Below are 249,812 nucleotides of genomic sequence, written 5' to 3' on the forward strand. Positions count from 1 at the left end.
ACTCCAATCCAGTCGAATAAAAACTGCTTAAATTTGAGAAAGAAGACAGAAAAGCAAGCGAAATCAAAGACTATATATACTGTATATATAGGAAAGGAAATGAAGATTTGAAAAAGGAAGGTAAGAATAGATCACGTGACCTGCCGTTTAGTACTAAAGACCGGGATTAGATATAATGGAAACCTCATTTTAAAAACTGAATAGGATTAAAGGAATAAAGGATAATGGCGGAGAAAAAGAACCATTTTGCAGCACATAGGTCAGGTGAGTAGTTAGGACCTATGAAGAGAACAAAGTATCCGGTGGAAGAAAAAACTTTCCTGTTTCTTTTAAAATTAGTTAATCTTCTAATTTAGTTCTGGAAATGTAAACATATACCTGCACTGGAGTAAGTTTTTATAAATCAATAAAAGCGTGTACTTATGAGGGAAAAATCCATCAGATAAAATCCATCAGGTGATCAGGACCTGGTACGTTTTTGAAAAATAAGAAAATATTTTGAACAAAATCTAGATTACATTCAAACCACTAATAAATTCACCATATCGTAGATTGAATAAAGAAATTTAGCACCAGGGATTGTTTATTATAGTTTCATTTCAACACACATTGCATTTGTATCTTCTAATTACAGCAACTTTCTAAATGCATTTGCAACATCACGCTATCATCTTTGGCAAAAATTAAAAAGATTGCCTGCTGGTGCACATAAAAAAAAAAAGTAAGAATTTTTTTTCTTTCTAATTGAACTTCAATAATACTTTTTAATTGTTATTTATACATGAATTAACATCAATTTAAAGATTAAGAAATTTCTCTTTATTTGTATATATATATATAATACATTTGTATTCTACCTAATATTTAACATTACTGACACTGAAAGGTAACTAATACATTTCTTTTATAAAGTTGTAACAATCAATTTTTAGCTCATAATAATTTAAAACCTTAATATTATGTAATTCAAATTCCTTCACTTCATCTTTTAAAGAAAACAAATCTTCATCCTCTCTAAGGAAAGCTCCTACAATAGCTAAATATTCAACTCTCTTACTTTTCATGATATATTTCTTTATGTATGGTAAAATATCTTCACATTCTTCATATATTCTATTTCTAATTAATAATTTCTTAATAAAGGTATTTTGAGAAGATTTCAAGAATACTTCAAAATCACTTGCATTGATCATAAGAGTCAAACTTAAATATTCTAATTGAGGAGGAAGAAATTGTCCTAATTTTAATAATACATTTGAACTAAGTACATTATCATCATAATCATAACTAAAAAACCTATTGACACCAATACTAATAGTAAGATAACTAAGATTTTGTTTGAAATTTTCAATTAAATCAAATGCTATATTTATATTTTGTTTATTAAATCCAGGTAAATCAAAAAATTTAACCTTTGTACAATAATTTTTAATTAATTCAAGTAATTGTTGATTTGGTTCATTTACCAATGTATTAAATCCAAAATTTTCTAAATAATCTCCAGATTTTTGTAATAATGATCTTAATGATTCAAATTGATAGATTTTATCTATAAATAAAGATTTTAATTTAAATGGTTTAGTTAAGTTATTAATTTGTTTAGTAAAATTAGAATCTAAAGAATAACAATAAAGAATATGAATAGATTCTAAAACATTTAAATGTTCAAGAACTTCTTTTAAGATAATTACATTTTTAAAATCAACATAATAAAATATAATTAATCTTAAAGTATTTGAACAAATAGAATTTTTTAATGATAATAATGAATGATATAAAGGAAAATTATTAAAACCAAACAAAATTTTTTTGAGATTTTGTTGTGAATTAATTATTTGTGATAAATGTTTATCAACTAATGTATTATCATCAATAAATGTTGAAAATAAAAAATATAATGACGAAATATCTTTACAATTAGAATATAAAAATTTTAAAAAAGGGTTGATGTTCACAATCTCTGTACCATAATTAAGTTCAAGATTTTTAATATTGCAAATAAAATTTGGATTTTGTAAAATTAATTCAAAAGAATCATTAAAATAATGAAAATCTTTATCAGCAATCATACTAATTTCAAAAGTATGTAATTTTACTTTATTTCCTATAAATCTTTTTAATAATGACTTATAAATTAATCTCTTAAGATTCCAATATTGGTCAGAATTTGAAAATGGTAATAAATTTGTATTTTGTATAAAATAGCTTGAAGGTTGTTTCTCGGCTGTTAAAGTTCTAACAACCCATTTTTCAATTGAATGAAGAATTTTCCATGTATTCAAACGTTTAATAAAACTAGAATAATTGAACAATGTACTTGAAGGAAATAAATCTTTATTAATTCCATATTCTTTTAAATTTGTTTTTTCTTCTTCATTTAAATTAAATAAGTAAATTTGGATAAAATCACATTTTTTATTGTAACTATCAGTGATAAGGTGATGATTTTTAGAAGCAGATGAAAATGGATCTTTCCATAATAATGGAATTGCAAAACGACACAGTAATCTATTAACTAGAATACATGAGTATAAGGTTTTGTAATCATTCTGAAAATAATGTATAATTTCGTTTATTAATTCGGGTAAATCTCCTGAAAATATTTTTGAACATGCCATAATTTGTAAAAAAAAGGAAGAAGCGAAGAGAAAAAAAAAGGGAGGAAGGGAGGGAGGAATTCGGTCAACAATTGTATCCATATTTTCAGAAAAAGTTAACTCCGGTTGCACAGATTCATTATGTCGATCATGAATGTATGAGTGTATGAAAATCAGTGTCAAACAAATAAGTCGATGAAACTGTAATACTACGGTAATTGGCGTAGTTGTTGGTCAATTATTTCGGACATTTGTCTCTGTTTTATCTGACGTAAGATGTTGGTCAGCACTATAATTCTGGCACATTATATTTCAATGAGATCACATGAATTATAAGATCACATGACTTAATCTTCAATCAACTATATAATAAGTATAATAAGTCTATACCACTTTTTTTAGTTGATTATAACTTCTAAATTACTATTTTATTTTAAACCCCTCCGGCAATTAACCCTTATACAGTATACAGTACTTTTATTATTTCATTACAAATCTATTATTATTAATTATTGGCTAATACCTATTGATCTACTATTCTACTTATCGACATAGCCCTTTCTATTACATCCCTTATCGGTTACACCATTGATGCTTTTCATCCTTCCTACGATATTAATACACGTAACATTCGTACATTTCTTTACAATATCACCGTTTTCCGCTTAGCAACTATTTTTTTTTTTGCAATGTATGCATTCTTATTCTCATGGTAATTCTCACCGCATCATTATTATTTAATCTATATAATACATTTTTCGCGTGGTGTTCAACTTGCCTTTTCATATATATATCTTAATCATACAGTGCATAATATTATCTGGCGTACTTATTGTTTGTTTACCTTTTGTTTGAGTAAAAGAACATTGGAATTGTAAATTGTAATATGTCATATCACCATATTTATTTTGTTTATTTTTAAACTAGTAATGATATTTCAAGCTGAATTGAATTATATTTATCGGATAGGGAAATAGAGAGCCCAATACTGCGGTAACCAATAGGAATTATTGTTATCAATATTGATTTATGTTCATAAAAATATCGATCAAAGGTAGTTTATTTATCTGAAAGCATGATCTTGGACGTCTGCATAATAATTTATTAATCTATTCAGTTAATATATAGTACAGTATTTTTACCTGTAAAATTTTATATTTGTGATATTTTAAAATCTAAATTATGTAATGCGTCAAAAATATCAAAGATGTTTGGGTCGCACTCATTTCACCGATAATCATTTCACCTCACCTGCCGACAAACGTTTCACCGAAAGGGTCATTCCGACAAACAAACGTTTCGCCGACGATCACCACAAGGGGAATTTACGATTAGAGTTAGGGTTATGTAAGGAAATTAGGGTTAAGATTAGAGTTTGAATAAAATGGTCCTGTCGGTGAATGATTGTCGGTGAAATTGTCGGTGAAATGAGCAGACCTGTTATGTACTGTATGTAAATCTTATTATGCATTAGGAGAATTGCAACGGTTGTAAATTTTTAAAGGATTATGTTATTTGATCTTCTAAATAGTCATGAATCATTTAAAAGATATATTTTTCGAATAAAATACGTCAATAGTATTATTGAACTGATCGAAGATATTGATGGATACAACTGCAAAAAAACTCTCTCCCGTTCATAATATTACAATATTTTAACAACTATTAGTTTCGTATTTTTTCGTCATTTTTATAAACAAATTTAAGATATTAAACCACAGTTATGTCCTCCTACGACTAGGACTACTCGTAGTAAGACCCAGCAGGTACAGCTGACGAAGACACGGGAGAAACCATGGATTTATTATAAGAAAAATTTGACACATATTGCCACAATAAGATCACAAGGCAGCGTAATCATTCAGTTTTATCAAATTCTAATCGTTCCGTCTATGGAGATATTCAATTGTGGTGGTATTATAAAGATCTCTATTGACGATACTAAAAATTACTATACGAATGTCTGAAGAAGAACTTCGTACAAAGACTTACATATATGACCACTTTATATTACCACAAAATGTGTAAAAGTCAACATTGAAGAGAGATATATTTTTTAATGTTCACAGTTCGATATAAACATTATCAAAACATTTGGTCTGACTATTGAATAATAATTATAAAACCATCTTACAGAAAGTAGAACCTGGCATTTGAAATTGACATTCCTGAACAAATAAATTAATTAAGAATCAATATCAATGAGCATGGAATGGATAGTGCATTTAAATAAATTTCATATATTAAAGCGTCCATCCGTGGATCACATAGGTAAAATTTTATAAGAGACGGAATCTTTTGATAATGATCTAGAATGTCTATAATTATGATGAACGGGTGTAATTATCATGATCATGATGTTGCTAAGAAAATTTGAGAGATTGTTCTTTCTTGGCCTTATAGACTATACATGCATTATAATTATTCGTGTAGAACATTAAACTTAGGTTCGGGTTCATATTTTGATGAATCGTCAGATCCAAATCTCTTTTACGTTAAAATCTGATTCCCGACAATCATTTTAACATAAAAACAAATCGATAATCTAATAAAGTTTTTATTTTAATATATAACGATAATACATTTCAACAATGTAACTTCGATTATCAAATCAAATAAACCATTTGATATCGATCTAATTTAGAAATATAATATTTCGTACCTTCTCATATTTTCTTATTCACAAAGAAATTCTAAATCTTTATTATTATCTAAAATAAAATATTCTATAATTTTTTCTAATATTAATAAAAGTGATTTTTTATTCTCTCAATAAATAAAATTAAAATTAAACACAAAATAAAATAAATAAACAAATGAAAGAAGAAAAAAAAATTTAAAGAAATCAACTCTTCCCTTTTATAATTTTAATCTCAATCCAAGTTTCTTTAATAATATACTAAAAGAAATAATTATAAACATATATCCAATAATTATAATTTCGGCAACTAAACTTGAAGTATAAATTGTTCTTATAGAAAGATTAATAAATCCTGTTAAAAGGTTTGCCTATGCGTTTATATTATTATTTTAAATAATAATAAAATTAATATAAAAGTATAATATTTTTTTTTAAAGAAAAAAAATAATTATTATATAATATATATTACTTACCACGAGAAATATGAGTAATCCGTTAGAGTTTATAGCTTCAGCTAAATTAGGTACGGTCTTTTCATATGATTTCCAATAATTTTTAAAATAATACAATTCAACTGATTGAAATAATGAAAGATACGTTATATTAAAAGAAGCTACCCAAAATACATAACTTAAATTTGCCATTTGTCTTGATACTTTTATATTACATAATGTTACAATTAAGAAACCTAACCAAAATAGTATTGACCAAGAGAATAATATCATTACTAATTTTTTTGGTTTTGGTTTTTTTGTTTGACGATTTGGTCTAAGTGTATAATATGGATCTAATGGTAAAATATAATGCCCTATGTCTAACGCAAATAAAAATATTGATAAATATCCTAAAATAAAAAAAAATTTTTTATTAGATAATTTAAAATAAAATTCAATCACAACCATAATAACCACAGTTTGACATACCCCAAAAACTAAATATTCCTTCCTTATTCGCACTGATAAGATTCGTTCGAGGTGCATGTTGAATATAATCTTCAAGTCCAAATTCCCAAAGCGCAATTTGATAGACTGTAAAAAAGAAAGAAAAGAATTTACTAATGAATTCAGGCTTTAAATAAAAGAACGTAAAAAATATATATATAAATATATGACACATACAAACGGCAATAAATAGTCCCACTATTGAAAATCTCGTATATTTTTGTAAGGCACGACAAAGAGTAACAAATATGGGAAGAAATCCAAGTGTAAAAAAGAAATTCCAATGTACTCCATATTCTGTAACATGTTCCTATCCCATAAAAAAAATTAAATAAATAAATTAAATTAAACTAAAAAATATATACATAAATTAAGAACATCAAATTTTAATATTACCTGATAATCGACTCCTTTAACCATAATTAATCTTATAAATCCAAGTAATAAAAGTGGAAAGGCTTGTTTTACAGCCTTAAATAATTGCCCTTTAAGTGATTTAAATCTATTTTCAGGTTTCTTTAAGAATGGTCTCGCAGCAACAATACCTGAAGAAAATACAAAAGACCCGACCCCCAAATCCATCTGTTCTCAATGGTGAATAAATGAAGAATATTATTATGACGTGATTGTAGACTCTAGATAAAGAATGCAAAATTTATTTCTTACCAAAGAAGTTCCAAATGTTTCAACCTTTGCAAATCTTCTCGGAAAAACAAAAAAATCAACTGCTAAAATTGATATGCAAGTTAAAATCATCATGCTGGCTCTATAAATACTAAGAAAAGGTTTTATTTGACTCCTTTCTATCTTGATTTTAGAATTTTCATCGTCATCTAGTCCCTCTTTAATAATTAACCCTTCTAATCCATCTTTTTCTTCCTCATCATCTGATCCCTTTTCCCATTTACTCCTTTTTTTTAATTTTTCTTGTTCCTCTATACTTGGTTTTGGTGCAAATTTATAATTAACGAAAATCGACAAAGAAAGGAATAGTGCATTTATAAAAAAGGTGTAGGATGATAATATTGTACAAGCCAATACACTTGGCAATACTATAATTATAAATTCTAAAATTAAAGTTCCTGTATTGTTTGTTGTATAATTAAATGATTTTGTATATTTTGATAAAGCTGACCAAATGATATATGATGACTACAATAAAAAATAAAATAAAATAAATATAAATTATTGTGATTTCGTTTTGATTAATAATAACGGAAATTTCTTACTAAAAGAACTCCACAAACGGAATTAATTTCCCATGTAGAACCGCCACTATGACCAGTAACCCAATCTTCTTTTTCTTTCTTATACGCTATTTCATCAAAATCATCCATTTTATTAATACGAAAAAAAAAAAAAAATTTTCATTGAAAATCTCGTCTATTTATATATTTTTTCACGTATCACGAACTTATAATGTGTCACAACCGTCGCAACCTCAGCATTTATATGTTATTATTGGACAAAACCAATTACACGGACTTTTCCGCCATTTCCGCCAACTAAGCAATGTGCAATAAAAACCAATAATGATAACGAGAAATAAACCTTCGCGTACAAATTTAGCGATAAAATGGAATCATATATTTATATATATAGCTTGTAAGTCCTAGTTAATTGATTCCTCAATTTTATTTTTTTTTATAAAACAAAAACTACCAAGTAAATATACATACATATTAACATAAAAATAAAGGAAAAAATAACCCCAGACCCCAGTCAATTCGCGGATTCAAGATAAGGATAGTGCTCGACATCATGCTTGTTTTTATCGTTATTTAAAGGTTCAAAATTACCAAAATGGGATGAAAAAATTCCAGGTAAATAAGTTTTTAAAAATCTTTTCTGACAATTATCAAATCTATCATCGTCCTCTTCAAATTTAAAAAAAATTTCATATAGATTTGTGGGCGAAACTACAGGAAAACCTTGTACGGACTTTATTCTTTCAGCAAAAATTCTTTGAATATATTCTCCATGAGTAACGGAATATGAACAATTATGTCTATATTCTTGAATATTTAATTCTGATAAATTTCCTATAGCTAAAATATAGTCCAGATGTTTTGATAATAAAGATGATGACGCTCTATAAGACAATTTATGAAAATCTGGAGAAGTTTTAAATCTCGGTAAATTATTTAAAACAAGTTTTGATGATTCTTTATAAACAAATTTAAAATCATATTGATCAGCTAAAGCGAATGCAATGAGCGGATTCTCCATATAGTGACATTGTAAGAATTCTTCTGAGGCTCCAATTACAACAACAATTTCATATTTATCTCCAATTTCTAAGAATGAAGCAACATTTTCCCAATTTATTCGAATATATTTTCTTGGATAAAGGAACGTAAGAAGATTTTCGAACGCTGCAGCAGAAGTATCAGTTAAAGTGAGACATGATACATTATTATTGTTATCATTGTTGATATCAGATTTTGTGGCGTAAGCGAACATGTCTTCAAATACTCTTGAAGCCATAGCTAAAAAATTTTGATGAAGACGAAATACCGTGTGTTGAACAGTAACCAATATATCTCCGTCTTCATAATAATGAACTGTGCTTTGTTGAGTTTTTAACATTTTCAATAGTATGAGAGAGAAATACGTTATATTAAATTTTCAAAAAAAATATGCTAATCTATTTATAAAGTAATTTTTTAGAGTATCTAATTTGGGAATGATTTCAGAAAATCGTAACCAAAATAGCAAGTCAATTTTAAACTATTATAAATAATTAAATCATCTGATTACTCTCATGATTCTATATTCTCATGATTTTTATTACCAAGAAAAGCCAAGTAAAAAAAAAAATATTCCAAGAAATTCTCCAAGCTAATCCAATCTAATCTTTCAATTCTATGAACATATAATGCTCAGCATCTTTTTTTGATTTTTCATATTTTAATGGTTCAAAATTCCCAAAATGACTAACAAATTGTTCAGCCAAATAATCATTGAAAAATCTATAATCACATTCACTCCAAGTACCGTTAATATAATCACTCCAAAATTCCATCAAACATTTTATTATGATGCTTATTGATTTTGATGGTGATAACATAATATTATTATTATTAGTATTATTCAACATTTCATATTTTTCAAAAAAAGTTTCATACCATTTATTAATTTCTTGGTCATGTTTTGTGAGAGAACATAAAGAATGATGTTTAAAATTTTTACGCTGTTTTAAAGAACGAATTGTTGTGATAGAAATGGTGAAATCGAGATACCTCTCAAATATAGCAGATTTTGTCTTGTACGAGAGTAAAAGAAATTGAGAATTTTGACGATATTTTTGAAGTTCATTTAAGACCAATTTTGATGATTCTTTATAAACGATATTAAAATAATATCGATCAGATAATATCAAAGAAAGTAGAGGATTTTCATGAAAATGAGATTCCAAGAATTTTTCTGCGGCTTCCAGAACAGAACTGAATTCATATTTATCGCCAATTCGACAAAATTCTTCAATATTATCCCACGTGATTGAAACAAATTTTTGCGGATAAATAAATGATAAGAAATTCTCAAAGGCCAAAGATGAAGTATCCGTAATATTTATACGGGGTAGTTCATGTAATTCATCCGCCATGTACGAAGTAGCACAGGAGAACATGTCACGAAATACTTTTGATGCCATGGACAAGTAATTCTGATGAAGACAAAAGGCGGTATCTTGTACGATTAAAATGACATCTCCATCTTCATAATAATGTAAAGAACTTTTTTGAGACATCACGGAAGGTAGAAAAAAAAGAAAAGATAAATATTACTCAAATTGATGAATTTACTATTTAGTGATAAATAAATCATTAAATTTATCATACCATGAGTTTATAAATTTCTGCGCCACGGCGTAGTAAATTAATAAATTAATAATTAATGCGGTATCTGTATCTCCGGGATAAAGTTAATAATGATCATCAAATGTTTTCTTAATTTATGTGGTGGAAATCGTATGGATATATTTATATATTTTGTACTTTTGTAATTTTGTTGAATTTTACCGTTTTCAGCGTGGAATCTACAAGATAAAGGTTATTCCCTAATAAAATATTAATTCGTTTTTTAATTCGTCTACGATAAAAAGTATGAATCATCTTTTATGTAGTGTGATATTACTTTAATTTGTGTTAAGAAATGTACAAATAGCATTATGAAAAAGTGTAAAGATTGTTTGCTTTAAAGTAAACAAATCCGCATACAATAGTTAAAAATATATACATATACTTATTTTTACAAGTTTAAAGTGATCGAAGACTAACTTTTTATATTAAGTTAAACCAATCGTTTATTTGTGCATTTCAAAAAAAGACCCTTAAGTTGTTAGTACAATAAATTAAGATTGTAAAATGGTTTCTTTTTACAGAAAAAGTGTAACTTTAATTTTTCGTCTAAAAATTTTACCTTAACGAACCTTTTTTTTTTTGAAGTTTAGATCCGCTCTTTCCTGAAAAAAAAAACTTTTTTCATTCCCTATAATTATTAACCCTTTTCAAATACTTAATTATAAAATTTCGACTTCCATCTTTTTTTTTTTTTTTTTTTTTAAAAAAAAAAGTAATAATAATTTTCATTTATATAAATATATAATACATATTATTATTATTTAGTTTGTTTCTTTCTTTTAACGTTTATCCTAATATAATATTAATATATAATCGGGTTATCGCTCTTCTTCTTACACGAATACTAATTTGAAAAAGTTTTTTTTTTTTATTTTATTGGAACTTCTTTTTTTCCGTAAAAGTTGTACATATATCAATTCTTATCATTATCGTTCACAAAGCGAGCAGGCTCGTATTCATTCATACATATAATAATAATAACACAATATACATAGAAATTAATAAAAATCACAAAAAAAAGCATTTATTCATCTTATTTCATTCATTCACTCATTTGCAAGCGTTAGATAGATCATTGACTCTTAGGTTATTGTAGAGATCAAAAAGCTTCAAATTTTATCATAGCTTTAGATTCGTCTACCTAATGAATTCCTTTGAAAAAAGTCCCGAAAAAACCTCGGTACAAGTAGGTAAGGTTATCAAATTACAATATACAGTGAACTATTTCTTTTTTTATTTGCTAAACTTCTTTTTTCAAAAATATTCGATAAAAAAAAAAATTAATTAAACTAATTTTTTTTCTATAAGCACTTCGCATAAGACCTATAACAAATGAAGATACAAATTTACCGACACGCTTTCAACGTCAAGTAATTACGACATCTCCACATACTTCAAATCAAGTTATTGTACATCAAAATGATAAAAAATCACAAACATTTACCTTCGATCATGTATTTGGTCCGGAAACGATGCAACAAGAAGTATTTGATAATGCGATATTAAATTTAATAGACCAATTTTTAGAAGGTAGTAATCAAAAAATTTTTTTTTTTTCGGAAGTTTCCAAGGGAATTAAATTATTTTTTGCCGCACTTATGAAAATTAATTAATTTTTTTTATTATTTTTTAAATTATTATTATTATTTTTTTTTTAATCGTAAAGGATATAATGTAACAATTTTAGCATATGGTCAAACTTCATCAGGTAAAACACATACGATGGGAACAAATGATAATTCTTCTATATCATCAGAATCTAAAGGAATAATTCCTCGTGCTATGGAGACACTCTTCTCTCTTATGAATTTTTCCCAATATAAAATGAGACAATTTACAATCAAAGTTTCATTCGTTGAAATTTATAATGAAGAATTAATTGATTTATTGGGTGAACAAAATGTTGATGGAGAAAGGCCTCAAGTAATGATTCGAGAAGATTCAAAGGGAAACATTCTTTGGAGTGGATTACAAGAAATAAAAGTTAATAATGTCGAAGAAGTTATGACGTGAGTACAATGATCTTTCTTTTTTTTTAAAAAAAAAAGTAATTTATCTAAAAAATTTCATATTCCCACATTATATAGTACTCTAGCCCGTGGATCTTTAAATAGACAAGTTGGTTCTACGGACATGAACTCACAATCTTCTAGATCACACGCTATATTTTCAGTTGTCATGTCACAACAACAGAAATCATTAAGTTCACCAATGTCTCCAACTAATAGTAATTCTGGAACACCACGAATGAATGGATCTCGTCCTCCATCAAGAACACAACAAAGGATGAGTAAACGTTTAGATGATGTTGAAAATATGACAATAACGAGTAAATTCAATTTTGTGGATTTGGCGGGTAGTGAACGAGTAAGTTGCTTAGATATAATTTATATTATTATAATGATCATTATATATTTAATATATATGTTTTTTTTTTGTAGCTGAAACGTACTTCCGCAGTTGGAGATCGTGCGAAAGAGGGTATTTCGATTAATTCGGGTTTATTAGCTTTGGGAAATGTAATATCTGCCTTAGGAGATCCTAATAAAGCAAAACACACTACACATGTACCATACAGAGATTCTAAACTTACTCGTCTATTACAAGATTCTCTTGGTGGTAATGCACGCACATTGATGATCGCATGCGTTTCACCAACCGAGTATAACTTAAATGAAACTATAAATACACTTAAATATGCTAATCGAGCACGTAATATTAAAAATTCAGCAACTATAAATCAAGAAGAAACGGGATGGAATGATTTAGAACATTTACAATCTTTAGTGATGAAACTTAGATCAGAAATTAAATCTTTAAAATCTAATTCGGAAAATTTTTATGATGATACGTACGCGATTGAATCCGGTCGAAGTACTCCAATTAATTTTCAAAGAGGAGATAGTTCTAAAAGATCATCTCTTAATAATGTTGAAACAAAAAGTTCTTCAAAAAAGAACAAGGATATTGATTTATTAGAAGACCAACTTCGAGATTTGCAACGTTCTTATTCCGAACTATCACAAAGATATGCCATGACAAGTGCCGAACTTGCTTTACATCAAGATATCGATTTAACAAAACCCAATAATGGACAATCATCAAATCAATTGGACGTTATCAAAGAGGAAGAAGAAGATTTGTCATCATCTGCTGAATTTCGAAAAGCTGTAGAACCTATAATTGAAGAATATGAAAAATCTATTACTTCACTTGAAAGTCAGCTTGCCTTATCACGTGCTGCCGCAAGTCATACCGAAACCATCATGCAAGAACAAGAGGGTAAATTAGAATACGCTGAACAAATTAATGATCAGAACTTTAATTTAATAAACGATCTTAGGGGTAAAGTTGCAAATTTTAGTCAACGTGAAACTGTGAATGAACAATATATTAAAGAGCTTGAATTCCGGCTTGAAAATTATACCAAAGAACAAAATAAGGATCAAGAAAAGATCAATGAATTAAAAAATATTATTTCTCAATTGAAAACGAATGGAACTAATACTCAATGTTATATTACTGAACTGGAAACACGTCTTTCATCTAGTGATCAACAAGTTACAAAATTTGAGGAGACTGTTGAAAAACTTGAAATAAAGTTACAACAAAGGGAGGAAGCTTTTCTTGAGTTAGAATCAAAAATGAAATCTTCCTATACTGAAGAAGACATGAGATTATTAAGAGATGAACTTGAAGAACGTGATCATAGAATTTTGCAACTTGAAAAGAAAGTTGATGAACTAGTACATGAATTAGAATTATTAAGAAGATTAAAAGATAATGGAAGTAAAAATGACACTGATTTAACGTCACATTCTTCAACGTCGCTTAATTCAACATCCACGAATAATCAAGAAAAATTAATTATTTCAACCCTTGAAACAAAAGTAGAAGAATTACAAAAAGTAAATGAGCAAACTCTAATTGAGTTTGATGATATCAAAACTAGATATGAAGGATGTTTACAAGAAATTCATGAACTTCAAAATCAACTGATTGAGGCAAGACTGAATCATTCGGATTTATTCGATTCTTCTCCTTCTAGTCCAACAACTCCAATGTCTCCATCAACGCCATCTCCCAATTCTTTAAGAACGCCTACATTACATCGTAGGGCTATATCCTTATCAACAGAGATGAATAATAAAGAGAAGAAAGATCTTACTCATGAAGCAGTTGTTCAAAAACTTATGAAAGAAATTCAGCAACTTGAATTATTATATGATGATAAATCGAATGGTTTGGAAGTTTTTAAACAAGGATTCGCACGTTTAGAGATTACTCATCGAGAAACTTTGGAAGTTGTAGAAGAACTTCGGGAAGAAATAAAGAAACGTGATACATTAGCTCAATTGGAGGTTATGTCAGTAATTACGCATAATAATGGTGATATAAATGAAATAGCTGAAATTGATGAAAATGAAATAATAAAACGTCTACGTGAAGAGGTAGAAAATCTTCGAGAAGAACAAAAATGTGTGCTTGAATCTATTTCTGAACGTGAAAAAGAAATTCGTGAAAAAGGTATCCAAGTTGTAAAATTAGTATCAAATATCCGTGAACTTCGCGAGAAATTATGTCTAATAATTGAAGAGGATCAAAAGAAAACAGATGAAAACAACGAAGAAAATAAAAACCTTATTAACGAATTACAAACTAAAGTTAAATATTTGGAACAGCAACTTGAAAAAGCACAAGAAGAACATAAACAAAATGATTCCTCAGAAAAGTCAGAAAATAATCAAGAGCCTCAACAGAAACCGGAAGAGGAAGCTGATGAAGAGATTATTGCTCTTAAATTAAAGGTAGAAAAACTCCAAGCTGAAATTGAAGCAAAGAGCCATACAATCGCGGTCCTTTTACTACCAACTGTTGAATTACAAGATAAAATTCGTAATTTAGAAATTGAACTTCATGAAGTTAGACAGATTCATCGCAAAGCTCTTGAGGAGAAGAATAGCATAGTAATAACCAATTCTGAAATGACTAAGGAAAATGAAATTATAACCCCAGATGAAAACATTAAAGAATTAGAAGATAAAATTCAAAAACTTGAAAGTCAGTTAACAAAAGCCAAAGAAGCACAATATTTACGAACTTCACGAATTACAATGAAACCCACACGAATAGCTCTTGAGAATCTTCAAGAAAACCTTTCAATACAAAATGAACAAAAATTAATGATAGAGTTGCAATCTGAACTTGATAAACTTAAGTCGGATATTAAAGAGAAATATGAACTTATTGAAACTTTGAAAAAAGATTTAGTTGATAAAGACGTTATACAACAAAAATTAAGTGAAAAGGAAGCTGAAGCATCATCATTAAGATTACAGCTTTCTGAGATTAAGAGTCGCGATGAAGAAATGCAAAAACAAATGAAACAATTTCGAATTGACATGGAGAAACTTGAAAGTAATAAAGGTACCAATGAAGCTTTACAATCCGAGTTAGAAAGCGTAAAGAAAGAACTAAGAAATTCTAAAGAAAAAGAATCTTTTGCGATAGAACGTTTGAAAATGTTGGATGCTGAAGAAACGAAAATCCGACAAGAAATGAAACGTTTACGTCATGTTGAACTTTTGCAAAAGGAAAGAATTACAGTTTTAGAATCTCGATACTCAAGACAAAGTTTTGGCCGGTTTAATGATGATGTTTTCAAATTAAAAAATGAATTAATGACATCAAAAGAAACAGAAAGTTTACAACAGAAGAAAATTATTGACCTTGAATCGAAACTTGAAAAATCAATAAAGGACTATAAATCGTTAAGGACGAAGATTGATTATGTTAAATCCAAAATATTAGCGAACCGTAATATTATTGAAAAGGAAAATCAATTAGCTAATGAAACGTCAGTTAAGACAAAAAAATTAAGAGAAGAAATTGAAAATTTACGTGCCCAAGAAACTAAAAATCTTAAAAAAATTGAAACTCTTGAAGCTCAATTAGCTCGTGCACAAAAGGACAATGATGTTACTCCACTAAAAGATGAACTATCTGAATTAAGAAAAATTAAATCTAATTTAGAGAGGACAGTTCAAAATCTAGAATCTAAGCTTTCAATAGCACAGAAAGAATCTGAAAAATTGGAAATGATTAAAGATGAGATTAAACTATTAAAAGAATTAGATTCAGATCAAAAGTCTACTATTGAACGATTACAACTTCAACTTCAAGAAACGACTCTTTCCAAAGATTCTCTTACCAAAGAATTAGATAGTGTTAGAAAAGATCTTGGTTCACAAATTTCTACATTAGAAGATGAACTTAAAGATGCGAAAGTTGAATTAAGTTTAGAAACCGAAAAATACGATTCCAGTACGAAAAAACTTGAAGATTTATCCAAAACATTGAAAGATACACAAGACGAGGGAGATAAGAAGATCAAAAAATTGGAAGGTGAAATCGAACAATTAAGAACTTCTGGACAGAAAGATATTATTACACTTCGAAATCAATTAACAAGTTCTAAACTTGAAATGGAAACACAGAATGAACTTATGGCAAAACTTGGAAAGAAGATAAAGAATATCGAAAAAGAACGAGATCAATATGTTTTACGTAATAAAGAGTTAACAGAGATTCTCGAATTTAAGGAAATAGAACAAAAAGAAGCAGTTTCAAACTTAGAATCCATCATAAGAAATCTTCAAATGCAACTCGTTGAAGCAGAGAATGCATCACAAATTGATATGAAAACAATCAAAAGACTTAGGGATAAACTTGCTACAGTCGAAGCACAATTGAAAAGGGCAAAAGTTACAGATCAAAAACGTACTCAAGTAATAAGTGAACTTGAAAGTAATTTAAAGGAAATAAATTGTACTTTGATTGAAAAAGAACAAACATTGTCTACACAAAATGCCCTTATTCAAGAGCTAGAAGAGACTGTTCAAAAGATTCAAGCTAAGCTTGAAAATGCAAAAAAGTCTAAAGATACTGAATACGAACGTGTTAAAGAATTAGAGTTGAAACTTGATGAATTTAAAATTAAATATGAAGGAAGTAATTTAGACGAACTTAATGATAATTTGAACAAAATTAAGAATGAGCTTGAAAAAGTTAGAAATTCTGAAGCTGAAAAAACAGAACTAGTTAAATCACTTGAATCACAACTCAAAGAAGCAATAATTAATAGGGATCAGGAAATTTCTAAACTTCAGGAAGCAACTGCTGAAATTGAAGTTCTTAAGAAACAATATGAACAATTAAAAAATCAAATTAGTGAAAATGATGATTCATCTTTACAAAATAATAATACAGATAATTCTAGTATAATTGAAAATTTAACAAATCAGCTTAAAGAGGCTAGAAATGAATCAAAAATGCATCGCGAACGTGTTGAAGAATTAGAAAATATAACAAAACAACTTGAATCCGATAAATCAGATCAAATGAAAACGAATGAAAATTTATTACAACAAGTCGAACAACTTCAAAAGGAACTAGGTTCTCTAGCGGAAGAATTTTCTGATCCTAACACAAAACATGAAGACGCTGATGTGCTTTCAAATGAACAAAAGAAACCGGAAAATGACACAAATAAAACAAAATCAAGACGTTCAATAATTTTTAACAGGAATTTATCTCTCAAAAAATCAAAAAACAAAGATGATGAATCATCTAATTTAGCATTTGCAAAATTAACTGAAGTTAATAATAGTCTACGTAAAACCAATGAAAATCTTACATCAAAAATTATACAAGCTCAAACTCGAATGAATGCCTTAAGTGAAAAGATTAAACATTTGGAAAGTGAGCTTATGAGTATCAAACTTTTCGAAAATGATGCTTCTAATAGCGATGGATCAGTCAAAAATCTTAAAGAAAAGATCCGAGAACTTGAAGCCGAAAAAGAAGGTTTGGAACAAGCTAATTCTGTGTCTAATGAAGAACGAAGTAAACTTGATCAAAAGATAAAATCTTTGTTAGAACAATTAGAGTCAGTAGGAAAAGGTGGAAATGAAACCGCTTTACAACTTTCCGCATTAAATAACAAAATAATTGAACTTGAAAATGAAGTATCTAGTCTAAAACAACAATCTACAACAAACACAACAGAAATGGAAAAAGAAATTTCAAAATTATTGGAAATTAATGATAAATTAGGAAAAGAAGTTCAAAAAAATGAAATCAAGAATACCGTAAAGCGCAATTCAATGCCAACTCAAGAATCGGAACCAACCTCCCCTACACGTCCAAGAACCACAAGCCTTGACGGTTCATTACAAACAAAACTGTTGCAACAAGAAAATGCTATTATGGAACAAGAAAATCTTATTAAAATTCTTAGAGAGAAAATATTTGAACTTGAAACTCGCACAGATGATGATTCATCATATGATGCATCTTCAAACAGTGGAATGCTTGATCTTGACGCTGTCGGTGCCGTTGGTGGTTTCCGCAGATCGGCATCAAATCTTTCAGAAACTGCGAAGAAAAAGAATAAAAAATCAAACGTTGCTTCAGTTGCGAATTATCCAATGACTCCTCCACCAACACCGCCACCATCTCATTCTTTATCATCGTTACTAATGGCAAATTCACCAACAAGTCCAGGTTCAAGGTCACCCACACATGGATTTGGCGCACTTAGTCCACCTCCAAGAAATTTTAACTCGCCTACACCTGGCTTTGACATTAATAATGCTCAGCCGGCAGAACTTGTGCAAGAGATTCAAAAATTACATAGAAAAATTGTCAAGATAGAAGGTGATAATATCGAAAACAGCGATCACATCGGAAATCTAGAGAGTTCATTGAAGGAAAATGAAACAAATCTACGCGTTGCAAAACAACAATTGCAAATATTGCAGCGCGAAAAGACAGATCTTTTAGATCAAATAAAGAAATTGAGATCACAACTGGATGAGGCCACCGCATTATTTGAAAATGCGAAATCATCTGTACAAGAAGAAAAGAAAGTTATAGAAAATGTATTGGAAGAAGAAAGAAGAGCAAAAGAAAACGCTGAAAAAGCGAGACGGCAGCTTGAAAACCAAATGGAAGAACTTATGGCTAAGAGAAGCAAATTCATGTGCTTCTGAAATTATTATATTCTTTATTATAATTTTATTTTTTTTTTAAAAAAAAAGAAAAAAATTTTTATTAATTGATAATTCATTCTTAGGATTTTTCTTTTTTTAGTAATTAATATAAACAATAATTTAGTAATTTAAATTTTATTATCTACTTTTATTTATCCGTTTTTTTTAAAAAAAAAATAAAAATAAAAATATCTCATTATTGAATTGTACAGTAATTTGAAAATTAGTATTTATCATTTCATTGACTATTATTTTTATATTATATAAAAACAGTATTTATGTAATTGAATACTTATCTTACAAAATAAAATGTGTGGCAAACCAAGTAAACAACATATCACAGAATTCAAATGCATACAGTTCTCCTCAAAGAATAGAAATAAAAAAGGTAACACTTGACGGACGGACACGAAAATCCAATAGCGGTATGGCAGGCTAAATTTGGTATAGTGTAAGATGTCTTGGCATGTTCCAGTTTGATTATTATAAATTAGTTTTAATTGGTATATTTATTCTTAAAATGATGAATTATAAAAAAATTTAATTATTATATAGTAGTACCGGATGTACCGGATGCCAAGACATGATCTTCCACATGCGTATTTATTTATGTGACAATTTTAAAAAAAATTAATATTTGAAAAAAATAAACAGACACAGAATTTGATCAAAAATTGAGAAGCAGATTTTCAAATTTTTTTTTTTTTCGAAAGAAGTTACTTCGGTTAAGGATTATCAATACTAATCGAAACCAACAAATTAATATTTTAAATTCGGATTTTATAACTAAATCAAAATATCTTGAATATCTTGTTAACTAAAAATATCGAATGACTCCTTTTTTTCATATATCAAAGTCGTGAAACGTTAAATTTAACCCCTCAAAAAAAAAAAAACCAACAATATCGAAGATCATTTAAAATAATTTCTTAAATTGATTTAATTATTTCTTTATTAGTTCTTTTTTTTTCATAAAATATTAATTACGTATAATAAAAAAAAAAAATAAATCCTTTACGTATTAATAAAATAAGTATTGAAGTCTATAAATTATTTTTGTGTCATATAATTAATTCTATTATACATAATTTATTTTTCAACATCATCATCATCATCATCAAACTGATTATTATGCACTAAAAGTGAATTAAATTCATAATTATTTGATGTTGGAGAATCTTGATTTGTATTCAAAACGGTACGTCCAGTTTGTGACATTGAATTATTGAGTGGAAGTGTATTATGATTATTAGATAATTTATCATATTTTTCATAGTTTGGTTCGCCATCATTTTTTCCTGATCTCCAATAAAGATCAATAAGTAAATTGACACCAAGGAATATAAGGAAAGAAATTGCGACGTGAATTAAACTATAAGAATATGGATCAATGATTTCAGCATCCAAATAATAGATTTGCTCCTCATTCGCTCCCATGAACAACAAACCGGAGAGAATCAAAAGCTGTTTATGACATAAAAAATTTTATTAATATTTTGGCATAACCACCTTTAAAGAACATAAAATGAATTATTATATTTACGTATGGAGGCAATTGTTGGAAAATCTTGATTGGTCCATTATTTTTTGCAAAAAAGCAAACTTCAACTATTCTCGCCAATCCTGCACTCATTAATGCATAACCAAAATTTGCATGAAGTTTGGTGGATGTTTCCGATGCTTGGCCATGAGCACTCATGGCGAAACCGGTAAAAAAGATTATGAGTCCTGGGATGATGCTTCTCTTTCCATTTCTTGAGAGATAAATTCCAACCATGCCACCAGCCCACCACATTATTCCAAGTGCAGTATGTTGATAATCTTTATGGGACCATGGCTTTAAAAAAAAAGAAAAAAAAAAAGATTAATTTAATAAATATTGTAATAATTAAATTGATTTATTTTCATTAAACACTTACTGAGTTCCATCTAAGAAACAAATCAGATGCAATAAAAGAATTTATCGTGAGTAAAAGATATTATTATAAAATCAATATATTTAAATACAAACCTGTGTTCTGTCCATGTGTTTACGAATCCCCAAACTGTAATCATGCAACTATCAAAATAATCTTGTGATTTACCCTTGCTTCGAAGCCATTCACTTCCAAACCTTAAGGACAATATCAACAAGATACCATAACCAATAAATGAAGATCCCATAATAAAATGTGCAAGACATTGACCTATATGATCGTCTCTATTAATTTTTTTTTTTTTAAAAAAAAAATAAATAAAATAAAATTTATTAATAAAAATATTCCGATTTTATAACACAAAAAATTTCTACTCACCGACACCATCCAACTGCAGTTATAACCCCGAATACCATTTGTATATAACCAATAAAAGGTACAATTATTCCAATGATCTGATGGAATTTAACAGCAATTGGTCTAATTCGTTTATTAAACCCTTTTTCTAAATGTAATTTTAAGTATATACCAAGAATAATTTGACAGGTCAAAGTAAAGATAACAGTCGAACCAAAAGCTCTATGAACATTATCCCCACTAAATTCTCTTCCTTCATGAGCATGACCAAGGATAAAGCCAATCAATACTAATACTGCTCCTGATATTTGAACGGGAACATGCCACCTAGATTTACTAATTCCCAAAACCATACCTTTTTAAATTTAGAATAATGGTTATTTGTTAGGATCAATTAAAACAAAGTTTTTATTTTTTTCTTTAAATATATTTTCATACCTGTTGGGAATATTATCCCAAACGCTAAAAACATAAAAAGTATATGCGTCCATAAGGTTCCGTCAATAGGATCATTAGTTGCACCAACACTCAAAATTTCGTGAGGATGTGCATAAACGTTCCTTAATAAAAGTGAAAGGGCTATGGAAGAAGAAATAAACTTTGATAGAGTCATTTTAATTAGAATCGTCTCAAATATTTTAAGATCAAAAAAAAAGGTTTATCTCAAAATACCGAATAAGTGCATTTATTTATATATAAGTCAAGTTCTGAAAAAGTTTGCAATAAAACTTCCAATCAAATCACATTACGAAATTACAAAAAAATCAGTTCCAAAAAAGTAAATCCAATAAATATTCTATTTATATTTCCGTTTGTTCCACGATTTCCTACAATCAAAAACCAGCAGCCACAATACTCGTACTACATAAACTGCATAAATGTGCACGTGGCGTATTCACATCTCACGTGATATATTATGTTATGATAAAAAAATGTAAATATATTTAATTGACTTTTGAAATCTTTTTAATCTTTTTGTAAACTATACAAATTATATTCTAAAAACTGAAAAGATGTAACTTCAGTTTTAGGTTCTTAATAAACTATCCGGTAAATAAAATAATACAATAATACATTAAAATATTAATCAAAGAATTCTTTTTTTCAATATTATATATGTCGGAATAATACAGTTCATATATTACACATCTCCGGACATAGTAAAGAAAAAATGATTGGGGAAATCGAATTATTATATACAATAGTTTACTATGTCTGTAAATAACACGGAAATTTTAAAATCTTGCAATTCAGCAGGAGTTAGAAGATTTTCGAGAATGATACATTACGATTGAAGGTGAACTTAGAGGTCGTGCATATCCATTTTATTTTATAAGTAGTCCACATTTATTACCTTATGGTATCAAAAATACACGAAATTAATATTACGAAAGTATGTAAATTTAAAAAATATGCATTATGACATTCATAATATAAAAAACTTACAAAGTGAGGAACTTACAAAGTTTTTGACCTTCCAGTCCTCTCCAACAAGGAGAATTACGTGTACCGCAATTGTAACACGCGAATTCTTGTTCTGGACGTTGTGATCGCATAAGACGGATGGTTCCGTCCGGAGCAATTTCTGTCGGACGATGAACTCCTTTGTTTTTTAAACTTTTAATAAATATAATAATTTATACATTACATTATAAATTATTATATATTATAATAAATTAACTACATAGAAATTTTGAAATTTTAAACCTACTAAAGTCCACAAGCATTACATAGCAAAGCGATTCCATGCAAATCACGTCTCCAAGCAGGAGTATCGAATACTCCACAATTTGAACAATGGGCGATCTCACCCTGACGAATTCCATCGGTAGAAGTGGGAGATGACAAGGAAGGAAACATATGTGAATAATCAGATTCTGGTTTTCTACCTCTTTTTTTCTTCCCCTTATTAGGATGTGCTTCTGTCAAGATCATATAATCTCTCGTGACTAATGGAGCATTGGACACACGATTTTCTCCAGATATCTGCTGCGCCAAATTTTCATATCCCAAAGCAGGTGTGCTTCCAGAAATTGTTCCATAGTAAGATGGTATATGGCAAGCCGTTTGTGTTTGTACAGCTTCTTCATTCCAATACAATGCTTGACAATTTGAAACTGGATTATTCCCAACAGGTAAAGATGATGTATAAGGTTGAACGTAATGCATTGTCATGTTATTGTCATAATTCAATAAACTTGGATCAATTCTGGAGGTTGAATTTGAAGGAAAGGCCATTACATAATCGGGATTATTCAAGGAATAATTTTGATTTCCGTTTCCGTTGTTACTCAATAAGGTAGCTTGAGGAATATATTGATAAAAGTTTGGATAATATGCCCTTTCATTTAAATTAATTTCATTATTATTTTGTTCAAAATATCCTTTGATTGGTTTATAGGACATATTTTGTTCTTCAGTTGGAACGTTTGGAACCTTGTAAGTGATTCCTTCAACAGTTGAAGAAGAATTGGATATAGGCGAGAAACCCTTAACAGCCTTAACGGTTTTGACAGTGTTAACGGGAGAAGTTACGAAATTGTCTTGATTCCGCGTATATCGCTGATATTTGATTTTACAGCCGTTAAATTCATTCGACGTATTTTTTATCTCTTCTACCGTTTCTAAATATTCTTTATTTCTTGACATTCGTTAAAGTTAAAAAAATCTAAGCAATATAGAAAAAGAATGTATAATCAGAACAAGGAAACTTTTTTTTGTTCTGTAATTATAAATTAGACTCGTAATAAAATTAAATAAACTCACAATAACTACAATAACTACAATAACTACAATAACTACAATAAGTGTTGATACTCAAAATTGCGATTCTGTAGCTTGTTATATTAAATCACTATATGCACGTGATAAAAGAAGAATGTTGACTCCTTCCACCAGAAAAAGATGAATTTTTCAAATTCAGAGAGGAGAAAGGTAATAAATTTATATAAAGAGAATTATAAGTCCAATTTTACGGAATTAAAAAAAAAATAATAATTATGTTTAAATATATTATTCGTTAAATTACAGGTATCTTTGGTAATGTTTTTCTTTTTTAATGTCCCATCAATTCATCAATCGTTCATTATTATTATTATTGGAAACGTAAAATAATATATGTTTAAGGGTGACGTAAATTTGAGTATGTGAGTTTAAAAAAATTGATGCATAAGTGATCAATAATTTACTTTTAACACTTGGAAGAAAAAAATATATAATAATTGTATCGATATTAATGCAAATTATGCAAATTATGATATCAAACGTAAGGAAAGAGAAATTTATTAAATATTTAATCTTTTCAAAATTTCGCGTAAAGCATTATACGTAGCATGTCAATGCTGTACGTGCAAATCTATTTTTGTCATTCATTATTCCTGAGTATAATAATCCCAAATTGTGTATTATAACAAATTCATTTTGTTAAGGTTTGTATAAATTCTCCACTGCAAGTCCACATGACGCATATTAAGAAAGTTTTTAATACTTGCATACTTTAACTGTTAAGTGATAAACATTTTTAACTTCCCGCTAGAAAATCACATGATAAACTTTTCAAATTATCAGAAATTTCTTAATACATACAAAATATTTAGGTTTTTATAATTGAAAACATTTCTTTGATTCTTCTTTGATCCCTTATTTTTATCATTTTTTACGTTATGTGGTTTAAAAAACTTGTTTTATTAATTAAGTTTGGATTCTGATCTTGAAATTAACAAGAAACATTTCTGTAGAAAAAAAAAGTTTTCATTTTATTAATATGGATATCACCCGTTTTTAAATCGTCGTTTTTGATTATGATTAGATGATATTTTGTTTATGTTCTCGTGATCGTGATCGACACCTTACATATCACGTGCTTTTAAAAAAATGTATTTATTTAGTTCGAACTGAAAATATTTTTCACTCAATTTTTTCTTTTTTGTTTAATAAAATAAATTCTTTATGATAATTAAATTATGAGCTCTAAAAGACTACGAAGAGGTAATAAACAATGATTCATAAATCTGAAAAATCTCTATTTATTGATTTTTCTTTTTTATTGTAGGTAAGAGATCAAAAACATGGGACGAATCGACTTATGACCCATCAAATCAAGAAGAAGATGAGGATGAAGATATGGAAGATGAATATGAAAGAGAATTTGAAGAGGATGAAGAATTAGAAGAAGATGAAGAAGATGAAGATGTTGAAATGACGGTACCCGAAGTTGAAATTGAAGAAACCGAAGAAGAAGTGGAAATTGATGACTTTTCAAGGCATAGACATGGTCTAATAGAAACTTATGAAGTTGATTCCATAATTCAAAAAAAATTTGAAAATGTAAAGAAAAAAAATTCTTTTGAATTATTACTATAAAATATCATTATGTTGTTAATTCTCTATTACTTTTTTTTTATCATAGGGTCGTGAAATGTTTCTAGTTCAATGGAAAGGTTATACCAAACCTACGTGAGTAAATCGTTCGATTTATTTGTTTAATCACAAAATTGATTATTAATTCACGTTAATTTTTTAGATGGGAACCGCGTGAAAATCTTGATAATTGTACTGAAGCGTTAGATAGTTTTTTTAGTTTAATTAAAGATGCTGATTTTGATTCGAAATCAGAGTCCGACTTAAAGCATGAAAAATGGAGGTCATCTATTAAAGAAGCTTACGAAACAAGTAAAAAATTTGATTATGAGATTTATGAAAAATATATTCTTAGAAGAGGTCTCATTGAAGTTGGAGAGGGTTATAAGATTGAAAGTGTTCCATTTGCTAATATTGCAAGTAGTGCAAGTAGACAGAATAGTATTTCTTCTTTGAAAGGTTAATTAATTAATGCAATTAGCTTATTTATTAATGCCAAACTTAGATATTATCAAATGTAATTTTTGAATCGATTCATTATATATAACTGCTATCATCGCATTTTTGTTGACGAAATATTATTTAGTCAACTTCGGTATTGATTGTTCGATCATTTCAACATTAGAACTACAATATCACTGGATATCCTACAAATCAACCTGATGGAGTAGGTACAAATTATACGTGGTTACAGGCGTGCATCGGTGATGTTATAGATGGATTTTATGATTTATACCAGGAATGAGTTTTATATATAATAATACAATTTTCTGGAATAAAATACTGTGATTCATTGATTATTTGAAAGCTAAGAGTATGGTTATATGAAAATTAGTATTTTTAGTATTAATAAATAGAAGATTCTATCTCCGCATTTGATCATTATAAAAATTTTGTTAAATAACTTTCTATTTGATGGATTTTCCTTTTTTTCTATAAATGGTATATTTTATTGATTGAAAATTTATAATTCTAGTTCAAGTATGAATTTAATCATTAATTATTAATAAATTATATCTTAAATTTCTCGATTTTTAACTCTATATTAATTAGAGAATGATTTAATGAATATCGTGAATCCGGTGCACTCATGAATTTTTTGTAATCATATAGACAATAGCAAAATAACCAAAATATATAAATATGTGTATATATGAAAAACTATACATTTAATTTATGAAAAAATGGATCCTGTCCACTTTATCAAGACGAGAAAAATTTACAGTGTGAAAAAAAAAAATTGTCCATTCAATCTAAATCTATAATGCTGTTAGAAAAAAACAAGAGTTCTATTCAGGAATCTAATAGTCAACTGTTAAAGTAGATTAAAGTGAGAATAAAATAAATCATGAATGAGGAACATTATGAGCCACAGAAGCTGGACGATTTTCCAATACACCCTTTGCTATGACATCAACCTTAATTTCGGCATTATTTATAGATTGTATTGTGACGATACCTTTAACTTCACCTTCCGCTCTTGGTTGGAAACGAACAGGAATAATAGAGAAACCTCCAGGTTTAACCACGACACTATTCATAGGAAGAGATAAAACAAATTTACCTCCAGGGCCAGTTGAAGTATCAACTTTACAAGTAAGTCTAATTGACTCTTTTGAAACATTTGTTATTTTAATGCCCATAGATCTTTGTTTACCGACTCTCGTAGGAGGCATTTTAATTTCAGATCCTTCAACTTCAAATTTCACTTCTTTTTTTGGAGGTTTATGTTTTTGTAGTAAGGCACTAAAAGTATTTTCTGTAGCAACTCCTTGAAATTTCATACTAACAGAATCAACCTCATTTGTACCAGCTTCAGAGGCATCTTCTAATACAAATGTTTGCATATAAGATCCAACACCTAAAGGACAAAAATGTACATCAACTCTTTCAGCATGTTTTGGACCTAGAAACCCTCTTGGTTTAGTTACTTTGAAAATATCATCTTCAACTTCTACTGCTGCATTTGTTGCTGTACCTAAACGACGAAACGTTGGTTTGCCAGCGGCAGTTAAACTCCAAGAGATCTGTTTTTCCGTTGGATTAAAAATATGAAAAACTCCAATCGTTAATTCACGTATATTAGCAGAAGGAAAATTGATTTCACCAGGAACACCAATATGTATAAAGTTTGCGCTAGTTAGTGGTTCTCTAAGTGGTCTCATTTCATGTTGATCATTTTGTAAGAATCCTGTAGTATTTTTACGTTTAGAAATATCTGGAGTATTTGAACGACTTCTAGAAGTTGTTCGAGAACCTGTTGGAGTATAAGTGGATTCTCTATTCTTTCTTCGAGATATTCTATTGATATCCGGAGTGTTCGAACGACTATTTATTCCTGTACGAGCAGGTGTAGAATGTGATCTTTTATTACTACTCCCGGAACCCTTTTCACTACTTGGAGTATTTGACCCACTACTAGTTTTTGAAGGCGTTATAGGTGATTCTGATGAGACATTTCCTATTTCAACTGCTGTTTTATCTGTATCCGGAGAATTTGGTCGCGTTTCATTGGAAGTTGTTGTCGTATTACTTTTAGGCTCTTCGACATTAGGCTTGGTTGATTCTGGACTAACTAGAGGAGAGTCGGTCGGGGAAGATGTGAGAATATTTGACTTCTCATCACTTTCCAGTATAGTTGGAAGGTTCGGTTCACTGGCAAAAAATTCCGCCGCATTAAAGCTTTGGCTATCTTCCATTATATCTTAAACTCAAAAAATAAAATATAAAAAAAAAGAAAGAAATAGGAATCGATCAAGAAATTGCATATCGACATATTTTTTATATCAGATGTAGTGCTATACTTGTTACACTCCCTTGGTGGCTTATAAGGATACAACACAATCAGGATTGTGCAGATAAATAAACCCCGTTTTGTAAAAATTAGAAAGTTACGCAATGATTAATCAGACGATCCGAATTTAAACAGTTAATTTAAGATTAAAAATTAACCTTCTATGACAGTGTATGAGAATTACGGTAAATAAAGCCGACATCCACGAATCCTAATAATATGTCATAAAATGTATCGAATCTTTGGTGACTCATTACAAACAATCTTTTTATATTTATATAAAAGCCAAATTCATCTAATATCACGAAATTTAACTGACGAGATAATTAAATCATGGCCGATAATACTGATCCTATTACTGCAATGACTGCTGGTTCCCGATCCGGTATCCTATATCTTCTATAAATGGATCAAGTGCTATTTTAATTTTATTAATCAATTCTTATTGAAAATATTTTTAAATACAGCTGCACTTATAGATGAAGATATAGCATGTGCAGTTCCTGAACTTACTTCTGGAAATTACAGTTGTGTAAATCAAGATGTCGCTCATGCCACTCTTGAAGAAAAATTTGGAAAATACCATGAATATTACGAAACCGTTAAGGTAATTTTTAAACATATTTGTTCTTTCACGATAATTATTCTAAATTTATACATTTACTTTTGAAATTATAAAGGATAAGGTTGTAAATTTTATGAGAGGAAGCATCAGTAAACAAAGCACTTCTGAAGACGAAAGCAAGGAAGCTATTAATATTACTTCTTTAAAGAAAAGTCCGTGATTAATTTTATCATAAAAAAAAATCTTCATTTTATTAATGAACAAATCTATAATAAAATAAATATTTTTTACAACCATAAGTCACATGACTTAATTTTTTCATACATAATCTTTTTCTGCTCCTTTTTTTTATTCAAATATGCTATTATATCAAGAATTTAATTACATTTATGGTATTCTACAATATTACAATACCCTATGATGGACTTATTTTATCACAATTGCTCAATGTTTAATTTCTTCCACAACCTTTATTGATTAATCTTATCATTTTAAAATAAAACGATAACCTTTTGAAGTTTATTAAGAATTCATTACCATTTAACATTATGTTAAAGTAACGCTTCATAGGCCTCATTCACTCATTGATACAGACAATTGGCTAATCAGATCGCTTACCATTCTTCAAAACCACTGTCGGTTAAATGATCTGCATGATGCATTTCCATCTAGGCTCAAATAGATTTTTTTCACAAAAATTTCTACTTTGACCTTTTTCCCGGTGGAAATTGTTTTTTTTTTAAACAATGATTCACTTTAATCGTGTTACAAAATTTCAATCACATAATCTTATATTTAAAGAACACTATTTAACTAGATTATATACTACTAATAAAAAAAATTCGACAACCCTTGTATCTCGGTTGGATAAATTAAAGTTTTCTCTTGTAAATGATAAGAATCCTGCTCTTTTACAAAAAAGAAATTTGAATCAAGATACTAATGCTGCAGGAGTATGGGATCCTTTTCCTGGTAATTTTTTGATAATTTGTTTATATGCACGCATTTGCTATTGAAATTATTTTTACGCTTCATTCGGATACGATTCATTAAAATAGATCCTTTTCAGCCAATTGTCGAATATTCTGCAGAAACCGCACTGGGTGATGATGATGACGAGAAATCTGATCCAAAAAAGAAAAGAAGACTAGTGGGCAAAATTGATTCTCGTCCTTTACCACCTCCAAAAAAGTCTTTCATGTCACCTCGTGTAATGGATGCCGTTTTAACTACTGTAATGGGTTTAGCGGCTGTAGGTCTTGGTGGTGTGTTTTATCAAGCATGGTAAATAAATCAAGAAAAATTATTAATTTTAAATAAAAGATAAATTTTTTATATATATAATTTTTTTTTTAATAAGGTATGAATGGAATGAAAATCATAAGGTTATGTTATCATTTACAAGGCCAGCACCATTACTTAAATCAAGAACATCTGAATCATTTTTTGCTAGAGCAGAACAAAAAAAAATTGTAAATGTTGTGGCAGGTCATGGTTCGGCAAAGTATTATTTACTTGTAGGTGAAAGAGGAACAGGAAAAACTCAATTAATATTAAATGCAATGGAAAAAATTGGACATTATGGAGTTGTATTTTGCGATGCTCATTCAGATAGTGAAGTTTTCAAAACAAGGTTAGGAAAAGCTTTAAATTATACGTATAGAGAAGACTATGTTGGTCAACTCTTTGCTAGAGAAGCACCTGAAAGAGGTATGTTTTTTTTATAAAAAATCTTTTCTTTTGAATCCCTTTTGTTTGAAATTTTATTAATTTATTGAATTTTATTATTTTTTAGGGTCTGCGTTGTTAGATGTCGAGAAAGCATTAAATATGGTTGAAGCAGTTGCAATTAAATATGTCAGAAGAAGAGGTCGTCCGTTAGTTCTAATCATTAATAACATTCATTCATTTGGAGATGACGAAGAGGGTGAAGACTTGTTGGAACTTCTTCAACAACGTGCAGAATCATGGGCTGCTTCCAGACTGGTTACATTAATCTTCAACACTGATGATTATAGTGTATATGAACGGATGAGTAAGTTTAGTTCCTTTTATATAAATTCTGGTTATGTTCGATGGATTCTAATGATTTCACTTTGATTTAGAACGAGATGCATCTCGTATGGACACGATTAGAATTAATGAGTTGACACATGAAGAAGCAGTAAGATTATTGAAAGAAAAACGTCGTGGTCGCGAAACAGATGAAGAAATTGAAGATATTATTAAAAATCGTATTGGAGGTCGTCTTTCCTATGTAAATCGATTGGGAAGAGAAGAAAGTATTGAGGGTAAGTAAAAAAAGGTCTAAATTTCAAATTTCAAATAAATTAATTTTTTTTAAATAGATACCGCACGTCAACTTGAAAGTGAAGAACGATCATGGATTGTAACTCAAATTGGATTAATTCCAGATTTTGAAGAAACAGCATTTGATAATCAAAAATATGCATCGTGTGCATGGAAATTAATTAAGGCTATAGTTAAATCTGAAGAAAAAAAATTACCAATAAATGAATGTAGAATTATCACAGGGAACCCGAAATGGATAGAAATGTTAGATCATGATAATATTATTATGGTTGATGATCATCATAATGTTAAAGCCGATTCAAAAATTTTACAAAATATTTTTGAAGAAATAGTTAATTCGGAAGGGTTTGAAGAATTATTAGATAATGTTTGTGAAAGAGTTGAAGAAGTTGATAAAGAACAAAGAACAAGAGAATTGATATGGAGTAAAAAGAATGATCAAGTGATTAGATTTGGTCAACCAAAGAAAGGAGGTTGGTTCTGGTAATTTATGTATAACTATTTTTTATTGTATATTTATATTTATTAGAATAGAAGTTAAATTTACTTATTATATTAAAAAAAAAAAAAAATTCCGATATTAGGAAATTTATGGGTCAATTATTTTTTCTTGATGCTCTTTTTATTGTAAAGAACTTTTAACCTCGTGAGATAATTTCCTCATGAGATAATTACCTCGTGAGATAATTTTTAATTTAACCTAGTGAGATAATCAACCAATAAAAGTTGTGCCGATCTACGATAGTTCTACGATTATTCAGCAATATCTTGTAGAAACTTTTCTTCCCCATTACTGTATTATATATTTATTTTAACTTGTTTTTAAGGACTTTAAATTTGAAAATTATCAATAAAACTATATAAAAATTCAGATATAAAAAAGTTGTTTTCGTTTTTTCTTAAATTTAAACATGGGTTTGTTATCTTTGGGTACACCATTACCATGGGAAGAAGCAAAAAATTATGCGGATTATATTCGCCATCATGGTATAAAGCAATTTTTATGGATTTATCATAAATTAAAAGATAAACAAAACGATTGTTTATTATGGGGTGATGAGGTAAAAATTTAAATGATGAAAATTTTTTGATATTAGTATTTTTTTTTTTAATTTGATCGAATTTGATCTAATAGGTTGAATATATGGTAATTGCATTTGATGAAGAAAATAAGAATGCAAAATTATCCTTAAGATTATATGAAATTTTGAATGAATTACAAAAAGAGGAAGAAGCAGCTTTAAAAAATCCAAATTCTGAGTAAATTTTTCATCATACTCGCAGTTTTCATTTGATTTATAATTTTTCTACATTACTTAATTAAATAAATTAAATTTTAGTAAAATGGTTAAAACTTCATGGAAACCGGAATACGGGGCATATATGCTTGAGGGTACTCCAGGGGTCCCATATGGAGGAACTTTGAAGGAATTACTTCAAGTTGAATCAAACATGAAGTATCGTAGACAACTTGCAGCAAAATATATGAAACCGAATGAAGTTCCAATTACTATAGCTAGTTTTCCAAGACTTGGTTGCCAAGGTCAATTCCTGGAGCCTCATTATGAACCAAAGGGTGAAGCTTCAAGAAGCTTATTTGTACCTGATGAAATAATTAATCCACATGCAAGATTCCCGTAAGTAAAGTTATTGTCATTGCATAATATAAATCCTACGAAATTTGTTAATTTTTTTTAATTTTGAAACATTATTAGGACATTAACTGCTAATATTCGAAAACGCAGAGGATCGAAAGTTGCAATTAATATGCCAATTTTTCATGATATAAAAACTCCAAAACCTTTTATAGATCCAACAATTCCAAGAAATCGTAATTTATTTCCCGAAGACAAGGAGGCTGCTGAAGGCATGGCATTACCTGACCATATTTATATGGATGCCATGGTTTTTGGTATGGGTTGTTGTTGCCTTCAGATTACTTTTCAAGCTTGTAATATTGAAGAAGCAAGAAGACTTTATGACCAATTGGCTAATATAGGTCCTATAATGGTAAATCAAATCAATCTTATTCCGATTGTTAAATTTTATTGGAAATTAATTCATCTCTTATTTGTAGTTAGCTTTATCAGCAGCTGCTCCAATTTATAGAGGATATCTTTCAGATGTGGATTGTAGATGGAATGTTATAGCAGGCAGTGTTGATGATCGTACTAAAGAAGAACGTGGTCTAGAGGTTTTTAAACTTCGTAATTTTGCCGAAAAAAAAAAAAAAATTGAACAACATCTAGGAATTTTCATTTAAATATCTTTCTTCTCTCTTTAGCCTCTTAAGAATAATCGTTTTGTTATTAATAAATCTCGTTATGATTCAATTGATTGTTATATCTCTACGGATAAGACATTTAAGCCTGAATATAATGATTTGGATTTAGTGTACGATAAAGAAATCTGTAAAAATTTGATGGATAATGGTTAGTAAATTTAAGATATATATATATATTTTTTAACATTTAATTATTAAGTGATAAATTTATTATTTGTAGGAATTGATGAACTTTTAGCTCGTCATGTAGCTCATTTGTTTATTAGAGATCCTTTAGTTATTTTTAAAGAATCATTGGAGGAACAGAATGACGAAAACGTTTCTGATCATTTTGAGGTATTTTACATTTGTTTCCATCTGATTTTATTTCATTATTAATCTATCTAAATTTGAGAAAAAAACTTTATCCAGAACATACAATCAACAAATTGGCAAACAATGAGATTTAAACCTCCCCCACCTAATTCAAACATAGGTTGGAGAGTAGAATTTCGCAGTATGGAAATTCAAATCACAGATTTCGAAAATGCTGCATTTGCAGTATTTATTGTTTTATTAACTAGAGCAATCTTAAGCTATGGATTAAATTTTTATATCCCTATTTCAAAGGTAATTATTAATATTTATTTTATTACGATTTCTATTTAATTATTTGTAATAATAATTATTTTATAGGTTGATGAAAATATGAAAATGGCTCATAGAAGGGATGCCGTATTAAGTGAGAAATTTTGGTTTAGGAAAAATGTGTTTGAAAAAAATAATATTATGTATGACGATTACGTAAATGTAGATAATGGTATGTTTGATGTTGATATTTATTATTTTTTGTAATAATAATCTTTCAAACATTAATATTACATACAATATCCAATTTAAAGATAATATAAGCATACAGCAACAAAATGTACATAATAATAATAACTCATTAGATAATAAGTCAATTTCCATTGAAGATGAATATGAACAAATGAGTATTGATAATATTATTAATGGAGATGTAGGTTGTTTATTTGTACTTAAAAATTTAACTTCATTAATTCTAATTCGTGGTTATTTTTTCTTTCAGGGTGATAAGTTTCCGGGATTGATAACTTTAATAAATCATTATCTAGAATCAATTAATATTGATATTGAATCAAGATGTATATTAGGAAAATATTTGGAATTTGTTAAAAAAAAGGCTAAAGGTAATTTTAAATTTTTATACAATTAAATAATACTAAATTACTACAAAATTTAATTTAATTTTACTTTAAATTAGGTGAAATACAAACAACAGCAAAGTGGATACGTGAATTTGTTAGATCCCATCCAAAATATCAACAGGATTCTGTTGTTACGCAAGAAATTAATTACGATCTAATGAAAACTATTGAGAAGATTCAAAAAGGCGAAGCAGAGACTCCTGAATTATTGGGGAATTTTAAAGTTTAAAATAATTTAAAGGTATATTTATATTTTGATTATTTATTTAGTATTACGTAATATTTTAGGGGTTTTTGAAGGTCTTATTATATATATTACATGGGGTGGGGTATAGACTTATAATAAATGGATATTACGTAACTAAATGTTTTCTTATGTAGAATATTATAATATATATTATTGATTTTTTTTTATTTTTTCTTATACAACATTTTAGTATTTACAAATAACAAATAGTATTTTAGGTAAGAGTTTAATTTTTTTTTGTTTTAATGTTGACTTTTGAATCAAATATTGAACTTTTGAAATTAATTTAATGCAACTTTTCATTATTTTATATATAGATATATATTATATATATATATATATAATATATGATTATTGCTATTTCAATCATATTTTCTTGATTAAAATCAAAATACTAAATATTTGCATAGGTCAGACCAATTAAAAAGTTTGTTTAACATGTGAAGTTAAAAATATGAGAGGGATAGCAAATAGCTTGAACAAAGATTTTTGATTGGCTGAAATATGAATAATATAATAATTCTTGAATATTCATATGATTCTTTACAATTTTATCCAACCAAATGTATTTTGAAGACAAAAAAGAAAGGGAGTTATGTTAAACAAACTATTTACTTGGTCTGGTCTAAACATTAATTAGTCAATAAATTTAACTAAAAATTAATTTTAAAAGTAAATATTAAAAATTTATTATTATTATTATTATTAAAATATTATATAATAGTAAAGTAATTGTAATAAATCTTATAAATAAAGTCTAATTATTATAAGATTACAGGTTCAATTCCAGTTGCTACTGGAAATTAAAAGTAGAAATATATATTACATTGTAGCAGATTTATAAAATTTGGCAAAAATCCTGCTATACCTTCAGATTAAAATTGACTTACAGAAACATTAAATTTTTTTCCTAAAAAATATATATTAGTTATTTGATAGGAGGGTTAGAATATCACCAAACTGGGAAGCAGTTCGGATGATATTTAACACCCCTATCAAATAACTGTATTATTCTGCAGCTACCAATGATCATCTTATAAATACAATAAACTATTGATTAAACAATGTCAAAAATATTAATAATAATTATGCAATAGTAATTTATTTATAACTTAATAAAAAAATATCAGTATAATGAAAAAAGTATGATTCTATCTGGCTGTATAATAACAAATAATAATGTACTTTTAACACTAGAAAAATTGGTTAGATAATGGAAAAATTGGTTAAACACAAGATTTGGAACAAAAAAATTTTTCAGAGCTTATTTTTAACTGTTTACTAATAAATTTAGAACTTAGATAAAAATTTGGTAATTAAAATACTATCAAATATTTTATAATAAATAAATTTTGAAGTATTTTATATATCTGCCATGATGATATAATTAAAAATTCAATAATTAGTAACTGTAAAAATTTGTTAAAATAAAATGATATAATAATTGTAATTTAATTATATATATAGTTATAAAAAAAAAATTTATTAAGTTTTATTTTATACTATTATTAAAAAAAAAAGTATAAATTTATATAAATTTTAAAAAAAAAGTTTAATAATATAATAAATTAATTAAGAAATTTGAAATAATAATAAATTATAAATAATTAAGATTTTTTAATTATACGCAAGCTTATATTAAATTATCAGATTTTCATTATATGAAATTGTGTGCATATTCCACAATTACTGATTTTTTCTTATTATATATATAAATATAAAAATAAATACTTCAGAATGATTACATGTCTTCTTTAGTTTCAAATATTTGGAAAAAAACTTTCAGAAACTTTTTATAAATATATTATTGGTGTATATCTTAACAACACCAAATAAATATTTCAGTTCAACTGAGTATCCCTGCAAGTACAGTAAATGATACTATTAAAAGATGTATTCTGACATTTGCTGAACATGATACATGTATTTTATGACATATTATTTATATTAATCAGCAGTTTTATCCTTTTGATGACATAATAAATAGACTAAATTTAAATCTTAACACCACTTTTCATTATAATATAATTAAAAAATATCTTCATAATGAAGATTTTGGTAATTATACTGCATATAAAAAACCTTTTTTGGCCATCTAAAAAAATGAGATCAAACTGTGAGTAACTTTTCGTTGAAAAAATAATGCTAAAGAAAATACACTTTCCAAAACTCATATCCCGTTAAACTATACAACCATCTTCACGTGATCAATGTTGGAAATTCAGATAATATGAGAATTTAGTAAATTTATTGTAGATGTTTTAAAAAATTAATTTTGATTTCATCATATTTGTTAAAAAAATGATAAGATATGCACATGAAATTTCAGAAAGAAAAACGATGACTGAATAATGAACAAATCCTTTATATTGACTAAAAAATATAAAGTGATAAATTAAGATAGTATAAAAAAAAACTAAAAGAGAAAGGAAAACAAATGATATAGTCAGATGAATTTAGATTTGCTCTTTTTAAGTTAAATAGTAAAGTAAAAATATAAAGAGAATCCTGCTTACTTATAATAAAGGTCACTGTAAAAAATTGATCCTTTACTAATAATTTCACCTTACTTTTTTCTTAAATTCTACCTATTGGTTAATTAGCTAAAAAGAAAAAAATTATAATAATATAACATAAAATTTCCTTTTATAATAGGATTTGCAAAGAATTTTATATATGATTTTTACTTTAAGCCTGCAAGTGATTTATTTTATAAGTAAACGGGATTCTGTATAAAAAAGTCTTAAAGAGGCTTACAATTAAAATTGTATTTAATTGATAGTGATGTTTGATGATAAATCAATCATATTTTGGGATGTTTTGATTGGCATTATATCTATAAATATTAGGATAAATATGTGATTAGGAAAATAATTAATTAAAAATAAATAATATACACTGGTCAAAAACCAATATATCGGGTAGCAGATATGTATCAGATATGTACCCAATATGTGTAGTATTAATGCAGAAAATTGGGTACCCGATATGTGTAAGATATGTGTAAATATATATATCGTCTACATATCATTTACATATCATATACATATCGGTACCTGATATGTATATGATATATATATTTACATATATTTTACACATATCGGGTACCCGATTTTCGCATATACTACAGATATCAGGTACATATCGATATATACTGCTACCCGATATATTGGTTTTTGGAGTGATACTGAATGGAATAGAAATAACAGAATCATCACATATATAACTTAGAGATTGACTTTTTGCAAATCCCTATGAAAAGTCTTTATATTTAAAATATACTTAAAATTTTATTAAAATATACTTAAAATAAGTATCAATTTTAATTCACGATATACTTATAATACTTAAAATGTACCTAAAATACTTTTAAAATATACTTTTAATGTACTTGTTTTTTGCCCAAGTACTTAAATTATACTTAAAATATACTTAAACTAGAATTTAAGTACAATATAAGTGTATTTTTTACATGTTTAAAATATTTTTAAAATATGTTTAAATTAAAATTAAAGTACAATATAAGTGTATTTTTTACATATTTAAAATATACTTAAATTGAATTTTAAGTACATTTTAAGAATATTTTAAACATGTAAAAAATACACTTATATTGTACTTAAATTCTAGTTTAAGTATATTTTAAATATAATTTAATTGCCGATCTGCATGTGATAGATAGAAAAATTACTGCAAATTTGAATCTATGTTTTTCCCATAGATAAGTCAATCAATTTTTAACCAAATCACTTGAAATTTTTATTGAAAGGACTTTGAGATTTGATTTTTTTTATCCAAATATTTAATGTGATTCTTATAAAACTCAAAATTTTAAAAATCCATCTATAAATTGAACAAGTCAAAATTACATATGAAATCTGCGTTTTCCTTATAAATAAGTCAATCAATTTTTAACCAAATTACTTAAAATTTTTGTTGAAAAAACTTTGAGATTATATCTTTTTTATTCAAATATTTAATATTAATATTATAAAACTCAAAATTTTACAAAAAATTTCTAAACATTGCCAATTAGTCAAAATTTGGCAATATTTTGAATAAATTTACACCACTTTTTTTTGCCTTATAAAAGTACTGACTAGAAGCCTCAAATTTTATATTTACATACTTTTACATATGTATTAATATATTCTTTAAAAAAAAATTAATTGAAAAATACGGATTTTTTTTTATATTTGATTTAATACTTCAAAACCTGTAAAAACATCACGATATTAGTCAAAGTAACACTGGTAAAAAAATGATTTATCCTACACATATCTTACACATATTGGGTACTCAAAATGTAGAAAATAATACACAAATAATACACATATCATAAATCAACGATATCGAATGCTTAATATATATATCGTAAATATATCGAATGTACTTGATAGGTATCTATTATATATATAAGTACCCGATATGTGTATGATATGTGTATTATTTGTGTATGATTTTCTACATTTTGAGTACCCGATATATGTAAGATATGTGTAGGATATGTGTAAGATAGACCATTTTTTTACCAGTGATAATTTATTAATATTTATTATTAGCACTTATTAAATATAAGGTATATTGGTAAAATGCATTTAAGTATTTACTTAAAATACTAATAAAATGCTTAAAAAATTAAATGGTTAATAAATATTAAAATTTAGTACTTATTTAATATATTAAGCATTTATTCCTTAATAAATATAAAATTTTAATTGCTGATCTGCATATGATCGATAGAACAGATATAGTAAATTATGGCATTATATTTAATAGTAAAAAAAAATGTGTTTGAAATCTCTTTTTCCCTATGTTAAAATCCCATATTATTCCAGGAAAACTTGTTGCAACTGGTAGTATTGTGCCAGAACTTCATTATGATCTATATTTACGTAATTGGTGGATTTTTTCTAAAGAAAAAACTCAAGAAAAACAAACATATTATCCTATTCCTTTACGTTTAGGACTTGAAATTATAATCCAACTTAATAATAACCCATTTATTATACATATAGTTCGTAATGTTCATAGTTCTCTACAACCTGGCTATATTTGTAAAGGAAAAAGACAAAGTAGTGGTATTAATACAAGTGCTTCCACAGTGTTAACCGATTCGGTATGTTGAATAGATTAACTATGATTTGCAGTCAGAAAGACTAAGTACGTTTAATTATGACTGAAATCCAATCAAACAAGATACGCTTAAAATAGGGAGTTCATTTATAGTGTAAAAGGTTATACTTTATTATAGAACTTTTCAATTATTACAAGAATAAGAACTAATAGGAACTAAAGGAACTTAACTTATAACAAAGGAAAATACCAACGTTATTTATATAAAAGTTACTACATATAAAGATATAATAAATATAAGAAATATAATTAATATAAGAAATATAACTAATATAATAAATATAATAAATAAATTAAATATAATAAATAAAATAATTATATCGATTATATTAAATATAATTAATATAATAAATATAATAGAAATAATAGGCTAAGTAGGCTGCAGCTAGGTCAGCTTGGCACAGTTGGGCACAGTAGATCCTAATTTTCCACATGATCTTCTGGCGTAGTAAGTTGTAACTTTACACGTGACTAGGGTAACAGCGGCTATTACTTCTGTTTATCAATCTGTTTTTGGTAGTAAAATGAAATATGCAGGACTCTCTTATTTAGGTATAGTCCAATCTGAAACAGCACAAAAACTATTAGAAGGAGTCATATTTTGTTCTTTTATTGTTGAAGTAGAAAATATCACAGTTTTTGTTAGTTGTCTTGGTAAAATTACTATATCAAAAACAAATAAAATTGGCCATAATTATGCAGCATCATTATTTCATAAATACAGAAGAGTACAATCAGTTTTTTATCAACACGTTGATAAAAATTCTTTTTTAATTACAATATATCAAAACAGTCAAATCGTTGCTGAATATATAGATATTTCATTTAACGCTGTTTGGAAAAAAACTGGAGTTTTGACATCTATATTAGGCGAAACTTTATTTATTATAAATCATTCTTTAACTTTAGATAGAATAAACCAAGCACGTCAAGAACTTTATTCACATAAATTACCTAATGAATGCACACTTGCAGATTGGAATAACAAGATAATTATGAAGCATTTATATGAATTGTATTTAAAAAGAAATATTAGACGATCAGTTGAATGGCATCAAATATTTCAAAATTGGATATAACAAAAAAGTAGCATTATTGAATTATATACCCATTTTGATGATACATACAATATAGATTATGAATTTCAAGAAAGAGACGGAATTGCGGGCATGGTATATAATGGTATATAATGCTTTGTGCTACAGGATGTACGAATATTACTCCATATAACAAAAATATTTCTTGTGTAAGTATAAATACATATATGGTGTTATTGATATTGTAAAATTATAATATTAATACTGTACTATCTGTAAATCTGTATATTTATAGAAGGAGTTTTGGACGAATACATCTGAACCTGAAAAAGATCATGAAACAATTGCCAAATTATATGCAGAAGAACTTTTGTATGTAACTTCACCAACTTGTGCATTATGGGATTGTTTTCGTAATAGTTATAATACAAATTCCAAAGAAATAGATGGTAAAATACACATATTATTAATAATTGCAGAAAAATTTACATATAAGGAGATAATTGAAGAGTTAAAGATAATGTGAAATTTTTGATATATTATAGAGACATGTATATAATATTTCATTACTCATTAGTATAATTATTTAGATTTCACCTAATTCAGTTAATGCAGCACAAAAACATTCCAGAATTAATAGATCTGAATGCCTTATACTGGAAAAGCCAGTTATTGTTCATTTAAAAATGTCAGAGATAGGACCCTGGATATCTCCAAAACAGGTCATAAGTCACACTTTTGGGCAAACATGGCATAGTAGCCTTTATCTTTATTAGTTATTTATCAAACTTTACAAAATTACATATAAGAAAAAGAAAATAAAATAAAAACTAACTAAAAACAAAGCTATATAGTCTTCTAGAAAGAAATTAAAATTAAAAGAAAATTCAAAGGAAAATTCGCTAATACTAACACTTCCTAGATCTCCCCCCTTGATATATTCCAACCAAAGTAGAAGCAACTATGCTAACAAAATAACAAATGACGCACCCACTATTAAAATTGACACTCCATCCTGCAAAAGCGGTTATTAAGTAGCACCGTTAGACGACCCATAAAACTCGAAATGTGATTAAACCAAGATAATCCATATTGCATCGAGTTTTTTAACCAATTGGTTCCGGAGTCACGTGAATCAACATGGGTCGGAGGTGGTAAAAACGAGTAAGGTAAATAAGAAGATTTGGGCAAACCTTTAGGCCTTGAAGATTGTTTAAGTTTTGAAGAAATGTTCATCGTATGTTCCCATAATCCTTTATCATACGAATGCGGATTCCAAATTCGTTTACGGAATTTGTTGATAAAATTGTTATGTATGGCGGCGACCACATTAATAGCAGCAAGGTGAGGAATACCTAAGTTTTTAAAAACTTCCAGAAAGGCTGTAGGCAAACAGCCACAGACAAGACTATAGGAAGACCAGTTGTTAGACGAAAAAGTCCAGCAAGGGAGGGAAGTAATTCTATTAATTGAAGAAGTAGAGATTGGAATCAATTTTACAATAATCAAATTTATCGAAAATCGATAAGAATCAATTTTAAATCGATTATCGAATAAAAATCGAATTTACTTATTGTGGCGCAGTAGCGTTAATAAGATTTCCCTGCGTACCCTACAAGTATTGGCCTATTTGTCACACATTATTTGTCACATAGTTAATTTCTTAATTTCTTAATGCCGGCCGTTTCGTGACATTTTGGGGTAGTCCGTTAATAAGAAGTTAGGTCGATGTCACGTGACATTAACAAAAATCCAAAAAAAGGAAAATTTGTTGTCCAATGAAATTCAAGTTATGTTGTACAAAATTCCCAAAAAGGAAATTTTTTATGTTGATCTTAATAATTTTGATAGTCACGTGACCGACAGTAGTATAATTTCGATTAATGATTAATCGACGATTAATCGATTCTAAAATCGATTCTAATAATGATAATCGATTCTAATCCCTATGAAAAAGAGTAATCACAATTGGCATTATCACGCACCCGCTTCTTTAATTTTTTGGGTAAGATGGTGAAGATATGACGTTAAAATTTGATGTAATTTAACGCGGCGCTTTTTGCATAAAAATAAGTGCATAAAATCTTCTAAGTGGTCTTCACAAGAACGACAGGTTAGAATCTCTACGTATAAATCAGGTCGTGTCCTTTTCAGGGATTCCAAAGTAGGTAAGTCTTCCAGGAAAAGTTGAAATTTCAACGTATGATGTCTAGAGACATTTTCCTTAGTGAAGGAATTATTAAATTTGGGTTGGAATAGGACCCCGCTTACTTCTAATAAAGGTCTCCGGGCAAAATTTCAGATTTACTAGTAATTTTACCAACCTTTCTTATCTCATAATTTTACCATATATATATAGTGATAAATTTTACCTTAGATTTTCAGAGACCTAAATTTTTTTAAATATTAAATAAACAAAATATTTTATAATCATTACAATAAATTTTAAAAATTTTTTATTTTTACTAAGTTTAATTCTTATTCTTTAAAGATAAATAACTTTTATTAGTAAAAAAAGTACTTTGAATTACAAAAATACTATAAAAAAAATCTTAAAGACACACATCTTTAACTTTACTTCGAAACTATTATTCACTTACTTTCTTTAAAAAAATCTAATTAATTTTTTTTTAAAAAAAATAAATTCGTAATTGGTATTATTATGAAAAAATGCTCGTACCCCATAAGTATTAATCCAACTGCTATGAAAATATTTATCTAAATATTTTCGACCTTGCCGAACAACTTTACTTAAGCATGAAAAAGTGATTTCATTTGACCAAAGTGCCCAAATTACGCCCTATAATTACTGATCGGGAAAATAAAAAAAAATTAAAAGTGCGAAAATTGCTCGTATTCCGTAAATATTAAACTGATTCTTATGAAAATTAATATTCAGGTAGTTTCGATCTCGCCGAACAATATTACTTAAGCTTAAAAAGGTGATTTCATTTGACTAAAATGCCCAAATTACGCTCCGAATTTAATAAACAAAAAACGTAAATTTTAAGTTAATATTAAAATAAAAAAATGCTCGTATGCAATAAATATTACTCCAACTGCTATAAAAATTCAAATATAAGTAGTTCGACCTTACTAAACAACTTTCTTAGATAGTAAAATATGATTTGATTTAACCAAAGTACTGAAATTAAATTCTGAAGTTGCTAATTGCTGTACGAATTTTTATATTTTAAAAGCTAATTTTTGTAATAATTTTCAAAAAGATAGTGCTAATGCAAATAAAATTAAAAATATAAAATGGTTTTTACAAGTATAAAGAAGAGAATAAATTTTTTATTTTGAGAAAAAATTATAAAACGTATATTACCAAATATTGTAATAATTGTTGTACAATATTTCAAATTAGTATATATAAGGTAAATATTAAATTTTATATACAATTTTACCTTATTATTTACCGAAACATTTGTAAACTTATATTTGATTTTACCTTATAAAACCGGAAACCTATTTTAACTTTACCTTACATATCCAGAGACCTTTATTTGTCATATATATAATTTTACCTTTATCTATTAAGAGACCTAAAATTTTTTTTTAATATAAATTTTACCTTATATTTTCGGAGACCTCTATTAGAAGTAAGCGGGGTCCTGTTGGAACATTAACGTATGCCAAGTAAGAGCCCAATCAACCACGTATCGGGATGGATCTGTTAAAAGAGAAATAAAACGGAAACGAGAAAGGGCTAAAAGATCTTTCATATACAACATCTGATGAAATTGTTTAAACAGATGTCTTGGGTTGGATTCACAGACTACGTCATCATAAATCATAATATAATCATGAACCGCGGCAAGATCGAGGCGAGAGATAAGAATAGCATCCTCAGATGTATGGGCAGTATTGGCAAGAGAGTCAGCGAAGTCATTCCAATAAAAATTAGAGTGAGCTTTAACCTTGAAAGGTAAAACTGAAAGTTGTTTATCTACAATCAGTTGTTGGATGATGGCCCAAAGTTCAAAATTGGTAGTCTTATAATAAAGACGAGAATCTGAATAATCAGATAAGAAACAATGTTTCAAACCCTTGATGGAAGACTGTGAGTCTGTATAAATGTGAACTACAGAGTTGGCAGGAGAAGCTGATAAAGCTGCATAAATAGCAGCAGCTTCGGCTCGAGAAGAGGAAGACCAATCACGGATAATACCCCGCTTATAAGTGGCAATAGAGTTGAGAAAGCCAGAATCCTTGACAATTTGAACCCAGCCCCATCCCATAAAAACATCACACGTTCCTAAATTGATAAGAGAACCATCAGTGTAAAAGGTATATTGAGAGTCTAGAGAAAGCACGACCGATGAGGAAGCAGCAACATCGCCAGCCGTAAGTAAATGAGGAGTAGGCAAAGCCTCATCAATAATATCAAAGGAGGTATGGGGAATATCAGCAGCAAGCATCGAGTAACCTAAAGGATTACAAGATGCGGTAACAAAGTCCATGATTTCCGCCCACGACACCGTAGCAGTCAAACTGGATGTGTGATTCAAAATAAATGATTTCTTCATAGGTAAAATCCATAACTGACGAAAAGAGGCCGAATAAGAGCAGGAAACAGAACCAGTAGCAACTGATTTCTTTGAATAGGAAGATTTGTTTATATTTAAGTTGCAGTCAGGACAAGGTCGTAAAGTAATTAAATCGCTCAGACGAGATAAACAATCTGAAGTCTAATGTACAATAGTACAAGGGGTTGGATCTGAATCTGTTTGCCGAATAAGGGAAGGCCATTATCATTCAGCGTAACAATCCAATTCTTCTTATAATCAGAAGGAGGAATGCAAGGAGCAAGTTCTTTTGTAATCAGGCTCACAGGTTGTTGTTCAGTCAAGAATCTTTCCCTTAACAAACCAGGTTTATCTGGAATCGTGACATTAGTAGAGAGATTTTTGTACCACATGGGAAGACGAGCATTACCACGCTTTTGAACAGAGTTAGCATATATGACAGACCAAGAGAGCAAATGTGTTCCTTGAGGTGTCAAAAGTTGCAAAAGATAAAAAAGGCCACGTTTTTGAAGTCTTGTTAAATTGGCTTTAAATACATCCAAAGAAAGACATTGATAAATAGGAGTATGGCCATTGGGGTAGGTTAAATCAAGCACAGATGATAGATTAGCGCGTGACAAACGAAAAGGAGTTGAGAGCAATGAAGCTAGAGTATTAGCGATATAATCTTGTTTAAAAATTATAAGAGAAGACCAACAAGTCCAATCCAAAACCATCAAGGGAGAAATAGGAATTAAACAATAAAATTGAATAAATCGCAACCTATAATTAAATAATGATTTCATAAAAACAGAAGAAGAATTTGCTAACAAAAATAAATTAGTAAAATGACTTTGTTGTTGAAATGAAAATAAATTGATCAAACCCAAAGCATGTGTTAAATATAACACCACATTAGGAACAGAGTGTGATAATTTGGCTTTATGTTTAACTAAGGCACGAACTGAAGAGGTAATAGTGGAGCATTTAGCCTCAGATAAATGTGTAACTTGCATTCGATAGTCCAATTTCGGAATCAAAACAGTATTATAAAGATACACCACTTGTTGAACAGTCAGTTTCGCAGGGCGAAGAATTGCAGAGAAAGAATTACATTCTCGTTTAAGTTGTTGTCGGATAAAGTTCCTAAAACCGTTAATATTAAACCAAACTCCTAAAAACTGGAAAGATGAGGACATAAGGATAGGAGTAACAATAATGTTGGGCGTGGAGTTGAGCGATGAAATCGACAAATTAAAGGCTATAGGAGACAAATCTCAAGAAGCAGCGACTGCATTAGTGGCTAAAACATATTTGTTGTGATTGGCTGAGGTATTGTTTAAACAATAAAATTCTTCAGTAATAGACAACATATATTCCATTCCTTCTTTAGAAGAAGAGATTAAAGTAGAATCATCCATGAACACCAAATTATTAATTTCTAAAACATCTGGAGAACAAGAATTTGATGAAATAGTATAGGGAGCCAATGGAGAGACCAAACGATAAGGGTCTTTCTTCTCATTTCTGAGAGTTGTAAGTAAAGGGTCTAAATAAATAACCCATAAAAGCGGAGAGATAACTTCACCTTGGTCTATTCCAATTCTAACTCTATATGGTGGAGTAGGGCCATGTGCAGTAATGACACGATTAGAACGTGACATAAATAAAGAGAGTAAGAATTGAATAGCATTTTGAGGCAAACGTAAACGTTGAAAAGCAAAACGCAACATAGATAAATCAGGACCCCGGATATCTCCAAAACAGGTCATAAGTCACACTTTCGGCAGATTGGCCTATTTTTCAGGAGGCTCAAAAAATCGTTTTTTGTAAATATCTCGGCATCCAGTGGTCCAATTTTGATGAACTTTTTTATAAATTGTAGAGCTAAATGAGGGCTACAAAGTAAAAAAAAGTTCATTAAAATTGAATTACTGGATGCTGAGATATTTACAAAAAACGATTTTTTGAGTTTCAGCAAAAAGGGGTGTTTTTGGCCAAAAGTCCATTATGACCTTTATATTAGATATCCGGGGTCCTGATAAATCCACAGAATCAAATGCTTTTGAAATGTCTTGAGAAAGAATCCATAAGGGTTGTTTAGTAACTACCGAATCATGGATGATGGATTCCAGAGTAATAATAGGATCACGGCAGGACCCTCCAGGTAAACCTGCAAAATTACCGCCTTAGAGAACATGGTGAGAGGCAAGCAAAGGAGCGAGACGATTGTAAAAAAGTTTAACCAAAGCCTTACGAATCACCTCCAGTAAAGTGATAGGACGTGTATTTTTAAGTTGGCATTTCCATTCATGCGGTTTAGGAATAGGAAAAACAGTAGCTTGTCTCCATAAATCAGGGATATTTGCTTCTGATAAACAAGCACAAATTAAGTTGAAAAGCAAGGTAGAAGCAGAAGGGCCTAGGTGTTTTAACATCTCGTACGAGATCATAGAAGGACCTGGGGTTTTATCGTTAGGCATGAATGAAATTGTTGAGTACCATTCATCAAGGGTAGGAGGATCCATTAGTGAATCAAAAATAGCTGGAGAAACATCAGCAAGTGGTGTATAAGTTTTAGACCATCGATCAGGCAAATCCTGTATGGAAGAAGGAGGAGTAGAAGTAATTGGAACAAAATTTTGAAAATGATCAATAACTTCTTGATCAATAGCATCTGGAAAAGTTAATAAAGTAGGGTGTGTTGGATGATCAATAAAAACACGGTTAAGAACTATTCGTCGTCTGGTTCGTGACAAAGAAGACTCAATAAAAGTGGAAATATCATTGGTAAAGTTATCATTCCGAGCATCAATCTTTGCCTGAATAGAGGAAGCTTGGAATTCTTTTCTTTAAGCAAAAGTAGGCTTCGCAAAAGCAGAGTCATATTCTCTATTATTTGAAGTAAGTTAACAAAATCATCAATTCTTGCATCTCGAAGAAGGGGAGGAAGGATAATAGGTGTAACAAATGTTTGTTTATAAAGGGATAAAAGATTATTAAGACGTATATAATATGAGGACCATTTGGTTTCATGATGAATAGAATATGATGTAGGAGTCTTATGAAGGGAACGGATAGTCTTAGCCACGTTAGACAAAAATCTATAAGACTGGCATAAACTTTCCAAGTCTTTAGGCTTTTTTGGAACATAGGTGTTGTCCACAGTAACTGAGGGTAAGGCGGAATTAGCAGCCTTGATAATCCTAGAATAAAGATATTCACACTTCTGATTGAGAGGCCAAGCGTCAAAAATAAGTGGATCAATTGGACATAATTTATCCAAATCATCAGCAAAGACAGTCCACTGTTCAGTAGAAATAGAATCATATTTAAAAACACGTCGAGTATTGCGACCAAGTTGACGAGCTCGTGCAGATTTAATAGCATCTGATAATAATGAAACATCAAAATATGTAATAATAGGGTTATGGTCAGAAATGTGTAAATCATGAGCATCAAAAATAGAAGCTGTTAACATATATTGGCGAAGAAGTGGACAAGACCAAACAAAGTCAATACGGGTAATAGTATCCAAATGATGATAAGTACCTAAGGTACCGGATAAATTAAGGGGGGTGCAATCCTCATAATTATGAGAAAGCAAATAGTGAAACAATTTGTGAATTCGTTTAGCAGCAACCTGAGGTTGATGCAAAAAAATAGGGTAATATTTCTCTAAATTCATATTAAAATCACCGCAAATAGCATGGTGAAAGTTTTGTGAAGAAGTTTGGAAAATAAGAGAAATTAATTGATCAATGACTTCGTAACGAAGAACAAGATCATTTGTAGAGGAGATATAGACAACAAATATACGCAATTTAACATTGCCTTTAAAAAATAAGTCTACAGAAAGAATTCGAGAAAAATGGGATTGATAAAATTGAACATGCGTAGCTAAAGAGCTATGTATAAACAAAGAAACACCACCAGAGGAATGGCCGTGTTTGGTAGAATCCAAATCAGAATGAAAAGAAGTATAATCACAAACACGCTTAGATAAAAATTTCATTTGTTTAGGTGATAAATGAGTATCAACAATGCCACCAAAGGAGATGTGATTACGAGAAAAAAAGGAAGAAATTTGGTCCATTTTAAAGGAACCTTGACCAGAAGTTTTAAGACCATTAACATTAAAGGAAGAAATGTTAAAAGAATTGGGGATGGGGGAAGTAGAAGAAGAGGGAGAAAATAATGTATCAGATATAGGATCATTAAAAATATCACTAAAATCAACGGGGTTGGGGGGATTTTGCACAAAGGTATCATGATCTATATTATTGTCCATCATTATTACACTATGATAAGAATTACGGGGTGAAAGGGGAAGGATAACAAATTAATCAGACGAAGTCATATTGACTAAGTCCGAGGAAGAGCCACCAGAAATGGAGCTAATAAATCTTTCAATAGAACCGGATAAGTGATCGAATTTGTTATCTAAAGATCGTTGAAAGGAATAAATTTCAGCACGTTCTTTATTAATAGTAACTTCATCAGCAGTTTCGGGAATGGGGGAGGAGGAAATGGTGGAGAGGGAAATAGGAACCATTGGGAGAGGGAGAATCGGGCCGGAAAGAGGCTTATTCGAGGCGGGCAGATTGGATTGTGTTAGATAAGGAGGGTGCGTTGGTGATTGTCAACAAGCATATGTGAAAAATCATTGGGATCAGGTGGAAGAACATCGTCTTGCATATGTCCAAAAACACGAAGTTCCAGCCGAGACATTCTTTGATCAGCTAATTCAAGAGCATGAATTCTAGCACGTACACTAGTCATATCTTCTTGAAGGCTTTTGAGCACCGAAAGGATCTCTTGAATTTGGGAACAACTAGGATCCACCAAGGGAGGTTTATGGCCAGATGAGTTGGAAGTAGAGGTACTATTACGTTGAGAAGTGGAAAAGGAAACAGAACGGTCTTTGCCTTTACGCTCATTAGATCGAGGTCGTTGTGCAGACTGGGTAGAATTATTGGAGTTAAGAGAATTGGGTGAAGAAGTATTATTGGTATTATTATTATTCCGACCAGTACTACTGGCAGAACGGTTACGTTGTCGAGAGTTAGAACGATCTTTAGATTGAGAACGAGAACGGTGTCTACTGCGATTAGCAGAAGAGTTATGGTTATTTGATTGTCCAATATTGAAACGTTTTTTTAAATGTGCAACAGGGTTACGGATGCATAAGCGACCTCGAGAATTGTTCAATGGGCATGCAGTAGGAGCGCAGCCCAGTTTGCCGCATCTATGGCAACAGCTTGTTTGTATTCTCTGGGAGTTCCCATTGGAGCCTATGACCTTGCAGGGCGATTGATTGTTCCATTGCAGTGTTCATCATTTGTTGTGATTTAAAATTGATGTAAGCCCATCGTTTAGGTTTGTAGGAATTAAGAGATAAGGGGATATTAACAGCCATAGCACCAACTGCTTATACCAAGGGCGCTAAATGCACATTTTTTGTGTTAGGAGGAAGCTGAGATAAAACAGCAACGAATTCACGTCGCGATTTCTTTTGATCAAGAGTAAGGGAGCACGGTGTAATACGTAAACAAGTAGAATAACAATAGATCGCCCACTGTTTATCCATAAAATGTTGGATGGAGGAGACATCATCATAAACGATACGAGCTTGTTGGACTTTAGCATTAGCACGTGTATGAAGGCGACAGGATTGTATGTTACCATACTTTTTGAAAAGAGCAGTAATATCATCTTTCTTGATGAAGAACGGGATGTCGGTAACTTGGATAGCTCGAAGATCTTCATCGGTTCGGAGTTGCTGTGGGTCATGTAGGAAAAATCTGAGATCGGCAAAATCATCATGTCGGAGAGAAAGGCAGGCGTCACGTTCGGTGGTCGAGTTAAAATGAATAACCAATCTTTTGAAGTCGAGAGCCAGGGACATGCGGGCGCGGCCGATGTAGGAGTGATAAGTTTCCAAAGGAGATTATTGACGGCGTCAATCGCTAGCCGATTGGTAGGATATTTTTACAAATTCAGGGGAAATATTAGGCGCCGCAGCAGCTGATAATCACGCCTAAGAATGGAAATAGTGGGCGTGTCGGGGAGGAGAAGTATCATTGGTATCCATAATATCCTTGATTAGACGCATCTAAGGGGGAAGTTTCTTTGTCTTTTGGAGCATGCATGGACGCGTCAGTACCAGATGCGACAGAACCAGACGCAGAAGGCGCAGTAGTATCTATGGGAGGAGGAGACGTAAAATTGTCAGCATTATTTTGTTGAGGAGGAGTAGTATTGCTACTTAGCGTCGCTCTGAAGTCGGCGACGTAATCTTCTTCTATGGGATTTTCTGGGAGCGTACGGGTACGTTTGAAAGGGTTGTTTTTATTGTTTGTTTGTTCATTATCAGAGTTCGAAATGTCAGAGCTAGAGTCTTTATTTTTGTTTCGTTTGTCTTATCGCTTGGCAGGTCCCCCGTTAGGGTTATTGCCAGCTTTTTTATTACCTTTGGGAGGCATATTGATAGTAAAATAAGAGATGTGTTAATATGAAGAATAAAAATTTCTTCTGCGAAATTTTTGACCAAGGATCTACAAGAAAGAGTTGGCAGATTGGGATCAAGTAACACTTTTGGTAAATTGGCCCATTTTTCAGGGGTTCAAAAAATTATTTTTTATAAATATCTCGGCATCCAGTAGGCCAATTTTGATGAACTTTTTTTTAAATTGTAAAGCTAAATGAAGGCTACAAAATAAAAAAAGTTCATTAAAATTGAATCACTGGATGCTGAGATATTCACAAAAAACGATTTTTTGAGTTTTAGCAAAAAGGGGTGTTTTGGCCAAAAGTCCATTAGGATCCCGATCTGCCAACTCTTTCTTGTAGATCCTTGGTCAAAAAATTTCGCGGAAGAAATTTTTACTCTTCGTATCAATACATCTCTTATTTTACTATTAAAATGCCTCTCAAAAGTAACAAAAAAGCTAGCAATAACCTTAACGGGGGACCTGCCAAGCGACAAGATAAATGAAACAAAAATAAAGACTCTGGTTCTGACGTTTCAAACTCTGATAATGAACAAACAAACAATAAAAATAACCCTTCCAAACGTACTCGTACGCTCCCAGAAAATCCTATGGAAGATGACTACGTCGCCGACTCAGCAGTTGATGCTGGAGGCAGCAATACTACTCCTTCTCAACAAAATAATACTGACAATTTTTCGTCTCCTCCTCCCAAAGATACTACTGCGCCTTCTGCGCCTGATTCTATCGCATCTGGTACCGACGCGTCCATGCATGCTCCAAATGACAAAGAATCTTCCCTCTTAAACGCGTCTTCTAATAAGGATATTATGGATACCAATGATACTTCTCCTCTTCCCCTTGATACGCCCACTATTTCCATTCTTAGGCGTGATTATCAGGCTGCTGCAGCGCCTAATACTTCCCCTGAATTTGTCAAAAAATATCCTACCAATCGGGCTATGATTGACGCTGTCAATAATCTCCTTTTGGAAACTTATCACTCTTACACTGGCTGTGCTCGCATGTTTGGTTCTGGTGACTTCAAAAGATTAGTCATTCATTTTAATTCAATCACTAAACGTGATGCTTGCCTTTCTCTCTGACATAATGATCTTGCCGATCTCCAATTTTTCCTACATGACCTACAGCAACTCCGAACTGATGAAGATCTCCGGGCTATCCAAGTTACTGATATCCCGTTTTTCATCAAAAAAGATGATATTATTGCTCTTTTCAAAAAGTATGGTAACATACAATCCTATCGTTTTCATACGCGTGCAAATGCTAAAGTCCAACAAGCTCATATCGTTTATGATGATGTTTCTTCCATCTGGCATTTTGTTGATAAGCAGTGGGCGATTTATTGCTACTCCACTTGTTTACGCATTACGCCATATTCCCTCACCCTTGATAAAAAGAAATCATGACGTGAATTCGTTGCTGTTTTATCTCAACTCCCTCCTAACACAAAAGATGTGCATTTAGCGCCCTTGGTACGAGCAATTGGCGCTATGGCCGTTAATATCCCCCTGTCTCTTAATTCCTACAAACCTAAACGATGAGCTTACATCACTTTTAAATCACAACAAATGATGGACACCGCAATGGAACAATCAATCACCCTGCAAGGTCATAGATTCCAATGGGAACTCCCAGAGAATACAAACAAGCTTTGCCATAGATGCGGCAAACTGGGCTGTGCTCCTGCTGCATGCCCATTGAACAACTCTCGAGGTCGCTTACGCACCCGTAATCCCATTACACACTTAAAAGAACGCTTCAATATTGGACAATCGAATAACTATAACTCTTCTGCTAATCGCAGTAGACATCGTTCCCGCTCTCAATCCAAGGATCGTTCTAATTCTCGATAACATAATCATTCAGCCAGTAATACTGGACGGAACAATAATAATACCAATAATACTTTTTCGCACAATCCCTCTAATTCTAATAATTCTACTCAAACTGCTCAACGATTTTGATCTAATGAGTGTAAAGGCAAAGACCGTTCAGTTTCCTTTTCCACTTCCCAACATAATAGTACCTCTGCTCACAATTCATCTGGCCACAAACCTCCCTTGGTGGATCTTAATTGTTCCCGAATTCAAGAGATCCTTTGGTGCTTAAAAGCCTTCAAGAAGATATGGCTAGTGTACGTGCTAGAATTCATGCTCTTGAATTAGCTGATCAGAAGATGTCTCGGCTGGAACTTCCTGTTTTTGGACATATGCAAGACGATGTTCTCCCACCTGACCCTAATGATTCTTCACATATGCTTGTTGATAACCACCAAAGCACCCCTCCTTATATAACACAATCTAACCCGTCCACCTCGAACAGGTCCTTTTCTGGCCTGATTTTCCCTTCCCCAATGGTTCCTGTTCCCCGTTCCACTATTTCCTTCTCCTCCATTCCCGAAACTGCCGATGAAGCTACTATTAATAAAGAACATGCTGAAATTTATTCCTTTCAACGATCTTTAGATAACAAATTCGATCACTTATCCGGCTCTATTGAAAGATTTATTAGCTTCATTTCTGGTAGCTCTCCCTCGGACTTAGTCAATAAGACTTCGTTTGATTAATTTGTTATCCTCCCCCTTTCACCCCATAGTTTTTATCATAGTGTAATAATGATGAACGATAATATAGATTATGATACCTTTATGCGAAATCCCCCCAACCCCGTTGATTTTAGTGATATTTTTAATGATCCTTTATCTGATACATTATTTTCTTCTTCTTCTTCTACCTCCCCCATCCCCAATTCTTTTAACATTTCTTCTTTTAATGTTAATGGTCTTAAGACTTCTGGTCAAGGTTCGTTTAAAATGGACCAACTTTCTTCCTTCTTTTTACAAAATCATATCTCCTTTGGCGATATTGTTGATACTCATCTATCGCCTAAACAAATGAAATTTTTGTCTAAACGAGTTTGTGATTATACTTCTTTTCATTCTAATTTAGATTCTACTAAATATAGCCGTTCTTCTGGTAGTGTTTCTTTATTTATACACAACTCTTTAGCTACCCATGTTCAATTTTATCAATCTCATTCTTCACGAATTCTTTCTGTAGACTTATTTTTTAAAGGCAATGTTAAATTGCGTATATTTGTAGTCTATATTCCCCTACAAATGACTTTGTTCTTCGTTATAAAGTCATTGATCAATTAATTTCTCTTATTTCTCAAACTTCTTCACAAAATTTTCACCATGCTATTTGCAGTGATTTTAATATGAATTTGGAGAAGTTTTACCCCATATTTTTACATCAACCTCAGGTTGCTGTTAAAAGAATCCATAAACTATTTCATTATTTGCTTTCTCATAATTATGAGGATTGTACCCCTCTTAATTTATCCAGTACCTTAGGTATTTATCACCACTTGAACACTATTACCCGCATTGACTTTGTTTGGTCTTGCCCGCTTCTTCATCATTATATGTTAACATTAACCATTTTTGATGCCTATGATATACACATTTCTGACCACAATCCTATTATCACCTATTTTGATGCCTCTTTACTGTCAGATGCTATTAAATCTGCTCGTGCTCGTCAACTTGGCCGTAATACTCAACGCGTCTTTAAATATGATTCTATTTCTACTGAACAGTGGACTGCTTTTGCTAATGATTTGGATGCGTTATGTCCAATTGATCCACTTGTCTTTGATGCTTGGCCTCTTAACCAGAAGTGTGAATATCTCCATTCTAGGATTATTAAAGTCGCAAAATCCAATTTACCCTCAGTTACTGTGAGCAATACTTATACTCCGAAGAAGCCTATCACAGGTCAAAAAGTGAAAAATCAGGCACCAATCGGTTACCAATCAGGTAGCTGATTGGTAACTAATTGGTAACCGATTGGTGACTGATTGGCATTTTTGCCAAATACCGTCACCAATCAGACAGTTTACTAACTTTTGATCTAGTGATCAGAAAAAGATGAAATATAGCTCATTGGAATCGTCTTAACATGACGAATCTAATGGTAGTAAAATCGAATTTCTAGGATTAATACTTGATGAGAAATTAAGTAAAATATAAAAATAAAAATGTATCATTTATATTTTATTTAATTTTTTATTAACTATTAATCCTAGAGATGTGATTTTACTACCATTAGATTCGTCTTATTGAGACGATTCCAATGAGCTATATTTCATTCTTTTCTGATCACTGGATCAAAAGTTAGCAAACTGCCTGATTGGTGACGGTATTTGGCAAAAATGCCAATCAGTCACCAATCGGTTACCAATCAGGTACCTGATTGGTGACCGATTGGCGACTGATTGATGCCTGATTTTTCACTTTTCAACCTGTACTAAGGATCTGGAAAGTTTATGCCAGTCTTACCGATTTTTGTCTAAAGTGGCTAAGACTATCTGTTCCCTTCATAAAAATCCTATTTTATATTCTGTTAGTTTTGAAACCAAATGGTCTTTTTTTTATATACGTCTTAATAATCTCCTTTTTGTTTATAAACAAATTTTTGTTATCTTTATTGTTCTTCTTTCTTCTCTTCATGATGAACGAATTGATGATTTTGCTAATTTACTTCAAACGTTAGAGAACATGACTTTGCTTTTGCGGAGCCTACTTTTGCTTAAAGAAAAGGAATTCCAAGCTTCCTCTATTCAGGCAAAAATTGATGCTCGGAATGATAACTTCACCAATGATATCTCCACTTTTATTGAATCTGCCTTGTCACAAGCCAGACAACGAATCGTTCTTGATCGTGTCTTTATTGATCATCTAACACACCTTACTTTATTAACCTCTCCAGATGCCATTGATCAAGAAGTTATTGAACATTTTCAAAACTTTGTTCCAATTACCTCTACTCCTCTTTCTTCCATACAGGATTTGCCTGAACGATGGTATAATGCATATGCGCCACTTGCTGATGTCTCTCCAGCTATTTTTGATTCGACATGGATCATCCCTCCCTACGCTTGATAGAATAGGTCATGACAATTTCCTCCATGCACAATGATAAAGTGCAGACCCTCTATGATCTCGTATGAGATGTTAAAACACCTAGGTCCTTCTGCTTCTGCTCTGCTTTTCAACTTAATTTGCGCCTGTTTATCAGACGCAAATATCCCCTGATTTATGGAGACAAGCTACTGTCTTTCCTATTCCCAAACCGCATGAATGGAAATGCCAACTTAAAAATACACGTCCTATTACTTTATTAGAGGTAATTCGTAAGGCCTTGGTTAAGCTCTTTTACAATCGTCTCGCTCCTTTACTTGCCTCCCACCATGTTCTCCAAGGAGGTAATTTCGCAAGTTTACCAAGAGGTTCCTGCCGTGATCTTATAATTACTCTGGAATCTATTATCCATGACTCAGTAGTCACCAAACAACCCTTATGGATCCTCTCTCAAGACATTTCAAAAGCGTTTGATTCTGTTGATTTATCCATGTTGAGTCTTGCTCTCCAACATTTACATCTGCCACAAAATGCTATTCAATTCTTACTTTCTTTGTTTATGTTCCGTTCTAACCGTGTCATTACTGCACATGGCCCTACTCCACCATATAGAGTTAGAATTGGGATTGACCAAGGTGAAGTTATCTCTCCGCTCTTATGGGTTATTTATTTAGACCTTCTGCTCACAGCTCTCAAAAATGAGAAGAAAGACTCTTATCGTTTGGTTTCTCCAATGGCTTCTGATACTGTTTCATCAAACTCTTGTTCTCTGGATGTTTTGGAAATTAATAATTTGGTGTTTATGGATGATTCTACTTTGATTTCTTCTTTTAAAGAGGGAATGGAACATATGTTGTCTATCACTGAAGAATTTTATCGTTTGAACAATACTTCAGCCAACCATAATAAATATGTTTTAGCCACCAATGCAGTTGCTGCTTCTCGAGATTTATCTCCTATTGCCTTTAATTTGAGGACTTCATCACTCAACATTATGTCCAATATTACTGTTACTCCTATCCCTATGTCCTCATCTTTCCGTTTTTTGGGCGTTTGGTTTAATATTAACGGCTCTAGGAATTTTATCTGACAGCAACTCAAACGAGAATGTAATTCTTTCTCTGCAATTCTCCGCCCTGCGAAATTGACTGTTCAACAAGTGGTATATCTTTATAATACTGTTTTAATCCCGAAATTGGATTATTGAATGCAAGTCACGCATTTATCTGAGATTAAATGTTCTACTATTACTTCTTCAGTTCGTGCCTTAGTTAAACACAAGGCCAAATTATCACGTTCTATTCCTAATGTGGTGTCATATTTAACACAAGCCTTGGGTTTGATCAATTTATTTTCGTTTCAACAACAAAGTCATTTTACTAATTTATTTTTGTTAGCAAATTCTTCTTCTGTTTTTATGAAATCACTTTTTAATTATAGGTTGCGATTTATTCAATTTTATTGTTTAATTCCTATTTCTCCTTTGATGGTTTTGGATTGGACTTGTTGGTCTTCTCTTATAATTTTTAAACAAGATTATATCGCTAATACTTTAGCTTCATTGCTCTCAACTCCCTTCCGTCTGTCACGCGCTAATTTATCACTTGTGCCTGATTTAACTTATCCTAATGGCCATACTCCCATTTATCAATGTCTTTCTTTGGATGTATTCAAGGCCAATTTAACAAGACTTCGAAAACATGGCCTTTTTTACCTTTCGCAACTTTTGACACCTCAGGGAACACATTTACTCTCTTGGTCTGTCATATATGCTAACTCTATTCAAAAGCGTGGTAATGCCCGTCTTCCCAATTGGTATAAAAATCTTTCTGCCAACGTCACGATTCCAGATAAACCTGGTTTATTGAAAGATCGATTTATGACTGAACAACGACCTGTGAGCCAGATTGCAAAAGAACTTGCTCTTTGTATTCCTCCTTCTGGTTATAAGAAGAATTGGATTGTCACGATGAATGATGATGGCTTCCCTATATTCGGTAAACAGATTCAAATCCAACCTAAGTATTTTACTTGTACTATTGTACATTGGATTTCAGACTGCTTATCTCGTCCGAGCGACTTTATTACTTTACAACCCTGTCCTGGCTGCATCTTGAATATAAACAAATCCTCTTATATAAAAAAATCGGTTGCTACCAGTTCTGTGTCTTGCTCCTATTCGGTCTCTCTTCGTCGGTCATGGATTTTGCCTATGAAGAAATCATCTATTATGAATCACACATTCAGCTTGATTGCTACGGTGTCATGGACAGAAATCATGGATTTTGTTACTTCAATTTGCAATCCTTCAGTTCGCTTAGCGTTTGTTGCTGATATTCCCAATATTTTCCTTGATACTGTTGACATGGCTTTGCCTACTCCACATTTACTTATGGCTGGCGATGTTGCTGCATTATCATTGGTCGTGTTTTCTCCAGACTCACATTATACCTTTTACACTGATGGTTCTCTTATTAATTTAGGAACTAGTGATGCCTCTATGGGATGGGATTGGGTTCAAATTGTTAAAGATTCTGGCTTTCATAATTCCATTGCCACTTATAAGCGGGGTATTATTCATGATTGGCCTTTCTCTTCTCAAGCCGAAGCTGCTGCTATTTATGCTGCCTTATCAGCTTCTCCTGCCAACTCAGTTGTTCATATTTATACAGATTCACAGTCTTCCATCGAGGGTTTGAAACATTGTTTTTTATCTGATTATTCAGTTTCTCGTCTTTATTATAAGACTACCAATTTTGAACTTTGGGCCATCATTCAACAACTGATTGTGGATAAACAACTTTCGGTTTTGCCTTTCAAAGTTAAAGCTCACTTTAATTTTTATTGGATTGACTTCACTGATTCTCTTGCCAATACTGCCCATACATCTGACGACACTGTTCTCATCTTCCATCTCGATCTCGCCACGGTTCATGATTATATTATGCTTTATGATGACGTGGTCTGTGAATCCAACCCAAGACATCTGTTTAAACAATATCACCAGATGTTGTATATGAAAGACCTCTTAGCTCTTTCTCGCTTCCATTTTATTTCTCTCTTAACGGATCCATCTCGATACATGATTGATTGGGCTCTTACCTAGCATACATTAATGTTCCAACCTAAATTTGATAATTCTTTCACCAAGGAGAATGTCTCTAGACATCACACGTTAAAATTTCAACTTTTTCTGGAAGACCTACCCACTTTGGAATCACTGAAAAGGACACGACCTGATTTATATGTGGAGATTTTAACCTGTCGCTCTTGTGAAGATCATTTTGAAGATTTTATGCATTTATTTTTATGCAAAAAGTGTCGTGTTAAATTACACCAAATTTTAACATCCTACCTCCACCACCTTATTCAAAAACTTAAAGAAGCGGGTGATAATGCCAATTGTGATTATTCTTCTCTAGTTGATAGAATTACTTCCCTCCCTTGTTGGACTTTCTCATCTAGTAATTGGTCCTCCTATAGTCTGGTTCGTGGCTGTTTGCCTACCGCCTTTCTAGAAGTTTTTGAAAACTTAGGTATTCCTCGCCTTGCTGCTATGAATGTGGTTGCTGCCATACATAACAATTTTGTCAACAAATTCCGTAAACGAATTTGGAATCCGCATTCGTATGATAAAGGATTATGGGAATATGCAATAAACATCACTTCAACACTTAAACAATTTTCAAGGCCTAAAGGTTTGTCCAAATCTTCTTATTTACCTTACTCATCTTTACCACTTCTGACCTATGCTGATTCACGTGACTCCAGAACCGATTGGTTAAAAAACTCGATGCAATATGGATTATCTTGGTTTAATCACATTTCGGTTTTTATGGGTCGTCTAACGGTGCTACTTAAAAACTGCTTTTGCAGGATGGAGTATCGATTTTAATAGTGGGCGCGTCATTTGTTTTTTTGTTAGCATAGTTGCTTCTACTTTGGTTGGAATATATCAAGGGGAGAGATCTAGGAAGTGTTAGTATTAGCGAATTTTCTTTTGAACTTTCTTTTAATTTTAATTTCTTTCTAGGAGACTATATAGCTTTGTTTTTAGTTAGTTTTTATTTTATTTTCTTTTTCTTATATGTAATTTTGTAAAGTTTGATAAATAATTAATAAAGATAAAGGCTGCTATGCCATGTTTGCCTAAAAGTCCATTATGACCTTTATATTAGATATCCAGGATCCTTCAGAGATCAAAGAAAAAGAATTCCAACTATTTTTTGCAGACAAAGCAAATGTAAACATGAGTTCTTACAAAATAGACGCAAAAACACAATTACCAATACTTTATTTGAAAGATCAAAAAAGTGCTTTTTGGGAAAAATTTTCTGCTACTTATCCTGATGGGATGAAACGTACTTCTTTTATGTTCTGCTTACAAAATAGTTACTTCAAATCACTAGTCGGAATATTCCATTTCGTCCAAATTTCAAATTGATGAATGTTGAGCGAAAGTTGGTCTAAATTCAGCTGATCATTGCCAAAAAAATCATCAAAATTATTATGGACGATTTGCACAGTTCACCTGCCACTTGTCAACAAATCGATCAGTAGAAATTGACAACAAATCAGTAAAATCAAATTGACGATTGTTAATAAACCTAATAATTTATTACTGATTTTTGTACATTTAACTAATTACTGATTTTAATTTTATAATAATTTATTAATTAAATTTTATTAATTCGTTTATTAAAAATTACATAAATTAATATCTATCTATCATCTATATACACCATCCACTGCCCACCATCCATCATCCATCATCCACCTAACCTGATAAAAGTCTGTAGAAAACCTACAAAAAAAAGAGGAAACGGGTAGTAACCTATTTTTTAAATAAAAAAATTGAAGTTTCAAAAGAAACTTACCTGATCTAATAAAATCTGAAGAGAAACCTACAAAAAAAAAGTAAAGAAACGGTTAGTTCGTTTCTTTAATAAAAAAAAATAAAGTTTCAAAAGATTTGAAACTTACCTGCCCATCCAATAAAGTCCGAAGGAGAAAATCTACAAAAAAAAGAAGAAACAATTAGTTTAATGTTTCTTTAATAAAAAAATTAAAGTTTCGAAAATTCGAAACTTACCCACAAATTCGATAATAGAAACTAACAAATAAAAAAAAGAAACGGTTAGTTCGTTTCTTTAATAAAAAAAATAAAGTTTTGAAAAATTCAAAACTTACCCGCCCATCTAATACTCGCCCATCCAATAAAGTCCAAAGGGAAAATTTACAAAAAAAAAGAAGAAACAATTAGTTTAATATTTTTTCAATAAAAAAATTAAAGTTTCAAAAATTCGAAACTTATCTGCCCATCCAATAAAGTCCCAAGGGGAGAACCTACAAAAAAAGAAGAAACAATTAGTTTAACGTTTCTTCAATAAAAAAATTAAAGTTTTGAAAATTTGAAACTTACCCGCCCATCCAATAAAGTTCCAAGAAGGGGAAACCTACAAAAAAAAGAAGAAACAATCAGTTTAACATTTCTTAAATAAAAAAAATTAAAGTTTTGATACTTCAAAACTTACCCGCCAATTTGATAATGGAAACCTACAAATAAAAAAAATAAAAAAATGGTTAGTCCATTTCTTTAATAATAATAAAAAATAAAGTTTCAAAATACACTTCAAAACTTACCCGTCTATTCAATATTAGTCCGAAGAAGAACCTACAAAAAAAAATTAAGAAACGGTTAGCAAACCGATTCTGTTATAAAAAAAATTTCAAAGTTTCAAAATCGAAACTTATCCGATCCATCAGCCTGAAATGGAAGCCTACAAAAGTAAAAAGAAATGATTATTAGTAAATCATTTCTTTTAAAGTTTCGAAATTAACCCAACTTCAAAACTTACCATCGACCAACTCATGCCCTAAACTCTAATATCTATTATACTTCGAGAGCGAATAGAGGTGGACCAAAATGAAAAGGTGATAACAGGAATAATGCACCAAAAGCGGGTGGTGATGCACCAAAAAGAGGAGGTGATCTTGAACCTACAAAAAAAATGTTAGTAAACGTTTTGTTAAATAAAATTTTTTAAAAACATTTAACTCTCCTACTAAAGTTCCCACGTGTCTAAAAGAGGTGATCTTGAACCTACAAAAAAAAAGAATAAAACGTTAGCAAACATTTTGTTAAATAAAATTTTTAAAAAACATCTAACTCTCCTACTAAAGTTTCTATGCGTTTAAAAGAGGTGATCTTAAATCTACAAAAAAAAGAATGAAAACGTTAGCAAACATTTCGTTAAATAAAATTTTTTTAAAAAATCTAACTCTCCTACCGAAGTTTCCACACATCTAAAAGCTGAATAACTAAAAAAAAAAATTTGAAATTAGTTTATTAAGGCAAAAACAAAAGAAATAAAAAAAATTAAAAACTTACCAAAATACTGTATCCAAAGAGTCGAGGCATCACCTAAAAGAAGAAAGAGGGAATGGACGAAAGAAAGGGAAAAGGGAAAGACAAAAAAGTGAGAGGAAAGGGAGATGAAAAAGTGAATAGAAAGGGGGGAAGACAAAAAAGTGACGAATAGGGTGAGTGGAAAAGTAAAATGAAAAAGTGGAAGTGTGAGAAAAAAAAAAGTTAATTTAAGTTAAATATAGTATCACCTATTGTGTAATGCACGTGATACATAATTTTATAAAATATCGACTAAAAAGTTATTGGTCAATTTTTTTTCAATTTTTAAGTTTAGCCAAAATCTAGTCGAATCATGTGACACTTCAGACGAAATTTTGCTGAAAGGTCTTGGTGACGAAAGAAATGATTTTGACCAGTAGCGAAAACAACAGTTGATTCGCATCACGCAACGGTAAATAATTATTTTGATGTAATTTTAATTTTTTTTCTCATTTTATGTTAATCAATTATAGATTACACATGTGATCAAAAGATATGTTAGAATTGGATGTGATCTTACTGAAGGCGAAAATATTGAAATGGCACTTCAAGATCTAAACGGGATATCAGTATCACATATAGAATCAAATCGGGATATAGAAACATTAGTTGATCAAGAAAATTTAGATTAAGAAAATTTGAGGTAAATTTATTTTCAATTATCTCAATAAAATAAAGATATAATCGAAAATAAAATGATAGATCTATAATTTTATAATAGATCAAGAGTGTAAATTTATTGTGAAATCTTATTTGTAATAAAAAATAATAACATGTAGTAAAACTATTTATAATTGAAAATACAATAAATAGAACACTAAAACTAAAATTACTGGTAAAATAAAAATAAAAAATAAATCATTAGGTTTATAATTTTATATTAAATCAAAAGTGTAATTTATTTTGATTTTATTTATAAACAAAAAAAAAATACAACTATACTGGTAAAATTATTTATAATTGATGAAAATACAATAAATAGAATCCTGAAATAAAAAATTACCGGTAAAACTAAATAAAAAATATTGTTCATAAATAATGGAGCGTAATAAAAATGATAGAACGCTAGCAAAAAAAAAAATAATATCAATTATAAAATTACATAATAGGGATAATCAAAAACCAAAAAATACCAAAAATATCAAAGAAAAAAAATCTAAAATTATATCCAGCATTTCAAAGTGATTTGGGTGGAGTTGGCCTGTAGCAGGTTAATTTGCTGAATGCGTTTATGCATGCTCTCTTTCACATATTGGCAAATGGATCGATTTCTCTCCTGCACAAATTGCTAACCTTTGTGGTACAGTTTACAGACCCTTCCCAACAGTTTCAGAGCCAACTGAGCCAAATACTCCTTGGATAATGCCGAATCCTAGTATAAAAACAGGTTGTATAATTATTTATTGCTGCAAATTTGAAATCATGGAAAACTAAATAATTACCTGTAATTATTTATAAGATTCAGAGTTTCCAATAAATGAGGTGGTAAATGAAATCGTTGAGAGCTAAGCTATAAGGTAATATCAACATGAATTTTCATTTTATTTTATACTTAGCAAAATACTAATACTAAGTAACTAAATCTTTAGCCTTGAACAAGAATTTTCTCTTAAAAAAGGATGGGCCTTGAAGGAAAATCTAAAGCTTAGTAATAAAGGTGGAGGTAAACGTATATCAAAAAATGTTGTTCAGTATTTACAAGGTTATTTTTGGCTGGAAATCTGAGAGCTACGGATTGCTATTCACCAGAAAATATGTACACCTGTTTAGAAGAATTGGCTGCAAAGGGAGAACTTACCTTGGAAGAAATACCAATAGTAAAAACCATCAAAGGATGGATAGGAAGGCATATAGTGCTATTTTCAAAAAGGAAGCATCAGAGAAGACGCTGATTGAAAATATGAAAAGTAATCAAAGTGGAGCAGTTGTGAAAAGTAGTATTAAACCCAATAACCGCCAAAAAAAGGTTAAAAACTTATAGAGAGTGTTTTGTTAGAGTAGAAATTAGCGGACTATATCAATAAAACTATTATGAAATCTTCCTTTCCCTTATATAAAACTTCGTAAACTGCAATATAATAAACAGTTTTTTTTTTACAATTTGCTTTTTAAAGATCCTCATCACACAATTGTAATAGTAAATTAGTGTTTGGAATCATATAACAGTTATTTGAATAACTCGAGTATATTCGAGTATTCGAATAAGCATAATGGTTATTTGAGTATTCATTTAGCCAGTTATAGTATAGTTAAAATTCTAATTGGGCATTAAATCCTTAAATTTAACTGAGTTAAAATCATAATTCATGGCCAAAAATTATGTAAATCATTACTATAAAAGGAAATTTAACTTATTTGAATATTATTCGAATACACTTTATAAATTTAAATGAATACTCGAGTATATTTGAATATATTCGATTTCAAACACTATAGTAAATTACGCAATCTTATAACAAATAATTGGTGATTTATTTAATACAAAATGATCATCAACATTATTATATATAAAAATTGCATCACATTTTATTATAGAAACTCTATTGATCACATGCAGATCGGCAATTAATACTTATTAAATATTGCTATTCAATAAACATACGGTTTCAGTTGGTCTAACATCTACCTAATTTTAAGCAATTATTGATTTTTTTGCGATTTTTTCAAATTTTTCAGTTTTCTAAGTTAAATAACTCTGCGAAAATAAATTTTGATGCTTTAAAATGATCTGTGCCGCCCCTAAATCACATATTCTGAATGTGTACTACAAAGTGTTTATTTTTAGATTATTAAGTAAAATCAGATTTTTAATTAGTCTATTGTTCACATGTGGATTAGCAATTAAGTACTTGGGCAAAAAACAAATACATTAAAAGTATATTTTAAAAGTATTTTAGATACATTTTAGGTATATTATAAGTATATCGTGAATTAAAATTGATACTTATTTTAAGTATATTTTAATAAAATTTTAAGTAAATTTTAAGTATAAAAACTTTTCATAGGGATTATATTAATTTTATATACAATAATATATACTACTATTACCATAATATCAATATTACCATCATAATAATCTAATCCAATTCTTCACGATCAATGATATTCATTTTCTCAAAGAAATTATTCATTCACTCTATGACTTCGCTTGGAATCATATTAATACCCTTTGAAGGATCCAAATAATTTAAAGCAACTGTCATACTGAAAGCTATGGAATTTTTTTCTGTATTTGAACTAGTAAATACATGATCAATGATTGAATTAAGATAGGTATAATGTGGATCATTATTAGATCAATTGGTTAATTCAATTTTTTATACCAATCACGGGTTATTTTTGAATCTTTAAACTTCTTCTCTGCTTCACGTGTAACTTGATGATTTTTGGTCTTAGACTTCTCAAGATCCATAAATTCAGCATGAAGCCATGAACAGCATCCTTAACAATGATTTCTGATTTAAAATCAAAAGGGGGTTAATGTTGGTGCCATTGTAACAGATAGTGCAAGTGCATATACTGCAGCTAGGTAGATATTTTTATTCTATTTGATATTTAATACAATTAATATAATAATAATATGACTATTTAAACCTTAGGCAAAGATTAAGAATTTCAAATAGAACAATAGTTTTTTTACTTTGCTTTGCCCATCAGATTAATCTCTGTGTAGATGAAATCTTTAAAGAATCAACTGAGTTAAAAGTAGCATTGAATAATGCGATTAGACTTACAACTTACTTTAGAAATCCTAATCATAAATTTTTTGTAGCAAAATTACACGAACATAAAAAATTACTTATGATGGTAAAATCTATACACTAGCAGTTTCAGAAAAACCCCAGTGGAACAGTTATTACGAAGTATGTTCAAGTCTTTTGAGAACTTAACAAGCGTTACAGGTAAATTTACCAACATACTGTTAAATTCATTATTAATTATATTAAATTTTAATTAATTTATTAAAATTTGATAATTTTAGATACTTGCAATTAATTTTAAACCACTTTTTAGTCAAGTTTGACGGCAAGCAGGAGAAACTCCAACTATTTCATGTGAAATATTTGAGATTATTGATTCTGAATCATTTTGGATGAATATACATTTAATTGTAAAAATATTATATCTATATTGCAAAATACTAGATATTCTTTAAAAGGATAAAGCGCGTTTATTTCAAGTTATATACTGTTTTGCATACCTTTTTTAATTTTAGAATGATTATATGAATATTCAACTTGCTACACAAATTCAAGTACAATTAGAAAAAAGATGGAGTGATTGGAAACAGCCACTACTTTTATTATCATGTTTACTACATCCTGAATATTGAATAGAACAATTCAAAAATAATGTAAATATCAATTATACTACTTTTGGTAAATGGCAAAAAAAATCTACCTGTATTTTATGTGAATTTGATAATTTTCATTTGGACAAATATCTGTTTAATGATGATACATATGGGGTTTTTGCAATAGAAAGGTACAAAACTCAAAAAAAATTTTAATTTTACTTTATATGCTAATTATGTTTTTTTTTACTGAAATAAATGCAAATTTAATATTAATTTAATTTTTAATTTTTTTTGAGTTTCGTACCTTTCTATTGTAAAGACCCATATAAACAATTTAATAATGATATCTGTATTTTGCGAGAGTATCTACAAATGAATTAGGATTAGCTGCTTGCACATTATTTGGTATTTATGTAAATGCTGCTTCTGTTGAATGTTTATGGAGTTGTATGGGTTTTTTGCAAACTAATTGTCAAAATTGTTTAAAGTTATTTAATTTTTTATTTTATAAATAATATAAACAAATATTAAATTAATATGTAAATTTTTTTTTAGTCATCAAAAGTTCTTAATATGAGTAAATTAAGAGCGGATATAACATGGAAACATCATATAAATTCTGATTCTTCAATTTTAACTTCATTAAGTATTATTATAACTTGTAATGAAGAGGAAAATAATAATGAAAAAGAAGTTGAAGAAAATCTAGTAATTATTAAAGAAGAAGAAGAAGAAGAAGAAGATTTAGAAAAAAAATTTAATAATTATTTGCAAGGATGGTCAGAAATGTTAGAAGAAGAAACTTATGAATTTGAAGAAAATGAAAATGAAAATGATATAATGCATATAACAGTTGATGATATTCTTCATCCTGCAATTGATCCTAATGCTAAATGGAATTTGAATTCATTTTTTAAAGAATTAGAATTTCTTTTTTAATAATAATTTTATAAATTGTAAATAAATAAATAAATATTATAAGATCATGTGATATAAATGTCCCAATGTTCTGAAAATTAAAAAATTTTTGTTTATGTCCATGGACTGTCCTGCCCTGTCCCTATGACAACACTGGATAAGATAATAGTTAAGTTGCACATTTGCACTCAAATAAACAAAGATTTAGCTTGTATTAATTTCTTTTATTAAATGTATTTCTTTTAAATTTATTACAAAGTTTTTACATATAAATTATAATAAAAATTTCATTTCTGCGCATTAAGAAATATTTACTATAGTAATACCACCAATTTTATAATTAAAATTTCACCCCCTACGTGATCAGTGACAGTTAAGGGGTTGTGAAAAAAATAATTTTAGAAGGCAAAAAAAAAACTAAGTCTTTCAGATAAATATAAATAGTGAAAACGTGGTGGAGTGTGATGCCGGTGATGAATATTATTAGGTCACGTAAGGTGAAAAATTTAGTGATATTACCTCACAGGTCGAAAAGTGAAAAATCAGGCATCAATCAGTCACCAATCAGATAGCTGATTGGTGACTGATTAGTGACTAATTGATGCCTGATTTTTCACTTTTCGACCTGTGGCCTAGAGGTTAGATAAATAAACAGGGGCTAATTCATAGGTTACACAGACTGATCAATCCCTGATAAAGCTGAAGCCACATAAATTGGTTACACAAATTCATTCTCCATATTAAATATCGTAAAAATTTTAAATTTTTTTTAATTTTTTTAATACATATACATAAAAAAGCTGCTGATTTTAAAAGTTAAGACCATTTAGATTAGCTCTACATGTTCGAAGTGACTTTATTCAAATTGGGCTATTGTAGCTTTCTACAGGTTGTCTTTTACTGCTGAATTATACGAATTAATACATCGTTTCATACATCATATTAATTAACGTTTGTAAAAACTTTTGAAGACTTTATTTATTATGAAAACTTTAGTTTCAAAAGTACTTTAAATCTAATTTTTAACTCACTTTTCTACAAAAATTTGTCCTTTTGATATAGCTTCTTCAGAGAAAGGAGTTTCTTTTTTAAGATAATCTAAAATTAAAGGTATTAAACCTTTTTTTCTCTTGCATTTTATATTATCTCCAAACACTCAAAGTAACCATTATAGTTCGTTTATTGAAAACATTTTTAAAAATTCTTCTTTAGCACAATCAAATTGCGCCTAAATCTGAAGTTGTACCAGTCCAAGCGTAGGATTTGTTGGAATATTAGACTTTTTCATTAAAGTATGTTTGTTGTTTTCAATTTTGGTTGAATGCTGAATATCTTTACGCATAGCTTTAAGGTTTTCTCTGAGGCTTAAAGTACTTTTTTCAGAAATAAACTCATTGAATTTTCGCCAGGATTTTTACTTACTCCTCATGTAAATAGAAACGATTCTTTCGTAAAGGAAATTTGTATCTTTTAATTTATTCATAGAAAGCATCTGGCTGGAAATATTGAGAAGTGTATTAAAAGCTTCTAACAATGATATATTGCATAATAAGCTATTATGTATATATTGAAGAATATTAGGGCCAAATTCTTTATGTTTTTCAAATAATAGTAAGACTAATGACTTCATTTTATACATAAATTCTAGAAACTCTTGGCCTGAAATCACATTTGTTGTTTGAGATTGAATATCCTCTTCATATACAACTTGTTCTGAGTTTAGAATCATAAGGTAAATGTTAATGGCTTCAAATTCAGAGTGCGATTTTGTTATATTATCACTTTTAGTTAATTTATAAATAATCCATCCAACAATGTAGGAAAATTTTGACGCTTCTGCTGGTTCCAAAACAATAGTTTTTTCAGGTATCAAATGTGGATCAGCTGAAAGATGAATTTGTAAGCTATTTGGCATTGTTTTTTCACTGAATGTAAATTTGATTACTTCTTGTAAAAGGAAGTATGCAACAAGCCTTTGGGTAAAAGAACCATTTAAATTAGTTGCAGTGAGGAAGTCTTGATACTAAATTCCTGAACATTTGAAATTGTTGAGGTTATTTTCAAAGTGAGCGTGCCAATTAGCCAGCCATTGAACTCCTATTTTTTTCAGAATTGCTTTCTGAGCTATTTTTTTAATAATATTTTGCCATTTTTGTAGCAATTCGTCAATTGAATTCTTGTAAAGAATAGTTTTTATAAGACTGCATCGTTCATTCTGAAGATGAATTATTTTAAAGTTATCCTGATCAACATTTTTATTATATGATTCTAATGGAATTTTAACTTTTCCCATAATTAAATTATCTGCAAATATGTTTTTAAAAACACTTTAAAAAAGGGAGGATAATTGCTCTAAGCGAGTAAAATGCTTTTGATGCATATAATTGTCATCTTGAATATTTATGGTTTTTTTATCTTTTCGATAATCTCTAATTTAAATAAAAATTTTTTATTACATTTAAATAATATTATTCAAAATATATACCTTCTTATTAAAGTAGTAATACCAGTTCCAGTACTATCTTTTCCATAATTAAAACTTTTAACTTCAAATGAAACTAGTGCTGTTATTTGATATTTATTTAGGGCATATCCATAAGATTTAAGTGTGTGTGTGGAAGAATCTACACCAAATTCATGAATTACACCAAAAAGTCCTTCAAGTATATCTTGTGAAATACGTTTTGGTTGAACTATTGAACCTGGATAATTACTTAAAAGATATTTAAGTATTCTAAGAAAGCCATTGATAGATAAAATCAAGTCAAACTGACATTGTGATGAAATCCACCCCTTAGATTCTGTTTTTTGTTTATTATCATAAACAAACCAATTCTGAATTTCTTTTAAAGTATTAATACGTGAATCTTCTAATGACCAGAAATTAATTTTACTATGCATTATTTGACGATATTTTTGTGAATATTTAATGAAATTCTTTATAAAAAATTAAGATTATTATATTATTTGTTTTGTTTAAAGAAAAATATAATTTATTTTAAAAATTACTTACTCTTGTTTCTTCTGATATTTTTTTAAAACTTTCAATAGATGCCAATGCATCTTCAACTTCTTTTAATAATGTATATTCAGCTAAATCAACACGCATTTTACTCCATAAAATAAGCCATATATGACAGGACCCCGGATATCTAATATAAAGGTCATAATGGACTTTTGGCCAAAAACACCCCTTTTTGCTGAAACTCAAAAAATCGTTTTTTGTAAATATCTCAGCATCCAGTAATTCAATTTTAATGAACTTTTTTTTATTTTGTAGCCCTCATTTAGCTCTACAATTTAAAAAAAAGTTCATCAAAATTGGACCACTGGATGCCGAGATATTTACAAAAAACGATTTTTTAAGCCCCTGAAAAATGGGCCAATCTGCCGAAAGTGTGACTTATGACCTGTTTTGGAGATATCCGGGGTCCTTATATGACGTTTTGTAAGTTTAGTAGCTTTTGCTGTTGCATGCTGATTTGTATGTTTATATACACCTTTTATATGTTTCCAACTAATCTCTTTCCCATTTAACATTATTTCCCTAGAATTCTTTTTGCCTGTATGACTTTTTGATAGATTATTTCTATGTTTTTTAAAAACATGTGTTGGAACTAGAGATGCTGGGCGAACCGAAATATTTAGTCATTTGACGAAACTGAAATAGTTTAGACATTTAAAATTAAAAGACGAAATGTCGAAATTCAATATTCCATGGTATTTCTATGGATTTTTTATAAATTTCCATGGATTTTTAATTATAATAATTATTTAAAAAAATAAATTTTTATTAAAATATAATATTTTTTAAAAAGAATTTATAAAACTAATTAATTTTATATATTTTTATAATAAAACTATAATTTTATATAATTAAAATTAAAATTAAAAATTATTATTATATAGTTTAGTCAATGACGAAACTGAAACTAGTTGGTGACGAAACTGAAATTTTTTGCAAAAAGAGTTTAGGCAGGCATCACTAGTTGGATCACTGATAAAAAACCAATCTTCTCCAGTAATTGGATTTATTGTTTTATAATTTGCTGAAAGTTTTTGGCTATCATATACAGGTCATAAAAATTTTTCAATATGATAATTAAAAACTTGCCATCCTTCATTAACTCCTTTTGCATTAGTAATTTCAACTGATAATATTAATTCAACTGGATCAAAAGCTATTATTCGTCCTAAATATCATTGATTATCATTTGGACTTCTAAATTCACATAATTCATTAACATTCCATTCTGATTTTGAAAGTATTAGTGGGCGAATAAAAGTTCGATCAATAGTAATATTTGTAGAATTATTGCAATTTAATTGAAATACAATAAATTTTGTTTTTTCATAATTGCTATTTATAATTTTTGCTGTGTAAAAAGATTTTTTATCTTTATTAAAGTTGACTTCTACAAGATCACCAGAAGACCACTTTAATGCATATCAATCAAAACTTTTAATGTGAATTCTATTTCCTTCTGCTCCATCACAAATTAATGCAATTATATGAATACCTATACATTCTAACTTTGCTGCAAGACTAAAAATTAATGTATTTAAATTGTATGCTTTCATATTATTAATTTCATAATAAGATATAGGATATGAAAAATTATATGTTATTGAATGCCAAACAATTTGATGAACTTGAGTTGCAAGATCATATTTTTGTTCACTTGATATAGATAAATTAGGTAAAGAATTTGTTGATTTTATTTCAAGTTTACATTGTAGAGCAAATGCCTCATAGTCTTGTATTTCATTTTCAAAATCCAAATAACCAACATAACAATTTTTACATTGATTCCATAAAAGACCTATTAAATTAACATATTATTAAAAGTAAATAAAAAATGTACATTTATTATTCTATGAAAAAAATAAATTACCTTTTTGAATTTTAAAAGAATCATGTGAAAAAAATCCTACCTGACCATATTCCCAAATATTATTAATTGTTAAATTTTCTAATATCCGATAAGTAATTTTATCTTGCCATCCTAAACATTGATCATTGTCATTTATATAACTCTTAAGTGTAGAAATTGATGGTAAATATATGATCTCCTTCATTGCATTATAAGTTGCATTGCCTGATTTGTAATATACAGATATAGTCTAACGTAAAAACTTACAATATAAATGATTCATTAATTTTTATATAAATTTCAAATAATTGCTTTTAAATTTAATTCTTATATCAGATGGTATCTTATTCCATTTGGACTTTTTGTTTGAATAAGAATAAGTTCTTGAAAAATAGGATGTAAATTTGAAATATTCTTTTGTTTACTAGCAACATTGTTAGCTACAATATAAACAACATTTGCCATTTCATCTGATATCTCTACTTCCTCTAACTTTATTTTTTGTTGTAAATATTTTTTCATATTCAAAATTATTTCATTTTGCATTTTAATAAGTCTTTGTTGTTTTTTAACTTTTTCTATAAGAATATCTTTAGATGCATGTACAGTTTTTGTAGAATTCATAATTAACAATCTTTGGCAAATCTGTTGCATTGTTTTTCTTAATTTTTCACAATTTTTGCATACATCTTTTTCTTTCACTACAAGCATACAGTCTATACATTGATCTGCTTCATCTGGTTTTCCTTGCTTTTCCAAAAAAGCAAAAGATATATGTTCTTTATTGTTATTTTGTTTATTGTTAACTAATTGAGTTCCTCTAACACGTATTACATCTTCAAAACCTTAAAAGTTAAAAATATTTAATAAAATGTAAAAAAAAATTATATAAAAGATTTTTTATTTTAATTTACCTTTGGTACTTTATCCATGACAAATTTTGAGAGAAAAAACATATTGTATAAGACTTTCTATTTCATTAAGAGTTCTTTTCATTGCTTACTTGAAAAAAGACGATGTATTTCTTGTAATATGTGATCAAGAATACAAACTTCATATTTAAGCAAAATACCTTGAGTTATAATTGTTAGTTTCTTTTCAGATTTTACACTTCTCTCAAAAAAATTAAATTCAAGACTTTCATTTATTTCTTGCACAGCCATTCCAGAAAATTTTCCTCCTGGCAATATTTCCTTTTGAATTAATAAAAGGATATCTTTGATATTTATAAACATAGCTGTCTTCCAATATGGAGAATAATTTGTTTCATATAAAATTGATGCAATTGGTAAACTGGTGGGATTTGACTCTAAAAATATTATTGCAAGAGCTGATTTATTTTCTTTGAATAATTTATGTTTTCTCAATCCATTCATCCATTTGGAAAAAGACTCATATTTGCGATCATTCTTAATACTATATATAAAAGCCTTTTTATCTTTTGCATCAAACATTAATACACCTTCAAAGTATTTATCTAAGGTTGGAAAGAAATAAACTGTTTGTCCTTTGAAATCAGGTCATATATGCACAAGTTCTTGTAGTGCTTCAGTTTTTTTTCACTTTTTTATTGGTAAAGAATTACTAATATTCTCAAGTATACGTGTCTTTTGACCCTATTAATATAAAAAAATACAAAAAAAATATTATTAATTACTATTTAAAGTCATTAATGTAGTATTTCTTTTTAAAATTCACCATTTTCCTAATACACTTTTCTAATTAGAAGGTATATGTTTCACTGATCAAGTTTTTCTAAAGAACCTAAAGTCAAACCGTGACAAACTTATACGGTAGATAGATACACATCACGTTACAATGGCATGATTTTTTTGTCTAAAATTATCTAGCGCAATTTATTTTTTTATTCAATTTAAGCAACGATATGCGATAAAAATTTTATAATTTTATTATAAAATCATATAAAATTTATATATGGCTTCAGTTCTGTCGATCATTAATCAGTCTGTGTAATCTATATGTTGGCCCCTGTTTATTTATCTAACCTCTAGGTGTTACTGAAAGTGTTAAGAATCGCTGCTCACGCGATATATACGATCACACGACGCCAGCATTGACCACCATCTTCCCCAAGCATCACCGACACTTTTTTCACCCCCACGTGATTTTGTAATATTCATCACCGGCATCACACCCCACCGCATTTTCACTATTTATATTTATCTGAGGGACTTAGTTTTTTTTTGCCTCACAAAATTATTTTTTTCACATCCCTTTAAATGTCACCGGTCATGTGGGGGTGGAATTTTAATTATAAAAGTGTCGGTGATACTGGGGTAAATGCTGACCACCCACTTTCCCACTAAATTTTTTGCCCCCACGTGATCTAATAATATTCATCACCGGCATCACACCCCACCGCGTTTTCACTGTTTATATTTATCTGAGGGACTTGGTTTTTTTTTGCCTTCCAAAATTATTTTTTTCACAACCCCTTAACTGTTACCGGTCACGTGGAGGTGGAATTTTAATTATAAAATTGGTGGTGTTACTACGGTAAATGCTGACCACCAGTGGTGGTAAATAGCAAACTTCAATATATAAAATGCAAAAATTTGATAATTTAACATGGAATTTCTCGGCAATTAGTCATTCAGATTTATTTTATAAAATAAAAAATTTTATTAGATTTGAATTACTAGTTAACAAGAAATTTAAAGAAATATGCTAACCACAACTTTTTTCTTAGCTCATTATATTTAATATAATTTTAATGTACTGTACAGTATATTTTTTACAGTATTTTATCAGATGAAATTCTTTTATTTAATGAAATAACTAAATTATCTTTACTAATTAGACTTTTACAGGTATCCAACAAACCTGATAAATACTTTAAATACTTTATTTTTATTAAAATAAATTCTCTTCTTTGCTTAACTTTTTTTCTACAACCTTTAAAGCAAGATAAGCAAAGAGTAACTTTTGAGCATATGTTAATAAATTACTTGTTCCCGTGATACATGATACTAATCAATTTCTGAATCGATAGTTTCGTTACAATGAAACTTGCGTTAGCATCAACTTATGGAGTATGTCAACTAGGTATTCAATATTATGCAAAAAAAACAAAAAAAAAAGAAATCTGGAATTACATTTTTATTCTTTGGCATAAAGTATTTCATAATTATACTAAAAAAATATTAAAATAATCAGTGGATTGTTAAAAAATATTTTTATTTTTATTTTTTAAAAAAAAAACATTAATATAGAAAAGACTTTATTTTTGATATTTTAAAGATATTTTGCGTTATCATATCATATAATAAGGTTGGTTCCTTCATTGCTTGTGCTAGAAATAATGCTTCTTTTTGTGTAATTTGTTCAAAACCATTAGGCGGATAACCATTCCGAATAAGATATGATGTCATAATTGACCGACCAACAAGCCCATTACCATTAATAAACGGATGAATATGAAGAAAAGCTGAAAGTATACGACATGCAATTAAGAGAGGGTGAAAACTGGCGTTTTTAATGCATTCATTACGAAATTGTATAAATCTTTCCATTAATGCAGGTACTTCTATTGAACACTGCAAAAATTAAATTAAAATTATTAAATTCTTTAATAAAATATTAAAAAAAATTATAACTTACTGGATAAACAGTTAAATGAAACCCGCCTGCCCTTACATCTACCATTCGAAACTCTCCTGTATGTTGAATTTTATTTCCTCTAATTTATATTTATCTTTTAATGTATCTTTTGTATCTTTCAAAATAATGTAATGAATTCTCTTAATATCATTGACTTATTTCATGTCGCAATTTAAATAAAGTATTATAAAGTGAGTAAGTGACAAGTAAATGATTCCGAATTTCATTTTCTGATTTACTAGGTGCTGGTAATGATATTTCCTTATTTTTTAGCAAATCATCCAAGTTATAATCTTTATTAATAAATCCCAAATTTTTTGTGTTTCTACTACATCTAATTCATTTCTTTCTATAGCGCAGCTTTGCTGCGTAAACTGTAAAGCTTACAGTCATATGTTGTAAAATAGCTGATAATCGTGTAGATACTTTAAGAGTATCAATTTCTTTAAAAAATTAATCTGTTTTGCTTGAAATTCTGAAATAGAACCAATTAGTATTTTAAGGTGAATAAAATATAAAATATAAAATTATACCATAATCTTTTGCGTGCCATTCAAATGGATGAAAATAGTTTTCTCAAATTCTTCCAGACTTGAAAAGTTTAATTTGTCCCTTATCGAGTTTCAAAATAAGCAAGTAGATCTGTGATCAAAATAGGTTAGAAAATTAAATCTTGGCATTTTGCACATGTATTTTTAAAATAGAAAAAAAACCTTATTTAATAGAGCATGCCTTTCCTCTTGTTTCATATTATACTCATGAACTTTTTTACTTGATGAGAAAAATAATCGGCGTTGAAAATTTGTGTTATGAGCAGTATTTACCAGAAGAAACTTTCGTAACATGATTTTTGGTCTGAACTTTTTTTTTCGACTTGAACATACATAATTACTAGATAATTTAACAAATCCAATAATTAGTCATAATTAATAAAAATTACCTGCCATAGACGGTAAGGTATCACACCTATTTTGTTTTTGGAAAATAATTGAAATAGCAATTTAAAATTAGAATTACTTTATTAATGTTATAATTATTAAATGTAAAGGGTCTAATAAAAAAATTTCTATAGTAGAAAGTTTTAATAATTAAATGCAAAAACTTAATAAAAAAATTTCTATAATAGATGATTAGTTCCGTGCTCAGCCGATTTTTAATACAAACGCAAAAGCGATTTTCATTATAAATTAAACAACAAATAGCGAGAATAAAAATAAAATTATGTGCGTATTTGGATGTGAAGCACAAATCAAATGGACAAATCTGGAAAATAATTTATGACATGGTTACACTAAATTTAGATCCGCATATTTTTGTACTCACATTTTAGAATAGTTCTCGAATGAATAAATTTCGACAGGAAAAAATTTTCTAGATAGAACTTTACCTTTTTTTATTATTTTTATTGGCAGGAGCGAGGTTTGTATAGAAACAAATGTGGCTATACATTTATATGTTTTTTAATACTAAGTACTAATTTTTTTTCTTTATAATTTATTCTTTTAGCGGATTTTATACTTACTCCTACTCTCATTTGAATTTTTGTAAATTCGTAAAGACGTATTTTACAAATCCCTCGCAAATATAACAATAATTCCTTTACCCTCACTACTCGCACTCCTTATCATCACTAATTGAAGAGAAAACGTTATAAACATGTCATACTACGAATATCCGTCTGGAACGGGAAATGTACCAGTATATGATAATAATTTTTCTAATCGAAGAAGTATATTAGTCGAACCTAATCATAATTATCCCCCAAATAATCATGTACGTTATGATATACACCAACCACAAAATGCTCACTATGCAAATGAAAAAGAGAACGTTAGATTTCAACATGATGTAGAAGCACCACGAAAGACTAATAAAATCATTTCAAAAAGTCCCGTAAAATGGTACAGAAATACGAGAGCAGTTTTACAAATGTTTAAATCAAATTTCTTATTGATTTTTCTTCCTCCCGCAATTATTATGAAGAGATTTGGTGTAAATGAATCTATATTATTTTTCTTCAACTTTTTGGCTATTGTTCCCATGGCAAAAATTTTGTCTGTGGGCATAAATGATCTTTCAGCAAGATTGCATCCAGTAAGAAAGAATTCTTTTTTCAATTTATTATTTCAACCAATACATAGTATTCAAAATTCAAGTTAGCTGGTTATACTATAAATTCTTTTTTTTTCTCAATCATTTTTGTGAGAGCTGAACAATTGTTATTTTTGAAAACGGATTAAATGCTAACAGTTAACTTCTTTATTATATTTAAGTCTTATGGAGCAGTACTTCACGCTTTTGCTGGAAATTTTGTTGAACTTGTAATTTCGAGTTATGCCTTAATGGATAAACAATATGCGATTGTCCGTTCCTCTGTACTTGGTGCCATTTTATGTAATATTTTATTGGTAAGTTTTAAGCGAAAGCCTTGATTCTGAAAAGAAATTTACTTATATCATTATAATTAATTAAACGCACGTTTTTTTTAAAATCTTATAGATTCTTGGTGTTGTGTTTTTGGCAGGGTCTTGGCCGAGAAAGGGAGCACGTCGTCAATCCATGAATGCACATTTATCTACACAACTTTTTGTATCTACAAGTGCTTCAACTCTCGCTCTTGCAGTTCTTGCTTTAGTAACACCCGCGGCATTTAAAATTGCTGCTCCAACTGGGACAAACATCGAATGTGATTTACAAAATATTAGTCACGCTACTGCTATTATTTTATTATTTGTATATGCTGGATTATTAGTCTTTCAATTAAAAACACATGCTAATGAGGTTTTTATTTTTTTTTTATAAAAGATTTACAAGATTTTTGAACATTATGATTAAAAAACTTCATTTATATAGACTGTTGATAATAATGAAGCACATCATGGCGAAGCACAATATTTCCTCGTATTTGACCTATTTTTGTAAGTATATTTTATTTTTCTAGTACCAAATTCCGAGTTTTTTTTTTTAAAAAAAATATATTCACTCAAATAAAATTTTTTTGCAGAATTGTCGCTTCTATTTCAGGTATCACTGTGTGTGCTAGATATTTGGTTACAAGTATTGAACATTTGGCCCATAGTTTTCATCTTGGTAACGGGTTTATTGGAATGGTCCTTTTGCCACTTTGTGGTATGTAATAATAATATTTTTAATAATTGTAAATAAGAATTTACTTTTTATATTAATTAAAATTTTTTTAAATCAGTCGTATCCAATTTCATGGAACATTACGATGCTATTAAAGAAGCCTCTGAAGATAAAGTTGATACTGCTGTCGGTTTAATTCTTAATACATCAGTTGTAAGTTAATCTTTATTTTTTTAAGAAAATTGATATTACTTTAATTTATATATTAAATAATTAATTACACATATATTTGGATAAAAGCAAATTGCACTTTTAGTCACACCAGTTCTTGTACTTGTCGGATGGATTACATCGAGACCATTGACATTAGATTTCAATACATTGGAAATTTGTGTATTAGCTTGTGCGGTGTTAATTGTAAATTATTTAGTTGCAGACGGTAAAGCAAATTGGCTAGAGGGTTATATGCTTATAGTAAGTATATTCAATAAGATTTCATTATTTTTAAAAGAATTTTACTTAAATTATTTTATTTTTTTTTAGGTTTCTTATATTATTATTGCAGTTGCATTCTTTTATTTCCCGAATGTACCTGAAGTTCCGGGGCTTGAAACTATGAAATGTAATCCTTGGAGTAGAAATCTTCCACCAGAATTGTTAGGGATTGGTGAAGGAGAGGGTGGTGGTAGTCATTAAATATTCATTGATTAGGTTTATTCTCTTCTTTCTTACTTCGAAGTTCCGATTACCTTAATATCCATAAAATATTCATCCACAATTAAAAAATTAGAAAAACTAGAAAATCAAAATCGCTCCCGCCATTTTCTCTCTTTATTTGTTATTATGATCTTTATTTGTTGTAGAAAAAGTAAATAATAATAAAATTTACTAATAAAACTAGATTTCATTCATGATTATCAATATGATTTCTATAATTGGTTAAATTATCGATCATTTATACAAAATCTATTTTTCATTTTTTTCTCGTTAATATTTTTTGTGATAATTGAATCAAAGCATTACGAGCATCGGATTCGGGTAATTTTAATATAGCATTAATAGCTGTTTGACAATGTGAAGCGGCTAATAATTTTGTTTGTTCTATTCCATTACTTTGATAAACTAATTCACTCGCCTAAAAAAACGAATAATTTAAAGGTTAAGATATTGAATGCTAATATTCCTAAAAAATAATTTTTTTTTAGAAAAAAAAAATTACTTTTTTTACATCTCCTTCTTGAGAGAATTTACGTTTTATTAATGGACCTAATTCGGGATATTCCTCCCATGCATATAATACAGGAGCTGTAGCTAAACCTAGTCTTAAATCAGCTCCAGCAGGTTTACCTAGTTCTTTTGAACTAACAATAAAATCTAACATATCGTCTACCAGCTACAAGTGAAGAAAAAGTGAAAAAAAGTAAAAATTTTATTTTTTTTAAAGAAATCTATTAAAAAATACTTACTTGAAAAGCTAAACCAATATTTCTACCATAAGTATAAGCAATTTCTGATACTTCTTGAGTAGAACCACCTAATACTGAAGCGGCACGACAACCTTTTGCCATTAAACTAGCAGTTTTCATATAAGTTTTTTCCATATAATATTCAAAGGTAGCTGTACCTTTAGAAGGTACATTTTTAAGCTGCATAAATTCACCTTCAACTAAATTAGCAATAGCGGTAGCTAATAACTCAATAACTTCCGGGTTACGCAAACGGGCTAACGCAACTGATGCTCTAGCTAATAAAAAATCTCCTGCAAGTATTGCCATTTTATTACCAAAACTTATATTAGCAGAAGGATTATTACGTCTTGCTTCTGATTCATCAATTACGTCATCATGGAATAACGATGCTGTGTGAATCATTTCTATAATTTCTGCTAATCTTCTTTGAGTTGGAAGGATTATTACACCTGTTGAAGAAAATGATGGATAATATAGAGTTGAAGAAGTGTCTTTACTATTTAGTGTTTCAAATAATGATGATGTTGATAATGGTTTATCCATTGTTTGAAAATGTTCTGTGTAAGCAGCATTATATTGTTTTGGGGCAATGCTTGTTGCTTGTGACATTAATAATACAATTAAGGGTCTAATATGTTTTCCTTCAGAAGAAAAATAATATTCACTTATAGTGTTTAATAACGGATGTCCGCTTCCTATTAGCCTTTTAATGTTTTTTGTTAGATATAGTAAATCTTTACCTACAAGTTTAATTGGATCAATATATTTAGTTTCTTTTTTTCCATCTTGAACTAATTTTTCCGCTTCTGCTATTGCTTGATTCCATGTATCTGTTCTATTAATAAAATTTTTTGACACTGCTGATCCCCCCCCGAAAATTTCTTTTAATTTGTCGTTGTCTTTACTAGAATTTTTTTCTTTAAATATTGAAGATTTAACTATATTAAAGCTATTTGATATACGTTCTAGAAATGTTGGTGATATCTCTTTTGATGATGACGTTTTTGTATCTGTTGTTAATGTTGATTTTTGTGCTCTTGTAATGATTACTAATTTTAAAGGCGTATGCACTCGAATATATTTATGCCATTTATGCATTGATAGTAATATTTTTCTAGAATATATGTGCACCATCCTCGTGCTACAAAAAAAGCTTATTTGAAAAGTTCAAAAAAAAAAATAAATTTTTAACTGGAATACTTTTTTTTAATTGATTTATATATATGTATATATATATATATACAAAAATTTTTTTTTTTGGCATCGACATATAATTTTTTATCTAGTTTAACTATAAATGGAAAACTTTCAGGGGTTCAAACTATTAAATGTCACAAGAATATGATCTAAACCATAATTTGATTTCGATATAATCACAGAATCCTTTCTTCGTTTAAATATCCTGCTTATCCAAATATTTGTTATCCTTTTTCTTGAAAGAAATAATATTATACAACATACATTTAGGAAAATTTGTACTCTTTTTAAGAGTGGAATGGAAAATGGACCATACTAAAATGCATCCTACCAATTAAACCAATCAACATCTACCGTCCTCGGATCTATTTTTTGACTACTGTATAGAGTTGGAAAATATTTGATATCTTTCAAGTTGATAAATAGAAACCGAAGGGTTGATTTTCTCAATCGCTTCTAATACATCATTACGACTAATATATTTCTAAAACAGAAAAAATTTTCTTTAAAATTATCTCTCAATTTATAACATAATTATATATTAAATATACCTCGGTTGTAAATTTATTTTTATGATATTTCTTAAATGCCAAAAAAGCAGATTTTTGTATTAAAGCTTTTAAATCAGCTCCAGTATAATTTTCAGTTTTTTGAGCAATTTCTTCGATATTTATATCTTGAGCAAATTTCATTGTATTGCCTATTACTTTAAGGATTGATGCCCTTTCTTCAAAAGTTGGAGATTTAATATAAACATGTCTATCAAGACGACCTATAAAAAATAAAGTTGAAGGTAATACATTTTATTTAAATTCAGTTATATATGACTTACCAGGTCTTAAAAGTGAAGGATCTATAGCTTCTGGATTGTTAGTTGCAGCAAGAATTACGACTCCTTTGTCTGCAGCATTTAATCCATCTAATTCTAATAGGAGTTGCGAAATTAACTAAAAAAGAATTTAAAAATTTTTCAACTATTCACACTATTTAAATTAAATGAATACGTAAAAAGAACTACCTAGTACCTTTTTGCCTAAATCTCCACTTGAATCTCTATTACCAAACATAGCCTCCAATTCATCCAAAAAAATAATACAGGGACAGCATCGAATCGCAATTCGAAAAACGTTTGCAATAGCCTTTTCTGATTCACCCACCTAAAGAATGAATTTTACATTATTATTTTAATAATAGGCACATGAAATTTCATTCCTACATCATTATCAATTACACCCCATTCGGATTGTATTTTTTTTTTATTTCGCGGAAAATCCCAATCATATCTTACCTCACTCTTAATTAGTTCTGGTATTGATATTGGCATAAAATGAGCCGATGATTCTGTTGCAACTGCCTTCGCCAACAATGTTTTTCCAGTTCCTGGTGGTCCATATCTATTAAATAATAAAATTGATAATTTTGTATATCATGACATACGTGAAATAAAATTCTCTCTACGTACAAAAGAACTCCTTTTGATGGTTTAATTCCAAGACGTTGAAATGCATCAGCATGTTTATATATCCATATAACAGATTCCTCTAGTATTCTCTATATAAAAGGTTATCTAGAAATGTCAATGTTCAAATAAATAAAATTTTAATTTCATCTAAAACGTAATTAAAATATAATTGCCTTAGCTTCTTCCAATCCACCTATATCACTCCATTTAACAGATTCAACTTTTTGTACGCTAGCTTTCTCTTGTAAACTACTAATTCTAATTTCTTTAAAACCCTTTTGAATATCTTCATTTGAAATTAATAAGTTTCCGGGTTCACCTATAATATAAAATATTTTTTCGATCATACCATAACTTAAAATCTTGAATATATAAAATATTTAAGGATAAAAAAAGAACCTGTTTGTTGAATACTTCTAATATCGCACTGTTCTAAAGCTAATCGGCATAATGTTGAAATATCAGCCGCTACGTATCCGTGACATCTATTATTTATTTCCTTTAAACTTAAATTTTTTTCGAGATTTAAATCTTTAAGACAATATTTTAAAATTTCTAGTCTTTGAATAGGAGTTGGAATATTAAATTCGATTTCATCCTATAATAAATGATGTGAAAAGTTTAAATAAATACATTTCTAATGAAATTTCTACATGAATTATAAAATGATTTTTTTTTGTTTTGACAACTAAATCTTTTTCCTTCTAAAGAATAAAAAAACTATATATATACTTGAAATATTGATCGGATAATAGGATTAATTTGCGAGTTATTAGTTGTAGTTCCAACCTATAAAAGATATTTAGCTAACATATGTGAAAAAATATTGTATCATAAAATATTATTGGTATTACTTACAAGAAGAACGCGTTGTTCATCATTAATCCACGTATTAAACAATTCACGAAAATAAAATGAAAGTAAAGATCCACTGTCCAATGGAAAAATTAATTCTATATTTTCCAATAACACTAATAAGGTTAAATTAATTTATTAAATCAAAATAAAAATCATTTAACAAGAATAATTCGGTGTGCATACATACATACACTTGGTTGATTTTTATAAGAAAGATCAAGATAATGGCGCAATCCTTTTTCTGGTTCAGCAGAAAATTCGGCAGCTAAATCACCAATTGTAACAGTGAATAACTGAAACAAAAAAAAACAACCCAAAATAATTTCAGTCTTATTAAAATCTTATATAAACATAAAATAAAAATGGTAATTCACCTTTGCTTCATATTTTGAACTTAAATTATGGACAGCAAAGGTCTTTCCTAGAAAAAAAAGTATTTGATCAACAAAAGTTAATTTTGTGGTAAACAATCAAACATACCTGTTCCAGAAGGTCCATACAATAAGATTGATTTTGTTACATCTATATTTACATATGAACATAGTTCTCTTTTCTGAAAAGATATAAAAAATGATTGATCGACTCTATGAGGAAAAGAAACCATGATTGTGAGAAAAATTTTTGTGATATACTAAATTTTTAAACATTTCGAAGCAACACAAGATGTGATTGGCGATCTTTGTTCATGTGACATTAAGTGATGTTGTATTAACGAACTGGCTGGAGTTAACGTTAACGCTATCACATGCAAGTGCATAACTCCTAAACTCTGGTAGAATGTATGTACACCCCAAAATTATTTTAACAGTTAATTAAACTTTTGTTGTCCGCTATTTCAATAAACACAACAAAATTAATTAAAATTTAAACAACTAATTTATAGCAAAACAAACTCGTCCCTTTTTTTGCGTATCAGTAATGCCGACCAAAAACATTTAATGCCGGTCTAAATCGACATAATTCGGGCCAGAGGTGCATAGTAACTAATGAAACATGTGTCTGTTTTAAGCTTGAAACATTTTTGTGTGATCTCGGACGCTTCCAGATTCCAGATATTTCTTTCCAGATTATTTAATCAACACCGCAGGAAAAGAAAATTCGTATTGTTGTATTATAATTATTCTAAACAATGCCTTTTCTGAAATCCGAATGTTATGCCAAATGATGTATAGTACGTGGCGCAGATTTATGTGGCGCAGACTTTACCGATTCACCCGAAAATCAGAAACAGGCGTTGCCAAATTTTATGGCAGATCATTCCAAAAATGTATTTTAATTACAAGTTTCATAAATGCTCTTTTGACACAGTATTACATAATAACTTAACGTAGATCTTATGATACAATCCAGTAATTCATAACACAAAAATAGAAATATTGTAAAATCCTAATTGTTTCACAATATAACCGAATGTAATAATCCAATTCTTGTTTTTCTTTTAAAGGATGTTTTTTAATATTGTTTTTAATTTATTTAAATGTTAGTTGATTCCTTTTTTTTTGATTCATTTTTCTCACTTTTGACTTTTTCTTTTATAATCAATTTAACTTAATTTTAATTTTTTTGAAAATTTTGAGAATTTTCAAATTTTTATTTTCACGAGCATGGAAAAATACACTTCACAAGATGTATATAATAATAAAGCTGATTCTATAAGTAGTTTTACGTCAAACGACACACTAGTAGAACTAGTAGATTTAACGTATAATAATCGTGCGAGTATTCTTTATAATGATGATGAATCATTAAATTATGGCAAAGCATCAACGGAAGACGAAAATACGCAGCAAATTACAAGTCAGAAGTTAAGAGACTCAATACTTAAAAAAACCAGCATCAAAGCCACAACATTCACAAGTAAAGATTCAGATCAACATCATTATCATCAACCTTCAAATAATATTAACCCGGATGGCCGTTCAAAATCAATATATTTACCTGTACAAAAACCTCAATTAAATATTACACCTACATCTTTCTTTCATATATTTCAATTCGCTACATTGTTTGATTATCTTCTCATGACGTTAGGAATGTTTTTTAGTATATTAAGCGGTCTAGTGATTCCTCTTTTGTCAAATTTTTTAGGCAGAATATTTGGTGTGTTTACTGACAAAGAAACCGGAGTCATAACTAAACGATTATTTGAGCAACGAATAAATTCTTTAATATTTGAATTTACACTGTTAGGGATAGGAGCTTTTGCGCTTACAGCTTTGATGATTACGTGTTGGATGTGGACTGGTGAAAGACAAGCAAAAAGAATGAAGACAACTTATTTTAAATCTTTATTAAGAATGAACATTAGTTACTTCGAAAGTGATGAAATAACATCTGGTGGCTTATTGACCAGTGTGAATAAGGATACTGAAGAAATACATAGCGTAATATCTGAACATTTAGGATATTTTATTCAAGCTATTGTCACGATAACAAGTTGTTTAATATTGGCTTTTATGAAAAATGCCATCCTTACTCTCGTTATATTAGCTTCAACACCGCTTATACTCATTGTAATTGTTCTCACCTCTCGTACTGCAAGTCCATTGATCGTTAAAGAACGAAATATATTTATAAAGGCTGGTAATATTCTTGAAAATGCTCTTGCGGCCATTAAAACAGTTCGCGCATTTAATGGAGAAGAAAAAGAAGAAAAGAAACATTATGAATGTTTACAAGAGGCAAATGATGTATCTTCACGTTTAGCATGGACGTATGCATTGAGAATAGGTTTAACTCAATTTTTAACCTTGTCCTTATTCTTTCAAGGGTTTTGGTTTGGTTCAACATTAGTTGCTGATAAAAAATTGGCTCCAGGTGATATTCTCAGTGTATTCTATGCCTGTTTATTAGGGTTGAGCGTATTAAAAGGTATATTACCTAAGTTAGTTGCGATATCAAGAGCGAAAAATGCTATCCAGCCCATAAAAGAATTATTAGAAAGAATCGCAAGAATGGAATTATATGCTTTAAATGGGTTTAAGATCCCAAATATTGAAGGAAATATAAATTTTAATCAAGTTAGTTTCTCATATCCTAGTCGTCCGGATACGCTAGTTTTGAGAAATGTTAATTTATCAATTCCTGCGGGAAAAACAACCGTTTTAGTCGGTCAAAGTGGTTCAGGGAAATCTACAATAACACAATTAATTCAAAGACTCTACGAACCTAATGATGGTTTAATTACATTAGATGGGCGTGAATTAAGAATACTTAATGTTTCTTGGTTAAGGCAACAAATTGGTATTGTAAGCCAAGAACCGATTCTTTTTAATGATACAATTTTTAAAAATATTGCTTATGGAAAAGTTGATTATTGGAATACGACAATGGATGAAGTTATCAAGGCTTGCAAACTTGCTTGCATTCATGATACTATAGAATCCCTTCCAAATGGTTATGAAACTCATTTAAGTGAGATGGGTAAAAATCTTTCTGGAGGGCAACGCCAAAGAATTGCGATCGCCCGCGCTTTAATAAAAGATCCTGCGATTCTTATCCTAGATGAAGCAACAAGCGCTCTTGATATGACTTCGGATTTAAAAGTACAAGAAGCACTTGAAAATTGTCGACAAAATAGAACTACAATCGTTGTCACTCACCAATTGAAACATATTGGTGATAAAGATCTTATTTATGTATTGCATGAAGGAAAAATTGTTGAATCTGGAATAAAGGCTGAATTATTAAATTTGAATGGCTATTATAGCAAACTTGCGAATGAACATTCTTCAAATCCAAATCGTAAAACACATGAATTAAACAGTATTAATATGAAATTAAAGAGACAACTTACATTATTATTTCATGATCCTCAAAAACCACCAACAAACGTGAACTCATCCATTAAACGTTCCCAAAGTGCTAGAAAATCTCGATCTGGATGGCGACAATCAATTATCGAAGAATATACGTTTAACAATAGTAATGATATTATGGTGGATGTGATTCAGGGGACTGCTACCGAAGCAATCTCGAAAAGATACGCTGATAAATCGGCAATAGATGATATTATTAGTTATTATGAAGATAATATAGAAATACTTGTAACTGATGAATCATCATCCGCAAATAATAATATGAGTATCTTTGAACTTATTAGAAAAACTATGGATAAAAAAGTATTTTATGGAGTTGGGATTCTTTCTGCAATGATTGATGGAGGCATCAGTCCCATATTTTCAGTTGTTTTGGCAAATTTATTAAATACGTACTCTATACCCGATAGAAATGAGCTTCTTAAAAGTTCGAGAATATTTGCTCTTTACGTGCTTTTGATTGCCGCAGTAAGTGGAACGTCAGGGCTTTTGAAATATTTCTTACTCGAAAGAGCTTCAGAAAGGTGGGCAGTCCGTTTAAGACATATGGGATTTGGGAATGTGTTACGTCAACCTCAATCATGGTTTGATAAATCAGAAAACGCAACCGGTAAAGTGACTACAATACTTATTTCAGATACTGAATCGGCGAAATTCTTAATAGGACATTTTGCAGGAAATGTAGTTATTGGATTGGTTTCTTTATTAGGTGGAGCTATCTGGGCATTTATAGTTGGATGGCAACTAACTTTGGTTGGATTTGGATCGGTTCCCATTCTAATCTTATTTTCAGAATTAGAGGGCTATATTCTACAAAAATATGAATTAAAACAAAAAATTGCTACAGAAACTGCAGCAAATGAATTTTATCAAGGAATTTCAAGTGTTCGAACCGTGTATTCTCTTTCCATCGAAAAGATTATAGAAGATAAATTTCAAGAAGCTCTTCAAAAACCTTTTTTGATTGGAATTAGAAAAGCATTCATCTCTGGCGCATCTACGGGGTTTTTAGAAGGGTTATCATATTTTACTAAAGCTTTAACATTTTGGTACGGAGCTCAATTAGTTTCTCAAGGAACTTATGATCTCCAAAAGATGCTTATAGTTTGGACTTTGGTTATATTCTGTACAACATCTGCTTCGGGAGTTCTTTCTACAGTTCCATATTATAGTAAAAGTAAACAAGCCATCAAATCCATTCAGAAAATGATAAACCTTCCGGCTATTCTGGATAATGTTGGTATTTGCCCTGACAAATTACAAGGTTCAATCATGTTTAAAGATGTAAATTTTTCGTATCCTGAAAGACCTGATATTAAAATTCTTGACAAACTAAGTTTAAAATTAGAGTCTGGACAGTCTGTTGCTTTAGTAGGTAAAAGTGGTAATGGAAAATCAACCGTAGCCGCCTTACTACAAAGAATTTATGAGCCAAATAGTGGTTCTATAATGTTAGATTATGAAAATATTGAAGACATTCAATTGAGGTGGTTAAGAGAGAATATAGGAATTGTTAGTCAAGAACCTGTATTGTTTGATATGACTATAGCGGAAAATATTGCATACGGTAAAGATGATGCCACACAAGAAGAAATTGAGATTGCTGCCAAACAAGTTAACATGCATGAATTCATTTCATCTTTACCAATTGGCTATAATACGAAACTTGGTTCAACTGGATCTCAATTATCCGGAGGCGAACGTCAAAGAATTGCCATAGCAAGAGTTCTTATAAGGAACCCTAAAATTCTTATACTTGATGAAGCTACAAGTGCATTAGATACAAAAAATGAGTCAATTGTTCAAGAAACATTAAACAAAGTTCAACAAGGTCGTACTACTTTAATGATAACTCATCGTCTTAAGAATTTAAGAAAAATGAGTAAAATAGTTCTCATTGAAGATGGAAAAATAAAAGAGTCTGGTACTCATAAAGAATTAATGTCACTTCGTGGTGAATATTTTGAATTAATAAGAAGTGGAAATTCGTATTGAAATTTTATTCATTAAAAAATTTATTTATTTATTATTTATTTTATTTATTATATTGTATTTTCTTAATTTATTTTTTTTTAGTTTATTTGTAGATATAATTCATTTAATTCATTCATCTTTAATAAAAAATTAAAAACACGTGCATAATAAAATAACGTGTAAAAAAATTTTAAGCATCGAAATGACGTCAATTTGAAATAATTTACTGCGCATCTTGTGAATTTGCCAATACTTTTTGCCAATTATGACTTAATTTTTTAGGGACGCCCGTTCATTGTTACAATACCATTATATTAAAAATGGACAAGAAAAGAAACTTCCGATATTTCCCGTTTTATCTATTAATAGAAACAAGCTTGATAATTTTTACATAAAAGCAGGATCGTAGCCTTTTTTCGTCTACGAATTCTTTTTAAAAAATGAGCAATTTAACTGTTACGCCATCTGGAGAAGGAAGGCAAACGACTATTTTTGATACTTTTAAAAGTTTTACCAAAGATAATTTGTCACATGAAGTTCGTAGAAATCTTTCTAAATTAGATCCTAGGTTACCTGAAGATTTGAAAAATATTACTCTCTATTTAAAAGAAGAGAAAAATGTTTTAACAAGTTTACAAAATGCTGCGAATGAAAGAAGAGAAGGTTAGTTTTATCACCGAATTTAAGTATTCTTTGAACATGTCTAAGCATTTTCCTTATTTAATATTTTAGCGAGCAAATATATTTACGTGTGGGGAAGAGATATGGGTGAAGATATAGCTGTACGTAACAATAACAATTTTTTTTAAAAAAAAATGATTTTAAACTACCTCATAATAGTTTTCTAATTTTTTTTTTTAATTAGGATGTAACTGAAAAATTGGCCGATTTATTAACAAAAATCTCAGATGTTGAGATCGTATTAACAGGTAAGAATAGACAAAATAATTGAGATCATAATTAAAATTCTGTATCTGATTCGAATTTTCATTATAATTGACTCAATTTCACACTTTTAAAGAAAAATATGAACATTATAGAAATATTATTAAAGAAATTCGTGCAGCTGAGGAGCGTCTTATTGTTCATAAAGAAAGAAAACGAAAAATTAATGATGAAATACATAAAATATCGAAATCCCATCCAAGATCACCCAGAATTCCTGAACTTGAAGCTGATCTCAAAATGGTTAATCATGACTCTTTAGCTGATGAAACTGAAGTTGGTAATATTGTAAGAAAAAAATTTAAAGAAGCTATGGCACTTCATTTAAATGCTACTTTTGAGGCTTCGGAAAAGATTGCTATTATTTCTGGTTTTGGTTGGGATCTTATTGAACAAATTGATCCTACTCCTATTAAACCTGGGGAATCAAGGGAATATAAAGGTAAAAAATAAAATAAAATAAAATAAAATATTTATTTGTTAAAAAAATTTTTTTTTAATTAATAATACCAATACTTACAATTATTTATTATAGGTCGGGAAATATCTTCACAGGCTATTAAAGATTGTCAAATTGCTTTACATCGTTGGCAACCATCTCCGTCAGAAGTTAGACCTCTTTTACCAGCTTTAACTAATACTGCGCCAGCACAATTAGCAACCCAAAAAGCAGAATATGAAGCAAAAATTAGTCAAATTACAGGTTCTATGACTGCTTTGAAAGATGAACATGATACTCAAGTTGCTGATTTTGCAAAAAGTTTAGAGAATCAAAAACAAGAATATGAAAAACGAATTAATGAATTTGTTGCCGCTTTAGCCGCACAAAAAGATGGATATGAAGCACAACTTAATGATTTATCTGCTGCATTGCAAGCAGAGAAAGGAGAGTCTGACTCAAAAATTGATGCACTCAATGCAGCTTTAGAAGCTGAAAAACAAGCTTCAGAAAAAAAGGTTAATGAAATTTCTACTGCGCTAGAAAATTCAAAGAAACAACATGAGGAACAATTAAGACAATATAATCTCGTAATTTCTCAAAAACAAGAATACGAGGTGGCACTTAGAGAGAGAGATTCAATTATTTCTAAACTTCAAGCTGATGTTAATAGTGTGGCAACAGAAAAGGGAAAATTATCTCAAGTGGTAAAAGAATTAGAAGAAACTCTCAAGTCTAAATCTACAACAATTGATCAAAAAGAAGATAAGATTAGTAAATTAGAAGATGATATTTCTAGTATAAAGGACCAGCTTTCAGGATTAAAAATATCATCACCTGATACGACACAACTATCGAATCCTTCAAGCGGAAATACACGTCAAGTTGTAGGAAACGTTCCAGTTTCTGGAGAAGGTAGTAAAGAAGAAACTCTTAGCCGCTCTGATTCTAATGCTACAGATCAAGGACAAGTTCCTCTTATGAGCGGTCAATATCAGCCTGGTGGTTTTGGACATCCACCACCTCCCCCACAAGGATATTATGGTCAACAATATTATCAACAACAGCCATATTATCAACAACAATTTTATCAGCAAGGTCAACCTCCATTTGGTGGTTATCAACAACAACAGCCGCCACCAGGACAGTTTGGTCAAGCTGGACCTACACCACAGCCACCAGGTAATTTTGTTGGTGGCTTCTTCCTTGGACCTCCTGATGAAGCACCGCCGGCCTATGATGGACCACCAAAGGAAGGATTTCCCGAAGATAAAAAAGATTAATGGACACAATCTTATTTTGGATTATTATTATTACTATTATTTATTTATTTATTTATTTATTTATTGTTTATTAAATAATAATTAAGTCTTCTATTAGTAGTCGAATCTATTTACTGTATTATATATGTCATTAGAATATTTCTCCTTTTATTGTATTCATCATTTTTTATTGAATAAATTCTGTAAGTCACGTGAAATTCTAACAGAGTCGGTTAATGGCCTCGATTAAATATTTGGCCAGAGTTAACGACAGATCTAGAATTGTATATGTTATCACTGATTTGGTCTGGAGTGATAACTAACGTCAGAGATGTCAAACTGATCAGTTGTGGCAAAAAGGTCAAATAATAAGATTATAGGTGTTTCAATAATTTGTGACGAAAATATAGGATAATTCCCAATAGAAAATTAATAATGAAAGTATAATTCTGGTAAATAATGTAAGGGTTTCTTGAGAATAAAAACCTATCAAACAAATAATGAAAGACAAAATACAAGGTAACACAAGTAAATACGCGAAAAGTTTACTGAAAAAACTAACAATTGAATCATACAAAAAAAAAACAATACTTCAACTTTTATTCAAAAGATAATATTGCCATATATGTTTACATTTTCACACATGACAGTTTGAACTTATCAATATTATCCTATTATACTAATATGATTAATCAATCAATTGTCCTTTTTTCATTGCAATTATCTGCAAAAACCTTTCTATTACCATTTTGTACAAGTCCACATGTCTATATAATTCATCAACTATGTAAATCTCAAGAAACTTCTCTAGCTAACCAGTGTGTAAAATCTATGTGCACAAGATGCACATGTGCACATTAGTTTTTAAATGTGCACAGTTACATAACAAAAAATGTGCACAAATTATTACTAAAAATAGATAAATTATATATAAAAAAGGCAATTTTACGGATTTGTTATGATTTCTTAATTTAGTAATAAATTTATCAACTTGTGCATATGACTTTTGGTTCAGATCTTACACTGTAATTAACTAACCAATACTTATAATTGAATATTTATAATTAATGTAAGTAACTAATAAAACTAAAATATATTATAAGAAATGTTCCATATTGTAATAAACTCAGCTATAATCATGGGATTTCTGCACACTACATCATGTGACTTGTTTGATCTTCAACTATTTTCATAGGTAACTTTAACAATTATTTTAATTAATTCTTTTTTAAGCAAAAATTTTAGTAACATAGTATACATTAAGATCCTGTTAGAAAATTAGATAACTTATTTTCCTCTTATTTATTTAATTTAAAACAAGTACAATCATTTTATTAATACAGTCAGTTCTTTTATAGTGACACCTCTCAGAACTGAAAAAAAGGGTGTGATTATAAAAAAAGTCATATGTTGTGATTATAGAGAAGGTTTTTCTAATATATTTATTAATAAATTAAGCCAAAATATGGTATGCTTATAAAGGAGAATTTTATATGATATAATCATATGGGAGTGACTATATAAGGGGTCAACTGTACTACCTTAGCAGTAATTTTTTATGACAATCTAAAATATAATAATCAAGCAATTACGCTGGTATTAAGCTACGAGTTATTAGCTGATTACGATAATAATGAAGTTACTATAAATTATTCAATAATAGTTTTACGATTATTTTCGATATAAATAATAAAATCTTTGTTTTATCATACTTATCTATATAAGATATAATATCATTTTAATATATACAATTATTTTATACTATACAGTCTACTCTTGATATAGCGAAAAAATCATTCTGCACCTCAAATTCGTTATAGTAAATTAACGAAGAATTTGAAGAATTTGATTAGTTATTTCATTATAGTAAGGGAAATTAGGATTGTAAGAGTTACATTACATAGGTTACGATTAGTGTTTGGAATCATGTAACAGTTATTCGAATAACTCGAGTATATTTGAGTATTCGAATAAGCATAGTGGTTATTCGAGTATTCATTTAGCCAGATATAGTATAGTTAAAATTCTAATTGGGCATTAAATCCTTAAATTTAACTGAGTTAAAATCATAATTCAGGCTAAAAATTATGTAAATCATTACTATAAAAGGAAATTTAACTTATTCAAATATTATTCGAATACACTTTATAAATTTAAATGAATACTCGAGTGTATTCGAATATATTCGATTCCAAACACTAGTTACGATACATATAAATTATACTGTAAGTTATATTAACCCCTTGTAATTTACAACTTATATTATAATATATGATTAATTTCTATTGGTTATATTATGTGATCAAACTTTCCCAAATTAATGCATAAAATAAAACAATTTATCAACTTTATTTATTTTCTTAAAAAATTACATTTTTACAATCATATTTTTTAAAATTAATCATTAATTTTAAAAATTGGAATCATTATATTATAATTTTACTTACTGAAAAATATTGTTTTCTAATTATTCTAATATTATTTCCAAAATCTCCCAATATAATTTATATGTAATTTACAAAACTTAAAATGTAATTTACATTAAAATTTTTTAAAATACTGTAATTTTACAACCTTAGGGAAAATTGACATATTTAATTAGCTAAACGTCACGTTATACTTTTCGTCAAAATAATAAAATACTAATTAAATTTATTTTGACAAACATAATGTATTTTGACAGATGTAATTAATTCATAGTAATTTTATAATAAATAGTGAATTGGTCCGTTCACTGAAATATGATGTAATTAATTAGCGAAGAAGTATACGTCACGTAATTCGTTATATTAAAATTCGCTATAAGAAGAGTAAACTTAAGGATAGGAGTTAATTAACGATTAATTTGGTTAATTATGTTTAACTAAAATTGGTTAATTAATGGTTAATTTGGTTAATTATAAATTAACTAATCAAAAAAGAAATTTAAATCATATGATTATAGTTAATTTGGCTTAAACTAACAAAATTAATACATTTGACCAGAATTATAAAGTTAATCAATGGTTAAATAACAGTTAATTAACAGTTAATTAACTGGTTAATTAACCAAATTATAATTAACCGTTAATTTACCATCTCTAGGTAAACTGTATTTTATTTTATAATATTATATTAATTATAAATTAATATAATTAATATTATAAAGTAACTAGAAATGAAATGTTAGAAATGTTTCTTTAAACTCAAACAAATAAGAAAAGTCCTTCTTCCTTATTTACCTTTAAAAGTATGGTATGTACAAAAATCCAAGCATCCCTAAAAAAAAAAATAAAAATGAAACATTAGAAATGTTTCTTTAAAGTCAAACAAATAAAAAAACCCCCTTCTCTTTCCAATTTACCTTTAAAGTCCATATATACAAAAAATCCAAACATTTCTAAAAAAAAAAAAATAAAAATAAAACGTTAGAAATATTTCTTTAAAGTTAAACAAATAAAAAAATCCCTTCTCTTTTTGATTTACCTTTAAAGTTCGTATATATAAAAAATCCAAGCATCTCTAAAAAAAAAAATAAAAATAAAATATTAGAAACATTTCTTTAAAGTCAAACAAATAAAAAAACCCTTTCTTTTCCCAATTTATCTTTAAAGTCCATATATACAAAAAATCTGGAAACCTTAGAAAAGAAATAGAAAATGAAACGTTAGAAATATTTTTTTAAAGTTAAACAAAACTTTCTTCTTTTTCCAATTTACTTTTAAAATCTGGTATATTCAAGAAATCCGAAAACTCTAAAAAAAAATGAGAAATAAAATGTTAAAAATATTTCTTTAAAGTCAAACAAATAAAAAAAGTTCTTTTTTCTAAAGTTTGACATATACAAAAAACTTAGCATTCTTAAAAAAAATAAAAAATAAAATATTAAAAATGTTTTTTTAAAGTCAAACAAAAAAACTCACTTCTTTCTAATTTATCTTTAAAGTTTAGTATATATAAGAAATCCAGAAACCTTAGAAAAAAAAGATAAGAAATAAACTGTCAAAAATATTTCTTTAAAACCAAATAAGAAAAAAAATATACTTATTATTCCAGTCTGCCGAAACCTAAAAAAAAAAACCAAAAAAAAGATTATTTTGTTTATTATAAACATAAAAATCCGATTCTATATTGCCTACAAAAATATAAATTAATTAGTACTAGTTATAAAAATTATCAAGCAGCAATCTGCAAATAAAGTAGAAAGGATTGGAATAGGACCCTGCTTATTTATAATAAAAGTTACTGTAGAAAATTGGCCCTTTACTAATAGTTTTTACCTTACTTTTTTCTTAAATTCTATTGGTTAATTAGCTAAAAAGAAAAAAAATCATAACAATATAACATAAAATTTCCTTTTATAGTAGGATCTGCAAAGAATTTTATATATGATTTTTATCTTAAGCCTGGGGTAACCTATCTTATAAGTAAGCGGAGTCCTATTGGAATACATTTACGAACCTGAATACTTTCTTTGCAATACAAATTCTTTTTATCTCTTTAAACTATCAAAAAATGATGATAAATTCTAGTTTCAATTTTATTTTGTCAATAATAAGCTTCTGGGAAAAAATCAATGAATATTGCATAAGTCATATAAATTCTTTCTGGTTTATTGACAAATTGCCACTTAATCCTTATACTTACAGTCAGTATTTTTAGTTAGATTAATTTCACAATGAAATATCATCTTCAAGTTTGATTAACAAATCCATTATAAGCATATACAACACTACCGTATATTAAAAGTTTTGATAAAAAAATATATTTGCTGCAAAAAATATGAGAGGCAATTCATTCCAATAGTCATGCATTTGTAGGTAATGAGTGATACTTGTCGTTTCTAAGGTTGCTTGTCTAAACCTCTTCAAAATCCTACGATTAGTTTCATCAAAATTTTACTATAGATTTATTATAGTTTCGGCAGAGTTTCGGCAGTTTCAGCATTTATAATAAGTTTCAGCAGTTTCGCCATTCTCCAAAGTTTCGCCAGTTTTTTAATATAACTTTAATATAGTTTCGGCAGAATTTCGCTTTTCGGCAAAACGCCATCTTGCCTAAACCCCTAGGCTTCGGCAAGCAACCTTAGTCGTTTCAGTTGATAGGTGATATATAACTTTTTTCAAGAACATTATATATACTATAGATCAGAATTTCAGAAATTAAAGATTATGACATCAATATTACACAGAAAAAAAATAAATAATCACATAATTTGCACTTTTGGATTTGAACTTTATTTAACAATATATGATTAAAGATAATACTAGAGTTCCAAATAGGTCAGGTTAGGTCAGGTTAATTGATAAACCTGACCTGAAATTTTTTTTCAGGTCAGGTCAGGTCAGGTTATATCAGATTATCTGTTTGACCTGACCTGAACTGAAACCTGAAAATTTCAGGATTTTTATTAAAATATCAAAAAAAAAACGGTGCAAAACATTTTTTTTTTGAAATATTGCGATTCAGTTTTTTATATTAAAATCATATAAAAAGGTGAATCGCAATACCGCAACTAACTTTTTAAAAAATAAAAACATAAAATTGATATAAAAAAATGAATTCCGATACTGCAATTCACTTTTTATATATAAAATTGATATAAAAAAATGAATTCCGATACCGCAATTCACTTTTTATATATAAAATCGATATAAAAAAGTGAAATCTAATATGCACTGCTTCCTTTTTATTATATAAAATCAATATAAAAATAATCATATCGCAAAATTTCAACTTTTATTAACAAAAATCAATATAAAAAGTGAATTATAATACCATAACTCACTTATTATATAAAATCATAGTTTCAGGTCAACAGGTCATTCAGGTTATATTGATGTTACAACCTGAACTGATGCTGAATTGCAATTGCTAAACCCTGATAAATTCAGGTCAACCTGTCAGGTTACCTGAATTTGGTCAACCTATTCGGAACTCTAGATAATACTGATCAGTTTAATTTTTTGTTTAAAAAAATGTCTTTTCAATTAAGCAATATGAATAAAAATAAATCGTTTATAACTTACTATATATATATTATATATTTAACTATGGTTATTTAAAAATTTTTATATGTTCTGGTGAATCTGGTCATTGTCTATTACTGAAATATACATTTATATTAACTTTTGATTTATAATTATGTATATATTATTATCTAACTTAGATAAACTTAATTAATTTGTTGGATTCTATGTAGAAATACAATGCAACTTATTAGAATACTTACCTTTTGGAAGTATTAACTGATGTTTTTCCTATTTTTTTTTTTACTTAATTAGATGGCAAAAACTTGTTTTGATCCAAAGTTGTTGAAGTCTTATTAGGATAGAAATTGAATTTATTTTTGTATTACAGGAAGTCAGAAATTTACCAGGACCCTGCCTACTATTAAGATAAGTCACCCTGTGGCCTAAGGTAAAGTTTACATATAAATCTCTTTAAAGATCCTACTATAAAAAAAAAATTTTATATTACATTGTTATAATTTTTTTTCTTTTTAGTTAATTAACCAATAGAATTTAAGCAAATCTTAAAGTAAAGTTTCATATGAAAGTGAAATTTCTACTGGTAACATATCTTAGTAATAAGTGGAGTCCTAGCAATACAAGTAGTTATATTTATATTTAGCCAAAATGGATCCAAAAAAACTCAGCCTTACTGGAGTAAAGAAGCCTGTATTAGTCAAAAGTTCCAGAAATCATATAAAGTGTGTTTCTTCTGAACTCTTAGTGCTTCACTTTCAAAACATACATAAAGCATGTTTTTTCAGCTTACCTATTTCCAAAAAATACACAAAGCATGTTTCTTCAACTTTAAATTAACTGTCCACTTACCAAACATACAAAATGTTTTTCAGCTTCTTGGTATTTATTCATTTAACAAATATACAAGATGTTTCTTAACTTTTTAGCAAAAATTTGTTTTGATCTAAGGTTATAGATACAAGCAAAAAATCAAAAAAAAAATATCTTGATTTTTTTATGAAAAATGAAAAAATCTTTTTTGTAAAAAAATGAAAAGTATAGGATTACATTCTTACATAATATATAGTTTTTTAACACATTAAAATCTTACATCACTGTTTACTGAGCTTTTACTGATTAATCAAAATAATCATTGAACTAGCCAGTATCACAGGTCGAAAAGTAAAAAATCAGGCATCAATCAGTTACCAATAAGGCAGTTTGCTAACTTTTGATCCAGTGATCAGAAAAGAATGAAATATAGCTTATTGGAATTGTCTCAATAAGACAAATCTAATGGTAGTAAAATTGCATTTCTAGAATTAATAGTTAATAAAAAATTAAATAAAATATAAATGATATATTTTTATTTTTATATTTTACTTAATTTCTCATCAAATATTAATCCTAGAAATGAGATTTTACTACTATTAGATTCATCTTGTTGAGACAATTCCAATGAGCTATATTTCATTCTTTTCTGATTACTGGATCAAAAGTTAGCAAATTGCCTAATTGATAATGGTATTTAAAGAACTCCAGATGTTACATATACAACTCAGAGGGTAACTTTTTCACAGATTGACCTAAATTTCACAAAAAAAAATCAGTTTTTTGTGGTTATCTCAACATCCAGTAGTCCAATTTGTACAAACTTTTTTTTGTTTTGTAGCTTTCATCAAACTCTACAAAATAAAAAAATCTGTACAAATCAGATCACTGGATACCGAGATAATCGCAAAAAATGGAAAATAAAAAAAAGAGCAAATTGGGTCATTTTTGGCAAAGTCAGTTGTAAGTTCTATAAAAAATGTCTGAGATCCTGTATTTGGTAAAAATGCCAATTGGTGACTGATTGATAACTGATTTTTCACTTTTCAACTTGTGTTTTATAGCGAGTACCTACCATAGCATAGCAAATCCTAATCATAGCAAAAAAAAGTGGTAGTTACATAATTGCATTTTATTTATCACATTATCACATCTCATTTTAGTTTTACTATTTATATTTATCTGAGAAACAGTTTTTTTCAAGTAGGTAAAAACTTATTATCATTTCTTATTTATCACTATTTATTTTCACATATTAGTACATAATTCTGTAATGCAGGCTAAAAGTTATGTAACTGCCACTTTTTTTTCGTCATGGCTGAAATACTAGTAATACAATTGGTGATGTGATTATCTGATATTTATTGCACATAAAAAAATAATAATAAATGAATATACAGTCAACTCTCTTTATAGTCACATATTTGGGACAGTCCATATTTGGTGATTATGAGCAAACAGTCTTACGACTTTATCTTTTATTATTAAATTTAAACGAAAAGTACAATAAACAGATCGAACAATATTACAAATATCAAATATAGAAAATAAACATAAAAAATAAAAAGAACTAGCTTCACAATTCATACAAGTAAAGAAATCTAAACAAAATAAAATTAAGTAAAGAAAAACTAAACTATTACAGAAACGCATACCCCATCTTTACCCGAAGGCCAGTGTGAGTCAACTATCCAGCATGTCCTAAGATCCAATCCGTTACCAAAAATAAATCCTAAGTAGAGGCTGAACTGTTAAGCGGCGCCAAAAATCCAAATGCGAAATCCAAGATCCTCCACGGATTATAGAAGAGGAAACCCAAGAAACTCAGGAATCCAAGGAAGCTGTCGCCAAGGAAGGTGTCGAAGAGTCAAGAGGAATGTTAGAGGAAGGTCAAAGAATAGAAGAAGGCCCAATATTTGGTGATTATAAAGAGATGTGACTATATAAAAAATTTCTTATATTTGTATATCATAATTCCGGCCAAAAATTAACATAATTTTAGTCAGAATTATACTTAAAACTTTATTGTATCGTAACTTCGCCAATATTAATCGTAGAGAGATGATCTTACCGCCATTCGATTCGTCTTGATGAGACGGTTCTAATGGTATAAAATACGTCGAAATCCAATCACTAGATTAATTTCCGAAATTAAAAAAATATTAATGGTTTTTGTGTAATAATACTGCCAATATTGATCCTAGAAAGACGATTTTACTACCATTCGATTCGTCTTGATGAGATGAATCTAATGGTATATACATCGATATCCAATCACTAGATCAATTTCCAAAATTAAAAAATATTAAATGGTTTTTAAGTAATAACTCCGTCAATATTGATCACAGAGAAATGAGCTTACTGCTATTCGATTCGTCTCGATGAGACGATTCTAACAAGCTATGATACATCTTTGTACGATTATTAGATGGCAAGTTATTTAATATATTCTTTATATAACTGTGATTATAAACGGTTCTTTTTAATATAAGATTTTTGAAGATAGGTGTGATAGACTGATAGTGACTATAGATAGATTGTGACTATATAGGATAGATTTTAATAATAAAGTGTTTTGTTTTGAACATTCAACTGGTATGACTATATAGTAGAATGTGACTATAACGGGAGTGAATATAGAGGGAGTTGACTGTAATGACAATATTTATGCAAATAAAGTATTTTAATAAATTTATTTATTATTTTTTTATTTATTGAATTTGTTATAATGCTATTAAATAAAAAGTAGAGATAGTTTTTGTTGATTGTTTATGAGAACATGTGAAAGTCTCTAGTATTCGTAAATAACATTAAAATAAACCATAAATGTTGATCTATTAAGATGAAATATATTGATATTATCTCATGTAAACACCTGCAGAGGGTTGACTAAAAGATGTTACTGTTACTGTCTAATGTGAATATGACTTTTGGTAGGATCAAACCTTAAGTCTTATAATAAAACAATTTTGCAATGAGAACTAGGTGTATTATTTCCATTGACATTGAAATAATGGGTATATTTGTAAACATCAACATCTACTATTAATCCTCTAATAGAAAATGCAACCCAGATACACTGTTCAGGCAGGTTTACTTTGGTAACTACTCTAGGATCCCAAAAAATATATATAAAAGTCATATGTAAGTTTGCTTAACTATATTAGTAAAATTTCCAAAAGTTATAAAATTTTATTTACATAGATTTTGAGATTTTTTAAAAAGTTATATATATGGTTTGCGTAATAACAATCATTTTTATATATGTCATATATTTTAATTTTTAATTTGCATAGTCAATGGTATTTTTTAATAAAATATATATATATATAATTCCAGTAGTCTTCTACTAATTAGCAGCATAACTCCTTGGAATTCCAGCAATTTTCTACTAATTAGTAGCATAATACCTTGGAATTCCAGCGATTTTCTACTAATTAGTAGCATAACACCTGGAATTCCAGCAATTTTCTACTAATTAGCAGCATAACGCCTTGGAATTTCAGCGATTTTTCAATAAGCAGCATTATGCATAATATAATATGCAAATTTTTGAAAATACATAATTGATGGCTAATCTGATTGATAATAGATAATTTTTTTTTCAATTTTTTGACTTTTAACAGATCATTTTATTGAAAGAAAAAAATAAAATAAATTTTTTCAGTCTGTAACAAACCATTTTATTAAAAAATATTCAATAAAAAATTTTTTTGGCCTTTACTGTTATATTTTTTTAACAACAGGCCATTTTATTAAAAAAAATTATTTGGTTTAGAATGTTATTAATATTCCTTTTTATTATTTTTCTTTAAAAGCAACTTCTTAAATCTGAAATTTAGTATTTTAGATACCAATATCTTGGAAAAATATGAATTAAGAGAAGAGTATAGTCAATTTTTTTTGGGAATATTACTATACTAATATTCCTTTTACTTTTTTCTTAGAAACTTGGAATTCCAATACTCACTGTAAGTAAAGAATTTTTTAACTTTATTTTTTTATTTTAGAAGTATTATTATAAACATTTCTATTGTTTTTTCTATTAAAAATGGTTCTAGATTATAAACTAAACTGAAATTTTTAGTAAGTTGAGAATAGGGTGGAATTTTTTTTTATTTTACATGTAAAAGTAGTATTAATATTTTTTTTCTTTAGAAATAGGATCTTCTTTTAAAAATGACTTTATAAATTATATTGACTTTTCTTTAACTTTAGAATGTTATCAATATTCTGAATTTTTGTTATAATTTATAAAAAAATAATGAACAATATTTTTGTTTTAGTGTTAATACTTGAATTATCAAATAATTAAATATAGTAGTATAAATAAATATGTCAGTACAAATTAATTTATGCAATTTGGCATTATGCTAGCAATTGAAAATCAATTATACTGGAAGTATATTCTAAATACAACTAATTAAATTAAAAAAAAAGCTATGATTTCATTTTTTTAATATATAAATGTCATAAAAAAAATTTGCTTATTCTAATATAAATTATAAAGTCAGAAGTCAATTTTGCGTATTGATCTTAGTAAAAATATTTGCTTATTTTAAAGCAAAATTTTACCAATTATCTCTGATTTTTATATGTATTTTTTGGGGTCCTACTACTCCTATAGTAGAGCTCTGAACAGGTCAGCCAAATTCAGGTAACCTGACTTGACCTGACCTGAAATTCAGGTCAGGTATGAGATTTTTAAAAAAAATCCAGGTCAGGTATGAAGATTGACCTGACCTAATTGACCTGTTGACCTGAAACTATTGATTCTACTATATAATAAAAGTGAGTTGCAGTATTGCGATTCACTTTTTTATATTGATTTTATATAATAAAAGTGAGTTGCAGTGTTGCGATTCACTTTTTTATATAGAATCTATATATAAAAGTGAATCGCAATACCGCAACTCACTTTTTTTTATACAAAATCAATATAAAAATGTTGAATCGCAATATTTCGAAAAAAAATGTTGCGAAAACGTTTTTTCATAATATTATATTAAAAAAATGTTTCGTAACATTTTTTTTTGATATTTCAATAATAACGTTGCAAAAACATTTTTTTCATAATGTTATATTAAAAAAACGTTTTGCAATATTTTTTTCAATATTTTAATAAAAAACGTTGCAAAAACGTTTTTTTTCATAATATTATATTAAAAAAAAAAAGTTTTGTACCGTTTTTATTTCAATACTTTAATAAAAATAGTCCTGAAAATTTTCAGGTTTCAGGTCAGGTCAGGTCAAACAGACAACCTGATATGACCTGACCTGACCTGATCTGAAAAAAAATTTCAGATCAGGTTTATCAATTAACCTGACCTGACCTGACCCATTCGGAGCTCTATCCTATAGTACTGTTACACATACCACTTGATAATTAGGGATTATTTAGATATCATGCGAGTTTTTGGTTGCAAATAAACAAAATTAGGTTGTTTTTGATTTGAGTATGTGGTGTGAATGTAATGTGAGGGTCCTTGATCAGAATTTACAAAATCGGATGTTTGTGATAGTAAGAAATTGTTTGAAGTAACAGGAAGTAAATTACAAATAAAAGAGTTGATTTGTTGGATAGAATTTGTTTCATATTTGTGGGAAGATGTTATTTATTCATATTTCTTCTAAAAATCAGTAGAAAGTCATATCATGCTTTATCTCAATCCAAAATTTGTTTAGTTCTTGGTTATCTACATTTTCTTTGATATAGAAATTTAGGGTTGATTGACTATCAGTGTTTGTGACCATTCTGATAGCTAATTTTACCACCATTAAATTTATATTGATGGAAGGTATAATGTCAAAATCTAGGCTTGGCATTAATTTAATTGAGGTAGTATTTACCTTAATATTTTGTGTTAAGAGAAAAGAAAAAGAATCTTTTACTAATTTTATATAAATTAAATATAATAATAAATAATATCAGATACAAAAAAATGGCTTTTTTTTATATAAAATAAAAAAAAAAATAGAAAATGAGGATTACATATGATATACCATCTTTCACAACTTACAAATTTCGGCAAACATGACATAGCCTCTTTATCTTTATTAATTTATTAGAAACATTTACAATTAAACAAAATACAATAAAAGAAATAATAAAAAAAATAAACTAACTAAAAATAAAGCTATATAGTTAAAGTTGCCGTAAGACCCCGCTTATTTATAAGATAGGTCACCCTAGGCCTAAGGTAAAAATCAGGACCCCACTTACTTATAAAATAGGTCACCCTCAGCCTAAGGTAAAAATCATATATAAAATTCTTTGCAGATCCTACTATAAAAGGAAATTTTATATTACATTCTTATGATTTTTTTCTTTTCATATGGGCTGATTTGTCTACCTTTAATTAAAATATTGATTTGTTACATTTTTATTATACAAAATACTATATAATATACAGTAAATTGGGGGTGAATATTAAAAACTTTTATTTAATGTTATTATACTTTAAGTTGGTAAATATTTCTTTTAAATTAATATAATTCTTAGCACTTACTATATATATTAAAAATTTGTATCTCAACTTTAAACGTAGATATCTCCAGATCTAATGATTCAATCGGCAAGCTCTTTTTTCGCTCATATAGACCAGATCAAGGGCTTTCCGAAAAGCCTAAATTTATAAAAAACGGATCAGTGGATCCCAAGATATTTGCATTTAAGCATGTTAAAAAGTTTGTATCTTAACTTTAAACGTAAATATCTCTGGATCTAATGATTCAATCAGCGAGCTCTTTTTTCGCTTATAAAGTCCAGAACAAGGGTTTTCCAACGAGCCTAAAATATAGAAAACGGATCAGTGAATCTTGATATATTTGTGTTTAAAGATGGTAATACAAATTCTGACATAAAATAATTATTTTTATTGTTTGAAAATATCTATTATGATATCATCTTTTATATGATATTTTTATTATACTTTTATAAACATTTATTATTTATAGCTACTAAGACTATATAAATTTTTATTTTACTTTATATTTTATTAAAATATACTTACTTTTTAATAATATATGTTAAAAATTCCATATATATGAGAAATGGGTTTTTTCACACCTCTTTTACATTTAATAATTTAAGTTTCGCAAATGTAAATTTTTGTTCAACTTATTATTTAGTCAAGTAATCATCAATTAGATGATTTTTTGGTATTACAAAACAATTTTGAGTAACGAAAATTGTAAAAATCAATTCAATAACTCTTTTTAATGCAGAGTAGACAATTCAGCCCATATGTTTAGCTAATTAACCAATAGAATTTAAGAAAAAAGTAAGGTAAAAACTATTAGTAAAAGGCAAATTTTCTACGGTAACCTTTATTATAAATAAGTGGGGTCCTGTAAAAATCATATATAAAATTCTTTGCAGATCCTACTATAAAAGGGAGCCCGTTAAAGCGGGGTAGAATCACGTGATTTAAAATTATAATGATTTGATGAATTTTTTATAAACTAAAATTAAAGTGAACTTGAAAATCATTAAATAAATGTATTTCGGCCTGCTCCACAAGTTTACTTAAGGAGAAAAAGTGGATTTTGAACAATGTTTTTGACTTTACATATGAGCAACGAATTTTGCTGATCATACCCAAAAAGGATAGATCAATTTTAACGAAATTGAAAAAGTTGAATAAATCGAAAATGGTGTTCTAAACCTTATTTTGTGCTCTAAGTAAACTTGTAGAACAGGTCAAAATACACTTAATATATATTTATTTGGAAGGTTTTATATATAATAAAGAGTTTTATTTTAAAAAAAAGAAAAATTTCAAAAGTTACGTGATTCTACCCTGCTTTAACGGTCTCCTATAAAAGGAAATTTTATGTTACATTGTTATGATTTTTTTCCTTTTTAGCTAATTAACCAATAGAATTTAAGAAAAAAGTAAGGTAAAACTATTAGTAAAAGGCCAATTTTTTACGGTGACCTTTATTATAAGTAAGCGGGGTCCTGCTGCCACCCAAAATTATTTCCTAATTCTGAATAATTTGGCCAGAATTTTGTTTTTGAAACTAATTCTAAAATCCTGAAATCTTTCCAAAACTCCTGAAATTATCTGAAACTTCTGATTATCCTAAGTCTATTATAAAATCACATGACTTTATAAATTTGCTAAAATTTTATCTGTATTCTAATTCCATAATTCTGGCTCCATAGAGCATCCTTATCCTGGATCACGGTCCAGATGCTTATCCTGGACCAGCAAATCTAATTGGATGAGAGTGTTTTATGTAATATTTGTCTTTAAAAAAAAACAATTTGCGTTTTTTAAAAAAAAAGTTACAAAATGCCTTTTTTAAAAGCATTTAATACTACCATTTTAAAGTAATATGTTATTTAAATTTTGTATTTTGGTATGCATTTTATTAAACTTTATTAATAAATAAGTAAAATTGCATACAGTCGACTCTGGTTATAACGAACCTGTTTGTACCGAAACCTCGCTATACCGAATCATAATTTCCAGAACCGATTTTTTATAAATAATTTCACTGGATATAACGAACTTTTATAATAAAACACTATATAACGCATCCGAACCAAACTTAACCAGCCTCTATATATCAGCTATATAATAACTTTATACTTTCTATAACGAACGGTCATGTGACTATATAGTAGTCCAGGCCAATTTTATAGTGCTGGCCAGAATTACTAGTAATTTTTTTGAAAATTTATGTTAAAAGAAATTATAATTTTGGCCAGCATTACAAATTTGGCCTAAATTACCTATAAAGAAAACCAGTTCGGTATATTATATAACGAATTTACTATATACCGAACTAAACCTCTTGGAACGGAGGGTTCGTTATATCCAGAGTTGACTGTATATAACTTTATAAAAAAGGTCTTTACATTATTTTTTACTGTAATTTTATTATTAACATTATTTTAATGTTATTATCAAAATAAAAGTATAAAGTAATATTAGATTAGCTTTAAAAGTAATGTTAATGTTATAAATATGTAATTTACAACCTTTTTTAAATAACTTTGCTTAACCTCAAAACTTTTTAAAAAAACACTTGATTTCCAAAATAATATCAATATACTGTATCATAAAACTCTTCAAAAAAAAAAATAATAACATTTAGTATTATCATAAAACTACAATAAATACAATTAAAATTAAATATATAAACTGAAATGAAATATGAAATACTAAGTATTAACATACCACAAAAAAGAATAGAGAAAGAGTGAAAGATAGGAAGAGTGAAAGATAAAATAAATTATACCAGATAAAAGTGCTGATTAGCCAATCAAAAGTTGACTGGTTCAGAATAAGTGTCTGGACCAGTAGATTAGGTTAAGGATGACTGGCTCTATAGCCAGTGTTGTCATAGGGACGGGACATGTCCATGGACGGGATGGGACAGAACAGTCCAGGACACGTCCAAAGATTTTAGCAATGTCTAGGACATTTGGGACATTAAAATCACGTGATCTCAAATATAAATTATAACCCATTAGGTGTTGTCTTGTTAAGACAAATTGTAAACTTGGACAATTTTTGGACGGGACATAGACGGGACATAGATGGGACAATGTCCAGGACATTAAAATTTTGGCATGACATGTCCCATATACAACACTGTCCGTAGCGATCTTCCTAACATGTGTAACTTCGTTTTAAGCCTATGTTCACTTTATGTAATATTAGTGCATAAAGATGCATAATTTCCTTATATAGTACAGTCAACTCCCTCTATAGTCACTTCCGTTATAGTCACATTCTACTATATAGTCACACCAGTTGAATGTTCAAAACACTTTATTATTAAAATCTATCCTATATAGTCACAATCTATCTATAGTCACTAACACACCTATCCTCAAAAATCTTATATTAAAAAGAACCGTTTATAATCACAGTTATATAAAGAATATATTAAATAACTTGGCATCTAATAATCGTACAAAGATGTACCATAGCTTGTTAGAATCGTCTCACTGAGACGAATCGAATGGTGGTAGTTTTATCCTTTTACGATCACTGGCTGATGAGTTATTCAACAAAATGTTAAGCATCGGCATTATTATATTCCTTGATTTACGTTTACTGCGCCATTTAACATTTTGCTAAATATCTCGGTACCTAGTGATTGTAAAAAGACGATTAATAGCTCGTTGGAATCGCCTCATCAAGACGAATCTAATGGTGGTAAGCTCATCTCTCTATGATCAATATTGACGGAGTTACTACTTAAAAACTATTTAATATTTTTTAATTTCGGAAATTGATCTAGTGATTGGATTTCGATGTATTTTATACCATTAGATTCGTCGCATCAAGACGAATCGAATGGTAGTAAGATCGTCTCTCTAGGATCAATGTTGGCAGAGTTATTACACAAAAACCATTAATATTTTTTTAATTTCGGAAATTAATCTAGTGATTGGATTTCGATGTATTTTATACCATTAGAACCGTCTCATCAAGACGAATCGAATGGCGGTAAGATCATCTCTCTACGATTAATATTGGAGGAGTTACGATACAATAAAGTTTTAAGTATAATTTTGGCCAAAATTATGTTAATTTTTGGCCGGAATTATGATATACTAATATAAGAAATTTTTTATATAGTCACATCTCTTTATAATCACCAAATATGGACTGTTCCAAATGTGTGACTATAAAGAGAGTTGACTGTATATATGTTACATAAAGTAAACATAGGCTTAAATCGAAGCTACATATGACAGGAAAATCGTTACAGAGCTAGAATTATGGTATTAGAATACAGTTATAATTTTAGTAAAAATTTTAATTTTGGTCACGTGATATTATAACAGCCAATCAGAATTTTGGAATAGTTTTAGCATTTCGGAATTAAGTATTTTTCCTAAATTAATTTTACCATTTCAGTTTCGGCAAATGGTAAAATTAAAGCTCCTAATGGTTTAGACTAAACTGGAGAACTAATCGAAACTGGCTCAAAATTCGGTTCAGTTCAGTTCAGGTATTAGAACTGAAAAACTGGCAGTTCAGTTCAGTTTAAGGGGAGAGTGTAATCACGTGACTTTTAATTGATTATCATGGCGCAAAAATTTTTTTGTGCTATTCAAAACGTCCATGTCTAATAAAACATTTGTAAATTACTAAATATTAAAAAAAATATATTATTTTCTTACCTTTTGGAACTTGAAAGTTTACCAGATATAGTTTTATTTTATTTAGACCTAAATATTATATTTTGGAGAAAATATCAAAATAAGTTCCAAAAAGGTTGCGAATCGCTTAGTGAAAGTTTAGAATCTCTCTACTAAAACATAATATTATTTTTTTAACAAAAGCATTTTATCCAGTGGTCATATATAGACAAATTTATATTCATTGGATTCATCTCACTGAGATGCATCGAATGACGCTAAGATCATGTCTCTAGTATTGATAGATAGCTTGATAATTTCAATTATTAATAAATCATTTAGCGCGAATTAATGTGTGATCTATCAATGCTAGAGACATAATCTTATCACAATTTGACGCATCTCGTCAAAACAAATCCAATAATATATAGATCAACTTTGTACGATCACTAGATGAACAGCTATTCAATTTTTCGCATTTTTATAAAAATCAGATTGAACTGAACTGAACTGCCAGTTTTTTGGTTCAGTTCTTACGGATTTCAGTTTTAATCTGAACCATCTATAATCTAGACCAAACTAACCCATTCAGAGCTTTAGGTAAAATTCCCTAATTTCAGGAAGCAGCTTTATATATAGTCTCCTAAAGAGTAATTAAAGTAAAAATAAAAAACTAAAATAAAGAAGATTATCAGTACACTAACACTCCTTAGATCATTCCCTGTGTTATATTTCAAGCATAGTAGATGCAATTATACTGATCAGACAACGAAAAGTGCATCCATTATAAAAATCGATATCCAGTTCTGCTAGAAGAGCAGTTATCTGATAGCACCGTTAGATGACCTAGAAAATCTGAAAAGTGATTAAACCAATTTAATTCTTGAACGATCAAATTCTTAATCCAATTCTTCACAGGTCGAAAAATAAAAAATCAGGCATCAATCAGTCACTAATCAGGCAGTTTGCTAACTTTTGATCCAGTAATCAAAAAAGAATAAAATATAGCTCATTGGAATCGTCTCAACAAGAAGAATCTAATGGTAGTAAAATTACATCTCTAGAATTAATAGTTAATAAAAAATTAAATAAAATATAAATGATACATTTTTATTTTTATATTTTACTTAATTCTTATCAAGTATTAATTCTAGAAATGCAATTTTACTACCATTAGATTCGTTTTGTTGAAACAATTCCAATGAGCTATATTTCATCTTTTTTTGATTATTGAATCAAAAGTTAGAAAACTGCCTAATTGGTGACGATATTTGGTGAAAATGCTAATTAGTCACCAATCAGTCACCAATCAGTTATCTGATTGGTGACTGATTTGTGACTGATTGATACCTGATTTTTCACTTTTCGACCTGTGCTTGTCAGTATCACGTGATGGCTCGATTTAGGTTAGAGGTGATAAAGTAGAAACGGGCAAATACAGTATATATGAGGACTTAGGCAAATTAGAAGGCTTTGAGTGGATTTTAAAAGTAGTAGAAATATTGACAGAAGTTCCCAGTGACTTTTTCATAGTTACGGGCATTCCAAACACGTTTGCACAACTTGCGAATAAAGTTATTATGTATAGTAGAGATAACTTTATATATAGAAGAACGTGGCACTGCCAGGTCAGAAAAAATATTGGAAAATAGTGTAGAATAAAACCATGCATAAGACCATGAGCAGACCAACTTGTGGAAGAAAAGGTCTAACAGAGTAGTTGCGATAAACGTGTAAGATGCAGAGCAGGATCCACTTTATTAGCTTCACAGACTGCATCTTTAATTTTCTGGGAAAGATGATTTTGATATGAGGAGAGAATTGATTGCATGATTTGACAATGATTTTTACACATATAAATATGTGTCAAATCTTTGTATCATTGGAGGCAAGAACGTCATAATAAATTATCAATATATAAATCAGGCCACAAAATTTTTAATTTTTCCAGGATAGGTAAGTCATCCAGCAAAAGTTGAATTTAAATGCGGAATGATGAGCTAAATTATCCATGGTATAAGACGTATTATTGATCGGATCATAAGCTAAAGTTTTCCAAGTAAGATCCCAATCAACGCATGTATATATCAATTTGTTGTGATAAAATATTGGTGAAGCGAAAGCTGAAAAGACTAGCAAGCTGAGACATAAACCGTGAGTGGGCAGCTTACAAATTTTCCCTTTAAGAAGATTACCTGACCAACTTCAAAATCTTAATTGTTGTTTTAATATTCTAATCTGAAGGTATAAATACCTTAATTTTTAAGTAGATAACCTTGGCTGGATCGTCACTATCAGTTCTTGTAATACCTGTGATCTTTTTGACAGTATATTCTTGAGTCAATTGCTCATAAACATAACAAAAAGTTGCAAGTTTTATGAGCATTATTATTTTTTTTTTGGATTTAGAATTTTTTATTTATCAAAGATGTACGTAAATACAAGTAAAATTTTTCTTTTTTTTCTCAAGGTAAAAACTTCTAAATTTCTTATCCTGTGTACGTGAATTTTGTTCTTTCTCAGACTAAATAATAATATTTCTTTCATACTATTCACTTTTTTTTCCCAAAACTAAGTAAGCAGAGGTAATTTATATACTGTACAAGTTATTTTCGTGTAAATAATTATGAGAAATTACAGATTATTTACATAGTTAACGTTGTGTTATTAGAGAAGTGCAAAATAGAGGTCAAACGTGAAAAGTTCTTCATGCATGAGATGTTCAGAAAAGATTATGTATATATCTCATATGAGAGAACTCATTGTGTCATGATTTGATCATAAAATTCCGTTTTTTTCCTAATATAAACATCCAAGTGTTTCCCATAAAAAACGTTAGTAGAATTTAAATTTATTTGTTGTAATTTTGTATATTACGAATTTTATTTTAATTTCTTACTTATTTAGTTTTAATTAAATTTACTATTTATTAATTTAAAAATTTTTTTTAAAAAATATAAATAAGACACGAATTCACAAGGAGGGTAGGTTCTATAATCGATTAGGAGTAGGAGTAGTAGTAGGAATAGTATTAGGATTATTAAATAGATTAATTAAATAGATTAATTAAATAGATTACTAAATAGATTAATAGATTAAAGAGTATACCTGGCAAGTGTTTTGATGATCTTTCAATACTACATCACAGAAATTATACCTTTTTTATTAAAAACACTAACATGATAAAGTATAACACACACAAACCATACATAATAGGATAATAGAAAAAAAATAGTAGCTGTTTTCTATACTACGATAAATTGATAATACTGATCGGATTAAATTACTGTTATAGTTCTTGATAAGAAAACTGGGGTTAAAAATCTTAATATATACATGATTTCCTCAAGAATTATGCGAAGATCAATGTTCAATAAAATTTTCGTAACAGCATTTAATCATATGTAATTTATTCTTTCATAACATTTATATTTCATTAACCAATATTAATATTAATCAAGTTACATATTATATAAATTTCCGTTTTGTGTTATGGCTGGACTCCTGGTATATTCAATTGGGTCAAGATTATTAATAATAATTTTATTTAATAAATATTAATAAATATTCTTAATTAAAATATTACATTCTTAATCATTTTTCTCCCTTTTCTTTTCTTCTTTTTCTTCATCTTCAGGTATAATAACTTTTCCAACTAAAACTTCACTTAATAAAAATAATAAAATCATAAACAAAACAAATAAACTACTAATAACAAAATGACTTATAGTAGTACCGATTTCTAACCAACTACCATCATCCCTAACCAAGTAGAAAAAATTTAAAGTCATAATATCAGATATTGATAATACTAGTAAAAATAAACTAAACGGTGATAATCTAATTGATTTGTTTAATATATAAAATACTGATGATACGATAAAAAAAGGTATTAATATTTTTAATAATAATAATCCTCCCATTAAGAACGGATTAAATATTGTTGTAAGTCTATAAACACTTTGTAATGAAAATGAACTCAAACTTGCTACATTTCCTGTACCAAAAAATCCTACTTTAATAAAAAATAAAAATATCAATGAAATTCTTGAATCTCTCATTTCTAATTTACGATGGCTTTCTTGTTCTTGTTGTTTTTGTTTTGATTGTTCAAATAAAAATAATTTACGTTCAATTTCTAACCAAAGCAAAACTGTTTGTGTTAAGAAATAATAAAATAATACTTCATACGAAATACTGAGTATAACAAATAATGGTGCAAATGCTAAAAAAAGTGTTGTAAGTCTTTTTAAATAGTGTTGTTTTCTTCTCAATCCATAAAAGAATGGCGTTGCCGTGGAAATAGCTGTTTTAAAGAAACATTTGCTCAATAATAATCCATTAATCCAATTCAAGATAAAAATGCATACTTACCTAATATTATCCAGGCAGCATATTGGTTTAAAATCGGAAGACCAACTCTCCATTTCAATTTATTTGTCGTATCATAAACTATTATAATACTCAAAGCCACCAATAATAACTATAAATAATGTAGAAGATTAGATAATAAATAAAAATTGTAAGTTTATATAAGGTTGAATTCTTACCTGAAATATTATCATTGTCTTTGAATCAGAATCGTTTCCTATTATATATTTAGAACTTTTAACCATCGAATTGATTCCTGTAATGAGAATCAAGATTCCACCATAAACCCTAAAAGGAATTCAAGAAAATATTCTAGAATCACAAAAAAAGTAAAGAAAAATATTGTATTAATAAACAATCAAATTTAAAAGATACTTACACCAACAAAATATCTTCTCCTTTTTCCACAGGCAATAATGTAAAAATACTCGATGCCAAACATGATATTGACCAATAAAGCAAAAGTAATTTATTTTCGGATCGAAAACTTGATGGCATGATTAGTGGCCATAATACTCCCAATACAAAACACCCGCTCAAAATGCTACGTTCAAAATAACTGTATACCTATAAGAAAAAAAAATAGATAAATCATTATTTTATTTAAGACATGTGTATATATTAGAATTCACTTACGAAAATTTCCAACGCAATAATATGTCCAATTATGTATCCTGCAAGTATAAAAGGACTTCGCGACCCTAAAGCTAATTTACAACTTTCCGTGAAGGTTTCATAATCTAGCAAACTGTTCCAACAAAAATAAACAGCAAATATTACGTATGTGTAATATGTTGCAGGTGATCCTTGTATGTACATTATTGACATTAATATAGTTAAAGATATTATAGCTAGTATGTTAACCTAAATAAAATTACAAAATTAATTAATATTTGAAGACAATTAAATATTAATAATAAATTAAGAACGTACATATTTAGCTATTCGATCAGAATGTCTATTTGAACTATTATTGTTCGGTAAGCAATATTCTTTTAAAGTGTGTTTTAAACTATAAAAAATCCAACCCAGATATCCAACCGTCACGATAGATCTTAACATTAGCCAATCATACCTATAAGATAAAAGTTTTTAGTAACAACAACTCGACGAGGATAAATAAAATCACAAACACAAATCTTAAAGATATTTACGTTTGGAAATATCTCAATCCTTCCAGAGACAATTGTATCAAAATTTCACACATGATTTCAGCTTCTTCATATTGTTCAGTATCAATAAGTTCCTGAATTTTACTTAGTAATATTTCCCTATTATGAGTAGAATTGCTGAGTGGTGCAAATGGCTTAAACATTATTTCCGTTCTTTTCTTTAATTCTAATATAAAATAAAAAATAATTTATACTTTCTTAAAATATGCTTTCTAATTAAAAATAAATTATATATGCTTACCATATTTAACTTGATACTGTTCAGATATTTCTTTAGCATTGACAAATAAACTTTGTGCTTTAAATAAAGGTGTATTATTAAGATATACTAAAGGTAATTCTCCTACAGAATTGACTGGATAATTAATTCCGATTAGGGAAGCCTATTGATGGATGTACTTGTTAAATGAATAAAATTTTTAATTATAATAAAGATGTTTGGATTACAACACAACATACCATAAACGGAGCAATATCTGCTTGTAAAACATCATTTCGCTGAACTTCATTTAAATACCAATCAGCAGAAAATTCATCATGCCCAGTTGGATGTGTCTTATTAGGTTTATTCACGCCAGCGCCCCATGCAATTATCGGAGTACGCGTGTTATCTGGATGTCCATCTCCATGATTGCCTAAATTGTGAAATCTTAAGAAAATTTTTCTTCGAATAATTAGGTTAATTAATCTTTAATGATCCCACCTCTATTACTCATCCCGTGATCTGCAGTAAAAACGTAAGATGTTTTTCCATCATGTCCATAATATTCTTCAATTAGTCTAACAGCCTTGTTTATTCCCTCATCAACAACTTTAATATTATCTATATACTCTTTAGAATGGGGACCATAAACATGTCCATTTGTATCCAATCCCAATAAATGTAAAAATATAACAATTTGGTCATCATGAAGTTGCTGATATAATTTAGCATTAGATGATGAATTTGTAAAAAGTTGAGCTAATTGATCAAATACCCAAATATCCAACTCCTTCGCATCTAATAATATATGTATATATAAATTGTTCTAGTTTAAAAAAATCAAAAAAAAAAATATATATCAGACTATAAAAAATATTTCTTTTTACCCTTAGCAAAATTTTCAGATTCATGACCATACATAAAAGTTTCAACTTTATCAGGATCTGAAGCTCCATCGGCAAACATTGGCAATATGTCAGGTGATCCAAATGACCATGTATGTCTGCTTTGATTGAAGACTGAATCAAATTCTACGGGATTAGATTTCCATCCTAATCAATTAATGAATAAGTTAATAAATTCACAATAAGATATTTAATTAAATTAACAATTAAAAAAAACTTCTTTTTTATAAAACCTTTAGTTACAGCACTGACATCTTCATAGAATCCTGCAATAAGAGCAACATGTCCGGGTCTCGATTCTGTAGGTACTCGAGTATGGGAAACTCCAAAAGTACCATGGTTCAAAATGATATCTCTCAAAAACGGTGCTTTTGTGATTGGTTGATCTGATTCATCCGAATAAAGCTGATATAATTTGTCTGCTCTTAATCCATCACCTAAAATATCCTTTTAATATACAATCTTGGTGTATTTATCGAAACAAGTATAATTTTACAAAATTATAACAATTTACCTATTATAAGCACAAGTCTATTCGCTGGTGGTGGTAAGTCAACCTGTTGTAATGTAATTATTAAAAATATAAATAAATAAAAATAACAGTTTATAATACAATAACTACCTTATGTGTCGTCATTCCATGCACCAGAGGCGAAGTAAAATATATATCAAATATACTCCATATGTATGCCACGTGAAAAATTATTCCTATAAATAAAATATTTCTTGAAGTTGCAAGGTTTGTCATAACTATATGAAATTTATGGAGAAAAGATCAAATTTTACGCTTACGCCTATTTATAGTCAATTTTTTTAAAGGACTAATGTGTTTGGATTTGATTGGTGGATAAAAAAAACTAAATTTCATAATTTTTTTTTTCGTTTCTGGACATTTTTTGGTTTAAAAAAAAAAATGATGAATTTTACGATCCTTTTTGAAACTAGAGATTCGATGATATATTACAGTACCAATTATTTATAAAATCAAAAAAATTAACGAAATATTTTGTGATAAGGATTATGATTTTAACTTTATTATTTTATTAATTAAAACAAACATTTTTTTTAATACTTATTATTAAATTAGATATTCTAGGATTTACTACTTTTCAGTCATGAAATTATTTTTATCACTTGTCATGAAAAATTTCACCTTTGTCAGTTTCAGTATAAATTTCTTTCTCGTTAATAGTTTGTTCGGGCCCTTCTTCATCGAGTACTCTAGCAAGAGGGACTATTGGTAATTTCAAACCAACCCGATTTGCTGTCAATTCAATACGTTTTTCTACAGAATATCCATGAGCTGGATTGTTTAATTCCAAGAGCTCCTTAAATATATGTGGTTTTTTTTAATTAATTATGTAAAACGATGATTTAAAACCAAATTTTACTTACATTATATTTTCGGCTACTTCTCAAGAAACATAATATATCTAGCGCGTATTTGGTCGAATTTTCAATCTCTTCTTTATTTGATAAGTCGCGATTTTTTTGATATGTACTTATTACTTCTTCTCTCCATAATTTATTATTATTCCGATATGTGAACTTTCATTGTGAATAAAAGAAATTTTTTAATAAAATTTTCATGGGAAATCATGAGATTTTTTTTTTTAAATACCTGCTTGTCAACTTCTTTTAATAATTGGCGATACGTTGACAAAATTAACTGTTTACTGCTCATTTTTTTTTAAAAAAAAAAATTTTCCAACGATCATGTCACGTTCTTATATGGGATCGACAATGCATAATCGATAAATTTCACAGGCTTTTCCAAATGTTTGAAAAAAATGTTACCGAAATCGATAAGTTATCTACGCGTACTAAAAGTATCTTATATAAAATTAAGTTCTTCTATCTATTCAACAAATATTTATAAAAGAAAATATTCTTTATCAACATTGTCAAAATCAATAACGCAAACGAGAACACAAACACGAAAACTCTTTCCTTTAACCAGAATTGTTAAAGATTTTTCATTTATATTTCCTTTATTTAATACTATAAAAAGATCAATATCTAGTTTAGATACTCCGAAAGAGATAGAACAAGCTGAACGATGGTTAAAAAAATTTACAAAAGAAAAAATTCCAAAAGGTAAAAAATTATTTATTCATTAATGCGATTCTTATTTTGTTTTTCTTTACATTAAAAAAAGAATTTGATTTTGTTAGATTTGATAACATTTACTTTTGCACGGAGTAGTGGACCTGGAGGACAAAATGTGAATAAAGGTAAATTAATAATATTTCAGTTTTTTTTAATATTCATCTTTCATTTAATGTTTAATCTTTTCTTATTCAAAGTTAATACAAAGGTTGATATGAGATTTAATTTAAATGAAGCAACATGGATACCAGAATACGCTAGGAAAAAACTAGCAATTCAAGTAAATTCCTTTTAATTATAATAATACATATCCTCCAACAATAAACTGACCATATTTTAAAAAATAGGAAGCAAGTCGACTTAATAAAAAGGGAGAATTCATGATAACTTCAGATAAATCCCGTTCTCAAGTTAAAAACATTGAAGATTGTGTTGATAAATTGTATGAAATTATTTTGAAAGCTGCTGAAATACCAAAAGCCCCAAGTGAAGAAACCCTGAAAAGAATCGAACAATTGTATGTATAATAATATTTAAAAAAAACAGATGGATAGATATGTTTTATAATTTTACTTTTAATGTATGAGCAGGAAGAAAGCTGAAAACAATAGAAGAAGAACGGACAAACAATATAGATCAGAAAGAAAATCTTCTCGTCGCACCAAAGATTATGATTAATACACATTTCTTATTGCAAAAACTGCAAATTGAATGTAAGCACATTAAATCACTTTATTAACATTTTAATTAATAATGACTAATATTTTTGGTTTAAATTTTAGATTTGATAGAGATGAATAGTTGAATCTATCGGTATGACAGTTGATGAAATTATTTAATGAAAGTTTTAGTAAATAGATATTTATTAATTAGATTATACTTATTTCTATAATCTTTTGCAAACTTTGTAAAAATTGAATGTAATAAAAGTTTAGTACTTACAATCTTACATTATAAATATATTGTAATTTACTTTATCATAAATATTATTTTTATAGTTTGCTTGCAGAATTTCTCCTATTTGATAACTTGAAATAGTTAAAACATTTTAAAAATTGAATAATAAGTAGATTATGAATAAAAGCAAATAATACTTTAAATTAAAAATAATAATAATACTTGCATTAGTTAAAATTCAAGATCTTATCATTCATTTTCATATAACAATAAAATTCATTTTTAGATATAATAAATATAAGCAATTGTTTTATTTAGATTTTGTATCATCTAAAATATTTTTAAACATAACTTATTAAATTTGTAAAAAATAGTTCTATTAAAAACTTTAAATAATAATTTATTAATAAATATAAAATTATTTTTTTATTATTAATTTTTTATTTTAATTTTATACATTCAATAGTATTTTTTATTTAAATTGAAAAAATAAAAAAAAAGTAAAAAACTAATCAATTTATAATTAATTAAATTAATCATTAATTATTTAATTATAATTAACTAAATTAATTGTTAATTAATCTTTATTTTAAGTAGTAAATCAAATTGGTAATAATAAACTGTAAAATATAAATCTAATTTACTTATAAAATATATTCATGATATATACTATGTAATAACAGTAATAAAATAAATTTATAATACTGGACAAATATTAATTTTTTTTAATTTTCCTTCTTAAATATTTTTATTTCTTAATTTTAATTTATTAATTTATTATCTTTTTCAACAATTTTTTTTTTTTAAAAAGAAACCAATATTGCAAAAATTTTCGGCATCACGCGTGCTATCTGCGCAGTATCATAAAACTAATTATCCCGTGATCTAACATCGCAGTAAATTTTTGGTCGAATTCTTGATACTTGGCGCAGTATCGTGCTGGTTAGTAAGTGTCAAACTTCTTAAAAACGAGGACTGTAATGTTCTAAAAATGAGATGTAATGGTAAGAGAATTAGTAACATTACATTGCTTATTTTATCAAATTGCTAATCTCTCGAATTTACACTGTAGGTTTGAAATTACTTAGTTAAAATCGATACTTTCTATATAAATTATTCGGGCGAGAGTGATTTAGATTGGCGAAAATTTTGTAGAAATAATTTATTTCGTGTTTGTAGAAAAAGGAGTGATATGAAAAAACGATTAGTATAGAAATTTATAAGAAACCTATGAGAGCAAATGTGATGCTTAGACTCACATTAAATGGCCTAGGATCCACGTACTCACTCCCTCTTTGATGGCATCATATTTTGCTCGCTACTCTACCATTATTCATATGAAAAATCGATAAAGTTTTCGTGTTTTACTTTTAATCTGTATTCGAAAAAAAATGACCGATGCTTGAATATACGTGATTGTGTACTTATAACTTTCATATGGAACTAACTTGACTTTTTAATTATAGTAAAATATAGATGAATGACTGCGCTCGGCCGAATATCGAAGACATAACTGAAGTGTCATTGTATACAGTGGACCATTCGAAGAAATGTGCCTACTGGCCAAAACCATCTTTATCAATGAAACACTTAAGGGTGCAAGCATCGCCACGCGACCATTCAACGATATCACCACCCTCGATACGCTCAGACTTTCAGACCGAAACACTGATAGTTTGTGAACGCGTAGCTGAAAAACGAGTTGAAAAAATGAAAACGAAAACTGATTTATCTGATGTCACATAATCACATGAACACATGATGATACTGCGCCAGTATTTTTTAATGAAAAAGTCATACGATAAAAAGAAAGTAGATTATTTTTCAAATCAATTGAACTTTATTCCAAAATAGTAAAATGTAATCAATATTAATTCAAATATAACAGATAATAAATAAATTTATGTCAAAATCCACCCTTGTTTCAACTCCCGCATGATTTACATGGATTAAATTATCATGTGATCGACGAAAAACACTTTCGTTTGTAAATTACCGTTTGTAAATTAACCGATTAAAGTTTATTTTGAATAAAATGACAAATGATAATTAATATAATGATATATGTATGTAGTATAAAAAAAAAAGATTTATAGTTTCATTACGTTATTGATAAAGAAATCAATTGAATAAGAATTGAATAAGCTTACTAACATTTGATCATTATAATAATCACGTAATATTAAATGATTACAGGTTTTTTTTTCAAGATAATCCCCCTTATAAATCCGACTTTGTTTTTTTTAAGAATAATGCAAAGTGATTATGAATGACCGATCATAACATTAATCGTTTTAACAATAAATAACTTTAATTATTATAGTTTAAAAAATATTCCCGATCTTTACTATATTTTTAATATCTTATATTTCCGGAATCTAGATAGGAATGATAGATTTGAACATGATACAATACATGATACAATACATGATACAATTACATGATACAATACATGATACAATACATGATACAATTACATGATACAATGAATTATAATACATGATATAATAATTTGTCTGAATCCATTGGTGTTCAAGTTATTTGAAAATAAAAAATTTATTTATCTTAAAGTTGATATACCTATATTCTCATTAAATGTCATTGCCTTCCTGTTATCTAAGAAAGAGCTGCAATTATAAAATCATTTAATTTATTAATCTTAAATGATTAGTAAATAATAAGTTTTATGATAAATTTGATAAATCTAAAAATAATTTTGTAAATCTGTATACTGCATTTATGCAGAAATATGCATAATTTAAAAAAAATTTAGAAAAAAGTAATAACGAAATCTTATCTTTATCAAAACAAAAATGCAAAAACGAAATTTTTTGTTCAATATAACAAAAGCAATGATTACAACAATTCGATATTAGACAAATATTTTTGCGGTTTGTAAAATAATATTCTCAACGATATTAACCTTAATTCTATCCTGAACACTAAATATTTTAAATACACTAATTGTACATTTTATGACACCCCAAATATTTTATTTAATTAACCCTGTTAACCTAAAGAATCATATAAAAAACTTGTGCTTTTTTGCCAAGACAAGGAAAAAAAAAAGAGAGAAGAGAGGAACAAACAAATAGCCTTGAAAATTGTTAATTAAGTGCCTTTTCATGTGTTTTTTATAAATATAAAGAGATTTTGTTTCGTTATTATGGCATCTTATTGTCATTCGTAAGTATGATGACAATCTGTTTATTTGTTTACGATTTGCAGTTTTAAAAAAAAAAAAAGCTTGGCAAAATAAAAAAAACCGGTCTTGCATTAGCCAAGAATTACACAAATTTTATTACGGTAATCTGATTGGTTGTTAATATCATATTCAATACTATCAAATTTTATCATTATCCGTAATTTCCTAATTAAATATATCGTACGGCGGATAAATGATTTATCATGATTGAATTTTTTTTTTATTATTATTAATATTTAATATTTTTTTTAAAGTTCAAAACGAGTTCATTTGTATAATATATGTATAATAAAAGTCTCGGGATAATTTTTTTAAAAAAAAAAACCATTTTTTTTTTCTCCCGTTTTATACAACAATCATATACTTATATGTTGTGATTGTCCGAACCCCGAAGTAAATCCGAAATATTAAAATATTTGATCTCTCTATCATAATGGACGATCAATTAAAAAAAAATGAATTTAGAAAAAAAAAATTATTCAAAATAGGGAAATTTAATTTTCATTTAATACTATAATATGATTAAAAAAATAGTAAAATCTTGTACATCCTTTTTGTTATATTAATAAAGAGTTCAAACAAAGATCATATATAATTTTAGTTTAAAGTGCGAAATAAGTAATTAATAGTAAGAATTATAGTGCGAAATAAGTAATTAATAGAATGAATTATATTTATTTACACTAAAAAAAAAATGTGCCGCGCAGTATTTCACAATTATAAATTTTTTGTACAATACTTTTTTTTTTATTCAAAAATATACGGTAAAATAAAGCAAATCACTTCTAAAGAAAGAAAGAAAGAAAGAAAAAGAAGAAAAAAAGGAAAAATGCTGATTATGCTCAATAAAATAATTCCCGCAAAATAATCTAAAATGTGTATAATAAAAGAATGAAGAATTATATTGATCCGATAAATTATTAGTTGAAATTAATTAATTAATAATAAAATCTAAAGCGAAATTTTTTAAAATAGTCTTTTATGAAATTAGCAATTTTTGCTTTAGAAATTAAACTAAAATCATCATTATTAATCCACATACAATGCCTAACAACAAGTTCTTTTCAACAGAACTTGCGCCACTTGCGCTAATAGCTGGAGGTGTACTAGGTGATTTACCATTAGGAGCATTAGGAGTTTTAGCAGTGGGTTCTTGTCCTTTAATATTAGATGGGGGAAGTGTAACATTTTCAACATAAGGTTGTTTATCACCCGAACATACAGCAGCACTTTGTGGGGCAAATTTGGCATTAACAACAATATCCATAGCAGCCTCTGCTTTCGAAGAAGATTTATCAAAAGCATCATGTTCTAAAGAAGCAAATCCAGTTGTTGCAGTTTTATTCTGTACCCACATTGAAAAATTCCCTGTGATCCAATTTAAATCATAAGTTTGATCCGAATTTGATTCCCAATCAAATGTATCATGATTCCAAAAAGCCATTTTATAACCAAGTTGTGATAATATTCCACGAACTCTATCATCAGCATCTCCTTGAGGAGCTCTAAACCATTTAGGAGTTAAATTAACGGCTTCTTTAATTGCCATTTCTGTCCATTTTGTTTCAGCTATAATTTCTTCAGTAGTTTGAGATGTAAGAGCTGTATGAGACCAAGTATGTACACCAATTTGATGACCTAATAATAAGAATAACAAACAACAAAATAAATTAATCCATCCTTTACATTTATAGTTTTATAGTAATTAACTTACCAGAATCAACGATTTGTTTGAGAATTTGGGGATTTTCAAAAACTCTACTTCCAATTACAAAGAAAGTTGCCTTTAGACCTCTGTCATTAAGCGCTTTAAGAACTCTCAATGTATTATTTCTAAAATATGTACGTGTGAATGCGTGAGCGTACGATAAGAAATGTAAATTTAACAAGTAATATCTATAGTTAATACTTACGTAGGACCATCATCATACGTTAAAGCCCAATCTGAAAAGAAATTGAAAGCAAATATTAAAAACGAGAGAGATATATATATATACACACTTAAATAATTTTTGATTAATTACCTCCTTTCTTAGGACAAAAGTCAAAATCAGTATCTCTTACACAAGTTGTGCAAGACCAGACACAAAATTCGTCAGTAGGGGCACATGGGGTCCCAATAGGTCTAACAGGAGCCTTTGGTAATTTTGATTGATCTACGAGAGCAGTCCAAGCAGCTACGGGTGGTGGAGGTGTATCAACTGGAGGATATTTTCCTTTAAGCTGTGCTTCGACGTTTAATGTTGTAGTGGATAATAACAACAAAAAAATTGATATTGCCGAGAATAATTTATACATGATTGATAAATTTCTTGTAAATAAAAATAAAAAGATGGTGTATTTTATGCGGTTAATCCTTTTCCTTTTTTGACCTGCTCAACAGAATCTTTTTTTTTTTATTATTATAATCTTTTTTTTTTAAAAAAAAAAAAAAAGGAAGAGAATTTTCCTCTTGTGTAAGTCAACCAGAATTGAATTCGGTGATTAAAAAATAAAGGGAAAAAATTGAAGAATCACGGCACTTATATAACTTTTTTTTTCAAAAATTTATTGAAAATTGTACAACACTCTTCCTTACAATTTATAGGTAACACTAAATTCTCCTACTTTTTTATACCTGTTATATTTAAAGAGGTATCTAAAAAATTTATAATTGGTTAGACAAAATTTTTACAATTTTAGGTGAGATCATTTAATTCGGTCTTTACCTAATTATCAACTGTTTTTTTTTTTTTTTTGATACGTCATGAATTAAATGTAAAAGATTATGATGCAAGGAGTTATAAAATTAATTTATTAATATTTATTAATGGAAACTCTTGGCTTAATATATGTGTTGTATACCTTTGTATGTAACTAAAAATGTACGATTTTGCTCGTTTCTAATAATATATAAAATAAAAATAATTTCTTTTCTCCGATAATAACTTGCATATAAACTTAAACTTTAAGCTTCTTTTTTACTGGTCAATCTTTTTAAACAAAAAAAATATGATTTTATTTGATCATCTATCTTCAAAAAAGAAAAGTCATTTTATTTCATTTTCTTTCGTAAAGAAAGAACTTTTTGCCAATACTAAATATAACTTTTTTTTTATTTTTATTTTTCTTTCTTTAATTTTAAAATAATAAAAATTTATTATATATATAATATATAATAATGATAATTGACACGAATAATACTGTATAAATGAAATATATACAGTAATATATATATATATATATATATAGTTTAACAGATTTAAAGATTTTTTTTTTCCTCATTTTTTTTTACCTTTTTTTTTTTTTGTTTTTAATAAACGGTTTCATATCTGAGACCATGAAAATTGCCAAGTAAGTGCCAAGAAACTTTTTACAATTATAAAAGATAATTGTTATTACGTTTACATTATAGAAAATAGTTAGAATCATAATTAAACTTGTAACTAAAACGTTCAAATAAACCAACAATTAACAAGTGTATTCTCAACGAGGTATGACACCGTTAAACCCAATTAATATGCAAAAGAATAAAATAAGGAATATCTTTATATTATTACTTCTTTATTTTTTTCCTCGTGAAATTTCTTTTAAAATATTTTACCAAAAATGTCGATACGACTTTGAAATAAATAAAACAATTCTAAATTTGGGTTTTAAAGTTTACACGAAAAAAAAAAGATATACGGGATAAATTTTACGCGCAAGAAAAAATACCAAAAAAGTTTTGTTTAATAATAGAGTATTGCTTGGCATTTCCATTTAATAATAATTAGGTTAGATCAAATGTAAGATCTAAGCCGCAACCATTTGATTAACCTTTTCCTTTTTTATATAATTCGTGTAATCTGTAATGTATTATTGTAATTCAATATGCAAGTGTACTTGTAACACCAGAGTCGGGCCATCTCTAAAAGGATTAGTACAAAAGATTAGTGCATTTCTTTGTAGAAATTTACGGGTTAAAATTTTCAATCTATAATTAAACATTCATACATTTCGACATGGAATGAATGGATAAGAATAGAAAAATGAACAATGCTTTGATAAAGAATGGCTGAATGAATTCGAATGACATATTTTGGACTAATTTGGTCTGACACTATAAATTTGGCCCGAATTTAAATGGAAGTTTTTCCGTTATTAGTTTGGTTAATATTTAAAGATCTAGATCTTGAAATTGTGTTCAATATTATGTGTCAGTAAACGCGAACTTCAATTTTAATTTATTATAGTCTTTTAAGTATTATTTATTAAATTTTATAAAATCGAATAAATTTTAATATATTCAATGAATTTTAATTTAATTCGAACACTATTCGATTCCCCTCCCTGTTCTTATCTATTTTAGGAAATTCAAGTCATCTTGCCCCGGCCCTCCCCCTCGATGTTAAGTGCAAGAATCAGATTATCAGATATACCAGTTAATAAAATTATTTAAGGTAAAATCGCCGGTAGATATCTTAATCCAAATTATCTTCTATTTATAGTTTATCCCCTGAACTCGGTGCATTGCAATGGTTTAACCTTTCCTATCCTTCTAAACGGTATGTTAAAAGCAAAGTACGTGATATGGTATCGCCGTATCAGGACATTTCGTCGAAAGCCATTTCGCCGAAAAATAATTTCTCATAATGCCGTATAATGTTGGCTCACCCCCGTTGTATATATAACTTTCTTATCCTTACCTTTAAAGTTTAAACCGGGTGTATTCTATAAAATTGAATTTTTTTCTTATATAACCAGATTGTTTGCGGATAGACAAACATTGCATGGTTTTGTATTGAACATAGCCACGTACGTCTAAAGCGTGATGTTTTAAGTATTAACATTTTAAAATTATTTAATTCATTGGTTTTTTTGTTTTATTGATCTGGCAAAATTCATGTTACCGTATAGCGCTGACTAAGATAGGTACCCGGGGGACTTTGAATAGCAATTACTTATTTTATCATCATTATTTGCCATTTATAATTAACAAATTATTGCAAAATCATTTTACAATTGGATAATCCATTTTAATTGTATGGAACATGAAAAAAAATCGTCCAGAATTAGCCTAATTTTACCAGAAACCATACCTGGGTATATTATAAGGGGGACGCCAAAACGGGTGTCCCTTAATCAATTCTATACGGTAAAGTCTAGATTAATTATTAATAGAAATATTGTTTTTATATATAGATTGATAACATATCATTTATTATAAACTTTTAAAGTTTAATATAGATTGATAACATATGAACTTTTAAAGTTTAAATTAATTAAATTAATTCAGTACAATTAATTTATCAGATATTTATAACACATTTATTATTAAAAAGATTTACAATAATTTTCCGTTCATTGCTTTTTTAAAATAATCTCATTTAATTTAACCTACCAAATATACTACAGAACCCTTTTCTTTCTAGAATATGCATTTCTCTTATTAAGTGAACGATCAACAATCACTTTTAACAATGACACTACCAAATTTATCAAACAAGGATATCAAATTAATAAAATTTTACAAAAAAAAAAATAATAATAATATTTTTTTTCTCTCGACTTTATAATGAATACAATTGTAACTCTTAATGTTGGTGGTGTTCTTTACACTACTACAAAAGATACATTGTTAAAATATGAAAGTTTCTTTTCAGGTCTTTTCAGTAATAATTTCTCTTTTACACTTGATAATAACAATAACATTTTCATTGATAGAAGCGGTGAATTATTCAAATATGTGCTCGAATTTTTAAGAAATAATACTTTACCAAAAAGAGCTTTGTCAGATAAGGCTCTACTTGAAGAATTATTGCAAGAAGCTGAATTTTATTGTATTGAAAAACTTATCACTGAAATTAAATTAAACCTGGATTCTACAAAAAATATTAAAATTCGATTATGGGATCTTGAAGATTACTTAAAGAAAGGTTATCATGTCATTGGAAAGGGAATGGAACTCATTCAATATCACCGATGCCCTCATAGACATGATCCTGAACGAATTGGTGAGAATCGATATCATGATTCAAAGTGCCGACATTCACATGTTGAAATAGTTGAAGAATATGTGCCTTTTTCAATAGTATCAATTAATAGTCCAGTATTACCTATATTTGACGTATCAACAGGAACATTTACGGGAGAACGAATAATTAAAAAATTTCATTGAACACAATATGTATTGGGTAAATATTATTTTCCAAGTGCCATTATATATGAAAATTCTGTTGTTGTGTGAATGATCCACTTCTAAAAAAAATAGATTTTAACTTACGTTCGATCCTTATAAAAGCAAAAACCTTGCTTTTTATAAAGACAATAGAATGAAGTAGCAAATAGCAATAGTTAAATTCAATTGGACAATATTAAATACTTGATTTTTATGATTCAAATAAATTTCTGGTGTAAAGTTGTGAAATTGTGAATATTACAGTATTAATAAAGAATGTTTTGAATAATTATAAGTAATTATATTTATTTAAGTATTTTGAAAACACTATTATTATAAGTCAAATTCTCAGCCATCCATTCTATGAATAGCTAACCTAATTAAAATCTAAAAAATATCTATATATTGATGTCCATTTAATATCAATTTTTTTTTTATCATATCTAAGTATTAATTTTCTATTTTTTGTCATTTCATCAATTTCACTTTTTAATACATCAACACATATATAATAATAGAAATCTAAATTAATTAAATTATCAATATAATTTCTCATAATTTCTTCTAAAAGATTAAGTTCAATTACTCCTTCAAATGAAAGAGATTTTAAAGATTTAGGAAGTGATCTTATAAAAATTAATATTAATTCTTCAGATAAATTAAAATTATAATATATTGAAGCAAATAAAATAATTTTTTGTAGATTTGGACAATTATTACAAAAAGATTTGAACTCATTTAACACTCCATCAACGTTCTCAAGATTATCACGTTCAAATCTTTTCATATAACCAAAAATATGTTCCAATTTTAATCCAATCAATGTAAGATTTTGACAATATAATGATAAAGTATCAAGGATTGATTTTAAATAATTTTGTCCTTCCCTTAATTCTCTATATGAAATTATCTTTAATTCCTTCAAATTATTACTATGATTCTTTAAAAATTCCATAATGTAATCTAGCCATTTAAAAAATTTTTCTTCATAACGTTTACCAGATCCAGAAATTATAAAACAATCTAATAATGAGAAAGAAAATAATTTTGGTAGGTAAATATCTTTTAAGCATATCATTTGATCAAAATCAATAATCATAGAATCTAAATGTAATTCTTCAAGATTTGAACAATTAAATAAAAAATTCAAATCAGTTTGTTCTCCATTAAAACAACCTTTAATCATTATATACTTTATAGAATGAGATTCGGAAAGTTTAAAGAAAAGTCCTCTCCATTTTTCCATATGCCTATTATAATCATCACTAAACATAGGAGGGTTCACATTTAAGTTAAAATATTCCAAATTATTTTGAACAGAAATAAATTCAATAAGATCCTCAAAAAATTTCAAATTATTTTTATATTCTTCAAACAAAAATTCAACGGTAAGATCTTTGATATTTTTAAAATAAATTGATAAATCAGAAAAAGATAAATTGAATCCATAAGTATTAAACTTCAACTTTGTAATATGATTAAGTAACATTTGTAAATTTGGTAAAGTAAAAATATTTTTACAAAGTTTTTTTTTAAAATTTCCAGAAAATGTTAATTCATCTAATCTTTTTGTTTTCATAAAAATAGTTTTGCTTATTGCCATGATATATTCATTATCATAAATTAAACTACATAATAAAGATATGTCAAATTGTTGAATAAACCATACATAATTAAACATAGTTTTAGTTGGAATATTTTCAAGTCCTAAATTGATTCTCTCTTGTAATGAGATTTGTGAAAGAAGGATTGGAATTATTTTTTTCATTTTCGTTGTTTCAAGATTATGACCAAATGGTCTTCTCCACAAGACGGGGATGACATTTTCACACCAATTTTTATTTACAAATAATGATGAAAATAAAGAATCAATATCATCATCAAGGTTATTAAAAATGATTTGTAATATTTCATTTAAAAATGGGTTTACGGTCATGTTTTATGTTTTCGGAGATTATGTTTTCGGAGATATTTATAGAGGATCAATCGGTCAAAAAAATTATTTTTTCTGATGATTGATAATCAAGATAATATATAATAGTGCGCTTGCACGTGACTAGTAAATTATATGTTTTTAATTTATTTGAATTCATAATTGATGTTTGATACAGTATTAATAATAGTATGATATATATATAATGACTTGAAATATAATATTATATAATAATGACTAAATTATTGGTTAATTTTTTTCATTATAATTGGTATTATAATTATGATTATGATCGTTATTGTAATTTTGATAATCGTTACTGTAATCATTATTGTTATTGTAATCATTATTGTTGTTGTAATCATTATTATTGTTATAGTAATCGTTATTATTATTATTATCGTTATGATTGTGATTACGATTTTCCAATAAAATATTTTTAATTTCAATTTCTTTGTCTAATTTAATATTACTAGTAAAAATTCCACCACAATGAATTTTAATTTTAATTTTATGATTAACTTCAACATGTCTTCTATCATTTATAGTTAAACAATAATTTTGATTCTTATTCCATTCAGGTAATTCTATTTTAATTTGAGTATTTACTTCACTATTAGAATTTAATAAAATTTCATCACCTTTAATTTGTTTTTCAATTATATAAAATGAAGATTTTCTAGTTTTCCTTTTAGTTGTTAATTTATTATATTCTTTTATACCAAAAGTTATTTTAGTAATTTTAAAATCTTGTTTATGAAATTTTAATAAAAGATTTATAATAAAAGGCATATTTGGTCCACCAATAGAATTTTCCAATGTAATATTATAACCTAAACCACGATCTATAGCTTCATAATCATTTAATTGATTCCAATTAAAAGAATGTAAACTAATTGGAGGTGAAATATATTTATTAAGATTAATTGATAATACAACAGTTTTTTCTGAACCTTTAAATTTCCATAAATTTCCTTTACGATTAATATTAGCAATTAATTTATATCTAATTTTTCCTTTACCTCCATCAATTTTAATTGAAGGTGGTAAATTTATTGGTAAATTGATTTCAAATGGTATATCTAAATTACGAATTTCTTCATATCCTCCATCAGGTTTTGATGTTGTCCATAATTGTAATAATTGATTTACAATAACTTCTTTTGCTTTATATGTTACAGATGATTCTCCTCGTCTTTCAGTCCATCTAACTTTTTCTGACCCTCTAAAAATTATATCAATTTTACTTGCTAATATTGGTTCTGATGATGGAAATCTTAAATGTAAAGTTCCTGCTATCATAGCATTTGGATTTACTCCAAGATAATTGATTTGAAAATGTTCTTGATTTCCTGGATATGAAAAAAATACTTTTTCACTACTTTTTTTATATTCCGTTTTTGGTGGTACATTAATAAGTTCTGTCATTTTTTTTTTAAAAAAAAATTGTATTTATTTTACGAGAAGAATAAAGAATATATTTTATTTTATTTTATTTTTTAATAATAATAAAAGTATTTATTACGAATAAAATTGAAATTGGTTGGTAATTTCAATAAACCCTTTTTATAAAAAAAAAAAAATTATTTGTCATTATTTGAATATATATGGTAATACATTGATTTCTTTTATTTTAATTATTCAAATTTAGTTAAATTTAAACACATGATAATGGAAGAAAATTCGATAAAGAAAAATAATAAAAATATTGCATCGTTATTGTTAAATGAAAAAAAAAAAACTTGTTTATTTCGAGAATTGTTCGAAATATCGAATTATTTTTTTTTTTATATAATTTGTGAAACTAACATTATTTAAAGAAAAAAAACTATGAATTATGAAATCAGTTTTTTTGATTTTTTAAAGTCCGGACTCCGTACGCAAATGTGTCACATGCATCATCTGGCCAACGTTTCTGATCACACTTAATATACTTTATGGGGTAATAATGGTTTCATAGTCCTTCAAGTTACACATGAATTATTGAATGATAACTTTCTTGATTGATGAATCGATGAATAATTGTTTTTTTTTTACGATTGCATTGATTCACCCTTGTGTTTGCTTGGGATAATAAATTTAGGAATTAGATCCGGGTGCTTTCAAGGGGGTGCCAAGATGGTAATTGAAATTAATTTCTGGGAAAAATTTGATAATTTGAACCTTCGGCGGTTCGGCCGATAACGTTGACATGTGACCAGGTGGCTATACCCGCAGTTGCTTTGTATGTAAGACGTAATTTGGTAAAGTCAATTAAATGACAATTGGACAATTGGACAATTGAACTATCGGACTATTTGAACTATGACCAAATTTAAATTGTCACTTTATACCATTATAGGTTAATCATATTAATTTAATGAATTCTAACTAATTTTGTTATTATTATTATCTAGAAACTGTATTAGATACAATATAACCTTTACATCAACACATTTATTTTAACACGTGATTTTACTCCGCCTTAGGGAAAAAAATCTCAACCCCCCTATATATAGTTACACTCCGAAAAAAATAGCGAGATTATAAAAATACTGTATGGTGAGAGGTTCTTTTTTAATAAGCTAATTAGTAACTTGGACCAAACGTAAATGGGCTTATAAGGAAGGATGTAACTATGTCTGTGAGGGGTCGATAGTGGGTCGATTGTATATCAAATTCTTATCGGTACGGATTAGTAGACTATAAATTTGGAGTATATATGTAAGTAATGTTGGTGGAATTTTTACTTTGTATGTATGATTTTTTATGGTACATATATACTTATCACAATATATAATAATAGTATAATAATATGTATGTATTATAGTATGATTTAAATTTTTTATTACGTACAAACGAGTGAAACAACACATAATTATGTTTATTTAAATTTTTATTTTCATATTTTAAAGAAGGAGCTAGCGCCATCGAAAAGGTGTATGACGAGGCTGGTAAAAAAGTATGATTTATATACGTATGTATATACATGTACGTACAGTACGTACGATTTAAAATCATACGTACTAACAAAAAAACAAAAAATGCAATATACATACTGTTTTACAAAATCATACTATAATAAGATCGGATACACCGTAAATTTGAGCCAAATTATAATTTATACTAAGACCAACATCTAATTTTTAACGGAATTAAGATGGCGCAAAATTAAAAAAAAAAAAAATTAAAAAATTTTAATAACCACAAAATCGTCAAGTGCTGGCCAGTGTAACCTAAAAGCTAAAACTTATAAGATTACTGTAATTGCGAAACGGGACATGGAAAATTTGTTGGTACATTGGTATACGCATAATTACAATACCAAATCCATTATAGTCCAACATTGTTTAAATCTACCAAACAATTTTATTCCAAGTTTTATTAAACTAGGTAAAACGGAAATCATTGAAGTCCTTCGCTCGATATGTTCATTATGTTTTTTAATATCCAAGTAGATTTCATAGTATAAATTACAAGTAATTAAATATAAAGTAGAATATAAAAGCTGGAATAAAGACCATGATCAAAATCTCAAAAAATTCAGACTTAGTAAAATTTGAAATCACGTGCAGATGGTGAATGTCAAATTGAAAAGATTCTTGTAAAATTATAAAATTTTAATATTAAAGCAATCGTGTCATCACTGACCGTAGAAAATTACATTTAATAAGCTCTATATTATGAATGAAAATGCATTCACTTTAAATATCATCTGTAACAACAAATAAAAATTGTCCAGCAATAGCACCAAATATTACTAATAACAAAGATGTTTGAGATCTTCTAAAACTATATAAAGCTGCTAATGATAAAACGTACAAAACAGCTGCTACAGAACTATGTTGAGCAGCAACCAGAGTTAATTTATCAGGTGATAACTTTTTTAATATTGCAACATTAGAAATAGAAAATTTTAATAAATCTAATGCCGTTACAGCAATTATACCTACTACGCTACCTGTAATACCATCAAAAAATGCTGCAAGAAATTTATTACGTACTAATTTTTCAAGAATATGATGTCCCATTATTGTAAAGAAAAAGCATGGTGTAAAAATTCCTATTGTAATTAATAAAGCTTCCAAAAATGCCCATCCATGTCCTCCAAATACATAACCTCCATAGTATCCTATGAAAGTAGAAAACATAACTAGTGGTGAGGGTAAGATCTGACCAATAGCAATCGCATCAAGAAAAACTTGTTTTGCCATCCATTTTCCAATACTAACGGCTTCTACTTGCAAGAAGGGTATAGTTGTCTAATATTTTTATAAAAATAATTAGATATTCGTTACGAAATCTAAAACTATTTTTTAAATAATTTATAAACTTACGTATGCTCCTCCAAAAGATAAGCTTCCCGCAAGTAGACCTAAAGCAAATATATGTCCAGGATCGGTTTCTTTTGCTACTCCAATTCCTTTATTATTTATGATTAAATTAAAAGTTAAAATTAAACGATTATATTATAAAAATGCGTAATATAACTAACCTATTGACGTAGGTGACGGAATTCCTTTCTTAAGTCCAACATAAATTCCAAATCCGATAAATTCCAACACAAAAACTGATAATCCGAACCAATACATTTTCCTATCTATAAACATAAATGCTATACCACATACAGCTAACGTAATAAGAAAATTCAAATTCACTGCAGTTTGTATGGCAGATATGATGGCTAAACCAAATAACCACTTATTAAATTGATTATTTTTATGGGATACAAATGAATGCTCTCCAATTTTATGAACAGCTCTTAATACCATTGCGGCTACAATAGGCTGTAAAGCACGAAATGATGCATTAAAATAAATATTATCTAATCCTACTTTAACATATATAAAAGAGAATAATAATATTAATATAAATCCGGGTAAGATAAATCCTAATCCACCAAGTAATCCGCCTAATCGTCCTCTTCCTGCAAGAAAGCCAAAAAACATGCATAATTCTGTCGCTTCAGGTCCTGGTAAAATTTGATAAACACCATAGACTCTATTAAATCTTGCATGAGTTATCCATTGACGTTTTGTAACCAATCTTTCTTTAATAAGAGCAATTTGAGCAACGGGTCCTCCCCAAGCATGAATTCCAAAATCAAGAAATAAGACGAAAATTTTCCAATATGATAAATGTGGTACTTTAGAATTATCTTCAAATTCATTCTCTGGAGTTTCAAAGGTTTCTACTTGAACAACTACGTTAGAATCATTATTCTTATTCTCGTCGTCAGTCTTGGTTGTACCTAACGTAATATCTGTTGTCGATTCAATGTTTTTTTCGACAATTTTAGTAGAATCATTATTAGGTGGGGAGGAAGTCATTATTAAGAAAAAATTTCTTGGTTCAAAAAAAGTTGTTGATCCTAACCAAGCTTATTTATGATTAAATGAGTCTTACCAAAAAAGGTGAAATGTGCAGTATTTTTAATTGTTGCAGAATTGTTTATTGTACTATAAATATATCTCGCGAAAAATTGGAATATTTGATCACTTATCTTTACTAACAATACTACGCAGGTTACAAGATGTACTCATGTACATCGATTACCAAATAAATATCCCCTATCACGCCATTTTTGTGTTAACATCTATAGCCAATAATCAAAGAAAACCTACACGACAGAAAAATTATCCTGATCTCTGGAATGCATTACACACAATATCAGTATTATCCTATTCGACAATAATAATTATTGTAATTACATTATTACTAGGTTTTGGGCAATTACATTCTAGACATTCTAGAATTCTAGAACCAACCTTTTTTATGAAGTACACGTGTTGCCCGAAACCGGATTTATATGCCGGATTCTTTATAATTAGGGTAGAGTTGTCATGTGATAACTTTGCATGTGATACACGTGATATAAGTGATACAATCGACAAAAAATTTGGTAAAACGAACAATTTTTCACATTAAAAATGAATCGTCATGAATCATTTTAGCGTAATGAAGTTATTCCCACGAAACTCTTTATAAAGGATATCGTTCCCAACGATTTAAAATTACCAAAAAGTTTGTTTAAAAAACTTCTTTTAATAGGTAAAAATTTTAAAAATGAATTTTGATGATTCTTTTCGTCGAATGCGACGTACATTCGACGACTTCTTTAATGACCCGTGCTATCGTAAACCTGCGATTGATGGTATGTAAAAATCCTTTTTAAAAAGAAGTAATCTACGGTCGATTAACTATACTAGATGTTGAATTTTGATGGCGCAGCACTTTGATAAAATTTTGATTATCTGTTATACATCATATAGTTTATAACAAGTCTGATGAATATGTTTTGCACGCTGATGTTCCGGTAAGGAAATTTATTAATTGTTAATTATAATTTTAAAAGTTCTTTAATTACTTATATCTTATATTTTTTAAAATAGGGAATACAAAAATCTGATGTTAATGTTGAACTTGTAGGTGACAATAACCTAGTCATCGAAGGTGAATTTAAACCATATAAAGGTTTCGATAGAAATAAATTACTTGTGAATGAACGTGATTGTGGAAAATTCCGGTAAATTTTTATTTTTTAAAGCCTTTTGATGAATACTTATTATAACTGATTTATTTAATATTTGCAAATTTAATGATTTGTTAGTCGAGAGATTTTTTTATCTTGTGATCTACAAGTTGATAAGATGTCTGCTGTGATTGAAAATGGAATCTTGGAAGTTAGGGTAAATTAAATGTGTAAATTTGATCAGATAATTAAATGGGACTAATTACTATTTGATTGTTAAATTTAATAGCTTCCTAAAGCTCAACGAACCAGCTCTACCGGTAGAAAGATCGAGATCAATTAATTATTATGAGAGTGGTTTTCTAGATGACACTTATAGAATATGAAATATGTAAATCAATAGCATAGCTGATAGCTCTCATTTAATTTTACACAAATTGGTCTAAATATTTGTTTACAAATAATTGAATGTGTTATTTTAAGAATGTTTTCAACCAATAAATCCCTTGTAATTTACCATGTCCAGTTTATGATTTTTTAATTCAATATCTATATTTGTCATTGTTTATTTTTTTTCGCCCTAAAACATTCGATCAGTGTTGACAAGCATGGGAAAGGTTGTATATTATAATTGTTTTGAATACAAGATAATATTTAATTAATAATTTTTAATTTAATTTTTAGATGGTGTCGTAATTCTGCTAATGGAATTTCCTTAGATGCACGACCAACAGTTATTGCTTTTGTTAGAAAGCTTAAATTAGTTATTACTATTGAAGAATTTAATCAATTAGAACAAGATTTTATTAAATGGATTTTAACTAACAACTTAACAAAATTACTTTCTTACTATAAAAAAGAATGGCAGTCATGCCAACAACTTTGGGCAAATATTTATAAACCAAAATTTGTTACAGGTTGGATGGTTAATGAGACAAATAATTTAATAGAAAGATTTTTTTCTGTGAGTATAGTAATTATAAATGTAATATTATCTTCTTAATTATATAATTTACTAAATTAATTATTTAATTCCTAGACATTAAAGTGGAAATTTTTGCATGGAAAGAAAAACAAAAGGATAGACATGCTAATAAATATTTTAATAAATCAATGCTCTGATTTTTTTACTATTCGATTTTACACTCAAATTAATCAGCAAATTTTTAATGAAAAAGTAAGTAACAGTATTTATTGTTTTAAATAATTTGTTCTAATATTAATTTTTATTTTTATTTTTATTTTTGATAGAAATTTAATGAAATTAAATCTCGTGAACTTAAAGCACGTGAAATTGCAGAAAATAATACTGTATGATTGACATTATAGATCCAATGAATGGATATTGTATTGTTTAAAAGTCAATCAAATTCGTCCAAAGTATATGAGGTATATTTATGTGATGGATCTTATTGTAACTGTCAAGACCAGTCTTAAACATATCCGTGCAGCGGCTAGTGTTCTTGGAGGGTTAGAAATATGGAATCTATCATTAGATTCTGAAAGGATAGCATTTTATCAAAATAACAACATCAATATACCTTAAATTCAAATACTGCTAATCAATTTCATGAAGAAACTCCGGATCAAAGTCAAAATTCATTAAATTCAAACGCTAATCCTAATCAACTTTTATGTGAAGAACTGGAAGGATTTAAAAATAATTATACAAAGAATACAAAATATACCAAATACAGACAATGGAATTGAAATAAAAAAGCAAGCAGAGTTTCAAATGAAAGAAGTAAGAAAATTTTATTCATTTTTTGTAGTTACCTAAATATATTATTAATAAAATTTTTGTTAAAGTTTTTTAGATCGTAATAAACTAAAAATTACACCACACTCATTTACAAGATCACACAGAACAAATAAAACCCAAGAAAACAAGGAAAATTCTTCTTGGATACCAAATAAAATTCGTGGGAAAAGACCTACAAATGTTTTGGGAAAAAATAAGTTAAATGTTAAAAGAAGAAAGGACGATAATGATATTATCGAAAATGCACTTAAAGAAAGGTAATAATTTAATTTGTACAGTAGAGAAAAATTACTTTTAGCTAATCTAACGTAATCTTTACTTGTTACATACAGTACACAGATTTAATAACTACATTTGGAATCTTGAGTTTTATTTGCAACGCGTTTAATTTTTCAAACAAAAACTTTAATAAACGTTAAAGTCTTATTCCTTTAAACTAAATTTGAAACAGGAATAAAAATATCTAATACGATCACTAATTCACAAAAAATCCGTGGCTCAGCTCAATGCTGATAAGCTGATTATCATTATGACAATTTGTGACACCTGCTTTGTTATAATACGCGTCTTTTGCTAACAAACAAATTCTAGCGCGTCTATTCTTTTTTACCTTTTGCATAATAGCAGAATAACTTTTTTACACTTTAAAATGGAGGGACCAGTGGAAGATGGAAAAAAACAACCCTTTCCTCGTCACAGGAACTCTGGTAAACTACTGTGTATGGTGACGTCGTAGATAATGATGAAATATTCACCTTTATTTTGCATGACCTGCAGGAAAATCAGATAACTGACAAGTACTTTGATTCGAAAAACTCTATGGAGTGGGATATCGTCGAGTTCCACCATTTTTTATAGAAAAAAACAAAGATAGACCGGAGAAGCTTGATTACAAGACGGCTGCAGACAAACTCACCAGGTGTTTGCGAGATATTGTGAGCACATCAGTCAGTGCCGATACGATAAGGCAGGCATTAATTCTTCAGGAAAAGCTAAGGTGAGTGTAGATTTTTCTTGTACATATGTGATGTTGCAACTGGATAGAAGTTCTCTTAGGCCGTGGCCATATCAACGGTTTAGTTGATTTGGCTCTCTACAACTACGCGGGAATTCTGCTGATGTACCGTTTATGATCTGTTGATCGTTGTGGACGGCTAGCTTTTAGCAATAAGGTACTTTAATTGTATTAGCAACTGCGACTACGCGGGAATTCTGCTGATGAACTGTTGATCGTCGTGGCTGGTTGTAGCACTTTATTATTTGTAATTATATATTATTAAACTAACAACTACATAGCGAGCACGTCGAAAAGGAGATAAGATGTGGGTATCCGTTGAAGTCGAGCTAAAAGAGAAGAAATTAACAAATCTTCAGATATGCATGAGAAATGTTATCGACATTTTATAATAGAGCTTACATACGAAATTATTTTACTGCAAAATAAGTTACATGGACTACTACAGGCAACGCAGGAGAGTCAAAATTATGCAAGTACGTTAAATCGCGGTGCCTTGAATAGGCTAGAGGATGTCATTGATTCAAATAAGCATAAGAGTGAACCTATTGATTTGAAGAGAAAGATATCTAAATCATCTATAAGTGACCATAATAATAATGACAGAAAAATATTTACACATGTATTATTTGCTTAGAAAAATCTTCACGATCAGGAGAAAGTAATTAATGTGATGACCAATGAGCATCGCGGTATAAAAGAAAAGCAATTCACATGAATGAATGTAACCTACTGTTAAAACAGTAAAACCCATTACATAAACAATACATGTAATGATCATAAAGCATTTAAAGTTTCGAGTTTACTCAATTAGACCCAATTATTCGATTATCGAAAATCGAAAATCGAATTTTAGAATTCAAAAGATTTTAATCGCGTTAATCGATTTCCAATCCCTAATAGGAATAAACCAAAAGATCTTTTTTACAGATATCATACATGAAATAAGTCAGACATAATAATCTTCGCATACTGTATATTCAGAAGAATAATGCACTGTACAACTCATTAACTCAATTAAGTGTTAACCTTTTTTACCTTTTAAACATTGTTTTATCTTATAAAATACTGTTGGGATAGAAACATGATAAGATTTTGATTACAAATACATTGTGTATGATACTATTAACTTATGATGAAATACAAAATATGAAAAAAACTATCAGAATAGTAAATTGATTTTGCACGCCCAAATTTCACAATTTTTAGAATTTTCTTGGTTTAACCTTGACAATGAAATCTTCAGCAGTGTTAATATATTCACGTCTAAGTTTAAGTGGTGCGTTGATATCAGCCATTTCAATATCATATTTTCTGAAATATATCATTAGGGATTTTAATTCAATAATCGCCAACTTTTTTCCCGGACATATTCTGATCCCTCCTCCAAACATAGGGAAAACATTTTTCGCTTTTTGTTTTTCGAGTAAATATTTGTCACTTTCTTCAATCTTGTACCACCTATCAGGATCGAATTTATCAGGGTCGGTCCAATTATCCTTGTGTTTCATTATTGCAGAATAAAGCATTAGAAATCGAGTTGACGCTGGCCAGTCGTATCCTCCGACATTATCACTTTCGGTATTTAACCGATGCATCATGAACGAAACAGGGCAATTACGAAACACTTCGTTGATAACTGCCTCGCAATATTGTAATTCTTCAAGGTTTTCATATGTTACAAGTTTTGTTAAGTCATTTCCGAGAACTGCATCCAATTCACGTCGTACTTTTTGTTTCACTTCAGGATAACGTCCGAGATAATATACAATGAAGCAAAACACATTAGCCACCTATATGATTAAGATTAAAAAGAGGTGAATTTATAATCTTAATGTTTTCTTAAATATAAAACTCTTATTTACAGTTTCAGTTCCACCAAGCAAACTATCGAGTACCATTCCACGAATCTCTCTGTCAGTCGCTGGTCTTAATAAATCAGCACCGGAACGTTTTACCGTGTTGATATCACGTGGCGTATTCGCGGTTATATAGGATGTCACCATGTCGTGACGAAGAGGCTGATCTAACGGTGTATTCTCAATTTCAGCTTTTCTTTCTTTAACAACTTTACCTAACTTGTTAAGCAAATAATCCTTGTTTTCCAAATAACTTTTCCACTTTTCGCGAATAAATGGAACATAATGAAGCACAAACTGTTTACAAACTGTAAGATAAATCAGTCCCCTTACGTAAGTTTCAACTGACTTAACGAACTTATCAGATTCCTCAACCGTTTCAACCGTTTCTACTTTTTTTCCTTTTAAAGTATTGTCACTTTCAAGAATGGAATTATAATAAGAAGCAACAGAATTATTTTTTATGCCGGTTGTAACTTTGAAAATTATCTCGTTTGTAAATCTATGCATCCATCTACTAAGATCTAATTCATAATTTTCTCCAAGGTCAACCCAATAAGATTCCATTTCTTTACATAATACGTTTACCCATTCAACAGCTTGATAATTAAAATTCGGTGTCAAAATAGATTGATCAAAAAATTGACGATTAAACTTCCAAGATTCAAAATCATTGTTACTGCCTATTCCTACTCCATATAACTCATATTCAATAAATGCTTCATCTGTGACAAATCTAGTGAAGAAGTTAGATTTCGTTGAAGGCATATTCAACTTATCAGTCAAATCTGCTCTACATAATACGATATTACGTTCACCTGCCAAATATATTTCGAACATGTCTCCGTACTTTTTATGCATTGACGTAAAAAATTCATTAAATCCCATTCCAATACTTAGATGAAAGTTACCAATAAGTGGAAGTGGGAATGGACCGGGTAGAGGGTTCTTACGGGTAAAATAACGATAATAGAATCGAGATACATAGATAACTATCAAAGTTACCAAAAGAGAAGAAATCCCAAATAAAGAAATCATTGTTAGTTGAACTATTGGAAAAGCGTTTCGTGTGAAATCTGAGATGAACTGTAATCTGGAATCGATTTTTATAGTTTTGTAGCATGAATAATGATATTTTTTTGGTTTAACAACAATTTTTCATTATCATTGTACAGTACAACGATAAATAAAACTATCCGGAATACATATCATACATAGTTAAGATCGCTCATAAATAATTATCAACTGTTTATTAGTCCGGAGCGGTCTATCAATGTTAATCGGAGTCGATGCTGGTTGGGCCTTCACCGTTACATAAAAACCTCAATAAAGCAAGAACTGGATCGTTGATTTTTTTTTAGTTAAGATCGCTCCGGATTTAACACGGCTTTGCCGTTCCCAAAAACTAAGGAGAAAAAATATGATAGTACCTTATAAAATGTTTATTAATTGTACAGTGTAAATAATTACATAATAATTATATAAAATAACGTAATGGTTATTGCCAACTGTAAATAGCAACCAAATTTTTTCTTAGAAGCAAAATTATACCCATGATCATCATAGCTGATTACACTGATTTCGCCTGTATTCTAAGAATAACTATGATATACATTTATCTGCTAATTAAACATAGAGTCACTTATCACATCAGTATTATGTATATACATCGATGGATTTTTTTGTAAATTATTCCACCGGTATAAAAAAAGTATAAAAAAGTATAAGATCCATCGGCGTATATGCCATACACAACGAGATAAACCTGTTATTCCATGGGTATCTAATAAATACTCCATATAAACTGATGCCTTGGGGGAGGGGAGCATCGGTGAATATTTCAGTTATTCATTGATACCCATGGAATAACAAGTATATATTAAGACTATTGATTATAAGACATTAAAACTTTCGGATGCTAGACATACCTCAATAAGGAAAATTCCATTATCTAGACAAATGCATCTTTTTTGCCAATCACGATTAACAATATTCTAGAGTTTTTTGACATCTACTGCTATGAAAATGATGTTGTGCCCCAATCCCTGTAAAAAAAGTCAATCCATTTTTTTTATTCCATCTTTTTTCCATAAAAGGAGGCCCGTTAAAGCGGGGTAGAATCACGTGATTTAAAATTATTATGATTTGATAAATTATTTATAAACTAAAATCAAAGTGAACTTGAAAATCATTAAATAAGTGTATTTCTGCCTGCTCTGCAAGTTTACTTAGGAAGGAAAAGTGGATTTTGAACAATGTTTTTAACTTTATATATGAGCAAACGAACTTTGCTGATCATACCCACAAAAGGATAGATCAATTTTAACGAAATTGAAAAAATTGAATAAATCGAAAACGGTGTTCTAAACCTCATTCTGTGCTCTAAGTAAACTTGTAGAACAGGTCAAAATGCACTTAATATATGTTTATTTGGAAGGTTTCATATATAATAAAGAGTTTTATTTTAAAAAAAGAAAAATTTCGAAAGTCACGTGATTCTGCCCTGCTTTAGCGGTCCTCCATAAAAGGCTCATATTTCCAGAATTAATAGCTTTATATCACAGAATTTATTGAATTATTTACATTTTCTGTGAATGAATCTGTGAAAGGCTCATTTTTACGGAGTTTTTACAGAAATAACGGATAAAATTTTTTATAGGGAATGTAATTTGATATTTTTGGAAGAAGACATCCATTCAAGAAAGGGAGCGATATTTGATCATAGGTTCCTCATTAAGAATTTTCTTGGTTATCTGACATCTAGCCTAGAATTTGCGATTTTTCTTAAATTCTCAAGCATGTTTTAGTTTTATAATTCTTTCTAAGAATTCAGCATGTCCTGGTAAGGAAGTGAAAAATATTTTTGATGTAACAATATCTAATGCTAATAACAATCAAGTATCTTCACTCATAGAGGCAATTAGAACCCATCATCTAAATCAATTTTAAAATACAGGTTGGCTTTATATAAGATCAGCTTCATATCTGATAGCATCGTAATTCACAACTTAAGTAACAATAAATACTTCAAAGTAGATGGCACAATAAGAATGGAACTGCAAGACACAATTTTTAGTCATTTTTCCATTCAGCCTCAATGTATCTATTCCAGTAAATGTTATCGTGTACGCTTCTACTAAAATGGTACCAGAAGTATTAAGCATCATATAACAGTAATATATTCGCAAATTTTTTTTGTATTAGTTGTTTCTCCAACAATGATTTATTTTTTAAATAAAACATATATTATGTTCTTTGTCATAAATCTCAATAAATGTTATAATCTAGGGGTAGATAAAATAAATAGGGGCTAACTTAAATGTTACACAGGCTAAGCTTTTATAAATTGGTTATATAACCGAATTTTTATATTAAAATTTCACTTTTTTTTATTTTTTTGATACGTACGTATAGAAAAGCAGTCAATTTCAGAAGTCAAAGTTGCACAGTCAACTCTCTTTATAGTCACACATTTGGGACAGTCCATATTTGGTGATTATAAAGAGATGTGACTATATAAAAAATTTCTTATATTAGTATATCATAATTCCGGCCAAAAATTAACATAATTTTAGCTAAAATTATACTCAAAACTTTATTGTATCGTAACTCCGCCAATATTAATCGTAGAGAGATGATCTTACCGCCATTCGATTCGTCTTGATGAGACGGTTCTAATGGTATAAAATACATTGAAATCCAATCACTAGATTAATTTTCAAAATTAAAAAAATATTAATGGTTTTTGTGTAATAACTCTGCCAATATTGATCCTAGAGAGACAATCTTACTACCATTCAATTCGTCTTAATGCGACGAATCTAATGGTATAAAATAAATTGAAATCCAATCACTAGATCAATTTCCGAAATTAAAAAATATTAAATGGTTTTTAAGTAGTAACTCCGTCGATATTGATCACAGAGAGATGAGCTTACCACCATTCGATTCGTCTTGATGAGGCGATTCCAACGAGCTATTAATCGTCTTTTTACAATCACTAGGTACCGAGAAATTTAGCAAAATGTTAAATGGCGCAGTAAACGTAAATCAAGAAATATAATAATACCGATGCTTAACATTTTGTTGAATAACTCATCAGCCAGTGATCGCAAAAGGATAAAACTACCACCATTCGATTCATCTCAGTGAGATGATTCTAACAAGCTATGATACATCTTTGTACAATTATTAAATGCCAAGTTATTTAATATATTCTTTATATAACTGTGATTATAAACGGTTCTTTTTAATATAAGATTTTTGAGGATAGGTGTGATAGTGACTATAGATAGATTGTGACTATATAGGATAGTTTTTAATAATAAAGTGTTTTGAACATTCAACTGGTGTGACTATATAGTAGAATATAACTATAACGGGAGTGACTATAGAGGGAGTTGACTGTATATACTAGCTCTATATAAGCAATTAAAATTAGATCACAAAGTTAAAATTATATTCTTTTTTTTTTGACATTTCAAGAAGTATATATTAAATGTTTTATGTAAAATGTTTTAAATTAGCTTTTTCTTTTTATTATTTTCAAATGTGTAATAAAATTTTATATGTTTTTAAGGTATTTAAACAGCTGATCCAAAATTTAAACAATATAGAAAAAAATATTTTCATTACTGATTTATCATTTTTTTTTTTCACAGATAATATTGATTATCAGAAGATTTTTTACTTTGAACATAAAGTAATACCATATTCATCCAAAAATAAACAACAACTTTTGTATGTAATGCAAGCTAGTGTTCCGCATGAATCAAATTTCTCCTCTGAAATTTGATTCGATTCGGACTCGATTCAGACTCGATTCAACCCCCAAAAATTATTATCTCAGGATCCAGTGATCCAATTTTGATGATCTATTTTTAATCGATAGGCCTCGTTGCTCTGATCAAAATAAAAAAATGATCGTTGAAATCGGACTGCTAGATCAAAAGATATTTGCAAAATACGTTTTTCTTATTCGGAAGCAATCAGGGTCACACCGTGTCATGAATCGATTCGTGCGGAACACTAATGCAAGCCAACTGGCCAAAATTTAGTAATGCAGGCCAAAAAATTCCATAATTCTGTCTATGTTACTTATTTTCTGATAAATATGGTATTTAATTTTAATAGTAAACATATAGTAATTTATTTTATATTATGACTATACATAAAACTGAAATTGGTTAATTTTAACCTCTGAAATGGTCGAAATGGTTGAAATGATTTTGACTTGAACCCCTCTAAAAGTCGAAAGTCGAAATGGTCAAAATTACGTCATAGTCATATGATTTTATAGTAAACAATAATATTAAAATTCAAAGTTAACGAACTTCGCATCCAGTAATTCGATTTTTATGATCTTTACACAGTTAGATTTAGCTCATTGAGAGAATCCCAATGATATGTATTTCATATTTGTAGCATCAATATTGACAGAGTTATTCACATTTAAAATTGGTATTAAATAGTCTTATAATTTTTATAGTAAACAATAATTTTAAAATTTAAAGTTAACGATCTCCGCATCCAGTAATTCGATTTTTATGATCTTTACATAGTTAGATTCAGCTCATTGAGAGAATCCCAATGATATGTATTTCATATTTGTAGCATCAATATTGACAGAGTTATTCACATTTAAAATTGGTATTAAATAGTCTTATAATTTTTATAGTAAACAATAATTTTAAAATTTAAAGTTAACGATCTCCGCATCCAGTGAATCGATTTTTATGATCTTTACGCGGTTGGATTCAGCTCATCGAGAGGATTCCAATGATATATATTTCATATTTGTAGCATTAATATTGACGGAGTTATTTACATTTAAAATTTGGTATTAAATAGTCTTATAATTTTTATAGTAAACAATAATTTTAAAATTCAAAGTTAACGATCTTAGCATCCAGTGAATCGATTTTTATGATCTTTACGCGGTTGGATTCAGCTCATAGAGAGGATTCCAATGATATGTATTTCATATCTGTAGCATCAATATTGACAGAGTTATTTACGTTTAAAATTTTATATTAAATTATAATTATAAAAATCACATGACTATAATGTAATTTCATATGGGCCAATTTGACGCATCTTCGATTTTGTCACAACATGATTATCATGATAATTATAAATAATTAAATATTTATTATACAAACTACAAACTACATATTTTTCACGTCCTGATGGTAAACCAGTTGTCTATTTGCTGCAAGCTTTGTTTTAAAGCTTTTACAACTTCCCAAAAATTATTTGTTTATGAAAGGAATAAACATTCACATAATAAAACAATACCCCACTTTTATTTTCTTTCTTGTCCTTCTTCAGAACAAATGTTTTTTTACATTAACTCCCTTATAGTTCTCATTAAAAAAAAGTTGGGTTTTTCTCGACACTCTATTGGAAAAAAACGTTTATCAATCGATATATTCCTAAAAAATATATTTGTATATCTATTTAAAGATGAAGAAAATCTCAGATATAGTTCTGCTAAGCATAAATATCAATGTTATTTTCAGGGCTAGGGGGAAAGACCAGACTTAAACAAATACTCCAATATGATCAGTAGAGTTTTTAGCAAAATCCTCTAACTAATACTAAAGGTTATGTTTTACTTGAAGATTATGAAAATATGTATCAAGTTAAATTTATATGGAATCAGACGGTATTATCAGAGAATAATAAAGAATTCACATTAGAAAGAATGACGTGTAATTTTATTACTGATTTGGAAGAATTTGAGGAAAAGTAATAGATCTATATTTTTTTATTTATTTGTTTTTTTTTAAAAAAAGTATACATTATTTATCTTTAATTTTTTTTATTACAGTAATATAAATCAAGCACCTACACCAACAAATACGCAAATTTCAATATCTCAAGAGAATCCATCATTTTTATCCAACTACTTGAAGTAGCCTATTGAGAAGAAGTTTCGTTACATTTTACTACAGCCACCACTTCAAAATATAAATCAGAGTAAGTTAATTTTACCTTTATTTATTTTCTTTATCTCCTGCATCAATATGTCGCATTTGAATTTCTCATGGAGTATTATTTATTAAATAATACAACTGACGGTTTTCAAATTTCATTATATCATGTACTACAGGTTTTTTTTAATTTTGCCACCCATAGTTGTTCTGCCAAAAAATAATCTAACCTAAAATTAAAATAATTAAATGTATAAATAATAATAATAGATAATTAGCCAATATAAACAGCTTAAAAATAAATAATAAATAAATAAATAAATGTAACGTACCTGATTATAGTTTTTTTTTCAATACTTGAAGTAGAAAAAAGTTAATTTTTATCCTTTAGATTTTGCAAAAATTCTGGGATGTACTGGAAAAAAATATGCATATAAGGAGTAACATCCTCTTTTCTATATAAACCTGGTATTTGTGATAATGAATTTAATTGTTCTTGACTTGGCCAATAAAATAATTTAATCCATTGCTTTGCTTTATTTTCAAAATTATCAATTTCAGAATTCGTTAGGTTAGGACTTTGTAAAACTAAGTATAATTCATAAAAATTATGCTATAGTTTTTGAATATCTTCACCGCATTAGGAAAATATTGCAGAACCTTTTTCTTGTCAGGTCCCATTAATGAAGTCCAATTCTACTTGCCACTATTTGATCTTGATTTAAAAAATTCAAAATGAACTTTAAATGATTTCATGGTTTGTTCAATTTGATTTTTAATTTCTCGTTCAAATTCCCTTTTTTTAAACAAATCATTGAAAAAGCATTCCATTAATACATCAGAAATACGTAATAATAGATGTAACAGGATCCTGAACAATATATATAAAGGTAGGTTTTGAGTTTAACCAACATATAAAAATTTTTCCTATGTAAAATTTATTATTGCTTATTTGATAACATAATTTTTAAATAGTCAGATATAATTATGCGTAGCAGAGTATTAAATTATTAATAGTCAGATATATATTTGCATAGCAGGATAGATTTTTTTAATATATATATATTGTGCCTCAGATCAATTCTTGCCTCAGATTGAAGCTCACGCACCTCACATTGAGATTGTCACCTGACACACCTCATTTGAATCATTCAATAAAGTCTGTTATAAAGTAAACTTTTTTTCTCATTAATTAAACCACTTTTTGTAACATAAACAAACTTGTGCACCATAATGAGTTACATGTTTCCTGAAATATTTATGTAAATCCGATTTATATTGAAGTTTATATTTATGTTTTATCTGAAAAATAATTAAATTTTAAGTCATTTTTCAAATGAAAAGATTTAATAAGTATGATTCCAATTAATCTGAAATTATAGGATTGTATACTTAAAATAATGATAAATAAGTTTACTTAGTACTTAAAAATACATTAAAATTGGAAATTTTGATGTTTAATTATAGCTCATTTTTATTAGCAATTGAGGTACGTCAGATGACAATCTCAATGTGAGATGCGTAAACTTCAATCTGAGGCAAGAATCAATCTGAGGCACAACATATATATAATATAATATCTGATATATATTTACATTTTTCACATTAAAAAAAATTAATAAAATATATAAACAAAGTTATAAATATATTTGTGTAAAAAAAAGTTACTATTTTTAATACAAAGAATAAGTTAATTGTATACGTAATATAGGAATCATTTTGAGACGTAATTGTGTAATGTGTTTTTGATAAAACAAATACGTGTCCACGTAACAGTAAAATTATAAATCATATACGTGTTCATGTAACAATAAAAAAATATATATTGAAAATGAAAGCAATAGGTGGATGGGAAGGGAAAAATAAGTGGTTTTCTGTTTTTTTATAATTTTACACTATAATTTTTGTAATAATCAATAAAAGTTATTTCATTTTTACTTAGAAAATTTTTTAAAAATATTTTTTTTAACAAATTTCACAGTAAATTTTAAAAATAAAAATTCCACGTATTGGTGGCATTACAAAAAACATGAATAAATCCATAAATATCTATTCAATCATAATAAATATTTATATATATAAGTAGATTCGAACCTGCTGAACAACTTTACTTAAGACAGTTTCAGATGTTTCCTTTGACTAAAGTGCTTAAATTACGCTCTGAAGTTACAGAACAAATATACGAAATATTAATAAAAAACATTTATAAAAGAATGGCCAGAAATGATGTCATTTCCTTAGGGGGGAAGGGTTAAGACCATGATGATGTTACACACCTTCCATTTTTAGACACTTGTAGTTAATATAATTCTAGCCAGAATTGTGTTTTAATTTTACATTTCCTAAAATGAATGATGATATAAAGAGAGAGAGGTCAAAAATCCTAAAATTTAAATTACGTCATTTCTGGCCATTCTCTAAGTTGTAATATTACAAAAAAATAATAATAGCTTTATCTATACATTATTTCAAAAATTTTTGTTTTTTTAGTTTTTTTTATATACATATTTTATAAAAAAAATTATATATAAATATATATATGTTATAAAATAAATTGCTTAGCAGTGTAAAAAATTTATGGGTTAGATAAAAGTTTGCTTAGCAGATATGAAAAATATTTGCTTATTGACCTTAGTAAATTTTGAATTTTTAACTGACCTATATATATATTGTTTGGGGTCCTGATGTAACTCATCTGGAATGTAATTTTCTTGTTTAATAATAGGAAATAGCAATGGTTTTTTTTGACCTGTGAAAATTTTAAGATTAATTCGAATTTTTACATAATTATTTTTATAAATTTACACTTACACTTTGTGTTTTTATAAATTGGCCAGTATAAATCCATGTTCTAACGAACACTTGCCTCATAATCGCAAAATAGACAAAAATATTTTGAATTCAGTGCACCTAATCCCATTATATTGTACATAAACTTCCAGTCAGCTGAAAAAAAAAACTCAATTAGCCAGTGCATACCGCTAATGGAAATCCCATTTTCTTGAAGATCTTGAAGTTGATATTTAAATAGATTTCCAACTTTGGCTAATGTTTCGTTTCTTTCTTTACTTATATATAAACAAAAACTGATTTTTTATTATTTAGTAAATGTTCCAAAAAGAATTTATAAATTATATTACTTATACTAATGATCAGGTTTTAACACATTGCCTTTTTCATTAATAAACACACAGTCATCATAACATGATTCTGTTTACAACCCACATTTCTTCCATCTCCACCAAGTTTCAAATTAATTGTATTTCCTGGTTAAAGAATTGGTGGGTTTGAACTATTCCAAATAAGAATAAGTATTTGAAGGAGATTTCTAATAGATCAATAAACACCATTACTAATTTCTTGTTCATCAACTATAATTTCATCAGGATTACCTTGATGTTCTTCATCATCAAATATAAGTTGTTGATTAAATTCTTTATCAGGATTATACAGGTCAAAATGCTAAAAATTAGCAAAAAAAATGGCGCGAAAAGCAGTGGCTATTCTTGGCTATTTATGACTATTTATGGCTGTTTTTGGCTATTTGCGAATTAACTTATACTATTTGCAAATAGTTTATACAAATTTGCAAATAGTTTATGCAATTTGCGCCATTTTTTTTGCCTGTTTTTGGTCATTTGACGTGTGTTAATTGTTCCAATAGGTATTTGTTCATTAATCAATTTTGTAATCTTTATTCTCCTTTGTGCAACTTGATATTCACGTATTAATCGTGCTTCTACAGAAGCAAGCCTTCGATATCCATCACGGCCTAATAAAGCTTCATCACATGCGCGTACATAGGCATTTAATTTTATATAATTTAATGATAAGTTGTATTTTATATTAATAATATGTTCTTCATATTCCAATTCCATATTACGTAAGTGAATTGGTTCTCTAAATTCTGAAAACATCCGATGTTATAAACACTAGTTGAAATAGTCCAAATCAAATAGAAATCGATCATCTGATTTTAATCTGATTTATAACTCAATTTTGACCAATTTTTTTAAAAAGGCAATATTCCATTTGGATTCCGAGTGGTTGCCACTCAGATATAATTCAGAATAAGAAATCAGATATAAATCGGATATAAATTAACAAATACTACTAAATTCGACACTATTAATTAGACATAAATCAACTAAATTTATTATATAAATCAGATATAAATCAGATATAATTCAATTACAATTCAATTTATAAATTCAGATATACTATAAAATATATTATAATACGTAAAACTAAAAAAATAGAGTAAATAAATTCATATATGCTATAAAATATAATATAATATAATACACAAAACTAAAAAAAGAGTAAAATTAATTCAGATATGTAATAAAACATACTATAATACGCAAAACTAAAAAAAAGAATAAATTAGTAATAAAATAGAATTCTGAAATTCCAACCATTAATCTTCTTGCATAAAACTTTCTGATTTATCCGCTTTATCTTCCAAAATTGCATCTAAATCTTCATCATCAATATTTAAATCGTCTGTATATTCTGTATCATATACCATATCTGGTTGATCAACATATGACCAATCGGAAGCATCATCCAGTGGTACTTTATCATAGCATTATATCTTGTCATTATAGTTCTGAGATCACAATTGCTGCGCCGTTTGTCCCACTCTTAAATGTTTATCGAGAACATTTCTTAATAAAAGTCTCAATTAAAATGTAAAAATAAATAAAATCGGAAAATGTAAAAATAAGTAAAATCAGAATTAGTAAAAATTTATAGCAAAATAAATTATCAAGATAAAATAAGTAATCTCTTCTGAGCGTTACGATAGATCATAAACATTAATGACTGATTTTGAACCTTCATCTTTAGTTTCACTCACTTCTGGTGAATGATATGCACAATTTGCCAGAATTTTTAACAGATCCCGTTTTCCATAACTCGTAATTTGGCTATCCTTTTATTAAAGAGATATTTTGCAGCCTTTATCCTTCGCAATTTTTTCTGATTGATAAATTTAAAATGAATTAATATGGATTATTAATTTGCCGCTGGATTACATTACATACATCATTTAATCTATTATTGGCATGAACTTGTCAATTGTCCATGCTTTCTTTGCCGGATATCCTCAAACTTAACTTAGATCGTTGAGATTTATGTAGGCTACTTAACCACCTTGTTACCTGATTAATGGATGGTTGATAATTCAGGAATTAATTTGAGTCGAATTTTAATGTTTTTTGCACTGTTAAACATTTCATTGTAGTTTAAGTTATATTTCTCATTAAGTGTTTTTAAGATTGATTTCATTTCAATCTACCCAGTAAGAAAAATCGCATACTGAAAATATACTGAAAATATACTGAATTTTAAGAATATTTAACTATATAATCATGTATATTATAAGTATAAATTAAATATAATTTTAGTATATTTTATGTAAGATATTTATATCCATAAATAATGCTAAAATTATGTTTAAATATACTGTATTTAATATGTAAAAAGCTCATAAAACACCCTTAAATTTTGCCTCTTTAAGTATATTTTAAGTGCAAATTTTATGTCATTAATTTCTACTTAATTTCAGGATAATTTTATTTCGTGTTATTATATATATTTAAGTATATTTAAAGCCCATTTTCAGTGTATTATAAATATGATTCAATTGTATTTTGCATATATTTTAATAATATTTCAATTAGAAATAACATATATTTTTAGTAGTTTTAAAGGTCAATTTAGTTCAAATAAAATAATATTTTATGTATCTTTTAATTAAAAATAGCATACATTTTTACTTGCATTAAAGATTATTTTAATTACATTTTTACATTTGATAATAATGATATTTTTAGTATATAAATACAATATCGATATGGTTTGATTATATTTCAATAATAATTCGTGTACATTTTAAAGGCTATGCTAATAACCAATGATACAAATAATTTCTATAGTAAAGTAAAATGTTTAATTTCATATTTCTGAAACTATATAAAACGAAAATAAATAAAGAATAAAATAAATAAAGAAAAGAAGATACAGTTAGGAAAACTTATTTTTCATACCCATTACACAATAACTCGGAGACCCATTTAATTTAATGTACTTATTAAAGAGGGGAAAAAGTTATATTAGTAATTTAGTTATTTAATTTTAAATCCAATACAATAAAGTTTGATGCATACCTGTTTAATAAACATAATTTTTAAGTAAAAAATACTTATACATGTCTACAATTAACACCTCGACACGGACCTATTTAATTTAATGTACTTGTTAAAGAGGGGAAAAAGTTATATTAGTAATTTAGTTATTTAATTTTAAATCCAATACAATAAAGTTTGATGCATACCTGTTTAATAAACATAATTTTTAAGTAAAAAATACTTATACACGTCTACAATTAACACCTCGACACGGACCTATTTAATTTAATGTACTTGTTAAAGAGGGGAAAAAGGTATATTAGTAATTTAATTATTTAATTTTAAATCCAATACAATAAAGTTTGATGCATACCTGTTAATAAACATAAAAAAATACTTATACACGTCTACATTCTACAGTTAACACCTGACACGGCTACATTAAAATAGAAAAAATAAAAGAATCAGTTAATATTAATTTCGACAGTAACTAACTATTGGATAATTGATATTGTGGTGGAAAATTTATGTATTCATACCGTCTCTCCCTGTAATATAGTCAGCTTCTCTTCTAAGTAGGATTAATTAAAACTTTCTAATTCCAGAAATTCAAGGTTTTGTATCTTGTATCCTTTATTCCTGGTAAAATATTTTTCGTCAGTAAGTTTATAAATAATATAGACTTATTACCAGAATAACATAGACTTATTACCAATATTTTATCAGAAAAGAGAAAAGTAAAATAAAAAAACAGTGAAATGTTTTGCTTATAATAGGTATTTCATCTATTTCATCATCGCTTATCCGTGTTTAACTATTTTTAGATACAAATAAAGTTAATGGGATAATCTTATTCATGTTTAGCTATTTTTAGAAATTAATCAATATACAACAAATATTCTTAATTATCGGGTTTTTTACTAGAACATAAAAAGTTTTATTATAAGTGCGAACTGCTGCAAGAAATCAATGCCCAATATTTTCCCAATTAGAGTCATCAAATGCATTTTCTTTATCAATTATATAATATCTATTATCTATTTTAGCAAAACCTATACAATGATCTAAACATCTTACATCGATAAATTCTTTTGATCTGAATTGAGTAAAATGTTTACATCCATATTCATCTTCTACAATTTTTGATGTTAATTGTACATAGGCTAACATGTAAACCTGATGGTTGAATTCATGGACAAGATAATAATTTACGATTCCATATATATCTACAATAACGAGTTGAGGAGGCGCATTGGGTCCGTGGGCAAGTTTATCTATTGTGCGTCTTATCTAAAAATATTTATAAATAAAATATAAAATCAATATTAAAATTATATCAAAAAAATAAAAAAATAGCAATGATAGTAATCAAAGATTATAAATTTTACCTGAAGCACAATAATTATTTCTTGCAATTTTATTATTTCTTTTTATACAACAGCTACTAATATATTGTCCATCTGAAGTTCTTAATCTTCCATATCTTACACCATAATTATTAACCTCCTAAAAAACGAAATTATTTTGTTATTGTAATGATGAATTTAAAATTAAATAAAATAAAGCTTTATATTACCATTTCTAAATCATTACGATTTATATTGCTTGATCCTTCGTAAAATTTAATCAGATGTTTGTGTTCTTGGCTTGCAGAGAATATTGAGTAGAAGGGGAATAAAATTCTTCTTCATACCCTTCAGTACTAAAGACCCGTTCCTTACTCCATTGTTTTAGCGGGTTTTCTTTGAAAATAGCTTTTGAGATAGAAAAAAATGGTAACATATAAAATTGCTGTAACAAAGTAAGCATATTTGCAAGGTTGCTATATGGCTTGATCTTTGATTTAATGAGTGGTTGTAATATACCACACACCCTTTCCATAGGAAACTGCCAATGGGTTCAACTAGGGCCACAATATTTAATAGAATTTGCTACATGTAAGAGGTAATGGAAACTTATCTTACATGCTGCTAAACGTCGGGCTATTGTTCGATAATACTCTCTAAAATAATTAATCATTATTTTAATTATTATACAATTATAAATTATAAGACAGAAATCATTACCTTTCATAATAATCTGAAAATTTTTTAAGCAAAATTTGTACATCATCAATTTGTTCTTCAGATATTTCAGGTTCTAAACAAAGCTTTACAGACTTCACAAAGTTTGCCCATCCTTGAAGATGCCTATTATGTAACGAAAAGTAAAATTTACTTTTTGATTAGTTAAAAAAATTTAAAAATGTATTAATTTAACTTTTTACTTTTTATTAAAATACCTTTTATCCAGATACATCTTTAGTAATGGTAATGAAAATAAAATTATCCAATTTCTCCATTCTACCGCTTTGTAACCATTATGATATTTAAATATGTCACGTGGAGGGCGACCAATTTCAATAGGCATATTTTTTTTTACTTTTTCCATTTGTATGCCAATACTTTCCCACTGTGATTTTGATAACTCATAATCACTAGACAATAATAGATTGTTATAAAAAAATTTTCCACTCCAATGTGCATTGACGTGCGCCATTCTCGAAGAATAAATGCATTATATCTGTTGGGAAAGACCATGGAAATAATAATGTTTGTAATTTTAACAATTCACTGGACCCTTTAATTCCTGTATAGTAAAGTAATAATAATTAATACAGAGATGTAAGTATACTTTTACTTTTTTTCTCAAGAAAATCATACCTGTTTCTCTGATCATTTCATCTTTTCGATCTTTATTCGTTTCTTCTTCAATTAATTTTCCCATATTGATCGTGTCATCATGATTTCTTATATTGCAAAAAGCAGATGATGGATAGTATATGTGTTTATTTGATGGGTGACAAGTCCCTTTTATCATACAAAAACGACAACCTTTATACGAATTGTGTCCAGAGAGGTTTAAGCTTTTGCTTAACGCTGGAACATCCCCCGTCCATGTTAATAAATGTGCGCGTAAAATAAAAGGTTCATTTGTTCGTCCATCTATACATTGAACTCCTTCTATAATATTTAACAAAATAAAATTTCAATTATAGAAAAAATACATTTTTATTAGATATTAAAATTAGCTATACCTTCAAGTTCTTGTAATTCTTTTATAAGAGGGCATAAAAAAGAATTAAAATTCTTTGGCGAACGGGGACCTGGTATTATCATTGTTACCAGTAGATTTTCTTTTTTTACACGAATAGAAGGATGAAGATTATTATTTATTAATAAGATGACCCAACAATCATCGGTTCGTTGTTCAAAGATCTGATATCCATCACATGTCCCGGATAGTGCAATATCCCGTTCATCTTTAAAAAAACCCCTTTGTAATAAATCCTTATATAACCTATTGAAAGAAACATATTTTAATGGCCTTTTTTTTAAAAAAAAAATTTACTTTAGTAATTAAATTATACTCACAATCCATCAAAGATATCAGCATATATTTCCTCCTCTCCTTTGTTTTGGGAATAATTACTTCTATATTGTAATTCTTCGGCTCTTTCTTTATTCTTGTATTGAATTATTAGGCGTTCTTTTACCGAAAAAAAAAATGTTGTATTTACAGGTTTGCCATTATCATCAAATCTGTTTTCACCACAAATAGGGCAACTGGCTAAATTTTCATATGATGATGTAAATGCAATACAACTGTTTTTGCAAGTATCGTATCCATGAGGTTCAAAAGGAACTATGCTATTGATTTTTTTTTCAACTTATAGATTGCTAAATTAGAATTAACATTATCAAGTATTTTGTTGAATGCGATGTCAGATATTGAATGGAGTACTTTTGTATGTAAAAGACGTAAACCTTGAATCAATTCATCTAAAATAAATAAATATTATTATTCTATCAAAATTAAAATCAATAAACATAGTATTAACTGTACTATCGTTTATGTTTGTCATTTCAGATTCCTCAAATTCTTTATCATCATCTGTTAATTCATCATTCTCTTCAGAAATATATGCACTTGTTTGCGAACAATCACTTTCAGTTTCTATGTCTCCTTTATCATCTTCTTCATCACAATCTTTATTATCAAGACTTTGCCTATCACTATTCTTATCGTAATCTTCGTTATTAGGAATTGGATTACCATTATTATAATCTTCGTTGTCAAGAAATGGCTCATCGCTATCATCATCATCATAATCTTCTGATCTGCAATTAACATGATTTTGATGATTATTAAAGTATTATTATAACAATAATGTTTAATAAAAGTAAAATTTACTTTTTTTTATAAAACAATTAATTAATTACCTTTTTGGTATGTCTTTTAAAATTACAGGAACATGATCGTTATTTGAAATATTGCTTTCTGAACTTGTATCTGATTTATCCGATTCATCGTCTTCGAACTTTTTTTTTTCAGCTGCGTTACAACTTGAAATTGATTCACTATCGCTTTTTGTTTCTGATCCGCTTTCTGCTTCAGATTCATTAATTTTTTCAATATTTGCTTTTTCTCTTTTTTGATGTTTTTTAAAAGTTTTTCTAGTAGACAACCACTTTCCGTTACCATCTTTAGAATTTATTTTACAAATACGACAAGAACAAAGAAATGGCATTTTGAAACGTGATAGAATTTATGTAATGATATATTTTTATAAACAATCACATAGTTTGTATTACATGATTGTATTAAATTTACGCATTAAAGTTAGAGGTTGTGTTACAAGATTGTGTATCGTTATTAGAGATGATATAATAATGACAATATTCGTAATAATTATACTGATTGTATTATGAGCAATGGTTCACACAAAGCCATACTAATTGTTCAAAGCCTATTATGAGCAACGGTTCATATAAAAGCCATAATAATTGTTCAAAGCCTATTATGAGCAACGGTTCATATAAAGCCATACTAATTGTATTAAGAGATTGTGTTATGAGCAACGCTCGTACTGATGACCGATAAATTGAATCATTATATTTTATGTATTATTATCAATGAAGTTAATTTAACCGTGTTAATACTGACAAGAATGTAGTCCTAATACTTGTAATAATCTTTCATTAATAATTTCATAATATAATTTTCATGATATTTTTTTTCTTTATGACACCAACACTACAGTGAAATGCAAAAGTTATATTTAAAGGTATAAACTCCTTCTCACCAATTGTTCGCAAGGCTCTCAATCAGTCAGAACCTAAAATAAAGTTATATCGGTTATTAGACATGTTTGATACTGGTCTCCTTAGTGTCCTCGAGCTGGGCTTTGATGCATAAACGAGTCGTAATATATTATTGCACAGGGGTAATGAGTCAGTTTTTGGAGAGGCACTTTGTTAGACCATCAGGACAGAAAATCAGAAAATGGTGTCGAACAACTATAAATGGTATTTCGCGATCAATAAAAAATAAAAATAAACAACGCGTCAGTCGCGTCACGTTTAAGTATAAAGTATAAATACATGCTATCTTTAGTGATTCTTCATTTCTTTACGCATTTTTTTAAAAAAATTTAAAAAAAATGGAACAAACACCCGAAACTGAGGTATAAAAGTAAAAATATAAAAATATTTTTAATAATCTATAATCAAAAATTCTTACTTTATTACTATATTATAGCTCAGTCATATATAAGCCTACGTCTAAATATAATTTACAAGATGCGTTAGGATTAAAAAATGAAAAGCAACGCTGGCTTGCTTATTTGGTAACTATTTATTAATTTTTAATAAAAGATAAAAATTGTTTTTTAATAGTAAATTTTTGTAATAGGAGATAATGCGAGAATGTCTCTACGAAAAGAATGTAGATTTTACCGCCGATTATAGGAGTCAAAAGCATACAATAACTGCACAAATAGTTCGTTCTGTAAATATTAAATTTTAATTTTCGTCATTTCTTTTTTTTTTGAAGTATACTAAAAATTATTATATTATAGTTTAAAAAAAAGGCTCCTGACTTCCTATAACCGCAGCCGATTGGGCTGTAAAGGAGATGCTTGTTAGTACTATACAAAATAAACGTAAGTTAATAATAACTTTATTTATACCTAGTTGGTTTATAGTAGAAATTAATTATTTCATTTTATTTATAATAGGCTATTATCTGAAAAAAAAAAAAATGAATTAGAAAATAATTTAAGAGTTCCACCACAAAATTCTCCAGCATTACAGGACCGTCCTCCACCATCTCCTCAAGCACAACAAGATCCTCCTTCTCCAGTTGAGCCTTCTGATGAACAAGTTCAGATCTGGCCTCCAGTTGAGCCTTCTGATGAACAAGTTCAGATCCGGCCTCCAGAACCACGTACTGATGAACAAGTTCAGGTCCGGCCTCCAGAACCACGTACTAATGAAAAAGTTCAAAGTGATCCTCCAAAAAGGGTCCGGAAACAACATGTAAATGACAAAGAAAATCAAAATAATGTCCCCAAAAAAAGAGGAAGAAAAGCAAAATCAAGTAAATAAATAAACTTGATCTCGGAGATGACAATTTCTTCGTTCTTGTATAAAACGAATCATACATAGTTTTGACTTAATTAGTTCAATAAATCTTGTTATGATAAACTATTGGTTAATTCATCTTCTCATACACTATATCAGTATTCGGCATTTCATTCGAATTAAATTAAAAATTTGAAGACGTTTAGATTACCTCCGCATAAATAATTTGAATTGTGTAACGCGTAATTTGTCCACGCCTCATTACGCAATGTTTAATTGTTCTAATCATTAATAAATAATCTACACACTATAAATTACTTTGATAAGAAATTTTACACATTTAATCTTTTTTGTTCTAAAAAATCGCTTAAATCTTATAAATACCTTTCCCTTCAATTATGATAACTTACAAATGAAGATGGTTCACAAAAGAAGTCAAAATAAATTACAAGAACGAAAAAATAAATCCTTTTCGAATAATAAAAGAAAAAGAGATAAGGTGAGTGAACACTTGAGAACCGCCTAGAGTGGTTACTAGGTTCGCCCGTAGTTTTTCAGATCTTTTAGATAGCTTTTTTTATTTTTTTTCTTCTATTTTTTATTTTTTTATTTTTTTATTTTTTTTTGGAGGGTTTAATAAAAGATGGAGTATATAATTGTATTCGGTTGTTATCTGGTTTCTAATTAAAAAATTGGTTTAGGTCAACTCTTTAAACGAAACAATTGAAAATAAAGATAAAGGTAATTATAAATTATTATTGTATAAATAATATATATCAATTACTAACATTTATTTAGAAATTACACAATTAAAACGGCAAAAAACATTTGCCGTTGAATTATATCAACAAAAGTTAAACCAAATAATAGAAATAGAAAATAAATTAGAAAATAATTGCAAATGTATAGAAAATGAATAATTTTGTTAATAAATTATATGTTATTATAATTCAAGAACTACGTGAAAAATTTTTTTTTTTGATGGGAGAAAAAAATGATATGTTCCCATATGAAATAAAAATGATATATCTTCCATACAAAACAAGTTTTGTGAGAAAAAAAATCATTTTTTCACGAGAAAAGGAGTTTGTCAAACAAGATCTGCTACTTTTACGTAATTACTAATAGCTCATTTATTTAATATTTGTATAATTTATAAAATAAAATACGAATACTGACAAAAAGTAAATTTTACTTTCAGTTAACAACCAGATCGGCATACTGTACTATTCCGATTAAAGTTTCTAGCACGTTGTTTGTAATTAATTTTGTACTTTTCTTTGTCCCCATTTTTCCCATTTCACAAAAAATTCATCAGATCTTATCGTTCTCGTGTATTTGCTAAAATCCTTCTTTTTGAAACATGTATTTTCTCACGCATTTTTTCCTATATATACAATCCAATTACGTAAAAATTATTTTAAGTTTTCGTAACGTCTAAAACTGTGGTCTGCTTGGAAGGTTTTAGCCTGCCGAGATAGTTTTAATGATAGGAATAACTTTTAATTTATATAATAGATTCACGATGGTCGGACACCGCTCTCAACGTTCGAAGGAAAAACGAATTGCTCGCATTAAGAGCAAGAGAGGAAGTGCTCGTCAGGTAGTTGCAGGTGGGTTCCCTCTACATGATATCCTGGGGGCTTAGATTGTTCTAAAGAGGGCTTGTGGACGTTTGTCCTGAAATGATCCTGTGGACGTCTTTGGATTGTTCTAAAGGTGACTTGTGGACGTCTGTTCTAAAACGAATCTGTGGACGTCTAAGCGGTATCGGTGTCAACCTAAGATGGAGAAACCCGCTTGGTCGAGCTGCGCATAGATCAAGTTAACCAATTTTTTTTCCCCCATTAGATTACATAAAGGAATTGGAAAAAAAGGTGCAGGAACTTCAAGAGCAAGTGAATGGTATGGATCGGGCTTACAGAGATGACCAGAGAGAATTGCTGCGGGTACATAATGAATTAAAAAAGGCAGAGAGGAAGTAAGTAATCAACTTTTTTGCTAATAAGTTTCCTTAAATTAATATAATTTTTCACTTTTATTTTATTAGGATTACTTGTTTAGAAGGGGAGGAAAGGGATGAAGAAGGCCAAGAAAGAAGACAAAGAAGGGGACAGGGACGAGGGAAAAGGGGAAACGTTGTTGTAAGTTGTAAATATTGACGTGCTTGGTAAACTAGTTTTAAGAATGAAGGATAAAATCTAGCGCAAAGAGTAGTGACAATACAAAGTGCAATAAAATTACAGGTATTGCGAATAAAATGACTAAAGAGCCAAAAGACAGCGAATAAAATGACTAAAAAGCCAAAAGACAGAATGAAAAAAAGAAAGATATAAATGAATGTAAACGAAAATGATGCAGACCTAACCTGACGTTATACATTATATGTTATACTGTACGAACCCTGTTGTGATATTAAAGTCAATCGGCAAATATATATACAGTATATATATTTCAAATAAATCTTAATAAAAAAATCAACGTGTAACTGAATGATAAATTTTCTTTACCTGAAGATTTTTTTAGGTCTCCCGGTTCGTAAGACGAAAACGTCTAACGTAATGATTCAATTTATGATCGCATTGCACATTGCGCAAGTTTAATAACCCACCTATTATTTTTTTTTATTTATTTATTATATATCTAATAATTATTTTCACACGAGAAAAAAAAATTTTTTGTCAATCCTAACTGTTACATTCTGCTACCATCAAAATTGTCATTTTTTTTTTAGTGAGAAAATTTTTTATTTGCGGAAAAAAAAATACCGAATGGGAGAAATGTGGATGTTGCACAGAGTTTAATGTGTCATGCTAAGGTGGTGGAACATCATTATTATAACACAATTAAATCTTACGCGTGCACTTCCATTTTTGGTTCATCAAATCCACTTTGCCATTAAAGTATAAATACACCGCTTCCATTAAAAGATGTAAAGATGTAATTCAATATCGAATTACATATTACGATTAATATGTCCAAACAAAAAAAAATCGAATTACATATTACGATTAATATGTCGCAGCAAAAAAGCCATGAAATAGAATTACATATTACGATTAATAAATTTATCAAAAAAAAAATTAAAAATTCATTTTTTGGTTTTTCTTTCTCTAATTCTCTTCTTTTTTTAAAAAAATACTGAATTCTTTCTACCACCTTTATCGCAATTTTAAAATATGGACTCTTTAAGATCATTAAAAATACCAATTATCCAGCTGCAAAAAAAGTATTTTACCTTATAATTTTGATTCTGGAGAACAACCCGAAACAGAACAGCCTGCAACAGGTTTGCAAAGTTAATTATTTATTTTGTATCTAATTCTAATAAATCAATTAATATCTACTTCAATTTTGAATCAATATTTCATAATTGGATATATTTAAAGATAAACAAGAACCATTGGTCCTAATAATTTCTCCAAGTGTTACAAGTGACGATGGTTCTTTTGGTTCTCCTAGTGTCGGGGTTGGGGTTTCTGAAACTTTTAGTAATAATGGCACTAAAAAACCAAATATAAATAATGAATTTGACAATGATGATAGGAATGAAGAACAGGATCATGGTCGAAGGTTAGTTTTAAAATTAATATGATTTTATATTTAATATATGTGCGAACACGGTATAACAGTAATATTAAAGTTTATTAAATAGTTATTAATTAACACAATTTTATTTACAAAAAGTAAATTCCTTTTTTCTTATTTATATTTTATAGATGATCAAGTAAAAGTATTGGATACCAATACTGATGATGCTAACGAAGATTTTTGTAAGTTTCAATTTATATCTTATAATCTTAGTAATTTAGAGCAAACAGTAATATTTAAATTTATGTTTATTATTTTCTATTTATTGTAATGTATAAGGTTCAACCCAAAAAAATGATAAAAAAGAACGAAAATTGGTAAATTTTCGCATTTTTTTTCTTACCTTGTTGATTAACAAAAGAGATACTTACTTTTTGTTATTTTAAATTATATTAGATACCTCGATGCGTAAAAGGGCTAAACCGGGTATTGTATAATTCACAGAAAGTAAACTCTGAAACTTGAATTTGAAATAATATATATATTTTTCTTTAGACGAAAAAATATTATTGGCCATTAATAAGATCGGAGGTCCCACAATAGATTCGTTATTATATTCATTGAGCAAATTGAAAAATACCGGAGTTAAAAGTGTAACAATGAACTTGGTTAATAATAATATACGATTTATGGATTCCACAGGAACATTAGTGATAAAGCCAAATCACGTTAACTCCGATGATATAACAATTAATGCCAGTTTTCCTCATTATGATTATAATCAAGCCTCGGATCTCAGCTTCGAGGCAAATATTATCGAATTAAAGAAATTCAAAGAATTGGATATGGCAAGTATAAGATTGGCGGAAGATTTGCATAAGCTGCTAGGTTATATTGGTAAATTGCCAAATAATCCACCTATACGTGATAGGTCAATCTTCAGTAAAAAAGAAGAGTATAGAGAAGCCCTCATTAGTCATTTGGAAAAGATTAATTCAACACAAGATTTTCAATCTTTTCGTGGTACTCAACGTATTAATTTGATTTCTGATGACAATCAAAAAAGTTGCAGTTCTTTTAAAATTTTACCAATTCGTGTGCAAGAAAAGACTTCATCACTTACTGAATTATCTGATGAATTCAAGAAGATTGCAAAAGATTTATCGGAGGATATATTTTTATCCGTAATGGGAGAAGCAAATGAGCAAGGAAATAAAGAAATGGCCAGACGTAAGGAACTAAGGTTTCATGTCGGGTTTTTTAAGTCATACATACAATTACAGGCTTTTTGTGAGATAAACTTAAACAGAAAACAATCAGAGACGACAAAATCTCAAGCAAAAATATTAATTGCTCAATTTTACCCCTTAATTTCTTTACCGAATTTGGAATTGATGCTTCAGCGAGCACCACGTATATACAGGTTACTAGAAGTAGCCAATTTTGATTGGCGACTTTTAGATTCTTTCGAAGAATTAAGCGCATGTTTTTTTAAGAGTGGAGTAAAGACGGCAATTAACTTTGAAATATGGATTAATTTGGTCTGTACAGGCAAGCTGATTAGTTATGACGAAGAATTAAAAACTCAAGAAAGAAATAGGGAAAACAAGAGGATTAAAATTGAAATTATTAAGGAATATTTTGATATTTCAGGGGTTAATTTTGACGAGATGGTTGGTAATGAGTAGGTAGTAAACAGAGAAAAAAAAAATTTTTTTGCAGTCAAATAGTTTTGCATTATAATTAGAATGAATTTATATTATAATGATAAAAAATGGACTCGAAAAGCGTTGCAACCTCCAGATTTATAAATTAGCATTATAAGTAATTTAGTAATTTTACATGAATAAAAGGCTAAATAATATGCAATCTTTTATTGTTTGCGCATTCTAACATTTGCTAAATAAACTTGCTATAATTGCTATCGTTTACTATCATAAATAAATAAATAAATAAATCAATTTGTGGCTTAGCCTATTTTTACATGAAAAAAACTCCGATATGTTATTTATGTATACGTTTTTATGTATCTAAAAAATTAAATGTTAATTAATGATCTAGTTTAAAATTTTAAATTTATAATATTAAACATACCGTCCCATATTTTATTCTCTTTTTCTGCTGTTATTTCAAATTCCTCAAAACCATCATACTCTTCAGAAGTACCACTTTCTGTCTCTGAATTATCATTATCATAATTATCAATGATCTTAAAAGGTCCATAATCATAATCATCAAGAATTTGATCATCGCTAAAGTAATTATTAGGAAAATGTAAGTTATATTTTTTATTATAAATAATCGATCAATTACCTTTTAGATGTATCTTCTAACACTGAAGGAAATGGAACATCAAAGCTTTGATTATTACTGTCACTAAAGTCATATTATAACAACAATTAGTAAATTAGTAAAAGTAATTTTTACTTTTAGCAATGACAGTACGATATATTAGCTAATATTTTAGGAGGTATAATGATAATTTTAATTATTCGTAGATAAAGTAAAAAAATTGACTATGCTGATTTTAAATAAGGGCAATTTTAACAAATAAGGGAAGGTTTTCACTTTGACAATCTCAATTTAGTGTAGCGAGAGGTCCCTGACAATAGGAGAAATAATGGTAAGACAACAGTAAAACAAAAATTTTAAAAACATTGATGAAACTTACCGAAAGTTCATCATTCCAAAAATATGTTTTTCTTTCATATTTACCTAAAGTCCATTCCAAAGTCCAGATGTTCTGATTCTAAAAACGAAAAAACGTTAGTTATAATATTTTTAATATAAATACATTTACACCTAATTACCTGAAAGGCCGTTCCAAATGGTTTTTTCTTTCAAGTATCTATATAGAAGGAAGACATAAAATAGAGTAATAGATTGATTAATATACGTGAAGTATGAGTCTTCAGAAATAAAAATCAGCAAAAACAATGTGTATAAATAAGATAGAACAAGTATCGATATGCGCCCAGTCTTAAGCCGCAGGATCCTCTTCAAGAAAATTTTATTTTCTAGAAGAAGAAACCTGAGTCTTGGACGATACCAATCCTATGTATGCGCTTAGTTTTAAGCTGCATGATTCTCCTTAAGAGAAGAAACCGAAAATAACTTAACAATTAATAAATTAAAATTTAACTATGGGCATAATACTGGTGTAATGATGAAAAGATTGATGACATAGTAAATCATGTAAAATTTCTTTTTAGGTCATATTAACGAGGATTTTTTTTCCTTTTTTATGTATTCAACCGCAATATGGAGAATCGTGTGAAATTTCTTAATGAACTGCAAATGCTTTTAACTCTCTTTTTTCCTTTTTTTCAACATCCAATTTTATATCGTAAACATGGATATCTTGCCAGAAATCGACTTAAGTGAGAACAGAATTACGAATAATACAATTGACAAACTAATCGAAACGCTTAAAACTACCAAGTTCAAGGTTAACCTTATTATACAAATTAAGATATATTTTAAATATAAATCTAAAGTTTTTATTTGAATTAGAAATTGAACTCGAGAGTGTCTTCACTAAAAATAACAAACAAGAAACCTTTGAAATTTTGAGAAAAATATGCGAAGTAATTAAAGAAAGCACAAATTTGGAAGAACTGATAATTAGTAAAAATGCACTAGGAAAAAGCGGTGCAAAGGCGTTAAAAGTTTTTTTAACTAATAATGTTAATTTAAAGCACTTGATAATCGACGACGCGGGGGTTAGGCGAAGGAGGTACAGTTATATTAGAATCGTTATTGAATTCGAGAAGGAAAACTTCTTATTTAGAAACATTTTCAATAAAAGAAAATGTTTTAGGAAAACAGTGTTCCAAACTGCTTTCTATGGTTCTACATAAACATAAAATTACACTAACAAAAGTAATTTTGTCTCGAAACAGCTTTTATAACTCAGATCTTTGTCGAATAATAGAGTCTTTAAGTTTGTGTAAGAAGTTACAAATTATTAATCTCGAAGATAATTTTTTCACTAAAAAAACATCGAAAATGCTTAGTCGATCTTTGGCTAACTGGCCGGATTTAAAACAACTAATAATTAATGATTGTTTGATATGTAAAAAAGGTGTTATATATATTTTAGAGGCATTATTAAAGGGTACCAATAAAAATATTGAATATCTGGGGTTTCAATATTGTAGTATTGATGAGAATGGGTTCTATACTTTGGCAAGTATAATTAAAAAAAGTCTAATGTTAAAAGTGGTGGAAATCAATGGGAATTATTCGATTAAAAAAAAATGTATGTCAAAGCTAAATTTGGTCTCTAAAAAAAATGGAACCTTGATAAATGGATTTGATGATTTAATTAACGAAGATGATGAGGGAGAAGAAAAGGAGGGAAAGGAAAAGGAGGGAAAGGAAAAGGAACTGGACGATAATGAGGTAGAGGAAATTCATAATGACATGAAAGGGAAAGGTCGATGATGGAAAGGAGGGAAAGGAGGAGGAGGGGCTGGACGTAGAGGAAGAGGAAGGAGACTATGATGAAAAGGAGGGAAAGGAGGAGGAGGGGTTGGACGTAGAGGAAGAGGAAGGAGGCCATGATAGAAAGGAGGAGTGACTGATGATGAAATCATGAGTTTTATAATAATAATAAGATAGTGCCGTAGTACAGTTGCGATTTTATCGTAAAATTAAAATATTTTGTATATATTGTGCCAGCTGGCAACTTAATAAACATCCCATGACTTTAAATTTTAGCTGAAAAGTTAATTGAACGAATAATTTACTTACATTAATTATTCTACGTAAAAATCATTCATAATTTTTTATTTATTTTTTTTTTACATTTTATAATATAAAATTATAAATTCAGTCTAATGTGATAAATCGGATACTATTATTAACCAAATTCATTGCTACACTTTTAACTCCAGTTTTTTTCAATTTGCCCAAAGAATAGAATAATGAATCTATAATAGGATCTCCAATATTACTAATAGCCAATAAACTTTCTTTGTCTAAAGAAAAAAATATATATATATTACTTCAGATTCAAGTTCACAAGTTTTGCTTTCTGTTAATTATACAATACCCGGTTTAGTCACTTTTTTACATATCGAAGTATTGCCTAATATAATTTAAAATACCAAAAAGTAAATATTACTTTTGTTAATCAACAAAGTAGAAAAAAAATACGAAATTTTACCGATTTTCACTCTTTTTTTATCATTTTTTAGGGTTGAGCCTTATATAGAAACAATAAACATAAATTTAGTATTATTGTTTGTTCTAATTATTAAGATTATAAGACATAATTTGAAACGTACAAAAATCTTCGTTAGTATTATTGGTATCCGATATTTCTAATATTTCTACTTGATCATCTATAAATAAGTAAAGAAGAATTTTACTTTTTGTAAACAACAAAAGAAATGATGAAAAAGAACTACCATCACTTTCCCTAACATGTTTTTTGTTTGAATTTCCTTCGATATCTCGCGATGCTTATAATATAAATATGAAAATTGGATTAATAACTTTATAATAATTATACATAACAAAATCTCAATATTACTGCTATACCGTGTTCGCCTATATATTAAATATAAAATCATAGTAATTTAAAACTAACCTTCAGAAAGACTTTACCAACCGTGCTATTAAGATTAGAAAGATCGATATTTTTAAAGATAATCCAGAACCATTTGTCCTAATAATTCCTCCTAGTATTACTGGTGGTGATGGTCCTCCTGGTTCTCCCGGTGGCATTGTTTCTGAAACTTTTAGTAATAATGCACTAATAAAAAACAAAATAAAAATAATGAAAATAATGAACTCTAACTTGGCATCGAAATCTATAATTATGAAATATTGATTCAAAAAAATTGATATAAAATTCGATTTATATTGCCACACATTTTATTTTTTGTTTTTTTTTGTTCTCATTTTTTACCTGCACAATTCTTGCATTTGTCTTTAGTTTTTGACATCTTTTTTCAAAAAATAATTCGTGTCTTTTAAAGAAAGAAAGAAATTTAGTTTATAAAATTAAATAATCTAATTACGTTATTTTATTTAATTTTTTGCCGATCGAAATATTCATGTACTCGATCAGAATATTTTAAGGACACATCATCACATACCAGGTCATTTGTGAAACCGATACGAATAGTATATAGTCCTTCCCGGAATATTTTAAAATATTACAATTCGAAACACTATTTTAAATATCCATTTGTACAATTTCAGTATATTTTAAGAATATTATATTAACATACCTAAATTACTGATAAATTACTTTTAAGGATATTTTCCATATCTAATCAGAATATTTTAAAATACCAGTCAATATTACATTTAAAAATTAAGTATATTTTTCGTATAATTTAAACTTATTTATTATTATAGAACACTATTTTAAATATACTGTTCGTACAAATTTCAGTATATTTTAAGAATATTATTACTATATAAGGATATTTTAACCATAAAACTAGTACAGTTTAAGGATGTAGACTTTTTATAGGGCTAATTGATATTTAGAAAAAGAAAAATTAAAGAAAGTATTATAAAATAATAAAATTAGCAACAAACAGATATGTTAGTAGAAAATTCAGTATAAATTTGTGGAGCCAAAAACGTTAATTATTGAAATTAATAAAAAATTGGTAGTTTGTAAAAGTTAGTATACGAATTTGTGTTGAAATTAGTAAAAATTAGTAATTGTAAATTTAGTATACGAATTTGCATTAAATTAGTAAAAAATTAGTAATTCGTAAAAGTTAGTATATGAATCGCATTAAATTAATAAAAATTTGTAAAAAATTAGTAATTTGTAAAAGTTAGTATATGAATTGCATTAAATTAATAAAAATTTGTAAAAAATTAGTAATTTGTAAAAGTTAGTATATGAATTGCATTAAATTAATAAAAATTTGTAAAAAATTAGTAATTTGTAAAAGTTAGTATATGAATCATGTCAAATTAATAAAAATTTGTAAAAAATTAGTAATTCGTAAAAGTTAGTATATGAATCGCGTTAAATTAATAAAAATTTGCAAAAAATTAGTAATTCGTAAAAATTAGTATATGAATCATGTTAAATTAATAAAAATTTATAAAAAATTAGTAATTCGTAAAAGTTAGTATATGAATCGTGTTAAATTAATAAAAATTTGTAAAAAATTAGTAATTCGTAAAAGTTAGTATATGAATCGCATTAAATTAATAAAAATTTGTAAAAAATTAGTAATTAGTAAAAGTTAGTATATGAATCGCGTTAAATTAATAAAAATTTGTAAAAAATTAGTAATTCATAAAAGTTAGTAGTATATGAATTGTGTTAAATTAATAAAAATTTGTAAATTATCGTAAAAGATGAAATTAGTATTGAAATCAGTTGCAAAAATTAGTATCAAATATGATTGTCAAAACTCAACAAATCCTTGCTTCTCTTTCGTTAGGCTCTTCAGATGATTTTTCAGTTGCATTCGATTTGGAATCCATCAAGTCGTCATCAACATCTTCGTCTTTATCATCATTGTCACTTATTTGGACTATGCTTCTTTTGCCCTTGGCTTTTTTGAAAAAATGCTTGAATTCGATATCATCGATCTCACTTGCTCTGATTTTTTTCATTTTTTGTACTGAATGCATCGTTAATTTCCATAAGCGTACTGAAATCCTCTTTTAAGCTTTTTAATTCCTTAAAAATATCTACGTTTGTTTTTTCTAACTTCGTGTTTTTATTACACAAATCAGCTATTATCGCACGTAATTTATGATTTTCTAAAATTTATTAACCAAATTTGGAAACAAACAAACTTTCAATGTAAAGCAACTAAAACAACCAATTTTAGCAATTTTGTTACAATTATACCAATTTCCAAAGATGGATTATCATCATAAAGGTCTAAATTATGGCGAAGATCCTTTTGCTGTTCTAAATAGGAATCTGGAACCTTGAAATTTTTATATTGTTCTTTCATATGCTGAACTTTTAATTTTGAAGTAACGGTCGATTTGCTAGTGGTAGCAGGCTCGTTGCTAATGGTGGCAGCAGAAGTAATTTCAGAAATTTCAGAAGCTCTTTTGCTAGTGGTGGCTGCGGTGGCGGCAGGAGTAATTTCAGATAAATATTTATAAACTTTGGTAATTTTTTTTTTTCTTGTTGGGACATGGTGAAAGTAAAAAATTAAGAGAAAGAGAAAGAAAAGAGAGATGAGAGAGAAAAAATTCAAAATTTAGACTTTATAGCTTAAAATCAGTCGAATTAAGCTTTTTTCTTATAAGCTTAATCACAATCAAATTATCATGATATTGTATTTACTGTCGATTTCTTAAAAAATTTTTAACAATTAAATTTATCCCTTAAATAATTAAATGATCTTTTTTATTCTTTTGATTATACGACGAATTTCTTATATTGTTCTTTAAAAAAGGATCTAATTTAACTCCTATGTATTACTTTGATTATATGGCGAATTTTTTATATTGTTCTTTAAAAAATAATCTTAATTGAATAATTGAAAACATATTATAGCGATTTATAATGTGAAATTGAATTTGTTCGATTTGTAGCGCAGCAGGAATTTACTTTTTAAAAAGAATTAAATTGACATTATTTAAAAATATATTGAAATAAATATTGTAAATTTTTTATTTTATAAAATGAGTAGACGAAAGAGATCAGTTTCTGCTTTACTTAGCAATGATGAAGAATCAATTACAGCTCGCTCTTCTCGTAAAAATAGAGCGATCTCTAGAGTAATTGATGAAGAATCTGAAGAATCAACTTTGATTATACATACACATGACAGAAGAATGGTTCCTTGCAATTGTTCTAAATGTAACGAAAAAATAGTAGATGTTTGTACAAAATTGAACCATAAGGCTGATCGAGATTTGGATGATGATTAAGATTCGGAAGTTGTTCAAGATTATAGTAATCCTTTATCATCATCATTTGAAGATTATAATAATCCTTTACCATCATTATTTGAAAATTATAGTAATTCTTTACCATTATCATCTAAAGATTATGGTAATCCTTTACCAAAAGATAACCCAGTATTGTCTGACGAAGATTCAGATAATAATTAAAACGTAATTTAATGAATGGAAATGGAGAAAATAGACGACTTATCAACTGATTTACTTCATCGACAACGTTTGAGAAGATATGCAAATCAACAAGCAACAATTACCGAAGAAGAAATTCCTCCAGAATTATTCATAACTGATAAAGAATCAAGCGAAACTGACGAAGAATCAAATGAAAGTGAAATCAATAATGGCGATAATAATGATTATGAGTATACTGAAATTTTTAAGAATTATGCCCCACCTGTTTATGAGCAATTTCAAGATCGAATTAGTCCAGATACAAATGCCAATAGACAATTTTTGTGGATTTTGCTGTGGATAATGAGCTTTCGCAAAAGATTTAATATTCCAGAAATAGCAACAGAAGCGCTTATTCAATTCATAAAACTGTTATTGATAGAAATCGGCAGTTCTAATTTTGAAGAATTTCCTGACTCTTTATACTTAGCAAGAAATGTTCTTAGGCTAAAAGATCAATATCATAACTTTGTGGCATGTCTGAAATGCCACAAATTATATAATAAAAAGGAAGTAGAAGAATTTCAGCAAAATGGAAATCTTACAGTTATGAAGTGTAGTCATGTTGAATTTCCTAATTCGACATCTAGGAGATTGAAATAATGCCAGAAGCCTTTAGCAGAAAAATCAACGTTATTACATGGCTGTATTAAAATTCGATCTGAGAAGATATTTCCATTTGCTAGTATCAGAAATCAATTAGCATCAATGTATTGCCGGCCAGAATTCAAAAGAAACTTATGTGAGTTACGTCACTAGTCTGAACGCAAACGATTTGATGATATTTTAACTGATATTTATGACGGTTAGGTCTGGAAAAATTTTAAAGAAACAAGCGATGAAAATTCGTCAAAATTTTTTTGACCTGAAGTAGCTGATTCTAATCTTGGTTTAATGTTGAATCTCGACTAATTTCAACCATATGATAGTGCTGTCCATAGTACCGGAGTAATATATGCTGCAATTTGTAATCTACTATGGGATATGCAGTTTAAACGTAAAAATATGTTGGTTCTTAGTTTGTTGCCTGGTCTAAACGAAATGAGTCTCCACCAAATTAACCATTATTTGGTGCCAATTGTCAACAAATTAGTGTTATTTTGGGACGGAGTGACATTTGATAACACTTTTGAATATCAAGAATCAAGAAAAATTTGAGCGGCACTGATACTCATTTCGTGCGATATTCCCGTGGCAAGAAAAATATGTGGGCATATTTTAGCTCTTTCATCATGTTATAGATGTGAAAAAAAAGCAAATTACAAAAATTATAAACATAATTTCGCTGAAATGGATAATATGAGCGAATGGTTCATCAATCAAGATTTGGCACAATTTCGTGAGAATGCTCTTAGATGGCGTCACTGCAATTCAAATGCTGCAAGGAATTACTTTGTAAAAACTACTGGCGTAAGGTGATCTGAATTGCTGAGATTGCCATATTTTGACACAATTCAGTTTTTATCAATTGATCTAATGCACTGCCTATTCTTAGGCATTGCAAAGTGGATTGTTAAGTGGATTTGGGTTGATGAAAATATATTAAAACCAGAAACTTTAAAAGAAATTCAAAAGAAAATGAATCAATTCCAAGTATCAGCTGACATAGGTAAGATCCCAGGTAAAGCTCCAAACGATTTGGGCTAAACCGGAGAACCGGTCCAAAATTGGCTCAAAATTCGGTTTGGTTCAGTTCGGGTATTAGAACTGAAAAACTGGCGGTTCAGTTCAGTTTAATCCGATTTTTTATAAAAATGCAAAAAATCAAATAGCCGGCCATCTAGTGATCGTACAAAGTTGAGCCATATATCATTGGATTCCTCTCGACGAGATGACGCGTCAAATGGTGGTAAGATCATATCTCTAGCATCGATAGAACACACGTTAAACCACGCTAAATGATTTATAAATAATTGGAATTAGCAAGCTATCTATCGGTGCTAGAGACATGATCATCGCCACCTACTTCGACGTGTCTCAGTGAGACGAATCTAATGAATATAAATTCGTTCGTATACGACCACTGGATGGTGAATAATATCAAGTTTTGCATTTTTTAAAATTTTTGAGCGTTAAAAATTAAAAATTCTGATACATGAATTTATTTGTCATCCAATGGTCGTACAAATATGAACTAGGACTCATTGGATTCGTCTCAATGAGACATGTCGAATGGTGGTAAGATCACGTCTCTAGTATCGATAGATAGCTTGCTAATGCCAATTTTTTATAAATTATTTAGCGTGAATAATACTTATGATCTATTAATGCTAGAGACATGATCTCACCACCATTCGACTCGTCTCATCGAGACGAATCTAATGAGTCCTAATTCATATTTGTATGACCATTGGACGATGAATAAATTCATGTATCAGAATTTTTAATTTTTAACGCTCAAAAATTTTAAAAAAATGCGAAACTTGATATTATTCGCCATCCAGTGGTCGTATATGAACGAATTTATATTCATTGGATTCGTCTCACTGAAACGCGTTGAATAGTGCTATGATCATGTCTCTAGTACCAATAGATAGCTTGCTAATTCCAATTATTTATAAATTATTTAGTGTGGGTTAACGTGTGTTCTATCGATGTTAGAGATATGATCTTACCACCATTCGACGCGTCTCGTCAAGACGAATCCAATGATATATGGCTCGACTTTATACGATTACTAGATGGCCGGCTATTCGATTTTCACATTTTTATAAAAATTGGATTAAACTGAACTGAACTGCCAGTTTTTCGGTTTAGTTCTTACAGATTTCAGTTTAATCCGAACCATCTATAATCTGGACCAAACCGACCTGTTCAGAGCTTTAATCCCAGAAAAGGTGGAATGTGGCGAAGGTTTTGCGAATTTTACGGCCGATTAGTGGTGAATATTTTTTAACATTTATGCCACAGTGTCACTTTGGAAACATCTTTCTGGTGTAGATAAGAAGATTCTTACACGCTTTGTAAGAATTTGCTCGATTTTGGTAGGATGAATTGTTCAATCCAATTTAATGGATGAAGCTCACCAAAAATTGGTTGAAATCGTAAAAATAATTGAGCAAAATTACGGTTGAGATATGATAATTCTGAACCTTCACCTTTCGCTCCATTTATACGAATGTGCAAAAGATTTTGGGCCTCTTTACGCCTTTTGGTGTTTTTCGTTTGAGCGCATGAATGGCGTGCTAGGTAAGATGCTGACTTCTAAAAATATCCTTTTTCTTCTAAAATTAATTTTAAATTCCATTCCTTTATTTATTTTTTAGGTTCTTTGTCTAATAACCATCAGAAAATTGAACCAGAGCTCATGCGCTGAATTATGAATGATAAACAAATTAATAATATTGTTAGTTCTGAAATAGTTGATACAAAAGGTCTCGATATACTTGATACCAGACCTTCAGTCGGTTCAATTTCAGAACCCAACGAATTTACTTCAGTTGAAATGGAGCGATATTTGCTATACTTGCAAAATATTAAAGAATCTCTGATTGCTGGATGCAAAGCATTTCCAGGAGAAATGCTAGACCCTTCCTCAGAAAAAGTTATAATGTCAAGTGAAATGCTTGACATAATGGTAGATTATTATAATGTGACCTACCCAGCAAATAATTTTCAAAAACCATTTGGAGAAGAACCCGAAGATTCAATTATTATTTGCGTCAGAATGAATCAATTCTGAAGATGCAGAATTGGTTCTGAAATATTCGGCTCAAAAATGTCATCTCGTTATGTGAAAAGTTTATTTGTTACGGCAAAATTTATAACGATTGATGATGATGTTGACGTTTACCCTGGTCAAGTTCAATATTATTTTACTCATACAGTTGACCTTCTGAATGGTCTTGCTGAGCATTTTTTAGCTTATGTCTAATGGTATAAACATGCAGGCTCTAGAAATATTCAATATTATTTCAGTAGTAATAATGACATTAATACTTGTAATGTTAAGCTATGGTGCGCCGAATTTTATCAAGAGTCACGTGATTGTATTATTCCGGTTCATCATATTCTCAATTTATTCCAGTAAATTACCAAATTTCAGACCAAAGGAATGCAAGAGAGTATTTAGCCGTAAATCAAATAAATAGAAAATACCATATTCGCTAATAGATTCTTATTTGTCAATTTATAGATTAAAACTGGATTTATTATGATTTATCCAGATTTATTGGTATTTGATCGAGTTTGGGAGGATAAATTAAATTAAATGTCAAATTTATTATGATTTATTATATTTATTATGATTTATCTGGATTTATTGGGTTTGGGAGGATAAGAATTAACTTTAATTAAAGTTCATAATTTATGTTGTTTAATGATTTTATTATATGCTAATTTTAAATTAAATGTCAAATTTTTATTGTCATAAATCGGAAATGCCGAATTGTGTAAATTGTCTGATTATTTTAAATCAGAAATGCTGAATTTTGTAAATTTTCTGATTGTTTTAAATCGGAAATGCCGAATTGTGTAAATTTTCTGAATTTTAGCTGAATTTAGTTTGATTTTCAGCTGATTTATCACATGTCTGATTTGCCTTATTTTGACTAGTGCATTAGTAGGACGACCACCTGCTATACGCCAGTCTTCATTCCAAGCATCTTCTACAGCTCTTAACTTGACTATTGTATTTTCTGGTTGGCCAACAGCCTCATTTAATGCATTAGCTCCTATCTGTACTGAAGTTCGCCCATTTACTGCAACTAAGTTAGCCTGCCCTGTATTATCGAGTAAATTAGTTAGCTTCCAATTCTGCTTTGTAGTAATCTCATCATCGAACCATTCTAAAGTCCTTCCTCTCATACAGGCTCTTAAATGTCCTATTGTATTATCTCTTCCTGTTAGAGAATCTGCTACATTATCATTTATATCTATTTCCCGATTCTGCAAGTCTAGTCTAAGTTGTGCAAGAAAGTCTGGGATACTATCATCCCAGTCGAAATATGGATGAGGTATTCCTGCCATGTTTACTTGATTAGGTGGATTATTCTGAAGCGCCAAAATTTGTCCCTGTAAATTTAAATTATTCTGACGCTCTGCTTGGGTTTTATTTTTCCATTTCTTGTATCATTCATAGAACCTGTCTCGATTAAATTCTAACAGACCTATATCTCCTCTACTTCGCTGTAAGTGGTGGGCATTTCGCTGATACAATAATTGTAAGGCAAATTTTTCTTGTACCAGCACACCTATACGGGCTTGTTTTCTTGCCATATTATTTATCATTCTATTTACCTGGTTTTGAGTATTAATTTGATATTGATGGAGATCACCAATAATATTAGTTATCCTACTTTCAGCAAGTTGCCTTCGTATAATTTCATTATCACGCTTAGCTTTTGCATCATAATACCTTCGTTGCTTACAGACTAAATCCTGATGCAAATTATTTTCTTTTTAGCGTATCTGCCTTGTAGCTCTTTTTATTTAGTCTATAAGAATATCCCTAGTTGTTGTTCTATTATCTACATAACCATCTATAGCATTTGCTAGCTCTGTGATTGTGGCCATATTATCATCAGAATTATACAAGTCTGGAGAATTCCCTCGTTCAAGCGAAGTTTTTCGTGATGAGATGCTTCTGATCTGGTATCACAATTTTTTAACTTGTTTCTCAAATTCTACTAACTGCTCTTCTAAACTAGAAATATATTTTCCCTTATCTCGCACATCTTTTCTAGCTTGATATAGCTAACTTTTTAGGGTAGAGATTTCAGATTTTAACTCTACTATCTCTTCTTTTGAAGCATTTTCAAGGCGCTCTATCTCCCTATTGAGATCTTGAATTTCTTTCTCACATCAGGCATAATTCTGTTCTAATTGATTAATTCGTCTCTCATTCTGACGATTAGTATCAACTTCTATCTGCAATTCACTACGAAGATGAAAGTTCTCTTCTTTCAGCTCAGCTTTATGTTCTTCACATATTCTTTTCTGCCTTGAGTGAGATCTGCAAAATGACATTCTTTTTTCGTGATTATAAAAGAGAATGAGAAAACCCCTTGGATCAATTTATATAGATCCTCAGAAAGCATATGATCTTAACTGGGATCTGGGTTAAGAACTAATCTGGAAAATTTGGCAGAGGTGATACATTTCATGTATAACGCCTTCGACTAATTTTACTAGGCGATCATGTATGCAGATTATTTAGCGTAAAAAATAAAGAATAAGTTATACATACATTGTACTTTTGGTTAAATAATACTAATTTTCAGTTAAAAGCAATAGTCTATAATGTAGAATATTTCTCAGAATCAGTCAAGTCAGTTAGACAATTGTGATTAGTGTTTCATTCTTCAATCTCAACACAGTACCTTTTGGCTGTTTTGCATACCGAGACTAGATAAATATTTCGCCTGTATCACTTTTGCAATTTGATGACTGATAAGAAGTTGGTGGAATCATTTCTTGGTTACCAGCAGAGGTAACAGAAATACAAGCTGGCTCAAATTTTGGAGTACTTGGTATAGTATTTTCTGCTATAGTTGCTTTGGCTGAAAGGTAAGCTTCATAGCTGATTAAATGAGTATCATAATCATATGATACCAATGCCAACTTATCCTTTTCTGAGTGTGAGGTAGATTGGGAGTAGACAGAGACGATTAATTTTAGCCTCTTCTTGTAATATGTATTGTTTATATTGCCAGATCTGAAATTCCTTTGTATCAATAGATTTGAGAATTTCATTTCTTCTTGCATGTTCATTCGAAATAGTATTTCCAGAAATACATCTCTTCAAGTGGTTATCTCTATAGCGATCCTCAAAAAGACTATTTGCAGGTGTGAAAACTAAGGAGTCACATATACTGCAATATATATAATTGGTTGGACGATTATGAATCCTATCATCTATATATAGCTTTCCATACATTGTAATCTATCCATTCTTAGAAAGGATTCTTGGGTTCTCTTCTAGTATTTTCCTAAATGGATCACGAATGTGAGAGCATCACATTTCTGGTGTTTCATGATCATATTGACTACCTAAAAGCCTTAATGCTTCTAATATTCTTTGATATTTTTCAAAGTTTGTATTATCATGACTAAGTGAACTAAGCTTAGAATAGGCTCTACTATCTAAATCCATATTAGTGTTTTAATAGTTTATAGTAATTATAGCATTTTTAAGCAATTTCGGTATGTTGTATTGATTCTTTATCAACCTATACTAGACAATAACACCATTCAAATTTACTGGTTAAGATATTTATAGCTATTTCACTGTTTTTTATCGATTTATAGTGATTTATAACAGTTTGTAACAACTATATTATAATAAAATATCGGATTCATTTTTATTCGATTACAGGATTTATATAGGGTCATATCTCGGGCTAAGCTAATTTTATATTTACATGCGCCTGGCTAAATCGGTTTGTGGCATGACGTATATCATATCACATGTATCACCCTAGATCCCTGTGCGAAGTTCTATAAATCACGAGATGATCGGCCAATCAGATTTCACCTCCCTTGATCCCATACTGAAATTCGAAAAAAAAGAAACATTTTTCTTGGCAAAGGTTGCTGACCATTGGTCAGGATGTCACATGATTTCTTATTTTTCTTCTCATTAGCTAGGTTATCATTATTATTCGATTAATCATTACAGTATATTGATCAAATTAATTAATCATGCTATGATCTAACATATCTCTTGATATTTCTGAAACTGAAAAAACTGGAGGTTCATTTTCTCATTGACGAATGAAAGCATAGTATCATGTTACTCCAAATAAAATGAAACGACTTTTTTGGAATGATGAGAATATGTTATTCTGATCAAGAGGAAAAAATCACAAAATCACATGCACTAGGGAGATAACAGGTTAACAAGAATATAATCAAAAGTTAAAAACAATAAAACACACCCGTTCTCTTGCCACTTTTTATCGAGATTAATGTTTTCCCAGAATTCCTTTATCCCATGTGTTTCATCCTTACAAAAAAAGAATGGAAAGTTAAAATTTTGACGAGTATGAATAGAAGATTTACAATTACAATTACAGTCACAATTACGAACTAGGAACGGCACCCATCACCCGGGTAGGAACGGCACCCCCCGAGCTGTTCGAAACAGGATATTACATTGTAGGAACGGCACCCCATACCTCGGAGTAGGAACGGCACCCCTCCAAGGCTATGCAACTCCTGTTTAAGAAAATGGAGATTAAGTACCTTCTGTAATAGTGAAGTCGCAACTTTAACTTGCTCATTATCTCGTTTCTCAGACACAATTCTTTTTAGAACATTACGATATCGCTTTCGCAAAGCGGAGTTCTCAGAGAGTGACACGTCTTGATCAGTAGACATAAATACCGGTTTTAACGTTTCTAAAAAACTCAGATATGACCAATCTGAAGGAGGAGTATCATTGAAATACGAATCGCAGAACATATCTGAAAATTACAATCAATTAATACTGCTAGAAAAAAGTGTAAATGTGATCTACTTATTTACCTAAATGTGATTTCATTGACACCGACATAACGAAAGAGTCTTTGTAAATCGTGAAAGAGAAGTAGTAACACGAACGCGAATTTTTTTACGATATACTGCGCCAGATTTCGTGACATGTGATTGATTAGTCAGATGTGGGGGCTGATCGCCGCCGGCGATAAATGGCAAACTCCTATTTATTATATTAATTATATTTAATATAATCGATATAATTATTTTATTTATGTATTATATTTAATTTATTTATTATATTTATTATATTAGATATATTTATTAGAATTTTTATAACTACAGTCAAACCTAAATATCGTTATATCAAAGTTATACCGATATTTATATATCCTCACATATAGTGGGAAAATAAAATTTTATCGGTATATCAAGTTTTTAATAGTATATCGGTATATCGAATATCGGTATATCGAGGTTAGACTGTATAACCGGTGGTTAACATCACCGGTATCACATGACATTATAAAAATCATGTGACTTCAACATTTTTTACGATCAAAAAAATTTTATTTTTTTTTAATAAAAGACAAAGTACAAAAATCAATATTATAACTAAATTTAATTGGCTATATATCATTGATTTTGTTTATTACATGTCCTAGCATTGTGACCTGGTTCCCCACAAACTTTACATATATAGGTTTTCCAATTTGATGTATTTTCGCTCCTTTCTTGTCTTTGTGTATTAAAATCACTACTAGTATTGGTATCAAGTACATTAAAAGGTGTTCTTGATGAAGACGCTTGTCTGAGGATGTTGTTGCACTTCACATACATACAAGTTAGGATCAGATGGATTTATTGCACTATTTTTTGTACTAACATGACGTGAATTTGTACGAGCTGCTTAATCCGTTTATTTGGTGGATGTCCAAGTCATTTCTGAACTATAGGATCTAAAATCTGTAGATTTTCTTCATTGTTTTTATCGTTCGTTTGATCTTTAATAATATTTTTCTTGCAATTAATAAACTTATTAATCATATCAATAATTTCATTTTCACATCCCAAATCAAGAGCTAAATTAAGAGCTTTCTTCATCTTTCCAAACCCATATGCATACTTAACTTTCCTTTGTAAACATTGTTTAATATTATTTGTAAATACGTCTGGTATTCTAAGTTGCTTAAATATATGCAAATCAGTTACTAAAGCAGTATTGTTATCATCTTGTTGAAACTGTGTTACTATTCCAACAGTTTCATCTTGTAAATTTGCTTGAATGTATTGATCTTGAATATCCTCTATATACCATCGTCTGGCAATAAGACCAATGTTAAATTTCGCCACCTTTGAATTTATCATAACTTGAAAATAATGTAAACATACAAGTCCACGATTAATTATAGCCAAACAAGTACATAAATGACCACCATCTATTAATAATATAATATAATGCTTGTAGGTTTTTTTGGTAAGGCTATAAAGTTCCCAAATTTCTATAATGTCAGACAGTTCTATTTCTTCCAATAAAGAAAATAGAGAAGTTTGCGGTCTATTCAAATGATCTTCAAGAAATCCTTCATTATAGTTACATTGATCATCATCCTAATTAAGAAATGTAACATTTCGCATATAGTTATATGACATCAGTGGCTTTTTTTTCACTTCGTTACAAATCTCAAAACACTAAATTTTTAAAGTTTCATACCTTTATTGTATTAATTGACTCTTTAGAAATAATCTTAGTACAATATAACAAAGAACCAAGAATTTGTTGTTGTTGAACTGACAAAATATGAGGAGTTAAATATTTCTTCATTAATTCAACAACCTTAGGAAATATGGGTTCAATAATTGAAGGTACCTGGTTAGTTGGAAGACTTTGAAGATATGCATTATGTCGAGCCCATTGTGCTTTATTGTTTAATAATTTTTGAATTTGAATATGTAAATTACACAGTGAAGTAGTACTACTGGTGCTTTCTTTAATTAAATGGTTCATAACTTCAACCCTTTGTGTACTTTAAATACCCGCTGTAAAACACTTAGTTTGATAGCATCTTGCCCATGTTTGATAACAATTATTCAAAGTTCGATTAAGATACTCTTGGGTTTGTGAATATTTTTCAAGTAATCGTGTCCAACGCCGGTGAAAATCATTCACAAATAGACTATTTCGGGTATGTAGAAATTCCTTATAAAATGATTGGTATTCTTTGCCTAATTTACCTGCTAAATTTTTTCGTAGGTTTTCTTGAATGTGAAAAATGCAAAGAAAATGATGTGATTCAGGGAATTTTGATGTCACTGCATTTATTAAAGCAGGATCTGCATCAGAAAATAAGCAAGTAGGCGGATTATTATTAGTTGTTTGAAGAAGACAATCAAGAAACCATTCATAACTTTCAATTGTCCCATCTTCTGATAAACATTGAGCAACAAGACGGCTTTTAGTATTATTATCAACTATGACTAAAAGAGTTAAATACATATCAAACCAATTGGTTTGGCATGTATTATCAATTTGTACAATATCATTATATCGCAAAAGACATTGATGCTGATTAGGAGACATCTAGAATAAGCCCACAAGACGATTATCAAAAGGATCAAGTCTTGTGTAAATAATCCACCCAGGCTTCGATCTTAGCTCAAATAATTTGTTAATCATATTCGAAAGATCTCCACGTCGATTTGTAGCCGCGATTTAAACTTTTGAATTGCATTGTAAAGATCTCTTTTATAAATATACTGATCTGGAAAACTTGCAACCAATAATGGATATATTTGTTTAGATTCCATATTTCCTTTATTAACATAGAATTCGATCTTTTCAAGTATTTCATTTGATAATTTGCGATAAGGTGCGTATAAATGTATATCAGTGATCATACTATAATTATGTTCACCAGTAATGCTCGTGATGCTTACTTCTGTTGATGATTTAGGCATTGTAAGATTTATATGCCATGGACATATAATTTTTTGAGATGAACGTTGTCGTTGATGAGTTATATCAATTATTTGATTAGAAATAGATTTACCTGAAAAAGAACATTCAAATGTTCGACATCGCACAATTCTATTATTATCAGATTCAACGCGTTTTCTTCTCAAGGAAAATCCAGCAAATTTAGCATATTGATTAAGCTTTATTTCTGCATCCTCCCATGTAGAAAATGAAGTACCAACTTTAATGTCAATATTAGATTCATCTGACATTATACCTTCTAGTTGATCATTTAGGATATTAGATACATATGTTTCGTTATGTTTATCTTTATCCATACTTGTATATAATAGCAAAATCAAATGAAAGAATAAAACAGTTGAAGTGTAAAGGATAAAGATTATAGAGAAAAGTAATGTGTTCAGCAAAATAATAATTTAAACGTGTTTAATGGGGAAGAGTAATGGGAGTAGAGTTCCAATCTGCCATCTGACGGATAATCACATTTTGACAGTTGTACGCTCATTTAATTAATATAAAAGAGCATTTTTTTTTAAGGATATCCTAAGAGCATAATACAGTATATAATTTAATAAATAAACTTTTATTTCAAAAATGAAAGTGAGGAGAAATTAGGAACGGATTAAAATATCATCCGACAGATGAAAATTTCAATCTGACTAAGATTTCACCCCATTTATTTTATGTTCAATTAATTAAATAATGCATAGTCTGATCACCTTACATCGAATGCAGTTCCTAAATTATAAATTATGAAACATAAATGTCTCTTTCCAAAAATAAATGAGAAGAGATTGATCATCTGTCGGATGACGGATTGAAACTCTAAATGGGAGAGTAACGAAGAGTAAGAAAAGACATAAGCCACAATTAGCCAATTAAACAATAAACAATAAATAAACTGAAACAATAGATAGTGTGTATCATTATTAAATTTAGATAATGCACTAAGCATCTTTAAATTAATTTTACTATTTTTAAACAATAAACACGAAATTTAATAATAATAAACATATAATGATAATATCACGTGACTGCAGTGATTTTAACCACCCGTTATTTAAAGTAATATTATATTAGTTATATTTCTTATATTTATTATAACTATTATATTTATTATATCTTTATATGTAGTAACTTTTATATAAATAACGTTGGTATTTTCCTTTGTTATAAGTTAAGTTCCTTCAGTTCACTTTAGTTCCTATAAGTTATTATTCTTGTAATTATAAAGTTCTATAATAAAGTATAACCTTTTACACTATAAACGAACTCCCTATTTTAAGCGTGTCTTGTTTGATTGGATTTCAGTCATAGTTAAACATACTTAATCTTTCTGACTGCAAATCATAGTTAATCTATTCAACGTACCGAATTGGTTAATATCGCACTAAATGGACCTATCCTTTATTAACTAAACGTGATTCTGCTAGTGTGGCTAAAGGATTTGTGAAACTTTTTAATTCCCGAATATGCCCAATTATCTGGTCTAAAGTTAAAATTTTAATGGTAGATAGGGGCGTAGAATTCCAAGGTAATGTTATCATACTAATTATACATGCTGCCCAAATTATTTAGGGATGTCATAATTATAATTTGGGATGCCATAATTCATTTAATTTACATATAATTTACTATGTAAAGTGCCAAAATAATTTGGGATGCTATAATTGAATTTGGGATTTTACACAGGTCGAAAAGTTAAAAATCAGGCACCAATCGGTCACCAATCAGGTAGCTGATTGGTGACTGATTGGTGACTGATTGGTGACTGATTGATGCCTGATTTTTCACTTTTTGACCTGTGTTACTTATAATTATGGCAGCCCAAAATAATTTAAGTGGCATGTATAATACTAATGAACGAACATGGTATCCAAATTCAACTAGCTAATTCTAAAGAATCTATGGGTATTGTTGAGAGATTTAATTGTACACTTCAAGAATGGGTATTCTTTATTCAAGATAGTGTTGAAATGAGATTACCTTCTACTAAGCACTGTCGAGCTTGGGTAAAAAACCTTCCAATTTTTCTTGTAGAGCTTGACAATTCTGTAACTCGACTTCTGGGTATTTCTCCTGCTAAAGCTCGAAAAAAAGAACATGTCTTTGCTAAAACTTCCAAGCCACAAGAAAGACCTATTGGGTTTGATAAACCTAGATTATCCCATGATGTCTTAATAAGATATTTGCTTAATCCTGGTGAATTAGAAAGTGGAAGACGATGTGCAACTAATTGTAATTGATCTCCCCAAATTTATCATATTCATGAATCTCTAGTGCAAAAAAATCAGCCGGTCTTGTACTGGCTAATAGCTAGATGATGAGGGCAATAGCCCAAAAAGATCTTTTGTAAGAAAAAAGCTTTAAATCGAAAGGCCATCCAGATGGGTGCTTACGAATTAGATTTCTAATTCATGAAGTTTAAGCATTTCGTTTACTTCTTCTATAGATCTTTTTGTATAACCTCTTCTTGGCTCGCAAATAAAAGATATAATTTGTATAACTTTTCGATACTCTGATACACTTCTTCATTATACCAGTCTTTGTAATCTGCCATTCTTTCATTATAGGCTTTCTCATTTGGAGCTTGTTGCTTTGCTACATATCTGCAATGATCATCTGGGTCCCTTTTACGTCACATTGTTTTCAAATAACCTACATATGTCAATCCCATTTTATCATATTTTTTTGTACCTTGGCTATATGCTATTTTGATTATCTCAACTAATGCCAATTCGATATCTTTATAGTTAACAATTTTGAATGTTTGTATTAATATAGCAAAAACTTTTGTTTAAAATAAAATATTTATTTCTTATTACCATGATAGGTGAATATTATTGCAATTATTTACTCATGACTGAATACGTCTGTAGACAGACTTGTCGTCAGCCTAAAGGATGTTTTGAGCATTGGCCCCGCATCCCCTGTAAGGTTTGTAAGAAGCCGACTAGCTCGAATCTGGCCTTTGTGAAAGCACTGGTACTTGGTACTTATTATGTAACCCATATTTTAATAGGTTTCGGGATAAAGCTAATGCGATGATTTAATTTAGATGTAAATTGATGAATTGCTTCTAGAGCTGTCAGCAAATAAAACTGAAGAAGCAGGAGAGCAGGGTTAGTGACGGGTTAGTGTCAGGCTAGTAATGGGATAGTAACAGACTAGTAATGAGCTAGTGACGAGCTAGTGTTAAGAATCCTAGAAGTTAATATATACATGTATATGCATTTATATCATATTATTTTGTCTAGAGGTAATCCTATTTGCCTCATATAATAGCATACATTAAATAAGGTAGCATACTTATTCTTCTATATCAAACGCACATTTATATCTGACTTTTTTACACCTATAGTAATACTTCCTATTCATACCCATTTTTTTTTACATTCATAGTAATACTCTCTATCTATATCTGATTTTTTTTTCATACCATAGGTGTAAATTTTTATTATGTCAGAATTATAATCAGGAAGGCGCGCAAAGGTAAGAAAACAAATTTATGATTTAAATAAGTAAGAAGGACTAGAGTACATTATTTGTCAAACTATCATTCTTGAAGTTTTCAGGCGAAAATAACTTGGTCTATACATACTTACTACTAGATATACATTTTTATTATATCAAGATTATAATCAGGAAGGCGCGCAAAGGCAAGAAAATAAATTAGTAATTTTATTAAGAAAGAGGGGACTAGAAAACATTCTAAGAATACGAATTTTATTGATATACTAGAACTATATTTTGAGAGCCCTAGAATGGTGAAATTAATAGGTATTCATTTTACACAGGTAAAACGCTGACCAATCGGGTACCTACCCGATTGGTAACTTTTTTTTTGATCAGTCACCTGATTTATTCAATAAGTTAGAAATTGGTGTACACTTCAATCGGGTATCAATCAGGTTCATACCCGATTGATAACTATCGTTCAGTTTAAATTTACCGATTGATTTCTATTGTTTCAATTAGATTATTGATAAACTATTTTTCTTTAACTAAAATTAAACTATTTTATACTATTGAAATTTACACTAACATTTTTTTCGAACATTTACTTTTGAAACTTAAAAAAAAGTTTAAACTATTTCATACTATCTTTAACATTTTTTTTCAAACATTTACTTTTGAAACTTTTAAAAAAATTTTTTTTTTAGGAAATTAGTTCTGATTTGGATACCGGAATCCCACAAAAGTTTCAAACATTTTACTTTCGAAACTTTATTAAACTGAAAAAACCATTTATTTGAAGATATTAATAAACGATTTTTAACATTTTTTTTTAACATTTTATTGTAGGAAATCGATTATAACGAATCCCATAGGTGAGTTTCGAAAAATAATTTTTCAAAACTCACTTTTTTTTAATATTCAATTATAGGGAATCAGCTATAATGAATCCCATAGGTGAGTTTTAAAAAATAATTTTTCAAAACTCATTTTTTTTTATTATTCAATTGTAGGGAATCGGTTATAACGAATCCCATAGGTTAATTTTGAAAAATAATTTTTCGAAACTATTAAAAAACGTTTTTAACATTTTTTTTCTAATATACTATTATAGGGAATCGGTTACAACGAATCCCATAGGTGAGTTTTGAAAAATAATTTTTCAAAACTCATTTTTTTTTATTATTCAATTATAGGGAATCGGTTATAACAAATCCCATAGGTGAGTTTTGAAAAATTCTTTTTCAAAACTATTAAAAAACGGTTTTAACATTTTTTTTCTAATACACTATTATAGGGAATCGGTTACAACGAATCCCATAGGTGAGTTTTGAAAAAATTTTTTGAAACTCTTTTTTTTTAATATACAATTATAGGGAATCGGTTATAACGAATCTCATAGATTAGTTTCGAAAAATAATTTTTCAAAACTATTAAAAAATGTTTTTAACGTTTTTTTTATTATTCAAATATAGGGAATCGGTTACAACGAATCCCATAGGTTAGTTTCGAAAAATAATTTTTCAAAACTATTAAAAACCGTTTTAACATTTTTTTAAAACGTTTTTTTTTAATATTCAATTATAGGGAATCTGTTATAACGAATCCCATAGGTAAGTTTTAAAAATTATTTTTCGAAACTATTAAAAAAATGTTAACTAACGTTTTTTTATTATTCTATTATAGGAAATCGGTTATAACGAATCCCATAGGTAAGTTTCAAAAAATATTTTTTCGAAACTATTAAAAAAACGTTAACGTTTTTTTTTTAATTCTTTTATAGAGAATCGGTATAACGAATCCCATAGGTAAGTTTTGAAAAATATTTTTTTGAAACTATTAAAAAAACGTTTTTAACGTTGTTTTTTAAATGTTCTATTATAGGGAATCGGTATAACGAATCCCATAGAATCCCATAAGTAAAAAAACGGTAATAAACGTTTTTTTATTATTCTATTATAGGGAATCAGCTCTGATAGATGTATATACCAGAATCCTATAAGTAAGTTTTAACTTTTGAAACTTTTTTTAAAAAACTTTCTTTAATGTTTTTTTATTTCTTTTGTAGGGAATTTGCTCCAACCTGGATACCGGATTCCAGATAAAATTTCAGTATTAGTAGTATTTCTGATTTTGTATTTTTAATAATTAATAAATTTAAATTATTAAATGTAATTATTGTAAAATATCAAATAAATTTAAATAAAAATATATGCAATCGGCAGATTTCTTATTGTTATAAATTTATCAAAAAGTTATCAATCAGTATACTGATATGTTAAATAGTAAATATCCAGTAAATATCCTATTGGTAACTATTAATACCCGATTATACTCTATTGAATATCCCGATTGGTACCTGAGTATCCTTCTTTTGCGACATCTTTTGGCAACAATCAGGTTTACCGATTGATGAAAAATTTTAAAAAAATAGGGACCAATCGGGTGGAATTCAGTCACCTGATTGGTTCCCAATTTGATATCGTTCGACTAGTGATTCATAAAATATTTGTGATTATTATGTAATCCAAATATATTCTAATAAAATAGCAAGATAATTGCATTATAATAATAGTTATTATAATATAAATATAATTATTTTGACTTCTAGTAATTCAATTTGAACAAACTTTTTTTTTATTTTGTAAAGCTATATTTGTAGAGCTAAATGAAAACTATAAATTAAAAAAAAAGTTTATTAAAAATTGGATCACTAGAAGTCAAGATAATTGTATTATAGTAATTATATATAAAAATAATTAAATTACTTATATTTATATTTAGATATATAATTTTGATGATTGCATCCTTCTGGGTGAATATAGTTCATGGTAATTTGTTTGTATGATATATAAACTTAATATCAATAAAGCATATATAAATCATTTAAAAAATATATATATATATATATATTTAAATATACAGTTAACTCTTGTTATAACAAATTCTAGGGTCCAGACAGGACCTCAAACAATATATATATAGGTCAGATAAAAAATTCAAAATTTACTAAGGTCAATAAGCAAATATTTTTCATGTCTGCTAAGCAAACTTTTATCTAACCCATAAATTTTTTACACTGCTAAGCAATTTATTTTATGACATATATATATTTATATATAATTTTTTTTATAAAATACTAGTGTTCACCTGTTGTCTACGACAACAGTTAATATGTAATTCCGGCCAGAATTAAAAGATCTGCAAAGAATTTCCTTTTTTGGAAATTTGAGCAACACAATTTTTTTAATTTCTCTGAAAAGTAACAGAAGACAAATTTCCTTTTTTGGAAATTTGAGTAACTGACAATTTCCTTTTATGGAATCCTGTATAACCCAAAATTTCAGTTTTTCGCCAGAAATAAAATTTCCTTTTTTGGTCTTGTGTAATATTTGCGACGAATAGGAGTAGGGTTACACAATTCAAATGACTTATTTATATGATTAATCTAAACATAACGCCCACATGATTGCAGTGTTTTTTAATATATAGATAGATGTATATAAAAAAAACTAAAAAAACAAAAATTTTTGAAATAATGTATGGATAAAGCTATTATTATTTTTTTGTAATATTACAACTTATAAATGTTTCTTATTAATATTTCGTATATCTGTTCTGTGACTTTAGAGCGTAATTTAGGCACATTAGTCAAAGGAAACATTTAAATCCTTCTTAAGTAAAGTTGTTCAGCAGGTTCGAATCTACTTATATATAAATTTTTATCATGATTGAATATATATTTATGGATTTATTCATGTTTTTTGTAACACTACCTAGTGTTCTGAACGGATCGGATCAGACCGGATTTTAGTCAAATCTGATCTGATCCGAATTCGAATCAAATAAAATCAGATTCGATTCGATCCGATTCGGATCTGAATTAGATTCGATCTGATCCGATTCGAATCCGAATTAGATTCGATCCGATCTGATCCGAATCCCAACTGATTTGATCTGATCCGATCCGGATCCGATCCAGATCCGAATCAGTTTTCATAATTAAATCAAATAAAAAAGTCTTTCACAACATTTTTTTTTAATATAGTTATAAGACGTTGCGAAATGACTTTTTATTGACAAATTATCAAATAAAAAATATTTTTCGCAACGTTTTTATTAATACAGTTAAAAACTATTGCGAAAACGATTTTTATCGGTAAATTATCAAATAAAAACGTTTCGCAACATTTTTCATTAATACAGTTAAAAAACGTTGCGAAAGACGTTTTTTTATTAAATAAATATCTTTTCGCTACTTTTTTTACTAACACGGTTAAAAACTGTTGGGAAAAGCATTTTTTTTGTTAATGTATAAATAAAAACGTTAAAAAAACGGTGTTATATTATGAAAAAAATGACATTTCAGCATCTTTTCATATTATTTTATGAAAAAAGATGCTGAAAAGGCATCTTTTTCATTTTTTTTACAAAAAAGATGCTGAAACGGCATCTTTTCGTATTGTTTCATAAAAAGAGATGCCATTCGGCATCTTTTCGTATTATTTTATGAAAAAGATGCTGAAACAGCATTTTTTCATTTTTTTTTATCAAAAAAGATGTCGAAACAGCATCTTTTCGTATTATTTCATGAAAAAGATGTTGAAACGCATCTTTTCGTATTATTTTATGAAAAAGATGCCAAACAGCATTTTTTTGTTTTTTTTATCGAAAAAGATAAAACTTTGCAGCATCTTTTCATATTAATTCATTAAAAGAGATGCCGAAACGGCATCTTTTCGTATTATTTTATGAAAAAGATGCCGAAACGGCATTTTTTTTTATTTTTTTATCAAAAAAGATGCCATTTCAGCGTCTTTTCGTATTATTTTATGAAAAAAGATGCCGAAACAGCATCTCTTTCATTTTTTTTATCAAAAAAGATGCCATTTTGCATCTTTTTCATTTTTTTATCAAAAAAGATGACGTTTCAGCATCTTTTCATATTATTTCATGAAAAGAGATGCCGAAACGGCATTTTTTTCATTTTTATCGAAAAAGATGCCGCTTTCAAGATCTTTTCATATTATTTCATTTGAAAAGAGATCTTAAACGCATCTTTTCGTATTATTCATGAGAGATGCGAAACGGCATCTTTTCGTATTATTTCATTTGAAAAAGAGCATGCCAAACGGCATCTTTTCGTATTATTTCATTTGAAAAGAGATGCCAAATGGCATCTTTTCGATTATTATTTTATGAAGAGATCGAAAGCGCACTATTTTCGTATTATTTAGAAAAGATGCTTTGAAACGGCATTTTTTTCATTTTTTTATCAAAAAAGATGCTGTTTCAAGGCTTTTCGTATTATTTTATGAAAAAAGATGCTGAAACGGCATCTCTTTCATTTTTTTTTATCAAAAAAGATGCTGTTTCGCATCTTTTTCATTTTTTTATCAAAAAAGATGCCGAAACGACATCTTTTTGTATTATTTCATGAAAAGAGATGCCGAAATGGCATTTTTTTCATTTTTTATCAAAAAAGATGCCGAAATGGCATCTTTTCGTATTATTTCATGAAAAGAGATGCTGAAACGCATCTTTTCGTATTATTTCAGCGAAAAGAGATGCTGAAATGGCATCTTTTCGTATTATTTTATGAAAAAGATCTTTGAAACGGCATTTTTTTCATTTTTTTATCAAAAAAAGATGCCGAAACAGCATCTTTTCGTATTATTTCATGAAAAGTGATGCCATTTCAGCATCTTTTCGTATTATTTTATGAAAAAAGATACCGAAACGGCATTTTTTCATTTTTTTTTATCAAAAGTATGTTTGCTGCATTTTTTTCATTTTTTTTTATCAAAAAAAGATGCTGTTTCGGCATTTTTTTCATTTTTTTTATCAAAAAAGATGCTGTTTCGGCATCTTTTCATATCATTTTATGAAAAAAAATGCCGTTTTTCAGCGTCTTTTTCATTTTTTTTATCAAAAAAGCACCGAATTAGCGTTTTTTCATAAAATTCTGATTTAATCTTTTAATTTATTGATGGTCAATTAACAAGTCTGCTTGACTTTACACATTATGTTTCATTTAAACTTTATTTATAATTAAATCTATTTACAAATGAATTAAACCTATTTATAATAATAGAGATATTATCAAAGATAAAATAAGAAATATTAAAATTATTAAACTAACTACTGTTAAACAATGATAACGACCACCACGACCTTAAACATAAACACATTCTTATAGTTTTCCCAACCAACCGGTTTCTTTTATCAGTAATCAAATTTTTTCCCCATGAAAAAACTTGCTAACGTAGTACTTTACTGGCTGATTAATAAAAAATCACGTGCCATTTTAGCAAGCTTGGAAATTGTTGCTCATTATTCTTCCACCATTCAAGTGGATCTTCATTTCCATCAAGCTGGGGTAAAGAAAGATATATTTGGTATTCATCAGCAGAACTTTCCACACGATGACGTTTGAATACACGGGACATTACTGACTTTTTTTTATTAGGAGTTTCAGTTTGATCAGATTGAATAGAAACAGCATATGATTTATTATACATACTTAAAAACCTAAAAATTTAATAAAATTATAAAATTAGTATATATAATTGTAAATAATATAAATAATTAGTAAAATACTAACTTTTGTTGAATATCATTTATTAATTCATCTCCCCATTCATTATCCTTGTAATATTGTAATTTCAATCTTGGATCCAAAATAGTAGAAATTAAATATGAATAATTTGTCTTGTTGTAATACTCCAGCAATTTTAATCTGCATATTTTCGCAGCATTTTTTATAATTTGACTCCATTCATTCTCATTGTTGTTGCCACTATTAGCTTCAGATTCATCATCTACATCTTCAATAACTTCCTCATTTTCATCTCCAATAACATTTACATCTCCAATAACATTTTCAACATGATCAATAAGAATATTATATAAAGGAATAGTAGTAGAAAGTGTTGGATAAGTAAATCCAAACATTATAGTTGTTACTTCTTTAAATAGAAATAAAAAATCCTTAATTTTTTCAAGTTCAGCCCATTGATTCTCTGTAAGTAAATATTTTTTAAGATCACGATCATTAAGTGTATGATAACAGAATCAATGGCCTAATTATATAATTAAAATTAATAAATAATTGAAATTATTAAAAACTTAATATTTACAAAAATCAACTTACAATTTTTAATTGTAATGATCTTGAAATCATTTCGTAAGTGGAATTCCACCTTGTGGGTACGTCAGGTATAAGTGTTAAATCCTTTAATTGATTATTTTTACATGCCATTTTTAATTTTTCACGACGTAAAGAAGATGCACAAATTCTATTAACAAGATCTCTAAGCTGTAAGATATAATAATTTTATTAGTATTAAAAAAAGAATTTATAAAATAATAAATAAGTTAAATAATAATTTTACCTTAGAAATTTCACTTTCCAATTGGGTCAATGCTACTTGAACACTTAAATTAATGACATGGGCAAAACACCTAAAATGATTATCATTTTTATCAAAAAAAATTCTTTTTTCTATTGCCCAATTAGTTAATAAACGAATGAATACTGCATTATTTGACGCATTATCTAATGTAATGTCCAACAGTATATGTTGTAATTTCCAGTCCTTATTAATAAAATGTGCAGTTATTGATAAAAATGATTTGACTGAAGAACTGGTCCAGCAGTCAATTGTAAATGAAATTTTTCCTGGAATATTTAACAAAATATTTTGAACTTTTTCTCTGTCAGTTCTATAAAAATTCGAAATATGAGATTTAATTGTGTCAGCACTGGGAATTTTCGCAGTGGGGTGTAATGAATGTATAAAATTGATAAATTCTGGCTCCTCAGCAATTGTAAATGCATGTTGTTTAATAACAATCCATTTTACCAGATTATTTATCATTTCATTATGATCATATCGACCACTAAATAATAATACAATTATCTATTAATAAATAAAATTTATGAAATAAAAATAAAATAAGAAGTTATTTTTACCTTTGGTGCTTTTAACATTTCTAAAACATTTACTCCAGTTGACTGAGTTTCTTGCTGTATAGAATGAACATTTTTTAAATGTTTTGTTATATTCGTAGTACTACCCCAGAACATATATAAGTTTTGCTGCAATAAGTACAGGTAGCTCTTTTATTATATTTAAAATTTTCATCTTTTTCGAAATGGCTCCATACAAAACTGCCTTGATTATTTTGAGCATTTTCTAACGATTCTAAATTACTTAATCTTCTTGCTGGTGTTGCCGGTAGGGACGCATCAATTTCATCCTCAGAATTATGACAACTTCCTTCATGTGTTGTTTCTCGGTCCATAGTTAGCTTTACAAAAAAATAAACCGAAAATCTTTAAAAAAATTTTTTGGTGCTACATATGTTGGTTGATAAACATCATGATTATCAACTTAGTGTTCCAAACGGATCAAATCGGATGAATCTGATTTTGACTCGAATCCATTATTTAAAAAACGTTACGTAACGTTTTTGATTTCAATTTAACGAATAAAAAACCGTTTCGCAACAGTTTTTTAATCATTTAATAAAAAACGTTGCGAAACGTTTTTTATTCCAATTTAATGAAAAAAACCGTTTCGCAACGTTTTTTAATCATTTTAATAAAAACGTTGTGAAACGTTTTTTATTTCAATTTAATGAAAAAAACCGTTGCTAAACAGTTTTTTAATCATTTTAATAAAAACGTTCGCGAAACGCTTTTATTCCAATTTAACGAATAAAAAAACCATTTCACAACAGTTTTTAATATTTTAATAAAAAACGTTTGCAAAACATTTTTTTATTCAATTTAATGAAAAAACCGCTCTAACGGTTTTTTAATCGATTTTAATAAAAAACTGCGAACGCTTTTTATTCCAATTTAACGAATAAAAAAACCGCTTCGCAAAAGTTTTTAATTATTTTAATAAAAAAAATGTTGCGAAACGCCATTTCAATTTAATTTGAAAAAAACTGTTTCTAACGGGTTTTCAATTATTTTAATAAAAAACGCTTGCGAAATGTTTTTTATTTCAATTTTTAATCGAAAAAAAAACCGTTTCGCAACAGTTTTTTAATATTTTAATAAAAACGCTTTACGAAACGCTTTTTTATTGCATTTAATAAAAAAACCAGTTCGCAACGGTTTTTTAATATTTTGATAAAAACGTTGTGAAACGTTTTTTTATTTCAATTTAATGAAAAAAACCGGTTCGCAACGGTTTTTTGGAATATTTTGATAAAAAACGTTGAGAAACATTTTTTATTTCAATTTAATGAAAAAAACCGTTTCGCAACGGTTTTTTAATATTTGATAAAAAAACGTTACAAACGTTTTTTTGTTTCAATTTAATGAAAAAAAAACCGTTTCGCACCGGTTTTTTAATATTTTAATAAAAAAACGTTGCGAAACGTTTTTTTATTTCAATTTAATGAAAAAAACCGGTTCGCAATGGTTTTTTAATATTTTAATAAAAAAAATGTTGCGAAACGTTTTTTTATTTCAATTTAATGAAAAAAAAAACCGTTTCGCAACGGTTTTTTAATATTTTAATAAAAAAACGTTGAGAAACGTTTTTTATTTCAATTTAATGAAAAAAAAACCGTTGCGAAACAGTTTTTTAATCATTTTAATAAAAAACGTTGCGAAACGTTTTTATTCCAATTTAACGAATAAAAAACCGTTTCACAAGCGGTTTTTAATATTTTAATAAAAAACGTTTGCAAAACATTTTTTTATTCAATTTAATGAAAAAACCGTTCCGTAACGGTTTTTTAATCATTTTAATAAAAAACTGCGAAACGTTTTTATTCCAATTTAATCAATAAAAAAAACCGTTTCGCAACAGTTTTTAATTATTTTAATAAAAACGCTATTAAACGAAACGTTTTTTTATTTCAATTTAATGAAAAAAACTGTTTCGCAACGGGTTTTCAATTATTTTAATAAAAAATGTTGCGAAATGTTTTTTATTTCAATTTTTAACAAAAAAACCGTTTCGCAACGGTTTTTTAATATTTTAATAAAAAACGTTTGCGAAACGTTTTTTATTGCAATTTAATGAAAAAAAACCAGTTCGCAACGGTTTTTTAATATTTTGATAAAAACGCTTGCGAAACGTTTTATTTCAATTTAATGAAAAAAACCGTTTCGCACCAGTTTTTTAATATTTTGATAAAAAACGTTGCGAAACGTTTTATTTCAATTTAATGAAAAAACCGTTTCACAACGTTTTAATATTTGATAAAAACGTTGAAGAAACGTTTTTTTGTTTCAATTTAACGAAAAAAACCGTTTCGCACCGGTTTTTTAATATTTTAATAAAAAAACGTTGAGAAACGTTTTATTTCAATTTAATGAAAAAAAACCGGTTCGCAATGGTTTTTTAATATTTTAATAAAAAAAATGTTGCGAAAGCGTTTTTTATTTTCATTTAATGAAAAAAAGCGGTTTCGCAGCGGTTTTTTAATATTTTAATAAAAAGCGTTGAAAGCGTTTTTTATTTCAATTTAATGAAAAAAAACCGTTCGAAACAGTTTTTTAATCATTTTAATAAAAAGCGTTGCAAAGCGTTTTTATTCCAATTTAATTTAATAAAAAAAACCGTTTCATCAGCGGTTTTTAATATTTTAATAAAAAAAGCGTTTGCAAAACATTTTTTTATTCAATTTAATGAAAAAAACCGTTCCGTAACGGTTTTTAATCATTTTAATAAAAACTGCGAAACGTTTTTATTCCAATTTAACGAATAAAAAAAACCGTTTCGCAACAGTTTTTAATTATTTTAATAAAAAAACGTTGCGAAACGTTTTTTTATTTCAATTTAATGAAAAAAAACTGTTTCGCAACGGGTTTTCAATTATTTTAATAAAAAATGTTGCGAAATGTTTTTTATTTCAATTTTAAACGAAAAAAACCGTTTACGCGGTTTTTTAATATTTTAATAAAAACGTTTGCGAAACGTTTTTTATTGCAATTTAATGAAAAAAAACCAGTTACGGCAGTTTTTTAATATTTTGATAAAAAAATGTTGCGAAACGTTTTTTATTTCAATTTAATGAAAAAAAAACCGTTTCGCACCGGTTTTTTAATATTTTGATAAAAAAGCGTTGCAAAACGTTTTTTTTATAATTTAATGAAAAAAAACCGTTTTCACAACGGTTTTTTAATATTTTGATAAAAAACGTTGCGAAACGCTTTTTTATTTCAATTTAATGAAAAAAACCGTTTCGCAACGGTTTTTTAATATTTTAATAAAAAACGCTGAGAAACGTTTTTATTTCAATTTAATGAAAAAAAGCCGTTTCGCACTTGGTTTTTTAATATTTTAATAAAAAGCGTTGCGAAACGTTTTTTATTTCAACTTTAAGAAAAAAACCGTTTCATGAATGCGGTTTTTAATCATTTTAATAAAAAATGTTGTGAAACGTTTTTTATTTCAATTTAATGAAAAAAACCGCTTTTGCAACGGTTTTTTAATATTTTAATAAAAAAACGTTGCGAAACGTTTTTTTATTTCAATTTAATGAAAAAAAACCATTTCGCAACAGTTTTTAATCATTTTAATAAAAAAACGTTGCAAAACGTTTTTTTATTTCAATTTAATGAAAAAAACCGTTTCGCAACAGTTTTTTAATATTTTAATAAAAAAACATTGCGAAACGTTTTTATTTCAATTTAATGAAAAAAAACCGTTTCGCAACGGTTTTTTAATATTTTAATAAAAAACGTTGCGAAACGTTTTTTTATTTCAATTTAATGAAAAAAAACCATTTCGCAACGGTTTTTTAATATTTTAATAAAAATGTTGCGAAAGCGTTTTTAACAATTAACTTAACAATTGCAACGTTTTCAATTTAATAACAGGGCATTTTTTCATCTTATTTTTATGAAAAAAGGCTTTTTGATCTGATCCGTCAGGATCGATCGGATCGTCAAATCTGAATCTGATCTGATCTGATTTGTATGAATTGTTGATCCGATTTGATTCGATCCGAATCGGATCAAATTTTTTTGATTCGGATCGGATCACGGATCATAAAATCTATGATTCGATCTGATCTGTCTCGGATCAGATCCGCGGATACGGATCAGATCGGATTTTTTTTGGAACATTAGTTATGGGATTTAGCAATTCAAGAACTTAAAATGAAAAATCAATTTAATGAATTAACAAGAACAAAAATAATTGCAGAAATGAATAGAATTAAAATCTCATTTGGTTTCTGGCAGGAACAGGGAACACAAAACCAGTCCTATACTTCGCTAATGGAAGGTGACAAAGAAATTGTATTAAAAAATTTCAATTTTGGAGTTGTTTTTAATGAGGAGCATGCATTTTTGATTAATCGTTTATGGCGAGATTTTTATCAACTCTATATTAATATGAAATCTAATAAGACCAATCCGTCTCAATTTGCAAATCAAACAAAAGAATGGTTGGATTTATTTCTTACTCCTTCCCAAGGAGAGCCTAATACTATTAACTTTAAGATGGGTTATATCGTCCAAAAGATGTAATGCCGTATATGCACGTTTTAGTCAATCATTTACCTGAATTTGTGGAATGGCATCAGAAATTTGGATTAGGTGCTTTTTCTTGTAGTCCAGTGGAGAAGAAAAATCATGATCAAGTTTCTGCATTTTTTCGAAAAACAATGAAAGATGGTGGAAAAGGCATGGAGCCATTTTCAAAATTTTACATTATGAAAATAGATCATTGTATTTTGCTTAAAAGTGTACCATAGATAAATACCCCAAACCACAACATATTCACGTTAAAAAAAAATTAAAAAATTAAAAATCCGTGTATATACAAACTGTTTTATTTATGTAAATTGTAAATATGATACATAATAAATTCTACAAATTTTTGTTAATATTTTCTATAAGTATATATATTTATATTTGTTGTGCACAAAATCTTAAACTAATATATCCTGCTGATGTTCTATTTTTTTTTGCATCTTCCCTACTTTTCTTATATTTCCACTCAACTGTTAATTTAGGTAAATTAAATCTTTTTAACCTATTTTTTGGAATCCAATTACCAACTTGATTAAAGAGACTTTCTTGATTAGCGTCTGATTCAGCTAGTGCATCAAATAATACAACAAAAGTTTGTTGATTATTATCAAAAAATTTACGCCCCCAATTTGGATTATCAAATAAATTAGCTATTTGTGTATATGCGTCTGGACCTTGGAAATAACACTTATAACTACCAGTCCGAACGCTATAATAATGAATATAACCTTCAAATACTCCAAAAAATAAGCTTTCCAGACAAGGTAAATAAATAGTTTGTTTACCCGACTGAGAAAAATGTCCTTTTAGTTTACCTTGAATAATATGAACAAGCTGTGCCTTGAACTCTTTTATTGCCTCCAGAGGTAATTCGTACAATCCTTCGCGCCTTGTATTGTATTTTTGTACAATAGTGTTATGACGCGTTAATCCAGACTGACTTTTGAATGAAGTCTTACAAATATTACATTCGTGTTGTAAAGTGGAAGCAGTGGTTGGTGAAGGAGGTGGAGTGAGAGTAGAATTTGTTTGGTAAAAACTTTGAGAAAAGAAATTAACAAACGTGTACATGTTTTTGCGAAAATAATAAAAATTTATATAAAAAAAACAGTAATAAAACTTAACAATTTCAATATTCTTACTTGTCAAAAACACTTAGCCAAAGGTTTGAACGATTGGTTTGACGTTGGAACGATTGGTTAGACGTTAGAACACGTTAGAACGATTGGTTAAATCAAAAAAAAAAAAAAAAAATTTTTTTCTTGTGTGTTCGCATCAGCTGCGCAAATCACGGGTGCAGAAATCATCTGATCAGTGACCTTAAAAGGCCCAATTATTACAATACGCTCATATGGCCCGAAATGTGTTATCCGGTTTCCTAAATCATTGAATCATTGGATGATGCGCAATCTCGTGAAACGTACAACTATAAAATCAGGAGCATGCGCTGATCGCTGTCACGCTTTAGTGAAGTAAAAATTATAACGCGTAACCCGTCGCAAATACCACCACTTAAAATGGGTGACCCACAAACATACTTTGAAGAACACGCAACCTGGTCGTTGATTTCTTTCTTGCAATACAGACGACAGTATGCAAAAGATTTCACAAGAGATAAACTTAAAGAGCATAGGAAATATACGAAAGAACTTGATAAAATTATTTCAAATAATGAATCAAAGGAGAAATGTGATCAAGCTCAAAAATGTCTTAACGACTTTGATGTACGTGTTTTTATATAAATATTTATCAATTAACTAAGATAGAAGCCCTGAGTAGCTGGCTGACTGCGTCTCGGCCAGTGATAGTGAACCGCGCCTTCCCTCGGGGAATAGACTGCGCCTCTATTTCCATGTTGCAACTAGGAACTGCGTCTTTCTGGTTGTTAGACTGCGTCTCGTTTCATGGAATATATCTCCTATTCCTTTGATTATAATGATAAGTTTTGGTTATTTGATTAGACTCATATATTCTCTGTTTTATAAGGACGAGAAATCATCTCCAGACGTAGAAGCTTTTTGGATATCGGACACGATATATCTTACCAAGGTGAACAGATTACTATCTATAGATTCTTATTTTAACGAGAAATTGACTTAACCATACTTAATAGTTAAACTATGCAAAATCTGCGTTGGATAAAACCGTCGAAGAAGCAAAGGAAATACGAACAATTGTGTCTGATGAAACGATATCCATACTAAGAGACGGTGTAAGTTATTCTGTGAGAGTATATGTGCATTTTTTTTTAACCTTGTTGTTTATCCATAATGAATTACTGTGCAATTTTGGTACTAGAACACTGTTCCGCATGTTAAGACTCCTGAATCGAAGCGAGCGCCAGATAGTGATAGTGAAAGCAACGAAAAGGTTAGTATAAATGTAACACAGATAATGTATTATACAAAGGTTTATGTGTATATTAATTTTATATATTTCACAAGCCAGGAAAGCGCACAAAGACCGAAGATGATGAGTATCATGATGATGATGAATCAGAGCGAGCGCCAGATAGTGATAGTGAAAGCAACGAAAAGGTTAGTATAAATGTAACATAGATAATGTATTATACAAAGGTTTATGTGTATATTAATTTTATATATTTCACAAGCCAGGAAAGCGCACAAAGACCGAAGATGATGAGTATCATGATGATGATGAATCAGAGCGAGCGCCAGATAGTGATAGTGAAAGCAACGAAAAGGTTAGTATAAATGTAACACAGATAATGTATTATACAAAGGTTTATGTGTATATTAATTTTATATATTTCACAAGCCAGGAAAGCGCACAAAGACCGAAGATGATGAGTATCATGATGATGATGAATCAGAGCGAGCGCCAGATAGTGATAGTGAAAGCAACGAAAAGGTTAGTATAAATGTAACATAGATAATGTATTATACAAAGGTTTATGTGTATATTAATTTTATATATTTCACAAGCCAAGAAAGCGCACAGAGACCGAAGATGATGAGTATCATGATGACGAATCAGAAAGTGATGAAAGTGACGATGAATGTGAGTTAAGCTAAGCGTGGAAGAAATGGGATTTGACGAGTACGTTGATCGAAATGATCAACCTGTAAGTATATTTTTTTCTTAAGGTTGATTGTAAGTACGATTTTTTTAAAACAATAATCGTTTTATAGTTCATTTTCAAAACAAAAAACATACCGTCACTATTTGAGTCATATCGATCCAAAGCGTTAGCTCATGCGCAAAATTCTGGTCTGATAATGACGAAAAATTATCACGAAATATTGTAGGTAGAACTTTTAAATGTAATGTCTTTTTAATGATTAACTTTGCTGATGGAGGTTGATTATTATTTTTTTTTTGAAAATTCAGGAGTCTATCCCATATTCTTTTATTACAAATGGATAATTATTCGGAAACGCAAGTAAAAACGTTCTCTAGGGAAACGCTCGAAGATCTTAGAAAGGATATTAAATCAAAGTTAATCGGAAAAGAAAAAGTAACAAGGGACGTAAAATCAATCCTACAAGAGTGCATTGAGGTTCGTATTTTTTTATTATCATCATTCTTTTGCAATGTTCCCTTTACTGACTATCTTGCTTAGATTGCTCTTGACGATAATGATGGTGGATTACACGAACTTCGCGAAACCATCACTGAATCTTTTTCGAAAAAATTTAATTCAACAGCAGAGAAAGAATTTCTTCGACGAATGAAGTTTCTCTTTGAACATCTGTAAGTTTTGATATCTCTTAGTTAAGCAACTTTTTGAAATGGCTGTTAACAAGATTTTTTCTTGCTACTTTGCAGGTCTTATACTATCCCATTACATCCATTGAAAGAAATTATAAGCGAAGGGACACTTGTGGCGAATATAATAAGTCCGGTGTTACGAATTTTTTTTCATGACTCATACATATATCCCACGATATGGCCGAACACATCCAGCACCAGCGCAAAGGTCCGAAAACTTGCCATCGGTGATCCTTCCCGGGCTAAACAACCCGATATGATCGGGAAAATTGTCAATAATGGTACTTATATAAAAAACAGTTAATCATAAAAAATACAAATAAATCTGTTCTAATTATTTCTTTAACATAAACAGGAAAATTTGTTTATGAATCGATGTTCGGTGAGGTGACGGGAGAAGGAAAAAATAACACGGAAAAAAAGAATCTAATCGACCTGGTTAGATTGGGGATATTTATGAAAGATTCCCTTGATAATATTTCGCGTAAGACCGGTGTCAATCGGATTTTCGGTTGGCAAGTTATTGGTAAGCTGGTCTTCCAGGAACGCTTGTTTTAACTAACTTATCCTACCTAATTAATGATTCTTCATGTAATAAATAGTGACAAAGTGGACCGGTTATATGATGACATTAATTAGTCCAGGGATTTACGTTATGGTTGACACTGGTAGTGTAGATCTTCCAAGATCTTTCGAAGTATGCAATACGTTTCTATCTGGTCTGGATACGCTGTTTGCATTTCAGGTATAACTTAGGAATATCAATATTACTTGTTAATTCTGTATAAATGACTAATTCAAAACTGTTCCTCTAGATAGCATATGAAAAAACAATAATGGATATCCTCTCAATTATGAATAAAAGTGAAGAAGTTGAGAGTAATGATAATTTTAAAGGATGGCGTCGATCAACACTTGGAACACCATCGTTCAAAAAAATTGTGAAGTTCAAATAACTATCAAATAAGATATTACTTGTTAATAGAACATATATTTACGTAATATTAATCAACTAATTATATTCTATATCAGCTGTTTCTTTCTTTTTCAATATTAATAAAGTTGTTTGCTCGCAATCCGGTTTTAATTTTCATGAATTGACCTTACTATATATATATAATACGCACATTATATTTATAAAATGCATATATACAAAAAGACAGAATCAAACCTTATTTGTCCAATTTCAGGGGTATATCCCAACCTAATCTAGTTGTGAGAGGATCATCAGTTGCTTTAGTAAAATCGAAGACCACAAAATTCCGATCTCGCAAATGTTTGTCAATAATCTTGGAAGCTTTTTTAGAGTTATCCGTATACTGACGTACGATTCTGGCTATATCATCCCGACTTCCCGCCCCTCGAAAAAGGGCTAAATGCGTGATATTCTCACGAATAATTTTAGGAGTTTGTGTATACTTCTGGCTCACGTATATACTTGATACACCTTGATGTCGGCCACTGATAAAATATGGAACAATCCGGTCCTGAATTTTCTTTGATTCAGCGCAAAGGTCCTCAAAGACTACAACAGTGTTTCTATCTGGTGAGAACTTAGTTATATCTGGAATTGCACCTGCTTTTAATGCACGAAATGTCACGTTCTCCCGATATGTTTTTGGGCCCTTCGAAAAAATTTCGTAACAGTTTTTCACTAATACCCATTTGGGCTCATGGATATGCTTTCCGATTAAGACTAGATCATCATTTTTGACATACCGCTCCCCTTTCTTTTCCTTGAACAAACGTTGAATTTTATTTCCAAGAAGAAGATTAAGAATCATATTGGTTTTTCCACTGTCTGATCCACCGCAAATTAACAAACGAAAGGGAAACGCAGGACTGGCAGGGTGATTCATATTCTTTGAATTTTTGGTCTCGTTAAGATGGTATATATGTTGTGCGTCAAGTGTCGATTTGCGTCAGATGCAGCTGACGTGCGTCAGATGTAAATTGATACTTGACAATAAAGTTTTCCTATAGTAAAAAATTTTTTTTACTAATAAAATTATTTTTTTATTCCGTAAGTAAATTTGTTTGTTACAATAAATTACACATATTGTGAAAATTTTATGGCTATTTAACCTATGTTTAATTAAATATTGTAAATTTACTTGAAAAAACTTGTAATTTATTAATATTTTGAATGAAGTGTTTTCCATGAAACTGAGTCTAATCAATTTAATATTACAGGTTTACATATTTTTTAACAAGATTAATAAACTTATTTAATAAAGAAATTTAGTTTAAGTTTGAAAATTTTAATTTAATTATAACTTAATTTTGCATATTTTATATCACAAGTGACGCGCGTCAGGTATCAATCTACGTTTGACAGCATAAGTAAAAATCGGTGTTATTGGCTAATTTATTTGTCACGTGATTCAATTTACGTGATCAGCAAATATATGTAACGCGTTATTTTAAAAAAAGGAAAAAAGGCTTAGATATATATCACATAATAACACATATTCAAATTTTTTATGGAAGTTCAGCAGTCTTTTCTCAACCAAGATCCGGTTTCAGTTTGAATAGATCTGACTTTAGGTTAGATTTCTCTTAATAGTGATGACAAGAGGTTTTTATAAGTGAAATAATGGACCTTGTGCCGTTTGTGGACTGCAAAATGCAAATGAAAAGTTCCAAAAATTAACCTCAGAGGCACTTACAAAAGTGCAAAACAGTACTGCAGTTCCTTCGTTAACAGTTCAATTGCAAGTGAATGATCAACTTTGTATAAAACATTATAATGAACTTGTTTCTTATAAGCGTAACATATCAAAATCCAAGAGAAAATGTGCTGATAAAGATTTATCTTACAAAGGAGTAAAAAACGTTTGCTTAAGAGAAGATGTGTATTATGATTTATTGAATAATACAAGCAGTCTAGAAGTATTACATCAACGTGTTAAAGACTTAGAATTGGAATTGAAAGAATATGTAATTAAGGCACAAGAAACTTTTAGTAATGGTAATGTTAAAATGCATTAGTGTATTAGCATTATTATTAATTAAATTAAATACGAATAGAAACTACAAGATTTTCACAATTCTTTGGTGATCAAGTGGCTCGTATGACAAGTATACTATACCAATATCAAAAAGAAGGGAATTTACCTATTTTTGATCCAATAAAATTTGTGGAATTAATCGAAAGTTGTGATATCAAGATGCGGGAGTTTTTTGATATTTTATTTCAATCCATGAATCCTACACAGAAAAATCAGGCAACACAACGGATGCTTAAGCAAAAAGTAATGATGTTATACTATCAAATGGCAGCATTGCGTAATAAGCAAGTTAGTGGAACAAAAACAGCTGTAGGACTTCTTATGGTGGGATCAAGAACTTCAAAAAATGGCATTAACACTTTAGCCAATATGGGGATGAGTTCAACATATTGTCATGGGATATTTTTTTTTTCTATTTTTTTTTATTTTTATTGTTTTTATTTTTATTTATTTCTATTTTTATTTTTTTTGTTATTTTTAGTTATTTTTAGATAAATTACTTGTAGTTGTTTTTGGTTGTTCATAGATTAGATAAAAAGCGGAAGCTTAGCGATATAAAGTAGCTGAATACAAGTGGCTGTATAGACAAATGTGCCCAGATCACCACAATTGGCTGGGAAACGATATTGGTCAGGAGATGATTATGTCCGAAGGACAGAATCATCCTAAAAATTTAATGTTATATAAAGGACCAGTGTTGATAGATAGTATAGTTCAGTTTAGATTCGTCTAGTTTTATTGTTATATATAAGATAGATATTGGGATATTACAGAGCGCCAGTTGAGGGAGTAATATCATATTCTTTTTATTAATGAATAAACTTGTCGATTTGCTTCTGAATTATTGATACATGTTTTATCACATTTTATCACATTATTTATTATTGATTATTATTGACTTATTATCATTTATTAACACTTGTTAACTACATCACTAATTTACTACATATATTTACGATTAGTTATTATTGTAAACATACTATCCGATTTACCCCTAATCCATTATATCATTCATTATCGACTATTCATATATACACTTTTACCTTATCGATTAATATACATCGTTATATTACCTTACCACTAATAAACTGATTCTTTTTTTCTATCTGTTACTACCTACCAAACGTCATAAATTGGTGGTAACAATTTGGTGCTCCTTATAAGGATCAGCCCTTACTACTTTGTATAATCGATTACAAATTATTATTTGCACAAATTCAGATATATACCTGGTGGCATCGCACCTTTGACCATGTTGAACAAGTCACTTTTTATCACCATGATCCTATCTGTGCCCATTGTAATCCGCTTAATCAAAACACGATACAGTTTAACCATTTTTGGAACTGATATTCTATCGAGAATCTGGCACTTGGATATACTAGCTGTACACAACAAGTGTTAATAAACCTCAATAATTCCATAACAGTTGCTGAAACTTGGGAAGCTATCTATTCAATAGTTTTCAGTATCCAATATTCTATCAAGCCCTCAACCTTACACCTAGCTTCGACAAAGAGTTATATAACACCATATTCTTACCGTTCATTTAATTAGATGACTCTTGAGCTATAGTATTAGTGAAACAGCGCTTAACAACTGATACTGACGAGTCCACCAATAGTTTTGATACGCTAAACGATTTTAGGCCGCTGTTTAACGGTGGTATAGTATTGGGACTGATGACTCCAGGACTATTATTTACCGACGAATATCTACATATTGAAAATCTTTTTAAAGAAAGACCAGTAAAATTATATTTAACGACGAAGATTTAAATCTTAATCAACTATTTTCCAAACCAGAACCTGTTGAACTATTATTTGCCGACGAAGATTTACATCTCAATCAATTATTTGAAAAACCAGAAGTACCCAGAATGGCAGCTCTTGGCGGAAGATTTAATCCTAATATTTTGTTGAACGCCCTAAATAACTTAACGAATGCCCTGGGAGTTGGAAAGAATAATTGGGTGAATGTTAACAACGCCGTAAATACGCTAAACGCTATCCTAGTGGCTAATAATAATGCGTTGCAAACCTGTGAAACTCAGGCAGCACAAATACTGAGTGACCTTTTATGGAGAAAATCAAGATCCAATCGCCTGGTTAAACGAGTTTAACTTATCCTGTGCGACTAATGGATGGAATAACGCTCAAAACTTCAAATAGTCCCGGTTAAAAGGAGTGGCTGTTGTGTGGTATCAAATGGTAGCCAGAAACCCCATTAATGTCTGGGATGGTGCTGCTAATAATAACACATTCGAATATGTCTTTAAACAATGTTTTAGAACGCTTGCTTTAGTTGAATTATGGTCGCCACCAGGATTAGGCAATAATGTAACGAACGATGAATCGGTTGATCAGTACACGTCATCAATCCAGGAGTTATATCAATGAATTAATGACAGAGCATTTACTTACCCTAACATGTCGCTGTTAAACCTTTTGGTGATCAAACCTTACCATCGGAAAATTTTTTAAGATGCAGAACTGCAGAGATCTGTAAAATTAGCAGATCTCTGCATTTTTTTTGTGAATTTATGCAGAAGTCTGCGATTTTGCATATTTCTACTTTTTATTTTTTACAAAATTATGCAATAATCTGCAATTTTGCAAGTTTCCAATTTTTTATGTATCATTTTTACGGTAATCTGCGATTTTGCAGATTTCCGCTTTTATTTTTTACAAAATTATGCAATAATCTGCAATTTTGCAAGTTTCCAATTTTTTATGTATCATTTCTGCGGTAATCTGCGATTTTGCAGATTTCTGCTTTTATTTTTTACAAAATTATGCAATAATCTGCAATTTTGCAAGTTTCCAATTTTTTATGTATGAATTTCTGCGGTAATCGCAATTTTGCAGATTTCTGCTTTATGTGAAATTTATGTGGAAGTCTGCAATTTTGCAGATTTTTGCTTTTTTTTCATTAAAATATCAGTTCGATCTGCAATTTCATCATTGATTTAATATTTAAACTTTAATTAACTCTAACTTGATTTAATACTTAAATGATTTTTTCTACAATACTCTTAAAAAAAAAAACTTTACAAGACTTTAAAAAAATAATTTTTTCTACAACACTTAGTTATTACTAAAGAAAAAAACTTTGTGAAATAATTTTTCTACAACACCTTTTCATCGGAAAATTTTTTGGGGTGCAGATCTGCACAGATCTGCAGGTGACATTTTTGCACAGATCTGCAACCCTGTTGGCAGTCTTTGGAAAAAAAAATTCATCAAAAACTGCGCAGAATTTCAAGAAACAAAATTCTGCGAAAATTTTTAAAAAATAAATAATGAAATTCTGCGAAGATTATAAAAAAACAAATAACGAAATTCTGCGAAGATTTTTAAAAAATAAATATTCGAAATAATTCAAATATATTTAATTTCACTGATCATCACAATTATTACAAACAATTTTATATATAGTAATTTATTTAATATGTAATTTATTTAATAAAATATATTCAAAAAAAATTGAAGAATTTCAAATACAAATTTCCGAATTCTGAAAATTAATGTAATACGAAGAAATTTGACAAATGTTAAGAGAATTTCGAATCTAAACTCTTGAGCTGTAAATTTTTTTGATTTAGATTAGTAAAATAAATTAACGCGGTGTAAAAATCATTATATACCAGATAATAACTTTGACTTACTAATTCTTCGTAACTACTACTATTACCATCATCAGCATCGCTCGATTCTTCAATTATAGACGAAATTTCTGGACTTTGTTCTGAATCTTCTTTCGCCGCTAACTCCTGCAACAAATGCGGAGTTACAGTAACTTTATTTTTGATCGATTGCTGATAATTGATTATACATTAATATTTGCGAAATATTTTAAAATTTTTAACTTCAAAATACTGATGAACGTTATTATTACCATAAAAAAATCAACTCTCTTTAAAACTAACTTGTCGTTGCATTTAATCCCAGGGCTACTGGGATTTAAGACAATATCGCAGATAGGCGAAATACATCCCAGGTGTTAGGAGCATGCCTTCGTATGATTTGATAATAGAAGAGGTTATTTTCGTGAGAATACCTTGATTTTCAAAAAGTTCTCGATATGCTTCTCGCGTTTTTGCATTTTTTTTCCATTCAGCAATCTTTTTAGAGGACGCACTGCTATCCACACGTTTTAACTTCTGCTCACCGAAGTTAGAAAACATAGTATTTCAAATATTTGCCGCTAAATCATTTCGCTTACTTCGGCATTTGTTTTTTATCTTAATAATCAAATAATTTCGGATTATTATTATTATTATTATTATTGATTATTATTAATGATTTCACGTACTTCTGGTAATAACTTTGATTCGAATAGGGAAACCCACGTATTTCTTCCAAGATTTTCAATATAATGACTGGCATGTTCAGCGAGGTATTTCTCTAAAGCTTCACGGTACTCTGTATCTGAAGGAAATAGGATCTTTAGAATAAGTTCTTTGGACACCTTTTTATATGCGCGCTGTAAAGATAATCAGTTATTTTTAAATATCTTGAGATCAAATAAAGTTGCTAAATCTATTAAAGTAACTTACATTCCAAAATTCATCCGAAAGCTCGTTGACCACCACAAGTCTCTGTATCGTTTGAGAATCTAATCGTTGTTGCTCACTAATACGTCGGCACAATCGATATATTGAAGTGATTTTTTCGTCTAATAATTTCATAGTATAGTTGAATTTCTCGATTGTAAGGTAACGTTCGTCACGTTCTTCGAAGTTACAATTAAGGTTGCTTGTCTAAACCTCTTCAAAATCCTACGATTAGTTTCATCAAAATTTTACTATAGATTTATTATAGTTTCGGCAGAGTTTCGGCAGTTTCGGCATTTATAATAAGTTTCGGCAGTTTCGCCTTTCTCCAAAGTTTTGCCAGTTTTTTAATATAACTTTAATATAGTTTCGGCAGAATTTCGCTTTTCGGCGAAACGCCATCTTGCCTAAACCCCTAGGTTTTGGCAAGCAACCTTAGTTACAATATTCGTCATCAATTTGCATAGGTGTGATAGGTGTAGAAGCTCTGATAGGTGTGGGTGCTCTGATAGGTGTGGAAGTTCTTCGGTTTGAATCATCATCGGGTTTAGTTGGAGAATTTTCAAGATTTCTTGTTGAATTATTACCAACAATAATGGGCGTTAATGATCTACCCCGATTTTTTTTTGGCTTGCCACTTTTGATACTTTTTGTAGGATTATTGGATGTTGAAGACTTGAGAATTTCATCTGGAACAACCAACACGAACAGGACCCCGAAGAATACATATAATACTGGGATCCAATTTTGTATAAACTTACTATGTAATTTCTTAATAAGTCATATGTTTGAAATTGTATAACCAAATAGCAGTTATGCAAAAAGTCAGATTTTTATTTGTATAACAATAATGATTTTTACAATAAGTAAGATTTTCATTTTGTATAACGGATATTAGAATTTTTTTTATATACATTTAAAATTTTTTAGTTTTTTTTTATTTTTTGTTTAAGAAATTTTTAAGATATTTTTTAAAAAAGAGTTTTTTTATTTGTTTTAAAAAACACTTGAAATATTTTTTAATAGAAATTGTTTTTTGTTTAAGAAGTTTTTAAAGGTTCGTTTTAAGACATTTTTTTAATAAAAATAAAGAAATTTTTTTACAAAATTAAAAAAAAATACATTTTATTACATATCTCGGCATCTAGTGATCATAGAGAAATGAAACACAGCTTATTAGATTCGCCTCAATACAACGAGTCGAATGGTGGTAGTTTTATATTTCTAGGCGCGATAGATGCAGAGTTATGTGATAAAATGTAAAAATGCACAGTAGACGAAAATACAAAGTGCCGATGTGTGGTATAGCTCAACATCTATCACACCTAGAAACACGAAACTACTACCATTCGATTCGTCTTGTCAAGACGAATCCAACGAGCTGTGTTTCATCTTTTTACGATCACTGGGTGGTGAGATATATAACAAAATGTATTTTCTTTTATTTTGTAATATACATCCAAATTTTTGCATAAAACTTACTATATTATACATATTGGGCATCAATATCTATAAGGTATTTAAAATTTTAACATGCAATTTTGTTTAAAAATTTTATTTAAGTTATTTTTTAATAATTTTTTTTAAAAAAAATTTTTAAGTATTTGTTAGAATTTTTAATAATATTTATTAAAATTTTCAATAAAATTTATTTGAAATTTTTCTTTAAAAATTTTTTTTTTATATAAACTCAGATTTATAATTGTATAATTTATAATAAAATTTGAACTTATGTGATGATTTTGTATAAAGCTTCTAATAAAATTAGGTGTATAAAGTTATATTAAAATTTTGGATCTGGATCTGAGTTGTATATGTATTCTTCGGGGTCCTACACGAACGGTCCTTCGGTATGGGGTGTTGAAGTTAAAATATTATCGTAATCAGGGCCAGTACGAGTTTCAGTATAAGATGTTGAAGCTGAAGCATTATCATCAACATTTCCTGTATCTTGTGATGATACATCATCAGCTGTTGGTGTCGATTGAACAAGCGAAGATTAATTATAATATTAAATTAATGTAAGAAATGCAATTCCTTGACGGACTGTACCTGACAAAATTTGAGATAATATATTTCCAGTTTTTTGAGAAGCTTCATCTTTTTTTTCCGGACTATTATGGGAAACTTTCATTTTTTTCTTTGCATTTTTTCCAGTTTTTTTCTTAGTATTTTTCGTTGACATTATTAACAACTAATTTATAGGAAAAAATATACTTGAAATTTACGAAACAATTTAAATAAAAAATTGATTACCGAAATCGATAAAAAAATCCAAAATCTATAAATTAAATAATTTAATTATCAGTAAAAATATTAATTAAAATGATTAAAATCTGTAAATTAAAATGATTAAAATTTAAAAATAGAAATAGTTAAAAATCTGTAAATTAAAATGATTAAAATTAAATAAAATAATTAAGAAATCTGCAAATTAAAATGATTAAAATTTAAAAATAGAATGATTAAAAATCTGTAAATTAAAATGATTGAACCCCTGCGCCAAAAATGTAAAAAAATCAAAAAAAAAAAAAAAAAAAAAAAAATTGAGAATTCACACAAACGAAAGAAATATCAAATTCTTCATTAAAATTCGCAAATTCACAAAATTCATAATTTCGCATTAATTAAAATAATCATTAATAAAATCACTAAAATTCGCTTAAAATTAGCAAAGAACAAATAAAAACAAATATTTACTATACCGCAAATAAATCCTCATAAATTGTTCTTCAAATAAAAATGGTTAGATATCAATGCCAAATTTGTAAAAGAGAATTTTCAACTTACAGCGGTTTAAAACAATATGCCAATGTTAAACATCATGGGAAAATGAGATCCTCCCAACTAAATGAGTCACCAGTACAGCAAAGATCTTTGTTGCAGCCATTAAGAGAAATGATAAGATCAGAACATGATGCAAAACTTTGTAGCACGTCAATTATTATGCCAAATCCAACTACTTCGCAAGAAAAGCTTACATCACAGGATGATGATGATGAGATGAAGCAATTTGAACCTTCATCTCAAGATGAAGACTTAGTAAATATTGCAAATGAGTTAGAAGATGAACCACGTTATCATTTGCAAAAAAGGTTACGGTCGAAGAGAGGGTCGAAGCAAATTTTGAAGAATCGGAAGCCAGAATCAGAATTAGTAAACTTTGAAGATACTGAATTCATTGATCCTGAAGACCTTCAGGGTGCGTCATTAGATGATGCCATAGATGTAGTTGATGGAAAACCCACACCAGAGCGCATAGTAAAATGGCCGAATGATGCATATCGCGACTTTTTGGAGTTGATAGTAGAGGGTAATATCTCTAATAAGATAGGTGATAAAATAATAAAGTTTTTCAACAAACATAATAATTTAGACAAATCACCATTGCCAAGTTCAACGAAAAATGGCAAGGATTATCTTAATCAAATAAATTCACCTTTGATAGACTTTAAAGAAAAGGTTGTTGCGACCTATAATGAAATTAATTTTACCTTCTACTATCGCCCACTTTTTCATGCTATTCAAGCTCTTCTGCAATGACCGGAAGTAGCCAATAACTTCGTCCATAAAGGAATCCAAAATAAAATGAAGGTCTGTATAATAATTTGATTTCCATCTGCAATGATAAATTACATTATTTATGCTTATTTAGTTATTTATATTTTCAGGATGATAGAGCTGAAACAAGAATATTTGGCGAACCTTTCGAAGGTAACTGGTGGTTAGAAACCGAAAAGAACCTTCCATCATTAAATCGACTATTATCCATCATCTTATACTCAGACACAACAACTTTCGATGGACTTGGGAAATCATCAGGCTATCCAGTTTTTTTAACTCTTGGTAACATTCCAAATCATGTTCGAAATTTGCTGGAGGCTAAAATTCTTTTAGGATTTCTCCCTAAAGTCCAAGATACAGGAATCAAAACAACAGAAAGTTTTTGAAGTTTACAGCGCGATGTATATCATAAATGCTTCAAAATTATGCTCCAACCTTTATTAGAAAAATCTGAAGCGCTATATTTTGGAATTAATGGACAAGTGATTACTTTCACTGCACGGATATCATTTTTTCTCGCAGATATGCTTGAAGTTGATGATATAACTGCGACATATAAAGGAGCGCAGTGCAAAATGCCATGCCATACTTGCATGGTTTTGCAAAGTAATTTGAACAATATGAGTCTTAAACTAGAGAACGTACCTCATAGAACTCATGAAAATATGAAGCAAGTAATCAACGATGGCTAAGGAAAGGAGTATTCTGTGCATTCTGTTGAAAATTCCTTCTGGAAATTTCCGTAAATATCTTTATATTTCTGTAATGAATTTCAAAGATGTAAATTTTTACACACGTATAATTTGTTTCAGAAATTTGAATATATACGAAGCCTGCGTTCCTGACCGTATGCACCATATCGATCTTGAACTCTTCAAATACCAATTGGAATTTACACAAGATATTTTGAAGGCAGTCAGAGGAACAGAACTACAAAAAAAATTTGATGATCGACTTCGTCAGATTCCTCGCTTCCCGGGTCTTAAACTCTTACATAAATTACGACATTTAAACGTACTTACTGCATCAGACTATCGTAACATAATGAAAATTGCCCTTTTTGCCTTAGATGAAATTTTTGAAGGAAACGAAATAACCTGTAAAGAACTTTGCGAACTTTACGCAAAGTTTAGTAAGATGTACATAATAAGCAGGAAAGAAATATATACTGAAGAAGATCTGAAAATTTTTGAAGTAAGTCAAAGTTCATAAAGTCACATTGGAAATCATCAACACACTAAAGATTATCAATTATAGTCAGCAATTATTGATTGGTGCATTGATTTCAAAAAGATCTTCTCTCCATTGTCCACTACTGACTGCAATTTTCTGAAGTTACACAGTTGGCGGTATCACGCAGGTAGGACGCTAGTAAACATACAGTATATGATTTTATCCTAATTTATTATGATTGTTTTCAGTGCCTGCTATTAGAAAATATGGTGCATTGAATGGGTTGTCAACGGAAACGTATGAAACCCTCCACAAATCATATGTCAAAACCCCATATCGGTTATCAAACAGAAAAGACGTAATGAGACAATTGGTGAACGCTGTTAGTTGAATCCGACATGACTAAAATCAATTTCTTTGAAATATACATACATTTAATAATATTTTTTATAGGTAAAACACAAAGAATTGACATCTTCTGCTAAAAAAGTTATTCATCATAAAGCCAAAGGATTTGGAAAAGTACTTTGGGAACTAACATTAGATAATATCGACCAAAAAATAAAATCGTTGAAAAAATCTGAAAATCTACCACATTTAAACTTCATTGAAGGGTTATCGCAATTAATTTCAACTTTAAATACCTTTCTGGACACATCTTCGCAGGAGTCCAAAAGTGACGAATTTTACATTAAAATTTATGATTCAGTACACCTGGAAGATAGACATATTTTAAGAATGACAGGAGAATTCCAAGATAAAGAATGGTTCAGTAATATTGCGGTAACTCCTGCAGAAGATCAAGAGCAATACAATTCGGATGAGGGAACTTGGTATGGAAAAGTAAATGAATGATTAAGATTGATAAAGTGTTGTATGTCATTAATCAATTTTCTTTATAAGGTGTTGTTATTATTTAAATTCTTCCGAGGTTCTTTCAAAGAGCCATATGAACTTGCTCTGGTTCATTGGTTTGATATTATTACGGAGGAACCCGAACTGTATGGGTGTCCGCAGTTGTATTACACCAAAGAATACAACACAATACCAATCGGTTCAATTAACCAAGAAGTTCATATAGTTCCAAGGTTTGGCAAAGTAAATCGTTATTTGTTAAATAAATACATGTTTTAAAAATTACTGGAAAACTTTAACGAAAGTAAAGTCAGAAAGTTTAAAAAATAAAATTTGTAAATTTGTTGACGAAAGTATTAAAAAAAAACTATTAAAAAACTTTAGCGAAAATAAATTGTCAACAGAAATGATCGAAAAGCTTAATTAAGCTTAATTACTAATTGAAATCGAAAAGTTTAATTAGTTAGTTACTCAAAGTTTAAACGCAATTATAAACCTGCAATTTTGAGTTAAAGAATTTCGTAGAGTTTCGCAAAAAAAAAAGACAAAAAGCGAATATCTGCTATTTCGCAGAACTTCGCAAAACTGGCATGTTTTAAATTTTCTGTTAAATGAAATTCTGCAAAATTGCAGAATTTTGCTGATTTTATAGATAAAAATATTCAATTATCTGTGAAGTTGCAAAGTTTGCAGAACTTCGCAGAAATACACAAAAAATGACAAAAAAAAGCGGAGATCTGCTAATTTTACAGATCTCCGCAGTTCTGCACCCCAAAAAATTTCCCGATGTTAGAATTCACCCACTAATCTTAGAATTTCTCTACTTTCTAGATGAACTGAATCATAAATTTTGATAAAAAAATCATTTTCTGAATCTTGCGAGGATATGTCTAAAAAAGTATCTAACGCTGTAATTATTTGTGCTAATCCTTCAATATAATTTGGATGTGATGGATTTTCAGATTTTTTTAAAGATTTTATTTTTTCATCAATAGAGTCTAGATTTAATTCCCAAAGAATTTTTCCAAACCTTTTAGTTTTACGATAAATGACTTTCATACCGCTGGTAGTTGGAGTTAATTCTTTATGCTTTACCTGCAAAAATATTAATAGTTTAGTATTTATGGTTGGAGAAAAGTTAAAAAAATCTTATAAAACTTTTACTAACAGCGTTCACCAGTTATTGCATCACGTGTTTTTTATTTGTTGCTTGATATTGAATTTTAATATATAATTTATGGAGCGTTTCGTAAGTCTCCATTGATAGGCCATTCAGTGCACTATATTTGACAATGGCAGGTACTGAAATAATTAAATTAAATTAAAATTTGTATAAATTAATAGCCATCTTCAAATTATATTACCTGCATGATAACGCCAACTATGCAGCTTTAGAAAACTGCAATCTGTAGTAGATAATGGGAAGAATATTCTTTTAAACTCGATGCACCAATCAATAATTGCTTCCTATTTTAGTTAGTAGTTAGATCATCTATTAACTTTTAAAAAAAGTTAATTTTTTTAATTTTTTCTTCTTACTTCAAAGATATTCAGTTCATTTTCGGTATATGATTCTTGTCTACTCATAGTATACATTTTATTAAACTTCGTGTAAAGTTCACAAAGTTCTTTACAAGTTATTTCATTTTCTTCACTGAAAATTTCATCCAAAGCAAAAATCGCTATCTTTATAATATGACTATAGTCTGATGATGCTGTCATTACTTTTAGTTGACCTACTTTACTTAACAATTTAAGGCCTGGAAAATGTGGAATTTGTCAAAGACATTCATTGAAAATCTTCTGTAATTCTAACTCTCCAACCTTTTTTAAGATTTCCTGCATAAACTCCAGTTGATATTTAAAAAGTCCAAGATCAATATGATGCATACGGTCAGGAATGCACGCTTCATAAATATTCAGATTTCTGTAAAAAATTTTATATATGTAAAAAAATTTTTACAACGTCGTCATTACTTATAAAATTTAGTGATATTTACAGAAATTCCCAGAAGGCATTTTTGACGTAATGTACAGAATACTCCTTTCCTTGTCCAGCGCTAACTATTTCCTTCATATTTTCATGAGTTCTGGAAAGTATATCTTCTCGTATAAGTTTCATATCGTTTAAGTTATTTTGCAGAACCATATAAGTATGGCATGCATCATGGCATTTTACATCACGCTACTTTATATGTAGCGGTCACATCATCTACTTCAAGCATATCCATGAGAAAAAAAGAAATTTGTGCAGCAAATATTTTCGCTTGTTCATTAATCCCAAAACATAACGTATCAGGTTTCTCCAGTAAAGGCCAAAACATGATATTAAAGCATTTGTGAAATATTTCACGCTGCAAACTTCAAAAGACTTCAGTAGTTTTAATGCCTGAATCTTGAACTTTAGGCAAAAAACCTAAAAGTATTTTAGATTCTGGTAGATTTCAAATCCAATTTGGAACATTTCTAAGCGTTAAAAATACTGGATGGCCTGATGTCTTGCCCAGTCCATCGAAAGTAGTCCCATCTGAATATAAGATGATAGACAATCTTTGCTGAAATCTCTGATTTTTTAAAATATTTTTACAATATTTTTATAATATTATAATTATATATATTTAATAAATAAATAATATGAAATTGAGACTCATAAGAATATATTTTAAATATATAAATATATATTAACAATATTAATACAATATATTTGTTATATTTGAAATAATATATTTAATATATAAATACTTAATATTAAATATATAAATACTATATAATTAATATATTATATATATATATTTAGGATATAGTATTTGTATATTCAATATATATATATATAATATATTTAACATATATTAAATATATAGTATATATATATTTAATGTTTAGTATATATATGTTTAAAATATATTTATTAATATATTATATATATATTTGTTATATAATAATTATATATGAATAATAAATAAATAATATAAAATTGAGACTCTTAAGAATATATTTTAAATATTATAAATATATATTAACAATATTGATACAATATATTTGTTATATTTAAAATAATATAATATATATATAATTAATACATAATTAATATATATTTTTAATGTGATATATAATATAGTAATTATATATACAGTCAAACCTTGATATAGCGAACCCTTGATATAGTGAATTTTTCAGACAACTATAATAAATTTCCTCTTGCTATAACGAATTAACCAATCAAATCTCTTAAAATCTTCACTATAGCCCTATAGCGAAGTTGAGGTCTGGAACCTAGGGTTCGTTATAACAAGGGTTGACTGTAAACAATATATATATCATATAAATTGAAACTCGTATGAATATATTTTAAATATTATAAATGTATTTAAATAATATACTAATTATATTATAATTTTATATTTACTTATATGTATACAATACTATATACTATATATATGATATAAAAATCAACTAATTTATTGAAATAATGTACTTGTTATTTTTATTTGTTCATAATTATATTATTATACATAATTAAAATAATTAAACAAAATCCCATTTTATCTAAAAAAAACTAAGAAGTAAAAAATATCAATTCTATCAACAATAACATTATTGCACCTAAGAATGAAACCCAAAGAAAATTGCTCTTCATAAAAAAAGCCCAAATATATAAATAAAATTTACCATTATTACAGATTCTTCGTTTGAAAGGAATCTTATGATATCGCCTAAAAGAACTTGCTTAAAGAAATTGGAAAGTCCCCTAAGAAAGCAAAGAAAGAATGGAAAGTTAGAAAGCGCAAAATTGAATGTGGTTTAGTGAAATAAGAGTAACAAAATTCATGTTAAAAAAATAATAAAACACGTTAATTGACTTACAAAGAGGAAATGTAAAGTTAGGACCTGTCTACAAGAAAGTGAAAAATAACAACAATAACGTTATTACACCTAAGAATGAAATAAGAAAGCAAAGAAAGGGAGGAGAAAATGGGAAGTTAGAACCCGCCTGCAATAAATCAACGTGGTTTAGTTAGGAAATAAGAGTAATAAAACATGTTTAAAAAATAAAAAAATAAGAATAATAAACGCGTTAATTGACTTACAAGAAAGTGATAAACTATCTAAGAAAGAGAAAAAATTAAACTCGATCTAAACTTTGTAGAATTAAGAAACGAGATAAGTTTTAAACTTACAAGTTTTCGCCTAAAAGTTCTTAATAAAGAGAGAACACGCCTATAAAGAATGTGAGGAAAAAAACAAACTAAAAAGATCTTATGGGTTACATGCTGGTTACACAGATTACACAATCATGGATCAACCAATGATAATTGTATATCATTTTGATATATCACATATTTCTTACATATCGTTCATCTATCAAATGCACAAGTTGACCAGCTGATAGCTAAACCTGTTGTTAAAGTAGCAGCTGTTGTTACTTGTATTTTTAGCTAATTCATCTACCATTTCATTCATAACATCTCCACTATGTCCCTTAACTTTCACTAATTCTAGATCCATCTTTTTTTCTTGTAAAAGAATATCTATCTTGAGTAAGATTAAAGAATTAGTCTGTTTTAGTAGTTTCCTGCCTGATTTATTATGTTGATTATTGATCATGTAGATGGCGCTTTGACTGTCTGTATAGATCCTGATTTTTGCATTCATAGGACCTGTAAGTAATGCCAGGAAAATGGCCACTAATTCTGCACGTGTAGATGAGGGCCATAATGATAAATTTGTTTGGGCTGACAAAGCAGGTTCATTATTAACACAAAACGCTGCACCCATATTTGTGTACACTAGATTAGGGTTTTGTTTGCCCACTGATGTAGGGATGCTTGGCATGAGCGAACCATCTGTGTAATATTCTACCTCTGTTCTCTCTGCTAGTATATTTCTAATATCTATTAGTTGAGCTTTCAAGTTATCATCATCTATCCATCTGTGAATCCATATGTCTTGAACCAATGGTAAACTAATTATAGGATTTAGGGCCGCTGTTGGTACCATATCATCAGGTATCGTAGTGTTAGATCGATGAGTTGATGACAACCATTCGCTAGGGAAATTCCAACCGCGCATATTAGAACTTTTTCTAATATTACCACCTTGCAATAGTAAGCCGGTATGGATCGTCAGTGTCCTGCCATCCTATGATTCCGTTATTATTGTATCCCAGTCGATAATTCACTAAAATCCCCTGTTCGTGTCAGAGTATTTTGTTAACTTTGCCTATTGACCATGCGTCTGAATTAGCCAAAGGTTCCCGAACATAGACAACTTGTTTACGGCGTGCGTCTGGTGTGATATCCATTAAAAAGGCCCAATGGTTAACTTTAGCAAGCTTCAGATCATCATTTACCGTTAAATTATCTATTCTGGATGTGCACAAATAGGTCACATCACAATACCATCTGGCTACCCTTCCTTGTACCGGGAGTAATGCTAATTTACGATATTGTTTCCATGTCATAAGATGTGTACCCCTGATAAATAATTGATCAATATAGAATATTGGGTAATGTGGGCTTTGGTTTATCCGATTGTGAGTTGATATTGTTTAAAGAACTTTAATATCAGCTCTTTCCCCCCTAATACACTCCAGATTGATCTATCAATCGGGTCTATCGCCATTGTCATGTCGAGGGTTTTAGCTATTACCAATGCATTAAATGAGACGTTTTTCCGGGCTTAGGCTTTATCCAAGGCATTACTTGAAGATCGTAGTCAAAAATTGGATCCGTAATGAGTGATTTAAGCTGCGCGTCTCTGAGTCTAATCTGTGTTAATGTCGCTGCGTATGAATCACTATTCAACCTAATCGTTAAGTCTGTTATGGTATTGATGCAGTGGAGTTTCCATGGATGATCCATACCGAGACATCCCTCATGAAATAATAATGACGAAGGTGTGTTCTTAGGTAATTTCAACCAATTTTTTACCACCTTCATTACCGGAGCAAATATGTGATTCCAATCATGCTCTGATAATGTCATAATTTGAGCTGTATATATTAGTCTAGGTATTAATACTTTATTGATTAGGTAAATGCATTGACCAGCTGAAACGAATTTCCTACGGACTATAGTACAAAAATCGTTGACTATCATAGATATTGGCGTTGCATCCATCATCGTCTGCTCAGTTTATTGGAGAACCAGACTCTGAGATACCTTATTTCCTCATTTGTGGCTTGAATTATAGAACGATCACGACCTAGTTCAATATTTTGTTCGTGCCATTCCACAGTTGGGTTGATGATTATCAATTCTGACTTCTTAGCGTTGATATCAATATCATTAATTATATAGAATTCATTTGCTATATCTACTATATTTTGCATCCTAAATCTTGATGATTCTAAGAATATCGTATCATCCATATATGCACATACGGGAACCTGAAGCCTGTATTGCGTCCATGTGATAGGGTCATTAATATCATTCGGCCAGGTAACCTTCATTTCATATCTGCTGTCTTTGATTTGCTGTATTCTTATCAACAGCGGATCATAAAAAATTCGCCACAATAGCGGGGAAAGTGCGTCGCCCCTGATCAATTCTGTCATTTCCGGTGAACCCATCACTTAGTCCATACGCTGTGGCTACTTTAAGGTGTCTGTGTTTGAAGAGGGCTATAATCCATTCAACCAATGATGCTGGGATGTCAATACGAAGCATGGCTCGTTTTAAAACCTCTAATCCCACTGAGTCAAACGCCTTTTTCATATCCTGTGTGAGGACCCATAGTTCCTTACTATTTTCCCTGGCATCTTCTATAAAATTGTTAACTAGGTGTATTGGTTCGCTTGTGCATTCTCCAGATAAACCGCAACAATTGTATCCCTGTAGTACGTTACATTGTTTCAAAACTGAACTCAACCTATTCGTGATCATCTTTGTAAAGGTTTTCCGAAAACAATCCAACAATGCAATAGGTCGAGTATTCAAAATGTTGTATTCAAAGTTGATGGGCTTAGGTATGGGAAGAATGACCGATGTTTTCCATGCCATAGGCACAAGTCCAGTTTGTAATGTCAAGTTTCCGAACTTGACCATGAAGAGGATTAATTCCTCAGGCAATCACAGGTCGAAATTAGTTAAATAGGGTATTAATAGGTTATCAATAGGTTATCAATCGGCTATCAATAGGCTACCCTATTGGTAGCCTATTGAACTTGCGCCATAATCCGTCACCAATCGGGCAGGCTGATTGTTAGCCAATTAATAACTTATTGATAACCTATTAGTATCCTATTGGTATTTTTATCAAATTGGTTATCAATAAGATCAATAAGGTATTAATAGGTTATCAATAGGTTATCAATCAGCCTGCCCGATTGGTGATGGATTATGGCGCAAGTTCAATAGGCTACCAATAGGGTAGCCTATTGATAGCCGATTGATAACCTATTGATAACCTATTGATACCCTATTTAACTAATTTCGACCTGTGTTAATTGTAAGATGATTCTGTAATTTATACCAGACAACCCCGCAGCCGACTCTTTATTTAATTCTTTAACGGTATTATTCCATTCTGCCATAGTGATCTTTTCTATTGTAGATTCCATCACTTCTTTGAATTTACCTACGGGTTCATAAATTTGTCACCAAATTGGTGTCATTGTATCCAGCAGTGTGTTTCTTTTCCTAAACATGTTCGCGAAATCATTGTCCACTGCTTTTTTAACTTCTCTCGGTTCTGTAGCTAGTCTTTTAGTCGAAATTCCTGTTTCCTCATTTACTAACACTTTATCTATAACTATATTAGTGAGAGTGTTTCTATCTAATATGCTGGATAGCCATTTTGTTTGATAATCTCGTGTAATTTCTACTCTCTTGTCTATTCTATCTTTAATAGACTTCGTTTCTGCTGATTTGTATTTTTTGTAATCCGCTCTCAGGCGGTAATTCACTTTTGTTTTAAGAGTATCAAACCACTCTTCCGAAAATATGCCATGCGTGGTTATGTTACACTTGTAATTGTCCTCAGTTGATGTAACATAGTCTTGATTATCATAATAAATATTTTCAAACAATAAAAATAATTATTTTATATCAGAGTTTGTATTACCATCTTTAAACGCAAATATATCAAGATTCACTGATCCGTTTTCTATAAGTTTAGGCTCGTTGGAAAGCCCTTGTTCTGGACTTTATAGGCGAAAAAAGAGCTCACCGATTGAATCATTAAATCCGGAGATATTTACGTTTAAAGTTGAGGTATAAACTTTTTAACATGCTTAAATGCAAATATCTTGGGATCCACTGATCCATTTTTTATAAATTTAGGCTCTTTGGAAAGCCTTTGATCTGGTCTATATGAACGAAAAAAGAGCTTGCCAATTGGATTACTGGATCTGGAGATATTTACGTTTTAAGTTGAGATACAAATTTTTAACATATATAGTAAGTGTTAAGAATTATATTAATTTAAAAGAAATATTTACCAAATTATAGTATAATAACATTAAATAAAAATTTTTTAATACTTATTTCCAATTTACTGTATATTATATAGTATTTTGTATAATAAAAATGTAATAAAATTAATATTTTAATTAAAGGTAGACAAATCAGCCCATATGTCCAGTACCTTTAATAAGTGTAGTATTATCAATTTTGCCTTAATTATATGTAGTAAAAAATTAGTTATTCTACTTACCCTTCACATTATAAATACTATTTACGTTAAGAGTACCATTCACGTTTGCACTGTGAAAATCTATTCTAATAATAGGCGAGATTCTCATCTTACCTAATTAACATTGCATAAATTATCACATACTACTGATTCCTTACTATAAAATATTTATTTATATATATTATGTAAAGGGATAATGATATAATTACATGTGTCAAATACTTTTTATACTTTTTTAATTTTAGTATAAAAAATTAATCAAATTATATCAATATAATTATATAAGTAATTCAATGTATAGACTTAACTAATTATACTATTATTATATTTAATAAGTTAATAAATTTGCATTTTTTTAATTGTTTATATAATATTATATAAAATTTTTATATACTATAAATACTTTACTAAAAATATACATTTTTCTGAATTGATTTTATAATTATTTTGAAATACTTCTGTTATATTGAAATTATTTTGTAATATTTGATTTTATTTTGTAATAAATTTGAAAAATTTTACAGATATTATTCAATAAAATAACTGAAATGTAATGATACGAAATAATTCTGTAATATATTTTATATACTGATTTTATTTTAATATTATTTTGAAAAATTTTACAGATATTATTCAATAAAATAACTGAAATATAATGATATGAAATAATTCTGTAATATATTTTATATACTGATTTTATTTTAATATTATTTTGAAATATTATTCAATAAAATAACTGAAACATAAATAATATGAAATTATTCTGTAATATATTTTTCATATTGATTTTATTTTATAATAAATTTAATATTACTTTGAAAAATATTACAAATATTATTTAAAAAACTAATTGAAATATTTTGTAATTGTAATATTATACTTAATTTGAAATAATACTAGTTTTATGATTTTACCTAGTAGTAATTACAGTAGGCGATCAAAAGTATACGGACACCTTGTTTTACAAAATTATGTAGATTACCATATGGGTATATGATATGAATAACACATGATTTTGAATTTAGGATCATGATAAACAAATGCACTTAATTTTTCAGACTTTCCTTTTTTAGTTAATTTTTTATCAAACATGGAATCATTTGCACTAAAATTGTCAAAAACATAAGATTAGGAATCTTGATTTTAAACTTACTGAAAATCTCTGGGCAGATATAAAAACAATTATTTACCCACTTTCTGACATACTTCACTATCATTTTAACTTGAAAAAAATAATAAAGAATGCACAAAAAAAAATATTTCTCAAGAATATATAAGAAAATTAATCAATATGATGCATGGAAAATTGAAGTAATTACTGCCATAAATTAAATTATTAGCGCCTATATTTTTATGTAATTCAATAAATGAAGATAAAATAAATATGTTTACTTTATATTTTTAGTTTTATTTTATATTATATGTATGAGAATTTTTTTAATTTGAGAGATGTCCGTATACTTTTGATCGCCTACTGTACATTTATTATTACATTTATAACTAGTACTCTAGCAACATTAAACTACATTCATTATATTATTATTTTTACCAATTCATAAAGGTTCTAATATCTATTTCTTTTGCAAATGTTGTTCCACCCTCGCATGTAACATTTACATCAACTGTTTGCCGATCCAATTCGTGCAAATCTGCAAGAATAGTATGTCGCCAATCAGTTCGTTTATTACTAGTAATTTCATCATCATAGTACTCTGTACGATTAACATTAAGTTTGACATAGTGTCTAACCATTATAAAAAGAACATTTGAAATGAAATTTTTAAGTAATGACCATGATGTATGATCATTTACAAGTTCAACTTTTTTGACCTTTTTTATTTGAGATTGAAATACATTAATTACATCATCACTTGAAATAAAGTTCTTTATTATGTGTGTTTCACTAGGTAGTTTATCCAAAGTACAACTAAAATATGCATGACAAATAAAAATTAAATAATAATCAATAATGTGTAGTATAACTAATACATACTTATAACGATCCATAAAATCAAATGCAATCATTAAACAATCATCATAAAGACGTGTTTTCCAAGTTGCAAACCAACTTCGACCTTTACTTTTTGCATCTGAGGCATTCAAAGTTACACTGAGATGATTGGCACAATTTCGGGCTAATGCAAGAATTAATTGTGGTGTTGGTTTCTGAATTCGTATAAAAAGTATTTTACATTCGTCAATAAAAAGATTAACTAGAAGATTCTTTAAACAATAAAAAATATATTAGTAAAAATAATCATTTTATGTATATACTGTATATAAAAGGAACTATAATAAAATGTAAAGTGAACTTACATCATTTACTTGAGAAGATGGTTTAGTAATTATCGTAGTATCTTGATTTATTATTTGATTATTAGATGGATTTACACTAGGAGTTGTAAAAGCTGCTAAATTGTTTGATGAAGATACAGCAGTTATCATTTGCATAAAAGCAGAAACCAATGTAGTTATATTATTAGGTTGTTGAGTTATTGTTGCAGTTAATGAATCAGTTGTAACAGATGGTGTATTGACTGATGATGAAGTTTGGTTATTAACTGGTGGTTGTAAATCAGATATTTGAGTCGTATCTGTAGATATATTAGCTGATTGTTGTAAATCAGATGCTTGAACCATATTTGCAGATATATTATCCGATAAAGAAGTCTTTTGTTGATCATTAACGGAAATTTCTTGTAATATATCATCAGGAATAGATAAAACGAATTTATTTCTGCTATCACTTTCATTATCAGAATCAAATTCTTCTATATTAATAACATCTTTATTTTCATCCAAAATTTATCATAATAATTAATATAGTTAATTCAAATCGTAACTAAATATAAAACTTAAACTGTTAATATCATATACTATACCTTCATGATCAACTTTAGTTCGCTTATTATGATGTTTTTGAATATTATCATTATCTTTTATTATTTAACAATAGTAATTAGTATATAGTCAATTTTTTCATAGTGTAAATTTTTAATTAAATAAGTATTATCTTACTTGAATCAGATTCTACATCTTTATCGAAATTAATTTGTCTAGTTTTAATTTTATTTTTTGCACTAATATTGCGTCGTGTATTAGTTTTCCCTTTGGTCTACCTCTACCTCTACCCCTACCCATATTTAAATATTAAAAGAAAATTTTATTTAATTTTTTTTTTCAAAATGGATTTTATATCCTTTTATCCAATTTTAAGACTTAATTGGTTTAGTATAGCTGATAAATTAAACTTTTTTATTGAAAAGTACTTTACTAAAAATGGCCAATTTTTTGAAATATTTTTATAGACCTAGATACAATGGCTTTCAAAACAATTGTGCAATTATTTTGTAAAATTTTTAAAATATATCAAGATATATTTGAGGTATTTTTGAGATTAAAATATTAAAATAATATCAAAGTTAATTATATTATAATAATAAAATAATAACAAAAACATTAAAAAATTATTGTGATATTATTATGAGTTATTTTTATAGACCTAGATACAATATAATTACAAAATAATAACAAAAATACAATAAAACCATTTTGATGTATTAAATGTATTTTTGTAGTATTTCAAAATTATTACAAAATCATGTCAAAAAATTGGCCATTTTTAGTAAAGTATAAAAAGTATGTAATAATTAGGTAATTTTGAATTGACTATAATTATTATAGTATAGTCTCAAATTGATTATTAATAATTATAATCAATTAATAAAATAAACTTGGAAATAGATTTTATATAAACTTTTTTTTTTAAAAAAAAATTTTGTGTGAATAGATTTTATATAAGCTTTTTTTAAAAAAAAAAATTTTGTGTGAATAGATTTTATATAAGCTTTTTTTTAAAAAAAAAAAATTTCGTGTGAATAGATTTTATATAAGCTTTTTTTTTAAAAAAAAAAATCATGAAAATAGATTTTATATAAACTTTTTTTTTAAAAAAAAGAAACTTTTAAAAAATATAAAAAAAAATTTACATCAAAAAATAATAATTATCCATTTTTAAAATCTAAAGTTATCAAATGTTTCTTAGAAAACGCAAAGCAGGCTTAAGTCAGCGATAACAGAATCAGAATTAGTGCTCCTAACAGATCAGATCAGACCAGATTTTACTTAGATTCAATCTGATCTGAAATTAATTAAATCTGATCTGATCTGATCTGATCTGAATCAGATCGGTTTAAATTTAATCTGAATCAGATCAGATTTAATCAGATTCGAATCTGATCTGATCTGATTCGAATCTGATTAAATCTGATCTGATCTGAATCTGATCTGAATCTGATCTGAATCTGGTCTGAATCTAAATAAATATGTTATAAATTCTAAAGTTATAATTTGTAATTCCAGTCAAATTCAAAATTCTGAAATTTCAGCCAAAATGCCAAAATTAAATATGTAATTCGGCCAGAATTATGCACTTAACTCTGGCAGGAATTATTTAATTTCCAAAAAAGGAAATTTAGGTTACACAAAATGCCAAATTTGTTCCTATAAAAATCGATTTTTGTGGAACGGCTATCGCCAAAAAAGGAAATGATCGACATATCAGTTTTGGCTGGAGTTTAAAATTATGAATTAATTCCAGCCGGCATTATGAATTCGGCTGAAATTATTAGTAAAATCAAATCTGAGATCTGAATCAAATCTGTCAAATCCAATCTGATCAGATTCAGATTTTAAATAAGCCTAATCTGAATCTGATCTGATCTGATCTGATCTGATCTGAAATTAATCTGATTTATTCAGATCAAATTTTTTTGATCTGAATCTGAACTGCAGATTAAATTTATCTAATCTGATCTGAATCTGACAGATCGGATTCAGATCAAATCTGATCAAATCAGATTTTTTTCGGAGCACTAATCAGAATATTTCATTTTGTCTACGTAAACAAAACAAAAACATGTTGAACAAGTAAAAGAAAACAATAACATAAATAAAAGTGAGAGTGAAAATGAGAAGGAAATTTCTGCTAATGAAGAGGAACAAATTGTTAATAGTGATACACTATCAATTTTATCAACAGAAAATTTAAATAGTAATAGTAATTTAGATTCTTTAATGCAAAATTTGATACCAAATGATAACTGGCAAATTGATATTTCAAATTTGTTATCTGACGATGAAATGGAATATAATGATAGTAATTTTGTGAATAAAGAAAATGAATATGAAGATCAAACAGTAGATAGTAAAACTAAACAATATGACAATAGTAATAAAATACACAATTTTTCTGGAAAGGCAGGACCTTATTTTTCTAATTTTACACATTTTTTATTATTTATGTGGATTACAAAACACCAAATAGGTATAGTATATTTGTATATTTAAAACAAATTTAGATAAGATTTACAATAATATAACTTTATTTTAATAAATACTAGGTTGCGAGGCATATCGGGATTTTTCAAATATTATCAAACATCCAGATTTTAATATCAGTGATGTTCCATACTCTATTATTACAATTAAAAAATACCGGGATAGTTTACCATTAATTTCATTTAATGGTTATGATATTGAACTTAATGATCGTGATACTCCTTCAACATCAAAACCAACTCGTCAAGCATTTGTATTTCAATTAAAAAGAATTTTACAACGTATAATGCTAAATCCATCATTACGTGATCAAATGTATTTTGGTTCAGGTATTTATTCCAAAATTAGACAAGAACTATGGCATGGTGATATTTGGCATAAATCACCATTATTTGGCACTACATACATCTATATAAATAATGGTAAATATACTTTGATTATTACAACATTATAATTGTCTAAAACTTATTTTATTTATTTATAAATCTATTTTATAGTTATGTATAACCTTGGAGACTTTATTACATATTATGATAGAAACTCCAATACTTCTATTAACTATGAATGAATTATTGGTTTTGTTATTTATGACAAAACTAAATGTTTTTTAATAAAAGCAGAAAGAATACTTGATTTTAATTCATTACCAAATCTTCTGAAATCTCGTCAAAGAAAAAATCAAATTAATAATACACAAAAACTTTGGATGACTAATGAGAATGAAATGATTGAACTCAATTGGATTGAATCTAAAATCAATGTATGGCTTATGGATACGAAAAAACCTGACAATTATGATTATTGTATTAATGAAATTGTCATATGAGGGTTAGGGTTGTACTAGTACAGTACTAGTACAGTATAGTACAATACTTAAGTACTGTACTTTGTACTTGAAAATTTAGTACAAATACAATTTTAGTACATACTATTAATAAATTTTATTGGTTAATTTTATAAATATAAACAATATTGATCACATGATATCTACCTAAAATGGTTAAATTATATCCTAAAAAGTAATAATTGTATTAGTACAGTGTACTTAGTACTTGTACGAAATTTTTGCTAGTACAGTACGTACTAGAATTTTGCTAGTACAGTTGTACTACCACAACCCTGTCTATAAGAGTAATAATAAATGGAATACACGATCAGTTGATCTTCATCACAAACATTCAATTGAATATACTCCAATACGAAAAATTTCAGATGAGTTACCTGTTTTTAAATTTTTTCTTGATATTTATATTGATAAATTTGGACCATTTTGTAATGCATATCATGCAATAGGAGGAATCTATTTACAAATTGGAAATATGACACAAGTTATACGTCAGAAACTTAAAAATCATTTTCTTTTAGGATTTATTCCTTTTGGTGCAAATTGTAATGATGTTTTGAAACCTATAATTGAAGATATAAAAGAACTTGAAAATGGATTTGAAATGGATTTAGATAATAAGCGTATTTGGATAACTGGTGGATTGGGAAATATTACATCAGACTTACCTGAAGGAAATGAACAAGCTAGAATTAAGAATCATAATGCTAACCATGGCTGTCGTATTTGTATTATCCATCATGATGAATTAAATAATATGTCTTTTGATCTTGCAATGGGAAGACGTTACCATCACAAGACTTCTTTACAATTTGTTGAGTTGGATAATGCTCAAAGCTCATGGTGAAAGAGAATTCCTATCACAACAATATGGAATTCGAAATAAACCTTCAATTTTTGATAATGTGACTTGTGATCGACATTTACAATGCCCTCATGACGTATTCCACTGTATGGGAGGCTTAGCCAGTAATATATTACAAGAAACATTCTCAATTTTAATGACTAAAGGAGAAGAGTTATTTTTAACTATTTGGAAATGTTTTGAATTTCCAAGTACATGGTCACGTCAACAAAGTCCTATAACTCATCTCAATTCTTATTTTTTCTCAGATTACCTTCATTTAACAATGATAATGCCATTTTTAATTAACCGTGCAATCAATGTTAATTTATTAAAAGATAATTTTGTTAACCATATTTCAATATCATACAATTTGCGAAGAAACCAGATGGTTGATAAGTTATGTTATCTCTGGATTTTATTTGCTAAACTAATTGCTTTAGTGTTTAAAAAAACATATTCTAAAGCAGAAATTAAGAATTTAAATGATCTTATCATTCAATGGGCGGATTTAATCTTAAAGGTATGATTTTTTTTGTCATTACCTTTGCAAATCATAGTTTTGTACATTATCACAAGCAATCTTATGGTATTAGATTTTTCCTTCCATTTCACGACTTCCTAATTTTCACATAATTCGTCACTTTAATATACACATTCAAAATTTTGGACCTCTTGTAAATACGGCAGTAGCTACTAAAGAAATGGTACACCGTATTTTTAAGTCTGTAATCCCGCATTCTAACAAAAAAAACATTGAATTCGACTTTTTCCATTATCACAATTTATTACAAACTCTTTGATACTTATTGGATGGAGGAGTTGATTCAAGATATAATAATACAACTCAATTTAATTTTAAAGAATTACTAAAAGATCAATGTGTACGAAACTTTTTAGATAATTGGTATATTTCACCATTACAATTTGATTTAGAAAGTGGTAAGTAATCTTTATTATACATCATTTTAAATATTTTGATATTTATTTACTTTAATTTACAGATTCATCTTTAACTTGTATGACCGAAAATTATATTAATTTATGTGTTCAATCACCACTTAAAAAATGTGATTTAAAGAAAGATGATCTTGAAACCTTTCTAAATAATGATTTATTTGCAGAGTTAGGACGAGCTTACAAAGAGGATTTAAATAATATAGAACATCTAATATCTCGTAAAGTTAAATACTATAAAAGTATTTCCTATACAATTGTAGATAAAGATGAGCAAGTTAATGTAAAATTAAATGTAGGAGATGTTGTAGATGTATTAGAAGATATTACACCACTTGGAAATATATCTCAAGATGCTACTGATATGGTTACAAGAGTATCTTATATACGAATTAAAGCAATAATTTTACATTAAAAAGGACAACTTCAAGTACCATTTCTTTTCTTAGATTGGTTTATTTCTCAAAATACTAATGATCAAAAATTAAAGTGTCCTTTATATAGATTACAGCGGCAATCAGATTATACATGGAGACGTATTTATGCAATAAAATGGATCGATCATCAACCTAAAGATGTGATATGTAATTATTTTTAGAAGGTTGTAAGGTTACAACTATTACAACATACATACAACACTTTTGTTGTAATTGCAATACAATATTATAATTATTATATAGTATTATAATACTATTAGTATTGTAATTATTATATAGTGTTGTAATTATTTTTAATTATACAAATATGTATTATAATATATTAATAATTATTTCTTTTTATGATGATATTTATTCTATAAAAACTTATTTTTGTAATTTTTATTTTTCAAAAAGAAAATTTTTGAATAATCATAAGTGTTGTAATATTACAACACTTTAACTTTAAAAGTAGTAATAGATTGCAACCCTTACTATTACAACATAAGGTAGTAATTATCAATTACATACTACATCTTTACATCAACCTAATGTTCATTTTGTTCATTGTTGTAAGACAAGCTGTATAGACGGACAACATTTTCAAAATAATATGTATTATATGCATAATATATTTTACTATATAGCCATATAATTTAGATTAGTATGATGTATGTATTGTAATATTGTGGTATAATAATAATCGCAATAATAAATTAAAATAATTTCAAATTATTAATTAAAATATTACTAAAATATTACAAATTCTTAATAAAATAATTTCAAATTAATAATATATTTAATTTAATAATTACAAAATAATTTTAATTTTTTTGAAATTGTATTATAAGATCTTTCAAGATGGTTTACAAAAAATTATCGTAATAATAACAAAATAATATTTAAATAATTTCAAAATTTTATCTATTTTTAGCAAAGTATCTTTTTACTTTGTGAAATAAAAAAATAAATTTTTTCTCATTTACTTAGAGAAATAAAAAAAATTTTTTTTTTGTTTATTAAAAAAAATAAAAAAAATAATAAAAAAAATTTTCTCATTCATTAAGAGAAATAAAAAAAAAAAAAAAAATTTCAAATTTTATAATGATAAACTATTTTTAATAATATTAAACAAAACCTTAAGTCAATACTTGTCAATCTAATAATTAAATTGAAGTTATATTAAAAAAAATTCTATTATATATATCTAAGTAAAAAAAGACTTTATGATTGTCTATTTGTATTCTCTTTAAGAATAAACTAAAAATATAACAAACATATAAATCCTCATATATGTGAATCAGTTCAAAAAATAAATTTATGCAATTTTTAAAAGAACACAATTTTTTTTTAATATAATGCAATATGTAATTGGAAGCTTGATGGATTATAAACTTAAAAAAGAACTGCAGAAGATGAAAGAGTTAAAGGAGATAAAGAAATTGAAGAAGATAGAGAAATTACAGGAAAAGGAGTTGTAAAAAGCAAAGAAGTTGTAAATAATTAAGATAATAAAAAAATGGTTAAGGTGATAAAAAAGATGGTTATAATGATAATTAAAAAGAAAAAGAGCAAGATGATCAAATAGAAAAGAAAGATTAAATTAATATAACTTATTATTTATTATTCTCATCAATCCCATAATGTTTCTTATTTCTGCTTTTAAAATAAAGCTTATATATTAAGTTATTTTTAAATATGTAGAAAGATTACTTTTTTGATTTCTTGTTAAACACAAATAATATATTTCTCATAAAATTGTAAAGGATTTTGTTTTAAAATATAATTTGCCAAAACAGACTGACTTTTCTGATGCAGATTTATTATACATGTTTAATTCTATGATTCAAAATTTATCTCTATTTATGTATGACTAACATCAAATATTGTTCTATAGGTCATATAAAACTAATTTATTGTTTCTATTCAAGTCTTTTAAAATTGAAGTTAGAAACTATAATGCTTATAAAATAATATACTTAGAAGGGAAATGGAGTGACAAGAAATTACAAAAATTTTTAACATAAGCATTAGAAGTAATTATATATCTCAGTAGCTTAAATATCACAAATCTGAATGTCATTCTTACAGTATTGTTAATAAGAACAGTTTTTTTTTTATGTATATTTTTTTATTATAAAAGATCAAGAAGCATTTGAATCACTTACAGAAATTAAATGTAAGCTAAATAATGAATTTATAGAATAATTATTTTTAATGAAGAAAAGAAAGCATAAAAAGGAAAAAGATTGTGATGCAAAGAGAAGGTATTTGACAAATATGGAATATATAGAATTTATACACAGGTCGAAAAGTGAAAAATCAGGCATCAATCAGGCACCAATCGGTCACCAATCAGGTACCTGATTGGTGACCGATTGGTGCCTGATTAGCATTTTCAATCGACCAATCAGGCAGTTTACTAACTTTTGATCCAGTAATCAGAAAAAGATGAAATATAGCTCATTGGAATCGTCTCAATAAGACGAATCTAATGGTAGTAAAATCGCATCTCTGGGATTAATACTTGATGAGAAATTAAGTAAAATATAAAAATGAAAATGTATCATTTATATTTTATTTAATTTTTTATTAACTATCAATCCTAGAGATGCGATTTTACTACTATTAGATTCGTCTTGTTGATACGATTCCAATGAGCTATATTTCATCTTTTTCTGATCACTGGATCAAAAGTTAGTAAACTGCCTGATTGGATGACGAAGATTTGGCTTAAAATGCCAATCAGGCACCAATCAGTCACCAATCAGTCACCAATCAGCTACCTGATTGGTGACCGATTGGTGCCTGATTTTTCACTTTTTGACCTGTGATAGATTTTGCCTTATATTTAGTTAACAAACTGGAAAGAAATAAAAAACAAGTAGAGCAAATCGTACAAATGGCTATAAATAAAAATAAGGTACTAGTGAATATATGGAAAAGTTTAATAAATCAAAAAGATGAGGATACAAAAATTAAAAAATTCGTGGCTTTTACAAATATCCAGTTTGATATAGTAAGTACTTCAGATATTATTTTTTGGGTTTCTGGTTACATTATATACTAATTCTGTAATATTGTATTTAACAGTATTTAAAAATCAAACAGGATAAGGCTTGAAAAGCAATACTTTATTATTGTTTTAGTAGAAGATTAAAACCTGATCCTCTTTAGATTATTAAACTGAAAAAATTTTTGCATATATTCATTCTAATATTTACAAATATACAGTATGCATGTTATGGAAATTGTTTAAACATATCAAATATATTCAGTTTGTTATCTGTTATAAAAAGGGTCATTTTATAAAATTTAATTATTTAACAAAGTTCATGCTAAAGATCTGTATTTGTTATATTAAAATTTGCTATAAAAAGGCAAACTGTATATAATTATTTATACATTGATAAATCCACATTATTTACTTACAAAGTTTGCATTTTGTAAAAAAAAATAAAAAAAATGAAATTAGCCTAGTGTTATTTACCAAAGTATGTTATTAAAGAAGAAAATTTAATAAAATTTTTTCAATGTTGATAATAAATGGGATCAGAGAATGCCTTAAATTATGATTCATATTTATACAGTAACAAAAATTTTACAAAAATTCATTCAAACTTTAATAATATAAAAAAATCAGCATATTGTATTACATATATTGTATAATAAATTTATACATATAAAATGAAGTTTTTTCCTGTTATTTTCTTTCAATTAACAATCAACATGCTATTTATTACAGTAGAACTGGATTTCTAAAACTTCATTCATATTGTATAATAAAACAAACATGCTTAAATTAGATTATATTTACTTTTTTTTAAGCATAATTGAAGTTCTGGAACACTTTTCAGATATTCTTCTATATGTGCGGAAAAAGAAAAGTGAATACCATCAGACTCATCCCAACCTTTGCTACGATTATCACATGATTTCAATCGAATTACAAAGAAATTTTAATGACTATTGTCTGGAGCGAAGCGGAGGACAATGTGTTTCTACGTATTATAAAAATATGTGATCACAGTATTTGAATAAAATTCCGGACTCAAAATGGGTTCCGTTTCCTAGTATAATGGGATTTATAGTACCTGATTAGTGATTATACGTTGTTTTAAAATTATAATTCACATGACGGATTTTAATAACTTTTTCCTTCCATCACCAAGTTCATTTCGCACAAACATTCCATTTATATTAAACTTTTTTGTGAGACGGAACTGCTTTGCATCTTTTCTATACAAACATAATATATGATACATGACATTCCCTCAAGGGAGAGATCTAACCTACACTGACTTCTTTGCTATCTAACTAGAAATATACTAAATGTACCTCTCACACCGCATAACTTTCTCCATTTCTGTTTAGCCGAGTTCCACAAGAGAACTCCGAGAAATGTTTGATCAGACACGTGAGCGTTACACGATTTTAAATAACAGATATGCGAGATATGCGGTTAATCATGATTGTTAAATTAAATCACGGGAATAATTATGCAAGCAATTATTAAAGCGCATCTTCAACATGCGCGTGCATTAAATTTCCAAGACTTCTTGCGTAGAGATAAAACTTTGATAGAAAAGATAGAAAAATATGAAAAGAAAAAATGCAAAATTTTTTATTACACCAGAATTTTCAAAAAAATTAATACAAAGAGAGAGATGAGTTACAAAATAGAGAGAAAAAATATATATATAAAAGAAATTCTTGTAAGAAAATCACACACAACACCATCGCTAAAAACCTTAAAATTTTAATCTTACATTCTCTTTGATTCTTGAATATAATCTTCTCCCTCATTCACCCAATTCAACGTAAAGGTAAAAGGTAGGATCTTTTTTATGTTTTTTACATTCTAAAGGTTCAAAAACACCGAAATGTTTTTTGAATTTTCTAGGTAATTGAAAAGTCATAAATTGATTATCACAAGTTCTATAACCGATACTATTAAACAAAATTTTTCTCGTAGCAGAAGGAGGAGTAGGAGGTAAAGGCAAAGGTAAAATTTGAACTTGTTTACTTCTTTCAATAAACTCTTGATTGATTTTTAAATCATGATCGGATTGTTTATTACAATCATCACAATGTAAATAACCAGAAGTAAAATCTACGTTGGCCAATTTAGCTAAAGAATCCGTATAAGCATTATATTTTTTAGTTAAAACAGTATGAGAGTATAAAGAAAGTTGAGAAAATATATCTTTTCTTTTGTATTCAGGAAATTTGTCTAAAACTAATTTTGAAGATTCTTTATAAAGAGATTTAAAATGATATCTATCAGCTAAAATTAATGAATATAAAGGATTTTTACGAAATTCTCTTTCAAGAAATGTTTTCGCACTTAATAAAACACTATCAACAATATATTTTTCTGAAAATCTTAAAAATTCTTCTATATTATCCCAATCTATCAAAATAAATGTATTTGGATAAATATATGATAATAAATTTTCAAATGTTTTCTTTGATTCCCCTTCTAATACTACTACTGGTGTATTTTCACTATCATTTTGAGTTGAATAATTTGGAGTAGCGCATGTGAACATATCATAAAACATTTTTGATGCCAATCCGATTATATTTTTGTGCACAAGAAATTTTGTGTCTTCTACTACAAATAAAACATCACCATCTATATGATAATGTATGTGATTATTTTGTTGAGACATAATATCGAAGATAATATATAAATATCTATATTTTATATATTTATATGTATATAAAAAAAGAAAGTTTTATTTTTGTTAAGAAAAAGGAATTTAAAGTTATTTATATACCAATTTTCCTTTTATTTCCTAGATTTGGAACAATACACAAATAAATGTGAAAATAATACTTTTTGTAATATTATTGGTTGTGTACAAAGGGATTGCATTTATGATTTTGGCCAAATTAATCTAGTTCGAAATGATATAACTGATCGTCAAGATTTACATCATTATATTGAGAAGACAATTCTTAAAGTCGGTACTAATTAATTGCCGTTATTCGATATAATTGATTCGATATACGAAATAAAATATTTAATAAACGTATAATTTCCTAATTTAAATATTTTATTCTGATTGGTAAAATATAAATTATTGAAATCCTTGCCTAGAGGAATTTATTATGTCCGCCATCCTGAATGGAGTGGACCGAAAAAATTTTCCGGAACGGAATTATACTCCCGATGTATGATCTAATCTCTAAATATAGTTTACTAAAAATAGGTGAATTTAAACATTGTTCATATCAAAGTTTTTCAAAGAATTAAAAATAAGTATAACCACTTTAAGTTAAAATTTTAACTCTTAATTTCCTTAAAGTTTAAATAACAGATAAAAAAAAAATCAAAAGCTGCGCTACTGCGATAATTTTTTACAAAAGATTTTGTCCAATCTATTTTTAGCAAATTATAGCTATTTTTAGCACATTCTTCCATTTTATCGTTATTCTTTTTCTGGATAAAAAAGAATTTCATAAATCATAATTCGCAGCAAATGTTAAAAAAGGTATTTGAATATTGAATATAGTTTCATTGAGTTTCATGTCATGGAAAATGTTCATTGTGTTCTTTATCTCAATGAAACGCCAAAATAGTTGGGATCAATAACGTATTATGATCAAAATAATTCAAACAATGGATCAAAATTAACCAATCAGAATTAAACAAATCTGATATAAACGCGCATCTTTATAATAATCATTAACTTGGAATTTGGCAATTTAATTGTTTCTATTATTGCTAATTTTAATAAACTGATATTTATATATACAATCATGTATTATTGTTAATATGTAAACAATCTAATTACAACATTTTAATATTATTAATAGTGGATAAAATACCGTGTCACCCCTATGGGGTGACCGTCCAATCATTAACTACTATTTATTATTATTATTAATTATTTTAGTAGAAGTGCGGCATTTACCTTCTGCCGCCTAATTCAATAAAAATATAATAATCAGGTTCGTCTTTAATATTATCACAATCCAATGGTTCAAAATTTTCAAAAAACATCTTAAACTTTTGCGGTAAATGAAACTGAATATTAATATATCCACAATTATTCTCTTTTATCAAACTAGAAAGTAATTTATAAGTAATAGAAGGAGGTGGATTTGGCAAGACTTGTAAATGTCTAATAACTTGGCTTAACTTTTGTTTAAAATCCTTTAGATGCCTTGTTACATGATTATTAATATGATTAAATCTTGGTACAAAAGTTTCAGCGTCAATTCTACCCAAAGAATTCGTATATTCCATATGTTTTTCAAGTAAAGCAGCACGAGAATCACTTGAAAGAAATTTGAACCCCGTTAATCTTTGATATGCAGGTAATTGGTCTAATACTAATTTAGAAGATTCTTTGTATAAATCTTTGAATTCATACTGTTCTGATAATACTAAAGTTAATAAAGGATTTTCTCTGAAGTATTGTTGTAAAAATACTTTTGATGCTTCCATAACTGAATCCATCATATATTTATCTGATAATTTAAGAAATCCCGCTACGTTTTGCCATGTTATTGGTTGATAATTTCCTGGATAGATATATGATAAAACTTCTTGAAATTTTTCTGAGGATTCATCATCTAATGATATTTCTGGTAATTTTCTTTCTGTTGAACTTTCTTCTTTGGACGGTGTTATTGCTTTCGCACATTTGAACATATCTTGAAATACTTTTGAACAAAGTGATAAAATATTTCTATGCAAGCAAAACGTAATTCCTTTAACTGTTATCAAGATATCCCCATCCGAATAATAATGTAATGAACTTTTTTGATTTATCATTGTTCGTAGTGTTTTAGGAAAAAATATCTTTTTAGTAAATTTTAATTATTTTGTTTTTTAAAAAGACTTGGATAAGTTTTCTTGTTAATTAAAAAAACGTTGACTTTATAAGTTGTTTATATATATCAGTATTTATTATCTCATCACTCATGACGTGTCGAGAAAACACGTGATAATTCGTGTTTCAAAATATCACGTGTATTTGATTTTGATAGCGGAGTTATAGTCAAAGTTATATATGTGTTAAGGATGACTGTAAATATACAATTAATGAGTCATTAAGAGTAACATATTTTTCCAATATTAATCACCTCCCGAAATTAAAATATACTATTATTATACTTTACCAGATTTTTTTTTGCATTATATAATCTATCCATCAACTATCTATTTTAATGCATTATATTATTATATTATAAATTTAGTAGTAATTGTCACTACTGGTAATTTTTTAGTTATGATATATATTTAATGGTTTATTACATATAATTTGTAAAAATTATTTTTCAACTTTCAAATATACTTCCAAGTTCTAACTTCCTAATAGTTTATATCACTAAAGAAGTGAAATATTCACAAAGAATAAGGTATTTGCTTCATTGAAGTTTCATACTAGTTTCATATACTGCAGACCTTTTTTTTTATATCAAATATACATTAGTTAAAAAGAATTTCTAAATAAATAAATAAAGTAATACTATCTATTAATTTTAATAAATTTTTAGCAAATTTCAATTGAAGTTTCTATTAATTATATGACTAAAGATAAGAAAATTTTGTTCAATTTATAGTATATATTATATTAATAAAATTAAAAATATAAACCCACTTTAATACTTTTTAATATCAAATTTTTTTGCTTAAAAATAAGATTCATTAATTCGCAGTTTGTAAAAAATAGAAAGAAATTATTAATAGTCAGTAAGGCAAACTTTAAAAACGTTATATCTTTTTATTTACTCATCATGCAGTTTTCATATAGTAAAAATTTTACTATAGACACATCTTATTATAATCACACTATTTGGTAGTCCTGAGGGGTGTGATTATAGAGGAGGTTAACTGTATACCCAAAACTAGTTCTGCACCATGTAATTTATCTGTATTATAAATAAAAAACGTTTAGGACATTAAGTGACTTGAATAATGTAGTCAAATATTTTTCTTATGGCAATTGGCAATAATTTTAGACCATATATACTAATTTTTTATGCTCAAGCGTATATGCATATTAATATAAAGTAATTTAGAAAATCTGGATTGGCAAATTAAAATTACCAGCGAGGATCCAGGGACTTTATTTTCAAACTTTCTCGCATATTCTCAAAATTATTACGTATATTATTGTAAAAGGATCTTTTGATGATCTTTATATATGGATAGCATTAAAATTTTTTTATTATTAAATTATAGAGAGTCTGTTGATCAGATTTTTGTGATGCAATTATATTAATATAATTTTTTCAAAAGCATATAATAAAATCGATTCTGTAAATTATATAAAAAGGTAATGACCTGGTTAGTGAATCCTTTTATCTGTCTTGTACAAGTAAAATGAAAAATCTAAACCAATCTAATATAATTAAATAAGTCCATATATTTTACAAAGTAATAATAAAGTAAGTTGGTTTATTGCTCAGCTAGTTTCTCTAAACATGTCATCACGATTCCTACCTCTATAAATATTCTAAAATAAAACAAACATATTACTCTTTTTATTATATATCAGTATTTTGATTTTTGCCAAGAAAATCTTTGACAATCATCATGTATATAATAGACGTAGTGAAACTATTCACATGAATCTCGTCATATACCTTAATATCATGCTTCTCAATAAAATTTAACACAATGTATTTAATAAATTTTCAATAATAAACATTTTTATATGCCAAATTCTTGGTATTTGACACAGGTAATAAAAAAATCAAATTACCTTTATTATAATGCATTAAGTAATAAATTTCAGGCAGAATGGAATGTTATGAAAATTAATAGTAATAGTAAGTGTGAATCAGAATTTTTTTTTTAATTTATACTGTAGATTTAAAATTATTTAATTTCAGAAAAGTTTTCTTGTAGGAAATAATCTTTTATATAGACTGTGTAGGTGAGAGTGATATAGATAGACAAAAATTCTGTAGATATAGATAGGATTAAGGTTACCTACCTAAACCTCTCCAAAATTCTATGATTAGTTTCTCCAAAATTTTACTATAGTTTTATTATAGTTTCGACAGGATTTCAGCAGTTTCAGCATTTATAATAGATTTTGTCAGGTTTCACTTTTTTCCAGAGTTTTGCCAACTTTTTAATAAGATTTTCATATAGTTTTAGCAAAGTTTCACCATTTTGGCATTTCGCCAACTTGCCAAAACCCCTTAATTTCTCCAGCAACCTTAAGCAGGATAATTTATTTTAAAAATCTAGTTTAGTAAAAGAGTATAGGATGAAAATCTTAGCAATAAGAACAAATTAGTTATAGATATTTTTCAAAATTTGTGAGAGAATAAAGAAATAATTTGATGCTGAAACTCACATTAAATGGTTTAGGATTCACATACTTATTTTTTTTTTTGATAGCATTATATATTTTATTTGCTTCTCTAGCATTTTTTGATTCACTATGTATCTAAAAAATTATTTAAATTATTTGATTTGAATCATTATCATATGATTATTGGAAGTTATCATAATTTACATAAAAAATTGTAAAATCATATTAGTTTATCTATTTTTTTTTAAATTCTCTATGAAATCTAAAGTATATTAAAAGATGAATATGTACAAACTTTTAAGTTTTTACAAGTTTATACAATAATTTCTCACCTTTCTTTTTATATAAAGAAGATACATAAATATTTCAAATGAAAAATATTTCTTTGGTGAATGCAATATCGAACCATTTAGAAAAAAAATAAAGAGTTACCTTTTGTCTCTTAAGAGTATTACCAATACAGAGAAGGACCAAAAATATGATAAGGTATAATAGCTAATTAGAATTACAAGCAGGCAAGTGTTAAGTTTTTTGTTTTTTTTTTGTAAATTTTTTTTTGAATACATGACATAGTAAAGAATCTTATAAGTAGTGTTAGGACACATGTCACATGTGACCTGTATTCAAACTTTACAAGTCAACTCAATACTAATACAGATGACCCTACAAGCCTGTCTGGTTGGATGAAAATTAGATGGAATAAATGGGAACATGATATTTAAGAATAATATTAATTTCTTATCCATTTTAAGGGTCAGATTATGATTTAGCAAAAGATTGAAAAAAGGAACATGGAGAAGTTAAAACCAAAATTAATAGATCTTTGATTTACATTCATCAACTGACTTTCAATGAAAAAACTAATAATATTAGAATTACTCAAGGCAGAACTTTTATTTCTTGATCAAAACGAGATCAGAAAAAGATACAATTGAACATTTTTTAGTTTATTTCTAATTCTTTAAGAAGATGAAGAACATAGAAAAATAAAGCAGATATATTTTTATAAAAAAAGTCAAAAAAAAAATTAATTTAAAAGAAAAAGTCAGTATATAGTAACTTTAATTTTATCTGCAAAAAAATATATTTTACAGAAAGTAATTGAGTTAATCTCTTTTAAGAAGATATATTGTTCAACAATATCATACTTGAAAAGATGAATCCTCTAAAACTAATACCATTAGATGACGATAATTCCTTCAAGATGATGATGTTTCTTCTCTAAAAGAAACTTTCAACTTTATCCTTAAATCTTATCCTTGAGATAAAACGTTGATGATATTGTCACTAAAAAAATATCTACAAATGTAAAGGCAATAAAAAAAAAGAAAAAATTATTACTTGTAGAAAGAGTTATACTATACTATAAATCATCACAAATTATTGACTTATCTGTGCACATGAAATGATGATTTTCTCTAGAGGATAGAGAATTCATGATGAAAAATTATGTGTCTTTGTTATAAATTTCCAACCTGACAGACGAAAAAAGTTCCTTTATTACAATTGTAAAAAATATATATATATTGTTTCAAATTTATCTTTTTATACATATGTATGCCAATAATAACAGTTTAAAGATATTAGTCTTAATTATTTTTTAAAAAATTTTGAATTATAGCTATAAGATTTTTATAGCCTTAATTAATTATAGCATATAAAAATTTTGTATTATGACACTTTTTTGAATTACAGCTAATATCTTTAGAATAGTATCTGCGAAAGATTTGTAAAATATATTTTGATTTATTAGTATTTTTTCTACTTTATATTACTTTGATTCTTTATCTTTTATGATTGAATTCTAATAATTTAATACTTATAGTATTTATAGAAGCAAAGATAACAGTATATTAGATCTTGCACATATAGAGATCGATATAATACTCAAAGTATACTTATACATTATTGAAGGTTTAAAGAAGAGCATATTAGTACAACAAAAATAGTTAGTATAAATAAATTCGCTTATTTTATGATTTCATTCTCACAAATTATTTATTATAATTTTATATTAAAATAAAGGGTGAGTCTTTTTGCCTATTAAATAAAAGCACAAATTACAAAAAAGATCAAAAATGTAATGTATGCTTCTTGTCACCATCAGAAATAGACATTGATAAATAGAAATTTACATTAAACATAATATCATAAAAGGCAATTAGTAATCGTTATTACTTAACCTGAATAAATCAAATAATATTAAATAGCTTATTAATACAGATTAAAAAGTGAAAAATCAGGCATCAATCAGTTACCAATCAGTCACCAATTAGGTAGCTGATTGGTGACTAATTGGTGACTAATTGGCATTTTCACCAAATACCATTACCAATCAGGCAGTTTGCTAA

At 28.2% G+C, this 249,812-nt stretch overlaps 71 protein-coding genes across 73 annotated transcripts; 35 read left to right on the plus strand and 36 right to left on the minus strand.

Annotated features, from left to right (window-relative positions):
* Positions 1–796: 796 nt before the first annotated feature.
* On the minus strand, positions 797–2,626 carry OCT59_000515 (uncharacterized protein). The gene has a single exon (XM_066138885.1). The coding sequence runs from the start codon at positions 2,616–2,618 to the stop codon at positions 891–893; it is 1,728 nt and encodes a 575-aa protein (XP_065988336.1). The 5' UTR covers positions 2,619–2,626; the 3' UTR covers positions 797–890.
* Positions 2,627–5,456: 2,830 nt separating this feature from the next.
* Positions 5,457–7,525, minus strand: OCT59_000516 (uncharacterized protein; the record flags this gene model as incomplete). Its single annotated transcript, XM_066138886.1, has 8 exons — positions 7,409–7,525; positions 6,846–7,331; positions 6,576–6,761; positions 6,357–6,489; positions 6,162–6,266; positions 5,906–6,082; positions 5,712–5,812; positions 5,457–5,606 (listed from the first exon to the last, which is right to left on the minus strand). Exons 1-8 carry the CDS (start codon positions 7,514–7,516, stop codon positions 5,457–5,459), a joined length of 1,446 nt encoding a protein of 481 aa, XP_065988337.1. The 5' UTR covers positions 7,517–7,525.
* A 265-nt stretch (positions 7,526–7,790) lies between these two features.
* On the minus strand, positions 7,791–8,768 carry OCT59_000517 (uncharacterized protein; the record flags this gene model as incomplete). Its single annotated transcript, XM_025318328.2, has 1 exon — positions 7,791–8,768. One exon carries the CDS (start codon positions 8,766–8,768, stop codon positions 7,902–7,904), a length of 867 nt encoding a protein of 288 aa, XP_025176431.1. The 3' UTR covers positions 7,791–7,901.
* Positions 8,769–9,030: 262 nt separating this feature from the next.
* OCT59_000518 (uncharacterized protein) lies at positions 9,031–10,226 on the minus strand (the record flags this gene model as incomplete). Its single annotated transcript, XM_025318329.2, has 1 exon — positions 9,031–10,226. The coding sequence occupies exon 1, from the start codon at positions 9,928–9,930 to the stop codon at positions 9,031–9,033; it is 900 nt and encodes a 299-aa protein (XP_025176432.1). The 5' UTR covers positions 9,931–10,226.
* Positions 10,227–11,186: 960 nt separating this feature from the next.
* OCT59_000519 (uncharacterized protein) lies at positions 11,187–19,095 on the plus strand (the record flags this gene model as incomplete). The annotated part of the gene is made up of 5 exons (XM_066138887.1): positions 11,187–11,232; positions 11,351–11,572; positions 11,709–12,051; positions 12,130–12,409; positions 12,484–19,095. The coding sequence occupies 5 exons, from the start codon at positions 11,187–11,189 to the stop codon at positions 19,093–19,095; spliced, it is 7,503 nt and encodes a 2,500-aa protein (XP_065988338.1).
* A 656-nt stretch (positions 19,096–19,751) lies between these two features.
* On the minus strand, positions 19,752–22,022 carry OCT59_000520 (uncharacterized protein). Its single transcript, XM_025318332.2, has 6 exons — positions 21,807–22,022; positions 21,390–21,723; positions 21,107–21,295; positions 21,015–21,024; positions 20,639–20,932; positions 19,752–20,559 (listed from the first exon to the last, which is right to left on the minus strand). The coding sequence occupies exons 1-6, from the start codon at positions 21,979–21,981 to the stop codon at positions 20,185–20,187; spliced, it is 1,377 nt and encodes a 458-aa protein (XP_025176437.1). The 5' UTR covers positions 21,982–22,022; the 3' UTR covers positions 19,752–20,184.
* A 788-nt stretch (positions 22,023–22,810) lies between these two features.
* On the minus strand, positions 22,811–24,017 carry OCT59_000521 (uncharacterized protein; the record flags this gene model as incomplete). Its single annotated transcript, XM_025318333.2, has 2 exons — positions 22,811–22,985; positions 23,080–24,017. 2 exons carry the CDS (start codon positions 24,015–24,017, stop codon positions 22,811–22,813), a joined length of 1,113 nt encoding a protein of 370 aa, XP_025176438.2.
* A 1,263-nt stretch (positions 24,018–25,280) lies between these two features.
* Positions 25,281–26,616, plus strand: OCT59_000522 (uncharacterized protein). The gene is made up of 4 exons (XM_025326365.2): positions 25,281–25,355; positions 25,420–25,694; positions 25,777–25,823; positions 25,891–26,616. Exons 1-4 carry the CDS (start codon positions 25,331–25,333, stop codon positions 26,189–26,191), a joined length of 648 nt encoding a protein of 215 aa, XP_025176440.1. The 5' UTR covers positions 25,281–25,330; the 3' UTR covers positions 26,192–26,616.
* Positions 26,617–26,641: 25 nt separating this feature from the next.
* OCT59_000523 (uncharacterized protein) lies at positions 26,642–28,440 on the minus strand. Its single transcript, XM_025318335.2, has one exon. The coding sequence runs from the start codon at positions 28,424–28,426 to the stop codon at positions 27,074–27,076; it is 1,353 nt and encodes a 450-aa protein (XP_025176441.1). The 5' UTR covers positions 28,427–28,440; the 3' UTR covers positions 26,642–27,073.
* Positions 28,441–28,778: 338 nt separating this feature from the next.
* OCT59_000524 (uncharacterized protein) lies at positions 28,779–29,609 on the plus strand. The gene is made up of 3 exons (XM_066138889.1): positions 28,779–28,906; positions 28,989–29,128; positions 29,202–29,609. Exons 1-3 carry the CDS (start codon positions 28,855–28,857, stop codon positions 29,304–29,306), a joined length of 297 nt encoding a protein of 98 aa, XP_065988339.1. The 5' UTR covers positions 28,779–28,854; the 3' UTR covers positions 29,307–29,609.
* A 223-nt stretch (positions 29,610–29,832) lies between these two features.
* OCT59_000525 (uncharacterized protein) lies at positions 29,833–31,886 on the plus strand (the record flags this gene model as incomplete). The annotated part of the gene is made up of 6 exons (XM_066138890.1): positions 29,833–30,058; positions 30,145–30,370; positions 30,447–30,796; positions 30,882–31,121; positions 31,192–31,377; positions 31,435–31,886. 6 exons carry the CDS (start codon positions 29,833–29,835, stop codon positions 31,884–31,886), a joined length of 1,680 nt encoding a protein of 559 aa, XP_065988340.1.
* A 424-nt stretch (positions 31,887–32,310) lies between these two features.
* On the plus strand, positions 32,311–35,489 carry OCT59_000526 (uncharacterized protein; the record flags this gene model as incomplete). The annotated part of the gene is made up of 14 exons (XM_025318337.2): positions 32,311–32,460; positions 32,535–32,659; positions 32,740–33,036; positions 33,115–33,409; positions 33,477–33,593; positions 33,684–33,831; positions 33,904–34,019; positions 34,095–34,292; positions 34,359–34,482; positions 34,565–34,683; positions 34,753–34,873; positions 34,948–35,114; positions 35,349–35,356; positions 35,456–35,489. 14 exons carry the CDS (start codon positions 32,311–32,313, stop codon positions 35,487–35,489), a joined length of 2,019 nt encoding a protein of 672 aa, XP_025176443.2.
* Positions 35,490–39,951: 4,462 nt separating this feature from the next.
* OCT59_000527 (uncharacterized protein) lies at positions 39,952–40,266 on the plus strand (the record flags this gene model as incomplete). Its single annotated transcript, XM_025326366.1, has 1 exon — positions 39,952–40,266. The coding sequence occupies one exon, from the start codon at positions 39,952–39,954 to the stop codon at positions 40,264–40,266; it is 315 nt and encodes a 104-aa protein (XP_025176444.1).
* Positions 40,267–40,798: 532 nt separating this feature from the next.
* OCT59_000528 (uncharacterized protein) lies at positions 40,799–41,353 on the plus strand (the record flags this gene model as incomplete). Its single annotated transcript, XM_025326367.2, has 1 exon — positions 40,799–41,353. One exon carries the CDS (start codon positions 40,799–40,801, stop codon positions 41,351–41,353), a length of 555 nt encoding a protein of 184 aa, XP_025176445.2.
* A 13,109-nt stretch (positions 41,354–54,462) lies between these two features.
* Positions 54,463–54,806, plus strand: OCT59_000529 (uncharacterized protein; the record flags this gene model as incomplete). The annotated part of the gene is made up of 2 exons (XM_066138891.1): positions 54,463–54,659; positions 54,803–54,806. The coding sequence occupies 2 exons, from the start codon at positions 54,463–54,465 to the stop codon at positions 54,804–54,806; spliced, it is 201 nt and encodes a 66-aa protein (XP_065988341.1).
* Positions 54,807–63,704: 8,898 nt separating this feature from the next.
* On the plus strand, positions 63,705–64,302 carry OCT59_000530 (uncharacterized protein; the record flags this gene model as incomplete). Its single annotated transcript, XM_066138892.1, has 2 exons — positions 63,705–63,764; positions 64,144–64,302. 2 exons carry the CDS (start codon positions 63,705–63,707, stop codon positions 64,300–64,302), a joined length of 219 nt encoding a protein of 72 aa, XP_065988342.1.
* An 845-nt stretch (positions 64,303–65,147) lies between these two features.
* On the plus strand, positions 65,148–65,562 carry OCT59_000531 (uncharacterized protein; the record flags this gene model as incomplete). Its single annotated transcript, XM_066138893.1, has 3 exons — positions 65,148–65,155; positions 65,260–65,372; positions 65,441–65,562. The coding sequence occupies 3 exons, from the start codon at positions 65,148–65,150 to the stop codon at positions 65,560–65,562; spliced, it is 243 nt and encodes an 80-aa protein (XP_065988343.1).
* A 2,978-nt stretch (positions 65,563–68,540) lies between these two features.
* OCT59_000532 (uncharacterized protein) lies at positions 68,541–68,906 on the plus strand (the record flags this gene model as incomplete). Its single annotated transcript, XM_025310963.1, has 1 exon — positions 68,541–68,906. The coding sequence occupies one exon, from the start codon at positions 68,541–68,543 to the stop codon at positions 68,904–68,906; it is 366 nt and encodes a 121-aa protein (XP_025176448.1).
* A 1,207-nt stretch (positions 68,907–70,113) lies between these two features.
* On the minus strand, positions 70,114–70,800 carry OCT59_000533 (uncharacterized protein; the record flags this gene model as incomplete). Its single annotated transcript, XM_066138894.1, has 2 exons — positions 70,114–70,229; positions 70,308–70,800. 2 exons carry the CDS (start codon positions 70,798–70,800, stop codon positions 70,114–70,116), a joined length of 609 nt encoding a protein of 202 aa, XP_065988344.1.
* Positions 70,801–70,908: 108 nt separating this feature from the next.
* On the minus strand, positions 70,909–71,994 carry OCT59_000534 (uncharacterized protein; the record flags this gene model as incomplete). The annotated part of the gene is made up of 3 exons (XM_025326368.2): positions 70,909–71,212; positions 71,371–71,822; positions 71,899–71,994. 3 exons carry the CDS (start codon positions 71,992–71,994, stop codon positions 70,909–70,911), a joined length of 852 nt encoding a protein of 283 aa, XP_025176449.2.
* Positions 71,995–73,334: 1,340 nt separating this feature from the next.
* OCT59_000535 (uncharacterized protein) lies at positions 73,335–73,964 on the minus strand (the record flags this gene model as incomplete). Its single annotated transcript, XM_025310964.2, has 2 exons — positions 73,335–73,708; positions 73,781–73,964. 2 exons carry the CDS (start codon positions 73,962–73,964, stop codon positions 73,335–73,337), a joined length of 558 nt encoding a protein of 185 aa, XP_025176450.2.
* A 122-nt stretch (positions 73,965–74,086) lies between these two features.
* Positions 74,087–75,213, minus strand: OCT59_000536 (uncharacterized protein; the record flags this gene model as incomplete). The annotated part of the gene is made up of 2 exons (XM_066138895.1): positions 74,087–74,604; positions 74,763–75,213. 2 exons carry the CDS (start codon positions 75,211–75,213, stop codon positions 74,087–74,089), a joined length of 969 nt encoding a protein of 322 aa, XP_065988345.1.
* Positions 75,214–76,972: 1,759 nt separating this feature from the next.
* Positions 76,973–78,528, minus strand: OCT59_000537 (uncharacterized protein). Its single transcript, XM_025318338.2, has 4 exons — positions 78,094–78,528; positions 77,914–78,022; positions 77,381–77,855; positions 76,973–77,316 (listed from the first exon to the last, which is right to left on the minus strand). Exons 3-4 carry the CDS (start codon positions 77,423–77,425, stop codon positions 76,984–76,986), a joined length of 378 nt encoding a protein of 125 aa, XP_025176451.1. The 5' UTR covers positions 77,426–77,855; positions 77,914–78,022; positions 78,094–78,528; the 3' UTR covers positions 76,973–76,983.
* A 207-nt stretch (positions 78,529–78,735) lies between these two features.
* On the plus strand, positions 78,736–81,391 carry OCT59_000538 (uncharacterized protein). The gene is made up of 9 exons (XM_025318339.2): positions 78,736–78,799; positions 78,887–79,474; positions 79,654–79,788; positions 79,880–80,161; positions 80,234–80,298; positions 80,385–80,509; positions 80,586–80,680; positions 80,768–80,941; positions 81,011–81,391. The coding sequence occupies exons 2-9, from the start codon at positions 79,037–79,039 to the stop codon at positions 81,161–81,163; spliced, it is 1,467 nt and encodes a 488-aa protein (XP_025176452.1). The 5' UTR covers positions 78,736–78,799; positions 78,887–79,036; the 3' UTR covers positions 81,164–81,391.
* A 49-nt stretch (positions 81,392–81,440) lies between these two features.
* Positions 81,441–83,034, minus strand: OCT59_000539 (uncharacterized protein; the record flags this gene model as incomplete). Its single annotated transcript, XM_025309362.1, has 3 exons — positions 81,441–81,602; positions 81,687–81,860; positions 81,934–83,034. 3 exons carry the CDS (start codon positions 83,032–83,034, stop codon positions 81,441–81,443), a joined length of 1,437 nt encoding a protein of 478 aa, XP_025176453.1.
* Positions 83,035–83,125: 91 nt separating this feature from the next.
* On the minus strand, positions 83,126–86,057 carry OCT59_000540 (uncharacterized protein; the record flags this gene model as incomplete). Its single annotated transcript, XM_025318340.2, has 13 exons — positions 83,126–83,617; positions 83,685–83,905; positions 83,966–84,080; positions 84,159–84,290; positions 84,422–84,527; positions 84,596–84,684; positions 84,769–84,914; positions 84,995–85,193; positions 85,328–85,384; positions 85,454–85,566; positions 85,641–85,746; positions 85,828–85,874; positions 85,934–86,057. The coding sequence occupies 13 exons, from the start codon at positions 86,055–86,057 to the stop codon at positions 83,510–83,512; spliced, it is 1,563 nt and encodes a 520-aa protein (XP_025176454.1). The 3' UTR covers positions 83,126–83,509.
* Positions 86,058–86,959: 902 nt separating this feature from the next.
* On the plus strand, positions 86,960–91,461 carry OCT59_000541 (uncharacterized protein; the record flags this gene model as incomplete). Of its 2 annotated transcripts, XM_066138896.1 has the most annotated exons (2): positions 86,960–89,886; positions 89,936–89,956. In XM_066138896.1, exons 1-2 carry the CDS (start codon positions 87,058–87,060, stop codon positions 89,954–89,956), a joined length of 2,850 nt encoding a protein of 949 aa, XP_065988346.1. In that variant the 5' UTR covers positions 86,960–87,057. The 2 variants fall into 2 exon arrangements, with proteins under 2 accessions (XP_065988346.1, XP_025176455.2); XM_025318341.2 differs by having other exon boundaries at positions 86,960–91,461.
* A 208-nt stretch (positions 91,462–91,669) lies between these two features.
* Positions 91,670–94,118, plus strand: OCT59_000542 (uncharacterized protein). The gene is made up of 5 exons (XM_025318342.2): positions 91,670–91,908; positions 91,978–92,027; positions 92,111–92,174; positions 92,267–92,632; positions 92,726–94,118. Exons 1-5 carry the CDS (start codon positions 91,686–91,688, stop codon positions 93,910–93,912), a joined length of 1,890 nt encoding a protein of 629 aa, XP_025176456.1. The 5' UTR covers positions 91,670–91,685; the 3' UTR covers positions 93,913–94,118.
* A 21,176-nt stretch (positions 94,119–115,294) lies between these two features.
* OCT59_000543 (uncharacterized protein) lies at positions 115,295–120,114 on the minus strand (the record flags this gene model as incomplete). The annotated part of the gene is made up of 17 exons (XM_025331149.2): positions 115,295–116,086; positions 116,155–116,263; positions 116,331–116,439; positions 116,531–116,718; positions 116,788–117,015; positions 117,085–117,226; positions 117,306–117,489; positions 117,565–117,706; positions 117,783–117,958; positions 118,027–118,323; positions 118,413–118,577; positions 118,664–118,867; positions 118,945–118,987; positions 119,053–119,180; positions 119,584–119,758; positions 119,826–119,978; positions 120,052–120,114. 17 exons carry the CDS (start codon positions 120,112–120,114, stop codon positions 115,371–115,373), a joined length of 3,222 nt encoding a protein of 1,073 aa, XP_025176457.2. The 3' UTR covers positions 115,295–115,370.
* Positions 120,115–120,220: 106 nt separating this feature from the next.
* On the plus strand, positions 120,221–121,217 carry OCT59_000544 (uncharacterized protein; the record flags this gene model as incomplete). The annotated part of the gene is made up of 5 exons (XM_025318344.2): positions 120,221–120,527; positions 120,605–120,664; positions 120,737–120,819; positions 120,887–121,056; positions 121,130–121,217. 5 exons carry the CDS (start codon positions 120,221–120,223, stop codon positions 121,215–121,217), a joined length of 708 nt encoding a protein of 235 aa, XP_025176459.1.
* Positions 121,218–122,912: 1,695 nt separating this feature from the next.
* OCT59_000545 (uncharacterized protein) lies at positions 122,913–123,182 on the plus strand (the record flags this gene model as incomplete). The annotated part of the gene is made up of 1 exon (XM_066138897.1): positions 122,913–123,182. One exon carries the CDS (start codon positions 122,913–122,915, stop codon positions 123,180–123,182), a length of 270 nt encoding a protein of 89 aa, XP_065988347.1.
* Positions 123,183–125,107: 1,925 nt separating this feature from the next.
* OCT59_000546 (uncharacterized protein) lies at positions 125,108–127,134 on the minus strand. The gene is made up of 4 exons (XM_025310965.2): positions 126,666–127,134; positions 126,555–126,585; positions 126,356–126,474; positions 125,108–126,279 (listed from the first exon to the last, which is right to left on the minus strand). Exons 1-4 carry the CDS (start codon positions 126,937–126,939, stop codon positions 125,651–125,653), a joined length of 1,053 nt encoding a protein of 350 aa, XP_025176460.1. The 5' UTR covers positions 126,940–127,134; the 3' UTR covers positions 125,108–125,650.
* Positions 127,135–130,171: 3,037 nt separating this feature from the next.
* Positions 130,172–130,780, plus strand: OCT59_000547 (uncharacterized protein; the record flags this gene model as incomplete). Its single annotated transcript, XM_025318345.2, has 1 exon — positions 130,172–130,780. Exon 1 carries the CDS (start codon positions 130,178–130,180, stop codon positions 130,778–130,780), a length of 603 nt encoding a protein of 200 aa, XP_025176461.1. The 5' UTR covers positions 130,172–130,177.
* A 280-nt stretch (positions 130,781–131,060) lies between these two features.
* Positions 131,061–132,816, minus strand: OCT59_000548 (uncharacterized protein). Its single transcript, XM_025318346.2, has one exon. It carries the CDS (start codon positions 132,714–132,716, stop codon positions 131,157–131,159), a length of 1,560 nt encoding a protein of 519 aa, XP_025176462.2. The 5' UTR covers positions 132,717–132,816; the 3' UTR covers positions 131,061–131,156.
* Positions 132,816–134,248, minus strand: OCT59_000549 (uncharacterized protein). The gene has a single exon (XM_025318347.2). It carries the CDS (start codon positions 134,139–134,141, stop codon positions 132,963–132,965), a length of 1,179 nt encoding a protein of 392 aa, XP_025176463.1. The 5' UTR covers positions 134,142–134,248; the 3' UTR covers positions 132,816–132,962.
* Positions 134,249–136,272: 2,024 nt separating this feature from the next.
* On the minus strand, positions 136,273–138,022 carry OCT59_000550 (uncharacterized protein; the record flags this gene model as incomplete). Its single annotated transcript, XM_025318348.2, has 3 exons — positions 136,273–136,954; positions 137,030–137,115; positions 137,188–138,022. 3 exons carry the CDS (start codon positions 138,020–138,022, stop codon positions 136,397–136,399), a joined length of 1,479 nt encoding a protein of 492 aa, XP_025176464.1. The 3' UTR covers positions 136,273–136,396.
* A 736-nt stretch (positions 138,023–138,758) lies between these two features.
* On the plus strand, positions 138,759–141,271 carry OCT59_000551 (uncharacterized protein; the record flags this gene model as incomplete). Its single annotated transcript, XM_066138899.1, has 13 exons — positions 138,759–138,846; positions 138,965–139,008; positions 139,085–139,218; positions 139,303–139,381; positions 139,454–139,484; positions 139,772–139,781; positions 139,849–140,128; positions 140,204–140,341; positions 140,416–140,475; positions 140,807–140,908; positions 140,974–140,984; positions 141,031–141,183; positions 141,259–141,271. The coding sequence occupies 13 exons, from the start codon at positions 138,759–138,761 to the stop codon at positions 141,269–141,271; spliced, it is 1,143 nt and encodes a 380-aa protein (XP_065988348.1).
* A 1,031-nt stretch (positions 141,272–142,302) lies between these two features.
* Positions 142,303–142,578, plus strand: OCT59_000552 (uncharacterized protein; the record flags this gene model as incomplete). The annotated part of the gene is made up of 1 exon (XM_025326369.2): positions 142,303–142,578. The coding sequence occupies one exon, from the start codon at positions 142,303–142,305 to the stop codon at positions 142,576–142,578; it is 276 nt and encodes a 91-aa protein (XP_025176466.2).
* A 12,577-nt stretch (positions 142,579–155,155) lies between these two features.
* Positions 155,156–155,788, minus strand: OCT59_000553 (uncharacterized protein; the record flags this gene model as incomplete). Its single annotated transcript, XM_066138900.1, has 3 exons — positions 155,156–155,313; positions 155,575–155,671; positions 155,780–155,788. The coding sequence occupies 3 exons, from the start codon at positions 155,786–155,788 to the stop codon at positions 155,156–155,158; spliced, it is 264 nt and encodes an 87-aa protein (XP_065988349.1).
* Positions 155,789–162,351: 6,563 nt separating this feature from the next.
* Positions 162,352–162,798, plus strand: OCT59_000554 (uncharacterized protein; the record flags this gene model as incomplete). The annotated part of the gene is made up of 4 exons (XM_066138901.1): positions 162,352–162,375; positions 162,466–162,537; positions 162,603–162,698; positions 162,769–162,798. 4 exons carry the CDS (start codon positions 162,352–162,354, stop codon positions 162,796–162,798), a joined length of 222 nt encoding a protein of 73 aa, XP_065988350.1.
* Positions 162,799–162,824: 26 nt separating this feature from the next.
* Positions 162,825–163,339, plus strand: OCT59_000555 (uncharacterized protein; the record flags this gene model as incomplete). The annotated part of the gene is made up of 2 exons (XM_066138902.1): positions 162,825–162,852; positions 162,960–163,339. The coding sequence occupies 2 exons, from the start codon at positions 162,825–162,827 to the stop codon at positions 163,295–163,297; spliced, it is 366 nt and encodes a 121-aa protein (XP_065988351.1). The 3' UTR covers positions 163,298–163,339.
* Positions 163,340–163,685: 346 nt separating this feature from the next.
* OCT59_000556 (uncharacterized protein) lies at positions 163,686–164,193 on the plus strand (the record flags this gene model as incomplete). The annotated part of the gene is made up of 3 exons (XM_066138903.1): positions 163,686–163,772; positions 163,975–164,014; positions 164,072–164,193. The coding sequence occupies 3 exons, from the start codon at positions 163,686–163,688 to the stop codon at positions 164,191–164,193; spliced, it is 249 nt and encodes an 82-aa protein (XP_065988352.1).
* A 605-nt stretch (positions 164,194–164,798) lies between these two features.
* OCT59_000557 (uncharacterized protein) lies at positions 164,799–165,435 on the plus strand (the record flags this gene model as incomplete). The annotated part of the gene is made up of 3 exons (XM_066138904.1): positions 164,799–164,886; positions 165,125–165,254; positions 165,324–165,435. 3 exons carry the CDS (start codon positions 164,799–164,801, stop codon positions 165,433–165,435), a joined length of 330 nt encoding a protein of 109 aa, XP_065988353.1.
* A 648-nt stretch (positions 165,436–166,083) lies between these two features.
* OCT59_000558 (uncharacterized protein) lies at positions 166,084–167,407 on the plus strand (the record flags this gene model as incomplete). The annotated part of the gene is made up of 7 exons (XM_066138905.1): positions 166,084–166,091; positions 166,492–166,562; positions 166,663–166,846; positions 166,961–167,046; positions 167,144–167,181; positions 167,261–167,290; positions 167,360–167,407. 7 exons carry the CDS (start codon positions 166,084–166,086, stop codon positions 167,405–167,407), a joined length of 465 nt encoding a protein of 154 aa, XP_065988354.1.
* Positions 167,408–167,463: 56 nt separating this feature from the next.
* Positions 167,464–168,492, plus strand: OCT59_000559 (uncharacterized protein; the record flags this gene model as incomplete). Its single annotated transcript, XM_066138906.1, has 1 exon — positions 167,464–168,492. The coding sequence occupies one exon, from the start codon at positions 167,464–167,466 to the stop codon at positions 168,490–168,492; it is 1,029 nt and encodes a 342-aa protein (XP_065988355.1).
* Positions 168,493–168,826: 334 nt separating this feature from the next.
* OCT59_000560 (uncharacterized protein) lies at positions 168,827–169,887 on the minus strand (the record flags this gene model as incomplete). The annotated part of the gene is made up of 7 exons (XM_066138908.1): positions 168,827–168,834; positions 168,899–169,056; positions 169,118–169,180; positions 169,373–169,406; positions 169,520–169,553; positions 169,615–169,641; positions 169,849–169,887. The coding sequence occupies 7 exons, from the start codon at positions 169,885–169,887 to the stop codon at positions 168,827–168,829; spliced, it is 363 nt and encodes a 120-aa protein (XP_065988356.1).
* Positions 169,888–170,812: 925 nt separating this feature from the next.
* OCT59_000561 (uncharacterized protein) lies at positions 170,813–171,386 on the plus strand (the record flags this gene model as incomplete). The annotated part of the gene is made up of 2 exons (XM_066138909.1): positions 170,813–171,208; positions 171,258–171,386. 2 exons carry the CDS (start codon positions 170,813–170,815, stop codon positions 171,384–171,386), a joined length of 525 nt encoding a protein of 174 aa, XP_065988357.1.
* A 251-nt stretch (positions 171,387–171,637) lies between these two features.
* Positions 171,638–172,758, minus strand: OCT59_000562 (uncharacterized protein; the record flags this gene model as incomplete). 2 transcript variants are annotated; one of them, XM_066138910.1, is made up of 8 exons in its annotated part: positions 171,638–171,786; positions 171,861–171,896; positions 171,975–172,013; positions 172,096–172,152; positions 172,219–172,272; positions 172,344–172,360; positions 172,422–172,623; positions 172,722–172,758. In XM_066138910.1, the coding sequence occupies 8 exons, from the start codon at positions 172,756–172,758 to the stop codon at positions 171,638–171,640; spliced, it is 591 nt and encodes a 196-aa protein (XP_065988358.1). The 2 variants fall into 2 exon arrangements, with proteins under 2 accessions (XP_065988358.1, XP_065988359.1); XM_066138911.1 differs by having other exon boundaries at positions 172,422–172,565; positions 172,722–172,738.
* Positions 172,759–174,202: 1,444 nt separating this feature from the next.
* Positions 174,203–174,424, minus strand: OCT59_000563 (uncharacterized protein; the record flags this gene model as incomplete). Its single annotated transcript, XM_066138912.1, has 1 exon — positions 174,203–174,424. The coding sequence occupies one exon, from the start codon at positions 174,422–174,424 to the stop codon at positions 174,203–174,205; it is 222 nt and encodes a 73-aa protein (XP_065988360.1).
* A 5,871-nt stretch (positions 174,425–180,295) lies between these two features.
* Positions 180,296–180,859, minus strand: OCT59_000564 (uncharacterized protein; the record flags this gene model as incomplete). The annotated part of the gene is made up of 1 exon (XM_066138913.1): positions 180,296–180,859. One exon carries the CDS (start codon positions 180,857–180,859, stop codon positions 180,296–180,298), a length of 564 nt encoding a protein of 187 aa, XP_065988361.1.
* A 1,377-nt stretch (positions 180,860–182,236) lies between these two features.
* On the minus strand, positions 182,237–182,596 carry OCT59_000565 (uncharacterized protein; the record flags this gene model as incomplete). The annotated part of the gene is made up of 1 exon (XM_066138914.1): positions 182,237–182,596. The coding sequence occupies one exon, from the start codon at positions 182,594–182,596 to the stop codon at positions 182,237–182,239; it is 360 nt and encodes a 119-aa protein (XP_065988362.1).
* Positions 182,597–183,710: 1,114 nt separating this feature from the next.
* OCT59_000566 (uncharacterized protein) lies at positions 183,711–184,294 on the minus strand (the record flags this gene model as incomplete). The annotated part of the gene is made up of 2 exons (XM_066138915.1): positions 183,711–183,836; positions 184,076–184,294. The coding sequence occupies 2 exons, from the start codon at positions 184,292–184,294 to the stop codon at positions 183,711–183,713; spliced, it is 345 nt and encodes a 114-aa protein (XP_065988363.1).
* A 951-nt stretch (positions 184,295–185,245) lies between these two features.
* OCT59_000567 (uncharacterized protein) lies at positions 185,246–186,314 on the minus strand (the record flags this gene model as incomplete). The annotated part of the gene is made up of 3 exons (XM_066138916.1): positions 185,246–185,613; positions 185,740–185,917; positions 186,021–186,314. 3 exons carry the CDS (start codon positions 186,312–186,314, stop codon positions 185,246–185,248), a joined length of 840 nt encoding a protein of 279 aa, XP_065988364.1.
* A 607-nt stretch (positions 186,315–186,921) lies between these two features.
* Positions 186,922–187,600, minus strand: OCT59_000568 (uncharacterized protein; the record flags this gene model as incomplete). The annotated part of the gene is made up of 2 exons (XM_066138917.1): positions 186,922–186,957; positions 187,244–187,600. 2 exons carry the CDS (start codon positions 187,598–187,600, stop codon positions 186,922–186,924), a joined length of 393 nt encoding a protein of 130 aa, XP_065988365.1.
* A 4,790-nt stretch (positions 187,601–192,390) lies between these two features.
* Positions 192,391–192,884, plus strand: OCT59_000569 (uncharacterized protein; the record flags this gene model as incomplete). The annotated part of the gene is made up of 5 exons (XM_066138918.1): positions 192,391–192,451; positions 192,523–192,547; positions 192,624–192,630; positions 192,702–192,741; positions 192,808–192,884. 5 exons carry the CDS (start codon positions 192,391–192,393, stop codon positions 192,882–192,884), a joined length of 210 nt encoding a protein of 69 aa, XP_065988366.1.
* Positions 192,885–202,872: 9,988 nt separating this feature from the next.
* Positions 202,873–203,244, plus strand: OCT59_000570 (uncharacterized protein; the record flags this gene model as incomplete). The annotated part of the gene is made up of 1 exon (XM_025328450.2): positions 202,873–203,244. The coding sequence occupies one exon, from the start codon at positions 202,873–202,875 to the stop codon at positions 203,242–203,244; it is 372 nt and encodes a 123-aa protein (XP_025166591.2).
* A 276-nt stretch (positions 203,245–203,520) lies between these two features.
* On the minus strand, positions 203,521–204,321 carry OCT59_000571 (uncharacterized protein; the record flags this gene model as incomplete). Its single annotated transcript, XM_066138919.1, has 2 exons — positions 203,521–203,978; positions 204,066–204,321. 2 exons carry the CDS (start codon positions 204,319–204,321, stop codon positions 203,626–203,628), a joined length of 609 nt encoding a protein of 202 aa, XP_065988367.1. The 3' UTR covers positions 203,521–203,625.
* Positions 204,322–204,767: 446 nt separating this feature from the next.
* Positions 204,768–206,285, plus strand: OCT59_000572 (uncharacterized protein; the record flags this gene model as incomplete). Its single annotated transcript, XM_066138920.1, has 8 exons — positions 204,768–204,974; positions 205,237–205,299; positions 205,364–205,462; positions 205,549–205,620; positions 205,695–205,787; positions 205,862–205,954; positions 206,029–206,121; positions 206,196–206,285. 8 exons carry the CDS (start codon positions 204,768–204,770, stop codon positions 206,283–206,285), a joined length of 810 nt encoding a protein of 269 aa, XP_065988368.1.
* Positions 206,286–206,489: 204 nt separating this feature from the next.
* On the plus strand, positions 206,490–208,007 carry OCT59_000573 (uncharacterized protein; the record flags this gene model as incomplete). The annotated part of the gene is made up of 7 exons (XM_025334114.2): positions 206,490–206,515; positions 206,602–206,770; positions 206,834–206,964; positions 207,040–207,263; positions 207,338–207,508; positions 207,585–207,727; positions 207,798–208,007. 7 exons carry the CDS (start codon positions 206,490–206,492, stop codon positions 207,936–207,938), a joined length of 1,005 nt encoding a protein of 334 aa, XP_025166588.2. The 3' UTR covers positions 207,939–208,007.
* A 1,543-nt stretch (positions 208,008–209,550) lies between these two features.
* Positions 209,551–210,519, plus strand: OCT59_000574 (uncharacterized protein; the record flags this gene model as incomplete). The annotated part of the gene is made up of 4 exons (XM_066138921.1): positions 209,551–209,560; positions 209,642–209,953; positions 210,013–210,317; positions 210,475–210,519. The coding sequence occupies 4 exons, from the start codon at positions 209,551–209,553 to the stop codon at positions 210,517–210,519; spliced, it is 672 nt and encodes a 223-aa protein (XP_065988369.1).
* A 3,027-nt stretch (positions 210,520–213,546) lies between these two features.
* On the minus strand, positions 213,547–214,179 carry OCT59_000575 (uncharacterized protein; the record flags this gene model as incomplete). The annotated part of the gene is made up of 3 exons (XM_066138922.1): positions 213,547–213,576; positions 213,661–213,791; positions 214,053–214,179. The coding sequence occupies 3 exons, from the start codon at positions 214,177–214,179 to the stop codon at positions 213,547–213,549; spliced, it is 288 nt and encodes a 95-aa protein (XP_065988370.1).
* Positions 214,180–214,277: 98 nt separating this feature from the next.
* OCT59_000576 (uncharacterized protein) lies at positions 214,278–215,427 on the minus strand (the record flags this gene model as incomplete). Its single annotated transcript, XM_066138923.1, has 4 exons — positions 214,278–214,478; positions 214,552–214,670; positions 214,992–215,319; positions 215,410–215,427. 4 exons carry the CDS (start codon positions 215,425–215,427, stop codon positions 214,278–214,280), a joined length of 666 nt encoding a protein of 221 aa, XP_065988371.1.
* Positions 215,428–216,379: 952 nt separating this feature from the next.
* OCT59_000577 (uncharacterized protein) lies at positions 216,380–216,733 on the minus strand (the record flags this gene model as incomplete). The annotated part of the gene is made up of 2 exons (XM_066138924.1): positions 216,380–216,519; positions 216,601–216,733. 2 exons carry the CDS (start codon positions 216,731–216,733, stop codon positions 216,380–216,382), a joined length of 273 nt encoding a protein of 90 aa, XP_065988372.1.
* Positions 216,734–218,537: 1,804 nt separating this feature from the next.
* Positions 218,538–218,804, plus strand: OCT59_000578 (uncharacterized protein; the record flags this gene model as incomplete). The annotated part of the gene is made up of 1 exon (XM_066138926.1): positions 218,538–218,804. One exon carries the CDS (start codon positions 218,538–218,540, stop codon positions 218,802–218,804), a length of 267 nt encoding a protein of 88 aa, XP_065988373.1.
* A 157-nt stretch (positions 218,805–218,961) lies between these two features.
* On the plus strand, positions 218,962–220,140 carry OCT59_000579 (uncharacterized protein; the record flags this gene model as incomplete). The annotated part of the gene is made up of 4 exons (XM_066138927.1): positions 218,962–219,306; positions 219,370–219,472; positions 219,534–219,667; positions 219,739–220,140. The coding sequence occupies 4 exons, from the start codon at positions 218,962–218,964 to the stop codon at positions 220,138–220,140; spliced, it is 984 nt and encodes a 327-aa protein (XP_065988374.1).
* A 789-nt stretch (positions 220,141–220,929) lies between these two features.
* OCT59_000580 (uncharacterized protein) lies at positions 220,930–222,262 on the minus strand (the record flags this gene model as incomplete). The annotated part of the gene is made up of 6 exons (XM_025328448.1): positions 220,930–221,235; positions 221,333–221,442; positions 221,505–221,607; positions 221,680–221,900; positions 222,033–222,067; positions 222,141–222,262. The coding sequence occupies 6 exons, from the start codon at positions 222,260–222,262 to the stop codon at positions 220,930–220,932; spliced, it is 897 nt and encodes a 298-aa protein (XP_025166586.1).
* Positions 222,263–230,319: 8,057 nt separating this feature from the next.
* Positions 230,320–231,915, minus strand: OCT59_000581 (uncharacterized protein; the record flags this gene model as incomplete). The annotated part of the gene is made up of 6 exons (XM_025328447.2): positions 230,320–230,701; positions 230,768–230,997; positions 231,091–231,560; positions 231,657–231,710; positions 231,793–231,810; positions 231,894–231,915. 6 exons carry the CDS (start codon positions 231,913–231,915, stop codon positions 230,320–230,322), a joined length of 1,176 nt encoding a protein of 391 aa, XP_025166585.2.
* A 1,935-nt stretch (positions 231,916–233,850) lies between these two features.
* OCT59_000582 (uncharacterized protein) lies at positions 233,851–234,940 on the plus strand (the record flags this gene model as incomplete). Its single annotated transcript, XM_066138928.1, has 2 exons — positions 233,851–234,100; positions 234,732–234,940. 2 exons carry the CDS (start codon positions 233,851–233,853, stop codon positions 234,938–234,940), a joined length of 459 nt encoding a protein of 152 aa, XP_065988375.1.
* Positions 234,941–235,785: 845 nt separating this feature from the next.
* Positions 235,786–237,174, plus strand: OCT59_000583 (uncharacterized protein; the record flags this gene model as incomplete). The annotated part of the gene is made up of 4 exons (XM_066138929.1): positions 235,786–236,325; positions 236,399–236,516; positions 236,667–236,744; positions 236,807–237,174. 4 exons carry the CDS (start codon positions 235,786–235,788, stop codon positions 237,172–237,174), a joined length of 1,104 nt encoding a protein of 367 aa, XP_065988376.1.
* A 4,600-nt stretch (positions 237,175–241,774) lies between these two features.
* Positions 241,775–242,924, minus strand: OCT59_000584 (uncharacterized protein). Its single transcript, XM_025322313.2, has one exon. It carries the CDS (start codon positions 242,848–242,850, stop codon positions 241,978–241,980), a length of 873 nt encoding a protein of 290 aa, XP_025166582.1. The 5' UTR covers positions 242,851–242,924; the 3' UTR covers positions 241,775–241,977.
* A 1,066-nt stretch (positions 242,925–243,990) lies between these two features.
* OCT59_000585 (uncharacterized protein) lies at positions 243,991–245,050 on the minus strand. Its single transcript, XM_066138930.1, has one exon. It carries the CDS (start codon positions 244,962–244,964, stop codon positions 244,095–244,097), a length of 870 nt encoding a protein of 289 aa, XP_065988377.1. The 5' UTR covers positions 244,965–245,050; the 3' UTR covers positions 243,991–244,094.
* Positions 245,051–249,812: the final 4,762 nt, after the last annotated feature.

Source organism: Rhizophagus irregularis, chromosome 1 (genome assembly GCF_026210795.1).
Source record: "Rhizophagus irregularis chromosome 1, complete sequence".
Taxonomy (NCBI): Eukaryota; Fungi; Glomeromycota; class Glomeromycetes; order Glomerales; family Glomeraceae; genus Rhizophagus; species Rhizophagus irregularis.

Excerpts from the sequence above, each read along its gene's own strand:
- OCT59_000520 (XM_025318332.2), bottom strand. The coding sequence starts at position 21,981 with ATGACTCTATCAAAGTTTATTTCTTCTTCCATAGCCCTTTCACTTTTA. Across the intron at positions 21,724-21,806 it reads TGGGATAATATTCCCAACAG|GTATGGTTTTGGGAATTAGT; the intron begins GTATGAAAATAT and ends AAATTTAAAAAG. Across the intron at positions 20,560-20,638 it reads TCCAACAATTGCCTCCATAC|CTTTTGATTCTCTCCGGTTT; the intron begins GTAAATATAATA and ends TGTCATAAACAG.
- OCT59_000542 (XM_025318342.2), top strand. The coding sequence starts at position 91,686 with ATGAGCAATTTAACTGTTACGCCATCTGGAGAAGGAAGGCAAACGACT. Across the intron at positions 92,175-92,266 it reads TGTTGAGATCGTATTAACAG|AAAAATATGAACATTATAGA; the intron begins GTAAGAATAGAC and ends ACACTTTTAAAG. Across the intron at positions 92,633-92,725 it reads GGAATCAAGGGAATATAAAG|GTCGGGAAATATCTTCACAG; the intron begins GTAAAAAATAAA and ends TATTTATTATAG.
- OCT59_000548 (XM_025318346.2), bottom strand. The coding sequence starts at position 132,716 with ATGACCGTAAACCCATTTTTAAATGAAATATTACAAATCATTTTTAAT.
- OCT59_000546 (XM_025310965.2), bottom strand. The coding sequence starts at position 126,939 with ATGTATAAATTATTCTCGGCAATATCAATTTTTTTGTTGTTATTATCC. Across the intron at positions 126,586-126,665 it reads CTTTTGTCCTAAGAAAGGAG|ATTGGGCTTTAACGTATGAT; the intron begins GTAATTAATCAA and ends ATTTCTTTTCAG. Across the intron at positions 126,475-126,554 it reads ACGTATGATGATGGTCCTAC|AAATAATACATTGAGAGTTC; the intron begins GTAAGTATTAAC and ends TACATATTTTAG.
- OCT59_000585 (XM_066138930.1), bottom strand. The coding sequence starts at position 244,964 with ATGATAAATCAAAAAAGTTCATTACATTATTATTCGGATGGGGATATC.
- OCT59_000538 (XM_025318339.2), top strand. The coding sequence starts at position 79,037 with ATGTCATACTACGAATATCCGTCTGGAACGGGAAATGTACCAGTATAT. Across the intron at positions 80,162-80,233 it reads TAAAAACACATGCTAATGAG|ACTGTTGATAATAATGAAGC; the intron begins GTTTTTATTTTT and ends TCATTTATATAG. Across the intron at positions 80,942-81,010 it reads TAGAGGGTTATATGCTTATA|GTTTCTTATATTATTATTGC; the intron begins GTAAGTATATTC and ends ATTTTTTTTTAG.
- OCT59_000524 (XM_066138889.1), top strand. The coding sequence starts at position 28,855 with ATGGCCGATAATACTGATCCTATTACTGCAATGACTGCTGGTTCCCGA. Across the intron at positions 28,907-28,988 it reads GACTGCTGGTTCCCGATCCG|CTGCACTTATAGATGAAGAT; the intron begins GTATCCTATATC and ends TTTTAAATACAG. Across the intron at positions 29,129-29,201 it reads AATATTACGAAACCGTTAAG|GATAAGGTTGTAAATTTTAT; the intron begins GTAATTTTTAAA and ends GAAATTATAAAG.
- OCT59_000523 (XM_025318335.2), bottom strand. The coding sequence starts at position 28,426 with ATGGAAGATAGCCAAAGCTTTAATGCGGCGGAATTTTTTGCCAGTGAA.
- OCT59_000515 (XM_066138885.1), bottom strand. The coding sequence starts at position 2,618 with ATGGCATGTTCAAAAATATTTTCAGGAGATTTACCCGAATTAATAAAC.
- OCT59_000549 (XM_025318347.2), bottom strand. The coding sequence starts at position 134,141 with ATGACAGAACTTATTAATGTACCACCAAAAACGGAATATAAAAAAAGT.
- OCT59_000522 (XM_025326365.2), top strand. The coding sequence starts at position 25,331 with ATGAGCTCTAAAAGACTACGAAGAG. Across the intron at positions 25,356-25,419 it reads CTCTAAAAGACTACGAAGAG|GTAAGAGATCAAAAACATGG; the intron begins GTAATAAACAAT and ends TTTTTATTGTAG. Across the intron at positions 25,824-25,890 it reads AAAGGTTATACCAAACCTAC|ATGGGAACCGCGTGAAAATC; the intron begins GTGAGTAAATCG and ends TTAATTTTTTAG.
- OCT59_000537 (XM_025318338.2), bottom strand. The coding sequence starts at position 77,425 with ATGGTAGATGTAAGGGCAGGCGGGTTTCATTTAACTGTTTATCCA. Across the intron at positions 77,317-77,380 it reads TTCATTTAACTGTTTATCCA|TGTTCAATAGAAGTACCTGC; the intron begins GTAAGTTATAAT and ends TAATTTTTGCAG.
- OCT59_000584 (XM_025322313.2), bottom strand. The coding sequence starts at position 242,850 with ATGTCTCAACAAAATAATCACATACATTATCATATAGATGGTGATGTT.